This window comes from Somniosus microcephalus, chromosome 4 (genome assembly GCF_052327205.1).
Source record: "Somniosus microcephalus isolate GS21.2 chromosome 4, FLI_Smic_1.0, whole genome shotgun sequence".
Classification (NCBI taxonomy): Eukaryota; Metazoa; Chordata; class Chondrichthyes; order Squaliformes; family Somniosidae; genus Somniosus; species Somniosus microcephalus.
The window spans coordinates 56,202,633-56,490,990 of NC_140990.1; the positions used below are offsets into that span (position 1 = coordinate 56,202,633).

Here is a 288,358-nt window from a genome sequence, read left to right on the forward strand (position 1 = left end):
CAGATACAACACAGGTTAGATACAGAGTAAAGCTCCCTCTACACTGTCCCATCAAATACTCCCAGGGCAGGTACAGCACAGGTTAGATGCAGAGTAAAGCTCCCTCTACACTGTCCCATCAAATACTCGCAGGGCAGGTACAGCACAGGTTAGATACAGAGTAAAGCTCCTGCTGCACTGTCCCATCAAACACCCCCAGAGATGGAACAGCATGGGTTAGATACAGAACAATGCTCCTTTGACACTGTCCCATCAAACACTCCCAGGGCAGGTACAGCGTGGGTTAGATACAGAGTACCGCTCCCTCTACACTGTCTCATCCAACATTCCCAGGGCAGGTATGGCATGGATTATATACAGAGTAAACCTCCCTCTACACTGTCCCATCAAACACTCCCAGGCACAGAATAGCACGGGTTAGATACAGAGTAAAGCTCCCTCTACACTGTCCCATCAAACACTCCCAGGGCAGGTACAGCATGAGTTAGATACAGAGTAAAGCTCACTCTACACTGTTCCATCAAACACTCCCAGGGCAGGTACAGCATGGGTTAGATAAAAAGTAAAGCTCCAGCAACACTGTCCCATCAAACACTCCCAGGGCCGGAACAGCACAGGTTAGATACAGAGTAAAACTCCCTCTACACTGTCGCATCAAACAAACTCAGTTCAGGTACAGCACAGGCTAGATACAGAGTAAAACTCCCTCTACACTGTCACATCAAACACTCCCAGGGCAGGTAAAGTACGGGTTAGATAAAGAGTAAAGCTCCATCTACACTGTCCCATCAAACACTCCATTGGCAGCGGCAGCACGGGTTATATACAGAGTAAACCTCCCTCAACACTGTCCTATCACACACTCCCGGGGCAGGTACTGCAAGGGTTAGATACAGAGTAAAGCATCCTCTAAACTGTCCCATCAAACACTCTTGGGGCAGCTACAGCATGGGTTCGATACAGAGTAAAGCTCCCTCTACACAGTCCCATCAAACATTTCCAGGGCAGGTACAGCACGGGTTAGACACAGAGTAAAGCTCCCTCTACACAGTCCCATCAAACACTCCCAGGACAGGTACAGCACGGGTTAGACACAGAGTAAAGCTCCCTCTACACTGTCCCATCAAACACTCCCAGGGCAGGTTCAGCACGCTTTAGAGACACAGTAAAGCTCCCTCTACACTGTCCAATCAAACACTCCCAGGGCTGGAATAGCACGGGTTCGATACAAAATAAAGCTCCCTTGACACTGTCCCATCAAACACTCCCAGGGCAGGTACAGCATGGGTTAGATTCAGAGTAATGCTCCCTCTACACTGTCTCATCAAACATTCAAGGGGCAGGTATGGCACGGCTTAGATACAGAGTAACGCTCCCTCTGCACTGTCCCAACCAACACTCCCACGGCCAGAACAGCACGGGTTAGATACAGAGTAAAGCTCCCTCTGCACTGTCCCATCAAACACTCCCAGGGCAGGTACAGCATGGGTTAGATACAAAGTAACTCTCCCTCTACACCGTCTCATCAAACATTCCCGGGGCATGTATGGCACGGATTAGATACAGAGTAAAGCTCCCTCTACACTGTCGCATCAAACACTCCCAGGGCAGATACAGCACAGGTTAGATACAGTGTAAACCTTCCTCTACACTGTCCCATCAAACACTCCCAGGGCCAGAATAGCACGGGTTAGATACAGAGTAAAGCTCCCTCTACACTGTCCCAACCTACACTCCCACGGCCAGAACAGCACGGGTTAGATACAGAGTAAAGCTCCCTCTACACTGTCCCATCAAATACTCCCAGGGCAGGTACAGCACAGGTTAGATACAGAGTAAAGCTCCCTCTACACTGTCCCATCAAACACTCCCAGGGCAGGTACAAAATGGGTTAGATACAGAGTAAAGCTCCCTCTACACTGTCCCATCAAACACTCCCAGTGCAAGTACAGTACAGTTTAGATGCAGTCACTGACATAAGTCTCCTCCTGTCTGATAAAAACCAACACCACAGTCACTGACACCAATCTCCTCCTGTCTGATATAAACCAATCCCAGAGTCACTAACACCAATCTCCTCCTCTCTGATATAAACCAATCCCACAGTCACTAACACCAATCTCCTCCTGTCTGATATAAACCAATCCCAGTCACTGACACCAATCTCCTCCTGTCTGATATAAACCAACCCCAGTCACTGACACCAATCTCCTCCTGTCTGGTATAAACCAATCCCAGTCACTGACACCAATCTCCTCCTGTCTGATATAAACCAATCCCACAGTCACTGACACCAATCTCCTCCTGTCTGATATAAACCAACCCCAGTCACTGACACCAATCTCCTCCAGTCTGATATAAACCAACCCCACAGTCACTGACACCAATCTCCTCCTGTCTGATATAAAGCAACCCCACAGGCCCAGAAAGATTAAACTCAGCCCGTTACTTGGATTGGACTTGTCTCCATTCCCGTGCTGAGGGGATTGCTGTACCCGACGGGATGGGCAAATTTGGGGACTCTCGATTCTCCACCAATTCCCATTCCCCTTCTTTCTGGTGGATAATGGAGGTGCCACTGTGTGTAATGTGGAAGTCAGTAAGAATTGTCAGTGAGGATTAATCAGCACTTTCTAATTGGAGATGTTAATCAGTGGAACCTTTCAGACACTGAATTGTAGATTTTGTGCCAAAGGTCAATTTAAGGTTAAAGTAAAATTCAAAATTTTATTGTCAAATAATTTCTTATGAAAGTCCTAAATTAAGGGGAAAGGTCACAGACAGCGGTTCTTAAAGGGACAATGCAGCCCCAACAAGTCAATCAGCTTTATATCCAGAATATTAAACTCCAGCCCAGTTATAGGGTTATTAACATCAGCAGAAACAAAGCCCAATTGCCAGAGTGAACATGGTTCAGTCCTGGATGTGATTAACAGCAGCAATAACAGCAGAATCCAACCCCTGCAGTCACATGTGAACTCGCTGGTGTGTCAGCAGGCTGGATGATCAAGAGAAACCCTTCCCACACACGGAGCAGGTGAACGGTCTCTCCCCAGTGTGAACTCGCTGGTGTGTCAGCAGGCTGGACGATCGAGAGAAACCCTTCCCACACACGAAGCAGGTGAACGACCTCTCCCCAGTGTGAATTCGTTGGTGTGTCAGCAGGGTGGATGAACAAGTGAATCCCTTCCCACACACGGAGCAGGTGAACGGCCTCTCCCCAGTGTGAACTCGCTGGTGTTTCAGCAGGTTGGATGACTGAGTGAATCCCTTCCCACACACGGAGCAGATGAACGGCCTCTCCCCGGTGTGAGTACGTTTGTGTACAATGAGATTGAATGACTGCCTGAAGCTTTTCCCACAGTGAGAGCAACTGAATGGTCTCTCATCAGTGTGAACTCGCTGGTGTTGAATCAGTTCCTCAGAGCTTTTAAAGCAGTTCACACAGTCGAAGCATTTAAAAGGTCTCTCCTCAGTGTGAACTCGCTGGTGTCTCAGAAGGTGGGCTGAATTAGTGAATCCCTTCCCACACACGGAGCAGGTGAACGGCCTCTCCCCAGTGTGAAATTGCCGGTGTCTCAGCAGGTTGGATGACTGAGCAAATCCCTTCCCACACACAGAGCAGGTGAACGGCCTCTCCCCGGTGTGACTGCGTCGATGAATTTCCAGGTGGGACGGGGAGCTGAATCCCTTCCCACAGTCCCCACATTTCCACGGTTTCTCCATGGTGCGGGTGTTTTTGTGTCTCTCCAGGTTGGACGATCGGTTGAAGCCTCGCCCACACACACAACACGTGTATGGTTTCTCCCCGCTGTGAATGGTACAATGTTTTTTCAGGCTGTGTAACAGGTTAAAGCTCTTTCCACAGTCACTGCACTGGAACACTCTCACTCGGGTGTGTGTGTCTCGGTGCTTTTTCAGTCACAATGATGTTTGAAATCTTTTCCCACAGACAGAACATACAAACATTTCTCCTTCCACATTCAAAGGTCAATGATATTCAGGTCCAGATGAATTAAGTGACTCTCAGATCTTGACGTGATGATTGCTTTGAGTTTCCCTCTGCAAATCCTCCCCTTCTAATACCCTGTAAAAGGAGTTTACAGAAGTCATCATTGTATGTACAGGATAGAAATTCAGAACAGACAATTCTAGTTTCTGTACAACGTTCCTTCACACATGGGGATTCTAACCCTGGGACTGTACATGGTGATCACTAAACACAAAACCCAGACTGTTAATCATTTTCAGCTACTGCACTTAGCGTGTGTCCCACAGCATCTCTCTCACTTTTAATGTGTGAATAGAGCATCACGCCTGCAAACCTGGTTTTAAATTTAAATTCACTCACCAAATGTATTTAACAAAAGATGAACAAGTAAACCCATCACAGCCCACTAATCCAGCTCTACATTCACAGGAGGAAGCCTGTTATCAAACTCCTCGAGTGGATGAAATAAAGAAAGATCCCAAATGTAAGAGTCCCTTGAATCCTTTGCAAAGACCTTTCAAATCCTGACCGGTTCCTTCCTTACTGTAGAAATCCCCATCCCAATGGGAGTCAATATTGGTCAAAAACTGCTAACTGGACATTTTTAACCCAACCACTCAAATTTAAAAGGGCCCGTCGGTGATATACAGACTGAACCAATCACACAGCTCTGGGTCAGTTTGAATTATTCCTCTCTCCAGCCTGTAACCGATGAAACTTGTACCACTGAGGCTGAAATTCCACTACCGGGTGCCGGGTTCCAACCCTGGGACTGTACATGGGGGATTCTAACCCTGGGACTGTACATGGGGATTCCAACCCTGGGACTGTACATGGGGACTCTAACCCTGGGACTGTACATGGGGATTCCAACCCTGGGACTGTATATGGGGATTCTAACCCTAGGACTGTACATGGGGATTCTAACCCAGGGACTGTACATGGGGGATTCTAACCCTGGGACTGTACATGGGGATTCTAACCCTGGGACTGTACATGGGGATTCTAACCCTGGGACTGAACATGGGGACTCTAACCCTGGGACTGTACATGGGGATTCTAACCCTGGGACTGTACATGGGGATTCCAACCCTGAGATTGTACATGGGGATTCCAACCCTGGGACTGTACATGGGGATTCCAACCCTGGGACTGTACATGGGGATTCTAACCCTGGGACTGCACATGGGGATTCTAACCCTGGGACTGTACATGGGGATTCTAACCCTGGGACTGTATATGGGGATTCTAAACCTGGGACTGTCCATGGGGATTCTAACCCTGAGACTGTACGTGGGGATTCTAACCTTGGGCCTGTATATGGGGATTCCAACGCTGGGACTGTACATGGGGATTCTAACCCTGGGACTGTACATGGGGATTCTAATCCAGGGACTGTACATTGGGATTCTAACCCTGGGACTGTACATGGGGATTCTGGCACTGCGACTGTACATGGGAATTCTAACCCTGGGACTGTACATGGGGATTCTAACCCTGGGACTGTATATGGGGATTCTAACCCTGGGACTGTTAAGGAGGATTGCAACCCTGGGGCTGTACATGGGGATTCTAACCCTGGGACTGTACATGGGGATTCCAACCCTGAGACTGTCCATGGCGATTCTAACCCTGGGACTGTACATGGCGATTCTAACCCTGGGACTGTACATGGGGATTCTAACCCAGGGACTGTACATGGGGATTCGAACCCTGGGACTGTACATGGGGATTCTAACCCTCGGACAGTATATGGGGATTCTAACCCTGGGACTGTACATGGAGATTCAAACCCTGGGACTGTACATGGGGATTCTAACCCTGAGAATGTACATGGGGATTCTAACCCTGGGACTGTACATGCGGATTCTAACCCTGGGACTGTACATGGGGATTCTAACCTTGGGACTGTACATGGGGTTTCTAACCCTGGGACTGTACATGGGGATTCTAACCCAGGGACTGTACATGGGGATTCTCACCCTGGGACTGTACATGGGGATTCTAACCCTGGGACTGTACATGGGGATTCTAACCCTGGGACTGTACATGGGGATTCTAACCCTGGGACTGTACATGGGGATTCTATCCCAGGGACTGTACATGGGGATTGTAACCCTGGGACTGTACATGGGGATTCTAACCCTGGGACAGTGCATGGGGATTGTAACCCTGGGACTGTACCTGGGGATTCTAACCCTGGGACTGTACATGGGGATTCTAATCCTGGGGCTGTACATGGGGATTAGAACCCTGGGACTGTACATGGGGAATCTAATCCTGGGACTGTACATGGGGATTCCAACCCTGGGACTGTACATGGGGATTCTAACCCTGAGATTGTACATGGGGATTCTAACCCTGGTACTGTATATGGGGAATCTAAACCTGGGACTGTCCATGGGGATTCTAACCCTGGGACTGTACATGGGGATTCTAACCCTGGGACAGTGCATGGGGATTCTTATCTTGGGCCTGTATATGGGGATTCCAAAGCTGGGACTGTACATGGGGATTCTAACCGTGGGACTGTATATGGGGATTCTAATCCTGGGACTGTACATGGGGATTCTAACCCTGGGACTGTACATGGGGATTCTAACCCTGGGACTGTACATGGGGATTCTAACCCTGGGACTGTACATGGGGATTCTAACCCTGGGACTGTACATGGGGATTCTGGCACTGCGACTGTACATGGGAATTTGAACCCTGGGACTGTACATGGGGATTCTAACCCTGGGACTGTGTATGGGGATTCTAACCCTGGGACTGTACGTGGGGATTCCAACCCTGAGACTGTCCATGGCGATTCTAACCCTGGGACTGTACATGGCGATTCTAACCCTGGGACTGTACATGGGGATTCTAACCCTGGGACAGTACATGGGGATTCTAACCCTGGGACTGTACATGGGGTTTCAAATCCTGGGACTGTACATGGGGATTCTAACCCTGGGACTGTACATGGGGATTCTAACCCTGGGACAGTACATGGGGATTCTAACCCTGGGACTGTACATGGAGATTCAAACCCTGGGACTGTACATGGGGATTCTAACCCTGGGAATGTACATGGGGATTCTATACCTGGGACTGTACATGGGGATTCTAACCCTGGGACTGTACATGGGGATTCTAACTCTGGGACTCTACATGGGGATTCTAACCCTGGGACTGTACATGGGGATTCTAACCCAGGGACTGTACATGGCGATTCTAACCCTGGGACTGTACATGGGGATTCTAACCCTGGGACTGTAAATGGGGATTCTAACCCTGGGACTGTACATGGAGATTCTAACCCTGGGACTGTACATGGGGATTCTAACCCTGGGACTGCACATGGGGATTCTAACCCAGGGACTGTACATGGGGATTCTATCCCAGGGACTGTACATGGGGATTGTAACCCTGGGACTGTACATGGGGATTCTAACCCAGGGACTGTACATGGGGATTCTATCCCAGGGACTCTACATGGGGATTCTAACCCTGGGACAGTGCATGGGGATTCTAACCCTGGGACTGTACATGGGGATTCTAACCCTGGGACTGTACATGGGGATTCTAACCCTGGGACTGTACATGGGGATTCTAACGCTGGGACTGTACATGGGGATTCTAACCCTGGGACTGTACATGGGGATTCTAACCCTGGGACTGTACATGGGGATTCTAACCCTGGGACTGTACATGGGGATTCTTACCCTGGGACTGTACATGGGGATTCTAATCCTGGGACTGTACATGGGGATTCTAACCCTGGGACTGTACATGGGGATTCTAACTCAGGGACTGTACATGGGGATTCTAACCCTGGGACTGTACATGGTGATTCTAACCCTGGGACTGTAAATGGGGATTCTAACCCTGGGACTGCACATGGGGATTCTAACCCTGGGACTGTACATGGGGATTCTAACCCTGGGACTGTACATGGGGATACTAACCCAGGGACTGTACATGGGGATTCTATCCCAGGGATTGTACATGGGGATTGTAACCCTGGGACTGTACATGGGGATTCTAACCCTGGGACAGTGCATGGCGATTCTAACCCTGGGACTGTACATGGGGATTCTAACCCTGGGACTGTACATGGGGATTCCAACCCTGGGACTGCACATGGGGATTCGAAACCTGGGACTGTACATGGGGATTCTAACCCTGGGACTGTACATGGGGATTCTAACGCTGGGACTGTACATGGGGATTCTAACCCTGGGACTGTACATGGGGATTCTAACCCTGGGACTGTACATGGGGATTCTAACGCTGGGACTGTACATGGGGATTCTAACCCTGGGACTGTACATGGGGATTCTAACCCTGGGACTGTACATGGGGATTCTAACCCTGGGACTGCACATGGGGATTCTAACCCTGGGACTGTACATGGGGATTCTAACCCTGGGACTGTACATGGGGATTCTAACGCTGGGACTGTACATGGGGATTCTAACCCTGGGACTGTACATGGGGATTCTAACCCTGGGACTGTACATGGGGATTCTAACCCTGGGACAGTGCATGGGGATTCTAACCCTGGGACTGTACATGGGGATTCTAACCCTGGGACTGTACATGGGGATTCTAACCCTGGGACTGTACATGGGGATTCTAACCCTGGGACTGTACATGGGGTTTCTAACCCTGGGACTGTACATGGGGATTCTAACCCTGGGACTGTACATGGGGATTCTAACCCTGGGACTGTACATGGGGATTCTAACCCTGGGACAGTGCATGGGGATTCTTACCTTGGGCCTGTATATGGGGATTCCAAAGCTGGGACTGTACATGGGGACTCTAACCGTGGGACTGTATATGGGGATTCTAATCCTGGGACTGTACATGGGGATTCTAACCCTGGGACTGTACATGGGGATTCTAACCCTGGGACTGTACATGGGGATTCTAACCCTGGGACTGTACATGGGGATTCTAACCCTGGGACTGTACATGGGGATTCTGGCACTGCGACTGTACATGGGAATTCGAACCCTGGGACTGTACATGGGGATTCTAACCCTGGGACTGTGTATGGGGATTCTAACCCTGGGACTGTACATGGGGATTCTAACCCTGGGACTGTTAAGGAGGATTCCGACCCTGGGACTGCACATGTGGATTCTAAACCTGGGACTGTACGTGGGGATTCCAACCCTGAGACTGTCCATGGCGATTCTAACCCTGGGACTGTACATGGCGATTCTAACCCTGGGACTGTACATGGGGATTCTAACCCTGGGACAGTACATGGGGATTCTAACCCTGGGACTGTACATGGGGTTTCAAATCCTGGGACTGTACATGGGGATTCTAACCCTGGGACTGTACATGGGGATTCTAACCCTGGGACAGTACATGGGGATTCTAACCCTGGGACTGTACATGGAGATTCAAACCCTGGGACTGTACGTGGGGTTTCTAACCCTGGGAATGTACATGGGGATTCTATACCTGGGACTGTACATGGGGATTCTAACCCTGGGACTGTACATGGGGATTCTAACTCTGGGACTCTACATGGGGATTCTAACCCTGGGACTGTACATGGGGATTCTAACCCAGGGACTGTACATGGGGATTCTAACCCTGGGACTGTACATGGGGATTCTAACCCTGGGACTGTAAATGGGGATTCTAACCCTGGGACTGTACATGGGGATTCTAACCCTGGGACTGTACATGGGGATTCTAACCCTGGGACTGCACATGGGGATTCTAACCCAGGGACTGTACATCGGGATTCTATCCCAGGGACTGTACATGGGGATTGTAACCCTGGGACTGTACATGGGGATTCTAACCCAGGGACTGTACATGGGGATTCTATCCCAGGGACTCTACATGGGGATTCTAACCCTGGGACAGTGCATGGGGATTCTAACCCTGGGACTGTACATGGGGATTCTAACCCTGGGAATGTACATGCGGATTCTAACCCTGGGACTGTACATGGGGATTCTAACGCTGGGACTGTACATGGGGATTCTAACCCTGGGACTGTACATGGGGATTCTAAACCTGGGACTGTACATGGGGATTCTAACCCTGGGACTGTACATGGGGATTCTAACCCTGGGACTGTACATGGGGATTCTAACGCTGGGACTGTACATGGGGATTCTAACCCTGGGACTGTACATGGGGATTCTAAACCTGGGACTGTACATGGGGATTCTAACCCTGGGACTGTACATGGGGATTCTAAACCTGGGACTGTACATGGGGATTCTAACCCTGGGACTGTACATGGGAATTCTTACCCTGGGACTGTACATGGGGATTCTAACCCTGGGACTGTACATGGGGATTCTAACCCTGGGACTGTACATGGGGATTCTAACTCAGGGACTGTACATGGGGATTCTAACCCTGGGACTGTACATGGTGATTCTAACCCTGGGACTGTAAATGGGGATTCTAACCCTGGGACTGTACATGGGGATTCTAACCCTGGGACTGTACATGGGGATTCTAACCCTGGGACTGTACATGGGGATTCTAACCCAGGGACTGTACATGGGGATTCTATCCCAGGGACTGTACATGGGGATTGTAACCCTGGGACTGTACATGGGGATTCTAACCCTGGGACAGTGCATGGCGATTCTAACCCTGGGACTGTACATGGGGATTCTAACCCTGGGACTGTACATGGGGATTCCAACCCTGGGACTGTACATGGGGATTCGAAACCTGGGACTGTACATGGGGTTCTATCCCAGGGACTGTACATGGGGATTGTAACCCTGGGACTGTACATGGGGATTCTAACCCTGGGACAGTGCATGGGGATTCGAACCCTGGGACTGTACATGGGGATTCTAACCCTGGGACTGTACATGGGGATTCTAACCCTGGGACTGTACATGGGGATTCTAACGCTGGGACTGTACATGGGGATTCTAACCCTGGGACTGTACATGGGGATTCTAACCCTGGGACTGTACATGGGGATTCTAACCCTGGGACTGTACATGGGGATTCTTACCCTGGGACTGTACATGGGGATTCTAACCCTGGGACTGTACATGGGGATTCTAACCCTGGGACTGTACATGGGGATTCTAACTCAGGGACTGTACATGGGGATTCTAACCCTGGGACTGTACATGGTGATTCTAACCCTGGGACTGTAAATGGGGATTCTAACCCTGGGACTGTACATGGGGATTCTAACCCTGGGACTGTACATGGGGATTCTAACCCTGGGACTGTACATGGGGATTCTAACCCAGGGACTGTACATGGGGATTCTATCCCAGGGACTGTACATGGGGATTCTAACCCTGGGACTGTACATTGTGATTCTAACCCTGGGACAGTACATGGGGATTCCAACCCTGGGACTGTACATGGGGATTCTAACGCTGGGACTGTACATGGGGATTCTAACCCTGGGACTGTATATGGGGATTCTAAACCTGGGACTGTCCATGGGGATTCTAACCCTGGGACTGTACATGGGGATTCTAACCCTGAGACTGTACATGGGGATTCTTACCTTGGGCCTGTATATGGGGATTCCAACGCTGGGACTGTACATGGGGATTCTAACCCTGGGACTGTATATGGGGACTCTAATCCTGGGACTGTACATGGGGATTCAAACCCTTGGACTGTACATGGGGATTCTAACCCTGGGACTGTACATGGGGATTCTAACCCTGGGACTGTACATGGGGATTCTGGCACTGCGACTGTACATGGGAATTCTAACCCTGGGACTGTACATGGGGATTCGAACCCTGGGACTGTACATGGGGATTCTAACCCTGGGACTGTACATGTGGATTCTAACCCTGGGACTGTATATGAGGATTCTAACCCTGGGACTGTACATGGGGATTCTAACCCTGGGACTGTTAAGGAGGATTCCAACCCTGGGACTGTGCATGGGGATTCTATCCCTGGGACTGTACATGGGGATTCCAACCCTGAGACTGTCCATGGCGATTCTAACCCTGGGACTGTACATGGCGATTCTAACCCTGGGACTGTACATGGGGATTCTAACCCTGGGACAGTACATGGGGATTCTAACCCTGGGACTGTACATGGGGTTTCAAATCCTGGGACTGTACATGGGGATTCTAACCCTGGGACTGTACATGGGGATTCTAACCCTGGGACAGTACATGGGGATTCTATCCCTGGGACTGTACATGGAGATTCAAACCCTGGGACTGTACATGGGGATTCTAACCCTGTGAATGTACATGGGGATTCTAACCCTGGGACTGTACATGGGGATTCTACCCCTCGGACTGTACATGGGGATTCTAACCCTGGGACTGTACATGGGGATTCTAACCCTGGGACTGTACATGGGGATTCTAACCCAGGGACTGTACATGGGGATTCTAACCCTGGGACGGTACATGGGGATTCTAACCCTGGGACTGTAAATGGGGATTCTAACCCTGGGACTGTACATGGGGATTCTAACCCTGGGACTGTACATGGGGATTCTAACCCTGGGACTGTACATGGGGATTCTAACACAGGGACTGTACATGGGGATTGTAACCCTGGGACTGTACATGGGAATTCTAACCCTGGGACAGTGCATGGGGATTCTAACCCTGGGACTGTACATGGGGATTCTAACCCTGGGACTGTACATGGGGATTCTAACCCTGGGACTGTACATGGGGATTCTAACCCTGGGACTGTACATGGGGATTCTAACCCTGGGACTGTACATGGGGATTCTAACACTGGGACAGTACATGGGGATTCTAACCCTGGGACTGTACATGGGGATTCTAACCCTGGGACTGTACATGGGGATTCTAACCCTGGGACTGTACATGGGGATTCTAACCCTGGTTCTGTACATGGGGATTCTAACCCTGGGACTGTACATGGGGATTCTAACCCTGGTTCTGTACATGGGGATTCTAACCCTGGTACTGTACATGGGGATTCTAACCCTGGGACTGTACATGGGGATTCTAACCCTGGGACTGTACATGGGGATTCTAACCCTGGGACTGTACATGCGGATTCTAACCCTGGGACTGTACATGGGGATTCTAATCCTGGGACTGTAGATGGGGATTCTAATCATGGGACTGTACGCGGGTATTCCAACCCTGGGACTGTACATTGGGATTCTAACCCTGGGACTGTACATGGGGATTCTAACCCTGGGACTGTACACGGGGATTCTAACCCTGGGACTGTACACGGGGATTCTAACCCTGGGACTTTACACGGGGATTCTAACCCTGGGACTGTACACGGGGATTCTAACCCTGGCACTGTACATGGGGATTCTAAACCTGGGACTGTACATGGGGATTCTTACCCTGGGACTGTACATGGGGATTCTAACCCTGGGACTGTATATGGGGATTCTAACCCTGGGACTGTACATGGGGATTCTAACCCTGGGACTGTACATGGGAATTCTAACCATGGGACTGTACATGTGAGTGCAGCTCTGAAAGAACAAAAGATTTTCATTTTTATGGTGCCCATCATGACCTTGGACGTCCCAAAGCGATTTATACCCAATGAAGTACTTTTTGAAGTGTGCTCACTGTTCAGTGTAGGACAGCGGGTAGCCAGTTTGTGCACAGCAAGCTCCTGCAAACAGCAATGTGATAATGACCAGATAATATGTTTTTTTCAATGATGTTGATTGAGGGATAAATATTGGCCAGAACACTAGCGATAACTCCCCTGCTCTTCTTCAAAATAGTGTCCTGGAATCTTTTATGCCCACCTGAAAGAACAGACGGGGCCTCGGTTTAACGTCGCATCTGAAAAAACGGCACCTCTGACAGTGCAGCACTCCCTCAGCACTGCACTGGAGAGTCAGTATAGATTTTTGTGCTCAAGTCTCTGGAGTGGGATTTGAACCCACAACCTTCTGGACCTCTTCTCTTACAATTCTATGGCATGTAAACTCGAAGCTTGCCATTACCAACGCCTTCAGGAGAGATGGTGAGAAATGCCCTGTGTGGAGAGTGAGAATACAATAACTGAGACATTGATTGTCTCTCCTGGGCACTAGGACCCGGATGGAAGCAGACACTGAAGCCCCGCCCCCTCTATATGAGATGGCCGCGCTGAAACAAAATGGTGCCGCAATGGAACTTTCCGCCCCCGCAACTGCAAACACGGGATCTTCAGGTTATTATTCGGGACTTGCGGCCTACCCCAGTTGTTTATGAAGTCTCCCCACCTACCGACCCGTCCATTGCTCCCCTGCGCCCACCGATTCTTACCCGCAGCCGAAGCGCGCTTCCGGCCGCTGTTCCTCCGTCTGTCCATCTCCCGTACACCGCACTGCGCATGCTCAATACACCCTCCCCTACCGCGCCTGTGCGCTGGGCTCCTGCAGTCTGGGCACATTCTCCACCGCGGGGAATGCTGGGTAAAGGCCCCATTGAAAGACCAGATTAGTGAATAAGAAATAGGAGCAGGAATCGGCCACTTGGCCTGTCGAGCCTGCTCCGCCATTAATAAGATCATGGCCTATCTGGGGCTCAAAGTCACTTCCCTGCCCGCTCCCCATAACCCTTCACTCCCTTATCTTGCAAAAATGTGTCTATCTCCACCTTAAATGTATTTAATGACCCAGCCTCCACAGCTCTCTGCGGCAGAGAATTCCACAGATTTACAACCCTCTGAGAAAAAAATTCCTCATCTCAGGTCGATTGGGCTTGTACTCGCTGGAGTTTAGAAGAATGAGAGGGGATCTCATTGAAACTTATAAAATTCTGACAGGACTGTACAGACTAGATGCAGGAATGATGTTCCCGATGGTCGGGGAGTCCAGAACCAGGGGTCACAGTCTAAGGATAAGGGGTAGGCCATTTAGGACAGAAATGAGGAGGAATTTCTTCACCCAGAGAGTGGTGAACCTGTGGAATTCTCTACCACAGAAGGCAGTAGAAACCAATTCAGTAAATATATTCAAGAAGGAGTTGGATATATTTCTGAAGGCTAAAGGGATCCAGGGGTATGGGGAGAAAGCAGGGACCGGGTACTGAAATTGGATGATTGCATTGAATGGCGGAGCAGGCTTGAAGGGCCGAATGGCCTACTCTTGCTCCTATCTTCTATGCTTCTATATTTCCATTTATAAGATTTGGTGTCACAATGTAAGTGGTCACTTACATCGTTTTCCTTTGACTTAGACTTATTTGCACTAATAAATCTTTACTAAGTCAAGCTTAACACTAACCATTAAAGAGACTAAACACACAAATGTATATCGATGCAGTTACCGATATACTTATGTTAATTTGCACTGATGTGTGTTGATTATGATGTCACTTTTTCAGTGTCCGCCGGTGCGATTATTTATTATTTACTGTTGCTCCTTGGTTTAAATTACTGAGCACCTCCTTCCCCCTCAGCATCCAATTCCCATTCTCACCAAATTCCCCTTACCACCCTGTTCACCCAATTAGCTTCTCCAGCTCTGTGCAACACAGCTCATCCTCCTCCTAGTCCCTCCTCCAAAATTATCTGTCTTCAGCTATTCCACTCACTTTTCTGCCACCTTGTTGTTGACCTAAAATGGCGATGGTTGTTACCCAGAACACTCCGCGTGCGAGAATAGGCCCTATCAATGCTGCAGGGGCTGGTGTGCGCAGGTGCGGGGAGGGCGCGGTGCGGGTCCCGCGTGTGCGCAGTACCGACAGTCGGGTGATGGCGGTGCAAGGTGAAGAGAAGATTCCGGAGCGGGGAGGAGATGGCGGAGCACAGGGGAGCAATAGAACTGGCGAGGAGGCTTTATAAACACACGGGGTGGGCCTCAGGCCCTGAACAAGAGCCTCCGGGCCGGGCGTTTGCCCCGAGCGGGGCGGCAGCATCGGGGCTTTCTCCCGGTGAAAGGCCCAGGTTAATGGCCGCCATCTTGAGAGGCTCAGGGGGCAGCAGGGCGCATGCGCGGCCCCCTTGGCCAAGAACCAGGAGGAGAGAATCTTGTCAATTTCTATCCTGGACTCACAGTGATGGCTTTTGTAAACTCCTTTTACAGGCTGTGAGAAGGGCAGCATTTACACACCGCAAACTCAGACCAAATATCACATCAAGAGCTGACAGAGTCAGTCCATTCATCAGGACCCGAATATCATCGGCCTTTGAATGTGGAAGGAGAAATGTTTGTCTGTTCTGTCTGTGGGAAAAGATTTCAAACATCAGTGTGACTGGAATAGCACCGAGACACCTACACCCGAGTGAGAGTATTCCAGTGCACTGACTGTGGAAAAAGCTTTAACCAGTTACACAGCCTGAAAAATCATCGCACCGTTCACAGTGGGGAGAAACCGTACACGTGTTGTGTGTGTGGACGAGGCTTCAACCGATTGTCCAATCTGGAGAGACACAAGGACTCCCGCACCATGGAGAAACCGTGGAAATGTGGGGACTGTGGGAAGGGATTCAATTACCCATCCCAGCTGGAAAATCATAGGCGCAGTCACACCAGGGAGAGGCCGTTCACCTGCTCCGAGTGTGGGAAAGGATTCACTCAGTCATTCTGCCTCCACTCACACCAGAGAGTTCACACTGATGAGATACCTTTCAGTTGCTCTCACTGTGGCAAGGGGTTCAGGTGTTCATCAAATCTCATTGCACACCAGCGAGTTCACACTGGGGAGAGGCCGTTCACCTGTTCCATGTGTCAGAAGGGATTCAGTCAGTCAAACACTCTGCTGAGACACCTGCGAGTTCACACGGGTGAGAGACCATTCACCTGCCCCGTGTGTGAGAAGGGATTCACTCGGTCATCCCACCTGCTGAGACACCAGCGAGTTCACAAGTGACTGCAGAGGTTGGATTCTGCTGCTTTTCCTGGTGTTAATGACATCCACGACTGAACCATGTTTATTCTGACAGTGGGGTTTGTTTCTGCTGATGTCAATAACCCCTATAGCTGGGCTGGAGTTTAATATTCTGGATATATAGCTGATTGTGTTCTCGGGTCTGCAGTGTCCCTTTAAGAACCGCTCTCTGCGATCCTTCCGTTTAATTCAGGGACTCTCATCAGAAATTAGTTCACAATAAAATTATACATTTTACTTCAATCCTATATTAATCTTTGGTACAATTCAGTGTCTGAAAGGTTCCGCTGATTAACATCTCCAATTAGAAAGTGCTGATTAATCCTCGCTGACAATTCTTACTGACTTGCACATTACACACAGTGGCACCTCCATTATCCACCAGAAAGAAGGGGAATGGGAATTGCTGGAGAATCGAGAGTCCCCAAATGTTGCCCCTCCCGTCTGGTACAGCAATCCCCTCGGCACGGGAATGGAGACAAGTCCAGTTATAGTAACGGGATGAGTTAAAGGTATTTACTCAGACGGGCGGAAGGTGGGAAGTGGTGTTCCAAGGGGATCGGTGCTGGGACCACTGTTGTTCACCATTTACATGAATGATTTGGACTTGGGAATCAGAGGTACAATTTCAAAATTTGCAGATGACACTCAATTGGGGAGCGTAGTTAATACTGAGGAAGACTGCGATAGCATCCTTGTAGAATTATTCAGTTGTGTTCAGTAAATAGCAGCGCCATCTTTTAATTTGCTTTGACAGGTCACTATATAGTTATGTGAAAAACAAAAATCATTAACAGCTCCCAATTTCAGAATTGTCAGATTCAAACTCAACTTCTTCCAAGTACAATCTAACATTTCAAAAATTGTATTGGATGTAGGCGAGATATTAGGACTGTTGTTTAACACAATCCAAACACAGTGACACACAGACAGATGGGCAGGTGTAGCTTCACAGCGAATCCTTTCAAGCCGCACTAAAAAGCGGCAGACTGGCAATCCATTGTTCACTAATGGAGTTGTGATCTTTGTAAATTAAGAAATGGAAATGTGTCAAAAAGTTGATTAACAGAGTGGGGCATCATCTCCCTTTGATTTCTATTTCTGACATCAGGCAACAGAAAAAGGTCATTACAACACGACATAGACTCTTCAGGTGTGAGACATCAGACTTCAGAACAACACGTCTGCCAGCTCTGGCCACAAACCTCAGTACAGTCAACCTTTCAGCAGCTGCAGCCCTGATTAAATAACTAGTAGTTTAACATGTCTAGTAGAGCTTTTGTGTCAAAATAGAAGAAATGTATTTGTGACAAACACACAATTAATAATTACATCACAATGTGATTGTGAGGATCGATTATCGTCTCTTTAACCCGAGGTGTCCACCGGTCGAGGAAGGTATCACGTGAACCGGTGGACACCGCCTGCTCCCTCTCCAGGGCCACCCGGGCAGGGACAAGACCACGGGAGAGAGGCAGGCAGCCAGAGTGACCCCCCCATGGGCCCCGTCCATCCTGGGCCTACAAATTGCTGTTTTCACCAGGCCCAAGAGCAGGTCCAAGAGAAGATCCTCCGACTTACCCACCCCCCCTCCACACCGGGCGGGCAAAGGTTAGGAGAGTGGGGCTAAAGTGTAACCAAGAGTTGAGGAGCTGCCCCTTCAGGTAACTGTACAGGGGCTGCAACCTCTCACACTGAATATATACACGGCCCATGGACTCCTCTAGGCCGCAAACATCACATCTGGCCTTGGAGTCCGGAAAGGAGTTTAAAAACTGTGCACACGACAGCTTCCTGCAACAGTCTCCACCCCAGATCCCCAATGGTGCAGGGAAGGGCCCCCGCGTAGAAAGCCCTCCACTGGGGAACCTCGCCTCCGCCGGACAGCAAGATGACCCGCCAGTCTGATTGAGATTGGGCAATAAACAAATGAATCAATAAATGATGCAGAAACCCGAGTCCCCGGGTCCTCAGCCCTGGTGTGAAGTACGCTGGCCACCAATTTTCCGTTACCGCCCAGTCTGGTTTAATTACTAAATGTTTTCTAACTCGGGTTCAGGCCTGTCATTCTGAGAGAAACAAGGCCTCATTTATTGGTGTGTCCCACCCGAGCGGCTGTTAATGGCTTTAATAAACTGGCAGCAAGGTTGTTTTTAAAGTTGGAAAGTGGTGAAAAACACCACTAGCGATGCCTCAAAACTCACAGACAGAGAAATCCACTTCATCAGCGCCCCTGCCACAGGACTCAATATCCACCCCCTCCACCACTGGTGCACTGTGTCTGCAGTATGTACGGTCTACAAGATGACCACGGTCAGGCCGTGTGGAGTCAAAGGTCAGGCAGCAGAATGGATGGAAAGATCGCAACAAACTTCCCTTAACTCCAACCCTCCGATTTCTGTTTTGTAGCCAGCTTTCCATCCATTCTGCTGCCTGGCCCTTCACTCCACACGGCCTGACCTGGGTCATCTTGTCGATCTTACAAACTGTTTATGGATAACAAGCTGGTTACAAAACAGAAAACAGAGAGTAGGGGTTGGGAGCAGCTACTCAGACTGGCAAAAGGTGGGAAGTGGTGTTCCACAGGGATCGATGCTGGGACCACTGTGATTCACCATTTACAGAAACGGTTTGGACTCGGGAATCAGAGGTACAATTCCAAAATTGGTCAATGACACCAAATTGGGAGGTAGAATTAATACTGAGGAAGACTGTGACAAAATCATGGGTTAAACTCCCTCTCTAACAGCACTGTGGGAACATCTTCACCACACGGACTGCAGCGGTTCAAGAAGGCAGAAAAGTTACGTTAAACTTGTATAGGACATTGGTTAGACCACACTTGGTGTACAGTGAACAGTTCTGGTCTCCATATTATAAAAAGGATATAGAGGCACTGGAGAAGGTGGAAAAAGACTTTGGAAGGATGATCCTAGAACTGAGAGGATATACTTATCAGGAAAGGCTGAACAGGCTGGGGCTCTTTTCTCTAGAATAAAGAGAAGGCCGATGGGTGACCTGATCGAGGTCTTTAAGATGATGAAAAGGTTATAGAGGGTGGACCTGGAGAAAATGTTTCCACTTGTGGGGGAGTCCAAAACTACAGGTCATAAATATAACACAGTCTCTAATAAATCCAATGGGGAATTCAGGGGAAACTTCTTTACCCAAAGAGAGGTCAGAATGTGGAACGTGCTACCACAAGGAGTAGTTGAGGCGAATCGCACAGATACATTCATGGGGAAGGTAGATAAGCCCATGAGGGAGAAAGGAATAGAAGGATATGCTAATAGGGTTAGATGAAGAGTGGTGGGAGGAGACTCGTGTGGAGCAGAAACACCAGCATTGACCAGTTGGGCCGAATGGCCTGTTCCTGTGCTGTAGACTCTGTAATTCTATGTAACTCTGTGTAACTATGTCTTCTGACTCCTGACGTAGCTGGAAAAGCTTTTACTATTATTACCACAATTGTGCACCATCTTCATTTCCAAAGATCTCTTAACCTCTCTAATGGCTGCTTTTGACTCCCTCAATTGTGGGTGATATTTGTCTCTATTCTCCTGTAAACTGAACTCACCTTGATCTGAGCTGGGTTCAATGTAAGACAGTTCGGGGAGTCAGGCATCATTCACCCCGAGACCTACGCTGGCAGGTAAAACCCCAGACGGTTCCTCAGTAAGGATTCCTCTGGTTCCTTGCCATGCATTTGTCAGGATACTGAAGCCCAGCTTTCTTACACTTCACTCCCGGAGGCCCCACTCCTTGAGCCTACAACCTTCAGCAGGGTCAGTGGTGGAGTTCCACAGAGGGAGTGATCCCAGAGTAATTGTCGTGATCGCACGCCCGTGGATGTTCCGGGTCGTGTATTTTTAGTTATCCTGGTGTCTAACACACACATCAATAAAACGGAGTTCCTGGAAACACGCTGCAGGTCCTTCTTTATCTGGAGATCAAATGTCTGTTGTATAATTGTACCAGCAGTTAACAGGCTCCTGTGAACTCTTCCATCTGCTTTTTAATGCAGACTTTAACCAATTTATTTTAACCTGCCTTAAAATGGTAGATTCAGGACTGTCCCACAAACACGTTAAACCTTCGCAGAATAATTACCAGTCATGTTTTGACTGGAAACTTAAACCTGTTTCACTTTCAGTCAGGAACAGATCGCAGTTTTACACCAATCTCTGATTTGACAGCACGTTTCCAGCATTCACCATTGTTCTTCCTGACTCTAAACACAGTTGTAAAGGAGCCTTCTGTTCCGTGCCTAGGAGCTCTGAACCATGGCAGAGAGCGGCTGGGACATATTTCTCACACGCCTCAAGATAAACCCGCACGGAGACTTTGCTGTCAGTGAAGAGAGATGAGAAAGACCAAAGTGCCGTTTGTCCCTCTCAGTGTGGCCCTGAAGGACTGTGTCCAGGCTGAAGTTCTGTTCCCACCGTACGATCCTCCCCCAGATTGTCCTTTCTGAGCTCCAGCCAGGTGATGCTAAACACTCAGGTGGGAAAGAAGAAAATCTACAACAATGTGTTTAAAACAAAGCTGATTTACCCGACATCTAACCACAAAATTAAACTCCAGCCAGTTATAGGAGTTATTAACATCAGCAGAAACAAACTCCAACTGTCAGAATGAACATGGTTCAGTCCTGGGTGTGATTAACAGCAGCAATAACAGCAGAATCCAAACCCTGCAGTCACTTGTGAACTCGCTGGTGTCTCAGCAGGTGGGATGAACGAGTGAATCCCTTCCCACACACAGAGCAGGTGAACGGCCTTTCCCCGGTGTGAACTCGCTGGTGTCTCAGCAGGTGGGATGAACGAGTGAATCCCTTCCCACAGTCAGAGCAGGTGAACGGCCTCTCCCCAGTGTGAACTCGCTGGTGTCTCAGAAGGTCGGATGACTGAGCGAATCCCTTCCCACACAACAAGCAGGTGAATGGCCTCTCCCCAGTGTGAACTCGCTGGTGTCTCAGCAAGTACGATGAACAAGTGAATCCCTTCCCACACACAGAGCAGGTGAACAGAATCTCCCCAGTGTGTGCGCGTTGGTGTGTCAGCAGAGTGCATGACTGAGTGAATCCCTGCCCACTCATGGAGCAGGTGAATGGTCTCTCCCCAGTGTGAACTCGCTGGTGTTGCAGCAGATCATTTTTGCTTTTAAAGCTCTTCTCACAGTCAGAACATTTAAAGGGTCTTATATCAGTGTGAACAAGCTGGTGTGTCAGCAGGTGGGATGGCTGAGTGAATCCCTTCTCACACTCAGAGCAGGTGAACGGCCTCTCCCCAGTGTGAACTCGCTGGTGTCTCAATAGGCTGGAGGATCGGCTGAAGCCTCGTCCACACACAGAACACGTGTATGGTTTCTCCCCGCTGTGAATGGTGCTTTTTGCTTCCATGTGCAAAGGCCGATGATATTCAGGTCCTGATGAAGCAAGTTACTCTTGACGGGATGTTTAGTTTGAGCTTCCTGTCTGCAAATCCTCCCCTTCTAATACCCTGTAAAATGAATTCAAAACACGAAAAAGGAAGCGTGAGTGAGAACCCCAAAAAAAGGAAAAGCAGTTTGTGAAATTGTGCTCAATGAATCTGGTCATTTGTGGGGCCAGCACCAGAAACAAGTGACCATGAAAGCTGCCGGATTGTCATAAAAACCCAACTGGTTCACTAATAAGAACATAAGAAATAGGAGCAGGAGTCGGCCATTTGGCCCCTCGAGCCTGCTCCGCCATTCAATAAGATCATGGCTGATCTGATCTTGGGCTCAGCTCCATTTCCCTGCCCGCTCCCCATAACCCTTCACTCCCTTATTGTTCAAAAATCTGTCTCTCTCCACCTTAAATATATTCAATGACCCAGCCTCCACAGCTCTCTGGGGCAGAGAACTCCACAGATTTATGACCCTCTGAGAGAAAAAATTCCTCCTCATCTGTTTTAAATGGGCGACCCTTTATTCTGAAACTATGCCCCCGAGTTCCAGATTTCCCCACGAGGGGAAACATCCTCTCTGCATCTACCTTGTCGAGCCCCCTCAGTATCTTATATGTTTCAATAAGATCACCTCTCATTCTTCTAAACTACAATGAGTATCGGCCCAGCCTGCTCAACCTTTCTTCATAAGACAACCCCTTCATCACAGAATCACAGAATCACAGAAACCCCACAGTGCAGATAGAGGCCATTTCGGCCCATCGAGCCTGCACCGACACATATCCCACCCGATCCCCGTAACCCCTACACCAACACATATCCCACCCTATCCCCACGTATTTAATCCCCCTAACACTAAGGGTCAATTTATCATAGCCAATCAACCTAACCCACACATCTTTGGACTGTGGGAGGAAACCGGAGCACCCGGAGAAAACCCATGCAAACACAGGGAGAATGTGCAAACTCCACACAGACAGTCACCCAAGGCCAGATTCGAACCCGGGTCTCTGGCGCTGTGAGGCATCTCAGGAATCAACCTCGTGAACCTTCTCTGAACTGCCTCCAATGCAAGTATATCCCTCCTTAAATAAGGAGACCAAAACTGTACGCAGTACTCCAGGTGTGGTCTCACCAATACCCTGTACAGTTGTAGCAGGACATCCCTGCTTTTATACTCCAACCCCCTTGAAATAAAGGCCAACATTCCATTTGCCTTCCTGATTACTTGCTGTACCTACATGCTAACTTTTTGTGTTTCATGCACAAGGACCCTCAGGTCCCTCTGTACTGCAGCATTTTGTAATCTCTCTCCATTTAAATAATAATTTGCTTTTTTATTTTTCCTACCAAAGTGGATAACCTCACACTTTCCCACATTATAATCCATCTGCCAAATGTTTGTCCACTCACTTAGCCTGTCTCTATCCCTTTGTGGATTCTTTGTGCCCTCTTCACAACTTGCTTTCCCACCTATCTTTGTATCATCAGCAAATTTGGCTACATTACACTCAGTCCCTTCATCCAAGTCATTAATATAGATTGTAAATAGTTGAGGCCCCGGCACTGATCCCTGTGGTGCCCCACTAGTTACCGTTTGCCAACCGGAAAATGACCCATTTATCCCGACTCTCTCTTTTCTGTTAGTTAGCCAATCCTCTATCCATGCTAATATATTACCCCCAACCATGTGAGCTCTTGTGCAGTAACCTTTTATGTGGCACCTTATCAAATGCCTTCTGAAAATCCAAATGTCCTTCAGGGAAGGGAACCTGCCTACACAAGACTCTGGCCTCTATGGGAGGAGAGAGAGGTGGGGGAGAAGGAGAGGGGCTTTATACATCTGCAACTTTGACAGAACCTCCCAAGCCCACGACCTCCACCACCTAGAAGGACAAGGGAAACCGGTGCATGGGAGCACCATCACCTCCAAGTTTACCAGCAAGCCACACACCATCCTGACTTGGACATATATCGCCGTTCCTTCACCAATCCTGGTTGGGAATCATGTAACTCCTTACCTAACAGCATTGTGGGAGTACTTTCACCACACGGACTGCAGCGGTTGAAGAAGGCGGCCCATCATCACCTTCTCAACGGGAAACTGAGGATTGGCAATATATGATGGGTGGTGGCGTTCCACAAGGATCAGTGCTGAGATCACTGCTGGTCACAATTTACATTAACAATTTAGAATTTGGAATCAAAAACTCAATTTCTAAATTTGCACATGACACCAAATTGGGGGGGCTAGTCAATACTGAGGAGGACTGCAACACATTACAGGAGGACATTAATGAACTTGCAGAATGAGCATATAATTGGCAAATGAAGTTCAACACAGATAAATGTGAGGTATTACATTTTGGTAGGAAGAATGGGGAGGTCACTTATCACCTGGAGGTTGCGAGTCTAGGTGGGGTGGAGGAACAAAGGGATCTCAGAGTACAAATACACAAATCACTAAAAGTTGCGACACAGGTTAGCAAGGCCATAAAAAAAGCAAACCAAGCACTAGGGTTTATTTCTAGAGGTATTGAATTGAAAAGTAGGTAAGTTATGCTAAACCTGTATCAAGCCTTGGCCAGGCCACACTTGGAGTACTGCGTACAGTTCTGGTCACCATATTATAAAAAGGATATAGAGGCACTGGAGAGGGTGCAGAGAAGATTTACAAGGATGATACCAGAAATGCGAGGGTATACAGATCAGGAAAGGATGAACAGGCTGGGTCTCTTCTCTTGTAAAAAGGCTGAGGGGTGTATTCGGTCTTTAAAATTATGAAAGGTTTTGATAGAGTGGATACAGAGAGAATGTTTCCACTTGTGGGGAAGAGCATAACTAGAGGCCATCAATATAAGATAGTCACCAAGAAATCCAATAGGGAATTCAGAAGAAACTTCTTTACCCAGAGAGTGGTGAGAATGTGGAACTCGCTACCACAGGGAGTGGTTGAAGCGAATAGTATCGATGCATTTAAGGGGAGGCTGGACAAGCATATGAGGGAGAAGGGAATAGAGGGTTATGGTGAACGATTTAGATGAGGAAAGACGGGAGGAGGCTCGAGTGGAGCATAAACACCGGCATGGACTGGTTGGGCCGAATGGCCTGTTTCTGTGCCGTATATCCTACGTATGTATGTAATATATGTTGGCCTTGCTAGTGACGCCCACATCCCAAAAATGAATTAAACTAAATCTGTATGTGCAAAATGGATTAAAAGCCTCTACAGGAATAAGTGTTCCTAAAACAATATTATTTTACATTGTAGGGACAGTGTCTGTTTAACAACCTAATCTCTCCCAGAATCCACCTCCCCTGACAGTCTCACTTTTGAAATCCAGCATCTGCAGTATTTTCTTTTCACATTGGAAATTGTTGGGTCCTCCTGGGCTCAGAAGTGCTGGGGGTTAAACCCAGCAGCATTAAACACTCCCAGGGCAGGTACAGCATGGCTTAGATACAGAGTAAAGCTCCCTCTACACTGTCCCATCAAACACTCCCAGGGCAGGTACAACACGGGTTAGATACAGAGTAAAGCTTCCTCTACACTGTCCCATCAAACACTCCCAGGGCAGGTACAACACGGGTTAGATACAGAGTAAAGCTTCCTCTACACTGTCCCATCAAACACTCCCAGGGCAGGTACAGCATGGGTTAGATACAGAGTAAAGCTCCCTCTACACTGTCCCATCAAACACTCCCAGGGCAGGTACAGCATGGGTTAGATACAGAGTAAAGCTTCCTCTACACTGTCCCATCAAACACTCCCAGGGCAGGTACAGCACGGGTTAGATACAGAGTAAATCTCCCTCTACACTGTCCCATCAAACACTCCCAAGGCACGTACAGCACGGGTTAGATACAGAGTAAATCTCCCTCTACACTGTCCCATCAAACACTCCCAGGGCAGGTACTGCACGGGTTAGATACAGAGTAAAGCTCTCTCTACACTGTCCCATCAAACACTCCCAGGGCAGGTACAGCACGGGTTCGATACAGAGTAAAATTCTCTCTACACTGTCCCATCAAACACTCCCAGGGCAGGTACAGCACGGGTTAGCTAGAGTAAAGCTTCCTCTACAATGTCCCATCAAACACTCCCAGGGCAGGTACAGCACGGGTTAGATACAGAGTAAAGCTCCCTCTACACTGTCCCATCAAACTCTCCCAGGGCAGGTACAGCACGGGTTAGATACAGAGTAAAGCTCCCTCTACACTGTCCCATCAAACACTCCCAGGGCAGGTACAGCACAGGCTAGATACAGAGTAAAGCTTCCTCTACACTGTCGCATCAAACACTCCCAGGGCAGGTACAGCACGGATTAGATACAGAGTAAAGCTCCCTCTACACTGTCCCATTAAACACTCCAGTGCAGTGCTGAGGGAGTGAAGCCCGGAGCAGAGTAAAGTTCCCTCTGCTCTGCCAACATGCCTGAGCCCTAAACTCAGATGACTGCCCTCTGCTGCCTGACACTGGTCTCAGCAGCGGGAGAACCAGGCGGCAGAGGTCCCGCCCCTTGGACACCCCGATTGGTTGGTGTAACATTTGCGTATTGAATTATCATTGGCCCGCAGGCATCTGTAAGGAATACCTATTATATTCACGTGATCACATGCTGAGTTGTCATTGGTCTGCAGGCATCTGTAAGGACTACTATTGTTTTGAAGACCCAGGCTAGGGGTCCTAATGCCAGGCTTTTTCCCCATTGGTACTGCTATGAGTAAGATCACAGACCTAATGCATAATAAAAGAGTTAAACTGTAATACTCCGTTGTCCTGCAATTTATTATTTTTGTACAAAGTGTGCAAAACAAGACATGGTGTCAGAACAGGGATTTGAAATGGACATCGTTGGAGCTCCCTTGCCTTGAATGGATTGGGGATCTTTGAACTTACCTGGAGAATGGCGCAAGTTCAAGCAACACGTGGAGTTGATGTTCTCGGGTCCGCTGAAAAGCAAAGGGGAGGAAGAAAGATGCAGCTACCTACTCCTGTGGATCGGAGAAAAAGGGAGAGGCATTTTTAACACATGGTCTCTCACCGCGGATGAAACAAAGGTACAGAAAAGTTATTTTGACCGTTTTGAATCATATGTGATGCACAAGACAAATACGATGTTCGTTTGGTACAAGTTTCAGGAGAAAGTACAAGCAGCTAGTGAGTCGTTTGAACAGTTCATGACTGAGTTAAAACTGCTGGTAAAAGACTGTGAATATGCAGATAAAGATGAGATGGTCAGAGACCGCATCGTGTTTGGAATACATTCAGCTAAAGTGAGAGAGAAACTTTTGAATGTTGGGTCCGGGCTAACGCTGGACAAAGCTATGGACATAGCTAGATTGCACGAGATAGCCCAAGCACAGTTGAAAACCATAACCGGTGCCACGAGCAGCTAGCGTGAACAGACAGTGCACGCAGTTAACAGATACACACCAAAGAACACCGCCCAGAGAGCGTGTTTCAGAACAGAAAGAACAGAACGAGTTCTAAAAATGAGTGACACAGACATAAAACGCTTCAAAAACTGTGGATATTGTGGAAACAAGATGCATGGGGAAAAGGAGCACTGCCCTGCCAAAGGAAGGCAATGTGCTGAATGTGGTAAACGGAACCACTGTGCTAAAGTTTGCAGGACTGTTTTCGGAAAACCAGTACACACAGTGAGTGACAGCCAAATGCCAGATAGAGAGGCAAATGCAGAGGAACTGTTTATTGATTCTGTGTCACAGAAAAAACAGATTTCAGAGACTGAGCAAGCCTTTGCAGATATTGAAATAGGAAAACAGGGCACAGAGCTTAAGTTTAAACTGGACACTGGAGCTCAGGTTGATGTAATTCCTCTGAGTGAGTATCACAGCTTGAAGGATGAGTGTGAGCTACAGCCCACCTCATGCAGACTGACCAGCTATGGGGGTGAGCAGCTCATTGTAAAAGGCACATGCGTGATGAAATGCAAGTACAAAGAAAGCGACATGATGTTGGACTTTTACATTGTTGACACTCAAGCACCTCCAGTGCTAGGTCTAAAGGCATGTTTAGACATTGACCTTGTCAAGCTAGTGCTATCATTGACAGCACCAGTTGAGAAGCAGACAGTCATGGAGGAGTTTGCTGATGTTTTCAAAGGAATCGGACTATTCCCAGGTGAATGCACTATTCACCTTGACCCAGCAGCAACCCCTGTTGTTTGCCCACCGAGAAGGATACCCCTTGCTCTACGTAGTCGCCTGAAGGAGGAGCTGCAGAGCATGGAGAATACAGAAATCATTGTCCAGGAAACAGAACCGACAGAGTGGGTCAACGCGTTAGTAGTGGTTGAGAAACCACGTACAGGCAAGCTCAGAGTCTATCTCGACCCCAGAGATTTGAACAAGGCTATCAAACACCCTCACTACCCTCTACCAACGCTAGATGACATCACACCCAAGCTAGCGGGAGCACGTTACTTCAGTGTAATGGACACACAATCAGGATACTGGACTATCAAGCTCACGGAAGAGTCATCTAAGCTAACAACGTTCAACACACCATTTGGACGCTACCGATTTCTGCGTTTACCATTTGGTCTTATCTCAGCTCAGGATGAATTCCAGCGGAAGATCAACGAAACTTATGAAGGCCTCGACGGAGTAGTCACAATCGTAGACGACATCCTCATCTATGACAGGAATAGAGAGGAACATGACAGGAACCTCCGTGCGATGCTACAAAGATCACAGGAGAAAGGTATCTGGCTCAACCCCGAGAAAAGCATAATCGGATCCACCAAGATCAGTTATTTCGGGCATCGCCTCTCAACTGATGGCATTAAGCCGGATCCAGAGAAAATCTCTGCCATCAAGAAGATGGAGCCGCCGAAGAATCACGCAGAGCTAGAGACAGTACTAGGCATGGTTAACTACTTAGCCAAGTTTGCCCCGAGCCTCTCCGAAATCAACACGCCCATGCGTCAGTTGCTCAAACAAACCAATGAGTTCCAGTGGGACAAATAACATGACACAGCATTTCAGAAAATGAAAGACCTAATCACCAGAGAACCAGGACCAGTTCTTGCCTACTTCGACCCCAACAAAGAGCACAGACTACAAGTGGACGCGTCAAAGTACGGACTAGGTGCAGTATCACTGCAAGAAGGAAAGCCCATCGGCTACGCTTCCAGATCTCTCTCAGACAGTGGAATCAAATATGCTCAAATCGAGAAAGAGCTATATGCAATTCTGTTTGGATGCAAGCGTTGCCACCAGTATGTCTATGGCTGACAAGTCATTGTGGAATCTGACCACAAGTCAATCATGAGGAAACCACTAGCCGCAGCCCCACCAAGGCTACAGAGAATGATCCTTCAGCTACAGAAGTACGACTTCACAAATCATTCACCGTCCAGGCAAAGATATTCCTGTCGCAGACACGCTCTCCAGAAAGTCTCTTAGCTACCAGGACAGCAGCCTCAGTGAAGGCATGGATGTGCAGGTGCACATGGTGTACAACAGCTTACCTGTGAGTGACTCAAAACTGAAGGAGATCCGAGCAGGAACAGAGAAAGATGCACAACTCACACTGCTGAGCAAAGTCATACATGAAGGATGGCCTGAGGAAAGGAGGAAATGCCCTCAGAGCATATCTGAATTCTGGAACCACAGAGACGAACTGTCACAAATCAACAGAATCATCTTCAAAGGGGAGAAAATCATCATTCCTACCATTCTCAGAAGAGATGTTGACAAAAATTCATGCTGGACATATGGGCATGGAAAAATGCAAACAAAGAGCACGTGACATTATGTTTTGGCCCAGAATGTGCAAACACATTGAGGACATTGTCGGAAAATGTTCCATTTGTCTAGAATGCCACCCATCAAATGTCAAAGAGCCCATGATACCGCACCGTATCCCAGACAGGCCCTGGCAGGTCGCGGCAACGAGGACAACATAGTGACTGTTGATTACTACAGCAGATTTTTTGAACTGGACAAGCTTCACAGCACCACATCTGCAGCTGTGATCCACAAGCTAAAGGCAGCCTTTGCCAGGCATGGCATTGTAGAGACTTTAGTCTCAGACAATGGCCCCCAATACAAATCAAAAGAGTTCGAGTCGTTTGCCAAGGCATGGGATTTCACACGTCACATCAAGCCCACATTACCCTCAAAGTAATGGCTTTGCGGAAAAAACTGTCCAGATTGCAAAAACACTCATGGACAAAGCTAAAGCGGGCAAAAGAGACCCCTACATCAGTCTCCTTGAGTACCGCAACACTCCGGTTGACAACTTCAAGTCACCAGCACAGCTGTTGATGAGCCGCAGACTTTGCTTAATCCTTCCAAGCATCAACCAGCAGCTGCAGCCAGAGGTCGTCAGCTGCAAGCAAGTGCATGCAAAACGTGTACAGAGACAGCAACACCAAAAGAGATACTATGACAGGTCAGCTAGACTACTGCCGCCGCTGCACAATGGAGAATCTGTCAGAATCCAGGAGCATGACTACTGGAAGCCAGCAGTTGTCATCCAGCCAGCTGACACTGAGCGATCGTATCACGTCCGCACCCCAGAAGGACAGGTGTACCGCCGCAATCGCAGGCACCTCCTGAACACCAAGGAACAACACCGTCATTCCGACGAGAGGATCAGTTCAACAGAGTGTGATGAACAGAGCAATACACAAAACACATCATACTTACCTGAACCTAAACCTGAACTTGAATTGTTGACCGATTCAGGAGCATGCTCAGTTTCATACCACACAAGGTCGGGATGAGAGGTCAAGCCTAGAGTTATCCTTGACTTGTGAACTGTCAAAGGGTGTAGGCGGATCGCTGCCCTAAAAAAACTGTACATTGCTATTGATACGTTGAGATGTTTTCAGTGCTAGTTAAATGCTGAGTTTACTTATACGTTTATGCTACTGAGAACATTATGTAGAAGAAAGGTTTAAAAGTAATGCATAACATTTTTCTTTAGAAGAAAGGGGATGTAACATTTGCATATTGAATTATCATTGGCCTGCAGGCATCTGCAAGGAATACCTATTATATTCACATGTGATCACATGCTGAGTTGTCATTGGCCTGCAGGCATCTGTAAGGACTACTATTGTTTTAAAGACCCAGGCTAGGGGTCCTAATGCCAGGCTTTTTCCCCACTGGTACTGCTATGAGTAAGATCACAGACCTAATGCATAATAAAAGAGTTAAACTGTAATACTCCGTTGTCCTGCAATTTATTATTTTTGTACAAAGTGTGCAAAACAAGACAGTTGGAGGACCCGCCGCCACCTCAGTTCTCCAAGCTCCGCCCACTCTCCCTATTGGTCGGAGCTCACGTCAGTCGTCGCCTTGCAGCAGATGCCGGGCTGCGGCCGCTCAATCATAGAAACATAGAAGATAGGGGCAGGAGTGGCCATTCGGCCCCTCGAGCCTGCTCCGCCATTCAATGAGATCATGGCTGATCATCCAAATTCAGTACCCTGTTCCTGCCTTCTCCCCATACCCCTGGATCCCTTTAGCCTTAAGAAATCTATCTAACTCCTTCTTGAATATATTTAATGAACTGGCCTCAACTGCCTTCTGTGGTAGAGAATTCCACAGGTTCACCACTCTCTGGGTGAAGAAATTCCTCCTCATCTCTGTCCCAACTGGCCTACCCCTTATCCTTAGACAGTGACCCCTGGTTCTGGACTCCCCCGCCATCGGGAACATCCTTCCTGCATCTTTACATGCTAATCTGCCTCGCTCGGTGCCGGGAGGGCGCTCCGGTTTGTATTTTCTTTATTTTTATCTCCCTGCCCGCACTTCTCTCCACGATATATAAACAAACCTGATAAAGCTCACTCTCCGCCGGCCATCCGGGCTGTCAGGCGGTTACCCGGTCCTTCCCCAGAATGATCCAGGCGGGGCCTCCATGCAGGCGCGGTAGCGGTTCATTATCCGGAGCGGATCTTGCCGAGCATGCGCAGTGCTCCGCCCAGGCCTCGGCCGAGAATCAGCGCCCGCTGCGGAGCCCGGCACAGGCTGCCAGCGCGCAGGCACGGTAGCGACTCATTGTCCCGAGCGGTTCTTGCCGAGCATGCGCAGTGCTCCGCCCAGGCCTCGGCCGAAAATCAGCGCCCGCCGCGGAGCCCGGCACAGGCCGCCAGCGCGCAGGCACAGTACAGAGATCAATGGCTGGGGCGGAGGGGTGGTGTCCTGAGCATGCGCAGTGCGGGCCGGCACCTGTGCAGCAGCTGGAGCCTGAAAATCAGCTTCACTGCCCCTTGGAGAATGCTTACCCGAAGATCAGACGCTGAATGTCCTTGACTGCTGAAGTGTGCCCCGACTGGGAGGGAACACTCCTGCCTGGCGATTGTTGTGCGGTTTCCGTTCATCCGTTGTCGCAGTGTCTGCATGGTCTCGCCTATGTACCATGCTCCGGGGCATCCTTTCCTGCAACGTATGAGGTAGACAACATTGGCCGAGTCACATGAGTGTGTACCATGTACCTGGTGGGTGGTGTTCTCACGTGTGATGATGGTATCTGTGTTGATGATCTGGCATGTCTTGCAGAGGTTGCTGTGGCAGGGTTGTGTGGTGTCGTGCTCGCTGTTCTCCTGGAAGCTGGTAATTTGCTGCGAACGATGGTCTGTTTGAGGTTAGGCGGCTGTTTGAAGACGAGTAGTGGAGGCGTGGGGATGGCCTTAGCGAGGTGTTCGTCGTCATCGATGACATGTTGAAGGCTGCGAAGAATATGGCGTAGTTTCTCCGCTTCGGGGAAGTACTGGACGACGAAGGGTACTCTGTTGGTTGTGTCCCGTGTTTGTCTTCTGAGGAGGTCTATGCGATTTTTCGCTGTAGCCCGTCGGAACTCTCGATCGACGAGTCGAGCGTCATATCTCGTTCTTACGAGGGTGTCTTTCAGCGTCTGTAGGTGTCCACCTCTCATTCTTCCAGATCCCATCAAACACTCCCAGGGCAGGTACAGCACGGGTTAGATACAGAGTCAAGCTCCCTCTACACTGTCCCATCAAACACTCCCAAGGCCAGAACAGCATGAGATAGATACAGAGTAAAGCTCCCTCTGCACTGTCCCATCAAACATGCCCAGGGCAGGTACAGCACAGGTTAGATACAGAGTAACGCTCCCTCTACACTGTACCATCAAACACTCCCAGGGCAGGTACAGCATGGATTAGATACAGAGTAATGCTCCCTCTACACTGTCCCATCAAACACTCCCAGGGCAGGGACAGCATGGATTAGATACAAAGTAAAACTCCCTCTACACTGTCCCATCAAACACTCCCAGGGCAGGGGCAGCACGGGTTATATAGAGAGTAAAGCTCCCTCTGCACTGTCCCATCAAACCTGCCCAGGGCAGGTACAGAACAGGTTAGATAGAGAGTAAAGCTCCCTCTACATTGTCCCATCAAACACTCCCGGGGCAGGTACAGCACGGGCTAGATACAGTATAAAGCACCCTTTATATTGTCCCATCAAACACTCCCAGGGCAGGTACCGCACGGGTAAGATACAGAGTAAAGCTCCCTCTACACTGTCCCATCAAACACTCCCAGGGCAGGTACAGCACGGGTTAGATACAGAGTAAAGCTCCCTCTGCACTGTCCCATCAAACATGCCCAGGGCAGGTACAGCACAGGTTAGATACAGAGTAACGCTCCCTCTACACTGTCGCATCAAACACTCCCAGTGCAGATACAGCACAGGTTAGACATAGAGTAAAGCTCCCTCTACTCTGTCGCGTCAAACACTCCCAGGGAAGAACAGCACAGGATAGATACAGAGTAAAACTCCCTCTACACTGTCGCATCAAACACTCCCAGGGAAAGTAAAGCATGAGTTAGATACAGAGTAAAGCTCCCTCTACACTGTCGCATCAAACACTCCCAGGGATAGTACAGCACGGGATACATACAGAGTAACGCTCTCTCTACACTGTCGCCTCAAACATTCCCACTGCAGATACAGCACAGGTTAGATACAGAGTAATACTCCCTCTACACTGTCCCATCAAACACTCCCGGGGCAGGAACAGCACGGGTTAGATACAGAGTAAAGCACCCTCTACACTGTCCCATCAAACACTCACAGGGCAGGTACAGCACGGATTAGATACAGAGTAAAGCTCCCGCTACACAGTTCCATCATACACTCCCAGGGCACGAACAGCAAGGGTTTGATACAGAGTCAAGCTCCCTCTACACTGTCCCATCAAACACTCCCACGGCCAGAACAGCACGGGTTAGATACAGAGTAAAGCTCCCTCTACACTGTCCCATCAAACACTCTTGGGGCAGGTACAGCACGGGTTAGATAGAGAATAAAGCAACCTCTTCACTGTCCCATCAACACTCCCGGGGCAGGTACGGCATGGGGTAGATACAGAGTAAAGCTCCCTCTACACTGTCTCATCAAACACTCCCAGGGCAGGTACAGCGTGGGTTAAATACAGTATAATGCACCCTCTACACTGTTACATCAAACACTCCTGGGGCAGGTACAGCACAGGTTAGATACAGAGTAACGCTCCCTCTGCACTGTCCCAAAAACACTCCCACGGCCAGAACAGCACGGGATAGATAAAGAGTAAAGCTCCCTCTGCACTGTCCCATCAAACACTCCCGGGGCAGCTACAGCACAGGTTAGATACAGAGTAAAGCTCCCTCTACACTGTCCCATCAAACACTCCCAGGGCAGGTACAGCACGGGTTAGATACAGAGTAACGCTCCCTCTACACTGTCTCATCAAATATTGCCGGCGCAGGTACAGCCTCGATTAGATACAGAGTGATGCTCCCTCTACACTGTCCCATCAAACACTCCCAGGGCAGGGGCAGCACAGGTTAGATATAGAGTAAAGCTCCCTCTACACTGTCCTATCACACACTCCCAGGGCAGGTACAGCACGGGTTAGATACAGAGTAAAGCTCCCTCTACACTGTCCCATCAAACACTCTCGGGGCAGGTACAGCACGGGTTCGATAGAGATTAAAGCTGCCTCTACACTGTCCTATCAAACACTCCCAGGGCTGGAATAGCACGGGTTAGATACAGAGTAAAGCTCCCTCTACACTGTCCCATCAAACAATCCTGGGGCAGTACAGCACGGGTTAGATAGAGTGTAAAGCTCCCTCTACACTGGTCCATCAAACACGCCCAGTGCAGGTACAGCACAGGTTAGATACAGAGTAAAGCTCCCGCTACACTTTCCCATCAAATACTCCCAGGGCAGCTACAGCACAGGTTAGATATAGAGTAAACCTCCCTCTACACTGTCCCATCAAACACTCCCAGGTCCAGAATAGCACAGGTTGGATACAGAGTAAAGCTCCCTCTACACTGTCCCATGAAACACTCCCAGGGCAGGTACAGCACGGGTTAGATGCAGAGTAAAGCTCCCTCTACACTGTCCCATCAAACAGTCCCAGGGCAGGTACAGCACGGGTTAGATACAGAGTAAAGCTCCCTCTGCACTGTCCCATCAAACACTCCCAGGGCAGGTACAGCATGGGTTAGATACAGAGTAAAGCTCGCTCTACACTGTCCCATCAAACAGCCCAGTGCAGTGCTGAGGGACTGAAGCCCGGCGCAGAGTAAAGTTCCCTCTGCTCTGCTCCACCAACATGCCTGAGCCCTAAACTCAGACGAGCGCCCTCTGCTGCCTGACACTGGTCTCAACAGCGGGAGAACCAGGCGGCGGAGGTCCCGCTCCTCGGACACCCCGATTGGTTGGAGGACCCGCCGCCACCTCAGTCCTCCAAGATCCGCCCACTCTCTCGATTGGTCGGAGCTCACCTCAATCCTCGCCCTGGTGTTGATGACGTGCCCAGTCCAGCTCCCTGCAGCAGACCCCGGGCTGCGGCCGCTCAATCATAGAAACATAGAAGATAGGAGCTGGAGTAGGCCATTCGGCCCCTCGAGGCTGCTCCGCCATTCAATGCGATCATGGCTGATCATCCAAACTCAGTACCGTGTCCCTGCCTTCTCCCCATATCCCTTGATCCCTTTAGCCTTAAGAAATATATCCAACTCATTCTTGAATATATTTAATGAATTGACCTCCACTGCCTTCTGTGGTAGAGAATTCCACAGGTTCACCACTCTCTGGGTGAAGAAATTCCTCCTCATCTCTGTCCTAAATGGCTTTCCCCTTATCCTTAGACTGTGACCCCTGGTTCTGGACTCCCCGGCCATCGGGAACATCCTTCCTGCATCTCGTCTGTCTAGTCCTGTTAGAATTTTATAAGTTTCAATGAGTTCCCCTCTCATTCTTCTAAACTCCAGCGAGTACAAGCCCAATCGACCCAATCTCTCCTCATACGTCATTCCTGCCATCCCAGGTATCAGTCTGGTGAATCTTCGCTGCACTCCTTCCATGGCAAGAACATCCTTCCTCAGATAAGGCGACCAAAACTGCACACAATACTCAAGGTGTGGTCTCACCAAGGCCCTGTACAACTGCAGCAAGACATCCTTGTTCCTGTACTCGAACCCTCTCGCTACGAAGGCCAACATACCATTTGCCTTCTTAACCGCCTGCTGCACCTGCATGCTTACCTTCAGCGACTGGTGCACAAGGACACCCAGGTCTTGTTGCACTTCCCCTTTTCCCAATCTATTGCCGTACAGATAATAATCTGCCTTCCTGATTTTGCCACCAAAGTGGATAACCTCGCATTTATCCACATTATACTGCATCTGCCATGCTTCTGCCCAATCACTCAACCTGTCCAAATTATACTGTCGTTTCTCGGCATCCTCCTCACAGCACACACGCCCACCCAGCTTTGTGTCATCTGCAAACTTGGAGATATTACATCTAGTTCCCTCGTCTAGATCATTGATATATATTGTGAATAGCTGGGGTCCTAGCACCGATCCCTGCGGTACCCCACAAGTCACTGCCTGCCACTCGGAGAAAGACCCGTTTATTCCAACTCTTTGCTTCCTGTCTGCCAACCAGTTCTTTATCCAAGTCAGTATCTTGCCCCAATCCCATGTGCCTTAACTTTACACGCTAATCTCTTATGCGGGACCTTATCGAAATCCTTCTGAAAGTCCAAATACACCACATCCACTGGGTCTCCCTTATCTATTCTACCAGTTACATCCTCAAAAAATTCCAGTAGATTAGTCAAGCACGATTTACCTTTTGTAAATCCATGTTGACTTTGTCCGATCCTGTCACTGTTCTCCAAGTGCTCTGCTATTACATCTTTTGTAATGGACTCTAGCATTTTCCCCACTACCGATGTCAGGCTTACCGGTCTGTAATTCCCCGTTTTCTCTCTACCACCTTTTTTGAATAGTGGGGTAACATTAGCTACCCTCCAGTCCATGGGAACTGTTCCAGAGTCTATCGAAATTGGAAGATGATCAGCAATGCATCTACTATTTCTAGGGCCACTTCCTTAAGTACCCTAGGATGTAAATTATCAGGCCCTGGGGATTTATCGGCCTTCAATCTCGTCAATTTCCCTAACACAATTTCCATACAAATACTGATTTCTTTCAGTTCCTCCCTCTCATTAGATCCTATGTTCCCCGACATCTCTGGGAGGTTATTTGTGTCCTCCGTTGTGAAAACAGAACCAAAGTATGTATTTAATTGGTCAGCCATTTCTTTGTTCCCCATTATAAATTCCCCTGATTCTGACTGCAAGACACCTAAGTTTGACTTCACCAATTTTTTCTCTTCACATATCTATAAAAGCTTTTACAGTCAGTTTTTATGTTCCCTGCAAGCTTACTTTCATAATCTATTTTCCCCCTCTTAATTAATCCCTTTGTCCCCCTTTGCTGAATCCTAAACTGCTCCCAATCCTCAGGTTTACTGCTTTTTCTGGCCAATTTATATGTCTTCTCCTTGTATCTAATGCTATCCCTAATTTCCCTTGTTAGCCACGGTTGAGTCACATTTTTGATTTATTTTTATGCCAAACAGGGATGAACAAATTCTGTAGTTCATCAATGCGATCTTTGAATGTTTGCCATTGCCTATCCACCGTCAACCCTTTAAGTAACATTCCCCAATCAATCCTACCAACTCATGCCTCAGACCATTGTAGTTTCCTTTATTTAAGTTCAGGACCCTAGTCTCCGAGTCAACTACTTCACTCTCCATCTTAATGAAGAATTCTATCATATTATGATCACTCTGCCCCAAGGGGCCTCGCGCAACAAGATTGCTAATTAATCCTTTCTCATTACATAATACCCAGTCTAAGATGGCCTGATCTCTAGTTGGTTCCTCGACATATTGGTCCAGGAAGCCATCCCGTAAACACTCCAAGAATTCCTCCTCCACAGTATTGTTACTAATTTGATTATATTTGTCTCTTCAAACAACTCAACTGATTTCCCTTTACTTGATTACATGCAACTCAGTATTTCAGTTAGCAATGGTTTATCAAATACAGAAAATAAAATGTTGATAATATAACCCGCTCCCTGAGTTCGGGGTGTGAGCGGCCCGCGTCCCCCCCGGGGTTCATGAACCCGCTCTCTCACCTGATGTGTCAGCGGCTGCTGCCTAGTTCCGCTCATGCTCAGCGGCGCTCCGGACCAATAGGAAGAGCGGGGCGGGGCTGGAGGACCGAGCTGGCATGGGGTCCTCCAACCAATCGGAGTGTGAGAGGGGCGTGTCTTCACCTTTGAACCGGAACAACAGATGGTGAACTGAGCCTGCGCGGGAGAGGCTGTTTGTTGGGCAGTGTGAGCTGAGCATGCGCGGGAGAGGCTGATTGTTAGGCAGTGTGAGCTGAGCATGCGCGGGAGAGGCATCTTGTTGGGCAGTGTGAGCTGAGCATGCGCGGGTGGTGAGGCTGCAGCAGGTCAGAGGGAGGCGGATTAATGAACCCCGGGGGGACGCGGGCTTCACACACCCCGAGTGCGGCTAAGAGCAGTGAACATTATCCGCCCCCACCCGCGGGTTCCCGTTTCACTCCGGCCCGAATCTCAACAAAGCGCCAAACTCCGGGACAGACAGGAAGTGAGTCAGGGAGCATCTGTAAATGGAGGAGAAATGGAGACTGGGCAGGGAGCGTCTGTAAATGGAGGAGTAAATGGTGACTGGTCAGGGAGCGTCTGTAAATGGAGGAGAAATGGAGACTGGTCAGGGAGCGTCTGTAAATGGAGGAGAAATGGAGACTGGTCAGGGAGCGTCTGTAAATGGAGGAGAAATGGTGACTGGTCAGGGAGCGTTTGTAAATGGAGAAATGGTGACTGGTCAGGGAGCGTCTAAATGGAGGAGAAATGGTGACTGATCAGGGAGCGTCTGTAAATGGAGGAGAAATGGAGACTGATCAGGGAGCGTCTGTAAGTGAAGCGAAATGGAGTCTGGTCAGGGAGGGTCTGTAAATGGAGGAGCAATGGAGACTGGTCAGGGAGCGTCTGTAAATGGAGTCAAAATGGTGACTGGTCAGGGAGCGTCTGTAAATGGAGGAGAAATGGAGACGGGTCAGGGAGCGTCTGTAAATGGAGGAGAATTGGAGACTGGTCAGGGAGCGTCTGTAAATGCAGGAGAAATGGATACTGGTCAGGGAGCGTCTGTAAGTGAAGCGAAATGGAGTCTGGTCAGGGAGCGTCTGTAAATGGAGGAGAAATGGAGACGGGTCAGGGAGCGTCTGTAAATGGAGGAGAATTGGAGACTGGTCAGGGAGCATCTGTAAATGCAGGAGAAATGGATACTGGTCAGGGAGCATCTGTAAATGGAGGAGAAATGGAAACTGGTCAAGGAGCGTCTAAATGGGGGAGAAATGGTGACTGGTCAGGGAGCATCTGTAAATGGAGGAGAAATGGGGACTGGTCAGGGAGCATCTGGGAGAAATCATTCAGCATTTTTTGGGGGTTGATTTGTGTGAACAAATATTTCAGTGATTTTAATGAGACTGTGTCCTAGCTCCTGTAAATACTGGCTGTAAAGGGACCGGACTCTCAGGAGGCTCCACACCACTGGCTGCTCGTGTGTCAGTGATCTCCCATCAGATTAATGTGATTCTGCTGTGGGTGTGTTTAATAAAGTGCCCGAAGCCCTCACTGTAACACTCTCACATATCCCACCTGCAGTGTAATGTCCGTGCTGTGTGCTTCCTGTCCAATATCCCCCTGATCCCTGGCTCTCCTGTTGCACCAACTCGGTATAATGGGACAAGAAGTGCCAGCTCAAGAGATGCCCAAATCGGGGACGGAATGAAAGGTTCAGACATGTGGAATGTTAATCTTACACAATGTGTGAGATGCTGAGCACCCGCCCAACATTTCACCATCACACCTTCTATCAAATAGTTTCTTCAATTTCACTTCTGAAGCCATTATTTTATGATAGAGTCCGGGCCCCACAGGGTGCTGGCTTCCAGTCCCTCATGAGTGTAGAACTGAACCCATCAGAGTCAACACCTTCAGGGGGAGGAAGAAAAGTCGATTGAAAGGAAAAATGTTGGAGATGTTGCGATGGGTTTGGATTTCAGCACAGGGAGGAGGGAGAGTGTGTGGGATGGGGATTTACAGCTTCAGGAAAAAGAGAGGAAAGAATGTCCCATAGAAACTAGAATTGTCTGTTCTGAATTTCTATCCTCTACTTACAGTGATGTCTTTTGTAAACTGCTTTTACAAGGTATTAGAAAGGGTGGGTTTACAGACAGGAAACTCAAACCAAACATCACCTCAACATCAGTGTGACTGGAAAATCACCGAGCCCCACACACTCGAGTGAGAGTGTTCCCTTGCACTGACTGGAAAGAGCTTTAACCAGTTTCACTGCCTGAAAAAACATCGCACCATTCACAGCGAGGAGAAACCGTACACGTGTTCTGTGTGTGGACGAGGCTTCAACCGATCGTCCAACCTGGAGAGACAGAAGGACACCCGCACCACGGAGAAACCGTGGAAATGTGGGGGCTGTGGGAAGGGATTCAATTACCTGTTTGAGCTGGAAACTCATCAACGCAGTCACATCGGGGAGAGGCCGTTTACCTGCTCCGTGTGTGGGAAGGGATTAATTTCCCCATCCCAGTTGGAAACTCATCGCTACAGTCACACTGGGGAGAGGCCATTCACCTGCTCCATGTGTGGGAAGGGATTCACTCAGTCATCCAAACTGCTGACTCACCAGCGAGTTCACACTGGGGAGAGGCCGTTCACCTGCTCCGTGTGTGGGAAGGGATTCACTAATTCAGCCCACCTGAGACACCAGCGAGTTCACACTGACGAGAGACCTTTTAAATGCTCCGATTGTGCGAACTGCTTTAAAAGCTCTGAGGAACTGATTCAACACCAGCGAGTTCACACTGACGATAAACCATTCAGTTGCTCTCACTGTGGGAAGAGGTTCAGGTATTCATCCAATCTCATTGTACACCAGTGCACTCACACTGGGGAGAGACCGTTCACCTGCTCCATGTGTGGAAAGGGATCCATTAAATCATCCAACCTGCTGACACACCAGCGACTTCACACTGGGGAGAGGCCATTCACCTGCTCCGTGTGTGGAGAGGGATTCATTTGTTCATCCAGCCTGCTGAAACACCAACGAGTTCACACTGGGGCGAGGCCGTTCACCTGCTCCATGTGTGGGAAGGGATTCACTTGTTCATCCGGCCTTCGGACACACCAACGAGTTCACACTGGGGAGAGGCCGTTCACCTGCTCCGTGTGTGGGAAGGGATTCACTCAGTCATCCAACCTGCTGAGACACTAGCGAGTTCACAAGTAACTGCAGGGGTTGGATTCTGATGTTATTGCTGCTGTTAATTACAGCCAGGACTGAATCATGTTCATTCTGACAGTTGCAGTTTGTTTCTGCTGATGTTAATATCCCTATAACTGGCTGGAGTTTAATATTCTGGATATATAGCTGATTGACTTGTTGGGGCTGCAGTGTCCCTTTAAGAATCATTGTGATCGTTCCCCTTAATTCAGGACTTCCATTAGAAATTATTTGACCGTAAAATTATGAATTTTACTTTAACCCTAAATTGACCTTTGATACAAAATCTACAATTTATTGTCTGAAAAGTTCCACTGATTAACATCTCCAATTAGAAACTGCTGATTAATCCTCACTGCCAATTCTTACTGACTTGCACATTACACACAGTGGCAGCTCCATTATCCACCAGAAAGAAGGGGAATGGGAATTGGTGGAGAATCGAAAGTCCCCAAATGTTGCCCCTCCCGTCTGGTACAGCAATCCCCTCGGCACGGGAATGGAGCCAAGTCCAATCCAAGTAATGGGCTGAGTTTAATCTTTCTGGGCCAGTGGGATTGGTTTATATCAGACAGGAGGAGATTGGTGTCAGTGTCTGTGGGGTTGGTTTATACCAGACAGGAGGAGATTGGTGTCAGTGACTGGGGTTTGTTTATATCAGACAGGAGGAGATTGGTGTCAGTGACTGGGGTTTGTTTATATCAGACAGGAGGAGATTGGTGTCAGTGACTGGGGTTTGTTTATACCAGACAGGAGGAGATTGGTGTCAGTGACTGGGGTTTGTTTATATCAGACAGGAGGAGATTGGTGTCAGTGTCTGTGGGGTTGGTTTATACCAGACAGGAGGAGATTGGTGTCAGTGACTGGGGTTTGTTTATATCAGACAGGAGGAGATTGGTGTCAGTGACTGTGGGGCTGGTTTATATCAGACAGGAGGAGATTGGTGTCAGTGACTGTGGGGTTGGTTTATATCAGACAGGAGAATATTGGTGCCCTTGAGAAGGTGGTGGTGAGCCGCCTTCTGAAACCGCTGCAGTCCGCGCGGCGAAGGTCCTCCCACAGTGCTGTTAGGGAGGGAGTTCCAGGATTTTGACCCAGTGACGATGACGGATCGGCGATATATTTCCATGTCGGGATGGTGTGTGACTTGGAGGGGAGCTTGGAGGCGGTGGTGTTCCCCTGTGCCTGCTGCCCTCATCCCTCTAGGTGGTGGAGGTGGTGGGTTTGGGAGGTGCTGCCGAAGAAGCCTTGGCGAGTTGCTGCAGCTCCTCTTGTCGATCAGAGGTTCTCAACCGGGGTCCGTGAGAAGGTTTCAAGGGGTGGGCCCAGAAACTCTCTCCCTCTTTCATTCTTTCTCCCACAAGCAGCCCTCACACCGGGCGCCGGCTCAGTTCCCATTGAGCAGCCGCGGGGGAAGCGATGTGGGGCGCGATGGGGCCAAGGCTGCGGAAGCCGCCCCTCACTCGCTCGCTGCCAATTGGGTTGATCCAGATTCCCATCATCTCCATCCAGCCTGTTGCCCCCATCTCCCCCCTTCCCCCCTACAAATCCAGGCTGGGGTTTATTGGAGGGTGGGGCCATTCCCAATTCCAGGAGCCCAGCCCATTGAACACCTCCCACTGGAACAGGAGCAGTGCGCAGGTGCAGTTTGCGGGACCCGCAGCTCCAGCCATCGCTCGCCCTCACACCAGGCGGCGCCACTGAGCAGGACAGCCCGCGGCCCCGGTGATTGGTCCCGTCAACCGTCAATCAAAGGCCAGCAGCCAACCCGCTTGGCCCAAGTCCCGCCTCCAACCGCCCTCCATTGTTGGGGCGAAATTCAAAGTGCAGCAAGTGGGAGCTCAAACTGTCAATCAAAGGCCAGCCCCGCCCCCTGCACCCTGCTCACTCTCCGATTGGTGGGTGCAGGGGTGGGCGGGGCGGTAAAGGGCCAATCAGTGCACTCTCCGCCTGGGAGCTGGGCTTTGCTGAGGTGAGCAGATCATGTGGGCTGGAAGCAAGGCAGCCACAAGGCAGCTTGTGTGGTCACTGGGCCTCTTGTATTGGAGAATCGAGGAGGGAGTTTAAAACATACTATTACCGCACTTAATCGCCAAATAACTATTTATTTCAAAAAAATAAAGCACAGTGATTTGAAATGGAAAGACTTGCATTTATAGAGAGGCTTCTGTGATCTCAGGATGTCCCAAAGAGTTTACAGACATTGAATACTTGTGTTGTGTTACAGGGGGTCCGGGGAATTTTTATAACACAGGAGGGGCCTCAGAGAACCCCTGATCTACACTGTCCCATCAAACACTCCCAGGGCAGGTACAGCACGGGTTTGATACAGTGTAAAACTCCCTCTACACTGTCCCATCAAACACTCCCAGGGCAGGTACAGCACGGGCTACATACAGAGTAAAGCTCCCTCTACACTGTCCCATCAAACACTCCCAGGACAGGTACAGCACGGGTTAGATACAGAGTAAAGCTCCCTCTGCACTGTCCCATCAAACACTCCCAGGGCAGGTACAGCACGGGTTAGATACAGAGTAAAGCTCCCGCTACACTGTCCCATCAAACACTCCCAGGGCAGGTTACAGCACGGGTTAGATACAGAGTAAAGCTCCCTCTACACTGTCCCATCAAACACTCCCAGGGCAGGTACAGCATGGGTTAGATACAGAGTAAAGCTCCCTCTACACTGTCCCATCAAACACTCCCAGGGCAGGTACAGCACGGGTTAGATACAGAGTAAAGCTCCCTCTACGCTGTCCCATCAAACACTCCCAGGGCAGGTACAGCACGGGTTATATACAGAGTAAAGCTCCGTCTACAGTGTCCCATCAAACACTCCCAGGGCAGGTACAGCACAGGTTAGATACAGAGTAAAGCTCCCTCTACACTGTCCCATCAAACACTCCCAGGGCAGGTACAGCACGGGTTAGATACAGAGTAAAGCTCCCTCTACACTGTCCCATCCAACACTCCCGGGGTGTGTTACCGATACCTCCCCTGGATACCAAGACTAGGGGAGGCACCCTGGATGATATGGGGAGCTGAGACTTGTCCATGAGAGTAACTGACCGTTTGAGAACTGAAATAGTCCAGAGTAATGATCGGGTGTTAGTTGGAGCACTATATTTCTCTCTCTCTCTTGTCTCTGAGTCAGGAGGTTGTGGGATCAAGTCCACCTCCAAAGGCTTGAGAACACAATCTAGGCCGACACTCCAATGCAGTACTGAGGGAGTGCTGCACTGAAAGAGGTGCCGTCTTTGGATGAGACGTTCAAGTGAGGCCCCATCTGTCCTCTCTAGTGAATGTAAAGATCCCATGATGTTATTTCGAAGAGCAGGGGAGTTCTCCCTGGAGTCCTGGCCAACATTTCTCCCTGAACCAACATCACTAAAACAGATCATCTGGTCATTATCACATTGCTGTCTGTGGGACCTTTCTGTGCACAAATTGGCTGCTGCATTTCCTACATTACAACAGTGACTGCTCTTCAAAAGTACTTCATTGGCTGTAAAGCAGTTTGGGACGTCCTGAAGTTGTGAAAGGTGCTGTATGAATACAAGTCTTTCTTTAACAAAGGAGAAAAGGCCCAAAATGGAACAGTCGGCAACAGGACATCAATTAGTCTCCTCTTATCTTAGAGACATCAAAGACTCGATACAAAGTGTGTTTCAAACAAAGCAGATTTATTTGACTTATTTCTGTAATATTAAACTCCAGCCCAATTAGAGGGGTTACTAACATCAGCAGAAACAAACTCCTACTGTCAGAATGAACATGGTTCAGTCCTGGATGTGATTAACAGCAGAAATAACAGCAGTATCCAACCCTTGGAAATGGAATCTGCCATTATCTGCATCAATGTGTCTGGCTCTGTTCCATGGAGGAGCCGGCAGATTTCCAGTTTCACCCACCCCCTGCCCTCCGATCTGCAAGCTCCCTGTCAGCCCTGGTTTAGCGGTTGGAGCTGGATATTGCACAGATGAGGCCCGGCCATCAAAATGGCTGGGTCCTCTCGCCGAGGACATTGGACAGGCAGCACCATCGCACCGCTCGCCCGATGTCCACCCAGAATGAAAATCAGCCCCAAGAAGTCTAAGCTCAGCAATCTCAGCAACGTCAAACACATCCAAGATCCCCGATCAGCTGCAAGAGAAGGATTGACATTCCATTCTTGCCCATGTGCCAGTTGCAATTGAGCCTTTCTTTGAAAATAAGCCTGACTGAATGATCTGATCTGTGGTGTTTAATGGACTTGGGAAGCCAATCATATTTGGAAATATGAAACTGAACCCTGTATTTATTGAAAATATCAAATCTACCTTATTCAGCTGACTGGTGCATCTCAATGGCAAGAGCATTGCGATAATAAAGGTTTGCAAATCAGAGCTGAATTTGATATTTCCAATAAAATCAACCTCAATGTTTCACAAATTTGAGATGTTCCAAGAGTTTTCAATGCGGAGGACCAGACTGGATGGTGATAAATATTTGGACATCTCCAAGCACACTGCCTGACACTAGATTGTCCTCCACATTACAAGCTGCCTTATCCTCTTCAGCAATGCACATCTTCAAATGAGAGAAAAGTTCGTCGCGTGTCTGGGTTTCTTCCTGCACAATGGACCTCCAGTTTGTTCCCATTGGCTCACTGCATGTGAAGAGATCACTGCTTTGCTATCAGATCACAGGCCAAATGTCAGAATTAAAGCAATTGTGGTGATAAGAGTAGCTGGAACATTATTAAGGATCAGAACCTAACTATTGTCAGGAGAAATTTGCTTGGGTTGTGTTTGGAAACAGCAGGGGGTGATTTTAACCTCACACACCCGGCGGGAAACTAATACGATCAGATCGGCTGCTTGTTTTACACCCCGCCCGATTTCACTTTCGACTGAAATCATTGGAGAGCAAAATCGGAGAAGGTGTAAAACGAGCAGGAAATTCAATCCCATCAGATGGGGGAGGTTCAAATTACCCCCAGCATATCTGAACTAGAAGGACAACTACTAAAAATGGCCAAAAGGACAATAAAGTAACTATGGAAACAGCCTGAGCAGTTCCGCAGCAACACGAATCCCCAAATGGGAAGCTTTCTGCTTTTTAACCTCGTACACTATTTATCTACAAAGTACATCTCTAATTATCATCAACAGCAAGCTGCAATATCACTTATTGGAATATGATTGCTTGACTAAGTAAGAGTTTAGCTAAAGAACTACCTGCATTTATTTTACAAATGTACTATTTTCTTACTTTGAGCAAACCCTTTGAGGTTTTCTTTTGCCATTTACTTTTTGTTGTGTGTTTTTTTCTCTTTAGGTCCCGGCACACAACCAAAGCATTCTCAGCTGAGGGAACAGGTGGGCAGCTTGCTCTGACCCTGCCGTTCTACTGTGACCCGTGGGGTCTCACCCTCCAAATGGACTTCCTTGTGGGGACACGCTCACTTTCTGTTGACCCCCCTCTTTCTTCCCGACAGTCCAATGGAGATTAAGGATATGCAGTGTGAGGGAGAATGGGCATAAACCCACATCCCACCATTCTTTGGTGCCATTTGTTGAGCTGGCATGCTGTGCCCATCTCCGTTAATGACTTCTGATGTCCTTCAGTTTTTTGAAGCAGAAACAGTGTCCACAAAGAGCTACTTGTGCTTCAAAAGACTCGAGCCGCTCGGCCAACCAGCCATGTGGACTTTCAGTCCAGCATATAATCCATCGATCGATCGATCACTCATTTCATTCATTTAGTAATGGCAGATTTTACTATCTTACGCCACACTCTATGTATTTAAGATAGTATCTGTAAAGTCCGCGCCTCAATAATACACGGACTTCGGGAGAACAATTAAACAGGTATTTTACTGAACAGAGGGTAACGTCAGTCTGAAGTACAGAAGCCTGCTAGGGTCTTTTATACAGGGGTGGTCACTGCCGGTACTGCAGTATAAAATCAGTTCTTCTCTTAAGGGTACATACACAACAATTCCTCCCCTTTTAGATAAACAGTACATAACATTCATTTAACAACTAAATAGTAACTAATTACAATTACAATTTTCTCGTTACTATATACATCAACTGAAATAATCATTTATAAGTTCAGTCTTTGAGGAGGCTTCCTAATCCTGACTGGATAGCGCCTTTCTCGAGTATCCTGTTCTTGCGGTGGAGTCGATTCTGGCTCATTGTCATTGGTTGGTTCGTCAGCTTCCAATACCACTGCTTCTGAGGTAGACGCAATCTGTACTTTGGTCTCATTACCAGGTGCACATGCTTGTGGTATAGGTTTGGCTTGTTCCTGTGACTCTAGAATCTGGTCAGCATGGCATCTCATGATGCTCTCTCCAATGTCCACTGTGTACATTAGTGGTCCCTGCTGTGTGCATATCATTCCTGGCTGCCATTTTTCTGTTCGGTAGTCGCGGGCCAAGACTGGTTGTCCTATCTTGAAGCTCCTGGTTGGCTTCTCGTTGATGTGCTGGAATTGCTTATCCTCAACATCTCGTCTTATGTTTGGTTTGAGCAAATCCAGGAGACATCTTAGCCTTCGGTTGAAGAACATTATGGCTGGAGCTTGGTTGGTGACTGCATGTGTCGCATTCCAGTAAGCAAACAAGAAATTATCCACCTTGTGTTGTAGTGGTATGCCGTCATTATACATTGCCTTTATGGCCTTTTTAAAGGTCTGAACAAACCTTTCAGCCAATCCATTTGTGGCTGGATGATATGGGGCAGATGTGTAATGTTTCACCCCATTATTCCTCAGAAACCTCCGGAAATCCTCGGACTCAAACTATGGCCCATTGTCGGAGCAAATCTGTTCTGGCAAGCCATTCCTGGCGAAGATGGTCCGTAGGACTGCAATAGTTTTCTGCGTGGTGGTGGAGGACATTTTGATGACCTCTGGCCATTTCGAATGGGCGTCCACGGCGATTAGAAACATTGAGTCCATAAATGAACCAGCAAAATCAATGTGTACCCGTTGCCATGAAGATGAGGGCCACTCCCATGGGTGTAGAGGGGCCTGTGGTGGTGCATTTTGGACTTTCTGGCATCCTGAGCAGCTCTTGGTCAGGTCCTCGATTTGTTTATCGATTCCCGGCCACCACACATAAGCCCTGGCTAGGCGTTTCATTTTTACCCCTCCCAGATGACCTTCATGAAGCTCATTGAGCACTCTGTCTCTCAACTTGGGTGGAATTACCACTCGGGATCCACACATCAAGGTCCCCCGGCATACTGACAGCTGTTCTCTCCTTGGCAAGAATGCTGGCAACAGTGAGTCACCATGTGCTGCCATCCCTTCACTGTCAAATCATAGACCCGAGAGAGTGCTGGGTCATTTCGGGTTTCCTTCTCTATACTTGAGTTTGTAACAGGCAGACATTCGACTATGGTCGCATGGAATATCTCAACGGGCTCCTCTGCAGGTGCTTCCTCTTCCGTAGGCAACGGTAGGCGCGACAGCCCATCAGCATTTCCATGCTGCTTTGTACCCTAGTATTCTATGTCGTACTGATGTGCCCCTAGAAAAAGTGACCATCTTTGCAGCCGTTGCGCCGTCATCACCGGAATGCCCTTCTTTGGGTTAAAAATGGAGACCAGGGGCTGATGATCAGTCAGTAGGGTGAATTTCTGCCCGTGCAGATAGTGATTGAACTTCTTCACCCCCCACACCAGGCTGAGGGCCTCCCTGTCAATCTGGGCGTAATTACGCTCGGCTGAGGTTAACGAGCGCGACGCAATGGCTATTGGCCTCTCTGAACCATCAAGGAATTTGTGCGACAGCACCGCTCCAATGCCACAGGGAGACGCATCACATGCCAACCGAATCAGTAGTGTTGGGTTGTAGTGGGCCAATACTTCTTTTGAAGTGATTAGGCATTTACATTTCTGAAAGGCACGCTTACACTCATCACTCCATTTCCAAGTTACTCCAGTTTGCAGCAGGGCATTCAGTGGGTGCAGAATTGTAGATAAATTCGGCAAGAACTTATGGTAGTAGTTCACCAGCCCGAGAAACGACCTCAGTTGCGACACATTTTCCGGTGCTGGAGCCTTGACTACAGCCTCAATCTTGTCCGGCGACTTATGCAACCCTTCCTCATCAATCATGTGGCCACAATACGAGATTTGTCTCCTGAAGAACTCGCATTTGGGGTGGTTGGCTTGTAGCCCATATTCCTGCAATCTAGTGAGCACCTGCTCCAGGTTGGCAAGGTGTTCACTGTCATTTTCGCCCATCACCAGGATGTCATCCAAATAACACTGGGTCCCTGGGATCCCTTGCAGGACTTGTTCCATTGCCTTCTGCCAAATAGCCGGGGCTGATGCTACCCCGAATACCAGTCGATTGTACTGGTAAAGGCCTTTGTGAGTGTTTATCGTGAGGTATTTCCTAGATGCTTCTTTCACCTCCATTTGTAGATACGCTTGGGCTAGATCAATCTTCGTAAAGCATTTCCCTCCAGATAGTGAGGCGAAAATATCTTCTATCCGTGGAAGTGGATATTGTACTGTGTGCAGGACTGGGTTCACAGTTACCTTGAAGTCCCCACAAATGCAAACCTTCTTCGGCTCCCCAGGCATGCTGCTCAATGATTTCTTCATTACAGGAATGATGGGTGTGGCCCACTCGCTCCAATCCACCTTGGACAGCACACCCGAATGCTCCAGACTCTCCAGTTCTGCTTCGACGGCTGGGCGGATCACGTACAGCACCGGTCTGGCCTTAAAAAATGTTGGGTTTGCGTTATCTTCGATTTTTATCATTGCCTTTACTCCTTTTAGAGTCCCAAGTCCTTGTTGGAACACCTCTTTCGCGTTAGTTAGAATTTGTGACAGACGTCCAGGTGCGACGTCATCATCCTTTTTGTCAGTCACAGATAGCGCCTGAATGGAATGCCAATCCAATTGTATTTTTCGGATCCATTCACGTCCCAATAATGGTGGTCCTCCATCTTGTTGTATATTTAGATACAGTTTCTGTGTTTCCTTGCCGTTATATTTAACTGGCACCCTTATTTTTCCTCTGGGGTAGACTTTTGCCCCGTGTATGTCTTCAGTACAATGGACGTGTCCTTTAAGGGTATGTGTGAGAATAGCCGCTCATAGTCTCGTCGATTCATGACAGTTAGGGCTGATCCTGTATCCAATTCCATCTTTACTTGGGACCCTGCTATCATGAGGGTGACCCAAATGGTTCGGTGATCCTCCTTTGCGATCACGTTGTGTAACTTTAGACAACTTAATCTCCTGCTCCCGGTGTCATTATCACTCTCCTGATCTTCCGAACTACTGTCTGTCATTTTTTTTACTTTCTTGTACTTTTCCTTAGTAGTTCTTGTAGTGTTGGTTTTCTTTCCCGACCTGCAGACTCTTGCTATATGTCCCATTTTCCCGCATTGCCTGCATACTTTGTCCTTAAACCAGCAGTCCTTCTGATCATGGGTTGTTCTGCCGCAGCGATAGCACTTTTCTGCTCCATACGCCATTTCGTTAGCGCTGTATTCTTGTGGTTTCTGTTGTATTTCCACAGCTCCCCATGCTGCTGCTTCATAGGATACTGCCACGCTGAAAGCCTGTTCTAGCGTCAGGTCCTTTTCCGAAAGTAGTCCTTTCTGGGTTCCTTCACTCTGGAGCCCACAGACAAACTTATCCCATAAAGTGTCTGCCAGTCCTGCTCCGAACTGGCAGTGCTTCGATAACTTGCGTAGTTCCGTAAGATAGTCAGCATTGCTCTCATCTTTGTGCTGGTTTCTTTTATGGAACTTGAATCTTTCTGCTATCAGCAGCGGTGTAGGGTTTAGGTGTTCCTGTAAGATATTAACAATCTCCTCAAAACTTTTCTCCATTGGTTTAGCTGGGTTAATTAAATTCCACAATAGGCCGTACGTTCTCGCGCCCATCAAATTTAATAATACCGATGCCTTCTTTCCATCGGCCACCTCATTTGCCTTGCAGTACACTTCAATTCTTTCCACATACGTGGTCCAGACTTCTACCTTGTTGTCGAAAGCAGTGATACTGCCACTTTTCGGCATCTTGGGTGATTTAAAATGGCGCCTCCCGCGCTTTTCCTTCTTCCCCTTGCTGCCACACTGCTCCTAGCGTTCTACAGGGTAATGGCGGCGACCCGCGGCTTCGGCGCGTCTCACTTTTCCTTCCCCTCCTTTATTTTCTCTCCGCTGCCCAGTTCTTGAGCACCCACCGCCCCCTGTGCGCTCCACCCTCTCTCTCTCTCTTTCCTCCCGGCGACGCTGCGCGGCCCCTTTTAGCAGAGCCGCTCGATCGAGCTCGAGCCCGCCGCAGTCCGGAAGGGTCAGCGCACTACCTGCTACCAGCACGATTTGCTGGAACACCTTGACTGGGGAGCCAAGCTCAGCTCTCCACAGCCTCTCACGCAATTCTCTGAACACCGATGGATCCTTGGGCGGTTGCTCGCGGTCGACGCCCGTTGCTCTGATTTCGACCTCCAAGAAACTTCTTCTCAGGGAAATGTCCCCGTGAGGTGATGCAGTACTCACAGAATCACAGAAACCCCACAGTGCAGATAGAGGCCATTTCAGCCCATCGAGCCTGCACCGACACATATCCCACCTGATCTCGGTAACCCCTACACCAACACATATCCCACCCTATCCCCGTAACCCCACGTATTTAATCCCCCTAACACTAAGGGTCAATTTATCATAGCCAATCAACCTAACCCACACATCTTTGGACTGTGGGAGGAAACCGGAGCACCCGGAGAAAACCCACGCAAACACGGGGAGGATGTGCAAACTCCACACAGACAGTCACCCGAGGCCGGATTCGAACCCGGGTCCCTGGCGCTGTGAGGCAACAGTGCTAACCACTATTCCACCGTGCTGCAGGTGAGTTTGAACTTGCTCGTCGCCACTGTAAAGTCCACGCCTCAATAATACACAGACTTCGGGAGAACAATTAAACGGGTATTTTACTGAACAGAGGGTACTCTTTTGTTTGAACCAAAAAAAACCCAAATTAGACAGTAAATGAACAAAAGTTCAACTAAAACATAACAAGTCAAATTAAAATTTGGTTTTCCGGGTTGATGATGCACTCCAGTCCCCGCGGCACCCACCGGTCGCGGAAAAACTCAAGCGCACCGGCGGACACCGCGTGCTCCATCTCCAGGGCCACTCGGGCGTGAACATGGCTGCGGAAGAGAGGCAGGCAATCTGGCTGGACGACCCCCTCAACAGCCCGCTGCCTGGACCAATTGATGGCTCTCTTGGCCAGGCCCAGGAGCAGTCCCACGAGGAGGTCCTCCAACCTGCCCGCTCCCCTCCGCACTGGGTGAACGTAGATCAAGAGCGTGGGACTGAAGTGCAACCAAAAATTGAGGTGCAGCCCCTTCAAGTAGTGAAAGAGGGGCTGCAACCTCCCACACTCGACATAAACGTGAAACACGAACTCCTCCAGGCCGCAAAAAATGCAGGTGGCCTGGGAGTCCGCGAACCTATTTAAAACCTTATTGCAGGGGACCGCTCCATGCAACACCCTCCAGGCCAAGTCCCCGATGGAACAAGGGAGGACTCCCGCGTAGAGAGCCTTCCATTGGGGACCTCCGCCTCCACCGGTCGGCAAGACGCCACGCCAAAGCGTGTCTGGATGGCAGACGAAGATGGCAAAGTGGAGAGTGTGCAGGAGCAGCCCGTACAGGAAACCCCTCCGCGCGGAATGAAAAGGCACGGAGGGTATTTCCTCGAGATGGCTCAGGTTGTGAGGCGCCGGTTCCCGAGGGGAGTTTCGGGGCTGGGCACTGATGAGGAATTCCGTCCGAACGGGGGTAAGCTCAGACGGGATCGCCCCATGTGCTTGAGCCACCTCGATACACCTAGTAGAGCCGGGGCCCAGTGCCACTTTCACCGATTCGATGGCTTCGAGGGCGAGCCGGACGTTGGCCCAGGACAGGCGCCACGCCAGCTCCTCTGGCGCCATCCAGCCCGCTCCTCCGTCATCGAGCAGGTCCCCGACTCTGGTCACCTTGCCAGGCACAGCCCTGCCCTCCGCCAGCCGCCCGAACCCGCGGTCGTAGAGGTGCGGATTCCTGAGCAGCGGCTCCCGAAGGAGAGCCGCCGCTCCTGACAGGGAAGAGCTCCACCTGGAAGCGACGTAGTTCCAAACCCATAGCAGTTCCTGGTAGAAGACAGGCAGCTCCCGCAGGCCGGCACGCCTGCCGCCCACTTTCACAAACAGGAGCTGCGTGTCGTAATTGAGGCCGTGCAGCTGGCGGAAGAAATACGTCACCAGCGCACACCATCTCGGAGGATTCTCGACGTACAGATATCTCTGCAGCATCTGAAGACGGAAAGTCACAGCCTGGGTGCAAAGGCACACCAGCGCCTGACCGCCCTCCCTAAGCGGGAGACTCAGAACCGCGGCAGAGACCCAGTGCTTCCTTTTGTCCAAGAAGAAGTCGATGAGCTTCTTCTGCATCATGACGACAAACGCAGGGGGAGGGATCAAAGTGACCAACCGGTACCACAACATGGCGGCCACCAGCTGGTTTATGACCAGCGCTCGACCCCTGTAGGACAACACTCGGAGCATTCCTCTCCAGCGTCCTTGGCGAGCGGTGACTTTGGCCTCCAGCTCTTGCCAGTTCGCTGGCCAGGCGTCCTCGGCAGTCCTAAGGTAGACTCCCAAATAGAGGAGGTGCGTGGCGCTCCAGGCGAAAGGCCTGAACTCCACCGGCAGGGAGTCCACCCGCCACTGACCCACCAGGAGTCCGGAACTTTTCTCCCAGTTGATCTTGGCGGAGGATGCGTCCGAGTAAATCTGCTGGCATTCCCGCATCCTCCGCAACTCAGCGGGATCCGTGACCGTGAGGAGCACGTCATCAGCGTAAGCCGAGAGGACCACCTCCACGCCCAGCCCTTGCAGAGCCAGTCCCGTCAACCTCTTCCGCAAGAGGCGCAGGAAAGGCTCCACACAAACGGCGTATAACTGACCGGACATGGGGCATCCCTGATGCATCCCCCTGCCGAAGCGAAGGGGCGCCGTCAAGGACCCGTTAACTTTAATCAGACACTCCGCAGCAGCGTACAGAAGTCAGATCCGGGCGACGAAATGCGTCCCAAACCCGAATGCGCGCAGAGTCCTGAAGAGATACTCATGATCCACCCTGTCGAACGCCTTCTCCTGATCCAGGGAAAGGAAGGCGACCAACAGACCAGCCCTCTGGGAGTGGTGGACCAGGTCCCAGACCATATGGATGTTATCATGGATGGGCCGGCCCGGGACCGTGTAGGACTGGTCGGGGTGGATCATGTGGGCCAGCACGTTTCCAAGGCGAGCAGACATGGCACTGGCAAAGATTTTATAGTCCATGCTGAGGAGGGAGACCGGGCGCCAGTTCTTAAGGAGGCGGAGATTGTCCCTCTTAGGCAGCTGGACAATGACCGCCCTGTGCCAAGAGAGGGGCATCTCCCCGGTCGCCAAACTTTCCCCCAGGACCCGCGCGTAGTCGCCCCCCAAGACATCCCAGAACGCCCTGTGGAACTCCACGGTTAGCCCATCCAGCCCCGGGGACTTTCCCCTGGAGAGCTGGCGGGGGGCGCCGGTCAGCTCCGCCAGGCTTAGCGGAGCGTTCAATTTTTCAGCGCCCTCCGGCTGACCTTTGGCAGGTCCTCCCACAAAATTCTGCGCGCATCCTCGCTGGACGGATCCGGAGAGAACAGAGCCACATAATAGGCGCGGGTCTCCGCGCTGATTCCCTCCGGATCCGAGACCAGAGATCCGTCGTCGGCCAGCAGCCCCAAGAGCTGCTTACGGACCCCCCGTCTTTTTTCCAGCGAGTAGAAGAAGGGGGAGCCACGGTCCAGGTCCCGCAGGAGCTGGATCCGCGACCTCACGTACGCGCCTCGGGACCCGACAAGCTGCAGGTCCTTCAGCGCGCCCTTCTTCTCTTTGTACACCTTCTGCAGGGCCGGGTCCTCGAAGACCTGACCGAGACGGGACTCCAGGTCGAGCACCTCCTTCTCCAACCGCCCAACCTGGGCCTCCCGCCTCTTGGTCGACCCCTTCGCGTACTCCTGACAGAAGAGACAGACGTGAGCCTTGCCCACGTCCCACCATAGCCTCAAGGAGGGGAAGCCCCCCCGCTTCCATCTCCAGTCAGCCCAGAACCGACAAAACGAATCCCGGAACCGTGCATCCTCCAGCAGCAGGTTGTTAAAATGCCAGTACGCGGACCCCCCCGGTATGCGCAGCGGAGCGAGCTCCGCCCACACCAGGTGGTGGTCCGTGCATGGCACCGGCCACATGGAAGCCGCCGGAACGCAGGAGACATACGCCCGGGAAATGTAGAGGCGGTCGATTCTGGACCTTCCTCCCCCAGACCTCGCGCTAGTGAAGGCGCTGGAGTCGGGGTGGAGATTTCGCCAGACCTCCACCAAGTCGAAGGACCCGACCAGGTCCCTCAACTTCTCCATCGCCGCCGGGCTTCACGGGGTACCCGAACGGTCCCTCGCCTCGAGGGTACAGTTAAAATCCCCCCCGAGGATGACGCACTCGCCCACGTCGACGGAGCCCAAAAGAGCGGACACTTCTTCGAAGAAGCGCACTTGCTGCGCACCGGTCTGAGGGGCGTACACGTTCACTAGATGGAGCGGCACGCCCCCCAGGCGAACAGTGACCTGGAGTAAGCGGCCCGGCACGTGCTCCTTGAGTCCCAAGATCTCCGGCTGAAAATGCGGGGCCAGCAAGATAGCCACCCCGCTGGAATTGTTGGAGAGGTGACTCATGCTGACCCCTCCTTGCTACTCCAGGAGCCACGTGGCTTCGTCTCCCGGAACGGTGTGGGTTTCTTGCAGGAAGCACACCGCATACTTCCCATCCCGAAGGACCGAGAAGTTATTGAATCTGCGGCGCACCTTCCTGCTGCCATTGATGTTGAGGCTGGCTATGGTTATCTTCATGTCAGAAGCATAGTGCAACCTCTACCTACACCTAACGGGGGGAGGGAGCGCAGCCGCTGGTCAGCCGCCACTTCCTCAGCAGCCCAGTGAGGAACGTTCTGAGCCGACGCAGCTCGAGCGGGTTCATGCCATTGTCCGCACTCATGATTTTAACGGCGGCGTGGACGGACATGATGAGAAGCGCCAGCTCCGACCACCTGTCGAGGGCCAGCCGGATCTTATTGTGCCGACCCAGGCACGTGGCCATAAAGTCCCGGAGTTCCCTTACGGGAATGGGGGGAGACTCGGCGAGGGGCACGAGGTCATCCATCGCCTCGTCGGCGCTGGAGTCCAAATCGTCCTCCGTGCCCATCACTGAGTCCCCATCCTCCTCCGGAGGGTCGCCACCAGCGGCTAACCCACCCGTCGCGCAGTGCGCAGTGAACGGATCGGCCGCACCGGCCGGCCCCGCCTCCGCCCGGATCCCACCCCCAGGATCGGTGGCAGAGGATTCCTCCCTGGGCTCCTCCGGGGGTGCCGGACCAGAAGCCGGCGGCGGTTCGGAGTCCCCCTCAGCCCCAGACGCCAGAACACCCGGAGAAATTGGGGAGAAAACAAATTGAAATTCTCCAGGACGTCCGGCGCCAGAGACACAGCCAGGGGGCCTTCCTTCTCTTCGCCACCAGTCTCCGACACAGCAGATGGGGTGTCCTGGACTAAAATTTCCACCAGGTCGAGCAGCCCCTGGGAAATAACCGTGTCGCATTGGGCGAGCCCAGTTTCTTCGAGCTCGCCCGACCCAGACACCAGGGGGCCCGAAACGGCGAGGGGTAACGGTACAGATAAAATATCTATTTCTGCCGCGGGTTGTTCCGCGACCCCCCCCACAGGCAGAGTCTCGTCCCCATCCCCGGGAGGCACGTGCCGGACAGACTCACCTGCCTCAGCCTCCTGAGGGACAGGTGACCCCTGCCAATCACTGGTGATGGGGACAGCGGGGGGGCGGCGCAGTACCCGTGGTGGGCGATGACTCCCCCTGCTCGGAGGGACATTCCTCCTCCCGGTCCTGCTCCTCTTCCAGGGGGTCGCGCCTTCTTTTTAGCACGGAGGGAGCGAGGGAGACCTCCATGTCTGCAGAGGCCCCCTCCTCTGCTCCCTCTGGCGGAGCAGGATTGTCGGGTTCCTCGGGCCCAAGCCCGGCTGCAGGTATTGGCATTTCCGCTACAGCGGTTGCAGCCACAGGCTCGGGCATGAGGCTCCTCCCGCCCTCGTCTGCCCCGATAAACTCCGCGAGGAGCGCGGGTGTCAGGGGCTCTAAGTTTAAGGGCCAGCCCTCCACGGGGGGACCCGCCCTGAGGTGTTTCGTTTTTCGCCGTGCCTTCCTTCCGCCCGGACGCACTCCCTCTCCCCCGCCGGAGGCCTTGGTGGCATCGGCCTCCGACCGCGCATCGGTTGCTCAGGATGCGCCGACAGATCCGGGGGGAGGAGTGGTGGCGGCGCCAGCCTCGGCCGCACTAGATGACCTGGCGGCCTTGGAGGCGGGGCAGTTTTTCCTCATGTGCCCCACCTCCTTACAGGCGTGGCACCGCACACCATCCGACGTCCAAAAGACGCGATAGGCGGTCCCATCATGGAGGACGACAAAAGCCCCATTGGTGTCCTCCCGTGCCAGCTGAATAAAGAGCTGGCACTGGAAGGAGAAAACATGGCAAAGGCTGGCCTCCCGGAAGCCAAGTGGGATGGGTGTAATCCCCGACCTCACCTCCCCGAGTTGGCGTAAGTGGGGGAGGAGGAGCTCACCAGGAACAAAGGGCGGGACGTTGGAAATAACCACCCTCTGCGCGGTGGCCTCGAGGGGGTCCACCGGCAGGAAGGTCCCGCCCACGGTGAGCCCCTTGGCGATGGCCACGGACAGCGCCCGCTCCGACCCCAGGAAGAACACAGCCTTCCCGTACATTTTTGAGGCCGCTACGTTGGCTGAGGGGCCGACAACCCCAGCCATGGCTTTTACGCAGGCCTCAATGGTCATAGTGGGGTGAGTGTAGCTCTTCACCCAAGCTTTTTGGTTATCAGTTTGAAAGGTGACGGGGCAGCAGAAGCAACGGGAGCAGCTGTGGCTGCCACTCCCGCATACATCCTGGCTGGCCCCGTCACCGGTGAAGATGCAGTCGCCATTGTGGGGTGCTTTTATAAAGGGCTACACTCACCCCAAGTCACAGGCCTGAAGGTGTTAATGGCCTTGGGTTATTTTAAAGTCCTCTATTTGAGCAGAGGGAGCTGTTTAAAATGAAGGCACACCTCTCCCCTTATTGATTGAAACTGGGAGAGGGGCCTTCTTCCCTCTGCTCAATAGGCAATTAACCAATAAAGATGAAATTGAAGTGCCTCAGAGAAAGAGGCAGAGAGAGACAAAGAGAGAGAGAGAGGGGGGTTGGGAAGGAGGGAGGCCGCAAGGGCAGGGTTGCCACTCAGGATGGTGGGTGGGTGGGTGTCGGCAGGGGTGCACTCTCTGATGGAAAAATTAAAGTCTTTGAAGGTGGTCTTCTGGCAGGGGGAGAAAGATGCCTTCGCCTGGGAAAGCTGGAGATGGCCCAGGCTCAGTCCCACACCAGGTCTTAACGATGTATTATGAAATTGGACTTCACCTAGGCAGCTCCAGCTGTCCCAGGTCAAGCAATAGAAGGGGTGCTTATTAGTGGTGTGTGTGTCCTAGTTTATAACATGAGCCACACACACACACACACGCACCCCTTGATGATCCGGCCCTTTTTTCTTCTTTTCTCCCCCCACTTAAAATACAAAGTCTTTGGGAGAGTGCACCAAATAACACCCACCTGTAGATGTTCAAGGATGATGTTGTTCTTCCCTCCTTCCAAACAGTTGGTGTTGGTTGATGTTTCTCTCCCCTCTCTCCCTCTCCTGGAATGGAGGCCAATTTGGGGAGGCAGTGATAGGAAAGGCCTCTCCCCTGGTTGGTGTTGTTGCTGGCCTCCTTTCTCCTTCTCCTCCTCTGTCCTCTCTCTCCAGGCACCTCAGTTGTTGTGATGATGGTGGAGGTGGAGGTGGTGGTGGTCTTTCGTTCTCCTCCTCTTCCTGGTCAGGAGACCACCACTTTCCACTCTCCACTCTCCTGGCCTGGCTGCTCCTTCTCCTTGTGTGCAGCTGCACAGCCAGCAATGCTGAGAATGAGGTCTAACAGAGTGTACTCTTTTTGTTTGAACCAAAAAAAAAACCAAATTGGACTGTAAGCAAAAGTTGAACTAAAACTTAACAAATCAAATTAAAATTTGGTTTTCTGGGTTGATGATGCATTCCAGTCCCCGCGGCGCCCATCGGTCGTGGAAATACTCAAGCGCACCGGCGGACACCGCGTGCTCCATCTCCAGGGCCATCCGGGCGCGAACATGGCCGCGGAAGAGAGGCAGGCAATCTGGCTGGACGACCCCCTCGACCGCCCGCTGCATGGACCAATTGATGGCTCTCTTGGCCAGGCCCAGGAGCAGTCCCACGAGTAGGTCCTCCAACCTGCCCGCTCCCCTCCGCACCGGGTGACCGTAGATCAAGAGCGTGGGACTGAATTGCAACCAAAAATCGAGGAGCAGCCCCTTCATGTATTGAAAGAGGGGCTGCAACCTCCCACACTCGACATAAACGTGAAACACGGACTCCTCCAGGCCGCAAAAAATGCAGGTGGCCTGGGAGTCCGTGAACCTATTTAAAACCTTATTGCACGGGACCGCTCCGTGCAACACCCTCCAGGCCAAGTCCCCGATGGAACAAGGGAGGACTCCCGCATAGAGAGCCCTCCATTGGGGACCTCCGCCTCTGCCGGTCGGCAAGATGCCACACCAAGGCGTGTCCGGATGGCAGACGAAGATGGCAAAGTGGAGAGTGTGCAGGAGCAGCCCGTACAGGAAATCCCTCCGCGCGGAATGAAAAGGCACGGAGGGTATTTCCTCGAGACGGCTCAAGTTGTGAGGCGCCGGTTCCCGAGGGGAGTTTCGGGGCCGGGCGCCGATGAGGAATTCTGTCCGAACGGGGGTAAGCTCGGACGGGATCGCCCCACGTGCTTGAGCCGCCTCGATACACCTAGTGGAGTCGGGGCCCAGTGCCACTTTCACCGACTCGATGGCTTCGACCGCGAGCCGGACGTTGGCCAGGACAGGCGTTGCGTCAGCTCCTCCGGCGCCATCCAGCCCGCTCTTCCGCCATCGAGCAGTTCCCCGACTCTGGTCACCTTGCCAGGCACAGCCCTGCACTCCGCCAGCTGCCCGAACCCGCGGTCGTGGAGGTGCGGATTCCTGAGCAGCAGCTCCTGAAGGAGAGCTACCGCTCCTGACGGGGGAGAGCTCCGCCTGGAAGCGACGTAGTTCCAAACCCATAGCAGTTCCTGGTACAAGACAGGCAGCTCCCGCAGGCCGGCATGCCTGCCCCCCACTTTCACAAACAGGAGCTGCGTGTCGTAATTGAGGCCATGCAGCTGGCGGAAGAAATACGCTGCCAGCGCACACCATCTCGGAGGATTCTCAACGTACAGGTATCTCTGCAGCGTCTGAAGACGGAAAGTCACAGCCTGGGTGCGAAGGCACACCAGCGCCTGACCGCCCTCCCTAAGCGGGAGACACAGAACCGCGGCAGAGACCCAGTGCTTCCTTTTGTCCCAGAAAAAGTCGATGAGGTTCTTCTGCATCTTGGCGACAAACGCAGGGGGAGGGATCAAAGTGACCAACCGGTACCACAACATGGCGGCCACCAGCTGGTTTATGACCAGCGCTCGACCCCTGTAGGACAACACTCGGAGCAGTCCTGTCCAGCATCCTAGGTGAGCGGTGACTTTGGCCTCCAGCTCTTGCCAGTTCGCCGGCCAGGCATCCTCGGCAGGGCTAAGGTAGACTCCCAAATAGAGGAGGTGCGTGGTGCTCCAGGCGAAAGGCTTGAACTCCTCCGGCAGGGAGTCCACCCGCCACAGACCCACCAGGAGTCCGGAACATTTCTCCCAGTTGATCTTGGCGGAGGATGCGTCCGAGTAAATCTGCTGGCATTCCCGCATCCTCCGCAAGTCAGCGGGATCCGTGACCATGAGGAGCACGTCATCGGCATAAGCCGAGAGGACCACCTCCATGCCCGGCCCTTGCAGAGCCAGTCCCGTCAACCTCTTCCGCAAGAGGCGCAGGAAAGGCTCCACGCAAACGGCGTATAACTGACCGGACATGGGGCATCCCTGACGCACCCACCTCCCGAAGCGAAGGGGCGCCGTCAAGGACCCGTTAACTTTAGTCAGACACTACGCGGCGGTGTACAGAAGTCGGATCCGGGTGACGAAATGCGTCCCAAACCCGAATGCGCGCAGAGTCCCGAAGAGATACTCGTGATCCACCCTGTCGAATGCCTTCTCCTGATCCAGGGAAAGGAAGGCGACCAACAGACCAGCCCTCTGGGAGTGGTGGACCAGGTCCCGGACCATATGGATGTTATCGTGGATGGTCTGGCCCGGGACCGTGTAGGACTGGTCGGGGTGGATCATGTGGGCCAGCACGTTTCCAAGGCGAGCAGACATGGCACTGGCAAAGATTTTATAGTCCGTGCTGAGGAGGGAGACCGGGCGCCAGTTCTTAAGCAGGTGGAGATCGCCCTTCTTAGGCAGCAGGACAATGACCGCCCTGCGCCAAGAGAGAGGCATCGCCCCGCTTGCCAAACATTCCCCCAGGACCCGCGCGTAGTCGCCCCCCAAATGTCCCAGAACACCCTGTGGAACTCCACAGTCAGCCCGTCCAGCCCCGGGGACTTTCCCCTGGAGAGCTGGCGGAGGGCGCCGGTAAGCTCTGCCAGGCTTAGCGGAGTGTCCAATTTTTCGGTGCCCTCCGGGCTGACCTTTGGCAGTTCCTCCCACAAAACTCTGCGCGCATCCTCACTGGACGGATCCGGAGAGAACAGAACCCCATAATAGGCGTGGGTCTCCGTGCTGATTCCCTCCGGATCTGAGACCAGAGATCCGTCATCGGCCAGCAGCCCCAAGAGCTACTTACGGACCCCCCGTCTTTTTTCCAGCGAGTAGAAGAAGGGGGAGATGCGGTCCAGGTCCCGCAGGAGCTGGATCCGCGACCTCATGTACGCGCCTCGGGACCCGACAAGCTGCAGGTCCTTCAGCGCGCCCTTCTTCTCTTTGTACACCTTCCGCAGGGCCGGGTCCTCGACGACCTGACCGAGACGGGACTCCAGGTCGAGCACCTCCTTCTCCAACCGCCCGACCCGGGCCTCCCGCCTCTTGGTCGACCCCTTCGCGTACTCCTGACAGAAGAGATGGACGTGAGCCTTGCCCACGTCCCACCATAGCCTCAAGGAGGGGAAGCCCCCCGGCTTCCATCTCCAGTCGGCCCAGAACCGACGAAACGAATCCCGGAACCGCGCGTCCTCCAGCAGCAGGTTGTTAAAATGCCAGTACGCGGACCCCCCGCGCACGCAGCAGACTGAGCTCCACCCACACCAGGTGGTGGTCCGTGCACGGCACCGGCCGCATGGAAGCCACCGGAACACAGGAGACGTACGCCCTGGAAATGTAGAGACGGTTGATTCTGGTCCTTCCTCCCCCAATCCTCACGCTAGTGAAGGCGCTGGAGTCGGGGTGGAGATTTCGCCAGACCTCCACCAAGTTGAAGGACCCGACCAGGTCCCTCAACTTCTCGATCGCCGCCGGGCTTCGCGGGGGTCCCGAACGGTCCCTCGCCTCGAGGGTGCAGTTAAAATCCCCCCCGAGGATGACGCACTCGCCCACGTCGACGGAGCCCAAAAGAGCGGACACTTCTTCGAAGAAGCGCACTTGCTGCGCACCAGTCTGAGGGGCGTACACGTTCACTAGATGGAGTGGCACGCTCCCCAGGCGAACAGTGACCTGGAGCAAGCGGCCCGGCATGTGCTCCTTGACCCCCAAGATCTCATGCTGAAAATGCGGGGCCAGCAAGATAGCCACCCAGCTGGAATTGTTGGAGAGGTAACTCATGCTGACCCCTCCTTGCCACTCCAGGAGTCACGTGGCTTCGTCTCCCGGAACGGTGTGGGTTTCTTGCAGGAAGCACACCGCATACTTCCCGTCCCGAAGGACCGAGAAGTTATTGAATCTGCGGCGCGCTTCCCTGCTACCGTTGATGTTGAGGCTGGCTATGGTTATCTTCATGTCAGAAGCATAGTGCAACCTCTACCTACACCTAACGGGGGGAGGGAGCGCAGCCGCTGGTCAGCCGCCGCTTCCTCAGCAGCCCAGTGAGGAACGTTCTTAGCCGACGCAGCTCGAGCGGGTTCATGCCCTCGTCCGCGCCCTTGATCTTAACGGTGGCGCGGACGGACACGATGAGCAGCGCCAGCTCTGACCACCTGTCGAGGGCCAGCCGGATCTTATTGTGCTGACCCAGGCACGTGGCCATAAAGTCCCGGAGTTCCCTTACGGGAATGAGGGGAGACTCGGCGAGGGGCACGAGGTCATCCATTGCCTCGTCGGTGCTGGAGTCCAAATCGTCCTCCATGCCCATCACCGAGTCCCCATCCTCCTCCAGGGGGTCGTCACCAGTGGCCGACCCGTCCGTCGCGCAGTGCGCAGCGAACAGCTTGGCCACACCAGCCAGCCCCACCTCAGCCCGTATCCCACCCCCAGGATCGGCGGCAGAGGTTCCCCCCTGGGCTCCTCTAGGGGCGCCGGGCCAGAAGACAGCGGCGGTTCAGAGCTCCTCTCCACCCCAGACGCCAGAACAGCTGGAGAAACCGGGGAGAGACCAATTCCCAGCTCCTCCAGTACGTCCGGCACCAGCGACACAGCCAGAGGGCCATCCTCCTCCCCGCCACCAACCTCTGACCCAGCGGGTGGTGTGTCTTGAATTAAAACCTCGACCAGGTCGAGCAGCCCCTGGGAGATGTCCGAGTCGCATTGGGTGAGCTCATTTTCTTCAAACTCGCCCAACAAGGACCCCAGGCCACCCAACCCCGCGAGGGGTAACGGCACAGATAAAATGTCAATTTCCGTGGGTTGATCCGCGACCCCCCCCCACAGGCAGGGTCTCATCCCCATCCCCGTGAGGTACGTGCTGGACAGACACATCTGCCTCAGCCTCCCGAGGGACAGGCGACCCCTGCCGATCGCTGGTGATGATGACAGCGGGGGGGAGGCGCAGAACCCGCGGCAGGCAATGACTCCCCCTGCTCAGAGGGACCTTCCTCCTACCGGTCCTCCTCCTCTTCCAGGGGGTCGCGCCTTCTTTTTAGCATGGAGGGAGCGAGGGAGACCTCCATGTCTGCAGAGGCCTCCTCCTCCGCTCCCTCCGCTGGAGCAGGTTTGTCGGGTTCCTCGGGCCCGAGCCCGGCCGCAGGTATTGGCATTACCGCTACGGCGGTTGCGGCCACAGGCTCGGGCATGAGGCCCCTCCCACTCGCGTCTGCCCTGATCAACTCTGCGAGGAGCGCGGGTGTAAGGGGCGCAAGGGGCAAGGGCTGGCCCTCCCCGGGGGGACCCGCCCCAAGGTGTTTAGTTTTTTTCCGCGCCTTCTTTCCAGCCGGACACGCTCCCTACCCCCCGCCGGAGGCCTTGGTGGCATCAGCCCCCGACGTCGACCGCGCATCAGATGTACCCGACGCGCGGGCAGATCCAGGGGGAGGAGCGGTGGTGGCGCCAGCCTCGGCCGCACGAGTTGATCCGGCGGCCTTGGAGGTGGGGCAGTTTTTCCTGATGTGCTCCACCTCCTTACAGGCGTGGCACCGCACACCGTCCGACGTCCAAAAGACGCGATAGGCAGTCCCCTCGTGGAGGACGACGAAAGCCCCGTCAGTGTCCTCCTCCCACGCCAGCTGACTAAAGAGCTGGCGCCGGAAGGAGAAAACGTGGTGAAGGCTGGCCTCCCGGAAGCCGAGCAGGATGGGTGTAATCCCCGACCTCACCTCCCCGAGTTGGCGTAAGTGGGGGAGGAGGAGCTCACCAGGAACAAAGGGCGGGACGTTGGAAATAACCACCCTCTGCGCGGTGGCCTTGAGGGGGTCCACCGGCAGGAAGGTCCCGCCCACGGTGAGCCCCTTGGTGACGGCCAGGGACACCACCCGCTCCGACCCCAGGAAGAACACAGCCTTCCCGTACATTTTTGAGGCCGCTACGATTGCTGAGGGGCCGACAACCCCAGCCATGGCTTTTACACAGGCCTCAATCATCATAGTGGGGTGAGTGTAGCTCTTCACCCCAAGTTTTTTGGTTATCAGTTTAAAAGGTGACGGGGCAGCAGAAGCAGCGGGAGCAGCTGTGGCTGTGGCTGCCACTCCCGCATACGCCCTGGCTGGCCCCGTCACTGGCGAAGATGCAGTCGCCGTTATGGTGTGCTTTTTATAAAGGGCTACACTCACCCGAAGTCACAGGCCTGAAGGTGTTAATGGCCTTGGGTTATTGTAAAGTCCTCTATTTGAGCAGAGGGAGCTGTTTAAAATGAAGGCACACCTCTCCCCTTATTGATTGAAATTGGGAGAGGGGCCTTCTCCCCTCTGTTCAATCGGCAATTAATCAATAAAGATGAAACTGACGTGCCTCAGAGAAAGAGGCAGAGAGAGACAAAGAGAGAGAGAGAGGGGGCAGTGGGAAGGAGAGAGGCCGCAAGGGCAGGGTTGCCACTCAGGACGGTGGGTGGGTGGGTGTCGGCAGGGGTGCACTCTCTGATGGAAAAACTAAAGTCCTTGAAGGTGGTCTTCTGGCAGGGGGAGAAAGATGTCTTCACCTGGGAAAGCTGGAGATGGCCCAGGCTCAGTCCCACACCAGGTCTTAACGATGTATTATGAAATTGGACTTCACCTAGGCAGCTCCAGCTGTCCCAGGTCAAGCAATAGAAGCGGTGCTTATTAGTGGTGTGTGTGGCCTAGTTTTTAGCAAGAGCCACACACACACACACACGCACCCCTTGATGATCTGGCCCTTTTTTCTTCTTTTCTCCCCCCACCTAAAATACAAAGTCTTTGGGTGAGTGCACCAAATAACACCCACCTGTAGATGTTCAAGGATGATGTTGTTCTTCCCTCCTTCCAAACAGTTGGTGTTGGTTGATGTTTCTCTCCCCTCTCTCCCTCTCCTGGAATGGAGGCCAATTTGGGGAGGCAGTGATAGGAAAGGCCTCTCCCCTGGTTGGTGTTGTTGCTGGCCACCTTTCTCCTTCTCCTCCTCTGTCCTCTCTCTCCAGGCACCACAGTTGTTGTGATGATGGTGGAGGTGGAGGTGGTGGTGGTCTTTCGTTCTCCTCCTCTTCCTGGTCAGGAGACCACCACTTTCCACTCTCCACTCTCCTGGTCTGGCTGCTCCTTCTCCTTGTGTGCAGCTGAACAGCCGGCAATGCTGAGAATGAGGTCTAACAGAGAGTAACGTCAGACTGAAGTACAGAAGCCTGCTAGGGCCTTTTATACAGGGGTGGTCACTGCCGGTACTGCAGTATAAAATCAGTTCTTCTCTTAAAGGTACATACACAACAGTATCTGAGGACTATCTGAATTTACGTTGATAAATTATTGGGAGGGTAGAAGTGGTGCGATGCTCAACACTAAGAGTCGGACTGTTTCCGATTCACCAATTGAACACTTTGCTCTCACCAATGTGCGTGGGCCCTTTAAATGTGCTGCGCGGTTTCTCTCCCAGCGGCAGGAGCTGGTGAGCGGCCTGTGTGGGGCCTCGCCATTGCTGCGCCACCGTGCAGCCGCGCACCTTAGGGGCAACATTGGTGTGCGGCCCTCAACAGCTCACCACAACTTGTTAAGTGGCCCTCCAGCCCAAATCACTGCCCACCCCTGCCCGAAACCATCTTTAATGGGATTCTGCCTCCTGACGGAGCTGGGAAAGATTTTGCCATTATTACCACAATTGGGCACCATCTTCTTTTCCAAAGATCTCTGAGCTTCTCTAATGGCTGCTTTTGTCTCCCTCAACTGTGGGTGATATTTCTCTCTATTCTCCTGTAAACTCATTCATCTTGATCTCAACTGGGTTCAATGTAAGACAGTTCAGGGAGTCAGGCATCATACACCCCTAGACCTACGCTGGCCGGTGAAACCCCAGTCATTTCCTTAATAAGGATTCCTCTGGTTCCTCACCATATATTTGTCAGGATACCGAAACCCAGCTTTCTTACCGTCAACTCCTGGAGGCCCCACTCCCTGAGCCTACAACCTTCAGCAGGGTCAGTGGTGGAGCTCAACAGTGGGAGTGAGCCCAACTGTCAGAATGAACAGGGTTCAGTCCTGGATGTGATTAACAGCAGCAATAACAGCAGAATCCAACCCCTGCAGTCACTTGTGAACTTGCTGGTGTCTGAGCAGGTTGTATGACCGAGTGAATCCCTTCCCACACACGGAGCAGCTGACTGGCCTCTCCCCAGTGTGAGTGCGCTGGTGTCTCAGCAGGCTGGAGTTCTGAGTGAATCCCTTCCCACACACTGAGCAGGTGAATGGCCTCTCCCTAGAGTGAACTCGCTGGTGTGCCAGCAGACTGCAGTTCTGAGTGAAACCCTTACCACACACTGAGCAGGTGAACAGTCTCTCCCCAGTGTGAACTCGCTGGCGTGTCAGCAGGCTGGAGTTCTGAGTGAATCCCTTCCCACACACTGAGCAGTTGAGCGGCTGCTCCCCGGTGTGAACTTGCTGGTGTGTCAGTAGGTGGGATGAATTTGTGAATCCCTTCCCTCACTCAGAGCAGGTGAACGGCCTCTCCCCAGTGTGAACTCGTTGGTGTGTCAGCAGATCCCTTTTGCTTTTAAAGCTTTTCTCAGTCAGAACATTTAAAAGGTCTCATGTTTGTGTGAACAAGTTGGTGTCTCAGTAGCTGGGATGACTGCGTGAGTCCCTTCCCACACATGGAGCAGGTGAATGGCCTCCGCCCAGTGTGAATTTGCTGGTGTGTCAGCAGGTCACTTGACTGAGTGAATCCATTCCCAAACACTGAGCAGGTGAACGGTCTCTCCCCGGTGTGACTGCGTTGATGAGTTTCCAGCTGATACGGGTAATCAAATCCTTTCCCACAGTCCCCACATTGCCACGGTTTCTCTCCAGTGTGACTGCGCTTGTGTTTCACCAGGCCAGAGGATCGACTGAATCCTCATCCACACACAGAACACATGGACGGTTTCTCCCCGCTGTGAACGGTGCTTTTTGCTTCCATGTTATGTTTGATGATATTCAGGTCCCAATGAATAGAGTGACTCTGTCAGATCTTGATGTGATGCTTGTGTTAAATTTCCCGTCTACAAATCCTGCCCTTCGAATACCCTGTAAAATGAATATAAAACCAGAAAAAGGGAGCGTGAGAGAAAACCCACAAAAATACAAAGACAGGTTGTGAAACGGAGCTCAATGAACCTGGGAATTTGTGGGGCCGGTACTAGAAAAAAAGTAATGATGAAAGCTGCTGGATTGTCGTAAAATCCCAACTGGTTCACTAATGTCCCTCAGGGATATAGGGATCGGGCGGGAAAGTCAAGCTGAGGTCGAAGATCAGCCATGACCTTATTGAATGGTGGAGCAGGCTCGAGGGGCCGTATGGCCGATTCCTGCTCCTAATTCTTGTGTATTTATGGAAGGGAACCTGCCACCCTACCTGTCCCACGACTTCTACCACCTAGAAGGAAAGGAGTAGCAGCTCCATGGGAACACCATCATCTGCAAGTCACACACCATCCTGACTTAGACATATACATATATTGTCATTCCTTCATTGTCACTGGGTCACAATCCTGGAACTCCGTCCCTAACAGCTCTGTGGGAGCACCTTCACCACACAGACTGCAGTGTTTAAAGAAGGCGGCTCACCACCACCTTCTCAACGGCAACTAGGGATGGGCAATAAATGCTCGGCCATCCAGCGACGCCCACATCTCTAGAATGAATAAAAAAATCTGCATATGTAAAATAGATTAAAAGCCTCTACAGAAATACTTGTTCCTAAAACAATAGTCTTTTACATTGTAGGGACAGTGTCTGTATAACAACCTAATCTCCCCCAGAATCCACCTCCCTTGACAGTCCCACATTGGAAATTTTTGGGTCCTCCTGGGCTCAGAAGTACTGGGGGTTAAACCCAGCAGCTTCTCCTCCATCTCCACTCCAGCTCAAACTGAAGCAACAAAAAGACCTACACAGGCGGCCAGGGAGCGACTTCCGCAACCAACACCCGCCCTGATACAAGCCGGCTCTGGATTGGTGGCTCTGCTGTGTCGATCCAGTTGTGGTTTCTCCTGTCCGGGTTTCCTGGTGCAGCGCTCATCAGTCACCTGACAACCCATTGTTAGCGTAAGCGTGTCATCCTCGGTCCCAGGGACCGCCTCAGGAGAGAAGATGGCCGCGCATGCGCCGTGCTGCAGGGGGAAGCGGTCCATCTTTCCTCCACCAAGATGGCGGCATGTAACCCGGGCCTGTCACCGAGAAAAAGCCTCACCGCTGCCGTCCGGTGGAACACATTCGGCCGCTGGATCTCATTCGGGCCTGAGGCCGTTCTCCAACTTTATAAACCCTGCGGCGCAGCCTACCCGCAGTTTATTAATCTCCCGACCCCGCTCCTGCCGACCTGCAGCTCCGCCCAGCGACAGCGCGAGGCTTTCATTGTAAAGTCGGTTTGGGACACGTGACCCGGGCCCGCGGCCTGATTGACGGGAGCTTCCAACCAATAGGGAGCGAGCAGGGCGGGGCTGGAGGAGCGAGCCGGCGGCGGGTCCTCCAACCAATCGGGGAGCCCGAGGGGCGGGACTAGCGCCGGCTGATTGTCTGATCCGCAGGGCAGTGAGTTTCTGCAGCCCCTTGTTCAGGGCCCGGGGCCAGGGGAGGCTGTGGGCCTTTATTCCCCTTATTGGACACAAGGCTCTTTGTCTCACAACACACTGGCTCAGGTTTTAATAGAGACTTTTTAAATTCATCAATAAAAGCAGATAAACCCCGTGCTTCTGTAGAACAAACTTTTTAATATTTGGGAGTAAAAGTACAAGTTTTTTTCCCTCTGGGGAATTTATTATTAGTTTCAGGGAACAACAACAACCACTTGTATTTATAAAGCACCTTTAATGTAGTAAAAGGTCCCAAGTCTCTTCACAGGATCGTTATAAAACAAAAATTGACAGCGAGCCGCATAAGGAGATATTCGGGCAGATGACCAAAAGCTTGGTCAAAGAGGTAGGTTTTAAGGAGCATCTTAAAGAAGGAGAGAGAGGTAGAGAGATGGAGAGGTTTAGGGAGGGAATTCCAGAGCTTAGGGCCCAGGCAACTGAAGGCACGGCCACCAATGGTGGAGCGATTAAAATCGGGGATGCTCAAGAGGCCAGAATTAGAGGAGTGCAGATATCTCGGGGGGTTGTAGGGGCTGGAAGAAATTACAGAGATAGGGGGGGCGAGGCCACGGAGGGATTTGAAAACAAGGATGAGAATTTTAAGGATGAGACACTTGAGGAAAAGTAGGGAGTGGGGGAGGGTCAAGCCCTTATGGGACAGGGTCGCTAATTCTGTTCTGCGACAGTTACTGGGACAGACTGTATCTCCCCCTCTCCTCCACACAGGGATTTGTGGTCATTAAAGGGACAGTGATTCTCCTTGTTCTGCGAGATTGTAATTAAAGGGTCACTACACTGAGATGGCTGCGAACCTTTAGTGCCGCCAGCCTTTCTAAAACATCTTCCTTTCTTTGAAGATCTGTGTGAACTCGCTGGTGACTCAGCAGGTTGGATGAACTCTGAAACCTCTTTGCACAGTCAGAACATTTAAAGGGTCTCTCATCGGTTCTGGGGCAGGAGGGATCTGGTTAACAGTGATCACAATATCAATAGGTTTAAAGTAGTTATGGAAAGGGACAAAATAAAATCAACGGTGAAAATACCCAGCTGGAAGAGAACCAATTTCAGTGATTTGAGAAGGGATCGAGCACAGGTGGACTGGAAACAAAGATTTTCCAGGAAAACAGTGAATGACCAATGGCAGGCCTTCAAGGCTGAGCCAGTTCAGGTACGAACCAATCATATTCCCATAAGGAGGAAAGATGGGGCATCCAAAGCTAGAGCTCCCAATGGCAAAGGATATCGAGGCTAGAATAAAACAGAAAAAGGAGGTTTATGACAAATGTCAGGTACAGAATACAGTCAAAAACCAGGCAGAATACAGAGAGTGCGGGGGAAATTGAAACAGGATATAAGAAGGGCAAAGAGACATTATGAAAAAAGATTAGCGGGTAACATAAAAGAGAACTTAAAAATCTTCTATAAACATATGCAAAGTAAAAGGAATTAGTTAAAGGAATGGTGGGGCCGATTAGAGACCAAATAGGAGCTCATCATACGGAGGCAGAGGGCGTGGCTGAGGTACCACCGTGCTGCCCACCTACTTGGAGAAGCATGGGTTAATAAGGGGCAGCCAGTATGGATTTGTTAAAGGTAAATCGTGTCTGACTAACCTGATTGAGTTCTTTGATGAAGTAACAGAGTGTTGATGAAGGTAGTGCAGCAGATGTTGTATACATGGACTTTCTAAAGGCATTTGATAAAGTTCCACACAAGAGACTTGTAATGATCAGTAACCTGTCATTCTAGAATGGTACACTAGGTGGAGCTGTATGTTGCTGTATGTTTAAGAGTGGACTACCCACGATGCACTAGGCTACCCACAAGGCAGTAGACAAGATGGAAGCTGTACAGAAGTCAACATGGCTCAATAAAGTGACTAGCTAGAAGCTAGCTGTTCATAATGAAAACGACTAGTTATTAATGAACATAACAAGGTACCAGGATTGGTAAAATCTGCTGAATATTGTGAAATGCGACATGGAGACTTTGTAGCCACCGGAGGGTTTGAAACTCACGGGGAATGTTGACTGCAATTGGCGGACTTTCAAACAACAATTCGAACTTTACATTGCAGCCATCGGGTTCGGTACGAAGCCAGGCGCAAGGCAAATAGTGTTGCTGCTCACGGTTGCAGGCCCACAGGTCATAGAGTCATAGAGTCATAGAGTTTTACAGCACAGAAAGAGGCCCTTCGGCCCATCGTGTCTGCGCCGCCCATCCCTCCCTGTCCAGTCTAATCCCATTTTCCAGCATTTGGTCCATAGCCTTGTATGCAATGGCATTTCAAGTGCTCATCCAAATGCTTCTTGAATGTTGTGAGGGTTCCTGCCTCTACCACCCTTTCAGGCAGTGAGTTCCAGCTTCCAACCACCCTCTGGGTGAAAAAGTTCCTCCTCAAATCCCCCCTAAATCTCCTGCCCCTTACCCTGAATCTGTGCCCCCTTGTTATTGACCCCCCTACTAAGGGGAAAAGTTCCTCTTTATCTACCCTATCTATGCCCCTCATCATTTTGTACACCTCAATCAGGTCCCCCCTCAGCCTTCTTTGCTCCAAGGAAAACAACCCCAGCCTGTCCAGTCCCTCTTCATAGCTGAGGCGCTCCATCCCAGGTAACATCCTGGTGAATCTTCTCTGCACCCTCTCCAAAGCAATCACATCCTTCCTATAGTGAGGCGACCAGAACTGCACACAGTACTCCAGCTGTGGCCTCACCAGCGTTTTGTACAGCTCCATCATAACCTCCCTGCTCTTATATTCTATGCCTCTGCTAATGAAGGCAAGTATCCCATAAGCCTTTTTAACCACCTTATCTACCTGTTCCGCTGCCTTCAGGGAATTATGTACATGTACACCAAGGTCCCTCTGACCCTCTGTACTTCCTAGGGTCCTACCACTCATTGTGTATTCCCTTGCCTTATTTGTCCGTCCAAAATGCATCACCTCGCACTTTTCCGGGTTAAATTCCATTTGCCACTTTTCCGCCCATCTGACCAACCCATTTATATCATCCTGTAGCCTGAGGCTTTCCTCCTCGCAATTTACCACCCCACCAATTTTCGTGTCATCCGCGAACTTACTGATCATACCCTTTACATTCTCATCCAAATCATTAATGTAGATCACAAACAGCAAGGGACCCAGCACCGATCCCTGAGGTACCCCACTGGACACAGGCTTCCAGTCACAAAAGCAACCTTCGACCATCACCCTCTGCCTCCTGCCACTCAGCCAGTTTAGGATCCAACGCGCCAAGGCCCCCTGGATCCCATGGGCTCTTACCTTCTTGACCAGTCTCCTATGCGGGACCTTGTCAAAAGCTTTACTGAAGTCCATGTAAACCACATCCACAGCATTTCCCTCATCCACACACCTAGTCACCCCCTCGAAAAATTCAATCAGATTGGTCAGACATGATTTACCCTTGACAAAGCCATGCTGACTATCCCCGATTAATCCTTGCCTCTCCAAGTGGAGACTAATTTTGTCCCTCAGAATTTTTTCCAATAATTTCCCTACCACAGATGTTAGGCTCACTGGCCTGTAATTCCCTGGTTTATCCCTGCTACCCTTCTTGAATAATGGTACTACATTAGCTGTTCTCCAGTCCTCTGGTACATCCCCTGTGGCCAGAGAGGTTCTGAAAATTTGTGTCAGAGCCCCTGCAATCTCCTCCTTTGCCTCACACAACAGCCTGGGATACATCTCGTCCGGGCCTGGGGATTTATCCACTTTTTGGCCTGCTAAAACCGCTAGTACCTCCTCCCTCTCGATGCTAATATGTTCAAGTATGTCACAGTCCCCTTGCCCGACTTCTATATCTACATCGTCTTTCTCCATAGTGAACACTGAGGCAAAAAATTCATTTAAAACCCCACCTACTTCATCTGGCTCTACACACAGCTTGCCACTTTGGTCCCTAATGGGCCCTACCCTTTCCCTGGTTATCCTCTTGCCCTTAATATACTTATAAAACATCTTAGGATTTTCCTTTATTTTGCTCACCAGTGTTATTTCATGGCCCCTCCTCGCCCTCCTAATTTCCTTTTTAAGTATGCCCCTGCACCTCCTATACTCCTCTAGGGCTTCCACCATCTTTTGTCTTTTGTAACTGCCAAAAGCCCCCCTTTTTTTCCTAATGCATTTTTGTATATCCTTTGTCATCCAAGGTTCCCTTTGCTTGTTGGTCCCACCCTTGACCTTTACAGGAACATGTTGGTGTTGTACTCTCTCTATTTCCCTTCTGAAAGCCTCCCACTGTTTTGATGTGGATTTTCCTATAAGTAGCTGCTCCCAGTCCACTTTTGCCAGATCCTGTCTTATCTTATTAAAATCGGCCTTCCCCCAATTTAGAACCCTGATTTCCGGGCCGTCTTTGTCTTTTTCCATGACCACCTTAAATCTCACCGAATTGTGGTCACTATCGCCAAAATGCTCTCCTACAGACACTTCCACCACCTGCCCGGCTACATTCCCTAGAATTAGGTCCAGTACCGCCCCCTCTCTTGTAGGACTTTCTACATGTTGGCTCAAAAAGCTTTCCTGGATGCACTTTAAGAATTCTGCTCCCTCCAAGCCTTTCACACTCTGACTATCCCAATTTATATTGGGGAAGTTGAAATCCCCCACTATTACTACCCTATTATTTTCACACTTTTCTGATATCTGCCTGCATATCTGTTCCTCTATCTCCCCCTGACTGTTTGGGGGCCTATAGTACACTCCCAGCAAGGTGCTTGACCCCTTTTTGTTTTTAAGTTCTACCCATATGGCCTCATTAGAGGAACCCGCTAATATATCATCCCTCCTTACAGCAGTAATAGACTCCTTAATTAATATTGCAACACCCCCTCCCCTTTTACACCCCCCTCTGTCTCGCCTGAAGATTCTATACCCTGGAATATTTAGCTGCCAGTCCTGACCCTCCCTCAACCATGTCTCCGTGATAGCAACAATATCGTACTCCCATGTGTTCAACAACAACTTCAGTTCATCCACCTTATTTGCAAGACTCCTTGCATTAAAATAAATGCCTTCCAGCCCTGCCATATTCCCTTTTGCCTTCACATCTTTGCCCTGCCTTCCCTGCTGACTTGTTTTTTCCTCCTTATTTGGCTGTACGTCACCCCCTACTATAGCTCCACTCTGTATCCCATCCCCCTGCCGAATTAGTTTAAACCCCCCCCAGCAGTGCTAGCAAGCCTCCCCGCAAGGATATTGGTTCCCCTCTGGTTCAGGTGATAGAGGTATTTAATACATTTGTATTTGATCAAGAGGAGGACAGAGAAAAAATAGACGATGTGCTAAAGAAGTTTGATATACATTATTCTCCCAAAAAGAACGAAACCTATGAGAGTTACGTGTTCCGTTCAAGGACACAGCGGCAAAATGAGACTTTTGATAGCTTTGTGACCGATCTGAAACTGAAAGCACAGGCATGTAATTTCTCTGAGCTGAAATCATCCATGATTCGTGACCAGATTGTGTTTGGTATTCATGATAAAAAGGTCAGGGAACATCTGTTGAGAGAAACCGAACTAACATTGGAGGATGCTGTGAAAATATGCCAAGCCAGTGAGCTAGCTCAAAAGCACGCAAAGACTTTCAGTGAAATTAATAATAATGCGATTGTAGTAAGTGATAGTGCTGCTGTCGGTGCTGTGTCCTACAAGGGGAAGAAACGTGGGCAGAACAGAAATGAAAAGCAATCAGAGGAAGGAATTTTTAATTGTAAATGCTGTGGTTACAAACACCAGTCACGACAATGCCCAGCATTTGGAAAAATGTGCACAAAATGTCATGGAAAGAATCACTTTGCCAAACAATGCTTTTCAAAAGTAAAAACTAAGAAAGGGCAACAAGTCAATGTGATTGGGGACACTGATTTAAGTGAGACATTTTTTGTACGAATGGTGTCATGTGACACTATCAAAAAGGATACAGAAAATGTGCAGCCCTCAGGAATGGACAATGCTGAACATGAAGTTAATGCAGTAAAAGAGGACAAATGGATGATGCCACTGCAGGTAAATGGAGCATTAGTTACATTGAAACTAGACACTGGGGCAAAAGCAAACTTAATCAGTATGAGTGACATTAAAAATATGAAAGAAAAGCCCAAAATACAGAAAAAGTCAGTACTACTGAAGAACTATAATGGACAGAAAATAGATAGCTTAGGTGTATGCAGACTTAAAGTGACAGTCAAAGACAAAGTGCATCATCTCATGTTTTCTGTTGTGGCTGAAGGACTTGATTCACTACTAGGTGACAAAGCTTGTGAGGACTTAGAACTGGTCAAGAGAGTCTACCGTATAAACTGTGCCATAAGCAGACCAGATGACTCAGTGGATTCTGTAGTGAGTAATTTCCAGGATGTGTTCAAAGGATTTGGAGTTCTACCATTCACTTACAAGATCCAGCTAAAGGAGAATGCTCAGCCAGTGGTACATGCTCCACGAAGAGTTCCAGCACCCCTGCGTGACCGGCTCAAGAATGAACTGGACAGAATGACCACACTAGGAGTCATCAGGAAAGTCGAAGAGCCAACAGACTGGGTTACCTCCAAGGTATGTGTGAAGAAAAAGAACAATGATCTAAGAATATGCATGGATCCAAAGGACTTAAATGCAAACATAAAACATGAACACTACCAGATTCCCAAGCGAGAAGAAATCACCAGTGAAATGTCAGGTGCCAGATACTTCACAAAGCTCGATGCCTCACAAGGATTTTGGCAACTAAAACTGGATGAAGAGAGCACCAAATACTGTACCTTCAACACACCATTTGGCAGGTATTGTTTCCTCAGAATGCCTTTCGGGATAAAATCTGCATCTGAAATCTTTCATGGAGCGATGGAACACATAATTGAAGGTCTGGAAGGAGTTCGGGTCTATGTTGATGACATCATCATCTGGGGCTCCACACTGAAAGAACACAATGAGAGACTGACTAAAGTGCTACAGAGCATACGCCGGAATGGACTGAAGCTCAACAAAGCCACGTGTCAGTTTGGCGTCCAGGAAGTCACTTTCCTAGGAGATAATCTATCTGGTAAAGGAATAGAGCTAGATATGGAAAAAGTAAACGCCATACTCAACATGCCCCGACCCACTGATAAAAAAGGAGTGCTACGCATCATGGGGATGATAAACTTCATTGTAAAGTTCATTCCTAACTTGTCAGCCAAGACAGCCTGTCTGCGAGACCTGCTACATAAAACAAATGAGTTTGCATGGACAGAAAGACATGAACAAGAGTGGATGAATCTCAAAACAGTGCTGACAACCACACCTGTACTCACCTTCTTTGACCCAACAAAGAGAATCAAAGTGTCAACGGATGCATCAAAAGATGGCCTAGGCGCGGTCTTGCTACAAGCAGAGGGTGAAGATTGGAAGCCTGTTGCCTATGCCTCCAGGTCTATGACTGATTCTGAGTGTCGATACGCCCAGATTGAAAAGGAATGTCTAGGCTTAGTAGTTGCACTAGAAAAGTTTCATGGCTACATATATGGACTTCCCACCTTCACAGTTGAGACAGACCACTGCCCACTGGTTGCCATCATAAAAAAAAACCTGAATGAGATGTCTCCAAGGATTCAACGACTCATGATGAAGCTGCAAAGATATGACTTTGAACTGATCTACACACCAGGCAAATACATCGTGTTAGCAGATGCACTATCCCGAGCACCCACAATGAGTCATGTGAGCTCTACTGAGGAAGACGTGGATGTTCACGTGAGTATGGTCACTGCTGCGCTGCCCGTGTCAGACACAAAATCAAAGCAAATAGCAGAAGAAACAGTAAAAGATACAGTGTTACAAACAGTAATAGAGAACATTCATCATGGTTGGCCAAAAGGTTCCTGTCCAAAGTACTATCGCATAAGGTCAGAATTGAGTGTCGCAAGTGGACTATTACTAAAACAAAACAGAATAGTCATTCCACAGGCTCTACGTCAAGACATGCTCAAAAGGATTCATGAGGGACACCTCGGAATTGAAAAATGCAAAAGGAGAGCAAGAGACACTGTTTATTGGCCTGGCATAAATAAGGACATTGAGAACATGATAGGCGAATGTGAGACATGTCAGAAACACCAAAACAAACAAGCAAAGGAACCAATGATAGTAGCTGACATACCAACAGCACCATGGCAAAAGGTTGGTATGGACCTCTTTCATTTGAATGGTAAAGACTATCTAATAGTGATTGACTACTATTCTAACTATCCTGAGATGGCGCTGCTCTCAAGCACCACAGCAAGCAATGTCATAATGCATGTTAAATCTATCTTTGCCAGACATGGAATTCCCAGGATTGCCGTTAGCGACAATGGTCCGTGCTTCAACTGTAAGGAGTGGCAACAGTTTGCAGCACATTATGACTTTCGACACATCACATCCAGTCCTTTGTATGCTCAGTCGAATGGTAAGGCAGAGAAAGGTGTTCAAGTTCTCAAGCAGCTACTGAAGAAGGCAACAGAAAGCAAGTCTGATCCTTATCTCGCCCTGCTGAGCTACCGAGCCTCACCTTTAGACTCTGGTTCTTCACCTGCTGAACTCCTAATGGGTCGCAAGTTGCGTACCACGCTACCCTGCTGTGCAAAAGAAAAGCAGAGTAAGGAACTGAGACAGAGACTTCAACTGTTAAAGCTGAAACAGAAATCATACTATGACAAGTCATCCAAAACTCTAAAACCATTGACAAGGGATGATGTTGTCAGGATTGAGGATCCAGATGTATGGAGCAGGAAAGCTACAGTTCTTGAGGAAGTAGGACCAAGGTCATACACTGTTAGAACTGAGGAAGGACAGATTCTCAGGAGGAACCGCCATTCCCTCCTGAAATCACAAGAAACTATCCAAGAGCAAATCGATGACAATGCCGCAACTGAATCTTGTCACTCAACACCAGAACAATCTCATGAAAATGCATCAGACTTACCCATGCTGAGAAGATCCACACGTGAAGTAAAAAAGCCTGATAGACTTAATCTTTGAGTACAAAGAAAACTATATCGAAAATGTATTGACTGCTTTGAAGATGTTTATGTCGTTATGATTGATTGATATTGATTGATACTGATTTTGTTTAACCTCAAAGAAAGGGGGATGTAATTATCAGTAACCTGTCATTCTAGATTGGTACACTAGGTGGAGCTGTATGTTGTTGTATGTTTAAGAGTGGACTAGCCACGATGCACTAGGCTACCCACAAGGCAGTAGCCAAGATGGAAGCTGTACAGAAGTCCACATGGCTCAATAAAGTGACTAGCTAGAAGCTAACTGTTCATAATGAAAACGACCAGTTATTAATGAACATAACAAGACTTACTCGGAAAATAGAAGCACAAGGAATTAAAGGGCTGATGGTAATTTGGGTATAATTGGCTAAGGGAGAGGAGGCAGTGAGCAGTGCTGAGGGGTGTTTTTCTGACTGGAGGGAAGTATGCAGTGGGTTCCCCCAGGGGTCAGGATTAGGACCATTGCTTTTCTTGTTATATATAACTGACCTGGACTTAGGTATAGGTGTACAAGTTTGAAGTTTACGGATGATACAAAACTTGGCAACATAGTAAATAGTGAGCATAGTAGTAGCAGACTTCAGGAGGACAGAGACAGACTGTGAAATGAGCAGACACAAGGCAGATGAAATTAAATGAGGATAAGTGTGAAGTGATGCACTTTGGGAGAAACAACAGGGAGAGGCCGTATAATCTAAATGGGACTATTTTGAGGGGGTGCAAGAGCAGAGGGACCTGGGGGTCCAGATTCACAAATCTTTGAAAGTGCCGCGGCAAGTTGGTGAGACGGTTCAGAAAGTGTATGGGATACTTGGCTTTGTAAATAGGGCCATTGAATACAAAAACAAGGAAGTTACACTAAAACTTTACAAATCACTAGTTAGGAACATAGGACAGGAGGAGGCCATTCAGCCCCTCGAGCCTGTTCCGCCATTCAATGAGATCATGGCTGATCTGCAACCTAACTCCATACACCTGCCTTTGGCCCATATCCCTTAATACCTTTGGGTAACAAAAACCTAACAATCTCAGATTTAAAATTAACAATTGATCTCGCATCAATTGCTGTTTGCGGAAGAGAGTTCCAAACTTCTACCACCCTTTGTGTGTAGAAGTGTTTCCTAATTTCACTCCTGAAAGGTATGGCTCTAATTTTTAGGATATGTCCCCTAGTCCTAGAATCCCCAACCAGCGGAAATAGTTTCTCTCTATCTACCCTATCTGTTCCCCTTAATAGCCTGAAAACTTCGATCAGATCACACTTTAACCTTTTAAATTCCAGGGAATACAACCCTAATTTGTGTAATCTCTCCTCATAACTTAACCCTTGAAGTCCGGGTATCATTCTGGTAAACCTATGCTGCACTCCCTCCAAGGCCAATATATCCTTCCTAAGGTGTGGTGCCCAGAACTGCTCACAGTACTCCAGGTGTGGTCTAACCAGGGTTTTGTACAGCTGTAGGGTTCTGGCCTCAGCTGGAGTCTTGTGTCCAGTTCTTGTAGTGTATGTAACCTGTACCACCTTAAGAGGATACCTTAAGGTGATGGACTATTTTCTGTTGGCTCCTGTACATTGTAGTACTGGTGGTGACCACACTGGTATATAAACCCTGTGGAGCAAAGTGTATTTCAGTTCAGCCCTGACCCTCAGTTACTAAAGACCTGTTTAAGTATTCTGTAGTCTGTGTCCAGTTATTCAGCATAACTACATTTGAAAGCACAGACTCAACAGTGGCGACGAGTCTGATCGTACCTAGTGGCAGTTTTGCATCCGAGGAAGCTTCATCCTCAGAACGGGCGTCGAAAAGGGGCATCCGCCCTCAACATCCTGCTGAGCACTGCATCACACGGGAGGCCATCGGGAACCCGGGTTGGTTTGCTGGCCACGAATTCCACCATCAGCAACAGGCAGTGATCATCCCTTCTATGACAGCGGTGGGTAAGCCCGATCGAGTGGCACGGAGGGGAAGTCGGCCGAGTTGTCAGTGGGAGAAGGGGAGGGAAAACGAAGAAAAGGGCGAAGAACACGACCGCAGCCAGTGTCAGGGGCTGGACTGCAATCGGGGCAGAGACGCGCAGCAGCCAGAAAAGCGTTGATGTCCACAAGGACCGCGGGAGCGGCGGGGAACAAGAGCAGCAGCGTCGGGGGAAATAAAGGACTGCTGGGAGGCGAGAACGGCAACAGCGCGGTAATCACCATTTTTAGTCGGCGGAGGAAGAAGACAAGCATGGGAAAAGCCGCCAAGCGCGGGAAGCCGCCATTTTGAAAAATAAAATGAAATAATAATCATCATCCGAAGGAAAGGAAACTCAACAAGGATGCCAAAAACAGGTAACATCACTGCTTTTGATAGCGATGTGGAAGATTGGGCCACTTGTGTGGAACGTGTTGAAGTTTACTGTACAGCGAATGAGGTACCGGTGGATAAGAAAGCACTAACCCTATTAAACTCGATGGGTGCGAAGATGTACGGGTTATTAAGGCACCTTGTAACACCAGATAAACCGGTAGGAAAGAGTTTCACGGACATTGTTACTATCCTGCAAGAGCATTTAAACCCCACGCCGCTGCTGATAGCAGAACAATTTAAATTTTACAAAAGAATTCAACTTAAAGAGGGAAGCAACGCTGAATTCTTAATCGAACTGCGCAAGTTATCAAAGTACTGTCAGTTCGGTACAGGACTAGCAGACGCTCTGAGAGATAAGTTTGTGTGTGGGCTACTAAGGGAAGGAACCCAGAAGCGACTGCTAGAGGAAAAGGATCTTACGCTGGACAAAGCTTTCAGCATTGCAGCATCGCACGAGGCAGCAGCACGAGGCACTGCAGAAATGCAGCAAAGGCCATTGGAATTCAGCACCAATGAAATGGCATTGGGTGCAGTAAAGTGCTATCATTGCGGAAGGACAATGCATGACCAGAACCAGTGCTGGTTCAAAGATAAAGAATGCAGGCAATGTGGCAAACTTGGTCACATAGCGAGAGTATGCCGGTCAGGAAAGAAGACCAGCAGCAAAAAGTCGCCGCAGGAGAAGTACAAAAAAGTACACAAGGCGACAGAGAACAGTTCAGATGAACAGAAGACGGATTCAGACTCCAGCAGTAAGGAACTGGGTTGTCTAAAAATACATAATGTGGGTAACACAGCAGACCACCAAACTATCTGGGTCATGCTTCGGATAGCAGGAGTCCAAGTGAAGATGGAATTGGACACTGGATCGGCATTGATGGTCATGAATAAGCAAGATTACAAAAGGTTATTCTCACACATTCCCCTGAGGGATACGGAGATTGTATTGAAAACATACACGGGGCAAAGAGTATACCCCATCGGAAAGATAAAGGTAAAGGTGGTCTACAATGGTAAAGAAAGTCAGGAAATGGACTTGTATGTGTTACCTGAGGGAGGTCCGCCACTACTGGGACGGGAATGGATCCGGAGAATAAATGTGGACTGGCATTCCTTACAAGCACTAACTGTAGATTCCTGTAAAGAGGACGACGTCAAACCTAAACGACTGTCCAAAATACTGGACGATGCTAAGGAGGTGTTCCAACAGGGACTGGGAACACTGAAAGGAATTACGGCAAACATCAAGGTTGAAGAACATGCAAACCCAAAATTTTTCAAAGCCAGACCTGTGGAAGCAGAGCTGGAAGGGCTAGAACGTTCAGGAGTACTGTCAAAGGTGGACTGGAGCGAATGGGCCACACCCATTGTTCCCGTCATGAAGCGTTCGTTGAGCAACAAGCCGGGGGAACCTGGGAAGGTTCGCATCTGTGGCGATTTCAAGATCACTGTTAATCCGGTTCTTCACACGGTGCAATATCCGCTTCCGTGGATTGAGGATATCTTCGCTTCTCTGTCTGGCGGGAAACACTTCACCAAGATAGACCTGGCGCAGGCGTACCTACAGATGGAAGTTGATGAAGCGTCACGCCAGTATTTCACGATCAACACACATAAGGGCTTATATCAGTATAATAGACTGGTTTTTGGAGTGGCATCGGCTCCAGCAATTTGGCAAAGGGCCATGGAGCAGGTATTGCAGGGAATTCCAGGCACACAATGCTACCTGGATGACATTCTGATTACAGGAGATGATGATAAGGAACACCTCGCGAATTTGGAGCAGGTGCTCACCAGATTGAAAGAATATGAACTCAGAGTTAATCACCAGAAATGTGAGTTCTTTCAGAAGCGAATCTCGTACTGCGGCCACGTCATTGACCAGGAGGGGCTTCATAAGTCACCTGACAAGATCGAAGCTGTTGTGAAAGCTCCCGCTCCGGAAAATGTATCCCAGTTGTGGTTGTTCCTTGGGTTGATTAACTATTAACACAAGTTTCTTCCAAATTTATCCACGGTGTTACACCCGCTGAACACTCTTTTGCAAATGGGAGTACCATGGAAGTGGAGCGAGGACTGTAAGTGGGCTTTTCAAAAAAGCAAGGCACTGATCACCTCTAAGGAAGTGTTGGCTCACTTTAACCCAATGCTGCCTATTCGCTTAGCTTGTAATGCTTCTCCATATGGTATCGGGGCAGTGCTCTCACATAAATTGCCAAATGGCTTGGAAAGGCCAGTCGCATTCGCATCCAGATCATTGACCTGCGCAGAGCGCAACTATGCTCAGATAGATAGGGAGGCTCTCAGCCTCGTGTGGGGAGTTAAGAAATTTAACCATTACCTGCAAGGCCAAAAGTTTACGCTGCTGACAGATCACCAGCCGTTGGTTTCCATTTTTAACCCTAAGAAGGGTGTTCCGGTTATGACGGCGCAGAGGCTTCAGAGATGGTCCCTTTTCCTAGGGGCACACCAATATGATATCGAATTCAAAGGTACAAAGCAACATGGTAATGCTGATGGGCTGTCGCGCCTGCCACTACCTACAGCGGAAGAGGCACCGGCAGTTGACCCTGTCGAGATATTTCACTCGACCATCATCGAATGCTTACCAGTCACCAATGCGAGTATTGAGAGAGAGACCCGAAATGACCCGACACTGTCTCGGGTCTACGATTTGACAGTGAAGGGATGGCCAGCACATGGCGAGCCACTGTTACCTGCATTCTCAGCCAGACGAGAACAGCTGTCCGTCTGTCAAGGAACATTGATGTATGGAACAAGGGTGATTATTCCTCCTAAATTAAGGGAGAGAGTTCTGAAGGAACTGCATGAAGGTCATCTGAGGGGAGTCAAGATGAAAAGCCTTGCTAGGGCTTATGTGTGGTGGCCAGGTATCGACAAACAAATAGAGGATCTGACTAAAAGCTGCTCAGGGTGCCAAAAAGTTCAAAACGCACCTCCAATTGCACCGCTGCATCCGTGGGAATGGCCTTCAACCCCATGGCAACGTGTGCATATCGACTTTGCAGGTCCATTCATGGATTCCATGTTTTTGATAGCGGTAGACGCACATTCTAAATGGCCAGAAGTGATTAAGATGTCGACCACTACCTCTGAAAAGACGATCACAGTTCTAAGAACCATATTTGCAAGGAATGGGTTGCCGGAACAAATATGTTCAGACAACGGACCACAGTTCGTGTCAGAAGAATTCCAGAAATTCATGAAAAAGAATGGGGTGAAACAATATACATCTGCCCCATATCATCCGGCTACCAATGGGTTGGCCGAGAGATTTGTACAAACGTTCAAAAAGGCGATAAAGGCCATGAGCGAAGAGCATATTCCACTACAACACAAGGTGGACAATTTCCTGATGGTATATCGAAACGCCACGCATGCAGTGACAAATCAAAGCCCTGCCATAATGTTCTATAACAGGAGGTTGCGGTCCCGGTTGGATTTGTTAAAACCCAATGTGCGTAGGGAAGTTGAAAACAAGCAATTCCAGCACGTAAATAACAAGGCCACTTGGAGTTTCGAAATAGGACAACCAGTGTTGGCCAGGGACTATAGGAATGATAAATGGCAATCCGGAACAATTCGTGCCCGACAAGGACCCTTGATGTACATGGTAGATGTTGGTGAGAATGTAATACGACGTCATGCTGACCAACTTGTGGAATCGAGAACAAGGGTGGACCCCATGTCTACGGCAGACACCAGTTGAAGAAGTTACTGAGCCTGTAGCATCTACCTCAGACTCGAACGTACATGATGATGTTCAATCCATAGGAGATCAAATGGATGAGTCACCCCAGCAACGAGAACCAGAGACCCCTGAAAGGTGTTATCTGGCCCGGATCAGGAGGCCTCCTCAGAGACTGAATCTTTGAACAGTTTTGTGTGAAAGTTGTATATATGTTATCCATGTTATGTTTAAATTGGGGTGTACACTATTAAGCTAAAAGGGGAGGAATTGTAGTGTATGTAACCTGTACCACCTTAAGAGGATACCTTAAGGTGATGGACTACTTTCTGTTGGCTCCTGTACATTGTAGTACCGGTGGTGACCTCACCGGTATATAAACCCTGTGGAGCAAAGTGTATTTCAGTTCAGCCCTGACCCTCAGTTACTAAAGACCTGTTTAAGTATTCTGTAGTCTGTGTCCAGTTATTCAGCATAACTACATCTGAAAGCACAGACTCAACAGTTCTGGGCACCACACTTTAGGAAGGATGTCAAGGCCTTGGAGAGGGTGCAGAGGAGGTTGACCAGGATGGTACCAGGGATGAGGGACTTCAGTTATGTGGAGAGATTGGAGAAGCTGGGAATGTTCCCCTTAGAGCAGAGAAGGTTAAGAGGAGACCTAATAGAGGTGTTCAAAATGATGAGGGGTTTTGATCGAGCAAGTAGGGAAAACTGTTCACTCTGGCAAGTGGGTCGGTAACCAAAGGTTACAGAATTAAAATAGTTGCTAAAAGAACTAGAGGGAAATGAGGAGAATTGTTTTCACACAGAGGGTTGTTAAGATCCGGAACGCACCATCTGAAAGGATGCTGGAATCAGGTTCACCAGGAACTTTCAAATGGTAATTGGACATGTCCTTGAAGAGGACTAGTTTGCAGAGTTCTGGGGATAAAGCTGGGGTTTGGGACTAAATTGGACAGCTCTTTCAAAGAGCCGGCACAGACACGATGAGCCGAATCATCTCCTGTGCTGTTAGATTCGATGATCAGTGTGAAGACGCTGGTGTCCCTTAAGGTTCTTAGAGCTGTTAAAGCTCTTCACACAGTCAGAACATTTAAAGGGTCTCTCGTCAGTGTGAACTCGCTGATGTCCCTGCAGTTCCCTGGAGCTTTTAAAGCTCTTCCCACAGTCAGGTCAGTTAGATGGTCTCTCATCAGTGTGAGCTCACTGGTGTCCCTTCAGTTCCTGGGGGCTTTTAAAGCTCTTCCCACAGCCAGGACAGTTAAATGGTCTCTCATCAGTGTGAGCTCGCTGGTGTCCCATCAGTTCCTGAGGGCTTTTAAAGCTCTTCCCACAGTCAGAACACTGAAATGGTCTCTCATCAGTGTGAACAAGCTGGTGTTGCTTCAGATCCCTGGCGCTTTTAAAGCTCATCCCACAGTCAGAACACTGAAATGGTCTCTCATCAGTGTGAACAAGCTGGTGTTCCTTCAGATCCCTGGCGCGTTTAAAGCTCTTCCCACAGTCAGAACATTGAAATGGCCTCTCCCCAGTGTGAACAAGCTGGTGTTCCTTCAGATCCCCGGGGCTTTTAAAGCTCTTCCCACAGTCAGGACAGTTAAATGGTCTCTCATCAGTGTGAACAAGCTGGTGTTTCTTCAGCTCCCCGGGGCTTTTAAAGCTCTTCCCACAGTCAGAACACTGAAATGGTCTCTCCCCAGTGTGAACTCGCTGATGTGCCAGCAGGTTGGAGGGCTGAACGAAGCCCTTCCCACACACGGAGCAGGTGAATGGCCTCTCCCCAGTGTGTAGGTGTTGGTGTCTCTTGAGATCCTGGGGACTTTTAAAGCTCTTCCCACAGTCAGAACATTGAAATGGTCTTTCATCAGTGTGAACTCGCTGGTGTCCCTTCAGTTCCCCAGGGTTTTTAAAACTCTTCCCACAGTCAGAACACTGAAATGGTCTCTCCCCAGTGTGAACTCGCTGGTGTGTTTGCAGGTGGGATGAACAAACAAATCCCTTTCCACACACGGAGCAGGTGAACGGACTGTCACACTGCAGGTGAGTTCGAACTTACTCGTCGCCACTGTAAAGTCCGCGCCTCAATAGTACACGGACTTCGGGAGAACAGTTTAACAGGTACTTTACTGAAAAAGAGGCAGCTTGAAAACTGAAACTACAGAAGCCTGCTAGGGCCTTTTATACAGGGGTGGTCACTGCCAGTACTGCAGCCTAAGACCAGTTATTCCCTTAAAGGTACATACACAACAACACTGACAAGAGACCTTTTAAATGCCCGGACTGTGCGAAGTGCTATAAAAGTTCCAGGGAACTGACGTGTCATCAACGTGTTTACACTGACGAGAGACCATTCAGGTGCTCTCACTGTGGTACTGGGTTCAGGCGATCATCTGACCTAACTATACACCAGCGCACCCACACTGGGGAGAGGCCGTTCACCTGCTCCGTGTGTGGGAAGGGATTCACTCAGTCATCCCAGCTCACTAAACACCAGCTTGTTCACACTGATGAGAGACCTTTTAAATGTTCTGACTGCGAGAAGTTCTTTAAAAGCAAAAAGGATCTGTTGACACACCAGCGAGTTCACACTGGGGAGAGACCATTCACCTGCTCCATGTGTGGGAAAGGATTCGCCTATTCATCCCAACTACTGAAACACCAGCATGTTCACACTGGGGAGAGGCCGTTCACTTGCTCTGTGTGTGGGAAGAGATTCACTGATTCATCCAACCTGCTGAGACACCAGCGAGTTCACAAGTGACTGCAGGGGTTGGATTCTGCTGTTATTGCTGCTGTTAATCACATCCAGGACTGAACCGTGTTCATTCTGACAGTTGGGGTTTGTTTCTGCTGATGTTAATAACCCTATAACTGGGCTGGAATTTAATATTCTGGATAATATTCTGGAGACGTTAAACCAAGGCCCCGACTGCGCTCTCAGGTGGATGTAAAATATCCCATGGCACTATTTCGAAGAAGAGCAGGGGAGTTATCCCCGGTGTCCTGGTCAATATTTATCCTTCAAACAACATAACAAAAAAAATAAGATTACCTGGTCATTATCATGTTGCTGTTTGTGGGAGCTTGTTGTATGCAAATTGGCTGCCACATTACAACAGTGACTCCACTTCAAAAGTACTTCATTGCCTGTAAGTGCTTTGGGATGTCCTGAGGTCGTGAAAGGTGCTATAGAAATGCAAGTCTTCCTTTTATAAATGTCAAATAATCAGCTTTGTTTAAAACACATTGTTGTAGATTTTCTTCTTTCCCACCTGAATGTTTAGCATCACCTGGCTGGAGCTCAGAAAGGACAATCTGGGGGAGGATCGTACGGCGGGAACAGAACTTCAGCCTGGACACAGTCCTTCAGGGCCACACTGAGAGGGGCAAACGGCACTTTGGTCTTTCTCGTCTCTCTTCACTGACAGCAAAGTCCCCGTGCGGGTTAATCTTGAGGCCTGTAAGAAATGTGTCCCAGCCGCTCCCTTCCATGGCTCAGAGCTCCTAGGCACGGAACAGAAGGCCCCTTTACAACTGTGTTTAGAGTCAGGAAGAACAACGGTGAATGCTGGAAACGTGCTGTCAAATCAGAGATTGGTGTAAAACTGCGATCTGTTCCTGACTGAAAGTGAAACGGCAGGTTTAAGTTTCAAGTCTAAAAATCACAGGTAATTATTCCACGAAGATTTAACATGATTGTGTGACAGTCCTGAGTCTACCATTTTAAGGCAGGCATTAACCCATTTAATATAAACCGTTTAAAATAAATTGGTTAAATCCTACATTAAAATAGCAGAGGGAGGAGTTCACAGGAGCCTGTTAACTGCTGGTACAATTATACAACAGACATTTGATCTCCAGATAAAGAAACATAGAAGATAGGAGCAGGAGTAGGCCATTCGGCCCTTCGAGCCTGCTCCGCCATTCAATGTGACCATGGCTGATCATCCAAATTCAGTACCCTGTCCCTGCCTTCACCCCATATCCCTTGATCCCTTTAGCCTCAAGAAATATATCCAACTCTTTCTTGAATATATTTAATGAACTGGCCTCCACCGCCCTCTGAGGCAGAGAATTCCACAGGTTCACCACTCTCTGGGTGAAGAAATTCCTCCTCATTTCATTCCTAAATGGCTTACCCCTTATCCTTAGACTATGACCCCTGGTTCTGGACTCCCCGGTCATCAGAAACATCCTTCCTGCATCTAGTCTGTCCAGACCTGACAGAATTTTATAGGTTTCGATGAGATCCCCTCTCATTCTTCTAAACTCCAGTGGGTATAAGCCCAATCGACACAATCTCTCCTCATACGTCATTCCTGCCATCCCAGGTATCAGCCTGGTAAATCTTCGCTGCACTCCCTCCACGGCAAGAACGTCCTTCCTCAGGTAAGGTGACCAAAACTGCACACAATACTCAAGGTGCCGTCTCACCAAGGCCCTGTACAACTGTAGCATGACATCCTTGTTCCTGTACTCGAACCCTCTTGCTACGAAGGCTAACATACTATTTGCCTTCTTAACTGCCTGCTGCACCTGCATGCTTACCTTCAGCGACTGGTGCACAATAACACCCAGGTCTCTTTGCACTTCCCCTTCTCCCAATCTATTGCCATTCAAATAATAATCTGCCTTCTTGTTTTTGCCACCAAAGCGGATAACCTCACATTTATCCACATTATAGTGCATTTGTCATGTTTCTGCCCAATCACCCAACCTGTCCAAATCGTACTGGAGTTTCACGACATCCTCCTCACAGCTTACCCTCCCACCCAGCTTTGTGTTGTCTGCAAATTTGGAGATATTGCATCCAATTCCCTCGTCCAGATCATTAATATATATTGTGAATAGCTGGGGTCCTAGCACCGATCCCTGCGGTACCCCACTAGTCACTGCCTGCCACTCGGAAAATGACCCGTTTATTCCAACTCTTTCCTTTCTGTCCGCCAACCAGTTCTCTATCCAAGTCAATACCTTGCCCCCAATCCCATGTGCCTTAATTTTGCACGCTAATTTCTTATGTGGGACCTTATCGAAAGCCTTCTGAAAGTCCAAATACACCACATCCACTGGTTCTCCCTTATCTATTTTACCAGTTACATCCTCAAAAAATTCCAGTAGATTAGTCAAGCATGATTTACCTTTTGTAAATCCATGTTGACTTTGTCCGATCCTGTCACTGCTTTCCAAGTGCTCTGCTATTACATCTTTTATAATAGACTCTAGCATTTTCCCCACTACCGATGTCAGGCTTACCGGTCTATATTTCCCCGCTTTTTCTCTACCACCTTTTTTGAATAGTGGGGTAACATTAGCTACCCTCCAATCCATGGGTACCATTCCAGAGTCTATCGAGTTCTGGAAGATGACCAGCAATGCATCTACTATCTCTAGGGCCACTTCCTTAAGTACCCTGGGATGTAGACCATCAGGCCCTGGGGATTTATCGGCCTTCAGTCCCATCAATTTTCCTAACACCATTTCCCTACAAATACTGATTTCTTTCAGCTCCTCCCTTTCATCAGATCCTATGTTCCCCGGCATCTCTGGGAGGTTATTTGTGTCCTCCTTTGTGAAGACAGAACCAAAGTATGTATTTAGTTGGTCAGCCATTTCCTTGTTTCCCATTATAAATTCCCCTGATTCTGACTGCAAGGGACCTACGCTTGACTTCACCAATCTTTTTCTCTTCACATATCTATAAAAGCTTTTACAGTCAGTTTTTATGTTCCCAGCAAGCTTACTCTCATATTCTATTTTCCCTTTCTTAATTAATCCCTTTGTCCTCCTTTGTTGACTCCTAAACTGCTCCCAATCCTCAGGATTATTGCTTTTTCTAGCCAATTTATATGTCCTCTCCTTGGATCTTATGCTATCCCTAATTTCCCTTGTTAGCCACGGTTGAGTCACCTTTATTGTTTTATTTTTATGCCAAACTGGGATGAACAAATTCTGTAGCTCATCCATTCGGTCTTTGAATGTTTGCCATTGCCTATCCACCATCAACCCTTGGAGTGCCATTCCCCAATCAATCCTACTCAACTCACTCCTCAGACCATCGTAGTTTCCTTTATTTAAATTGAGGACCCTTGTCTCTGAGTCAACTACTTCATTCTCCATCTTAATGAAGAATTCGATCATATTATGATCGCTCCGACCCAAGGGGCTTCGTACAACAAGATTGCTAATGAATCCTTTCTCATTACATAATACCCAGTCTAAGATGGCCTGATCTCTGGTTGGTTCCTCGACATATTGGTTCAGGAAACCATCCTGTAAACACTCCAGGAATTCCTCCTCCACAGTACTGTTACTAATTTGGTTGGCACAATCTATATGTAGATTAAAGTCACCCATGATGACTGCTGTGCCCTTATTGCACGCTTCTTTAATTTCCCTTTTAATGCCATTCCCAACCTCCGCCTTACTGTTTGGAGGTCTATATACCACTCCCACTGTTTTTTTCCCCTTAGTATTTCTCAATTCTACCCATACAGATTCCACATCATCAGAACTAATATCCTTCATTAGAATTGTATTAATCCCTTCTTTAACCAGTAATACTACCCCACCTCCCTTTCCTTTTTGCCTATCTTTCCTGATTATCGAATACCCCTGGATGTTGAGTTCCCATTCTTGGCCATCCTTGAGCCACGTTTCCGTAATCCCAACCAAATTATATTCGTTTACCTCTATTTGCGCAGCCAATTTATCCACCTTATTACAAATGCTCCTCGCATTAAGACGCAAAGTCTTCAGGCTTGTTTTTTTAACGCTCTTAGACCTATTAGAATTATTATTTACTGGACCTGCAGCGTGTTTCCAGGAATTCCCTGTTTTATTAATGGTGTGTTAGACACCAGGATAACTAAAAATACATGACCAGAACATCCACGGGGGTACGATCCCGACAGTTACTCTGGGATCACTCCCGCTGTGGAACTCCACCACTGACCCTGCTGAAGGTTGAAGGCTCAGGGAGTGGGGCCTCCAGGAGTGGACGGTAAGAAAGCTGGGTTTTATTAGAAGATCAGATTTAATATGAAATAGAGTCATAAAAGTAAAGTCTTGCTTTGTTTTATATACATGTATGTTTAATATTAGTGGACTTTGTATTATAGACCCGTGTCTAGTGAACTATTAGCTTGTAATCACCTCAGACAGAACAGGCTCTAATTATCCCTTTTAAGCTGAAACAGACCTCGTGTGAACAGAACCAGCAGAGCTGAGAACTCTGCCTGTGTGGACTTAGCGGAACCGTGAAGGCCATTTGTTTCTTGAAATGCCCCAGTAAAAGCAAACTCTGACATTGTTCTGACTCGCAGATTCCTCGTAGCTCCAATGAACAGGAAGCGGTTACTCGATGAAACCTAAACAGCCATCCAATGGAATGCTTTGTTTGATAAATGTCTTTCAGCTCAATGGTTTGATTGGCCGAGGTAACCAGGGTCACATGGGCTGTACCTGATTGGGCTTTAAATACAGGAACAGTTTGCAGCTCAGGTCAGAGAGCACCCCGGGAAGAAGAAAGCTGATGGCGACAGCCAAGGTGGAACATCCTTCGGGCTGTCCCTGGAGAGGGAGCACGCGGTGTCCGCCGGGACGCTGGAGGCCTTCCGTGACCGGTGGGCACCGGAGGGACTGGAGTCAATTGTCAACATCAGCAACAGTATTCGGATCTGATTTAATTATAATTGGGAGTTGATTGTTTGTGCCCCTTTAAAAAGGGGGCTCTCTGGGTAATGTGACATCGATTGATGAGAATGTCATTCTAATTGGCATTTTAAAAGAGTCGAACATCCTTTCGTGCCTCCCAGGCTTGGCAATGATCAAAGTCTGAGTTCATGGATACAGCTTCTTAGATTATGAGTCTCGCTATATAACTATAATATTGTAAGAATGTTACAAGAAGTATTCCTTTGTAGAATCTCCCATGTAAATATTTTGCACTCATTTAGTACAGGAGTTGTATTATTGTGGAATCTACATATTAAAAATAAAGCCTGTGCTCAGGGGCAGTAAAGTGTGTGGAGTGTTTAATTGGAGATCTCAGACTCAACCAGGAACAACGTAAAAGCTCATCAGGATTGTAAACAACTTCAGTCTGACATACACCGGAGATTGGTGCCACTGACTGTGGGGTTGGTTTATATCAGACAGGAGGAGATTGGTGTCAGTGACTGTGGGGTTGGTTTATACCAGACAGGAGGAGATTGGTGCCACTGACTGTGGGGTTGGGGTATATCAGACAGGAGGAGATTGGTGTCAGTGACTGGGGTTGGTTTATATCAGACAGGAGGAGATGGGTGTCAGTAACAAGTTGGTTTATATCAGACAGGAGGAGATTGGTGTCAGTGACTGGGGCTGGTTTATATCAGACAGGAGGAGATTGGTGTCAGTGACTGTGGGGTTGGTGTATATCAGACAGGAGGAGATTGGTGTCAGTGACTGTGGGGTTGGTTTATATCAGACAGGAGGAGATTGGTGTCAGTGACTGGGGCTGGTTTATATCAGACAGGAGGAGATTGGTGTCAGTGACTGTGGGGTTGGTTTATATCAGACAGGAGGAGATTGGTGTCAGTGACTGTGGGGTTGGTTTTTATCAGACAGGAGGAGATTGGTGTCAGTGACTGGGGCTGGTTTATATCAGACAGGAAGAGATTGGTGGGGCTGATTTATATCAGACAGGAGGAGATTGGTGTCAGTGACTGGGGTTGGTTTATATCAGACAGGAGGAGATTGGTGTCAGTGATTGTGGGGCTGGTTTATATCAGACAGGAGGAGATTGGTGTCAATGACTGGGGTTGGTTTATATCAGACAGGAGGAGATTGGTGTCAGTGATTGTGGGGCTGGTTTATATCAGACAGGAGGAGATTGGTGTCAGTGACTGTCAGGTTGGTTTATATCAGACAGGAGGAGATTGGTGTCAGTGACTGTGGGGTTGGTTTTTATCAGACAGGAGGAGATTGGTGTCAGTGGCTGGGGCTGGTTTATATCAGACAGCAGGAGATTGGTGGAGCTGGTTTGTATCAGACAGGAGGAGATTGGTGTCAGTGACTGGGGTTGGTTTATAACAGACAGGAGGAGATTGGTGTTAGTGACTGGGGCTGGTTTATATCAGACAGGAGGAGATTGGTGTCAGTGACTGGGGCTGGTTTATATTAGACAGGAGGAGATTGGTGTCAGTGACTGGGGTTGGTTTATATCAGACAGGAGAGGATTGGTGTCAGTGACTGTGGGGCTGGTTTATATCAGACAGGAGGGGATTGGTGTCAGTGATTGTGGGGCTGGTTTATATCAGACAGGACGAGATTGGTGTCAGTGACTGTGGGGTTGGTTTATATCAGACAGGAGATGATTGGTGTCAGTGACTGTGGGGTTGGTTTATATCAGACAGGAGGAGATTGGTGTCAGTGACTGTGGGTTGGTTTTTATCAGACAGGAGGAGATTGGTGTCAGTGACTGGGGCTGGCTTATATCAAACAGGAGGAGATTGGTGGGGCTGGTTTATATCAGACAGGAGGAGATTGCTGTCAGTGACTGGAGTTGGTTTATAACAGACAGGAGGAGATTGGTGTTAGTGACTGGAGTTGGTTTATAACAGACAGGAGGAGATTGGTGTCAGTGACTGTGGGGTTGGTTTATATCAGACAGGACGAGATTGGTGTCAGTGACTGTGGGGTTGGTTTATATCAGACAGGAGGAGATTGGTGTCAGTGACTGTGGGGTTGGTTTATATCAGACAGGAGGAGATTGGTGTCAGTGACTGTGGGTTGGTTTTTATCAGACAGGAGGAGATTGGTGTCAGTGACTGGGGCTGGTTTATATCAAACAGGAGGAGATTGGTGGGGCTGGTTTATATCAGACAGGAGGAGATTGCTGTCAGTGACTGGAGTTGGTTTATAACAGACAGGAGGAGATTGGTGTTAGTGACTGTGGGGCTGGTTTATATCAGACAGGAGGAGATTGGTGTCAGTGACTGGGGTTGGTTTAGATCAGACAGGAGAGGATTTGTGTCAATGACTGTGGGGCTGGTTTATATCAGACAGGAGGAGATTGGTGTCAGTTACTGGGGTTGGTTTATATCAGACAGGAGGGGATTGGTGTCAGTGACTGGGGCTGATTTGTATCAGACAGGAGGAGATTGGTGTTAGTGACTGTGGGGTTGGTTTATATCAGACAGGAGGAGATTGGTGTCAGTGACTGTGGGGTTAAGAACATAAGAAATAGGAGCAGGAGTGGGTCATTGGGCCCCTCAAGCCTTCAATAAGATCATGGCTGATCATTGACCTCAACTCGTGCTTGACTAATCTGGAATTTTTTGAGGATGTAACTGGTAGAATAGATAAGGGAGGACAAGTGGATGTGGTGTATTTGGACTTTCAGAAAGCTTTCGATAAGGTCCCGCATAAGAGATTAACGTGTAAAGTTAAGGCACATGGGATTGGGGGCAAGGCACTGACTTGGATAGAGAACTGGTTAGCAGACAGGAAGGAAAGAGTTGGAATAAACGGGTCTTTTTCCGAGTGGCAGGCAGTGACTAGTGGGGTACCGCAGTGATTGGTCCTAGGACCCCAGCTAGTCACAATATATATTAATGATCTAGACGAGGGAACTAGATGTAATATCTCCAAGTTTGCAGAAGACACAAAGCTGGGTAGGCGTGTGTGCTGTGAGGAGGATGCCTAGAAACTCTAGTATGATTTGGACAGGTTAGGTGATTGGGCAGATGCATGGTAGATGCAGTATAATGTGGATAAATGCGAGGTTATCCACTTTGGTGGCAAAAAAAGGAAGGCAGATTATTATCTGAACAGCAATAGATTGGGAGAAGGGAAAGTGCAATGAGACCTGGGTGTCCTTGTGCACCAGTCGCTGAAGGTAAACATGCAGGTGCAGCAGACGGTTAAGAAGGCAAATGGTATGTTGGCCTTCGTAGCGAGAGGGTTTGAGTACAGGAACAAGGATGTCTTGCTGCAGTTGTACAGGGCCTTGGTGAGACGGCACCTTGAGTACTGTGTGCAGTTTTGGTCGCCTTATCTGAGGATGTTCTAGCCATGGAGGGAGTGCAGCGAAGATTCACTAGACTGATACCTGGGATGGCAGGAATCAAGTATGAGGAGAGATTGTGTCGATTGGGCTTATACTCGCTGGAGTTTAGAAGAATGAGAGGGGATCTCATTGAAACTTATAAAATTCTAACAGGACTAGACAGACTAGATGCAGGAAGGATGTTCCCGATGGCGGGGGAGTCTAGAACCAGGGGTCACAGTCTAAAGATGAGGGGTAAGCCTTTTAGGACAGAGATGAGGAGGAATTTCTTCACCGAAAGAGTGGTGAACCTGTGGAATTCTCTACCACAGAAGCCAATTCATTAAATATATTCAGGAAGGAGTTAGATATATTGCTTAAGGCTAAAGGGATCAAAGGATATGGGGAGAATGCAGGGACCGGGTACTGAGTTTAGATGATCAACCATGACCTCATTGAATGGTGGAGCAGGCTCGAGGAGCCGAATGGCCCACTCCTGCTCCTATCTGCTATGTTTCTATGGCCTAGAAATTCAGTTGCGTGCGCCAGCCGTTCGCGCCATAAGAGGGGTACATTTTGAGCACTAGGCACTTAGCGCCCGGGCGCAGACCGATCTGCGCCTACGCCCAACTTCAATTGACATTTAGCGCCGGCGCAAAGTGTTTGCGCGCGCTCAGCTGCGCGCGCAGCTTATGACGTCATTTTGTCGTGCAACGCCGTTTGTGCGCCCCAAACTGGAACTTCAGTGGCGCCCGCCCAATGTGGGCATGGCGCTGTTAAGAACTGTGAAGTGGAACGCAGCAGAGGCCCTGCGGGCCTCGGGGAGCGCTAATTAAAGGGCACTTACTCTGAACTATAAAGGCCAGCCATTTTGCTGCAATGACTTTAGTGCTACGGATTTCTGGACAGAGACCAAGGAAGAGACCTTACTGAATTGAGCCAACATAGGAGAGGTATTTTTGGCTTCTGGCCAGAGCTTGCAAATTTGTCTCATTGTGATTTCACTGTTTGCAAGTATATTATGGGGGCTGCATGGGGTTCCAACCCTCAGTTCCAGCATTATGTGCGAAGGGCTCGCAGTGGCTGTGTGAGAGGGGCAGCCATGCCTAGACGCAGAGGGGCCATCAGGCGTCGGCAACGTAGGCCTTACCCACTCAGGGAATACCGCCAGCAGGTGTCCTATCTCACCATGTCTGCCGCGCAGTGTGTTAAGAGGCTGCGCTTCAGAAGGGAGGTGGTTGCAGAGATCTGCCAGCTGCTTCACAGAGATCTGCGTCCACAGCTGATGTGCAGGACGTCTCTGTCGGTGGAAGTGAAGGTCACGGTGGCTCTGAACTTTTATGCAAGTGGCTCCTTCCAAGCCGCTGCTGGGGACATAGCGAACATCTCCCAGTTCGCCGTGCATCGCTGCATCCGGCAGGTCACCGATGCCCTTTTCGCAAGGAGACACCAATTCATCTCCTTCCCCATGACCCTAGAGAGGCAGGAGCAGCGTGCAGTCGGATTTGCGAGGATCGCCGACTTCCCCATGGTGCAGGGCACCATTGACTGCACGCATGTGGCTATGCGGGCACCTATTGACAATGCCGAGGATTACCGCAACCGGAAGGGCTACCATTCCCTCAATGTACAGCTGGTGTGTGACCACAGGCAGCGCATCCTAGCTGTCAATGCCCGCTTTCCAGGAAGCAGCCACGATGCATTTATCCTGCGCCAGACTACTGTGGCTGACATGTTCCAGGCACAGCCTCCCCCAAGAGGATGGCTTATCGGGGACAAAGGCTATCCTTTGTGTACATGGCTCATGACCCCGCTCCGCGCGCCCAGGACCCCTGCTGAGGAGGCATACAACGAAAGCCATCAAGCCACAAGGAACAACATAGAGCAAACGATTGGTGTCCTCAAGCAACGGTTCCGCTGCCTGGATCGTTCCGGCGGATCTCTACAGTATTCGCCGGATAGAGTCTCCCAGTTCGTCGTCGTTTGCTGCATGCTGCACAACCTGGCTATCCACAGGACTCAGGCACTGCCACCTCACGTTGGACCACCACCTCAGGAGGATGAGCAGGAGGACCATGAGGAGGAGGAGGAGGAGGAGGAGGAGTACCAGCCCAGGAGGGAGCCACAAGGTCCAAGGGCCGTCCGTCGGCGGCTTATTGAACGACACTTCTGGGCCCCCTGTCAGGGAATGGCTTGTGGCAATGAACGCACCTGAATGCAGCCGCTCCGCAAGCCCTCAGCCGGTTAACGCAACAACCACTTGAAACATCACACATGGACAAGCTGAATAAATAAAAAGCTTTATTGAACAAACTCAGGGCCCTTCCCACATGAAACCCAAAAACAGACAAGGCCCCCAAAAAACAGTCAAAAACATATCTCACTCCCACAACCTGGGGAGGAATAACAAAACTTGTCCATCCAAATGGCCTTCATCCTCGGCCTTACCAAGACAAACCCCCCCATAGAGAACACAAACACCCCCATATAAAAAAACATTTGCCTTCATCTTCGGCCTTACCAAAATAAACCCCCCCATAGAGAACACAAACACCCCCATATAAAAAAACATTTGCCTTCATCTTCGGCCTTACCAAAATAAACCCCCCCCATAGAGAACACAAACACCCCCCATATAAAAAAACATTTGGCAACACACTCTACTTTGTGTGCCGAGAGGGCGAGTCCTTGTCCAGGCTTTTCCGGCCCCTGGCCGACCTGCTGCTCCGCCTCAACCTGGGCCCTGTGGGTGTTGCAAGGCTGGGGGAAGGCTCCTGAGGGGCACAATGCGTGACGGCAGATGCCCTTGGGGGTCGGCCTAGACGAGCTCCGGCCCTGGAGGGGCCGGCTGCTGACTGCTGCAGCTGTGGCTGGGCAGCATCAGTCTCTCCAGCAGCTCGTCGCAGCTTTGCTGGGGGAGTGGCAGTGGCGGCTGCAGCAATGGAGGCAAGCTGGCTGGTCGCCAGAGACACTGGCAGTCGGCCGGGCTGGCACTGCAGCAAGCGCAGCAATCTGGTGAAGGCCAGACCACTGTGCTGCAGCAGCGCGGCGGGTGCCCTGGCGATGCGTGCGTGACACAGCGAGTGTGGCAGCAGTGACTGCCCGTACTGCCCTGGTCTGTGCCCGCATCAGACCAGCCAGTGACTGCACGGCACCACTCATCAACTCTGCACTCGCTGCCTGTGCTGCCCTGAAATCGGCCCGACTCGCGTCCTGTGATGCCCTGAATTCTTCGTGACCCCTGGCCTGTGCTGCCCCAAATTGTTCGTGACCCCCGGCCTGTGTTGCCGCGAGTTCTTCTAAACCCCTGGCCTGTGAGGCCCCGAAATCGGCCACACTATGAGCCAGGGACTCAATGGCCTCAGGTAACCGTCCCACAACCCCCATGAACTCGGTGTGCAGACGATCCGAGTCCGCGGACATTTGATCAAGGAGGCGCACCTCCTGGGCGAGGACCGTCTCCGGACTGGAGGCCGGACTCTCCCCAGAGGGAGAAGGCCGCCGAGCTGCCCGACCCTTCCCGCGTGGCTGGACGCCACTGGGCCCAGCAACTGCACTCCCCTGCAACACTTCCCCCCTCTGGGGAGAAGGCCGCCGAGCTGGCCGACCCTTCCCGCGTGGCAGGATGTCACTGGGCACAGGAGCTACACTCCCCTGCAACACTTCTCCCCTCTGGGGAGAAGGCAGCCGTGCTGCCCGACCCTTCCCGCGTGGCTGGATGCCACTGGGCACAGGAGCTACACCCCCCTGCAACACTTCCCCCTGGCTCTCCTCCAGGCAAGACGTGTCCCCTCCATTGCCATCCCCTGGCGCGGATGAGGGTTCCCCCGATGTGCCGCCTTCCTCTTGCTCCTCGTCGTCCTCCTCTTCCGAGGGACTGACGCTCGCAGCCTCAGGGACCTCCTCCTCACCAGCTGAAAGCAGGAAGGCACAAGAGTAGCTTTAGAGTGAGGACAGGGCGTCAGCGAGGGAGGCATGAGTGGTGGCATTATGCACATTGGTCGGACAGTGGCAAAGGATGTAGATCTGAAGCGCAAGGGGAACGAGAGAGGTCCAAACGCTCATGTCCTTACCATTGGGGCCCAGCACAGGGTCGGCATCTCCAATTGCAACGGGGCCAATCACCCGGGCACCCATGAGTCGACCCACGCGCTCCTCCAGGTCACTGAGCTCCTGGAACTGGGCACGGCCTCCCCCGGTGACAGTCCGACTCTTCAGATTCTGGGCCAGCTTGGCCTGCAAGAGAAAGGACGGCCTCTAAGTACAGTGTGGTGCCCTGTTGTTGTGTGCACTGCCTCCCATGGTCGAATAGCTTGGCCAGTGTGGTGCCCTGTTGTTGTGTGCACTGCCTCCCATGGTCGAATAGCTTGGCCAGTGTGGTGCCCTGTTGTTGTGTGCACTGCCTCCCATGGTCGAATAGCTTGGCCAGTGTGTAAAGTGCAGAAAGTGCTATTGATGTTCATGCCAGTGCCATAGCTGCTGGAGGAGGGCTGGCCATTAGGCCTTTGAGGTCCCTTTGCCCATAATGTGAGGTGCACATGCAAGGATGAGGAGGACACTGGAAAGGGTACTCACCCTGACCAACCGAGTGAGGTCGTTAAACTTTTTCTGGCATTGGTCACCAGTCCTGGGGACATCGCTGTTGGCTGTGACCCTCTGGGCGATTTCCCTCCAGGCTCTCCTGTACAGCCTCTTGGGAGCCTTCTTGCCACTGTCCGGGCACAAGATATCTCTTCTCTTCTCCAAACCCCTAAGCAGCACCTTCAAATCATGGGCAGAGAAGCGCTGCGCTCGCTCACGGGCCCTCTGCATCGTTGCTGGCGCTATTTCTCTCCAGCAACAGTGTTTAGGCCTAGCTTGAGGGCTGCAGTATCCAGGGCGTGGCAGCAGACCAAGTCGACCCTTCCCCCTTTAAGAGCTGGCCGGCGCCAGGGTGTCTGCTGTCAATCAAAACATGACCGCACCTGCGCTGCGCCCGGCCTCGGCGGTATCAGTCCGCACCGCCGGCTTAGCGCCTGAAGATAGGTGTGCAACACCAGTTTTAGCGCTCGAGCAAACTCCTTGGCCAAAGCTACTGAATATCGGCGAAGCGGCCTCCACTTTCCGGCGGGCGCAAACTTTAGTGCCCGCCCGACTTTACCGCCCCAAAAGTGGCTATACTGAATTTCTAGGCCTATATTTCTAACTCCACTTTCCCACCCAATCTCCATATCCCTTGATTCCCCTAGAGTCCAACAATCTATCGATCTCAGCCTTGAATATACCCAATGACTCAGCATTCACAGCCCTCTGGGGCAGAGAATTCCAAAGATTCATAACCCTCTGAGTGAAGAAATTCCTCCTCATCTCAGTCTTAAATGGCCGACCCCTTATCCTGAGTCTATGCCCCCTAGTTCTAGACAGTCCAGCCAGGGGAAACAACCTCTCAGCATCTACCCTGTCAATCCCCATCAGAATCTTGTATGTTTCAATGAGATCACCTCTCATTCTTCTAAACTCCAGCGAGTGTATCACACAGGAGATTAGTGTCAATGCAGTGAAGTCTCTTGCAGGGTTTATCCCTGTGAAAATTCTGCTGGATAATCAGGAATGTGGGTACTGGGGATCTCCTGTGTAAATAATTGCAGAATCACAGAGGGATCTTTACTCGGACTGTAACCCGTGCTGTACCTGCCCTGGGAGTGTTTGATGGGACAATGTAGGGGAAGCTTTACTCTGTATCTAACCTGTGCTGTACCTGTCCTGGGAGTGTTTGATGGGACAGTGTAGAGGGAGCTTTACTCTGTATTTAAACCGTGCTGTACCTACCCTGGGAGTGTTTGATGGGACAATGTAGGGGAAGCTTTACTCTGTATCTAACCTGTGCTGTACCTGTCCTGGGAGTGTTTCATGGGACAGTGTAGAGGGAGCTTTACTCTGTATCTAACCCGTGTTGTACCTGCCCTGGGAGTGTTTGATGGGACAGTGTAGAGGGAGCTTTACTCTGGATCTAACCCGTGTTGTACCTGCTCTGGGGGTGTTTGATGGGACAGTGAAGAGGGAGGTTTACTCTGTATCTAACCTATGCTGTACCTGCCCTGGGAGTGATTGATGGGACAGTGTAGAGGGAGCTTTACTCTGTATCTAACCCGTGTTGTACCTGCCCTGGGAGTGTTTGATGGGACAGTGTAGAGGGAGCTTTACTCTGTATCTAACCCGTGTTGTACCTGCACTGGGAGTGTTTGATGGGACATTGTAGAGGGAGCTTTACTCTGTATCTAACCCGTGTTGTACCTGCTCTGGGGGTGTTTGATGGGACAGTGAAGAGGGAGCTTTACTCTGTATCTAACCCATGCTGTACCTGCTCTGGGAGTGTTTGAACCTGCAAGTTAATAAGACGAGGCATTAGCTAGAATCTTACACCTAAGTCTCTCTGCTCCTGCACTCCTTTCAAAGTTTTACCAGTTCATGTACATTTCCTATCTTTTTCTTCCTCCTAAATCTATCACCTCACACATCTCCAGTCTGAAGAACATCCATTAACCACTACGCTCTGTTCTCTGCCCTTTACCCCACTTCCTATCCACGCTGCCCCACTGCCTTTAATACCGTGAGCCTTAGTTTGATCAACAAGCCTCCCGTCCAGCACCTTATCAAGCACCTTTTGACAATCCATCTCCACAGCATCCACTGCATGTTCTCCCTCACTGCACCGAGTGCAGCCTCAGGCCCGATTATAAAAACAGTGAACATTATCCACCCGCCTGCGCCCTCAGCAAAGGGGCCCCACACCAAACTCCGGGACAGACAGGAAGTCAGGGAGCGTCTGTAAATGGAGGAGAAATGGAGATTGGTCAGGGAGCGTCTGTAAATGAAGGAAAAATGGCGACTGGTCAGGGAGCGTCTGTAAATGGAGGAGAAATGGAGACTGGTCAGGGAGCGTCTGTAAATGGAGGAGAAATGGTGACTGGTCAGGGAGCGTCTGTAAATGGAGGAGAAATGGTGACAGGTCAGGGAGCATCTGTAAATGGAGGAGAAATGGTGACTGGTCAGGGAGCGTCTGTAAATGGAGGAGAAATGGAGACTGGTCAGGGAGCATCTGTAAATGGAGGAGAAATGGTGACTGGTCAGGGAGCGTCTGTAAATGGAGGAGAAATGGTGACTGGTCAGTGGCCTTTATTCCCCTTATTGGACACAAGGCTCTTTGTTTCACAACACACTGGCTCAGATTTTAACAATCGGTTTACAGGGAATAGTGAATTGAAAATTGCAAAACTGAGATTGTTAGAATTACACAGGATTACACAGGATATACGGCACAGAAACAGGCCATTCGGCCCAACCAGTCCATGCCAGCGTTTATGCTCCACACGAGCCTCGTACCGTCATTCCTCATCTAAATCTATCAGCATAACCCTCTATTCCCTTCTCCCTCATCTGCTTGTCCAGCCTCCCCTTAAATGCATCTATACTGTTCGCTTCAACCACTCCCTGTGGTAGCGAGTCCCACATTCTCACCACTCGCTGGGTAAAGAAGTTTCTTCTGAATTCCCGATTGGATTTCTTGGTGTCTGTCTTATATTGATGGCCTCTAGTTATGCTCTTCCCCACAAGTGGAATCATTCTCTCTGTATCCAGTCTACCTTCCATTCCACCAGGACCTTTCCAGAATCTGGTGAATTTTGGAAGATCACGACCAATGCATCCACTATCTCCGCAGCTACCTCTTTTAGAACCCTCGGATGTAGGCCGTCAGGTCCAGGGGATTTGTTGGCTTTTAGTCCCATTACTTTCTCAAGCACTTTTTCGTGACTGCTATTAATTACTTTAAGTTTCTCACTCTCATTAGCCCCTTGGTACCCCACTATTTTTGGTATCTCAACTTAGTGAATCCCTTCCCACACACGGAGCAGGTGAACGGCCTCTCCCCAGTGTGACTGCGCCGATGAGTTTCCAGCTGGGACGGGTAATTGAATCCCTTCCCACAGTCCCCACATTTCCACGGTTTCTCCATGGTGCGGGTGTCCTCGTGTCCCTCCAGGTTGGACGATCAGTTGAAGCCTCGTCCACACACAGAACATGTGTACTGTTTCTCCCCGCTGTGAATGGTGTGATGTTTTTTCAGGCTGTGTAACTGGTTAAAGCTCTTTCCACAGTCAGTGCTCTGGAACACTCAAACTCGGGTGTGTGTGTCTCGGTGCTTTTCCAGTCACACTGATGTTTGAAATCTTTTCCCACAGACAGAACTGGCAAATATTTCTCCTTCCACATTCAAAGGCCGATGATATTCAGGTCCTGGTGAACCCAGTGACTCTGTCAGATTTTGACCTGATGATTGGTTTGAGTTTCCCGTCTGCAAATCCTCCCCTTCTAATACCTTGTAAAAGGAGTTTCTTAAAGTCATCACTGTAAGTACAGGATAGAAATTCAGAACAAACAATTCTAGTTTCTATGGAACATTCTTTCCTCTCTTGTTCCCCTAAAGCTGTAAATCCCCGTCCCACACACTTTCCCTCCTCCCTGTGCTGAAATCCAAACCCATCGCACCATCTCCAACATTTTTCCTTTCAGTCAACTTCTCTCCCTCTCCTGAAGGTGCTGACTCTGTCTGGGTTCAGTTCTACACTCACTGGTTCCCCTCCCTCTCCTCCTCTGAAGGTGCTGACTCTGGCTGGGTTCAGTTCTATACTCACTGGTTCACCTCCCTCTCTTCCACTGAAGGTGCTGACACTGGCTGGGTTCAGTTCTACACTCACTGGTTCCCCTCCCTCTCCTCCTCTGAAGGTGTTGACTCTGGCTGGGTTCCGTACTACACTCACTGGTTCCCCTCCCTCTCCTCCCCTGAAGGTGCCGAATCTGAATGGATTCCTTGAATGAACAATGCATGAGGCTGTTTCGTGACTCATCTGCATAAGGTTAATAAAATTAAATGAAAAAGGACGCTGGCGTGGTCAATAGTCGTTTCTATCCCTAATCCCTAAATCCTAAGGCCAACATTCTATTGACTACCCCCAACCACTAACCCCAATCCTAAGCAAGAACCACTAACCCCATCACTAACCTTCAATCCTAACCAATAACCACTAGCCCCAACCACTAGCCCCAATCCTAACCAATAACCACTAACCCCAATCCTAACCAATAACCACTAACCCCATCACTAACCCCAATCCTAACCAATAACCACTAACCCCATCACTAACCCCAATCCTAACCAATAACCAGTAACCCCATCACTAACCCTCAATGCTAACCAATAACCACTAACCCCAACCACTAACCCCAATCCTAACCAAGAACCATTAACCCCAACCATTAACCATAATCCTAACCAATAACCACTGGCCCCAACCATTAACCATAGTCCTAACCAATAACCACTAGCCCCAACCATTAACCATAATCCTAACCAATAACCAGTAACCCCAATCATTAACCTTAATCCTAACCAATAACCATTAACCCCATCACTAACACCAATCCTAACCAATAACCACTGGCCCCAACCACTAACCCCAATCCTAACCAATAACCACTGGCCCCAACCACTAACCCCAAACCTAACCAATAACTACTAACCCCAACCACTAACCCCTAAGCCTACACCCTAACCCCAGCCCCTAACCAAGGATTGACAGAGATCAATGGAGGAACTAAAGACCTGATAAAGGAAGTATTTGAAACAATTATCTCAATTAAAGAAATAGTGCAAGATATGTTAGTAACAAGAGATTAAATCAACGAGACCATTAAAATCAGCAATGACAGTTACAAAGATCATAACATTTCAAAGATTGTCATATGCAGTATGTGTGGAGGAGTTTTACTAAATCGGATCCAAAAAAGTGATAAATGATACAGAAAATAACTGATTTTGGTTTCACCAGAGTGCTGCGAGTTGGTGAGTCAGGGTTAGGCAAGGAGTGGAAGGAGGAGCTCCCTTTGCTTCGCCTTTGTTTTTCCTAACTTTTCACCCTATAGGAAGAGGCCGGTGTTGGGAGCAGCAGGAGAGTAGTGAGTATTTAAACTCACTTTTGTTGGTTTTTTCTCAAAGGCCGGTCAATCTCGCAGACCGGCGGTGGCGTTCCAGAGCCACACCACGATTCAAGAAGTGGCTCGGGCAAGAGGAAGCAGCTGATTGGGTGAGTACGGCCAGGTGAGTATTTATACTACTCCATAGTTTTACAGTTACGTTTAATAGTTTATAAAGTTTAGATGGTCTTAATTTTTGTGGTTATAGTTTCTAATGTCTCTATTGTGTATCGGGGTGTGCTAGTAACCAAGGGCCCTTGAGTATATCATTTAATTGTAGTGTAATTGGTGGTATTGATTTGATTTATTTTAAATTAATTGAAGGGGAAGTCATGAGAGCACAGCTCGGCCCCATGGCATGCTCCTCCTGCACTATGTGTGAAATCAGGGACACTTCCTGTGTCCCTGACGACCATGTGTGCGGGAAGTGTGTCCAGCTGCAGCTACGGGCAGACCGGATTGTGACGCTGGAGCAGTGAATGGATACATACTGGAGCATTCGCGATGCTGAGGATGTCATGGGTATCACGTTTAATCAGTTGGTCATACTGCAGGTAAAGGCTGCACAAGCAGGAAGAGAATGGGTGATCACCAGGCAGAGTAGTAGGCGCAGACAGGTAGTGCAGGGGTCCCATGTGGCCATCCCCCTCTCAAACAGATATACCACTATGGATATTGTTGAGGGAGATGTCTTATCGGGGGAAGGCAGCAGCAGCCAACTTCCTGGCACCGTGGATGGTTCTGCTGCACAGGACGGGAGGAAAAAGAGTGGGAGAGCTATAGTAATAGGGGATTCTATTGTAAGGGGAATAGATAGGCATTTCTGCGGCCGCAAACGAGACTCCAGGATGGTATGTTGCCTCCATGGTGCAAGGGTCAAGGATGTCTCGGAGCAGCTGCAGAGCATTCTGGAGGGGGAGGGTGAACAGTCAGTTGTCGTGGTGCATATAGGTACCAACGATATAGGTAAAAACCTGGATGAGGTCCTTAAAGTTGAATATAGGGAGTTAGGAGGTAAATTAAAAAATAGAACCTCAAAGGTAGTAATCTCAGGATTGCTACCAGTGGCACATGCTAGTAGAGTAGAAATAGAAGGATATTTCAGATGAATACGTGGCGAGAGGAATGGTGTAAGGGGGAGGGATTCAAATTCCTGGGACATTGGAACCGGTTCTGGGGGAGGTGGGACCAGTACAAACTGGACAGTTTGCATCTGGGCACGACCGGGACTGATGTCCTAGGGGGAGTGTTTGCTAGTGCTGTTGGGGAGGGTTTAAACTAAAATGGCAGGGGGGTTGGGAACCTGTGCAGGGAGACAGAGGAAAGGGAAGCAAGGATAGAAGCAAAAGACAGGAAGGAGAAAAGCAAAAAAGTGGCAGTCAGAGAAATCAAGGGTTTAAATCAAACATGGCTACAGTAAATAATAATTCTAAAAGGTCTAAGAGTGTTAAAAAACAAGCCTGAAGGCTTTGTGTCTTAATGTGAGGATCATTCGTAATAAGGTGGATGAATTAGCTGCACAAATAGATGTAAACAGATATGATATAATTGGGATTACGGAGACATGGCTCCAGGGTGACCAAGGCTGGGAATTCAACATCCAGGGATATTCAGTATTCAGGAAAGACAGGCAAAAAGGAAAAGGAGGTGGGGTAGCATTGCTGGTTAAAGAGGAGATTAACACAATAGTAAGGAAGGATATTAGCTCTGATGATGTGGAATCTGTATGGGTAGAACTGAGAAATACCAAAGGGCAGAAAACGTTAGTGGGAGCTGTATACAGACCCCCAAACAGTAATGCTGAGGTTGGGGATGGCATTAAATGGAAAATTAGAGACACGTGCAATAAGGGCACAGCGGTTATCATGGGTGACTTTAATCTACATATAGATTGGGCTAACCAAATTAGTAACAATACTGTGGAGGAGGAATTCCTGGAGTGTATACGGGATGGTTTCCTGGACCATTATGTCGAGGAACCAACTAGAGATCAGGCCATCTTAGACTGGGTATTATGTAATGAAAAAGGATTAATTAGCAATGTTGTTGTGCGAGGCCCTTTGGGGCAAAGTGATCATAATATGATTGAATTCTTCATTAAGATGGAGAGTGAAATATTTGACTCAGAGACTAGGGTCCTGAATTTAAATAAAGGAAACTATGATGGTATGAGGCGCGAGTTGGCTAGGATGGATTGGGGAATGTTATGTAAAGGGTTGACGGTGGATAAGCAATGGCAAACATTTAAAGATTGCATGGATGAACTACAGAATTTGTTCATCCCTGTTTGACATAAAAATAAAACAAAAAAGGTGACTCAACCGTGGCTAACAAGGGAAATTGGGGATAGCATAAGATCCAAGGAGAGGACATATAAATTGGCCAGAAAAAGCAGCAAACCTGAGGATTGGGAGCAGTTTAGGATTCAGCAAAGGAGGACAAAGGGATTAATTAAGAGGGGGAAAACAGTATGAGAGTAAGCTTGCAGGGAACATAAAAACTGACTGTAAAAGCTTCTATAGATATGTGAAGAGAAAAAGATTGGTGAAGTCAGGCATAGGTCCCTTGCAGTCAGAATCAGGGGAATTTATAATGGGGAACAAAGAAATGGCAGACCAATTAAATACATATTTTGGTTCTGTCTTTACAAAGGAGGACACAAATAACCTCTCAGAGATGTCAGGGAACATAGGGTCTAATGAGAGGGAGGAACTGAATGAAATCAGTATTTGGAGGGAAATGGTGTTAGGGAAATTGACGGGATTGAAGGCCGATAATCCCCAGGGCCTGATAATCTACATCCTAGGGTACTTAAAGAAGTGGCCTAGAAATAGTAGATGCATTGCTGGTCATCTTCTAAAATTCTATAGACTCTGGAACAGTTCCCATGGATTGGAGAGTAGCTAATGTAACCCCACTATTCAAAAAAGGTGGTAGAGAGAAAATGGGGAATTATAGACCAGTAAGCCTGACATTGGTAGTGGGGAAAATGCTAGAGTCCATTTTAAAAGATGTAATAGCAGAGCACTTGAAAAACAGTGACAGGATTGGACAAAGTCAACATGGATTTACAAAAGGTAAATCGTGGTTGAATAATCTACTGGAATTTTTTGAGGATGTAACTGGTAGAATAGATAAGGGAGAACCAGTGGATGTGGTATATTTGGACTTTCAGAAGGCTTTCGATAGGGTCCCGCATAAGAGATTAGCGTGCAAAATTAAGGCACATGGGATTGGGGGCAAGGTATTGACTTGGATAGAAAACTGGTTGGCAGACAGAAAGCAAAGAAATGGAACAAACGGGTCTTTTTCCGAGTGGCAGGCAGTGACTAGTGGGGTACCGCAGGGATCGGTCCGAGGACCCCAGCTATTCACGATATATATTAATGATCTAGACGAGGGAACTAAATGTAATATCTCCAAGTTTGCAGACGACACAAAGCTGGGTGGGCGTGTGTGCTGTGAGGAGGATGCCGAGAAACTCCAGTATGATTTGGACAGGTTGGGTGATTGGGCAGAAGCATGGCAGATGCAATATAATGTGGATAAATGCGAGGTTATCCACTTTGGTGTCAAAAACAGGAAGGCAGATTATTATCTGAATGGCAATAGATTGGGAGAAGGGGAAGTGCAACTAGACCTGGGTGTCCTTGTGCACCAGTCGCTGAAGGTAAGCATGCAGGTGCAGCAGGCGGTTAAGAAGGCAAATGGTATATTGGCCTTCGTAGCGAGAGGGTTCAAGTACAGGAACAAGGATGTCTTGCTGCAGTTGTACAGGGCCTTGGTGAGACCGCACCTTGAGTATTGTGTGCAGCTTTGGTCGCCTTCTCAGAGGAAGGATGTTCTTGCCATGGAGGGAGTGCAGCGAAGATTCACCAGACTGATACCTGGGATGGCAGGAATGACGCTTGAGGAGAGATTGGGTCGATTGGGCTTATACTCACTGGAGTTTAGAAGAATGAGAGGGGATCTCATTGAAACTTATAAAATTCTAACAGGACTAGACAGACTAGATGCAGGAAGGATGTTCCTGATGGCCGGGGTGTCCAGAACCAGGGGTCACAGTTAAAGGATAAGGGGTAGGCCATTTAGGACAGAGATGAAGAGGAATTACTTCACCCAGAGAGTGGTGAATCTGTGAAATTCTCTGCATAGAAACATAGAAGATAGGAGCAGGAGTAGGCCATTCGGCCCCTCGAGCCTGCTCCGCCATTCAATGAGATCATGGCTGATCATCCAAATTCAGTACCCTGTCCCTGCCTTCTCCCCATATCCCTTGATCCCTTTAGCCTTAAGAAATATATCCAACTCCTTCTTGAATATATTTAATGAATTGGCCTCCACCGCCCTCTGTGGCGGAGAATTCCACAGGTTCACCACTCTCTGGGTGAAGAAATTCCTCCTCACTTCAGTCCTAAATGGCTTACCCCTTATCCTTAGACTATGACCCCTGGTTCTGGACTCCCCGGCCATCGGAAACAACCTTCCTGCATCTAGTCTGTCCAGGCCTGACAGAATTTTATAGGTTTCGATGAGATCCCCTCTCAATCTTCTAAACTCCAGTGAGTATAAGCCCAATCGACACAATCTCTCCTCATACGTCATTCCTGCCATCCCAGGTATCAGCTTGGTGAATCTTTGCTGCACTCCCTCCATGGCAAGAACGTCCTTCCTCAGATAAGGTGGCCAAAACTGCACACAATACTCAAGGTGCGGTCTCACCAAGGCCCTGTACAACTGCAGCAAGACATCCTTGTTCCTGTACTCGAACCCTCTCGCTACAAAGGCCAACATACCATTTGCCTCCTTAACCGTCTGCTGCACCTGCATGCTTACCTTCAGCAACTGGTGCACAATAACAGTCAGGTCTCTCTGCACTTCCCGTTCTCCCAATCTATTGCCATTCAAATAATAATCTGCCTTCCTGTTTTTGCCACCAAAGTGGATAACCTCACATTTATCCACATTATAGTGCATTTGCCATGTTTCTGCCCAATCACCCAGCCTGTCCAAATCGTACTGGAGTTTCATGACATCCTCCTCACAGCTTACCCTCTCACCCAGCTGGGTGTCCTTGTGCACCAGTCGCTGAAGGTAAGCATGCAGGTGCAGCAGGTGGTTAAGAAGGCAAATGGTATGTTGGCCTTCATAGCGAGAGGATTCGAGTATCGGAGCAAGGATGTCTTGCTGCAGTTGTGCAGGGCCTTGGTGAGACCACATCTTGAGTATTGTGTGCAGTTTTGGTCGCCTTATCTGAGGAAGGATGTTCTTGCCATGGAAGGAGTTCAGCGAAGATTCACCAGGCTGATACCTGGGATGGCAGGAATGATGTATGAGGAGCAATTGGGTCTATTGGGCTTATATTCGTTGGAGTTTGGAAGAATGAGAGGGGATCTCATTGAAACTTATAAAATTCTAACAGGACTTGACAGACTAGATGCAGGAAGGATGTTCCCGATGGTGGGGGAGTCCAGAACCAGGGGTCACAGTCTAAAGATAAGGGGTAAGCCATTTAGGACAGAGATGAGGAGGAATTTCTTCACCCAGAGAGTGGTGAACCTGTGGAATTCTCTACCACAAAAGTCAGTTGAGGCCAATTCATTAAATATATTCAAGAAGGAGTTGGATATATTTCTTAAGGTTAAAGGGATCAAGGGATATGGGGAGAAGGCAGGGACAGGGTACTGAGTTTGGATGATCAGCCATGATCTCATTAAATGGCGGAGCAGGCTCGAGGGGCCGAATGGCCTACTCCTGCTCCTATCTTCTATGTTTCTATTTCGAATCTTATGCAAGATAGTTCTGTAAAGGGGTGGTTCAAAGAAATTTCAGATGAGTGTAAGTGAGACACTGCAGTTCAGTCTATGACACCCACAAGCCATCTACTCAAACGGAACAAGCTTGGGGTTTGTTGTAGTAGAAGGCAAAAGAGATGAGAACTGAAATAATATACAGTAAGAAAAGGCCGAAAAATGTAACAGTCGGTAACAGAACATTAAATTAGTCGCTTATCATGGAGAAATCAAATATTCAAAACACTCCGTTTCAAGCAAATATTTCTTTTGAATATTTATAAAGAATATTAATCTCCAGCCAATTATAGGGGTTAGTAAGATTATCAGAAATGAACCATAACTGCTAGAATTAACGTGGTTCAGTCCTCAATACAATCGCAGTAAATCATGTTCTATTCACTAACCTGGTCTTTTACCCAGCATTCCTCGCGGTGGAGAATGTGCCACACCCAGTCTACAGGAGCCCAGTGCGCAGGCGCGGTGCCGGGCTTGTGTTTGGAGCATGCGCAGTGCGGTATACGGGAGACGGCTGATGTCGGGAGCGCGATTTTGCAGCGGGTACGAAGCGGCGAGGCGTGGGGCAGTAATTGAGCTGGCGGGTGGAGGGGAAAGGTTTCATCAACATCTGGCATAAGTTGCAAGCCCCGAATAATAACCTACAGCTGCCGCGTTTGGAGCTACCGGGCTTTTCCCTGAAAACAGGCCCAGGTTAACGGCCGCCATCTTTGTAAGGGAATGCGGGAGGGTTTGTGCCCCGCCATCATGATTCATCAAGTAGCGGCGCTCTTGCAGCGCCATCTTAGTAAAGGAACAAAGAGTGGGCGGGACTTCAGGGTCCCAGTGACCAGGAGAGACAATCGTTGACTCATTGATTTTATTCTCACTCTGCACACAGGGGGTTTCCCACTGTCTCTCCTGAAGGCGCTGGCAAGTGCCGGGGTTACGGTTTACATCCCACAGAATTGTAACAGAAGGGCCCCAGATTTAAGCCCCATGTACTCAGAGACTTGAGAACAAAAATCCAGGCTGGCACTCCAGTGCAGTGCTGAGGGAGTGCTATACTGTCGGAGGTGCCGTCTTTCAGATGAGACCCCGTCTGCCCTCTCGGGTAGATGTAAAAGCTCCCACGGCGCTATTTTGAAGAAGAGCAGGGGCGTTGCCTCGGTGTCCTGGCCAATATATATCCCCCAATCAACATCACTAAAATAGATTATCTGGTCATTATCACCTTGTTGTTTGTGGGCGCTTGCTGTGCGCAAATTGGCTGCCGCATTTCCTACATTACAATAGGAGATGCAGCACCGGCCCTTTCACCTCCTCCCTGCTCACCGTCCAGGGCCCCAAACACTCCTTCCAGGTGAAACAGCGATTTACTTGTACTCCTTTGAATTTAGTATACTGTATTCACTGCTCACAAAAGGGTCTCCTCTACATTGGAGAGACCAAACACAGATTGGGTGACCCTGAGTTTCCAGTCGCTTGCCATTTTAATTCTCCGGACCACTCCCACTCTGACCTCTCTGTCCTCGGCCTCCTCCATTATTCTAATGAAGCTCAATGGAAGCTTGAGGAACAGCGTGTCACCTTTCGATGAGGCATTTTACAGCCTTCCGGACACAACCTTGAGTTCAACAATTTCAGATCACAGCCACCGCTCCCATTGTTTAGTACAGCAGCTGTTGGCAATGATTCTGCTATTCCCATTTACACCTCCTCTAGACCCATCTTTTGTTTCTTGTCCCATTACCATCTCCCTTTGTCCTGCAGCATCATCCCATTCAATCACTCCTGCCTTCCACCCTATCCCAGACCTTCCCTTTGTTCTTTCCTCCCCCTCTCCTTGCCTCTGCACCTGTTTAAAATCTGTTACATTTCTAACTTTTCCCAGTTCTGATGAAACGTCATTGACCTGAAATGTTAACTCTGCTTCTCTCTCCGCAGATGCTGCCTGAGTATTTCCAGTATTTGTTAGATCCGTGTATCTTAATGTTGTGTCCTTCAATAATCAGACAATGACTGCAGGGAACGATTCAACAGGTGTTTACTGAATGAGGGTTACTCTAGAACTAAGTGTACAGATCACTACTCAGGGTTTATATACAGGTGTGGTCACTGCCGGTACTACAGTATACAGGAGCTGTAAAAAGTAGTTCTCTCCCTTAAAGGTACATACATTACAATTCCTCCCCTTTTAGATTAACAGTACCATAACACTCATTTAACAATTAAATATCAAACTAATTACAATTAACACTTTAAACATGCAACATTAGCTGAAAATAGTCTATTTATAAATTCAGTCTTTGGGGAGGCTTCCTGATCCTTTCTGGATAGCACCTTTCCCAAGTGTCTTGCTCTTGGTGCGGAGGCGATTCTGGCCCCCTGTCGTCGGTTGGTTCATCAGCTTCCGATGCTACTGTTTCTGGGGTAGATGCGACCTGTACGTCGGGTTCATCACCAGGTACGTATGGGCAAGGCATGGTGTTGACTTGTTCCTGTGACTCTAGGATCTGGTCAGCATGGCGTCTCACGATGCTCTCCCCAACGTCCACTGTGTACATTAGTGGGCCCTGCCGTGTGCATGTCGTTCCTGGCTGCCATTTTTCTGTTCGGTAGTCGCGAACCAAGACTGGTTGCCCTACATTGAAGCTCCTTGTTGGCTTCTCATGGATGTGCTGGAATTGCTTACTCTCAACATCTCTTCGTACGTTTGGTCTGAGCAAATCCAGGCGAGATCTTAACCTTCGGTTAAAGAACATCATGGCTGGGGCCTGGTTGGTGACTGCATGTGTTGCATGCCGGTAGGTGAACAGGAAATTGTCCACCTTGTGCTGCAGCGGAATTTTGTCATTGTACATAGCCTTTATTGCCTTCTTAAAGGTTTGTACGAACCTCTCAGCCAATCCAATTGTGGCTGGATGATACGGGGCGGATGTATAATGCCTTACCCCATTCCTTTTCATAAATCTTCGAAACTCTTCGGACACAAACTGCGGTCCGTTATCAGAGCAAATCTGCTCTGGCAAGCCGTTCCTGCCAAAAATGGTCCGTAGGACTGCAATAGTTTTCTCCGTGGTGGTGGAGGACATTTTGATCACCTCAGGCCATTTTGAGTGTGCATCCATGGCTATTAAAAACATTGGGCCAGAAATTCAGTGGGCTTTGCGCCCAGCTACCGCCCAAAGAGGGCTTCTGCGCAAATGTAAGAGGGTGTGCTGATATTCAGCGCTGCAGTAATGGCGGCGGTAGCTGGTAGCACTGCGCCGACACCGATGACGTCATCGGTGTGCGCATTGCCCCGGTTCCGCCCCGCTTCCGGCCCAAACCCCATATTTAGTTGTGGCCGCCTCTTCTGCAGCGGCCGCAAACAGCGATTGAAAAACGGGGCCGTACTGCTGCGCTACTGGGGCGCTTTAAGGTGGAGGTGCGGCCGGACGCTTTTTCGGCGGCCGCCTGCCCGCACCTCCTTCCCCGGCCTCCTCCACCACCCCCCCCGCGGCATTGCCGGCTGCTTTCCGCGAGCCCGGCACTTCTGCTTGGTGCCGGGCTCATTTGCCGGCACAATCCAGCGGCGATCTCGCTGTTGCAGGCACCTCCACCTTAAGAGGAGGAGGCCTGCAGTACCGCAGCCTGCCGCACCGCATCGGGTGGCGCAGCGGCACTTAGAGCGCTGAAATTCAGTTTCAGCGCCCCAAGCGGGGGTGGGCACACCCTGGAATAGCGGCCGGTTCCGACTTGGGGCGCAAAAGCCGAATATCTGACGGGCGCACCTGGCTTCGCACGCAGCGCTAACTTTTGGGCGTTAGCCTGCTGGCGGGCCTTAACTGAATTTCTAGGCCATTGAGTCCATGAATGGACCAGCAAAATCAATATGCACCCGTTGCCATGGAGATGAGGGCCACTCCCATGGGTGTAGAGGGGCATGTGGTGGTGCATTTTGGACCTTCTGGCATCCTGAGCAGCTCTTTGTCAGCTCCTCGATTTGCTGATCGATCCCCGGCCACCACACATAAGCCCTAGCAAGGCTTTTCATTTTCACCCCTCCCAGATGACCTTCGTGAAGCTCATTGAGCACTCTCTCCCTTAACTTGGGTGGAATTACCACTCGGGATCCACACATCAAGGTCCCCTGGCATACTGACAGCTGTTCTCTTCTGGATGAGAATGCTGGCAACAGTGAGTCACCATGTGCTGGTCATCCCTTCACCGTCAAATCAAATGAACCCAGAATGGTTCATTCTCAGACTGGCAATCAGTAACTAGTGGTGTTCCGCAGGGGTCAGTGCTGGGTCCCCAACTCTTTACAATCTATATTAACGGTTTGGAGGAGGGGACCGAGTGTAACATATCAAAGTTTGCAGATGATACTAAGATGGGAGGGAAAGTAGTGAGTGAGGAGGACATAACAAACCTGCAAGGGGACATAGACAGGCTAAGTAAGTGGGCAGAGATTTGGCAGATGGAATACAATACTGGAAAGTGTGAGGTTATGCACTTTGGCAGGAAAAATCATAGAGCAAGTTATTATCTTAATGGCAAGAAACTTGAAAGTACTGAAGTACAAAGGGATCTGGGGGTCCTGGTGCACGAAACTCAAAAGGTTAGTATGCAGGTGCAGCAAGTGATTAAGAAGGCCAATGGAATGTTGGCTTTCATTGCTAGGGGGATAGAATATAAAAATAGGGAGGTATTGCTTCAGTTGTACAAGGTATTGGTGAGACCGCACCTGGAATACTGCGTACAGTTTTGGTGTCCATACTTAAGAAAGGACATACTTGCTCTCGAGTCAGTACAAAGAAGGTTCACTCGGTTAATCCCGGGGATGAGGGGATGGACATATGAGGAGAGGTTGAGTAGATTGGGACTCTACTCATTGGAGTTCAGAAGAATGAGAGGCGATCTTATTGAAACATATAAGATTGTGAAGGGGTTGGATCGGGTGGATGCGGGGAGGATGTTCCCGATGATGGGTGAAACTAGAACTAGGGGGCATAGTCTTAGAATAAGGGGCTGCTCTTTCAAAACTGAGATGAGGAGGAACTACTTCACTCAGAGGATGGTAGGTCCATGGAATATGCTGCCCCAAAAAGCTGTAGAAGCTACATCATTACATAAATTTAAAACAGAAATAGACAGTTTCCTAGAAGTAAAGGGAATTAAGGGTTATGGGGAGCGGGCAGGAATTTGGACATGAGTCTAGGTTCGGATCGGTCATGGCCCTGTGGGTAGCGGAGCGGGCCCAGGGGCCGTGTAGCCTGATCCTGCTCCTATTTCGTGTGTCTAATTCTGTTAGATTCAGGAGATGGTTCTGTGATAGTGGATTGGCGGTTAGGATCAGATCAGCCATGATCTTATTGAATGGCGGAGCAGGCTCGAGGGGCCGATTGGCCTACTCCTGCTCCTATTTCTTATGTTCTTATGTTCTTATACCCGAGACAGTGCCGGGTCATTTCGGGTCTCCTTCTCTATACCAGCGTTAGTTACTGGCAAGCATTCAATTATAGTCGAATGAAATATTTCGACAGGATCCACTGCTGGTGCTTCCTCCGCAGTAGGCAGTGGCAGGCGTGATAGCCCATCAGTGTTTCCATGCTGTTTCGTGCCCTTATACTCGATTTCATATTGGTGCGCCCCTAGAAAAAGGGACCACCTTTGTAGCCATTGCGCAGTCATCACCGGAACGCCCTTCTTTGGATTAAAGATGGAGACAAGTGGTTGGTGGTCAGTCAGCAAGGTGAACTTCTGCCCGTGCAGATAGTGATTGAACTTTTTCACTCCCCACACTAGGCTGAGGGCCTCCCTGTCCATCTGGGCGTAGTTACGCTCAGCTGAGGTTAGTGATCGTGACGCAAAGGCTATTGGCCTCTCTGCGCTGTCCGAGAATTTGTGCGACAGCACCGCTCCAATGCCGTAGGGTGATGCATCACATGCCAACCGATTTGGTAATGCCGGGTTGTAATGGGCCAATACCTCTTTCGATGTGATTAGTGTTTTGCTCTTCTGGAAAGCTCGTCTACATTCGTCACTCCACTTCCATGGCACCCCAGTTTGCAGTAGGGTGTTCAGTGGGTGTAGTATTGTAGGCAAATTTGGCAAGAACTTATGGTAGTAGTTTACCAGTCCGAGGAACGACCTCAGTTGTGACACATTTTCCAGTGCTGGAGCCTTGACTACTGCCTCAATCTTCTCTGGGGACTTATGTAATCCCTCTTTATCGAGAACGTGGCCACAATACGAGATCTGTTTTCTAAAAAACTCGCATTTGGGGCGGTTAGCTCGGAGCACATATTCCTGCAATCTAGTGAGCACCTGCTCCAGGTTGGCAGGGTGATCACTGTTATTTTCGCCCGTGACCAGGATGTCATCCAAATAACACTGGGTCCCTGGGATCCCTTGCAGGACTTGTTCCATTGCCCTCTGCCAAATAGCCGGAGCTGATGCTACCCCGAATACCAGCCGGTTGTATTGGTAGAGACCTTTATGGGTGTTGATTGTGAGGTATTTTTTTGATGCTTCTTCTACCTCCATTTGCAGATACGCCTGGGCCAGATCAATCTTAGTGAAGCGTTTCCTTCCAGATAGCGAGGCGCAAATATCTTCAATCCGCGGAAGTGGATATTGTACAGTGTGAAGGACCGGGTTCACTGTTACCTTAAAGCCCCCACAGATGCGAACCTTCCTTGGTTCCCCAGGCGTGCTGCTCAATGACTTTTTCATCACAGGAACGATGGGTGTAGCCCACTCGCTCCAGTCTACCTTGGACAGTACACCTGAATGTTCCAGACTCTCCAGCTCTGCTTCGACGGCTGGGTGGATCACATAAGGTACCGGTCTGGCCTTAAAAAATTTTGGGCTTGCTTTTTCTTCAATTTTAATCATCGCTGTCATGACTTTTAGTGTTCCGAGTCCTTGCTGGAACACTTCTTTCGCATCAGTTACGATCTTTGACAGTCGCCCAGGTGTGACGTCGTCATCCTTTTTGTCAGCCACAGTCAGTGCCTGTATGGAATGCCAATCTAGCTGTATCTTCCGGATCCATTCACGTCCTAGTAGTGGTGGTCCTCCATCTGGCAATACATATAGGTCCATTTTTGGTGTTTCCTTGCCGTTATATATAAAGTTCACCCTTATTTTTCCTTTGGGGTAGACTTTTTGCCCCGTGTACATCTTCAAGACAATCTTTGTATCTCTCAAGGGTAAATGTGAGAATAGCCGCTTGTAGTCCCTTCGGTTTATGACTGTTAGGGCTGATCCTGTGTCCAATTCCATTTTCACTTGGACTCCTGCTATCTTGAGCGTGACCCAGATAGTTTGGTGATCCTCCGTTTTGATCACATTATGTAGTTTCAGACAACCCAGCTCCTTGCGTCCGGAGTCTGTATCACTCTGCTGTTTGTCTGAACTACTCTCCGTCACCTTATGTACCTTCTTGTACTTCTCCTGTGGAGATTTCTTGCTGCTGGTTTTCTTTCCCGACCTGCAGACTCTTGCTATGTGTCCTACTTTTCCACACTGTCTGCACACTTTGTCCTTGAACCAGCAATCATTATGGTCGTGTGTTGTTCTGCCGCAGCGATAGCACTTCACTGTTCCGTATGACATTTCATTTGTGCCATATTCTTGCGGTCTCCATTGTATCTCTGCAGCGCCCCGTGCGGCTGCTTCGTGTGATACTGCAATGCTGAAAGCCTTGTCCAGCGTAAGATCCTTTTCTGATAGAAGCCGTTTCTGGGTTCCTTCACTTTGAAGCCCACACACAAACTTGTCCCTTAAAGTATCTGCTGGTCCCGTTCCAAACTGGCAGTGTTTCGATAGCTTGCGCAGTTCCGTTAAATACTCAGCATTACTTTCATCTTTATGCTGGTTCCTTTTGTGAAACTTAAATCTTTCTGCTATCAGCAGTGGTGTGGGGTTTAAGTGGTCCTGTAGGATTGACACTATGGCCTAGAAATTCAGTTGCGTTCGCCAGCCGTTAACGCCATAAGAGGGGTAGATTTCCAGCGCTGGGCACTTTGCGCCCGGGCGCAGGCCAGTCTGCGCCAACGCCCAACTTCAGTTGACATTTAGCGCCGGCGCAAAGTGTTTGCGCCCGCTCAGCTGCGCGCGCAGCTTATGACGTCATTTCGTCGTGCAACGCTGTTTGTGCACCCCAAACCGGAAATTCAGTGGCGCCCGCCCAATGTGGGCGTGGCGCTGTTAAGAACTGTGAAGTGGAACGCAGCAGAGGCCCTGCGGGCCTCGGGGAGCACTAATTAAAGGGCACTTACACTGAACTATAAAGGCCAGCCATTTTGCTGCAATGACTTTAGTGCTTTGGATTTCTGGACAGAGACCAAGGAACAGACCTTACTGATTTGGGACAACATAGGAGAGGTATTTTTGGCTTCTGGCCAGAGCTTGGAAATTTGACTCTTTGTGATTTCACTGTTTGCAAGTTTATTATGGGGGCTGCATGGGGTTCCAACCCTCAGTTCCAGCATTATGTGCGAAGGGCTCGCAGACGCTGTGTGAGAGGGGCAGCCATGCCTAGACGCAGAGGGGCCATCAGGCGTCGGCAACGTAGGCCTTACCCACTCAGGGAATACCGGCAGCAGGTGTCCTATCTCACCATGACTGCCGCGCATTGTGTTAAGAGGCTGCGCTTCAGAAGGGAGGTGGTTGCAGAGATCTGCCAGCTGCTTCACAGAGATCTGCGTCCACAGCTGATGTGCAGGACGTCTCTGTCGGTGGAAGTGAAGGTCACGGTGGCTCTGAACTTTTATGCAAGCGGCTCCTTCCAAGCCGCTACTGGGGACATAGCGAACATCTCCCAGTTCGCCGTCCATCGCTGCATCCGGCAGGTCACCGATGCCCTTTTCGCAAGGAGACACCAATTCATCTCCTTCCCCATGATCCTAGAGAGGCAGGAGCAGCGTGCAGTCGGATTTGCCAGGATCGCCGACTTCCCCATGGTGCAGGGCGCCATTGACTGCACGCATGTGGCTATGCGGGCACCTATCGACAATGCCGAGGATTACCGCAACCGGAAAGGCTACCATTCCCTCAATGTACAGCTGGTGTGTGACCACAGGCAGCGCATCCTAGCTGTCAATGCCCGCTTTCCAGGAAGCAGCCATGATGCATTTATCCTGCGCCAGACTACTGTGGCTGACATGTTCAAGGCACAGCCTCCACCAAGGGGATGGCTTATTGGGGACAAGGGCTACCCTTTGTGTACATGGCTCATGACCCCGCTCCGCGCGCCCAGGGCCCCTGCGGAGGAGGCATACAACGAAAGCCATCAAGCCACAAGGAACATCATAGAGCAAACGATTGGTGTCCTGAAGCAACGGTTCCGCTGCCTGGATCGATCCGACGGATCTCTACAGTATTCGCCGGATAGAGTCTCCCAGTTCATCGTCATTTGCTGCATGCTGCACAACCTGGCTATCCGCAGGACTCAGGCACTGCCACCTCACGTTGGGCCACCACCTCAGGAGGATGAGCAGGAGGACCATGAGGAGGAGGAGGAGGAGGAGTACCAGCCCAGAAGGGAGCCACAAGGTCCAGGGGCCGTCCGCCGGCGGCTTATTGAACGACACTTCTAGGACCCCTGTCAGGGAATGGCTTGTGGCAATGAACGCACCTGAATGCAGCCGCTCCGCAAGCCCTCAGCCGGTTAACGCAACAACCACTTGAAACATGACACCTGGACAAGCTGAATAAATAAAAGCTTTATTTAACAAACTCAGGGCCCTTCCCACATGAAACAGAAAAACAGACAAGACCCCCAAAAAACAGTGAAAAACATATCTCACTCCCACAACCTGGGGAGGAATAACAAAACTTGTCAATCCAATTGGCCTTCATCTTCGGCCTTTCCAAAATAAGCCCCCCCCCTCCAGAACACAAACACCCCCATATAAAAGAAACAGTTGCCGACACCCTCTAGTTGGTGTGCCGAGAGGGCGAGTCCTTGTGCAGGCTTCTCCGGCCCCTGCCCGACCTGTTGCTCCGCCTCAACCTGGGCCCTGTGGGTGTTGGAAGGCTGGGGAAAGGCTCCTGAGGGCCGCAATGCGTAACGGCAGATGCCCTTGGGGGTCGGCCTAGACGAGGTCCGGCCCTGGAGGGTCCGGCTGCTGACTGCTGCAGCTGTGGCTGGGCAGCATCAGTCTCTGCAGCAGCTCGTCACACCTTGGCTGGGGGTGTGGCAGTGGCGGCTGCAGCAATGGGGGCAAGCTGGCTGATGCCAGGCGCTCGCTGGTCGCCAGAGACATTGGCACTCGGCCGGGCTGGCACTGCAGCAAGCGCAGCAATCTGGTGGAGGCCAAACCGCTGTGCTGCAGCAGGGCGGTGGGTGCCCTGTCGATGCTTCCGTGACACAGCGAGTGTGGCAGAAGTGAGTGCCCGAACTGCCCTGTTCTGTGCCTGCATCAGATCAGCCAGTGTCTGCACGGCACCACTCATGAACTCGCGACTCGCGTCCTGTGCTGCCGCGAGTTGGTCGACACCCCTGGCCTGTGAGTCCCTGAAAGCGGCTACACTATGAGCCAGGGACCCAATGGCCTGGGGCAACTGTCCCACAACCCCCATGAACTCGTTGTGGCGCCACTCGGAGGCCGCGGACATTTCATCAAGGAGTCGCACCTCCTGGGCGAGGACCGTCTCCGGACTGGAGGGCGGACTCTCCATCTGGGGAGAAGGCCGCCGAGCTGCCCGACCCTTCCCGCGTGCCTGGACGCCACTGGGCCCAGCAACTGCCCTTCCCTGCAACACTTCCCCCCTCTGGGGAGAAGGCAGCCGTGCTGCCCGACCCTTCCTGCCTGCCTGGACGCCACTGGGCCCAGGAGCTGCACCCCCCTGCAACACTTCCCCCTGGCTCTCCTCCAGGCAAGACGTGTCCCCTCCATTGCCATCCCCTGGCGCGGATGAGGGTTCCCCCGATGTGCCACCTTCCTCTTGGTCCTCGTCGTCCTCCTCTTCCGAGGGACTGGCACTCTCAGCTTCATGGACCTCCTCCTCACCAGCTGAAAGCAGGAAGGCACAAGAGTAGCTTTAGAGTGAGGACAGGGCGTCAGCGAGGGAGGCATGAGTGGTGGCATTATGCGCATTGGTCGGACAGTGGCAAAGGATGTAGATCTGAAGCACAAGGGGAACGAGAGAGGTCCAAACAGTCATGTCCTTACCATTGGGGCCCAGCACAGGGTCGGCATCTCCAATAGCAACGGGGCCAACCACCCGGCCACGCATGAGTCGAGCCATGCACTCCTCCAGGTCACTGAGCTCCTGGAACTGGCCACAGCCTCCCCCGGTGACATTCCGGCTCTTCATATTCTTGGCCAGCTTGGCCTGCAAGAGAAAGGACGGCCTCTAAGTACAGTGTGTTGCCCTGTTGTTGTCTGCACTGCCTCCCATGGTCGATTAGCATGGCCAGTGTGGTGCCCTGTTGTTGTGTGCACTGCCTCCCATGGTCGAATAGCATGGCCAGTGTGGTGCCCTGTTGTTGTGTGCACTGCCTCCCATGGTCGAATAGCTTGGCCAGTGTGTAAAGTGCAGAAAGTGCTATTGATGATCATGCCAGTGCCATAGCTGCGGGAGGAGGGCTGGCCATTAGGCCTTTGAGGTCCCTTTGCCCATAATGTGAGGTGCACATGCAAGGATGAGGAGGACACTGGAAAGGGTACTCACCCTGACCAACCGACTGAGGTCGTTGTACTTCTTGCGGCATTGGTCACCAGTCCTGGGGACATCGCTGTTGGCTGACACCCTCTGGGCGATTTCCCTCCAGGCTCTCCTGTACTGCCTCCTGGGAGCCTTCTTGCCACTGTCCGGGCACAAGATCTCTCTGTTCTTTTCCAACCCCCTAAGCAGCACCCTCAAAGCATGCTCTGAGAAGCGCTGCGCTCGTTCACGGGCCTTCTGCATGGCTTCAGGCGCTATTTGGGTCCAGCAGCAGTGTTCAGGCCTAGCTGCAGGGCTCCAGTATGCAGGGCGTGGCAGCAGACAAAGACGACCCTTCCCCCTTTAAGAGCTGGCCGGCGTCAGGGTGTCTGCTGTCAATCAAAACATGACCGCACCTGCGCTGCGCCCGGCCTCGGCGTTATCAGTCCGCACCGCCGGCTTAGCGCCTAAAGATAGGAGTGCAACGCCAGTTTCAGCGCTCGCCCAAACTCCTTGGCCAAATCTACTGAATTTCGGCGAAGTGGCCTACACTTTCCGGCGGGCGCTAACTTTAGCGCCCGCCCGACTTTAGCGCCCCAGAAGTGGCGCGACTGAATTTCGAGGCCTATGTTTTCAAAATCCTTTTCTACTGGCTTCTCTGGGGTTACTAGGTTTCGTAGTAAGCCATACGTTTTTGCACCCATTGAATTCAACAATACCAGCGCTTTCTTGTCATCTGGCACTTCATTCGCCTTGCAGTATACTTGTATGCGTTCGACATATGTCGTCCAATCTTCGACTTCATTGTCGAACGCTGTGATACTGCCACTTTTTGGCATTTTTGGGTGTGGTTAGACTGGCTTAAAATGGCGTCTCCCGCACTTTCCTTTCTTCCCCGCTGCGGCTTAAAATGGCGTCTCCCGCGCTTTCCTTTCTTCCCCGCTGCGGCTTAAAATGGCGTCTCCCGCGCTTTCCTTTCTTCCCCGCTGCGGCTTAAAATGGCATCTCCCGCGCTGCTGCCAATGCCGCTCTCGGCGGTCCTCACGGCAAATGGCAGTGTCTCGCGTTTTCCTGCGCACCTCTCTCCCCTGTTGACGCTGCTCGGCCCTTGAACACTGGCTGCGCTCTGCTCTCTCTCATCTCTCTCCCCCATTGACGCCGCTCGGTCCTGAACACCGGCTGTGCCCTGTGCGCTCTGCCCTCTCTCTCTCCCCCGTCGACGCTGCTCGGCCTTTTTCTGTGCCGCTCGGTCGGCCTCTAGCCCGTCGCTGTCTGGGAAGGGTCTGCGCAGTACCTGGTTCCAGCCCGTTTCGCTGGACCACCGTGACTGGAAAGCCAAGCCTGGCTCTTGACAGCCTCCCCTGCGATGCTCAAATCTCCGCTTGATGACTGGGCGGTTGCCCGTGGTCGACGCCCGTGCTTCTGGACTCGACCTTCTTCCACTGTTCACCAGGAGCGAATCCCTGGGAGGTGATGCACAGTTGCAGGTAGATTCGAACTTGCTCGTCGCCACTGTTGGATCCGTGTATCTTAATGTTGTGTCCTTCAATAATCAGACAACGACTGCAGGGAACGATTCAACAGGTGTTTACTGAATGAGGGTTACTCTAGAACTAACTATACAGATAACTACTCGGGGTTTATATACAGGTGTGGTCACTGCCGGTACTACAGTATACAGGAGCAGTAAGAAGTAGTTCTACCCTTAAAGGTAAATACATTACAGTATTTTCTATTTTATTTTAGGTTTCCAGCAGCCTCAGTATTTTGTTGTTGTACTCGTGTAGAACTGAACCCAACCAGAATCAACACCTTCATGGGAGGAGAGGGAAGGGAACCAGTGAGTGTCGAACTGAACCCAGCCAGAGTCAGCACCTTCAGGGGGGGGGGAGAGAGAGGGGAACCAGTGAGTGTAGAACTGAACCCAGCCAGAGTCGGCACCTTCAGGGGAGGAGAGGGAGGAGAACCAGTGAGTGTAGAACTGAACCCAGCCAGAGTCAGCACCGTCAAGGTAGGAGAGGGAGGGGAACCAGTAAGTGTAGAACCAAACCCAGCCAGAGTCAGCACCTTCAGGGGAGGAGAGGGAGGGGAAACAGTGAGTGCAGAACTGAACCCAGCCAGAGTCAGCAGCTTCAGGTGAGGCGAGAGAGGGGAACCAGTGAGTGTAGAACTGAACCCAGCCAGAGTCAGCACCTTCAGGGAAGGAGAGGGAGGGGAACCAGTGAGTGTAGAACTGAACCCAGCCAGAGTCAGCACCTTCAGGGGAGGAGAGAGAGAGGAACCAGTGAGTGTAGAACTGAACCCAGCCAGAGTCAGCACCTTCAGGGGAGGAGAGGGACAGGAACCAGTAAGTGTAGAACTGAACCCAGCCAGAGTCAGCACCTTCAGGGGAGGGGAGAGGGAGGGGAGTCAATGAGTGTAGAACTGAACCCAGCCAGAGTCAGCACCTTCAGGGGAGGAGAGGGAGGGGAACCAGTGAGTGTAGAACTGAACCCAGCCAGAGTCAGCACCTTCAGGGGAGGAGAGGGAGGGGAACCAGTGAGTGTAGAACTGAACCCAGCCAGAGTTAGCACCTTCAGGGGAGGAGAGGGAGGGGAACCAGTGAGTGTAGAACTGAACCCAGCCAGAGTCAGCACCTTCAGGGGAGGAGAGAGAGAGGAACCAGTGAGTGTAGAACTGAACCCAGCCAGAGTCAGCAGCTTCAGGGGAGGAGAGGGAGGGGAACCAGTAACTGTAGAACAGAACCCAGCCAGAGTCAGCACCTTCAGGGGAGGAGAGGGAGGGGAAACAGTGAGTGCAGAACTGAACCCAGCCAGAGTCAGCAGCTTCAGGTGAGGCGAGAGAGGGGAACCAGTGAGTGTAGAACTGAACCCAGCCAGAGTCAGCACCTTCAGGGGAGGAGAGGGAGGGGAACCAGTGAGTGTAGAACTGAACCCAGCCAGAGTCAGCACCTTCAGGGGAGGAGAGGGAGGGGAACCAGTGAGTGTAGAACTGAACCCAGCCAGAGTCAGCACCTTCAGGGGAGGAGAGGGAGGGGAACCAGTGAGTGTAGAACTGAACCCAGCCAGAGTTAGCACCTTCAGGGGAGGAGAGGGAGGGGAACCAGTGAGTGTAGAACTGAACCCAGCCAGAGTCAGCACCTTCAGGGGAGGAGAGAGAGAGGAACCAGTGAGTGTAGAACTGAACCCAGCCAGAGTCAGCACCTTCAGGGGAGGAGAGGAAGGGGAACCAGTAACTGTAGAACAGAACCCAGCCAGAGACAGCACCTTCAGGGGAGGAGAGAGAGAGGAACCAGTGAGTGTAGAACTGAACCCAGCCAGAGTCAGCACCTTCAGGGGAGGAGAGGGAGGGGAACCAGTAACTGTAGAACAGAACCCAGCCAGAGTCAACACCTTCAGGGGAGGCTCGAGAGGTGAACCAGTGAGTGTAGAACTGAACCCAGCCAGAGTCAGCACCTTCAGGGGAGGAGAGGGAGTGGAACCAGTGAGTGTAGAACTGAACCCAGCCAGAGTCAGCACCTTCAGGGGAGGAGAGGGAGGGGAACCAGTGAGTGTAGAACTGAACCCAGCCAGAGTCAGCACCTTCAGGGGAGGCGAGAGAGGGGAACCACTGAGTGTAGAACTGAACCCAGCCAGAGTCAGCACCTTCAGGGGAGGAGAGGGAGGGGAACCAATGAGTGTAGAACTGAACCCAACCATAGTAGAGGGAGGGGGAAAACTGGGAGTGGAGGAAAGAAATGTTGGAGATGGTGCGATGGGTTTGGGTTTCAGCACAGGGAGGAGGGAGAGTGTGTGGGACAGGGATTTACAGCTTTGGGGGAACAAGAGAGGAAAGAATGTTCCATTGAAACTAGAATTGTCTGTTCTGAATTTCTATCCTGTACTTACAGCGATGACTTTTGTAAACTCCTTTTACAGGGTATTAGAAGGGGAGGATTTACAGATGGGAAACTCAAACCAAACATCACGTCAAGATCTGACAGAGTCACTCCATTTATCAGGTCCTGAATATCATCGGATTTTGAATATGGAAGGAGAAAGCCCCAATCACAGCGGGCAGAAACCATACACGTGCTCGGTGTGTGGACGAGGCTTCAACCAATCATCGGGCCTGTCAAGACACAAATGCAGTCACTCCAGGGAGAAACTGTGTAAATGTGGGGACTGTGGGAAGGGATTCAATTACCCATCCCATCTGGAAACTCATCGGCGCAGTCACACAGGGGAGAGGCCGTTCACCTGCTCCGTGTGTGGGAAGGGATACAAAGAAACATCCAACCTGCTGAGACACCACCGCATTCACACCGGGGGGAGGTCTTTCATCTGGTCCGTGTGTGGGAAGGGATTCAATAATTCATCTGGCCTGCAGAAGCACGTGATAGTTCACACTGACGAGAAACCATTCGAGTGCTCTCACTGTGGCAAGAGATTTAGGCGCTCGTGCCACCTGCAGACACACCAAAGCTGTCACACCGGGGAGAGGCCGTTCACCTGCCCCGTGTGTGGGGAGGGATTCACTCAGTCTGTTAGCCTGGTGGAACACCGGTGGGTTCACAAGGAAGGGGAAACCAGTTAAATGTCCCGTGTGTGGGAAGGGATTCACTCACTCCTCCCACTTGTTGGTGCATCAGTGAGTTCACACTGGAGAGAGGCAGTTCACCTGATCCGTGTGTGGGAAGGGATTTGCTACTTCATCCAGCCTGAAGACACACCAGCGAGTTCACACCAGGGAGAGGGCGTTCACCTGCTCTGTGTGTGAGAAAGGATTCACTCGTTCATCCCACCTACTGACTCACCAGCGAGTTCACAAGTGACTGTAGGGGTTGGATTCTGCTGTTATTGCTGCTGTTAATCACATCCAGGACTGTACCATGTTCATTCTGACATTTGGGGTTTGTTTCTGCTGATGTTAAACTCCAGCCCAGTTATAGGGTTATTAATATTCTGGTTATATGTCAAATAAATCAGCTTTGTTTTCAACACATTGTAGATTTCTCGTCTCTCTTCACTGACAGCAAAGTCCCCATGCGCGTAATCCTGAGGCCTGTAAGAAATATGTTCCAGCCGCTCCCTTCCATGGTTCAGAGCTCCTAGACACGGAACAGAAGGCTCCTTTACAACTGTGTTCAGAGTCAGGAAGAACAACGGTGAATGCTGGAAATGTGCTGTCAAACCAGAGATTGATGTAAAACTGCGATCTGTTCCTGAATGAAAGTGAAACGGCAAGTTTAAGTTTCCAGTCTAAAAATGACTAGTAATTATTCTACGAAGATTCAACGTGTTTATCTATATATATAAAACAGTATGGCCTAGAAATTGGGTTTTGGCTTAGCCAGGGCTTTAGCGCCGGAAATTAGTGCCGGCGCTAAGTCCCCTGCGCGCGCCAAAAATTCAGTGGCGCCGCGCCCAAACGGCTGCCGGCGCTACTGAAGGGTCTTAGCGCCTGGAAAAGGGCGCTAACTGCCGTTTCGCGCCGCAATTCCGGCGCTGCAGCACCCGATGCGGTGCGGCAGGCTGGGGAAGTGCAGGCCTCCTCCTTCCGTTAACGAGGAGCTGCCTGCACCCGGCCGCGGCCCGCGCAAATCTCCTCAAAAATGAGCCCGGCACCTCGGACAAGTGCCGGGCTTGCATCTGTTCCGGGGGGGGGGGGAGAAGTCCGGGGAGGGAGCTGCGGGCAGGCGGCCGGCGGGAAAGCGGCCGGCCGCCGCGCCTCCTTAAAGCGCCGGCGCAGACTCCGGCAGCACTCGTTTGCCAGAGTCTTAGTTGCGGCTGCCACTGGCGAGGCGGCCGCAACTGAATTTCGGCTTGGGGCCGGGTTACCACGGCAACCGGGACGCTGCGCACACCGATGACGTCATCGGTGCCGGCGCAGCGCTCCCGGTCTACCGCCGCGGAAGGGCCCCAGGCAATTTAGGAACCGGCGCCAATTGCAGCGCTAGGCCCTCTAGCGCCGCAAAATCGGTGCTAAGGGCACTGAATTTCTAGGCCTATGTCTCTCTGTCTGTCTGTCTCTCTATCTGTCTGTCTGTCCAGCTATACAATCAAAAGTTATAGAGCGTACCTACACATGTGTTATATCAAAAGAAAGCTCATCATTAGGGGACTCTTGTAGGTGTATTTACTTTTACGTCAGACAAAAATTGTGCCGACGGTATCCCAAAAACTTTCAAAATTCTGCTCATTATCCGCTCATTTGCATCGAGTGACGTGAAGGTTGACCAATCGTACGGTCGAGCGACCCAACGGTCGACCAATCGCTGCGTCACAGGGGCGGGTTCATTGCATGTCCAGGCGGGCCATCCTACAGTCGAGTGACAGGACGATTGACCAATCCTACACTTCAGTGACCTGACGGTTGACCAATCGGTGCGTGTGTGGGCGGGCCTTATCTTTCTGAACCGAGGTGAGTGGCCGCCATCTTGATTCCAAACTCTTCATTTCTTTTTCCCGCTTTCTGCGTGTTTCTTTTCAAATCTACATTTCCAGCAAAAAAAAAGTTGCTTTAAAAACACAAATTGTTTTTTAAAAAAGTTAATTCATTTGTAAATCTTTTCTCTAACCTCTATAATTTTCCTACCTTTCACCGTTTTTGCAGGCAGGCCTCGAAGCCTGGGCGTCTGGTGCCCAGCCACGCCCGAGCTAAGCACCGGCCGTCCCACTGGGCCCGATTCCAAACCAGCAGCCAGCCATCTTGGTAAAGGCTGGCTGGGCTCACTGCAAGCTGCTCGTGCTTCATTCGCGCTCGCGCTGCACGGAGCACGCGCGCCTCCACTTTAGTTTATGTTGGAATATGTATAATGTAGCACCAATGTACAGGGTGGAGGTAGCGAATTAATTCATACCCTGAGTTAAAACGGTATATAGGTCTGTACTTATTGTATTTATCCAGCTAAGCTCTAAAAACAGGATTAACTGAGATAACATACATAAGAATTTGTTTGTTTGTTTGTAAACCCACAACAGGGTTCCATTACATCAAAGTCTGGTGGGACTAATTATAATGTGCTTGCTTTGCAGAAGTAACATGAGGCAAGGTCAGAATCTGTGCTTTGCAGAGATTGAACAAGGACTGTTATCTTAAGAAAGCATGTTAACGAACAAACCACCTGGCTAGAGACAAAGGACGGTTGTAAAGCAATAGATTAAGATGAGGCCGCAGTCACAGAAAGCCACGGGACCAACTGATAACAGAACTGTGATTTGTAAGCAGCTGGAAGGATGAAATGTCACGGTTTATAATTGCCATTCAGCAATAAATCTGTATATGCTGATAAGCTTTGCACCCACCCCAGGGCAGGGGTTTGATTTTTGTATAATTGTGAACGTTGCTAGGATATTGGTGGAGTCGGATCTGAGAGGGATCTCAGAAGGTTCTCCCCAGGCCTGTGAATAAAGACTGTTTTGAACCTCCAATCGAAGTCTGTCATCCGTACATAGCTGAGCGTCGACTTTGTATATCACTTAGTCCGCTCTGTGGGGGAAAGGGTTAAGTGTCGACTTGGCATATCACCAGGTCCACTTTTCGGATACATCAATTGCATAGTCGGCAGGATCGCAGACTCTGACCGGTCCACGGGAACGTTGAGCTAAGAAGGGTGAATACGTTTTAAATTACCACCCATAAATTAGAAAGCTCAGAACGTACTGTGAGATCTGGTAAGGCTGTGATTCAAAGGACATAGGGAGACAGACTCGAGAAAGGGGAGCGGTCCGGTAAGCCGGGAAGGCGGCAAATCCTCTAAATAAGCCGGGAAGGTGGCAAAATCCTCTAGTTCAGATAGACGGCTCAATAGGTGGTAAAGTCCTACGAATATTGGATCCTTGGGGGTCACGGGGTGATCGACACGGACAAGGGTGGTTGATTATCCCAAACTCCTAGCCTGAGCCCGAATTAAGAGGACATAGTCCCACGTGACGGCCAGGATCGAATAGGTGTAGGGAACTGAACACCACAGGATCGTGATCCCGTGACGAGTGAATGTGCGCAAAATAAGTGTGTGTGGGTGAATGATAGAGTAACATAAGAACCATTGAGAAGTAAGTCAGAAGTTATACAGAATGCCTCAAAAGGATGCAGAAATAAAGGAGGAGGGATCGTCTCCTTGGGGAGATCCCGGCTCCGTCACTCGCTATGTAGCGGATAAAAATCAGAAACTTATCGAGTTCATGAAAAAGAAAGGGTGGGATCCCAAAGACAGTGCGGAAAGACAAATGGCTTGGTGGAAGAGACAAACCAAAGATAAAGAGAGAAAAGGGGGAATGGTAATCTTAGCTTGTTACCAGAAACAATGTAAGGAGTTGAAACAGAAGGGAGAGGGGGAAAGGGAAGAGAAAGAAGTAACAACTCCCAAACTAAGAGGGAAGGGACACCCGGTGGCGGCGGCCGGCTCCAGCAGTACACCCGTATACCCAAAACTACCAGAAGAAGGTAATATAGATGGGGGTGGGTTAGAAAAGGAAACAGCAGGAGATAGTAAGGAGAGGGACTGGCCGGAGCCACCACCCTGGCCAGAAGAAAATAATCTCCCACCACCCTATAATCCGGTGTACCGCGTGGTAAAAATGGCCCCGGTAAAAACTGAAGTAATCCCAGGACACCCGGAGATCCCCGGTACCGCCATGGTCCCCGCGGCAGGAGGAAACCCGGAAATCCCAGCAGTTCCGGCAGGACCCCAGATAATTCGAACCACCTACCAGCCCTTCAAACCCTTAGAGAGACAAACGCTGGTGGATAAATTACCCCAGCTGCAACATCGGGGGATTAACTACCCATTTTGCCAAAAGATGAGGGAATTGAGGATCAGTCATAATTTACACAATAAAGACATAAACCAGTTGGTGCGAGCAAAAATTTCGGATGACCGTTGGGACCAATTACCCTTGAATTTCAGGGACGGAACTTGGTGCCTAGCGTATGTATTCCCGCCCTGCAACAGTCAGACCAAAACTACGAGGCCTTCAAGTGAGCAGTAGAGGAGGTTATGGGACAGGCCCCGGTAAATTGGGCAGCCATAACCAATATAACTCAGGATAAGGGGGAATCTGCCGTAGACTATAGTAAACGGAAATGGGAAAGGTTTGTGCGATGTTCCGGCATCCTAAATCCCACTAGAGAGAACCAATGTTTCCTGTAATTATTTAAAGCCGGACTCGGTCCCGCACATCAGGCAGCCATACGATTAGGAGTTGTTACAATGAACAACTATGAGGATTTAATTAGGTGGGTGACCGAAGTAGATAACATGCAAAAGGCTAAGATAGCTGCCGCAGAGGAGTTGGGGGAACAAGAGGAAGCAGTGGGGATAGCAAGCTGTTATGCTTGCGGGGAAGAGGGACATTTAGCTAAAGAATGCAAACAGACACAGAGAAGAGATGTCAGACCAGCATCGGATCCAAAACCAACTTGTTATAATTGTAACAAGCCAGGACATAAGAAATCAGACTGTTGGAAGAAAGGGGGAGGAAGGGAAGGTCAGGGGCCAAACCAAAGGGGGCGTCCCCAAAGAGGACAGCCCGGAGGAAATGGGGGAAGGGAGGATTTTAAAAGATGGATGAGGGAAGAAAAAGAGGAACAGGAGGAAAGGGATAGAGACAGAGATAGAGATAGGGAGAGACAGCGATGAAGGGATAGGGAAGAAAGGGAGTTTAGGGAATATAGTAACTGGACAAATACCCGCGGTGAGAGGCGATATGGGTCTGATTCAGAGGACGGGGAAGAAGGCGATGTATGCACTACGAGGCAAAGGAGAGACATGATGAAGAAGGTGAATATTAAATGAAAGGTAGTGGCCCTCGGGGAGAATGGTGAGGAGGATCCAAGGATGTTTGTTAACACATTGGTAGGGGGCCGGCAGTGTAAAATGTTGACAGACACCGGAGCCTCAATCTCACTGACAGGTTTACCCTTACCCCGAACTAAACTTTCAATTAATGTGGCGGGAATAGGGGGAAGAAGACTTAAGGCTTATAAGAGTGAAACAATTCTATTAGAAATTGGATGTATAATAATACCTACAGATTTGTGGGTATGCGAGAATACTGAAGGAACAATCCTAGGGATAGACTTACTGCGGGAAGTAGGAGATTTAATCGACCCTAAAGCGAATAAAGTGATCTGGCCACCGGATCATAAGTCAAACAAACAAACGGCCCCGGGAAACAAAACAGATCGGGTAGGAGCAATTAAGATTATAGACCCGGAATGGGATAAGAAGGGACTATGGGCGATCCCATGCAGAGAGTATATTGGGATGTGGGCAACACATAAACAAGATTGTGGATTAGTTCAAACCCCCTCGGTAAAAGTACCGGGACCAATGCATCGCCCACATAAACAATATCCTTTAAAGGAGGAAGACAAAGCAGCAGTACGGGACACAGTGTTGGAATTAACCAAACAGGGAATCTTACAAGAAACTATATCTGAAACTAATTCCCCGGAATGACCAGTAAGGAAACCAGATGCGTCATATCGACTGACAATAGATTATACGGCACTAAATAAGGTGACCCCAAAGGAATACCCGATAGTGACAAGTCCTGCTACAATTTTTAATGGGCTAAAACCCGAACACAAAATTTTTACAGTCCTAGATATTGCAAACGGATTCTGGTCCATACCATTGGACAGTGAATCACAAGAGAAATTTGCCTTCGCACTAGATGGGAAACAATATACTTGGACGAGGGTCCCCCAAGAGTTCCATAATAGTCCAGCTATATTCCACCGACACATGGCCAAGGCCCTGGAGGAAGTAGAATTAGAGGAGGATGGCAGTACGGTGTTGCAGTATGTCAATAATTTACTGATAGCTTCCAAGAACACTCAGGGGCATGTTAAAGCCTTGTCCAAAATTCTGAAAGCACTCCGGGATGCAGGATTTAAAGTAAACCCCACCAAAGCTCAAGTAGGGAAATCAGAGGTAACCTATCTGGGCTATAATATCAGCATGGGCAAGAGAGCCATGCCAGAGGATCGGAAGTGGGCCATAAACGATAGGCCCAAACCTGTAACTATGAGGGGAGTGCGACAAGTCCTGGGACTATTCAATTATAGCAGAAATTTTATTGAAGGATTCTCACAACTAGCTGCACCTTTGTATGAATTGACCAAAGGGGGAAAAGCTGCAAAGGAACCCATTGAATGGACAGAGTTACAGGCGGAAGCCTTTACTAAATTAAAACAAGTACTGACTGCCGCACCAGCCTTAGGATTACCCGATATGGGGAGGCCATATCATATCTTTTGCCACAATCACGGGGGACATTATAGTGCAGTAGTAGCACAAAAGCATGGGGATTACATGAGACCCGTAGCCTATTATTCGACATGGAGATCCCCAATAGTGGCCGGTATGCCAAGATGTGTCACTGCGATTGATTGTGCACGGTGGTCAGTCAAAGTGAGTGAACCTGTAGTAATGATGGGGGAGATTGTGTTAAATACACAACGCACCTTAGTGGAATTGTTAAACACCGGACGATGTCCTAGGGGTAGTGTTTGCTAGTGCTGTGGGGGAGGGTTTAAACTAAAATGGCAGGGGATTGGGAACCTGAGCAGGGAGACAGAGGAAAGGGAAATAAGGATAAAAGCAAAAGATAGGAAGGAGAAAAACAAAAGTGGCAGTCAGAGAAATCAAGGGTTTAAATCAAACATGGCCACAGTAAATAATAATTCTAATAGGTCTAAGAGTGTTAAAAAAACAAGCCTGAAGGCTTTGTGTCTTAATGCGAGGAGCATTTGCAATAAGGTGGATGAATTGGCTGCGCAAATAGAAGCAAACAGATACAATTTCGTTGGGATTACGGAAATGTGGCTCAAGGAAGGCCAGGACTGGGAACTCAACATCCAGGGGTATTCGATATTCAGGAAAGATAGGCAAAAAGGAAAGGGAGGTGGGGTAGCATTACTGGTTAAAGAAGGGATTAACACAATTGTAATGAAGGATATTAGCTCTGATGAGGTGGAATCTGTATGGGTAGAATTGAGAAATACTAAGGGGAAAAAAACGTTACTGGGAGTGGTTTACAGACCTCCAAACAGTAAGGCGGAGGTTGGCGATGGCATTAAAAGAGAAATTAAAGAAGCGTGCAATAAGGGCACAGCAGTCATTATGGGTGACTTTAATCTACATATAGATTGGGCGAACCAAATTAGTAACAATACTGTGGAGGAGGAATTCCTGGAGTGTTTACGGGATGGTTTCCTGGACCAATATGTCGAGGAACCAACCAGAGATCAGGCCATCTTAGACTGGGTATTATGTAACGAGAAAGGATTAATTAGCAATCTTGTTGTACGAGGCCCCTTGGGTCGGAGCGATCATAATATGATCGAATTCTTCATTAAGATGGAGAATGAAGTAGTTGACTCGGAGACTAGGGTCCTCAATTTAAATAAAGGAAACTACGATGGTCTGAGGAGCGAGTTGGGTAGGATTGATTGGGGAATGGCACTCAAAGGGTTGTCGGTGGATAGGCAATGGCAAACATTCAAAGACCGAATGGATGAACTACAGAATTTGTTCATCCCAGTTTGGCATAAAAATAAAACAAAAAAGGTGACCCAACCGTGGCTAACAAGGGAAAATGGGATAGCATAAGGTCCAAGGAGAGGGCATATGAATTGGCCAGAAAAAGCAATAATCCTGAGGATTGGGAGCAGTTTAGGATTCAACAAAGGAGGACAAAGGGATTATTTAAGAAAGGGAAAATAGAATATGAGAGTAAGCTTGCAGGGAACATAAAAACTGACTGTAAAAGCTTTTCTAGATATGTGAAGAGAAAAAGATTGGTGAAGTCAAGTGTAGGTCCCTTGCAGTCAGAATCGGGGGAATTTATAATGGGGAACAAAGAAATGGCAGACCAACTAAATACATATTTTGGTTCTGTCTTCACAAAGGAGGACACAAATAACCTCCCAGAGATGCCGGGGAACATAGGGTCTGATGAAAGGGTGGAACTGAAAGAAATCAGTATTTGTAGGGAAATGGTGTTAGGAAAATTGATGGGACTGAAGGCCGATAAATCCCCAGGGCCTGATAATCTACATCCCAGGGTACTTAAGGAAGTGGCCCTAGAGATAGTAGATGCATTGCTGGTCATCTTCCTGAACTCGATAGAATCTGGTACGGTATCCATGGATTGGCGGGTAGCTAATGTTACCCCACTATTCAAAAAAGGTGGGAGAGAAAAGGCGGGGAATTATAGATCGGTAAGCTTGACATCGGTAGTGGGGAAAATGCTAGAGTCCATTATAAATGATATAATAGCAGAGCACTTGGAAAGCAGTGACTGGATCGGACAAAGTCAACATGGATTTACAAAAGGTAAATCATGCTTGACTAATCTACTGGAAATTTTTGAGAATGTAACTGGTAAAATAGATAAGGGAGATCCAGTGGATGTGGTATATTTGGACTTTCAGAAGGCTATTGATAAGGTCCCGCATAAGAGATTAGTGTTCAAAATTAAGGCACATGGGATTGGGGGCAAGGTATTGACTTGGATAGAGAACTGGTTGGCGGACAGAAAGCAAAGAGTTGGAATAAACGGGTTGTTTTCCGAGTGGCAGGCAGTGACTAGTGAGGTACCGCAAGGATTGGTCCTGGGACCCCAGCTGTTCACAATATATATTAATGATCTGGACGAGGGAATTCGATGTAATATCTCCAAATTTGCAGACGACAAAAAGCTGGGTGGGAGGGTATGCTGTGAGGAGGATGTTGTTAAACACCAGCACGATTTGGACAGGTTGGGTGATTGGGCAGAAACATGGCAAATGCACTATAATGTGGATAAATGTGAGGTTATCCACTTTGGTGGCAAAAAGAGGAAGGCAGATTATTATTTGAATGGCAATAGATTGGGAGAAGGGGAAGTGCAAAGAGACCTGGGTGTTCTTGTACACCAGTCACTGAAGGTAAGCATGCAGGTGCTGCAGGAGGTTAAGAAGGCAAATGGTAGGTTGGCCTTCGTAGCAAGAGGGTTCGAGTACAAGAACAAGGATGTCTTGCTACAGTTGTACAGGGCCTTGGTGAGACCACACCTTGAGTATTGTGTGCAGTTTTGGTCGCCTTACCTGAGGAAGGACGTTCTTGCCATGGAAGGAGTGCAGCGAAGATTCACCAGGCTGATACCTGGGATGGCAGGAATGACGTATGAGGAGAGATTGTGTCGATTGGGCTTATACTCACTGGAGTTTAGAAGATTGAGAGGGGATCTCATCGAAACCTATAAAATTCTGTCAGGCCTGGACAGACTAGATGCAGGAAGGATGTTTCTGATGGCCAGGGAGTCCAGAACCAGGGGTCATATTCTAAGGATAAGGGGCAAGCCATTTAGGACTGAAATGAGGAGGAATTTCTTCAGCCAGGGAGTGGTGAACCTGTGGAATTCTCTGCCACAGAGGGTGGTGGAGGCCAGTTCATTATGTATATTCAAGAAAGAGTTGGATATATTTCTTAAGGCTAAAGGGATCAAGGGATATGGGGAGAAAGCAGGGACAGGGTACTGAATTTGGATGATCAGCCATGATCTCATTGAATGGCGGAGCAGACTCGAAGGGCCGAATGGCTTACTCCTGCTCCTATCTTCTATGTTTCTATGTTTCTATCATAGAATCTAACAGCACAGAAGGAGGTGATTCGGCCCGTCGTGTCTGTGCCAGCTCTATGAAAGAGCTGTCCAATTTAGTCCCAAACCCCAGCTTTATCCCCAGAACTCTGCAAACTAGTCCTCTTCAAGTACATGTCCAATTACCGTTTGAAAGTTCCTGTGGAACCTGATTCCAGCATCCTTCCAGATGGTGCATTCCAGATCTTAACAACCCTCTGTGTGAAAACAATTCTCCTCATTCACCTCTAGTTCTTTTAGCAACTATTTTAAATCTGTGACCTTTGGTGACCGACCCACTTGCCAGAGTGAACAGTTTCTCCCTACTTGCTCGATCAAAACCCCTCATCATTTTGAACACCTCTATTAGGTCTCCTCTTAACCTTCTCTGCTCTAAGGGGAACAATCCCAGCTTCTCCAATCTCTCCACATAACTGAAGTCCCTCATCCCTGGTACCATCCTGGTCAACCTCCTCTGCACCCTCTCCAAGGCCTTGACATCCTTCCTAAAGTGTGGTGCACAGAACTGTACACAAGACTCCAGCTGAGGCCAAAACCCTGCAGCTGTACAAAACCCTGGTTAGACCACACCTGGAGTACTGTGAGCAGTTCTGGGCACCACACCTTAGGAAGGTTATATTGGCCTTGGAGGGAGTGCAGCGTAGGTTTACCAGAATGATACCCGGACTCCAAGGGTTAAGTTACGAGGAGAGATAACACAAATTAGGGTTGTATTCCCTGGAATTTAGAAGGTTAAGGTGTGATCTGATCGAAGTTTTCAGGATATTAAGGGGAACAGATAGGGTAGATAGAGAGAAACTATTTCCGCTGGTTGGGGATTCTAGGACTGGGGGCATAGTCTAAAAATTAGAGCCAGACCTTTCAGGAGTGAAATTAGGAAACACTTCTACACACAAAGGGCGGTAGAAGTTTGGAACTCTCTTCTGCAAACGGCAATTGATGCGAGATCAGTTGTTAATTTTAAACCTGAGATTGATAGGTTTTTGTTACCCAAAGGTATTAAGGGATAAGGGCCAAAGGCGGGTGTATGGATTTAGTTCGCAGATCAGCCATGATCTCATTGAATGGCGGAACAGGCTCGAGGGGCTGAATGGCTTCTTCCTGTTCCTATGTTCCTAACTAGTGATTTGTAAAGGTTTAGTGTAACTTCCTTGTTTTTGTATTCAATGGCCCTATTTACAAAGCCAAGTATCCCATACGCTTTCTGAACTGCCTCACCAACTTGCCGTGGCACTTTCAAAGATTTGTGAACATGGACCCCCAGGTCCCTCTGCTCTTGCACCCCCTCAAAATAGTCCCATTTAGATTATACGGCCTCTCCCTGTTGTTTCTCCCAAAGTGCATCACTTCACACTTATCCTCATTTAATTTCATCTGCCTTGTGTCTGCTCATTTCACAGTCTGTCTCTGTCCTTCTGAAGTCTGCTACTACTATGCTCACTATTTACTACGTTGCCAAGTTTTGTATCATCCGTAAACTTCGAACTTGTACACCTATACCCAAGTCCAGGTCAGTTATATATAACAAGAAAAGCAATGGTCCTAATCCCGACCCCTGGGGTAACCCACTGCATACTTCCCTCCAGTCAGAAAAACATCCCTCAGCACTGCTCACTGCCTCCTCTCCCTTAGCCAATTATACCCAAATTACCATCAGCCCTTTAATTCCCTGTGCTTCTATTTTCCAAGTAATCTCTTATGTGGTACTTTATCAAATGCCTTTTAAAAGTCCATATAAACAACATCTGCTGCACTACCTTCATCAACCCTCTGTTACTTCATCAAAGAACTCAATCAGTTTAGTCAGACACGATTTACCTTTAACAAATCCATACTGGCTGTCCCTTATTAACCCATGCTTCTCCAAGTGAGAATTTATTTTGTCCTTGACAATGGTCTCTAGTCATACACCCATCACTGACATTAGACTGATTGGCCTGTAGTTACCAGGTTTATCCGTCCTCTTTTTTAAACAGGGTGTAACATTTGCAATCCTCCAGTCTTCTGGCACCACTCCCATATATCTGAAGGAGATTGAAAGATTGTGGTCAGAGCTTCTGCTATCTCCACCCTAGCTTCCCTCAGCAATCTAGGATGCATCCCATCTGGACCGGGTGACTTGTTAACTTTGAGTGATGACAGCCTATTTAGCACCTCCTTTCTATCTATTTTTATCCAATTTCTCTACTCCCCCTCCTCTACTGCGACATTAACTTCATCCTCTTCTTTTGTGGAGACAGATGCTAAGTACTCATTCAGTACCTCAGCCACGCCCTCTGCCTCCGTATGATGAGCTCCTATTTGGTCCCTAATCGGCCCCACCATTCCTTTAACTATCCTTGTACTTTTCATATGTTTATAGAAGATTTTTGGGTTCCCTTTTCCGTTACCCACTAATCTTTCCTTGTACTCTCTCCCTTGTGTCAGCTGTGGCTCAGTGGGCAGCACTCTCTAGGTGGGAGGGGCTAGGAGTGAGCCAGGTGTGACTGGTTGCCTAATTGCAGCTGGGTGTTGGAGGGAGTTTTGTAAAAAGTTGGTGGAGGGTTTTGGGGTGTTGTTTTCAGGTTCTAGGGCCTTTTTGGCCCACAAAAAACAGCCAGATGGCTGCTGAGGGGTCCGGAGTGCCGGGCCCCTCAGAGGACAATATTCCCGAGAGGAATTTTATTAGGGAAGAAACTGGTGGGAAGGGGAAAAAAAAGGCCCAAAGATTTGGGATGGGACCTCAGGAGGTTTGGTAAAGAAAACACAGTGGTGGTGCAATGTGATGATAAGAAGATTTGAGCCTGGGATATAATCCAGGCGGTTCATGTGGACTGTGGTGAAGGAAGCTGCTTTGCCTGCCGACCAAAACCAAATGTGGGATTTGAGGTGACGGTCAGTGGCCGTGAGGAGGCGGAAAAACTGCTGCTCAGTCTGAAAGTTGGGGAGAAATTTTTGGAGGTGGCTCTGCTATATTCAGAGGAGGTGGTGGTTTCATTTTTGAACTTGCCTGTGTACATCGAGGATGAAGTGCTGAGCAAAAAGTTGGAGTCGTGGGACATTAAAATCTGTTCTGAAATAAAGAGGAGGTACTATCCGGGAACACGGGTAGCAGACGGAACCCGGTATGTAAAGGTGCGGTTCCCAGAGGGGGTGAGGTCTTTGCCTTACAGTATGAAGTTCGAGACACTGGAAGGAGTACAGTACTTTCGTGTGCTGCACGATAACCAAGTAAAGGTGTGTTACTATTGTCTGGGACATGACCATCTCATAAGAAACTGTCCTGATTTGTATTGTTACAATTGCGGTGAGTTGGGACATATCGCGCGGAGCTGCAAGGCGGAGAGCTGTGGGGTGTGTTGTAAAGGCCCCGCCCGCTGTGAGTGTGTGGCAGAAGGGAGCGAAATGAGTGATGAGGAGATGGGAGAAGGAGCAGGAGAGGAGTGTGGAACGGCCAGAGGTGCGGTGCAGTCGGAGGACACAGCCGGTAAAATGAAGGAAAAAGGAGCACAGGAAGAGGCAGAGTTTGGCAGAGCGGAGATCGAGATGGAGATGGCGGAAAACACAGCGAGTGCTATGGAGGGGAACAAAGACAGCAGCGGGCAGCGAGGGTCGAGTGCAGACTCGAGCCTTAGTGCAGTTCGGCTCCCCCTGGGGAGTCTGGTGTCTGCGGGGGGAGAGGAGGCAGGAGCGGGGTGTGTGGTGGAAGTGAGAGCTCCGGGGAAAGGCGGGGAGTCGGATAGTTTGTTGAGCGGGAGGGGGCAGGGCGGGGAGAGGGTGCAAGAGGCAGGAGCCTTAAAGGGACAGCAGAATGGGATCAGTGAGATGGAGACGTCAGAAGGGAACAATTTAGATGCGCCATTGTCCCATGGAGTGAGGGAACAAGGTGCAAGGGTCAGAGGTGGAGATGTAGTCGAAGGGGACGGCACAGTGGGAGAAACTGCGATAGCAGGAAGACTCTCTATGGGAGATGAAGTATCTGACGGGGAGCAGGCACAGGGGGTTGCAGAAGAGCTTGAGTGTGAGGAATTAGAGGGGGACAGAGACATGGAAGTCGGGGATGGGGTGGCATCATGGGGAAAGGGAAAGGTTAGTGAGGGGCAGAAGGAGGGAGAAAGGGCAGCTCCTGGGCCCAAAGTTAAGGCAAGGAAGAGGCTGAAACAGTAGGGAGAGGTCAAACAGGAGGGGTAAAAGAGCCGGAGGCTGCAGGAAAAAGCAACAGCTGGCTGAAAAGTTGAGAAGGAGCATGAGAGGAGGGAAGAGCTAGAGATTAAATGATGGGGAGATTATTGGGCATACTTCCCTTCTTTGGAGCCATGATTACATTGGTCTCGATTAATGTGAACGGACTGAGGGGTGAGAAGAAATTGCAGCAGTTGTTGCAGGGTTTTAAAGGCACGGACTTGTTGTGTCTGCAAGAAACCTTTTGGGATGAGGATATTCTACAAAGAGTTCAGAAGGTTTGGAAGGGAGAGGTGTTTGCAAGTTGTGCGAACAACAACCGTAGAGGGGTGGCTGTTTTGGTGAGTCCGTCCATAGAAGAGAATGTTGCCTTGGTGGACAAGGACACTGAGGGGAGATTTTTACGGCTAAGGGTAAAATTGGAGGGATTTAATTGTGATCTTTTTAATATCTATGCACCGAACGACCATTGCAAGCGTCGCGAGTTTTTTCGGGGGTTATTCACTGAAGTGGCAGAGGTGGAAAATCCTTGTATAGTGGGGGATTTTAATGTATTTTTATCTTGGATGGACATTTCAGCCCAGATGACCTTTAAAGAGGATAACTCCAGAGGGATGATTATAAAAATGATGGCAAATTTAAATTTGAGAGACTTATGGAGGGACCGGAACCCCATAAAAAGGGAGTTCTCCAGAGCAGGTTGGGTGGGTGATGTTTTAAAACAGAGCCGAATAGATTTTGTGTTACTGCGGGAAGGGTTAAGTTCGGAGGTGATGAAAATTTATTATAAAAAAGTATTTTTTAGTGATCACTCGGCTTTGGTTCTTAGAATTAGGAACAGCAGAGTTAAGATCGGTTCAGGGGTGTGGATTTTAAACAATCAATACCTGAAGGAAAGTGCTTATAAAGAAGGGATTATAAATATAATGAAGAATGCTCAGAAGGAACTTTTGTTCTTGAAAGAAAGAAGAGTTTGGTGGGACAATTTCAAATATGAGGTAAAAGTTTTTTCGGTACGTTATGGGAAAAAGAGGGCGGCAGCTAACCGCCATCGAGAAGAGAATATAAACAAAAGGTTTACGGATGTCTGTAAAGCAGTTGATGGAGGGGATAAGGGAGCTGAGACTAAGTTCCGGGTGCTAAAGAAAGAGTGGGAATTATTGCAAGCTGAAAAATGCAAAGGGGCCATTCTCCGTGCAAAGGGTAGAGATGCATTGGAGGGTGAAAGATGCACTAGATATTTTCTAGAGCAGGAGAAGCTGCGACAGAGATTATCATTAATTGAGGAGTTGAAGGTTGGGGAGAAAATCATTCATGAAAGTGAGGAGATTTTGGAGGCGGCTAGCAGCTTTTGTCAAGAGCTATGTACAAAAGAAGACATTTCCAATTTGGAGATGGAGAAGGTTACTGCTTTTATTGAAAAGGGTTTAAAGGAGGATGAGAGAAGCATGTGTGATAAAGAAGTAGGATTAGCGGAAATAAAAGTAGCAATAAGTGGAATGAAGGGGGGGGAAAGGGTCCCATGGACTAAGTGCAGAATTTTATAAGGAATTTTTTGAGATTTTAAGTCCATTGCTCTTAGGAGTTTTTAAGGAAATTAAAATTGAGGGAAGCCTGGCCCCATCTATGAGGAGAGGTATCATAACTTAGCTTATATAAAAATAAAGGGGATAGACGGGATCTGAAGAATTGGAGGCCCATCACACTATTAAATGTGGATTATAAGATCTTGGCGAGGGTTATGGCAAATCGTTTGAAGGAGGTGTTGCTGCAGATAGTTTGGCCCTCTCAGTCCTATGGAGTCATAGGCCGGGACATCGCAGACTCTGTGGTCTCAATCCGAGATGTGATAGAACTTATGGAAGAGAGTGGGAGGGAGGCTTATGTATTAAAGATAGATCAAGAGAAAGCCTTTGATAGGGTCTCTCATGAGTTTTTATTGAAGGTTTTGGAAGCATTTAGTTTCAAGGAAAATTTCATTCAGTGGATAAGGATTTTTTATTCAAACATATTTAGCTGTGTTAAATGTAATGGTTTTTTATCTAAGTATTTTCCGATACAGAGATCAGTGAGACAGGGTTGTCCCCTGTCCCCACTGCTGTACACATTGGTAGCAGAACCATTAGGTTACATGATGCGAAAGAAACAAGGTGTAGTTGGGATTGTGGTACCCAGTTCTGGGCTGGTGTCGGTGATACACCAATATGCAGATGACACAACCTTAACATTGAGAAACGGGGAGTCAGTGAGGAAAGCTATGGAGGTAGTGGAGGAATATTGTAGAGCTTCAGGTGCCAGAGTGAATTATAGTAAGTCCCAATGCCTGGTTGCAGGGAGGGGTAGGGGGGAATGGTTGGGGGAAAGTCCCTTTAAGGTGGTGGAGGTTTTGGAAGTTCTGGGGGTGCATATGGGGTGCAAGAAAGACAGGGAGGAAGTGGATCGATTAAATTGGGAACCGAAGGTTATGAAAATTAAAAAGATTTTGGGAAGATGGGAAAGAAGGTGGTTGAAAGTGCAAGGAAGAGCGACAGTGGTGTCTGCTCTCCTGCTATCTAAGCTATGGTACTTATTGACGGTGGAGGATATTCCTGAGTGGGCAGAAAAGTCCATCCGAGAGGCTTGTGTGAGGTTTTTATGGGAAGGGAAACCAGCCTTGGTGGCTTACAATACCATCATTGGACGGAGAAATCAGGGAGGACTCAACTTCCCAGATATTGATTTGAAGAAAAAATCCTTTAGAATCAAATGGGTGAAGAGATTTCTTCAGAAGTCAAATTCAAGTTTTTGGAAGAGTTGTTTTGAGCATTTTTTAAAACAAAGTGGGATAGGAGGGCAGGGGATATTGTATATGGAATACAATAATATGTTTTTGAAATCGATTAAGCTTCTCCCTAGGTTTTATAAGGGGGTTGTAGAGACTTGGGCTCAATTTTTAAAAAGTGTGCAGTTTATGCCCAAGGGGGCTGAGGAATTTTTAGAACAGCCCTTATTTTTGAACAGGTGTGTCAACATCGAAGGAGAGGTTTTATTTAATCAAGCTTTTATAAAAGCTGGGATTATATCGGTGAAAGATGTATTATACGAGGTGATTCCAGGTTGGTTGCCGGAAGCGATAGTGAGGGACATGGTGTGGGAGGAGGATCAGGAGGTAGAAGGAAAAGCAATAGGAATCATGTATGAGAAGATTGTGAGGGCAATGCCACAGGATTGGATGGAAGAAATAAATGCGGAAATCTCCAAAGGAAGTAAAATGCGTCCTGCTTTTCCAAGCTTTGTACTGGAGAAAGTGGAAGAGTTGGTCCAATTTGACAACTGTAATACTCGAGATTTCTATGAGGTATTCAGAGAATGGAGATTCAAGACACCTGCTGGTCAGGAGTTTTGGCAGAGTATATACCCACAGCTGGATTTCAACAGGATTTGGAAGGGAGTGTGGGCGAATTTTAAATGCCCAGAATGGATTGAACTGGATTTCAAATTGGCTCATAACTGGATTTTTACCATGACGGTCTTGTGCAAGATTGGACGAGTGGAGGCGGCAACTTGCCCAGTGTGTGGGACACAGGATGAGACTCTGTCCCATTTACTGGTGTTATGTCCGCAGTTAAATGACTTTAAGTACTATGTTCGACAGTTGTGTGAAGCTTTTTTGCTGGGTGGGGACCGAACAGCGAGAATGGGAATCCCGTGGGACTCAATTTTGAGATGGGGATTGCAGGAGAGTCTGCCAGAGTCTAGCAGAGCGGCAATTAATTTAATGTTCAGTTTGGCTAGATTCGTGATTGTGCAAAGAAGGAATGCTCTGTTTTTTAAGGGGAGGAGAATCAATCTAAAAGCGTATTTTAAATATAAGCTAAAAGATCATTATAAGGCTCTGTGGATGTTTTATTCAGAAAGGAATTTAAGGTCAGTATTTTACAACAAATTTTTAAAGTACAATCGATTAATATATGTTACAGGTGACAAATTAAACTTCAGGTTTTGATGTTAAAATGTGGTGGCGGAATGGCTGTGCAGGGCGGTGGAATTGATTTGTATCATACAGTGAAATGATCACGATGTTGTAAATGTTCTTAATGTTCAATAAAGTATAATAAAAAAAAAAAAAAAGTGAGTTGCACACTCGCCTCTGAGTCAGAAGGTTGTGGGTTCTAGTCCCACTCCAGGGACTTGAGCACATAAAGCTAGGCTGACCCTCCAGTGCAGTGCTGAGGGAGTGCTGCACTGTCAGAGGTGCCGTCTTTCTGATGAGACTTTAAACCGAGGCCCCGTCTGCTTTCTCAGGTGGATGTAAAAGATCCCATGGCACTATTTTGAAGAAGAGCAGGGGAGTTATCCCCGGTGTCCTGGCCAATATTTATCCCTCAACCAACATAACAAAAACAGATAATCTGGTTATTATCACAGTGCTGTTTGTGGGAGCTTGCTGAGCACAAATTGGTTGCCATGTTTCCCACATTACAACAGTGACTACACTTCAAAAAGTACTTCATTGTCTGTAAAGAGCTTGAGACGTCCGGTGGTCGTGAAAGGCGCTATATAAATGCAAGTCTTTCTTTCATATATCCTTTTTCAATTTCCCCCGCACTCTCTGTATTCTCCTGGTTTTTGACTGTATTCTGTACCTGACATTTGTCGTAAACCTCCTTTTTCTGTTTTATTGTAACCTCTACATCCTTTGTCATCGGGAGCTCGAGCTTTGCACGACCCATCTTTCCTCCTTTTGGGAATATGCTTGGTTTGTACCTGGTTTCAAATTTTGTTTTATAACGTGAAGCGCGTTGGGACATTTTACTACATTAAAGACGTTATATAAATACAAGTTGGTTATTGTCTGAAATTAACAAATTCCACAGAGAAAAAGTAACAGTATTTTTACTCCCAAATATTAAATATTTTGTTCCACGAGGTTGATCTGCTTTTATTCATGAATTTTAAAAGTCTCTATTAAAACCTGAGCCAGTGTGTTGTGAGACAAAGAGCCTTGTGTCCAATAAGGGGAATAAAGGCCCACAGCCTCCCCTGGCCCCGGGCCCTGAACAAGGGCCTGGAGAAACTTGCTGCCCTGCGGATCAGACAATCAGCCGGCGCTAGTCGCACCCCTCGGGCTCCCCGATTGGTTGGAGGACCCGCCGCCGGCTCGCTCCTCCAGCCTCGCCCCGCTCGCTCCCTATTGGTCGGAAGCTCCTGTCAATCACCCGGGCAGAGTGAGCTGAGCATGCGCGGACCTTGGCAGCAGCCACTGACACATCAGGTGAGAGAGCTCAGGGAGCGGTTTCATGAACCCCGGGGGGGCGCGGGACGCTCACACCCCGAGCTCAGGGAGCGGGTTCATGAACCCCGGGGGAGGCTGCGAGATTCTCAGCAGCTCAGCTCTGCTCGGTGCTGTGTGAACGGGCTGCTCCACACCCCGGCTGCTCACGGGGAATGCCAGTGCAGAAGACCCAGAGGAGAGTGTCCTAGGTGGGGGGCCCAGCACAGAGGGCCCTAGGCGGGAGGCCCAGCACGGAGGACCCCAGGCGGCAGGCCTAGGGCGGAGAGGCTGGTCGACAGAAGCGGAGTCGGGAGATGCTGTGGGTGAGCATGCTGCACGGTTTCTAAAGGTGAAGAACGGTTTCCGACCTGAATGAGTTCCAGCGGCCCCGCCTGTGCTCCATTTGGTGGCAGCTGTGAGGCTTTGTTTCGGTGATGGGATCGGGTTTGTGCGCTGCCATTTGGTGGAGGAAAGACAGACTGTTCCTATCTATAGTATGGTGCTTCAACAGCCATAAGATGGGAAAAGAGAACGGGATAAAAGTGAAAAAGGAAAATAAAAGACAAAACAAAGTAATATCAGCAAGGAATAACGAATGTCTCGATGGCTGGGTCCTGTGAGTGATAACAGCAAGAAGAAGGGAATTTGAGTACTCGTTTTCCTCTTTTACAGGATTTGAGAAAGTGGTCGGCTTCTTTTCTGTGGAAAGGTTGAAGACTGTGGATAAGGATTATGACATTATATGGTTGGATAACATCAAGTGAAGACGAGGAGTTATTAGAGTGCCAACAGGACTGGCGTTGAACTGGTATTTACTTGTTTTTTGAAGAAGTTTCGGGTTCTGGTTAAAATAGTTTACTTGAAGTCTTAAGTGATTTTTTGATATGGTTGTGGAACTTTGTATAATGTGATGTTATTTAGTGTTAAAGCCTTCCTTAATTGAATGAACGAACACTCTAGTGAATGTATGCATGCGGATACAAATATATGCACGCACGCACGCATACACAATGGAACTTACGTTCGACCGAATGAAGGGCCCGCTCTCCAGGACAGGGGTCACTCAGTGAGCGTGAGGCCTGCCGGATGGATGAATGAATGCACGCATGCACACAGGTAGACAAATGATACGCACGCTTACACAATGGAACTTACATTCAACCGAATGAAGGGCCCTCGCTCCCCAGGTGAAAGTCGGCTTGGTGAGCGTGAGGCCTGTCGGACGGATGAACGAACACATAGGCATGCACGCAGATAGAAACGGCACACATGGACGCAGTCATGCACAATGGAACTTACACTTGAGTGAATGAATGGAGGAATGAATGATTGAACGATGCCAGTTGGACTGGCGTGTACGGATTCTTGGTTTATTAAATAGTTGCAGTTTGTACTGTAAATATTATTGATTTACCTGTAAAATTTATTGTTGTATTTATATTGTTGACCATAATTGGTCAATGAATGTAATGGATTTACTATAAGAACATAAGAACATAGGAAATAGGAGCAGGTGTGGGCCAATCGGCCCCTCGAGCCTGCTCCGCCATTCAATAAGATCATGGCTGATCTGATCCTAACCTCAAATCTTCTATCACTCTCCATCCCACCTGAACCCATGTGATCTCTCGGGAGAGGCGAAAAACCAGATAAAAAACCCAATGGCCAATTTGGGAGAAAAAATCTGGGAAATTCCTCTCCGATCCATCTAGGCGATCGAAACTCTTCCAGGAGATCACTCTGTCCCTATATTTTCTACAGTACTTACCTTCTGTAAAGACGATCTCCACCCCAGCCAGGAACAGGAATAAAACCATCTCCTGAAATCTAACACAGAATTAGAACACAAGAAGTAGGAACAGAACCAGGCTACACGGCCCCTGGGCCCGCTCCACTACCCAAAGGGCCGTGACGATTCCGAACCTAGACTCATGTCCAATTTCCTGCCCGCTCCCCGTAACCCTTAATTCCCTTTACTTCTAGGAAACTATCTATTTCTGTTTTAAATTTATTTAATGATGTAGCTTCCACAGCTTTCTGGGGCAGCAAATTCCACAAACCTACCACCCTCTGAGTGAAGAAGTTTCTCCTCATCTCAGTTTTGAAAGAGCAGCCCCTTATTTTAAAATTATGCCCCCTGGTTCTAGTTTCACCCATCATTGGTAACATCCTCACCGCATCCACCCGATCAAGCCCCTTCACAATCTTATATGTTTCAATAAGATCGCCTCTCATTCTTCTGAACTCCAATGAGTAGAGTGCCAATCTACTCAACCTCTCCTCATATGACCACCCCCTCATCCCCGGGATTAACCGAGTGAACCTTCTTTGTACTGCCTCGAGAGCAAGTATGTCTTTTCTTAAGTATGGACACCAAAACTATGCAGTATTCCAGGTGCGGTCTCACCAATACCTTGTACAACTGCAGCAATACCTCACCTCCCTGTTTTTATATTCTATCCCCCTAGCAATAAAAGCCAACATTCCATTGGCCTTCTTGATCACTTGCTGCACCTGCATACTAACTTTTTGAGTTTCGTGCACCAGGACCCCCAGATCCCTTTGTACTACAGTACTTTCCAGTTTCTTGCCATTAAGATAATAACTTGCTCTATGATTTTTCCTGCCAAAGTGCATAACCTCACACTTTCCAGTATTGTATTCCATCTGCCAAATCTCTGCCCACTTACTTAGCCTGTCTATGTCACTTTGCAGGTTTTTTATGTCCTCCTCACTCACTACTTTCCCTCCCATCTTTGTATCATCTGCAAACTTTGATATGTTACACTCGGTCCCCTCCTCCAAATCGTTAATATAGATTGTAAAGAGTTGGGGACCCAGCACTGACCCCTGCGGAACTCCACTAGTTACTAATTGCCAGTCTGAGAATGAACAATTTATCCCAACTCTCTGCTTTCTGTTAGAGAGCCAATTCTCCACCCACGCCAGAATATTACCCCCAATCCCATGATTTATTATCTTGAGCAATAATCTTTTGTGTGGCACCTTGTCAAATGCCTTTTGGAAGTCTAAATACACTACGTCCACTGGTTCTCCTTTATCCACCCTGTATGTTACTTCCTCAAAGAACTCAAGCTAATTTGTCAAACATGACTTCCCCTTCATGAAACCATGCTGTTGAGTTATATAAGTACTGTTGTACTTGAATGTTAAAATTTTAAAAAGGACAACAGGTTATACCAAGCAAAAATGAAGAGTTACTAGATTGCCAGTAGGACTGGTATGTATTGTTTTTTACTATGGGTACCTGTATTGTTGACATTGGTTTTGTCTGGAAAAATTTATTATTGTATTTGTACTGTTAATCCTAAAGCTGTTTTTTCTAAGGCTTAGCCTTATTGTGGTTAATGAATGTAATGGATTTATCATGTAATTGATGAATTGTTACAAGTACTACCAGATTTAAATAAAAGATTAATGAACCCCGGGGGGGACGCGGGCTGCTCACACCCCGAGTGTGGCCCCAGGCCCCATTATTAAAACACTCAACATTATCCGCTTCACACACACCCGGGGTGGACCTCAGGCCCTGAACAAGAGCCTCCGGGCCAGGCGTTTGCCCCGAGCGGGGCGGCAGCTGTGGGGCTTTCTCCCGGCGACAGGCCCGGGGTAACGGCCACCATCTTGAGAGGCTCAGGGGGCAGCAGGGCGCATGTGCGGCCCCCTTGGCCAGGAACCAGGAGGAGAGAATCTTGTTAATTTCTATCCTGGACTCACAGTGATGGCTTTTGTAAACTCCTTTTACAGGCTGTGAGAAGGGCAGCATTTACACACCGCAAACTCAGACCAGCAACAACTTACCTTTATATAGTACCTTTAAAGCATCAGAGTAGTGCAGTCAGACAATAATCGACACACATACTTTTTTTGTGGTCCAGTGCACTTACACAAGGTTCCTTCACAACTGTAACAATTTTGTTACGGTTGCTGTGAAGGCTGCGCTAACTCTGCTCGTACACCTGGTCTCCAAAGGAGACAAAACAGGACTAATGCTGCCGAGCTCAGCTCTTTTTGATCAGAACATATCAACTGTTTAGCCTCGCCAGGAAATGCACAAAAGAGGCAGCAGTGCTCATTGGCTGCCCAGGAAAGTCCTATTTAGATTAAAGTCCTTCACCCAGAGAGTGGTGAGAATGTAGAACTTGCTGCCACAGGGAGTAGTTGAGGCGAAGAGCATGGATACATTTAAGAGGATGCTGGATAAACACATGGGAGAAAGGAATAGAAGCAGATGCTGATAGGGTGAGATGAAGAGAGATGGGAGGAGGCTCGTGTGGAGAATAAACACCGCATGGACCAGTTGGGCCGATTGGCCTGTTTCTGTGCTGTACAATCTGGGTAATTCTATGTAAAAAGAGAGGAAAGAATGTTCCATAGAAACTAGAATTATCTGTTCTGCATTTTAATCCTGAACTTATAGTGATGAATTTTGTAAACTGCTTTTACAGGTAGTATAATCGGCCTCTGAATGTGGAAGGAGAAATGTTTGTCTGTTCTGCCATTGGGAAAAGATTTCAACATCAGTGTGAGTGGATAAGCACCGTGTAAGAATTTGCAATAATTTACAGTTCAGAAGATTCATTTTTTTTGATTAAAGAATCCCTGGGCAATGTGCTTTTAAATTTCCAGGGATAAAAATGGCTGTCACCACATGGCCGAAGACAAAGGACAATGCTTTGTTTACAAAGCAATTGAATGCTATTAGCATGTGTTTGTATATCGAGTGGATACATCTAAACTGCAGAAGAGACTTTTGCACCTTGAATGGGAATCGTTCAAGATTTGAATGGGTTTTAAATCACCCAGCGCTGGACAATAGAGCAGTTGTATCTCCCTTTTGTTTCAGCCCAGGGAGCTCCGGAAGACACATTAACCCAGTCTAACCACTTTGAGTTAGCCAATCACAGCTTTCTCTTGTGTATTGGACCCTTTTGGGTGGGGAATTTTGCCTACAGCCCTTGGCGGGCAGAACAGCAGGACCTGACCAGGTATAAAGATAGATGCTGAGAAGCTATCTCTCTCGCTCTCTTACTTCGCTGGACCACAGGTGAGCAGGGTGTTCTGACTCCTCAACAAGGCAACCTAGCAGGAGTTTGGGGTGGTGATTTGAGGGTAATTGCTAAGATTGTTTAAATAACATTGTAGCCATTGTATCCCTTGTTTTCACCGTCTGCCACCCCCTGTTAAGCAATTTTACTGTAATTACTGTGTTCGTGTGGGATAGTTTGATATTTTGATTGTAGTTTATTTAGGTAATAAACTTGATTTTTTTCCTCTCATCCAAACCACTTGTTCCGTTTTAATATCATTAATTATAAGTTCCTCCACTCAGAACTAAAGGAGGGGTAGCGATTCGTAACCACTGCAATAAAATTGGTTTTATTGGAATTGGTCCTGCAAGACCAGGAAAATTACTTTAAACCAGTTTAAAGAAGCCCCCAAACCCTTACAATGGTGAGCCAGGTAGGAGTGGAGGCAGTTTTTGATTTAATAAGTGGTCTCGATCTGGAGAAAGCATCAGCTCTTGTTTCTCTCGTTGTTTTCAGTATGTGGGTAGCCCTGCGGATGTTAGCAGCAACGTGTAGGCTGACCTATCGGGGTATAGGTGGCTGGGTTAGGAAGGGTGTGAAGAGAGAGCAGGAGGAAAGGTTTAGGGAAGCAAAGGCAGCTTATAAGCTGGCCTGCGCCCTAAGGTTTGAGGAAGCAGATCATGGCCCCTGTAGGGCAGAGATAGAAAGCCTTAACACGGCTTTAAATGCATCAAAGGGGATGATTTGCATGATCAGCCTGAAGGCAGGTCAACCGGACTTTACTGGCAGCCCAAGTAGAACCATCCCACAGGCAACACCCAGAATGGTGCTGGATTGGGAATTAGAGACCCGAAGACCGCAGCCCACAGCTCCGAATCTTGAGGAGCTCTGGCAGCAAGGAGGGGTGGACAATGGGGTGGTAGGAGAACACCAGCAGGTCCTGCTAGGCAGGCGGGGACCAGGACCAGTGTACCCCCTCCAACAACGGAGGTACGGTCCGCCCATGAGGAGTGAGCCTGAGAATAGGAATCCTCAGCCCACAGCATGTTCGAGTTCACAGGCAAGCACTGTGGCTTGTGTGGGGGGAGGAGCCATTCATATTCAGAGTAAGCTGTTTAAGCCAGGGAACAGGAAAGGAGAGTTCTGGGACCCCTGTAGAGCAGATCCAGTAGCAGAAATCCGAGACAAGGGAGGCACACAGGGGATAGTTTTGGCCCCAGACAAAAGGCAGGTCCAAAATTCCCCAGTTAAAGCCACCTGGGTGAGGGAACATGAGTTTGCTGTCCATGCAAGTTCAAGTTCACAGCCTACAAAAACAGGAACTGTGACTTGTTTCCAGGGATAAGCAGACAAACCCAGAGAGAGATTTGCACCGGCAGGCTGCCAGGTACATTATACAGTGTGGGCTATTTGGACATGGGGGAGAAGGTTCCCAGCCAGGTGGGGCTGTGACCCAAGCTCAGGGTCTGCCAGCCAAAGTTTCCCCCATAGAGACACCCCTCGGAAGGTCTCAGCGGGTGCCCCAGCCTAAGAAAGCACGTCCACCCACTTTACAGTGGAGTAGGGCGGTCTCCCGAGCCAGGGAGAAGCCAGAGAACAGTGGTCCCCACTCAACAGCCATAAGCTGCGAGGGACCAGAGACAGGATGCAGTCCAGCTTCGCTGCAGCCAGCAGCAATCTGTGACAGTGCCAGAGATTAGACTGGCCGTCCGGAGACGGGCGGCATTTGTATTATAGCTATGTGTGTGTATAATTTTTTAAGGTGGATTTTAAGTTTTGTTGATTTAACTAGTTTCAAGTTAAAGTGCAAAGAGTTTAAGTTTACATATGTGCCGAATGTTTGTATTTTGGTCCGAGGTCAAGGGACCCGACCATGTCTCCACCTAAGGCAGCAGGTCAGTGAGACCTGGCTGCATGTCCCTTTTAAGTTTTTGCAGGAGATTGGAAAATGAAGCAGCCATGTTCGCCCAGCCCAAGCTGGACATCGAATGAAGATACGGAATGTTGGGGATCACCTCGCCACTGGACGAATCCAGGAGACCCCGCAGCGGTCTTCGGGAAAAACCGGACAGAGTCCGGAGGAACTTGCCTGCTCCTCCTACGGGGAGGAGATGGCTCCAGCTGGGTGGGGCACGGCCCCCAACCCAGCACTATCCTGACTGAAGTTCACTTGCGGGAGACCTCGCTGTCGAGGAGTCACGATGGGGAAGCGCGGGCGCCTTGTGATAGGGACACGTTCCCCGGGGGTGGGTGGTGATGGCCCGGGAAGATTGTACAGAGGAGGGGGAGACCCAAGAGTCGTGTGGGTGCGGTCGGGGGAGGGAGGAACTCACCCGGGGGCCCACGGGCAAAGAGGATAAGTGTGGCTGGGAAGGATGAGTGGGTGGCCGGATCAGCGTGGGGCCAGGGAGAGCTGTCACACAGGCACCCATCATTTTCTGCAGCCAGTCGAGGGAAGACGGGAGGGGGAGGGACTGGGAGTCATGAGATCCCATACTCTCCGGTCTCGGTCTGTGCCAAGGTAATTTAAACGTGAGGGGTACCCCGCCTCCACAAAGGGACAAGGGAACGGTTCGGGGCTGGCGGAGCAGGCTGGTCAGCAAATCCATTCTGCCTGTTTTAAAGTTTAAGACGATCAAATGGGGGTGGAAGGTACTTTCACTGCCCGAGTGGGAGGAGCAATACCCACTCGAATTTCGCGACCCATCATCAGCACGTGATCGGGGTTCATTTAAGCATGTTGTTTAATGATTTTTTTTTTTGTATTTTGTGTTGCAGCCCCAAGTTGAGCAGAGGCGTCGGATCCTCTCCGTGCTTGCGATAATTTTTGAGTACGTTGTGTAACTAAGATTGCAACATTTTGTAATAACTTATGATGTAAAAAAAAGGGGTGATTGTAAATTTGGTTTACACTGTATAATTTTAAAAGCGTGTAGGGGTATGAGACCCCTTGTTGAAAACTGAAGTATCTGTAAGATGCCAACCGTACCATGTATTTTTTCTTGAATTAAAGGGGAATAGACGGGATGGGGATCAGTGGCAGATAGCTATTAGGTAAATACAGGGGATGGTTGTTTGTGAGGTGTCAGAAATTATTGCTCATTTCTTCAAGAGGATACTACAAGCAAGCTGGAAGTATCCAAGGGCGGACTGTAAGAATTCGCAATAATTTACAGTTCTGAAGATTCATTTTTTTTGATTAAAGAATCCCTGGGCGATGTGCTTTTAAATTTCCAGGGATAAAAATGGCTGTCACCACATGGCCGAAGACAAAGGACAATGCTCTGTTTACAAAGCAATTGAATGCTATTAGCATTTGTTTGTATATCGAGTGGATACATCAAAACTGCAGAAGAGACTTTTGCACCTTGAATGGGAATCGTTCAAGATTTGAATGGGTTTTAAATCACCCAGCACTGGACAATAGAGCAGTTGTATTTCCCTTTTGTTTCAGCCCAGGAAGCTCCAGAAGACACATTAACCCAGTCTAACCACTTTGAGTTAGCCAATCACAGCTTTCTCTTGTGTATTGGACCCTTTTGGGTGGGGAATTTTGCACACAGCCCTTGCAAGGCAGAATGGCAGGACCTGACCAGGTGTAAAAATAGCGGCTGAGAAGCTAGCTCGCTCTCTCTCTCTTACTTCGCTGGACCACAGGTGAGCAGGGTGTTCTGACTCCTCAACAAGGCAACCTAGCAGGAGTTTGGGGTGGTTTAAGGGAAATGCTAAGATTGTTTAAATAACATTGTAGCCATTGTATCCCTCATTTTTGCCGTCTGCAACCCCCTGTTAAGCAATTTTACTGTAATTACTGTGTTCGTGTGGGATAGTTTGATATTTAGATTGTAGTTTATTTAGGTAATAAACTTGATTTTTTCCTCTCATCCAAACCACTTGTTCCGTTTTAATATCATTAATTATAAGTTCCTCCACTCAGAACTAAAGGAGGGGTAGCGATTCGTGACCGCTGTAATAAAATTGGTTTTATTGGAATTGGTCCTGCAAGACCAGGAAAATTACTTTAAACCAGTTTAAAGAAGCCCCCAAACCCTTACAACCGAGACCCACACACCCGAGTGAGAGTGTTCCAGTGCACTGACTGTGGCAAGAGCTTTAACCAGTTACACAGCCTGAAAAAGCATCGCACCATTCACTGTGGGGAGAAACCGTACATGTGTTCTGTGTGTGGACGAGGCTTCAACTGATTGTCCAAACTGGAGAGACACAAGGACACCCGCACCATGGAGAAACCCTGGAAATGTGAGGACTGTGGGAAGGGATTCAATTGCCCGTCTGAGCTGGAAATTCATCAACGCAGTCACACCGGGGAGAGGCCATTCACCTGCTCCATGTGTGGGAAGGGATTCACTAACTCCTCCAGCCTCACCGCACACAAACTTGTTCACTCTAATAAGAGGCCATTTAAATGTTCTGACTGTGAGAAGAGCTTTAAAAGCAGAAATCATCTGATGAAGCACCAATGCACTCACACTGGGGAGAAGCTGTTCACCTGTTCCATGTGTGGAAACAGATTCACAAATTCATCCAACCGGCTGACACACCAGTGAGTTCACACTGGGGAGAGGCCATTCATCTGCTCTGAGTGTGGGAACGGATTCACTCAGTCATTACACCTGCTGGCACACCAGCGAGTTCACACTGGGGAGAGGCTGTTCACCTGCTCCGTGTGTGGGAAGGGATTTGCTTCTTCATCCCATCTGATTGAACACCAACTTGTGCACTCTGATGAGAGCCTTTTTAACTGTCCTGACTGTGAGAAGAACTTTAAAAGCAAAACTGCTTTGTTGCAACACCATCACACTCACACCCCGCAGACACCATTCACCTGCTCTGTGTGTGGGAAGGGATTCACTCGATTATCCACACTGCTGAGACACCAGCGAGTTCACACTGGGGAGAGGGCGTTCACCTGCTCCGTGTGTGGGAAGGGATTCACTCAGTCATCCAACCAGCTGAGACACCAGCGAGTTCACAAGTCACTGCAGGGGTTGGATTCTGCTGTTATTGCTGCTGTTAATCACATCCAGGACTGAACCCTGTTCACTCTATCAGTTGGGGTTTGCTTCTGATGATGTTAATAACTCCTGTAACTGGGCTGGAGTTTAATATTCTGGATAGATGTCAAATAAATCAGAAATAAATACAGAAAATGCTGGAGAAACTCAGCAGGTCAGGCAGCATCTGTGAAGAGAGAAACAGAGTTAACGTTTCAGGTCGATGACCTTTCGTCAGAACTCATTTCGTCAGAACAAATAAATCAGCTTTGTTTTAAACACATTGTTGTAGTTTTTTGACTTTCCCACCTGAGTGTTTAGCATCACCTGGCTGGGGCTCAGAAAGGACAATCTGGGGGAGGATCGTACAGCGGGAACAGAACTTCAGCCTGGACACAGTCCTTCAGGGCCACACTGAGAGGGGCAAACGGCACTTTGGTCTTTCTCGTCTCTCTTCACTGGCAGCAAAGTCACCGTGCGGGTTAATCTCGAGGCCTGTGAGAAACGTGTCCCAGCCGCTCTCTTCCATGGTTCAGAGCTCCTAGGCACGGAACAGAAGGCTCCTTTAGGAATGTAGCCCAGTGCTTTTTTTTTAATGGCCTTATTAACTTGTGTCATTACTTTTAGTGATTTGTGTATCTGTATCCCTGGATCCCTCTGCTCCTCCAGCCCATTTAGACTCTTAGGGGGAAAATTCGATGGCACCCCCATTGGGTCGCTAACGTCGCCGGGTTTAGCACCCCAAAAAAGTTAGCGCCCATGTGCATTAAATTCAGTGGTAGCGCCCCAGGCAGGAGGCGGGGTGCTACTGGAAGCGCTCCCCTCCCTCTTGAGGTGCTACCAGTGAATTTTGTGGTGCTTTGTGTAACAGCGCCACGCCCGTCAGCACATAGCACCGCGTCATAGCAGACCTCCCTCCCTGATTAAAGGGGAGGGGCCTTGCACTGCACACACCAGGGCCCTGCTGGACCATCGGGGAGCGGGGTGTCAGATCAAGAGGAGCGCCGGGCTGAGCGATCGCGGCCGACACCCCGAAGAAGAAAGGGGAAGGGGGCAGGTGCTGGCAGTCGGCCAAAATAAAAAGTTGCCGCCCGACACCTGCCCTTTAAGTGGCGTCGCCACGGCTGCAGGAATGACCCTGTCGGACATATCGTCCGGCGATAGGTCAGGGGTCGCAACCCAAGGTTGCAGCCGGGGCGCTGCGCACAGTGATGACGTCATTGCCGGCGGTGCAGTGCTGCGGGGAGCTACCGGCTACCGCTGCCTCTAACCTCCCGCTGAATATCGCGGGAGGCACAAAGCAACTCAATTTCTCCCCCTTGTCCAAGTAGTGTGTGGCCTCCTTATTCTTCCCACCAAAACACACCACCTCACACTGATCTATAGTGAAATCCATTTGCCAATTACACGCACATTCTGAAATTTATTAATGTCTTTTTGCATTTTGTCTTCCTCAGTATTAACTCTACCTCCCAATTTGGTGTTATCGACAAATTTTGAAATTGTTCTGATTCCGAGTCGAAATCGTTTCTGTAAATGGTGAACAACAGTGATCCCAGCACTGATCCCTGTGGAACACCACTTCCCACCTTTTGTCAGTCTGATTAGCTACTCCTAACCCCTACTCTCTGTTACCTGTTTTGTAACCAGCTTGCTATCCATAAACAGTTTGTAAGATCGACAAGATGACCCAGGTCAGGCCGTGTGGAGTGAAGGGCCAGGCAGCAGAATGGATGGAAAGCTGGCTACAAAACAGAAATCAGAGGGTTGACGTTAAGGGAAGTTTGTAGCCATCTTTCCATCCATTCTCTTACCTAACCTATGACTCCACACGGCCTGACCGTGTCATCTTGTAGGCCGTACATACTGCAGACACAGTGCACCAGTGGTGGAGGGGGTGGATATTGAGTCCTGTGGCAGGGGCGCTGATGAAGTGGATTTCTCTGTCTGTGAGTTTTGAGGCATCGCTAGTGGCGTTTTTCACCACTTTCCACCTTTAAAAAAAAACCTTTCTGCCAGTTTAATTAAAGCCATTAACAGCCGCTCGGGTGGGACACACCAATAAATGAGGCCTTGTTTCCCTCACAATGACAGGCCTGAACCCCAGTTAGAAAACATTTAGTAATTAAACCAGACTGGGCGGGGCCTGAGGTGCGAGTTAGTAACGGAAAATTGGTGGCCAGCGTACTTCACACCAGGGCTGAGGACCCGGGGACTCGGGTTTCTGTATCATTTATTGATTAATTTGTTTATTGCCCAATCTCAATCAGACTGGCGGGCCATCTTGCTGCCCGGCGGAGGCGAGGTTCCCCAATGGAGGGCTCTCTACGTGGGAGTCCTTCCCTGCACCATTGGGGATCTGGGGTGGAGACTGTTGTAAGGAGCTGTCGTGTGCACAGTTTTTAAACTCCTTTCCGGACTCCAAGGCCAGATGTGTTTTTTGCGGCCTAGAGGAGTCCACGGGCCGTGTATATATTCAGTGTGAGAGGTTACAGCCCCTGTATAGTTACCTGAAGGGGCTGCTCCTCAACTCTTGGTTACACTTTAGCCCCACGCTCCTAATCTTTGCCCGCCCGGGGTGGAGGGGGGTGGGTAAGTCGGAGGATCTTCTCCTGGACCTGCTCTTGGGCCTGGCGAAAACAGCAATTTGTAGGTCCAGGATGGGCGGGGCCCATGGGGGGTTCACTCTGGCTGCCTGCCTCTCTCCCGCAGTCTTGTCCCTGCCCAGGTGGCCCTGGAGAGGGAGCAAGCGGTGTCCACCGGTTCACTTGATACCTTCCTCGACTGGTGGGCACGGAAGGTTAAAGAGGTGATAATCGATCCTCACAATCACATTGTGATTTAATTATTAATTGTTTGTGTGTCACAAATACATTTCTTCTATTTTGATACAAAAGCTCTACTAGACATGTTAAACTACTAGTTATTTAATCAGGGCTGCAGCTGCTGAAAGGTTGACTGTACTGAGGTTTGTGGCCAGAGCTGGCAGACGTGTTGTTCTGAAGTCTGATGTCTCACACCTGAAGAGTCTGTTTATGTTGTGTTGTAATGACCTTTTTCTGTTGCCTGGTGCCAGAAATAGAAATCAAAGGGAGATGATGCCCCACTCTGTTAATCAACTCTTTGACACATTTCCATGCATTTCCTTTCTTAATTTACAAAGATCACAACTCCATTAGTGAACAATGGATTGTCAGTCTGCCACTTTTTAGTGAGGCTTGAAAGGATTCGCTGTGAAGCGACACCTGCCCATCTGCCTGTGTGTCACTGTGTTTGGATTGTGTTAGACAACAGTCCTAATATCTCGCCTACATCCATTACAATTTTTGAAATGTTAGATTGTACTTGGAAGAAGTTGAGTTTGAATCTGACAATTCTGAAATTGGGAGCTGTTAATGATTTCTGTTTTTCACATAACTATATAGTGATGTGATCAGTCAAATCAAATTAAAAGATGCTGCTATTTACTGAACACAACTGAGTAATTCTACAAGGATGTTATCGCAGTCTTCCTCAGTATTAACTACATCCCCCAATTTAGTGTCATCTGCAAATTTTGAAATTGTACTTCTGATTCCCAAGTCCAAATTATTCATGTAAATGATGAACAACAGTGGTCCCAGCACCGATCCCCATGGAACACCACTTCCCACCTTCCGCCCGTCTGAGTAAATACCTTTAACTCATCCCATCACTATAACTGGGCTTGTCTCCATTCCCGTGCCAAGGGAATTGCTGTACCAGACGGGAGGGGAAACATTTGGGGACTCTCGATTCTCCACCAATTCCCATTCCCCTTCTTTCTGGTGGATAATGGAGGTGCCACTGTGTGTAATGTGCAAGTCAGTAAGAATTGTCAGCGAGGATTAATCAGCACTTTCTAATTGGAGATGTTAATCAGTGGAACCTTTCAGACACTGAATTGTAGATTTTGTACCAAAGATCAACTTAGGATTGAAGTAAAAGTTCATAATTTTATTGTAAAATAATTTCTAATGAGAGTCCCTGAATTAAGGGGAAAGATCACAGACTGCGGTTCTTAAAGGGACACTGCAGCCCCGAGAATACAATCGGCTATATATCCAGAATATTAAACTCCAGCCCAGTTATAAGGTTACTAACATCAGCAGAATCATAGAAATTTACAGCACGGAAGGAGGCCATTTCACCCCATCGTGTCCGCGCTGGCCGACAAAGAGCTCTCCAGCCTAATCCCACTTTCCAGCTCTTGGTCCGTAGTCCTGTAGGTTACGGCACTTCAAGTGCACATCCAAGCACTTTTTAAATGTGAGGGTTTCTGCCTCTACCACCCTTACAGGCAGTGAGTTCCAGACCCCCACCACCCTCTGGGTGAAGACATTTCCCCTCAAATCCCCTCTAAACCTTCCACCAATTACTTTAAATCTATGCCCCCTTGTTGTTGACCCCTCTGCTAAGGGAAATAGGTCCTTCCTGTCCACTCTCTCGAGGGGCCAAATAACCTACTCCTGCTCCTATGTCTCATGTCCTTATTCTAGGCCCCTCATTTTTATACACCTCAATAAGGTCTCCCCTCAGTCTCAACTGTACCAAAGAAAACAGCCCCAGCCGATCCAATCTTTCCTCGCAGCTAAAATTCTCCAGTCCTGGCAACATCCTCATAAATCTCCTCTGTACCCTCTCTGGTGCAACCACATCGTTCCTGTAATGTGGTGACCAGAACTTCACGCAGTACGCTAGAGCTGTGGCCTAACTAGTGTGTTATACAGTTCGAGCATAACCTCTCTGCTCTTGTATTCTATGCTTCGGCTAATAAAGGCAAGAATCAGAAACAAACCCCAAGAGTCAGAATGAACATGGTTCAGTCCTGGATGTAATTAACAGCAGCAATAACAGCAGAGTCCAACCCCTGCAGTCACTTGTGAATTCGCTGGTGTTTCAGCAGGTTGGATGATCGATTAAATCCCTTCTCACACACAGAGCAGGTGAACGGCCTCTCCCCAGTGTGAACTCGCTGGTGTGTCAGAAGCTCGGATGAACGAGTGAATCGCTTCCCACACACGGAGCAGGTGAATGGCCTCTCCCCAGTGTGAACTTGCTGGTGTCTCAGCAGGTTCGATGATCGATTGAATCCCTTCTCACACTCGGAGCAGGTGAACGGCCTCTGCCCAGTGTGAACTCGCTGGTGTGTCAGCAGGTGGAATAAGTGAATGAATCCCTTCCCACACACCGAGCAGGTGAACGGCCTCTCCCCAGTGTGAACTTGCTGGTGTCTCAGCAGGTGGGATAAGTGAATGAATCCTTTCCAACACACTAAGAAAGTGAAGGGCCTCTCCCCAGTGTGAATTCGCTGGTGTGTCAGCAGGTTGGATGATCGATTAAATCCCTTCTCACACACTAAGCAAGTGAAGGGCCTCACCCCAGTGTAAACTCGCTGGTGTGTCAGCAGGTGGGATAAGTGAATGAATCCCTTCCCACACACTAAGCAAGTGAACGGCCTCTCCCCAATGTGAACTCGCTGGTGCAGAATGAGGTTGGATGACTGCTTGAACCTCTTCCCACAGTGAGTGCAGCTGAAAGTTTTCTCGTCAGTGTGAACTCGCTGATGTGTCTGCAGAATGGACGAGTGAGTGAATCCCTTCCCACATGCGGAGCAGGTGAATGGCTTCTCCCCAGTGTGACTGCGTTCATGATTTTTCAGCTCAGATGGGTAATTGAATCCCTTCCCACAGTCCCCACATTTCCATGGTTTCGCCATGGTGCAGGTGACCTTGTGTCTCTCCAGTTTGGACGATCGGTTAAAGCCTCATCCACACACAGAACACGTGTATGGTTTCTCCCCGCTGTGAATGGTGCGATGTTTTTTCAGGCTGTGTAACTGGTTAAAGCTCTTTCCACAGTCAGTGCACTGGAACACTCTCACTCGGGTGTGTGTGTCTCGGTGCTTTGCCAGTCACACTGATGTTTGAAATCTTTTCCCACTGACAGAACAAACAAACATGTCTCCTTCCACATTCAAAGGCCGATGATATTCGGGCCCTGATGAATGGAGCGACTCTGTCAGATCTTGATGTGATGTTTGGTTTGAGTTTGCGGCGTGTAAATGCTGCCCTTCTCACAGCCTGTAAAAGGAGTTTACAAAAGCCATCACTGTGAGTCCTGGATAGAAATTGACAAGATTCTCTCCTCCTGGTTCCTGTCCAAGGGGGCCGCGCATGCGCCCTGCTGCCCCCTGAGCCTCTCAAGATGGCGGCCGTTAACCCGGGCCTGTCACCAGGAGAAAGCTCCGCAGCTGCCGCCCCGCTTGGGGCAAACGGCCAGCCCGGAGGCTCTTGTTCGGGGCCTGAGGCCCACCCCGGGTATTTGTGAAGCGGATAATGTTGAATGTTTTAATAATGGGGCCGCAGTTGGGGTGTGTGCAGCCCGCGTCCCCCCGGGGTTTTTTTTTTTTTTTGAGTCAAACATATTTATTTAAATATGGTAGTACTTGTTACAACTCATCAATTACATAATAAATCCATTACATTCATTAGCCGCAATAAAACAAAGCCTTAAAAACAGCTTTAGGGTTAACAGTATAAATGCAGTGGTAAATTTTACAGCTAAACCAATAATAATAACAGTACAGGTACCCATAGTGAAAAACAATTTTACGCCAGTCCTATTGGGAATCTAGTGACTCTTCATTTTTGCTTGGTATTACCTGTTGTCCTTTTTTTTTAACATGCAAGTACAACAGTATTTATACAACTCATCAATTACATAGTAAATCCATTACATTCATTGACCGCAATAAAAAGGATAAAGCCACAAAAACAACTTTATGGTCAACAATATAAATACAATAATAAATTTTTACAGGTAAATCAATAATGTTTACAGTACAAACTGCCACTATTTAATAAACCAAGAAAAGAAAGAACCCGTATACGCCAGTCCTACTGGCATCGCTCAATCATTCAGTCATTCATTCCTCCGTTCGTTCGTTCGCTCGCTCGCTCAAGCGTAACTTCCGTTGTGCATGTCTGCGTGCGTGCATGTCATTTGTCTACCTGCGTGCATGCGTGCGTTCGTTCATCCGTCCAGACAGGCCTCACGCTCACCCAATAGGATGCCCACTTTCATCCTGGGGAGCGGGGGCCCTTCATTCGGTCGAACGTAAGTTCCATTGTGTGTGCGTGTGTGCGTGCGTATTATTTGTGTCCGCATGCATGCGTTCACTAGAGCGTTCGTTCGTCCGTACATTGAGGAAGGCTTTAACACTAAATAACACCACAATATACAAAGTCCCATAACCATATCAGAAATCAATTAAAACTTCAAGTAAACTACTTTTAACCAGAAACCCGAAACTTCTTCAACAAAACAAGTAAATACCAGTTCAACGCCAGTCCTATTGGCACTCTAATAACTCCTCGTTTTCACTTGATGTTATCCAACCATATAATGTCATGATCCTTGTCCACAGTCTTCAACTTTTCCACAGAAAAGAAGCCGACCACTTTCTCAAATCCCGTAAAAGAAAACGACTACTCAAATTTCCTTCTTCTTGCTGTTATCACTCACAGGACCCAGCCATCAAGACATTCGTTATTCCTTGCCGATATTACTTTGTTTTGTCTTTTATCTTCCTTTTTTTCCCCACTATTATTCCATTCTCTTTTCCCATCTTATGGCTGTTCAAGCGCCATACTATAGATGGGAACAGTCTGTCTTTCCTCCAACAAAATGGCAGCGCACAAACCGGCCCCCGTCACCGAGAAAAAGCCTCACAGCTGCCACCAAACGGAGCACAGACGGGGCCGCTGGAACTCTTTCGGGCCCAAGACCGTTCTTCACCTTTAGAAACCGTGCAGCATGCTCACCCACAGCATCTCCCGACTCCGCTTCTGGCGACCAGCCGCTCCGCCCTAGGCCCCCCGCCTGGGGTCCTCCGTGCTGGGCCTCCCGCCTAGGACACTCTCCTCTGGGTCTTCAACCCTGGGCCTTCTGCACTGGGCCCTCCGCACTGGCATTCCCCGTGAGCAGCCGGGGTGTGGAGCAGCCTGTTCACACAGCACTGAGCAGAGCTGAGCTGCTGAGAATCTCGCAGCCTCCCCCGGAGTTCATGAACCCGCTCCCTGAGCTCGGGGTGTGAGCGTCCCGCGTCCCCCCGGGGTTCATGAACCCGCTCCCTGAGCTCGGGGTGTGAGCGGCCCGCGTCCCCCCGGCGTTCATGAACCCGCTCCCTGAGCTCGGGGTGTGAGCGGCCCACGTCCCCCCGGGGTTCATGAACCCGCTCCCTGAGCTCAGGGTGTGAGCAGCCTGCGTCCCCCCGGGTTCATTTTTTTTCTTTTATTGAAATCTGGTCGTACTTGTTACAATTCATCAATTACATGATAAATCCATTACATTCATTAAGCCTTAGAAGAAACAGCTTTAGGATTAACAGTACAAATACAATAATAAATTTTTCCAGACAAAACCAATGTCAACAATACAGGTACCCATAGTAAAAAACAATACATACCAGTCCGACTGGCAATCTAGTAACTCTTCATTTTTGCTTGGTATAACCTGTTGTCCTTTTTTTTAAATTTTAACATTCAAGTACAACAGTACTTATATAACTCAACAGTTACATAGTAAATCCATTACATTCATTGACCAATTATGGTCAACAATATAAATACAACAATAAATTTTACAGGTAAATCAATAATGTTTACAGTACAAACTGCAACTATTTAATAAACCAAGAATCCGTACACGCCAGTCCAACTGGCATTGTTCAATCAGTCATTCATTCCTCCATTCGTCCGTTTGTTCGCTCAAGCGTAATTTCCATGTGCATGACTGCGTACATGTGTGCCATTTCTATCTGCGTGCATGCCTGTGTGTTCGTTCATCTGTCCCGCAGGCCTCACGCTCACCAAGCCGACTTTCACCTGGGGAGCGAGGGCCCTTCATTCGGTCGAACGTAAGTTCCATTGTGTAAGCGTGCGTATCATTTGTCTACCTGTGTGCGTGCGTTCATTCATCCGTCCAGCAGGCCTCACGCTCACCGAGTGAACCCCATCCTGGAGAGTGGGCCCTTCATTCGGTCGAACGTAAGTTCCATTGTGTATGCGTGCGTGTGTGCATGTATTTGTATCCGCATGCGTGCGTTCACTAGAGCGTTCGTTCGTTCGATTAAGGAAGGCTTTAATACTAAATAACACCACAATATAGAAAATCCCACAACCATATCAAAAAAATCACTTAAGACTTCAAGTAAACTACTTTTAACCAGAACCCGAAACTTCTTCAAAAACAAGTAAATACCAGGTCAACGCCAGTCCTATTGGCACTCTAATAACTCCTCATCTTCACTTGATGTTATCCAACCATATAATGTCTTAATCCTTATCCACAGTCTTCAACCTTTCCACAGGAAAGAAGCCGAACACTTTCTCAAATCCCGTAAAAGAAGAAAACGATGCGGGCCGCTCACACCCCGAGCTCAGGGAGCGGGTTCATGAACCCCGGGGGGCTGCGGGCTGCTCACACCCCGAGCTCAGGGAGCGGGTTCATGAACCCCGGGGGGACGCGGGCCGCTCACACCCCGAGCTCGGGGAGCGGGTTCATGAACCCCGGGGGAGGCTGCGAGATTCTCAGCAGCTCAGCTCTGCTCGGTGCTGTGTGAACGGACTGCTCCACACCCCGGCTGCTCACGTGGAATGCCAGTGCGGAAGGCCCAGTGCAGAAGGCCCAGGGTGGAAGACCCAATGGAGAGTGTCCTAGGTGGGAGGCCCAGCATGGAGGACCCCAGGCGGGGGGCCTAGGGCGGAGCGGCTGGTCGACAGAAGCGGAGTTGGGAGATGCTGTGGGTGAGCATGCTGCACGGTTTCTAAAGGTGAAGAACAGTCTCCGGCCCGAATGAGTTCCAGCGGCCCCGTCTGTGCTCCATCTGGTGGCAGCTGTGAGGCTTTTTCTCGGTGACGGGGGCCGGTTTGTGCGCCGCCATTTTGGTGGAGGAAAGACAGACTGTTCCCATCTATAGTATGGTGCTTGAGCGGCCATAAGATGGGAAAAGAGAACGGGATAAAAGTGAAAAAGGAAAAAAGGAAAATAAAAGGAAGATAAAAGGCAAAACAAAGTAATATCGGCAAGGAATAACAAATGTCTTGATGGCTGGGTCCTGTGAGTGATAACAGCAAGAAGAAGGAAATTTGAGTAGTCGTTTTCTTCTTTTACGGGATTTGAGAAAGTGGTCGGCTTCTTTTCTGTGGAAAAGTTGAAGACTGGACAAGGATCATGACATTATATGGTTAGATAACATCAAGTGAAGACGCGGAGTTATTAGAGTGCCAATAGGACTGGCATAGAACTGGTATTTACTTGTTTAGTTGAAGAAGTTTCGGGTTTCTGGTTAAAAGTAGTTTACTTGAAGTTTTAATTGATTTCTGATATGGTTATGGGACTTTGTATATCGTGGTGTTATTTAGTGTTAAAGCCTTCCTTAATGTAAGAACGCACGCTCTAGTGAACGCACGCATGCGGACACAATGGATCTTACGTTCGACCGAATGAAGGGCCCTCACTCCCCAGGATGAAAGTGGGCATCCTGCTGGGTGAGCGTGAGGCCTGTCTGGACGGATGAACGAACGCACGCAGGCACGCAGGTAGACAAATGACACGCACGCACGCAGACATGCACAATGGAATTTACGCTTGAGCGAACGAACGAACAAACGGAGGAATGAATGAACGAATGATTGAGCGATGCCAGTAGGACTGGCGTAAACGGGTTCTTTCTTTTCTAGGTTTATTAAATAGTGGCAGTTTGTACTGTAAACATTATTGATTTACCTGAAAAATTTATTATTGTATTTATATTGTTGACCATGAAGCTGTTTTGAGGCTTTATCCTTTTTATTGTGGTCAATGAATGTAATGGATTTACTTTGTAATTGATGAGTTGTATAAGTACTGTTGTACTTGAATGTTAAAATGAAAAAATAATCCCCGGGGGGACGCGGGCTTCACACACCCCGAGTGCGGCCCCAGGCCCGATTATAAGAGCAGTGAACATTATCGACCCCCACCCGCGGGTTCCCGTTTCGCTCCGGATCGAATCTCAACAAAGCGCCAAACTCCGGGACAGACAGCAAGTGAGTCAGGGAGCGTCTGTAAATGAAGGAGAAATGCTGACTGGTCAGGGAGCATCTGTAAATGGAGGAGAACTGGTGACTGGTCAGGGAGCGTCTGTAAATGGTGGAGAAATGGTGATTGGTCAGGGAGCGTCTGTAAATGGAGGAGAAATGGTGACTGGCCAGGGAGCGTCTGTAAATGAAGGAGAAATGGGGACTGGTCAGGGAGCGTGTGTAAATGGAGGAGAAATGGTGACTGGCCAGGGAGCTTCTGTAAATGAAGTAGAAATGGTGACTGGTCAGGGAGCGTCTGTAAATGGAGGAGAAATGGTAACTGGTCAGTGAGCGTCTGTAAATGGAGGAGAAATGGTGACTGGTCAGGGAGCATCTGAAAATGAAGGAGAAATGATGATTGGTTAGGGAGTGTCTGTAAATGAAGGAGAAATGGTGATTGGTTAGGGAGTGTCTGTAAATGGTGGAGAAATGGTGACTGGTCAGGGAGTTTCTGTAAATGGAGGAGAAATGGAGACTGGTCAGGGAGCGTCTGTAAATGGAGGAGAAATGGTGATTGGTCAGGGAGCGTCTGTAAATGGAGGAGAAATGGTGACTGGTCAGGGAGTGTCTTTAAATGGAGGAGAAATGGTGACTGGCCAGGAAACGTCTGTAAATAGAGGGGAAATGGTGACTGGTCAGGGAGTGTCTGTAAATGGATGAGAAATGGAGACTGGTCAGGGAGCGTCTGTAAATGGAGGAGAAATGGAGACTGGTCAGGGAGAAATCATTCAGCATTTTTTGGGGGTTGGTTTGTGTGAACAAATATATCAGTGATTTTATTGAGACTCTTTCTGTGTCCCAGCTCCTGTAATTACTGGCTGTAAAGGGACCGGACTCTCGGGAGGCTCCACACCGCTGGCTGCTCGTGTGTCAGTGATCTCCCATCAGATTAATGTGCTTCTGCTGTGTGTGTGTTTAACAAAGTGCCCGAAGCCCTCACTGTATCACTCTCACATATCCCACCTGCAGTGTAATGTCCGTGCGGTGTGCTTCCTGTCCAATATCCCCCTGATCCCTGGCTCTCCTGTTGCACCAACTCGGTATAATGGGACAAGAAGAGCCAGCTCAAGAGATTCCCAAATCAGGGACGGAATGAAAGGTTCAGACATGTGGAATGTTAATCTTACACAATGTGTGAGATGCTGAGCACCCGCCCAACATTTCACCACCACACCTTCTTTCAAATAGTTTCTTCAATCTCTCTTCTGAAGCCATGGTTTTGTGACAGAGTCAGGTGAGTGAAAAAACTGGGATTGGAGGAAAATACTATGGGGTTTGTTTTCAGGAGAGGGAGGAGGGAGAGTGTGTGGGACCGGGATTTACAGCTTTAGGAGTAAGAACAAACAATGTTCCACAGAAACTAAAATTGTCTGTTCTGAATTTCTATCCTGTACTTACAATGCTGCCTTTTATAAACTCCTTTTACAGGCTGTTGGAAGGGTAGGATTTGCAGACAGGAAACTCAAACCAAACATCACTTCAAGATCTGACAGTCACGCGGTTCACAGGACCTGAATAACACTGGCCTTTGAACATAGAATGAGAAATGTTTTAACCAGTTTCACAGCCTGAAAAAACATCACACTGTTCACAGCGGGGAGTAACCGTACACGTGTTCTGTGTGTGAACGAGGCTTCAACCGATCATCCAACCTGGAGAGACACAAGGACGCCCGCACCACGGTGAAACCATGGAAATGTGGGGACTGTGAGAAGGGATTCAATTACCCATACCAGCTGGAAGCTCATCGAAGCAGTCACCCTGGGGAGAGGCCGTTCACCTGCACCTTGTGTGGGAAGGGATTCACTCAGTCATCCAACCTGCTGGCACACCAGCGAGTTCACACTGGGGGGAGACCGTTCACCTGCACCTTGTGTGGGAAGGGATTCACTCAGTCATCCAACCTGCTGACACACCAGCGAGTTCACAACTGACTGCGGGGGTTGGATTCTGCTGTTATTGCTGCTGTTAATCACATCCAGGCCTGAACCATGTTTATTCTGACAGTTGGAGTTTGTTTCTGCTGATGTCAATAACTCCTGTAACTGGGCTGGAGTTTAATATTCTGGCTATATGTTAAATAGATCAGCTTTGTTTTAAACATGTTGTTGTAGATTTTTCTCTTTCCCACCTGAGTGTTTAGCATCACCTGGCTGGAGCTCAGAAAGGACAATCTGGGGGAGGATCGTACGGCGGGAACAGAACTCCAGCCTGGACACAGTCCTTCAGGGCCACACTGAGAGGGGCAAACAGCACTTTGGTCTTTCTCGTCTTCTCGGGTGAATTTCTCACGTGTGTTCAGGATAATTTTCTGCAACAATATGTTCTAGAACCAACAAGGGGACAGGCCATATTAGATTTAGGAATGTACCAGATTTAGTGAACAGCCTCACGGTGAGTGAACATTTATCTAACAGCGATCATAACACGATCGAGTTCCACATTATGTTTGAAAGGGAGAAATGCGAAACAGCTACTAAGATTCTAGTGTTAGTTCAGGGCAAATTCAACAGGATGAGACAGAGACTGTCCACAGTAAACTGGGGAAATCTGTTAATGGGTAAAACAACAGAAGGTCAGTGGGAGATGTTCAAAAAATAATTTACGGTGATACAGAAGCAGCTTCTACCCCCGAGGGGCAAGAGCTCTACTTACCAAAAACCCAGCCATGGACGACTAAAGAGAGAAGGGACAACATCAAACTAAAAGAACAAGTACACAGAAATACAATAAATAGCACAAATCCTGGTGATTGGGAGAAATACAAAGAACAACAAAGGGTGACAAAACACAGTAAGAGCTACAAAAAGGGAGTACGAAAAGAAGCTTGTAAGGATTATCAAAATCAACACAATTTATATTACAATTATATTAGGAAAATGAGAGTGGTCAGGAGCAATGTGGGCCCCTTGAAAACTGATAATGGGGACATTGTAAATGATAATAAAAAGGCGGACATGTTGAATAATTATTTTGTGTCAGTATTGACAGAGTGGAAGAGGATAGCAGGCCGGACATCCCAAGGAAACTAATATTGAATCAGGGACGGGGACTCACCAAAATAACAGTAATGAAGAAAATAATGGCACTAAAGAGTAACAAATCCCCAGGACCAGATGGTTTCCAAGCCAGGATTTTAAAGGAAGTAGGTGAGAACATTACAGATGCCCAAACTATAATCTTCCAAAGTTCTCTCGATTTGGTAACCATTTCATCAGATTTGAAAATTGCGCATGTCGCTCCGCTATTTCAGAATGGTGAGAGAGGGAAACCAGGGAATTAGAGACCAGTTAGCCTAACATCTGTTGTGGGGAAATTACTAGAGTCTATAATTAAGGATAGAAGAGGTGATTGAAGTAGACAGGGGAATGTCTATGGATGTTATTTATATGGACTTCCAGGAGGCATTTAATAAGGTCCCTTATAAGAGTCTGTTAGCTAAAGTTGAAGCCCATGGAATTGGCTGAGTAGCGGGAGACAGAGAGTGGGGATAATGGGCAGGGACTCTAATTGGCAGGATGTGACTAACGCTGTCCAGCAAGGATCTGTGTTGGGGCCTCAACTATTCACCATATTTATTAATGACTTAGATGATGGGATAGAAAGCCACATATCCAAGTTGCCGATGACACAAAGATAGGTGGCATTGTAAGCAGTGTAGATGGAAGCATAAAATTAGAGAGATATTAATGCATTAAGTGAATGGGCAAAGCTGTGGCAAATGGATTTCAATGTAGGCAAATGTGAGGTCAGCCACTTTGGACCTAAAAAGGATAAAACAGAGTACTTTCTAAATGGTGAAAAGCTAGAAACAGTGGAGGTCCAACGAGACTTGGGGATCCAGGTACATAGATCACTAAAATGTCATGAACAGGTACAGAAAATAGTCAAAAAGGCTAATGGAATGCTGGCCTTTATATCTCGAGGACTAGAATACAAGTGGGTAGAAGTTACACTACAGCTATACAAAGCCCTGGTTAGACCACACCTGGGGTACTGAGAGCAGTTCTGGGCACCACACCTTGGGAAGGATATGTTGGCCTTGGGAGGAGTGCAGCGTAGGTTTACCAGAATGATACCCGGATTCCAGGGGTTAAATTACAAGGAGAGATTAAACAAATTAGGGTTGTATTTCCTGGAATTTAGAAAGTTAAGGGGTGATTTGATTGAAGTTTTCAAGATATTAAGGGGAACTGATAGAGAGAATCTATTTCTGCTGGTTGGGGAGTCTAGGACTGGGGGGCAGAGTGTAAAAATTAGAGCCAGACCTTTCAGGAGTGGAGTTAGGAAATACTTCTACACACAAAAGGTGTTAGAAGTTTGGAACTCTCTTCCACAAACAGCAGTTGATGCGAGATCAATGGTTAATTTTAAATCTGGGATTGATAGATTTGTGTTAACCAAAGGTATTAAGGACTATGGGGTAAAGGCGGGTATATGGAGTAAGATCTCATTGAATAGTGGGCAGGCTCGAGGGGCTGAATGGCCTACTCCTGTTCCTATGTTGCCAAGCTCTGGAATTTCATTCCTAAACCTTGCCGCCTCTCTACCACTCTTTCCTCCTTTAAGATACTCCTTAAAACCTACCTCTTTGACCAAGATTTTGGTTACCTGCCCTAATATCTCCTTATATGACTCGCCGTCAAATTTTGTTTGAAAATGTTCCTGTGACGCAACATGGGATGTTTACTATGTTTACTTTATGCATCTCTCCACTTCACCTGACAAAGGAGCAGCGCTCCGAAAGCTTGTGACGTCAAATAAAGCTGTTGCACTATAACCTGGTGTTGTGTGACTTCTTACATTTGTCCACCCCAGTCCAACTCCGGCATCTCCACACCATGGCTACTATCGACACCACAAACTGCCGGCTCAAAGTGGAGAGGATCTCCAAGAAGATCGCGCATATCGACACAGACATCAAGTTTCTACAGAGATGCAAGAAAGCAGACAAGATCCCGAAAGGACTACAGATCACGAACCCACTCAAGTCGACCTACAACACAGACTACGCTGAGAGACTCTGCCGTCGTACCTCTCGCACACTCCTCAACCATCTCGTACATCAGCTCTACAGCAGACGCCGCAACCTCGAAACCAAGATGGAGTCCATGTTCTCAGTCTGTGCTCAGGACACAGCAGACCAGCTACGAGACACCGCCAAACAGACGAGGCAATGGAACTACGCTGCCTACATACACACCAAGAACAGGAAGCTTAAGAAACTCGGCATCACCAGCAGCAGCAACCAAGCCTCCCCCGGTACCACGGTTGAAACCACAGGGAAGTCCATCATCAACCTGTCCGACCACACCCTTCAACCAGACGAAATTGAAGTTCTCAGCCGAGGGCTCAATTTCTGCCCCACCTCCAAAATGGACCCCATCGGTCTCACGGCAGACACAGAGGAATTCATCAGGAGAATGAGGCTCCGGGAATTCTTCCACAAATCCCAAGATGTCAACAGCGAATCCAATGAAACATAGAAACATAGAAGCTAGGAGCAGGAGTAGGCCATTCGGCCCTTCGAGCCTGCTCCGCCATTCAATGAGATCATGGCTGATCATCCAAATTCAGTACCCTGTCCCTGCCTTCTCCCCATATCCCTTGATCCCTTTAGCCTTAAGAAATATATCCAACTCTTTCTTGAATATATTTAATGAACTGGCCTCCACCGTCGTCTGTGGCAGAGAATTCCACAGGTTCACCACTCTCTGGGTGAAGAAAGTCCTCCTCATTTCAGTCCTAAATGGCTTACACCTTATCCTTAGACTATAACCCCTGGTTCTGGACTCCCCGGCCATCAGAAACATCCTTCCTGCATCTAGTCTGTCCTGGCCTGACAGAATTTTATAGGTTTCAATGAGATCCCCTCTCAATCTTCTAAACGCCAGTGAGTATAAGCCCAATCGACACAATCTCTCCTCATACTTCATTCCTGCCATCCCAGGTATCAGCCTGGTGAATCTTCGCTGCACTCCTTCCATGGGAAGAACGTCCTTCCTCAGGTAAGGCGACCAAAACTGCACATAATACTCAAGGTGCGGTCTCACCAAGGCCCTGTACAACTGCAGCAAGACATCCTTGTTCTTGTACTCGAACCCTCTCGCTACGAAGGCCAACATACCATTTGCCTTCTTAACCGCCTGCAGCACCTGCATGCTTACCTTCAGCGACTGGTGCACAAGAACACCCAAGTCTATTTGGACTTCCCCTTCTCCCAATCTATTGCCATTCAAATAATAATCTGCCTTCCTGTTTTTGCCACCAGAGTGGATAACCTCACATTTATCCACATTATAGTGCATTTGCCATGTTTCTGCCCAATCACCTAACCTGTCCAAATCGTACTGGAGTTTCACGACATCCTCCTCACAGCATACCCTCCCCCCCAGCTTTGTGTCGTCTGCAAATTTGGAGATATTACATCCAATTCCCTCGTCCAGATCATTAATATATATTGTGAACAGCTGGGGTCCTCGGACCGATCCTTGCGGTACCCCACTAGTCACTGCCTGCCACTCAGAAAACGACCCGTTTATTCCAACTCTTTGCTTTCTGTCCGCCAACCAGTTCTCTATCCAAGTCAATACCTTGCCCCCAATCCCATGTGCCTTAATTTTGCACGCTAATCTCTTATGCGGGACCTTATCAAAAGCCTTCTGAAAGTCCAAATACACCACATCCACTGGTTCTCCCTTATCTATTTTACCAGTTACATCCTCAAAAAATTCCAGTAGATTAGTCAAGCATGATTTACCTTTTGTAAATCCATGTTGACTTTGTCCGATCCTGTCACTGCTTTCCAAGTGCTCTGCTATTACATCTTTTATAATGGACTCTAGCATTTTCCCCACTACTGATGTCAAGCTTACCGGTCTATAATTCCCCACCTTTTCTCTACCACCTTTTTTGAATAGTGGGGTAACATTAGCTACCCTCCAATCCATGGGTACCGTTCCAGAGTCTATCGAGTTCTGGAAGATGACCAGCAATGCATCTACTATTTCTAGGGCCACTTCCTTAAGTACCCTGTATGTAGATTATCAGGCCCTGGGGATTTATCGGCCTTCAATCCCATCAATTTTCCTAACACCATTTCCCTACACATACTGATTTCTTTCAGTTCCACCCTTTCATCAGACCCTATGTTCCCCGGCATCTCTGGGAGGTTATTTGTGTCCTCCTTTGTGAAAGACAGAACCAAAATATGTATTTAGTTGGTCTGCCATTTCTTTGTTCCCCTTTATAATTTCCCCTGATTCTGACTGCAAGGGACCTATGCTTGACTTCACCAATCATTTTCTCTTCACATATCTATAGAAGCTTTTACAGTCAGTTTTTATGTTCTCTGCAAGCTTACTCTCATATTCTATTTTCCCTTTCTTAATTAATCCCTTTGTCCTCCTTTGTTGAATCCTAAACTGCTCCCAATCCTCAGGATTATTGCTTTTTCTGGCCAATTTATATGCCCTCTCCTTGGACCTTATGCTATCCCTAATTTCCCTTGTTAGCCACATTTGAGTCACCTTTTTTGTTTTATTTTTATGCCAAACTGGGATGAACAAATTCTGTAGTTCATCCATGCAGTCTTTGAATGTTTGCCATTGCCTATCCACCGTCAACCCTTTGAGTTCCATTCCCCAATCAATCCTACCCAACTCGCTCCTCAGACCATCGTAGTTTCCTTTATTTACAAATTTAAATGAGACAATCAAGGATCCGGAACAGCAGACAGAGGGATCTGCAATGCAGCAACCGAAGAAGAAAGAGTCAAATTGGACCCCTCCGGAGGGTCACTGCCCTAAGCTTGACATGTATGCTCAAGCTGTCAGGAGATGCATGAACGCCAGATTCATCAGCCGCACTCACAAGACAGTCCAGAATGTCACCCGAGCACAACGCAACGCCATCCACGCTCTCAAGACCAACCGCAACATCGTCATCAAACCAGTAGACAAAGGAGGAGCCATCGTCATACAGAACAGAACGGACTATTGCAAAGAAGCATACTGACAACTGGACAACCAGGAACACTACAGACAGTTACCCGCAGATCCGACCAAATAACACACCCGCCAACTCAACAGGCTGATCAAGACCTTCGATCCAGACCTTCGAAGCATCCAACGCGCTCTCATCCCACGTACTCCCCGCGTGGGAGACTTCTACTGCCTCCCAAAGATACACAAAGCCAACACACCCGGATGTCCCATCGTATCAGGCAATGGAACACTGTGTGAGAACCTCTCTGGATACATTGAGGGCATCCTAAAACCCATTGTACAGGGAACCCCCAGCATCTGTCGTGACACTACAGACTTCTTACAGAAACTCAGCACCCACGGACCAGTTGAACCAGGAACACTCCTCGCCACGATGGACGTCTCGGCACTCTACACCAGTATCCCCCACGATGACGGCATCGCTGCGACAGCCTCAGTACTCAACACCAACAACAGCCAATCTCCAGACGCCATCCTACAACTCATCTGCTTCATCCTTGACCACAATGTCTTCACCTTCGACAACCAGTTCTTTACCCAAACACACGGAACAGCCATGGGGACCAAATTCGCACCCCAATATGCCAACATCTTCATGCACAAGTTCGAGCAAGACTTCTTCGCTGCACAGGACCTCCAACCAATGCTATACACCAGATACATCGACGACATTTTCTTCCTATGGACCCATGGTGAAGAATCACTGAAAAGACTACACGATAACATCAACAAGTTCCATCCCACCATCAAACTCACCATGGACTACTCCTCAGAATCGGTTTCATTCTTGGACACACGAATCTCCATCAAAGACGGACATCTCAGCACTTCACTCTACCGCAAGCCCACGGACAACCTCACGATGCTCCACTTCTCCAGCTTCCACCCTAACCATGTTAAAGAAGCCATCCCCTATGGACAAGCCCTGCGAATACACAGGATCTGCTCAGATGAGGAGGAACGCAATGGACACCTACAGACGCTGAAAGACGCCCTTGTAAGAACGGGATATGACGCTCGACTCGTCGATCGACAGTTCCGACGGGCCACAGCGAAAAATCGTATAGACCTCCTCAGAAGACAAACATGGGACACAACCAACAGAGTACCCTTCGTCGTCCAGTACTTCCCCGGAGCAGAGAAACTACACCATGCTCTTCGCAGCCTTCAACATGTCATCGATGATGATGAACACCTCGCTAAGGCCATCCCCATGCCTCCACTACTCGCCTTCAAACAGCCGCCTAACCTCAAACAGACTATCGTTCGCAGCAAATTACCCAGCTTTCAGGAGAACAGCGACCACAACACCACACAACCCTGCCACAGCAACCTCTGCAAGACATGCCAGATCATCAACACAGATACCATCATCACACGTGAGGACACCACCCACCAGGTACATGGTACATACTCATGTGACTCGGCCAATGTTGTCTACCTCATACGTTGCAGGAAAGGATGCCCCGGAGCATGGTACATCGGCGAGACCATGCAGACACTGCGACAACGGATGAACGGACACCGCGCAACAATCACCAGGCAGGAGTGTTCCCTCCCAGTCGGGGAACACTTCAGCAGTCAAGGACATTCAGCCTCCGATCTTTGGGTAAGCATTCTCCAAGATGGCCTTCGAGACACACGACAACGCAAAATCGTCGAGCAGAAACTGATAGCCAAGTTCCGCACCCATGAGGACGGCCTGAACCAGGATCTTGGGTTCATGTCACGCTACATGTAACCCCACCTGATGCAGGGTCATCCAGACTCGAGTCGTCGTTGGCTTGTTCTCTCTACACAGATGCGGCCGGACCTGCTGTGATTTCCAGCAAAAAAAATGTTTTTTGTCTGTTTTTTTGTTTTTCACACAGACCCCAGCATCTGCAACAGTTGACCCCTTGTGACCCCACCTCATTGTTCTTTGATGTAATGTTTTCCTGACTGACCTGTTTGGACATCATTCACACCTTTGATTGCTGTGATTATCTCTCTGCCGAGGTGTGATAAATGGCAGTTGGAAAGGTTACCTGTAAACATCTGACATGATTCTCTGACTATATAAGCTGTGTCTTTATGCATTTCTCCACTTCACCTGAAGAAGGAGCAGCGCTCCGAAAGCTTGTGATTTCAAATAAAGCTGTTGGACTATAACCTGGTGTTGTGTGACTTCTTACTATGTTAAAGGCACTATATAAATGCAAGTTATTGTCTGTGACCACTTACACTTTGATACCAAATCGAGGTACCATTTACACTGTGACACCCAATCCAGGGACCACTTACATTGAGACACCAAATCCAGGGACCACTTACTCTGAGACACCAAATCCAGGGACCACTTACACTGTGACACCCAATCCAGGGACCACTTACACTGTGACACCCAATCCAGGGACCACTTACACTGAGACACCCAATCCAGGGACCACTTACACTGAGACACCAAATCCAGGGACCATTTACACTGAGACACCAAATCCAGGGACCACTTACACTGAGACACCAAATCCAGGGACCACTTACACTGAGACACCAAATCCAGGGGCCACTTACACTGTGACACCAAATCCTGGGACCACTTACACTGAGACACCAAATCCTGGGACCACTTACACTGAGACACCAAATCCAGGGACCACTTACACTGAGACACCAAATCCAGGGGCCACTTACACTGAGACACCAAATCCAGGGGCCACTTACACTGAGACACCAAATCCAGGGACCACTTACACTGAGACACCAAATCCAGGGACCACTTACACTGAGACACCAAATCCAGGGACCACTTACACTGAGACTATAAATGGGAATCAGAGAGCCTCAGTGTGGAGAATGGTCATGGTGGTGAAACCAGCTCCAGTGAGGGTGAAAGGCGGGTAATGGATGAAGATATGATGGTGGAAGCAGATGGTGATTGGTGGGGCCTGGTGACAGGTTGTCAGAAGCCCTTTTCAGGCAGGCTGATGACTGGATATAATCTGCACAATACCTGAATCCGCCTGTTCTTGTCCAAAATCACAAAGTCTAATGTCCGTGATGTCTATTTCTGTGAGAATTGTAGAGATGTGAAAGAAGAGAGGAAATCAGGCTCGGGCCAGAAAGAAGGTTCCTTGAATGAACAATTCATGAGGCTGTTTTGTGACTCATCTGCGTGAAGTTCAAAAACATGAAATGGAAAAGGACGCATCTCGTGATACTGGTGTTGTCAATAGTGGTTTCTAACCTTAATCACTATTTCCTAAGCCTAATATCCTATCGACTACCCCCAAGCAGTAACCCCAATCCTGACCAATAACCACTGACCCCAATCCTGACCAATAACCACTAACCCCAATCCTGACCAATAACCACTAACCCCAATCCTAACCAATAACCACGAGCCCCAACCACTAACCCCAATCCTGACCAATAACCACTAACCCCAATCCTAACCAATAACCACCATCCCCAACTACTAACCCCAATCCTGACCAATAACCACTAACCCCAATCCTGACCAATAACCACTAACCCCAATCCTAACCAATAACCACCATCCCCAACTACTAACCCCAATCCTAACCAATAACCACGAGCCCCAACCACTAGCCCAATCCTAACCAATAACCACGAGCCCCAACCACTAGCCCAATCCTAACCAATAACCACCACCCCCAACTACTAACCCCAATCCTAACCAATAACCACGAGCCCCAACCACTAACCCCAATCGTAACCAATAACCACTAGCCCCAACCACTAACTCCAATCCTGACCAATAATCACTAGTCCCAAACACTAACCCCAATCCTAACCAATAACCACTAGCCCCAACTACTAACCCCAATCCTAACCAATAACCACGAGCCCCAACCACTAACCCCTAAACCTACACCTTAACCCCAGCCCCTGACCAAGGATTATTGACAGGGATCAATGGAGAAGCTAAAGGAAGTATTTGAAACAATGATCTCGATTAAAGAAATAGTGCAAGGTATGTTAGTAACAAGAGATTAAATCAAAGAGACCATCAACATCAGCAATGACAATTACAAAGATCAGAATATTTCTAAGACTGTCACATGCAGTATGTGTGGAGTTCTTTTTACAATTGGATCCAAAAGATGTTAAATGATACAGAAAATAACAGATTTCAAATCTTATGCAAGGTAGTTCTGTAAAGGGGTGCTTCAAAAGGAATTTCAGATGAGTGTAAAGTGAGACACTACAGTTCAGTCTATGACACCCATAAGCCGTGTCAGTCAGGAAAACATTTGATGTAATGTTTTCCTGATTGACCTGTTTGGACACCTTTGATTGCTGTGATTATCTCTCTGCCGAGGTGTGATAAAGGGCAGTTAGAAAGATTACCTGCAATCATCTGGCAGTATTCCCTGACTATATATGCTGTGTCTATATGCATCTCTCCACTTCACCTGACGAAGGAGACGCGCTCCGAAAGCTTGTGATTTCAAATAAAGCTGTTGGACTATAACCTGGTGTTGTGTGACTTCTTACATTTGTCCATCCCAGTCCAACACCAGCATCTCCACACCTTTCGTTGTAAAGTCAGTGAGGGACACATGACCCGGGCCCACGGCCGGATTGACGGGAGCTTCCGACCAATAGGGAACGAGCGGGGTGGGGCTGGAGGAGCGAGCAGGCAGTTGATCCTCCAACCAATCGGGGAGCCCGAGGGGCAGGACTAGTGCCGGCTGATTGTCTGATCCACAGGGCAGCGAGTTTCTCCAGTCCCTTGTTCAGGGCCCGGGACCAGGAGAGGCTGTGGGCCTTTATTCCCCTTATTGGACACAAGGCTCTTTGTCTCACAACACACTGGCTCAGATTTTAATAGAGACTTTTTAAATTCATTAATAAAAGCAGATAAACCTCGTGTTTCTTTAGAACAAACTTTTTAATATTTAGGAGTAAAAGTAGAAGTTTTTTCCCTCTGGGGAATTTATTATTAGTTTCAGGAAACAACAACAACCACTTGCATTTATAAAGCGCCTTTAATGTAGTAAAACCTCCCAAGGCTCTTCACAGGAGCGTTATAAAACAAAAATTGACACCGAGCCACATAAGGAGATATTCGGGCAGATGACCAAAGACTTGGTCAAAGAGGTAGGTTTTAAGGAGCATCTTAAAGGAGAGAGAGGTAGAGAGATGGAGAGGTTTAGGGAGGGAATTCCAGAGCTTAGGGCCCAGGCATGGCTGCCAATGGTGGAGCGATTAAAATCAGGGATGCTCAAGAGGCCGAAATTAGAGGAGCGCAGATATCTCGGGGGTTGTAGGGGCTGGAAGAGATTACAGAGATAGGGAGGGGTGGGGCCACGGAGGAATTTGAAAACAAGGATGAGAATTTTAAGGATGAGACACTTGAGGAAAAGCAGGGAGTGGGGAAGGGTCAAACCCTTATGGGACAGGGTCGTTAATTCTGTTCTGCGAGTTACTGGGACAGACTGTATCTCCCCCTCTCCTCCACACAGGGATTTGTGGCAGTTAAAGGGACAGCGATTCTTCTTGTTCCGCGAGATTGTAATTAAAGGGTCACTACTCTGAGATGGCTGCGAACCTTTAGTGCTGCCAGCCTTTCTAAAACATCTTCCTTTCTTTGAAGATCTGCGTGAACTCTCTGGTGACTCAGCAGGTTGGATGACCTCTGAAACCTCTTCGCACAGTCAGAACATTTAAAGGGCCTCTCATCAGTTCTGGGGCAGGAGGAATCTGGTTAACATAGATACATAGAAGATAGGAGCAGGAGTAGGCCATTCGGCCCTTCAAGCCTGTCCGCCATTCAATGAGGTCATGGCTGATCATCTAAATTCAGTACCCTGTCCCTGCCTTCTCCCCATATCCCTTGATCCCGTTAGCCTTAAGAAATATATCCAACTCCTTCTTGAATATATTTAATGAACTGGCCTCCACCACCCTCTGTGGCAGAGAATTCCACAGGTTCACCACTCTCTGGCTGAAGAAATTCCTCCTCATTTCAGTCCTAAATGGCTTACCCCTTATCCTTAGACTATGACCCCTGGTTCTGGACTCCCCGGCCATCAGAAACATCCTTCCTGCATCCAGTGTGTCCAAGCCTGACAGAATTTTATAGGTTTCGATGAGATCCCCTCTCATTCTTCTAAACTCCAGTGAGTATAAGCCCAATCGACACAATCTCTCCTCATACGTCATTCCTGCCATCCCAGGTATCAGTCTAGTGAATCTTCGCTGCACTCCTTCCATGGCAAGAACATCCTTCCTCAGATAAGGCGACCAAAACTGCGCACAATACTCAAGGTGCGGTCTCACCAAGGCCCTGTACAACTGCAGCAAGCCATCCTTGTTCCTGTATTCGAACCCTCTTGCTACGAAGGCCAACATACCATTTGCCTTATTAACCACCTGCTGCACCTGCATGCTTACCTTCAGCGACTGGTGCACAAGAACACCCAGGTCTCTTTGCACTCCCCCTTCTCCCAACAGTGATCACAATATCATTAGGTTTAAAGTAGTTATGGAAAAGGACAAAGAAAAATCAATGCTGAAAATACCCAGCTGGAAGAGAGCCAATTTCAGTGATTTGAGAAGGGATTGAGCTCAGGTGGACTGGAAACAAAGATTGTCCAGGAAAACAGTGAATGACCAATGGCAGGCCTTCAAGGCTGAGATAGTTCGGGTACAAACCAAACATATTCCCATAAGGAGGAAAGATGGGCCATCCAAAGCTGGAGCTCCCGATGACAAAGGACATCGAGGATAGAATAAAACAGAAAAAGGAGGTTTACGACAAATGTCAGGCACAGAATACAGTCAAAAACCAGGCAGAATACAGAGAGTGCGGCGGAAAATGAAAAAGAATGTAAGAAGGGCAAAGAGACAATATGAGAAAAGATTAGCGGGTAACATAAAAGAGAACCCAAAAATCTTGTATAAACATATGAAAAGTAAAAGGATAGTTAAAGGAATGGTGGGGCCGATTAGGGACCAAATAGGAGCTCATCATACGGAGGCAGAGGGCGTGGCTGAGGTACTGAATGAGTACTTAGCATCTGTCTTCACAAAAGAGGATGAAGTTAATGTCGCAGTAGAGGAGGGGGAGTAGAGAAATTGGATAAAAATGGATAGAAAGGAAGTGCTCAATAGGTTGTCATCACTCAAAGTTAACAAGTCACCCGGTCCAGATGTGATGCATCCTAGATTGCTGAGGGAAGCTAGGGTGGAGATAGCAGAAGCTCTGACCACAATGTTTCAATCTCCCTCAGATATATGGGAGTGGTGCCAGAGGACTGGAGGATTGCAAATGTTACAACCTGTTTAAAAAAGGGGAGAGGGATAAACCTGGTAACTACAGGCCAATCAGTCTAATGTCAGTGGTGGGTGAATGACTAGAGACCACTGTCAAGGACAAAATTAATTCTCACTTGGAGAAGCATTGGTTAATAAGGGGCAGCCAGTATGGATTTGTTAAAGGTAAATCGTGTCTGACTAAACTGATTGAGTTCTCTGATGAAGTAACAGAGGGTTGATGAAGGTAGTGCAGCAGATGTTGTATATATGGACTTTTAAAAGGCATTTGATGAAGTACCACATAAGAGACTTACTCGGAAAATAGAAGCACAGGGAATTAAAGGGCTGATGGTAATTTGGGTATAATTGGCTAAGGGAGAGGAGGCAGTGAGCAGTGCTGAGGGATGTTTTTCTGACTGGAGGGAAGTATGTAGTGGGTTCCCCCAGGGGTCGGGATTAGGACCGTTGCTTTTCTTGTTATATATAACTGACCTGGACTTGGGTATAGGTGTACAAGTTTGAAGTTTACAGATGATACAAAACTTGGCAACGTAGTAAATAGTGAGCATAGTAGTAGCAGACTTCAGAAGGACAGAGACAGACTGTGAAATGAGCAGACACAAGGCAGATGAAATTAAATGAGGATAAGTGTGAAGTGATGCACTTTGGGAGTAACAACAGGGAGAGTCCGTATAATCTAAACGGGACTATTTTGAGGGGGTGCAAGAGCAGAAGGACCTGGGGGTCCATATTCACAAATCTTTGAAAGTGCCACGGCAAGTTGGTGAGGCTGTTCAGAAAGCATATGGGATACTTGGTTTTGTAAATAGGGCCTGTAGGGGGTTTTGCACAGGCGTGTTTGGTCAGTCAGCTTTGACTCTGACTACCTTCTTTGAGCAGTTCGAATCGCTCGCCCCCTGGGTTCTGGACACCGGACTTAGGTACAGGCAGCGGTACAGAGAAGACTCGAGTAGACAGGTGGTTGGATGCAAACAAAACCAAGATTTTATTGAAGAGGAAAACTTGATACAATCTTATGGAAAAATTACTAGTGTACACTTCGACAGGCAAAAATTACAAGAGAGTCATAATAATACTTATATACTTATACGGGGAAATGGGGAACACACGGCACATCGAGGGAAAACAACTACCTTAACAATCCCCTTATCCTTATCCCACCCCCTATACCTATCTAGGTTAAGTTATGAGGGGTCAGAATTCATGCACACCAATCAAAAGGGTTCGTTAGACTCCAAACATTGGCTGGATTTGGGGTTCGCTCTTGGTGCTCTCTGGAGCCTGCCGTCGTCACGTGGGCTCCGGGCGCTGCAAGGGCGTTGTCCAGGTTCGAGTACCCCAAAGTTACAGTCTCTGCTTGGGTACTTTACCTTGCAGGGATGGTCCTTCGTCGACAGCTTGAGTTTGCATGAAGATAGTCGCAGGTCAGCTGAGGCTGAAGGCCTGATGATTCGAAGCCTACCCTTAGTTGGTCTTCCTCAGTTGGTCTTCTTCAGGTGGCCTTCCCTCCGGTGGTCTGCCCTCCTTCCCTCGTCGTGTCCCGCTTCGCCTCGCCTGAATTGCCCGTGTTCGCCCGACCCGGTGCCGGGGCGAGTCCCGATAGAGTGGGAAAGGGCACGGGCAAAGGCCAGGGGGTAAGCGCGGGATGGGGGAAGAGCAGTAGCCACGAGGGCGAGGGGCCGAAGAGCCGGGAGAGCGGCAGCACCAGCACCAGAGCAGAGCACCAGGAGAGCAGAGCAGGAGTTCACCGATTGCTCCCCGGGGGCCTTCAATTATACCTTCATCGAAAACCCTTATCTGCGCGCCAAATCAGGTTAGTTCCTTGTTTTAATTTTGGCGGGCTAGTTAAAATAATGGTAGCAATCTATACTGACGGTTTTTAGATGGCCGGTAACTGCATCGACCGGCCTGATAATTGACTTGTATTGTCCTGAAAGTCCTTGATGGGCTTGTCCAGCCTCGATGGATGTGTTTAATCTGTTTCCGATTATGTATGCAGACTGTTTGATGGCCTTAACTATAGGCCTCATTGAATTTAGATCTGTCTCCAATTCGGTCTAATACATAATTCACAGTTCTGTCTGGGTCCCAAAACACAAAGTTCTCTTCACAGAAAGCCTGCAGCCTTAGTTTCGATTTCTCCCAAGCTGTCCGCGCTGCAGAATCCATTTTGGAATCCCGGAGGCTTTCTGCCACGAGGCACCGACGCCATCTTGGGTACCCTTTTTAATTTAAAGTGTCCACGCAGGGTCCCTTTTATTAATAACCTTCGGGGAGATGCACAAATTTTGCAAATCTTACAGGCCATTGAATACAAAAACATGGAAGTTACACTAAACCTTTACAAATCACTAGTTAGAAACATAGGACAGGAGGCCATTCAGCCCCTCGAGCCTGTTCCGCCATTCAATGAGATCATGGCTGATCTGCGACCTAACTCCATACACCCGCCTTTGGCCCATATCCCTTAATACCTTTGGGTAACAAAAACCTAGCAATCTCAGATTTAAAATTAACAATTGATCTCGCATCAATTGCCATTTGCGGAAGAGAGTTCCAAACTTCTACCACCCTTTGTGTGTAGAAGTGTTTCCTAATTTCACTCCTGAAAGGTCTGGCTCTAATTTTTAGACTGTGCCCCCAGTCCTAGAATCCCCAACCAGCGGAAATAGTTTCTCTCTATCTACCCTATCTGTTCCCCTTAATATCCTGAAAACTTCGATCAGATCACACCTTAACCTTCTAAATTCCAGGGAATACAACCCTAATTTGTATAATCTCTCCCCGTAACTTAACCCTTGAAGTCCGGGTATCATTCTGGTAAACCTACGCTGCACTCCCTCCAAGGCCAATATATCCTTCCTAAGGTGTGGGGCACAGAACTGCTCACAGTACTCCAGGTGTGGTCTAACCAGGGTTTTGTACAGCTGCAGGGTTTTGGCCTCAGCTGAAGTCTTGTGTACAGTTCTGGGCACCACACTTTAGGAAGGATGTCAAGGCCTTGGAGAGGGTACAGAGGAGGTTGACCAGGATGGTACCAGGGATGAGGGACTTCAGTTATGTGGAGAGATTGGAGAAGCTGGGATTGTTCCCCTTAGAGCAGAGAAGGTTAAGAGGAGACCTAATAGAGGTGTTCAAAATGATGAGGGGTTTTGATTGAGCAAGTAGGGAGAAACTGTTCACTCTGGCAAGTGGGTTGGTAAAGGTCACAGATTTAAAATAGTTGCTAAAAGAACTAGAGGGGAATGAGGAGAATTATTTTCACACAGAGGGTTGTTAAGATCTGGAACGCACCATCTGAAAGGATGCTGGAATCAGGTTCCACAGGAACTTTCAAACAGTAATTGGACATGTCCTCGAAGAGGACTAGTTTGCAGAGTTCTGGGGATAAAGCTGGGGATTGGGACTAAATTGGACAGCTCTTTCATAGAGCTGGCACAGACACGATGGGCCGAATCACCACCTTCTGTGCTGTTAGATTCGATGATCAGTGTGAACACGCTGGTGTCCCTTAAGGCTCTTCGAGCTTTTAAAGCTCTTCCCACAGTCAGAACATTTAAAGGGTCTCTCGTCAGTGTGAACAAGCTGGTGTGACAGGAGGGTGGATGACACAGCGAATCCCTTCCCACACACGGAGCAGGTGAACAGCCTCTCCCCAGTGTGTAGGTGTTGGTGTCGCTTCAGCTCCTGGGAGCTTTTAAAGATCTTCCCACAGTCAGAACATTTAAAGGGTCTCTCGTCAGTGTGAACTCGCTGATGTGCCAGCAGGTTGGATGACTGAGTGAATCCCTTCCCACACACGGAGCAGATGAATGGTTTCTCTCCAGTGTGGAGGCGCTGGTGTACCTGAAGGTTGGATGACTGAGTGAATCCCTTCCCACAGTCAGAACAGTTAAACGGCATCTCATCAGTGTGAACAAGCCAGTGTTGCTTCAGATCCCCGGGACTTTTAAAGCTCTTCCCACAGTCAGAACAGTTAAACGGCCTCTCATCAGTGTGAGCTCGCTGGTGTCGCTTCAGATCCTGCGGGCTTTTAAAGCTCAACCCACAGTCAGGACACTGAAATGGTCTCTCATCAGTGTGAACTCGCTGGTGTCCCTTCAGTTCCCCGGGGCTTTTAAAGCTCTTCCCACACTCAGAACACTGAAATGGTCTCTCATCAGTGTGAACTCGCTGGTGTTCCTTCAGTTCCCCGGGGCTTTTAAAGCTCTTCCCACAGTCAGAACAGTTAAACGGCCTCTCATCAGTGAGAGCTCGCTGGTGTCGCTTCAGATACTGGGGGCTTTTAAAGCTCTTCCCACAGTCAGGACACTGAAATGGTCTCTCATCAGTGTGAACAAGCTGGTGTCCCTTCAATTCCCTGGGGCTTTTAAAGCTCTTCCCACAGTCAGAACATTGAAATGGTCTCTCATCAGTGTGAACTTGCTGGTGTCCCTTCAGTTCCCCGGGGCTTTTAAAGCTCTTCCCACAGTCAGAACACTGAAATGGTCTCTCCTCAGTGTGAACTCGCTGGTGTACCTTCAGCTCCTGGGTGCTTTTAAAGCTCTTCCTACAGTCAGAACAGTGAAACGGTCTCTCATCAGTGTGAACTCGCTGGTGTGTTTGCAGGTGGGATGAACAAACAAATCCCTTTCCACACATCGAGCAGGTTAACGGACTGTCCCTGGTGTGACTGCGCCGTTGAACTTGTATTGCAGACGGGAAACTGAATCCCTTCCCGCCGTCCCCACCTTTACCCGGTTTCTCCCCGGTGTGACGGTGCACGTGTCTCGCCAGGTCAGGCGATTGGCTGAGTCCGCGTCCACACACCGAACACGTGTGCGGTTTGTCATCACTGCGATCGCTGCTTTCTCCTTCCATGTGCAAAGGCCGATGATATTCAGGTCCGGATGAATCGAGCGACTCTGTCAGATCTTGACGTGATGTTTGGTCTGAGCTTCCCGCCTGTAACTGCTCCACTTCTATAACCCTGTAAATTGAGATCAGAAAAGGATCAGAGGCAAACTGTTGTTCAATTTTCCCCTTTTTGAACCCAGGGGCAGTGAAGCTGATTTTCAGGCCCCAGCTGCTGCACAGGTTGGTTGAAAGGATTAGCAGTAATGGCAGCTGTAATACCCCCAAGCCCCGGCGCTCCAGAAAGCGCTCTGTTGACTCTGAGTCCCGCGCATGTGCTCATGGCCCCCATGCTCTCCCTCCTGCTCCACAATCGCCTGTCCTGATCGGTCCGCAATGCGCATGCTCAGCGCACAAAACCCCACGGTTGGAACACCGGGCGCGCATGCGGAGCCGCAACACCTGGTACGCGTGCATGGCTCAGGTGGGGGCGAGTTAGTGTTTCACCTCAGCCGCCAGGGAGGTGCACATGCGCGGGACGACCCAACATTCTTCCTGTCAGCAATCACTCCCTCGTTTTTTTAATAAAAACAGAAAATGCTGGAAATACTCAGTGGGTCAGTGGAGCGAGAAACAGAGTTAATGTTTCAGGTCGATGACCTTTCGTCAGAACTGCTTGTTCTTTAGTGTCAGTCAGTGGCTCAGTTGGTAGCGCTCTCGCCTCTGAGTCAGAAAGTTGTGGGTTCAAGTCCCACTCCAGAGACTTGAGCACATAAATCTAGGCTGACACTCCAGTGCAGTGCTGAGGGAGTGCGGCACTGTCGGGGGTGCTGATTTTTGGAGCAGATGTTAAACCGAGGCCCCGTCTGCTCTCTCAGGTGGACATCAAAGATCCTATGGCACTATTTCGAAGAAGAAAAGCAAAGAGAGGGCATGAAAAAATATTGGCAAGGAAAACAAGTGGAGCCTATTAGGGACTATAAAGGTAACCTGTGTGTGGAAGTGGAAGACATGAATATGGTTCTTAATGAATACTTTGCGCCTGTTTTCACAAAAGAGAGGGACGATGCAGACATTGCAATCAAGGAGGAGTGTTGCAGTGGGGAAAGAGTTAAACTGACATCGCTGGCAGTTTCACTGAATGGTGTAATAAAGACCATACTTTGCAGTAATAAGATTTTTCTAAGTTGCTGAATTGGCAGTTGAGATAACATAGCCGGACAAGGAACCATAAGAGGCCGAGAGGATGTAAGTTCTGTTCTGGCAGGAAAGTAAAACAATGAGTTGGAAGTAAAAGAGGCCGAGAGAGGCAGGAAAGGAGGACAATGAGTATCCCATCTGGCATAAACACAGGTCAGAGGTTTTACACACTGCTTGACATATACTTTTCCGATAATAAAGGCAGTAATTTAATGTAACGCGGCATAGGCAACCAATCAGTGAAGATGCATGCGGGCCAAGGTCCAATCGGGTGGCAGGAATGAATTGTGCATGAGATGGCCATGTGTATTGTAATGTATAAAAATGCAGTGTTTGCTGTACCTATTTGGAAAGGTCTGGCTAAGACAGAGCAGACTGTTTCCCCACCGGTGCAATAAGACAACTTGACTATTGATCTAAAACCTTGTGTCGAGTGTTGGTTTAAAATACTCCACAACAATTGGCGTCACAAACAGGATTCGAACCTGTGCAGGGATAGACAGTACACATGGACCAGGGCCCCGCAGGGGTTCCACAACAGTCCAAATATATTCCACCGTGTACTGAGTCAAGCCTTAGACGGGTTAGACCTATCAAAGTACCAGAGCGCCCTACTCCAATATGTCGATGACATAAGGGCCTAGAAATTCAGTGGGCTTTGCGCCCAGTTACCGCCCAAATAGGGTTTCTGCACCAGTGTAAGAGAGTGCGCTGATATTCAGCGCTGCGGTAATGGCGGCGGTAGCCAGTAGCGCTGCGCCGACACCGATGATGTCATCGGTGTGCGCAGTGCCCCGGTTCTGCCCCGCTTCCGGCCCAAACCCCATATTTAGTTGCGGCCGCCTCTTCTGCAGCGGCCGCAAACAGCAATTGAAAAATGGGGCTGTACTGCTGCGCTACTGGGGCGCTTTAAGGTGGAGGTGCGGCCGGCCGCTTTTTCGGCGGCCGCCTGCCTGCACCTCCTTCCCCGGCCTCCTCCACCACCCCCCCGTGGCATTGCCGGCTGCTTTCCGCGAGCCCAGCACTTCTCCGTGGTGCCGGGCTCATTTGCCGGCACAATCCAGCGGCGATCTCGCTGTTGCAGGCACCTCCCCCTTAAGAGAAGGAGGAGGCCTGCAGTACCGCAGCCTGCCGCTCCGCAGCAGGTGGCGCAGCGGGGCCTACAGCGCCGAAATTCAGTTTCAGCACCCCAAGCGGGGGCGGGCACACCCTGGAATAGCGCCCGGTTCCGACTTGGGGCGCAAAAGCCGAATATCTGACGGGCGCACCTGGCTCCGCGCACAGCGCTAAATTTTGGGCGTTAGCCTGCTGGCGGGCCTGAACTGAATTTCTAGGCCAATGATTGCATCAGAGGATGCCAAAGGACACATGGGAGCATTACTAGCCACCCTCCAGACACATCAGAAAGCTGGCTTTAAATTGAAACCCAAAAAGACACAGGTTGGACTGTCCAAAGTAAAGTATTTGGGGCACGAAATGAGCCAGGGGTATTGTAGTGTCCGTGTGTAGATAAAGACACTGAAGACAGGAGTTGGTTCATAGGTATTTACTAAGCAAGTCTGGGGGGGGGTTCTAAAGGATATACACAATACACAGGCTTATATAGCCCAAGTGGCAATTACCGGCATTACGCACACCTGGGGCTCTTAAAGGCACATACACCACAATTGCTCTTAAAGGCACATACACCACAATTCCTCCCCTTCTAGCTAACTAGTACATCATATTTTAAGTAATTATTAATTACATGTTATATGCAAAATAATATACATTGCTGTATTAATTAATTATAAGTTAGTCTCTCAGGAGGCTTCCTGACTCGGTCCGGATAACGCCTCGGGGGTGTAGTAGTTTCTGGTGGTGTAGTAGGTTCTTCTGGCAAGGCTGATTCGGCTTGAAGGCCAGTGTCGGGTTCATCAGGTTCCAGTATCACCGGATCGGAGGTAGATATGGGTATCTCTACTTCATCGTTAGATGTATAGCGTGGTGGTGTAGGTTGTCCCTTTTCGGATGACTTGATGATTTGGTCAGCATGGCGCCTTATTATGCTTTCTCCGATGTCCACGGTATACATCAGTGGTCCTAGTCGTGTGCAGATAGTTCCAGGCTGCCATTTCTCGGTACGGTAGTCCCGGGCCAAAACCGGTTGGCCTATCTGGAAGGCCCTAGTTGGCCTTTCATTCATGCCCTGAAACTGCCGGTTCTTCACGTCCCTTCGGATGTTGGGCTTGACCAAATCCAGCCGGCATCTTAGGTTTCTATTGTAGAACATCATGGCGGGAGTTTGGTTTGTAACCATATGTGTTGCATTCCTATATGCAAATAAGAAGTTATCCACCTTGTGCTGAAGTTTTATGTCTTCATTACCCATGGCCTTTATGGCCTTCTTAAAGGTCTGGACAAACCTTTCAGCCAATCCATTGGTGGCGGGATGGTATGGGGCGGACGTGTAGTGCTTTACCCCATTGTTCTTTAAGAACTTTCTGAATTCTTCGGACACAAATTGCGGTCCATTATCAGAACATATCTGTTCCGGCAGCCCATTCCTGGCAAATATGGTCCTTAATACTGTGATGGTTTTTTCCGTAGTGGTGGAGGACATCTTTATTGCCTCCGGCCACTTGGAGTGTGCATCAACTGCGATTAAGAACATTGAGTCCATAAATGGACCAGCAAAGTCGATGTGCACCCTTTGCCAGGGAGATGAGGGCCACTCCCATGGATGTAGAGGGGCCTGTGGCGGAGCATTTTGGACCTTCTGGCATCCTAGGCAGCTCTTGGTCATGTCTTCGATGTCTCCATCGATACCTGGCCACCATACAAACGCCCTAGCTAGGTTCTTCATTTTCACTCCACCCAGATGCCCCTCGTGAAGCTCCTTTAGCACTTTATCCTGGAGTTTGGGTGGAATCACCACTCTGGATCCACACATCAAGGTTCCTCGGCACACTGACAGCTCTTCTCCTCTTTGCGAGAATGCTGGCAACAGTGGTTCGCCATGTGCTGGCCATCCCTTCATTGTTAAATTGTAGACCCGTGAGAGAGTAGGGTCATTTCTGGTCTCCCTTTCAATGGCAGAATTTGTCACCGGTAGACATTCCACTATGGTGGAGTGGAATATCTCTACTGGGTCTACTGTAGGTGCCTCTTCTATCGTTGGCAACGGCAGGCGCGATAAACCGTCAGCATTCCCATGCTGTTTTGACCCTTTGTATTCAATGTTGTATTGGTGTGCCCCTAGAAAAAGGGACCACCTCTGTAGTCTTTGTGCCGTCATAATGGGGACACCTTTCTTAGGGTTGAATATGGAGATGAGGGGTTGATGGTCAGTCAGCAAGGTAAATTTTTGTCCGTGTAGGTAATGGTTGAATTTCTTCACTCCCCATACCAGGCTGAGTGCTTCCCTGTCTATCTGGGAATAGTTACGCTCAGCTGAGTTCAATGAGCGTGACGCAAAAGCTATCAGCCGTTCCGAGCCATCAGGGAATCTATGGGACAATACCGCTCCTATGCCGTAAGGGGATGCATCGCACGCCAGTCTGATTGGTAGTGATGGGTTGTAATGAGCCAAAACTTTCTCGGATGTGATTAAGTCTTTACATTTATGGAAGGCACGTTTACAGTCTTGTTCCATTTCCAAATCACTCCTGTGTGTAGAAGATCATTAAGAGGGTGTAGAATAGTTGATAAGTTCGGTAAAAATTTATGATAGTAATTTATTAATCCCAGGAATGACCTCAATTGTGAAACATTTTCAGGTGCTGGGGCTTTTTTAACTGCTTCAATTTTTTCAGGTGACTTATGCAACCCTTCCTTATTAATTATGTGGCCACAATATGATATCTGATTTTGGAAAAATTCGCACTTGGGGCGATTTGCTCGTAGGCCCCATTCTTTCAGCCTAGTGAGCACCTGCTCCAAATTGGCAAGGTGCTCGTTGTCGTTTTCTCCTGTTATAAGGATGTCGTCTAGGTAACACTGAGTCCCCGGAATCCCTTGCAGGACTTGCTCCATAGCTCTTTGCCAGATAGCTGGAGCTGATGCTACTCCAAAAACCAGTCGATTGTACTGGTAAAGGCCTTTGTGTGTGTTTATTGTGAGATACTTTTTAGAGGTCTCCTCAACCTCCATCTGTAGATATGCCTGTGCCAAGTCAATTTTTGTGAAACGTTTTCCTCCGGATAGTGAGGCAAAAATATCTTCTATCCTCGGAAGAGGATACTGTACCGTGTGAAGGACCGGGTTTACAGTCACCTTAAAGTCCCCACAGATGCGAATTTTTCTCTGTTCCTCAGAGTTATTTTTCAATGCTTTTTTCATGACTGGAACGATGGGTGTTGCCCATTCGCTCCAATCTATTTTGGATAATACGCCTGCCTTTTCCAAATTCTCCAGCACTGCCTCGACTGCCGGAGGTATTGCGTATGGCACCGGCCTTGCCTTAAAAAATTTTGGAATTGCTGCATCTTCCACTTTTATTGAGGCGGTGATGCCTTTCAAGGTTCCTAGTTTCTCTTGAAACACTTCTTTGGCGTTGGCCAAGATGTCTTTTAATCGTTCAGGTATGATGTCATCATTGTTTTTTTCCTTACTGGTCACCGTCAGTGCCTGAATGGAGTGCCAGTCTAAACGTATCTTCCTTATCCATTCACGTCCCAACAACGGTGGACCACCATCTTGTAGAATGTATAAATACAACTTTTGTATTTCTTTGCCGTTGTATACCACAGGCACCTTTATTTTTCCTTTGGGGTATACTTTCTGCCCCGTATATGTTTTTAAGATAATGGATGTGTCTTTTAGAGGTATATGCGAAAATAGCCTCTCGTAATCTCATCGATTTATTACGGTTAGAGCTGATCCTGTATCTAGCTCCATTTTAACTGGGGACCCTGCTATTATGAGGGTAACCCAAATGGTCTGGTAATCTTCATTGGCAATTACATTATGTAATTTGAGAGAGCTTAGTCTCTTGTTCCCGGAGTCGCTATTGCTCTTCTGGTCTTTGGAGCTACTGTCCGTCATCATTTGTACCTTTCTGTGCTTTTCCTTATTGATTCTTTTCCCGTTTGTGGATTTTTTATTTTCAGATCGGCATACACGTGGAATGTGTCCCATCTTTCCGCATCGCCTGCATGCTTTTTCTTTGAACCAGCAATCCCTCTGGTCATGGTTGGATCTGCCGCAGCGATAACATCTCTCGAAACCCCGTGTCATTTCATGGGTGCCGAAGTCCTGTAGCCTTTGCTGTATCTTTGCCGCTCCTATTGCACTGAAAGCCTTGTCCAGTGTTAAATCTTTTCCAGAAGATACCTTTTTTTGTGTTTCTACACTTAGGGGATCGCAGATGAATTTGTCTTGCAGAGAATCTGCCAATCCTGCCTCAAATTGGCAGTGTAGGGTATCAACAATCTCCTCAAAATTCTTGTCCATCGGTTTGGCTGGAGTGATTAAGTTGCGTAACAGCTTGTATGTTTCTGCGCCCATTAGATCCAGAAGCACTGAAGCTTTTTTTTCATCTTCTATTCCATTTGCGGTGCAAAACACCTCCACTCTTTCTACATATGTGGTCCAATCCTCTATCTTGTTATCAAAAACATCAATATTGCCAAAGTTAGGCTCTGTTTCGTTATCAAAAGCATCAATATTGCCAGACTTAGGCATTTCAAAAAAGATATGGCGCTTCCCGCGCTTTTTTTTTTCTCTCTGTAGCAATGATATGGCGCTTCCTGCGCTTTCCCGCCGCTGCTACCGATAACAACGCTGTTTTACTGTAGTTTCCGTTTATTCACTGTTGGAGACTCGTTCCTGACGGAGGTCTAAACGCTGACCTGCTTGCCGCGCCGGCCGTCTCCTGAGTGCACCCTCCCAGTTCGTTATTGCTTGCCTCCGATTTCGCTGCCTGTCTCAGCTGTAGAGCCCGACGCTGGAGCCCCAGCCTGACGCCCAGGAAGGATTAGCGCAGTACCTGCCACCAGCTTGGCCAGCTGGTGAAACCACAGTTTCTATTACTTCCTTGAGTCTTCTGGACGCTGGAGGAATCGATGTCCTTGAGGTGCTGCCGAATTGCAGGTAAGTCCGTTTCCACTTCGTCGCCACTGTAGTGTCTGTGTGTAGATAAAGACACTGAAGACAGGAGTTGGTTCATAGGTATTTACTAAGCAAGTCTGGGGGGGTTCTAAAGGATATACACATTACACAGGCTTATATAGCCCGAGTGGCAATTACCGGCATTACGCACACCTGGGGCTCTTAAAGGCACATACATCACAATTGCTCTTAAAGGCACATACACCACAGGTATAAGGCACTCCCGCAGGAACAAAAGGCAGCCATAAAAGACATGCCAAGGCCAGTGACCATCCGGGGAGTGAGGAAAGTGTTGGGACTGTTTAACTACTGCAGGAATTTTATATCAGACTTTGCAGGGAAAGCAGAGCCGATTCAACGGTTAGTTAAAGGGGGGAGACCCGCCACTGATAAGATAGAATGGGAATCGGAGCAGGACGAGGCTTATGCAAAATTAAAAGCAGCCCTGACGTCTGCACCCGCACTAGGATTGCCAAATATAGTCAAACCATTCCATATATACTATAGTATAGACGGGAACTTCTATAACGCTGTAGTCACCCAAGAGTATGGGGGAGATATGAGGCCAATTGCCTATTACTCCACCCAACAAACCCCTGTGGCTATTAATAGCGAGATGCGTGGTGGCCCTCGGCTGCGCCACATGGGCGGTGCGGATATGTGAGCCTGTCACTATGTCAGGACAGCTGATATTACACACGCAACACACAGTGTGGACCTGCTAAACACAGGCAAAATGAAGGCTGTATCAGACAGAAGGAGGGCGGCTTGGGAAGCAGTATTGATACCCAAGGACAGATCAGTCCAGATTATAAGGGAACATAGAGTCAGCCCCACAGAGGGAATGCTAACAGAGGGTGAGGCACACGAATGCTAACACAGTTAGTAATCGATGAAGAGGTCAGAGGAACCGTATCAGAATCGCCCCTTGAAAATCCCCAAAACACCTTTTATGTGGACGGATCTCGCCGATATATAAATGGGGAGCCACACACGGTTGGGCAGTAGTATCCGAGAACGGAGAAAGAGTCGCAAAGGGAGGGCTTGAAGGAGGAACCTCAGCGCAGGTAGCAGAACTCGTGGCTCTCACGGAAGCATTGAAATTGGCAAAGGGAAAAAAAGTAAATATATACACAGATAGTGGGTATGCGTTTGGGGTAGTACATGACTATATGATAGCGTGGAATAGGAGAGGATATGTAACCTCCGGAGGAGGACAAATACAGCATGAGGAGGTAGTGAGAGACCTAGTAGAAGCGGTAAAAGGAGAAGAGGTAGTGTAAAGTCTGTGGGTTGTTTAGTTAATTAATACACAGACTCCAAGAGTAACTTAAAACAGGACTTTACTATTCGAAGGTCAGGGCAAATCTGCCCAATAACTCCTGGCACAACACTTATATACTGGTGTGGTCACCGTCGGTATTACCGTATACAGAAGCCAAACAAAGTAGTGCTACACCTAAAATAGTTCTCTTAAAGGTGAACGGTTACATACAATAGTTCTCTTAAAGGTAGACGGGTACATACACTACAATCCTCCCTTTTTAGCTTACAACATACTTATTCCCCATTAAACATAACATATAATCAACTTCATGTAAAACAATTCACAGATATAGTCTCTGCGGGAAACAGTTCACAGATTCAGTCTCTGCGGGAACAGGTCACAGATTCAGTCTCTGGTCTTGACTCGGTCCGAACGACATCTCTGTGGTGTAGCCGGTTCACATTTCTAGCGTGACTCATCCAATAGTCTTTCCCTTGGCTTAACAGCTTGAACTTCCGTCCTGCTGAACCAGCAGTGCTGACTTTTACAAACAGCTGGACTGCCTTGGTAATTTTTCCTACTTTCCAGCTGATTTGGCCCCCTTCGTGGGGCCCATGTGCATGATCTGATAGAAGTGATAATGATTTAGATGGTTATCGTCTTCTGCTTCGTCTTTTTCTTTTCTGCTTCTTGGAGACTCTCGGGGCTCCCTTATCCGCTGCCAGCTGTAGCGCCACCATCTCCCTATGTTCCTTAGACTGTAAGTGCTTAATCCTGATTTCTGCACTTTGGGAGTTTTCATCACAAGCTGGGCAGACCAAGTCATCGTAATATTCCGTGTCACTCAACAGGTCATGGTAATATTCGGTGTCGTCCTGAGCTAGTCTAGCGAGAGGGCCTGCTACTTCTTCCATACCCAACTGGACGTTAGCCGACTGTTGTTCCCTCCCTAGACATCTTTCCTGAAGAGACTTCTTCATGCGTTCATATTCATCCCGCTCTTCCTGGGTTTCCTGCAAATCCTTCACTAATGACTTCGTTTGTGATTTCAATACTTCCCCTTCCCTCGGGGATTGATTGATCAGGCTATTCAATCCTTCTACTGGAGCAGCTGTTTCAACATTCTGCTGTTCACATTGACGTGATTCAGCGTACTTTTGGCATCCCTGTAAAATCTGTGTTGCAACCTCAGCTATTTCCATAACTTTTGAGAGCTCCGAACTCCTTCCCTTTGCAGATTGAAGCTCGTGTTCAGATTGTTCCCATTGTAGAGTCTTGTCCTTCAGCATATTAAGGAGTTGGCTGACCGTTAACTCTTCCACGGGAACACTGTGGGTCAGAGTCTTCTCCATTTCATCCACCTTTTCCTCCAATGCTTTCACCTTCTTTTCCTCTTGTACTTTGGCTTCCAGCGCTCGGAGAAGTTGCGCCTTGATGCTCTCTAGCTCATGTTCAGAGGCCATTCTTACAGTCTCTGTGTTTCTTACAGTTCCCTTTTCTTCCACTGAATGGATTCCCAGTTGAATCTGTTCTTCAAGTTGTTGAATCTCGGTCATTGCCGCCCCATATTTGTCTTGGGTTTCCTTTAATATTTTTATGAGTTCTTGTACATCTTGTCTTTCATGTTCTGCCATGTCTTTCACCTCTAATTTCTCATCTATGGATGGAACTTCTACCGATGAGTCTGTCTTGGCCTTGAGCTCATCAAGAATTTCCTGCAGCCTTTGGACTTCTTGCTCATGTTCAACCTTCAGTTGCTCATATGCTTCCACTGAAACTAGCTTTTCGGAGGTTGCCGAGTTAACCCCTTCCAGAATTGTAGCCTGGGCCTGTTCATACTGTTCTTTCAACTTCTCACACTCTGCTTGTAAGGAGTCGTAGAGAAGAACTGGAATAAAATCCTGGCTTCCTGAAGATTCCTCTTCATTTGCTTCTTCCTGCAAATATTCTAACTCCTGAACAGCATAAGGGAGATGTGATCGGTAATTGGTCACGATGGCTCTATGGTCGCTCTCTGCTTGAGCTAGCTGCTTCTGTTGTCTTTCCAGATTCTCCCATTTGGTGTCATAGAACTTTTTCATTGTTTTCATCTCTTGTACGAGACGGTAACTCAATTGTTCTAATTGTTGTCGTAATTTGAAATAAGTTTGAGTCCGAGCTCGGTGTTCTTCCGTCATGGATATGTCCGTAACTTGAACAGGCTCAGAATTTTCTGTCAAACTAGGTTGTCGTTGTTCGGTGGAGTTCTGTTCTGAAACTTTGTTCTTCTCTGGAGCATAAGCCTTTATGCATGCCTTCGTTTTTCCAACCTTCGTCGGCAAGTCCATTTCAGCCTTGTCTTTCATATTTGGGTTGGTCTTATCGTCATCCGTTTCAGAATCTGAGCTGATTGTCTGCACCGAGTCCTCACTCGTTATGGCTTTCAGATAGTGCCATTCCATGTCTATTTTCTTGATCCACTCCCGTCCTAGAAGTGGTGGTCCTCCCTCATGTAGTACGTATAAGTTCATTCTTGGGTGTTCTTTACCCCTATCTCTCACTTTGACTCTTATCTTTCCCATGGGGTATACTTTATGCCCCGTGTATGTCTGCAATACGAACTTGGTATCTCTTAAGGGTATATGTGAGAATAGCCGGTGGTAATCCCTTCGATTTATGACTGATAGAGCTGATCCAGTGTCCAATTCCATTTTCACTTGGATTCCAGCTATTTTTAGCATGACCCAGATAGTTTGTAGGTCAGCTTCCTTACTCACATTGTGAATTCTCAGACTACCCAGCTCCTGGCCGTTTGGGTCTGAGTCTGAATTCTGTTTGTCTGAACTCTTCTCAGCCACCTTGTGTACCTTGTTGTACTTTTCCTGTGATGGCTTCCTTTGGTTGTTGGTCCTTTGGTTGTTGGTCTTCTTCCCTGACCGGCATACCTTAGCTATGTGACCCAGTTTGCCACATTTCCTACATTCCTGGTTCTTAAACCAGCATTGGTTCTGGTCGTGTGTTGTCTTCCCAGAACGATAGCATTTTGTTGTTGTCGAGGTAATTTGATCCACACTTAGTACTGCTGTCTTTAGCTGCATTTCCGCAGTTCCCTTCACTGCGGCTTCGTGCGATGCTGCAATAAGGACAGCCCTGTCAAGTGTAAGGTCGTTCTCTTCGAGTAGTCGCTTTTGCGTTCCTTCCTTTGCCAACCTGCACACGAACTTGTCTCGCAATGCCTCTGTCAGAGTCCCTCCAAACTGGCAGTATTTCACTAGTCTACGCAGTTCGACCAAGTATTCTGCGTTGCTTTCGCCTTTCCGTTGCGTTCTCGCATAGAATTTGAATCGTTCCGCCAACATCAACGGTGTGGGGTTCAAGTGATCCTTCAGAACAGCCACAATATCATCGAAAGTCTGATCCGCCGGTTTAGCTGGTGATAGTAGATGCTTCAAGAGCCCGTATGTCTTCGCGCCCATCGAGTTTAGCAAGGTTATAGCTTTGTCATCTTCTTCTATTTTATTGGCCTCACAATAGATCTCGATGCGTTCCACGTACGTGGCCCAGTCTTCTACCTCGGCATTAAAATCGTTGATGTTACCACGCTTAGGCATCTTCCTCTCTTTCTGATAACACCCGAATTATTTCTTTAACTTATTTTTTTTTTTCTAAGATAGCGGTTTTCCCGCGAAAATGGCGGTTTCCCGCGCTTATCTTCTCTCCCCGCCCACTTCAATGGCGGTTTCCCGCTTCTGTCTTCTTCCCCACCTAATGGCGGCTTCCCGCGTTTCTTCCCTAGCGGGAGGGGTACACTTTCCCCCACAGGCGACGGCCGCTGGCTTTCAGATTCACAGCCTGCGCGTCGGCTTCAGTGCTTTCCCTTTTCTCGGCAAGGCAACCGGCGCTGGGTACACCCCGTTGACGGCGAACAGGTTCAGCCGCTGGGCTGGCTCTCGCCCAGTTCCCCTTGCTCGGGCTCGGTCTCTCTCCCGCTCTCTCGGCTCTACCGGCACTGGGTACACCCCGTTGACGGAGAACAGTTTCAGCCGCTGGACTGGCTCTCGCGCAGTCTCCCTTGGTCGGCTCTGCCTCTCCCGCTCGCTCGGCTCCCAAACGCCTCTCCCAGCCGTCTCGCAGTCCGGTGCTTCCCTCCCCGGCTGCGGCTGAGTTTTTATATCTTCCCGCGCCTACGCTCCCGGTCGCAGCACTTCGTGGCTTCGGTCGCTGCCCGGCCTTTTTCGCCGGTCGCGGTCTAGCTGTCTCACGACGCCGTTGCGTCCCCAGCCTGTCTGTACCGCGGCTTCCTTGCTCCACGCTGCCCCAGTCTCAGCGCCTCTGGGCCCGACTTCTGTCCGGCTCCTTTCCCCCTCGACCGTGGTCGAGTGCACCGCCCTTATCCTCCGGTTATTCATTTCACTTTTCCCTTACTCACAGTCACCGTGGCCGCCTTGCTTCTCGTGCTGATCGGCTCACTCCTCACCATGGCAGAAGGGACAGTCAGTGCCTGTTGCTGATGGAAGTCTTTGCCTCTGAATTCTTCCTCCTTTCCAGTTCTGCAGACTCGAGTTTTCTCCCAGCAGAATGACGAGGGCGGTTGCCTCTTCTCGACGCTCTTTAACTGCTTCGGAATTATTGTTGCCGCAGGGTACGATCGGACTCGTCGCCACTGTAAAGTCTGTGGGTTGTTTAGTTAATTAATACACAGTCTCCAAGAGTAACTTAAAACAGGACTTTACTATTCGAAGGTCAGGGCGAATCTGCCCAATAACTCCTGGCACAACACTTATATACTGGTGTGGTCACCGTCGGTATTACCGTATACAGAAGCCAAACAAAGTAGTGCCACACCTAAAATAGTTCTCTTAAAGGTGAACGGTTACATACAATAGTTCTCTTAAAGGTAGACGGGTACATACACTACAGGTAGCAGTGATTAAAATAAAGGCACACCGCAAGATAGTGAGCGAGCAACAAAAAGGAAATATGCTAGATGATCAGGCAGCAAGAGCAGCAGGTAGAATAACAGCAGAGGAAGTGAACATTAAAAGAATCCAAGAGGAGACTGAAGTGGAGGAGCAGGAGCAGTGAACAAAGAGAGGCGCAGCCAAAGGTAGAGATGGAATATGGAAAAAGGATCACAGGGTGACCGGACTGACACCATATGAACTCAGGACTGGACAAGCAATGTGTCTGCCGGAAGGAGTAGCATCTGGTAGTGAGGGACTAGGACCCTTAAAAGATAAAATTAGGAAATACATACAAACATTGGATAATTAATTGAAGGAGCTCAAACAAGAAGTTAAAGAACAACAAGACATCAGAGATAAAAATACAGAAAAGCAGGGGGCCTCAGAGCCCCTACCCAAGGTGGGCGAGCAGGTATTTGTTAAAATATTGCCAGAGAGATCGGGATTCTCACCTAGATGGACCGGACCATTTGAGGTTATCATGACCAGTGATACGTGCGCATGTATAGATATGAGGGGAATGGGTAGATGGAAACATTGGACCCAATTAAAACGATAAAGCAATAACCCATCTGATCTTAAATCCCACAGGAACAATGGAATAAACACCGGAGATAAACTAACCTCTGGTGACGACCAGGCTTCTGCTTAATTTACAGGGAACCTTCACCATGAAGGTGGGATTACTGCTGGGACACGAAATAAGCAAAGGGACATCCCACATTACACGACAAGTACATGATGAAGAAGCACCATGTTTTAATGGAACAATCACATTCGGAGTCTCATCCACGGCTCCCAATACACAGGAAGAAGAGACAAGCGAACCGAGGATGCTACAATGTCCAGATATGAAATCTGGACCCATGAATGAACTAGTATTATTTACCGAGGGAGAACAATTGTATGGTAACGTGAGACACAAAATTGTACCGGTACTAATTAACTTAACCATGTTACAATGGCCAGGATATTGTGAAAGGTTTACTAAAACTTGAGAATTGTATCCATATATGATGAAGAGTGTAATTAACCAAACTGCTGATGTGACAGGGGCGACTAATTTTAGGGGACATGCTGCATTGCACCAAAGGATTAAGAGGAGCTTAGGAACCGATATACTCACGGGAATAAACACTGGAATAAACACGGGGCCATCATTCATTAATGCCCTAGATATACAAGGAGTCCAAAGTAGTGTGGAACGACTACAAAGGGTAATACAGCAGAGTTTAGAGAAGGAAACTGGTTTGGTTCGACAAGGATCAGAGTTGGGAGGACATACGATAAGGAAATTACTCGAGGGAATCAAGGTTATAGAGGACCATGCCAGCATTATCAACAAACTAAACCACAGAGATGAGGAACAGGCAAAAGACGGGGTAGGGAGAGGCTTGTGTCATGCCTATGGCCAATGGATCACCGGACAGTTAAAACATAATCTGGCACAGATACCGCGAGGCGAGGTACCAGACTGGATTAACAGCACACAGCTCTATGGTCTGAGCCAGAATCCGGGCCCTCTGAGTGCTTCTACCCTCAAGGGGATGACCAGAGTATATCCAGTGATACAAAAATGTAAAGCAGAAGTGACAGCAATGATAGGCATGGTACTCCTGATACCAGTGGTGGGACTAGACATGACTCCATACCCACAGTACCAGGTAACAAACATAGGCATAGTGAGGGGTGAGACATACCTCCAATACTATCCAATTGATACCTATGCCATCAGGAAGAATGGTACTATGAGAGGAGTCTCCCTAAACGGATGCCACGGGAAAGGCACGCTTACGATATGCCCACATCCGGTAGGAGAAGGCCCTAAGGATGAGTGCGGCTATAATAAAACAGAGGGGTGTGTGTTGGAATTATCACATGTTGATCACCATCACACCTACTCGGGATACAGAGGCGAAGGGGAGTATTGTATAGCCACCACAGAGACTGAGTACCAATATAGTAACCTTGTATGTGCAATCACAATGCCTAACTTTTGCTTTATGCCAAAGGTCCCTGTGACAATTGGACACACCAGATTGGTGTATGTACATTCAAGGGAGGAGATAAAACTAAATGTGCCAGATAGTTTAAAGGATGAGTTGGTTAATTATGAAGATCCGGTCGGGGCCCCAATACCCCACCTGCAAGAGGATCTGCAAGAAATGAAAGAGGATTTAAGTAAGATGGTGAAACAATACATAGTGTTGCAAAGGAATCTTGGGGAATTAGAAAGGGACATAGAGGTAGAGCTACAGGAAGTCCCGTGGTATGAGAAGCTGTGGGATTGGGGAGTGAATGTCAACATACACCCATGGATCCGCATCATTTCTCATACATTAGTGATAGTACAGTTAGTCATGGCTATAGGATGGGGAATAGCAGCGTGCACCGCTTGTAAAAAGAAACAGACCAAAGAGCTAAAGCGAGTCGGAAAACACAAGATTGCTCTAATCATGATGGGTATGCAGGGCCTCCCGAACCAGCGCCTGATCACCGCATGGGGCAGGAGGCACAGCGATGTTTATACATGTGGTTTAACTTGGGCAAGGGCCAAGTACCAAAAGGGGGGATTGCAGTGGGGAAAGAGTTAAACTGACATCGTTGGCAGTTTCACTGAATGGCGTAATAAAGACAATAGTCTAATGGGCCTTTTGCAGTAGTAAGCTTTTTCTAAGTTGAAAACATGGGTCTCTTATGGTTTCCACATCCGACTAAGAGGATGTACGTTCTGTTCTGGCAGGAAAGTAAAACAATGAAAGAGGCCGAGAGAGGCAGGAAAGGAGGACAATGAGTCAGAAGTACAATGTTGATGAGACCCATCTGGCATAAACAGAGGTCAGAGGTGCAACAACAGCTTGTGGGATAACGGCCGATAATAAAGGCGGTACTTTAATGTAACGCGGCATAGGCAACCAATCAGTGAAGATGCATGTGGGCCGGGATCCAATCGGGTGGCAGGAATGAATTTTGACATGTGTATTGTAATGTATAAAAATGTCGTGTTTGCTGCACCAATTTGGAAAGGTCTGGCTAAGACAGAGCAGACTGTTTCCCCACCGGTGCAATAAAGACAACTTGACTATCGATCTAAAACCTTGTGTCAAGTGTTGGTTTAAAATACTCCACAACTGTGTAGTCACAGACAAATTATTCTAAAGAGCTTTTAAAAGCTACAAGATACGGGACTGAAGACGTTCCTCAAACGGAGGGGGAACAAATCCCAGGGACATGATGGTTTCTATCCGAGGATTCTGAGGGAAGCCAGGGGAAGGAATAACGGAGGGTCCCCGAGTATAAATTGGCTGGCGCCTTTCCCTACATTACAACAGCGACAGCAATTCAAAATCAATGAATTGGCCGTGAAGCGCTTTGGGCATCCTGGGGTCGTGAAGGGCGGCGAATAAATGCACCCTCGACTCTGAGTCAGAGGTTGTGGGTTCAAGTCCCACTCCAGAGACTTGAGAGCAAAAATCCAGGCTGACACTACAGTGCAGTGCTGAGGGAGTGCTGCACTGTCGGAGGTGCCGTCTTTCAGAGGAGACGTTAAACCGAGGCTTCGTCTGCTCTCTCGGGTGGACGTAAATGATCCCAGGGCACTATTTCGAAGATTAGGGGAATTATCCCCCGTGTCCTGACAGATTATCTAATCATCATCACATTGCATAGAAACATAGAAACATAGAAAAATAGGAGCAGGAGTAGGCCATTCGGCCCTTCGAGCCTGCTCCACCATTCAATATGATCATGGCTGATCCTCTATCTCAATACCATATTCCCGCTCTCTCCCCATACCCCTTGATGCCTTTTGTGTCTAGAAATCTATCTATCTCCTTCTGTGGTAGAGAATTCCACAGGTTCACCACCCTCTGAGTGAAGAAATTTCTTCTCATCTCAGTCCTAAATGTCCTAAATATCGTGGGACTGTGACCCCTCGTTCTAGACCCCCAGCCAGGGGAAACATCCTCCAGTCTGTCTAGCCCTGTCAGAATTTTATACGTTTCAATGAGATCCTCTCTCATTCTTCTAAACTCTAATGAATACAGACCTAGTCGACCCAATCTCTCCTCATACGACAGTCCTGCCATCCCAGGAATCAGTCTGGTGAACCTTCGCTGCACTCCCTCTATGGCAAGTACATCCTTTCTTAGGCAAGAAGACCAAAACTGCAGACAGTACTCCAGGTGTGGTCTCACCAAGGCCCTGTATAGCTGTATTAAGACATCCTTGCTCCTGTACTCAAATCCTCTTGTAATGAAGGCCAACATACCATTTGCCTTCCTAACTGCTTGCTGCACCTGCATGTTTGCTTTCAGTGACTGGTGTACAAGTACACCCAGGTCCCTTTGTACATCAACATTTCCCAATCTATCACCATTTATATAATACTCTGCCTTTCTGTTTTTTCTACTGAAGTGGATAACTTCACATTTAGCCACGTTATACTGCATCTGTCATGTATTTGCCTGATAATCTACATCCTAGGGTACTTCAGGAAGTGGCCCTAGAAATAGTAGATGCATTGCTGATCATCTTCCAACATTCGATGGAATCTGGAACAGTACCCATGGATTGGAGGGTAGCTAATGTTACCCCACTATTCAAAAAAGGTGGTAGAGAGAAAATGGGGAATTACAGACCGGTAAGCCTGACATCGGTAGTGGGGGAAATGCTAGAGTCCATTTAAAAGATGTAATAGCAGAGCACTTGGAAAACAGTGACAGGATCAGACAAAGTCAACATGGGTTTACAAAAGGTAAATTGTGCTTGACTAATCTACTGGAATTATTTGAGGATGTAACTACTGTAGTAAAATAGATAAGGGAGAACCAGTGGATGTGGTGTATTTGGACTTTCAGAAGGCTTTCGATAAGGTCCCGCATAAGAGATTAGCGTGTAAAGTTAAGGCACATGGGATTGGGGGCAAGGTATTGACTTGGATAGAGAACTGGTTGGCAGACAGAAAGCAAAGAATTGGAATAAACGGGTCTTTTTCCGAGTGGCAGGCAGTGACTAGTGGGGTACCGCAGGGATCGGTCCTTGGAGCCCAGCTATTCACAATATATATTAATGATCTAGACAAGGGAACTAGATGTAATATCTCCAAATTTGCAGACTGTGGTAAACCACTGTTTGTATTCCACTGTGTACATGCCTGGACATGCCTCGGCTGACTCCTCCCACAAGTCCTAGTATAAAGGTGACTGCTCCCCAGCCCTTTGTATTTCTGGACCGGTCGACCACTCGAGGCAGACCTTCATTCTTTTGTTAATAAAAGCCTTTAGTTACTCTCTTAACTCTCAGTCTTTTATGAGTAATTGATAGTGCATCAATTTTATTAACAAAATATTTATAATGGAGAAGATCCTCACACCAGCATGCCTGGACTTAGATCATCGGGAGGCGGACTCATCCACCAAATTTACTCACTGGCTTAAGTGTTTCGACCGCCTCCGCAGCAATCAAATCGGACGAGGACAAACTGGATGTCCTGACCTCCAAAGTGAACCACCGAGTGTACTCGGTCATCCAAGACGCGACCTCGTACGCGGATGCTATCAAGCTCCTCAAGGACCAGTACACGCGCCCAGTGAACGAAGTGTACGCCAGGCACCTTCTGGGGAGTCGTAAACAACAACCTGGGGAATCGACCGTGGAATACCTTCAGGCACTGTCTGTGCTTGGCCGGGCCTGTGGTTGTAAGGATGTAAAGGCCGCCGTGTACACAGAGGAACTTATCCGGGACGCTTTTGTAGCGGGCCACAGATCCAATTACACCCGACAGCGACTGTTGGAGCAGAGTGACCTCGACCTCAACAAGGCCTCTGAACTCGCACTATCATTGGATGCAGCCTACCGGGGCATGGATGCCTACTCCTCTGCACCGTGGACGCCGCGGGGAATGACAGCCTGGGACACGGTAGGACCGCCTCATAGCGCCGTGCCACCCCAACCACACCCCAGCAACGGCCCAACTACCGCAGCAGTGTCCCAAGGCCAGACAGCAGTGCCCCAAGGCCAGAAATGCTACTTCTGTGGCCAGGCAAAACACCCCAGAGCGCGCTGCCCGGCGAAAAACGCGATCTGCTCGGGCTGCGGGAAGAAGGGACACTACGCTAACGTCTGCAGGGCCAAAGCCACCCCGAACCCCAGCAGCGCCGCGTGTGGGCCATGCGGGCCGCCATCTTGGGCCTCCCCGGCCATGTGCGAACCACCGGTACTGCAGCCATTTTGGACGCCTCCAGCCACATGGGGATCATGGACGCCGCCATCTTGGACGACAGCCGGAACGCAGCAGGCCCCCAACACCGCCTCATCTGATACCCGCAGCGACACACCGACCCCTACGCTGGCATCCGTTACACTGGACCAAGCGAGACCGCACCAGCTGGCCAGTTCCACAATGGACATTAAGGTAAATGGCCACGATACAATCTGCCTTTTTGACTCTGGGAGCACGGAGAGCTTCATCCACCCCGACATGGTGCGGCGTTGCTCTCTCCCAGTCCTGCCTGCGCACCAGCGGATTTCTATGGCCTCCAAGTCCCAGTCGACGGACATCGGCGGCTACTGCGTAGTGACGCTCGTAGTAGACGGGACCGTGTACGATCATTTTAAACTTCTGGTCCTGCCCGACCTCTGCGCTGCCGTCCTGCTGGGGTTAGATTTTCAGTGCCACCTTAAAAGTGTTACGATGGCATACGGTGGACCCCTACCCCCACTCACAGTCCGCAGCCAGCAGCTCCCAAATTGCCCGCCGCGCACCAGGTGCAACCTCTCCACACTCAGAGTCACCCCCCCCCCCCACTGTTTGCTAACCTCACCCCCGACTGTAAGCCCATCGCCACAAAGAGCAGGCGATACAGTGCCGGGGACAGGGTTTTCATTAAAACCAAAGTGGAGCGGCTCCTGAAGGAAGGGATTATTGAGGGCAGCACCAGCCCCTGGCGAGCCCAGATTGTGGTCGTTAAGACCGGCAAGAAGCAGCGCCTGGTCATCGACTACAGCCAGACAATAAATCGCTACACCCTGCTGGACGCCTACCCACTCCCCCGCATAGCTGATATGGTCAACCAGATCGCGCAGTACCACGTCTTCTCGACCATTGACCTGAAATCAGCGTACCACCAGCTCCCTATCCACCCTGAGGACCGCCAGTATACTGCCTTTGAGGCAAACGGCCGCCTCTACCACTTCCTTAGGGTTCCCTTTGGCGTCACGAACGGGGTCTCCATCTTCCAAAGGGAGATGGACCGGATGGTAGATCAAAATGCGTTGCAGGCCACTTTCCCATATCTGGACAATGTGACCATCTGCGGCGTGACTTGCAGGACCATGACGCAAACCTCGAAAAATTCCTCCGCACCGCCCAACTCCTGAACCTGACATATAACAAGGAGAAGTGCATATTCCGCACAAACCGCCTCACCATCCTTGGCTGTGTTGTGGAACACGGAGTCATCGGCCCTGACCCCGACCGCATGCGTCCCCTTATGGAACTCCCACTGCCCCACTGCCTCAAGGCCCTGAAGAGGTGCCTAGGGTTTTTCTCCTATTATGCCCAGTGGGTCCCCTACTATGCGGACAAGGCCCATCCGCTGATCAAGTCCACCTCTTTTCCCTTGACGGCAGAGGCCCGCTTAGCCTTCCACCGTATCAAGGAAGACATTGCCAAAGCCACCATGCACGCAGTGGACGAATCCATCCCCTTCCAGGTGGAAAGCGACGCGTCCGACTTTGCCCTGGCCGCTACCCTCAATCAGGCGGGGAGACCCGTGGCCTTCTTTTCACGAACCCTCCAAGGCCCGGAGACCAGACACTCCGCTGTTGAGAAGGAGGCCCAGGCGATTGTGGAGGCTGTGCGTCATTGGAGGCACTACCTGGCCGGAAAACGATTTACCCTGCTCACTGACCAACGTTCAGTTGCTTTCATGTTTAACAGCAAGCAGAGGGGCAAAATCAAAAATGACAAGATCTTGAGGTGGAGAATCGAACTTTCCACCTACAATTACGAGATCTTGTACCGGCCCGGGAAGCTCAATGAACCCCCGGATGCGCTATCGCGTGGCACCTGCGCCAGCGCGCAGATCGATAGACTGCGGGCCCTCCACAATGACCTCTGCCACCCGGGGGTCACCAGGTTCTTCCACTTCATCAAGGCCCGCAACCTGCCTTACTCTATTGAGGAGGTCAGGACCATGACCAGGAACTGCCAAGTCTGCGCTGAGTGCAAACCGCACTTTTATAGACCAGACAGGGCCCACCTGATAAAAGCCACTCGCCCCTTCGAGCGCCTGAGCGTTGATTTTAAAGGGCCTCTCCCCTCCTCCGACCGCAATGTGTACTTCCTCAATATTATTGATGAGTACTCCCGTTTCCCGTTCGCCATCCCCTGCCCGGACATGACCAGTGCCACGGTCATTAAATGTCTGAACGACCTCTTCACCCTGTTCGGTTTCCCCAGCTATATCCATAGCGACCGGGGCTCATCGTTTATGAGCGACGAACTCCGTCAGTACCTGCTAACTAGGGGTATTGCCACAAGCAGGACCACCAGTTACAACCCCCGGGGGAACGGACAGGTGGAAAGAGAAAATGCGACAGTTTGGAAGGCCGCCCTGCTAGCCTTAAAGTCTAGGGGCCTTCCAACCTCCCGCTGGCAGGATGTGCTCCCCGATGCGCTCCACTCCATTCGGTCACTGCTCTGCACTGCCACTAACGCCACCCCTCATGAGAAAATGTTTGTCTTCCCAAGGAAGTCCACATCGGGGACATCGCTACTGCCATGGCTGACGTCCCCAGGGCCGTTCCTACTGAGAAGGCACGTGAGGACCCATAAAACGGACCCCCTGGTCGAGAGGGTCGACCTCCTCCACGCCAACCCCCAGTATGCTTACATTGCATACCCGGACGGGCGGGAGGACACAGTCTCCATAAGAGACCTTGCACCCTCGGGGGCCGCAGTAACCCACTACTCACTACCACCCCCCCCACGATCCGATATCCAGCCCCAGCAGACGGCAGGCCTGGGCCCCGCGACCCGCTCGACATCTACGAGGACGACACGCCTGTGCCACAGCCCACGCAGGACTTGACGCCGGAAGCTCCACTACCCCTGCCGTCGCCACGCCGATCACAGCGGCAGACAAGACCTCCGGAGAGACTCCAATACACTAACTTTTAATACACTTCACCTCGCCGGACTCAATTTTAAACAAGGGGTGAATGTGGTAAACCACTGTTTGTATTCCACTGTGTACATGCCTGGACATGCCTCGGCTGACTCCTCCCACAAGTCCTAGTATAAAGGTGACTGCTCCCCAGCCCTTTGTATTTCTGGACCGGTCGACCACTCGAGGCAGACCTTCATTCTTTTGTTAATAAAAGCCTTTAGTTACTCTCTTAACTCTCAGTCTTTTATGAGTAATTGATAGTGCATCACAGACGACACAAAGCTGGGCGTGTGTGCTGTGAGGAGGATGCCGAGAAACTACAGGATGATTTGGACAGGTTGAATGATTGGGCAGAAGCATGGCAGATGCAATATAACGTGGATAAATGTGAGGTTATCCACTTTGGTGGCAAAAACAGGAAGGCAGATTATTATCTGAATGGCAATAGATTGGGAGAAGGGGAAGTGCAACGAGACCTGGGTGTCCTTGTGCACCAGTCGCTGAAGGTAAGCATGCAGGTGCAGCAGGCGGTTAAGAAGACAAATGGTACGTTGGCCTTCGTAGCGAGAGGGTTCGAGTACAGGAACAAGGATGTCTTGCTGCAGTTGTACAGGGCCTTGGTAAGACCACATCTTGAGTACTGTGTGCAGTTTTGGTCGCCTTATCTGAGGAAGGATGTTCTTGCCATGGAAGGAGTTCAGCGAAGATTTACCAGGCTGATACCTGGGATGGCAGGAATGACGTATGAGGAGAGATTGTGTCAATTGGGCTTATACTCACTGGAGTTTAGAAGATGGAGAGGGGATCTCATCGAAACCTATAAAATTCTGTCAGGCCTGGACAGACTAGATGCAGGAAGGATGTTTATGATGGCCGGGGAGTCCAGAACCAGGGGTCATAGTCTAAGGATAAGGGGTAGGACATTTAGGACTGAAATGAGGAGGAATTTCTTCACCCAGAGAGTGGTGAACCTGTGGAATTCTCTGCCACAGAGGGCGGTGGAGGCCAGTTCATTAAATATATTCAAGAGTTGGATATATTTCTTAAGGCTAAAGGGATCAAGGGATATGGGGAGAAGGCAGGGACAGGGTACTGAATTTGGATGATCAGCCATGATCTCATTGAATGGCGGAGCAGGCTCGAAGGGCCGAATGGCCTAGTCCTGCTCCTATCTTCTATGTTTCTGTGCTCAGGACCAGCAGAGTCCCAGGACCAGCTGCTAGTGGGCATGCTCAGGGGAAGAAGCGTCCAAGGACCAGCTGCTAGTGCGCATGCTCAGGGGCGACACACTAGGTAACGGTCGTTAACGGTTGAAGAGTCCGAATTACCGCCGGAAAGCGAGTTTTCTCAGCTGGACGGACGAGCGGAGAGAGACGGGGAAATAAATGACGCTAAACACAAACCTGGGAGTCCGCGGGTCCCGGGAAGCGAATAGATTTAGCCTCCCGGAGCAGGTCAGACTTCCTCATGGACACGTGATCCGGGCCCACGGCCTGATTGACGGGAGCTTCCGACCAATAGGGAGCGAGCGGGGCGGGGTTGGAGGAGCGAGCCGGCGGCGGGTCCTGCAACCAATCGGGGAGCCCGAGGGGCGGGACTAGCGCCGGCTGATTGTCTGATCCGCAGGGCAGCGAGTTTCTCCAGTCCCTTGTTCGGGGCCCGGGGCCAGGGGAGGCTGTGGGCCTTTATTCCCCTTATTGGACACAAGGCTCTTTGTCTCACAACACACTGGCTCAGGTTTTAATACAGACTTTTTAAATTCATGAATAAAAGCAGACAAACCTCGTGCTTCTGTAGAACAAACTTTTTAATATTTGGGAGTAAAAGTACAAGTTTTTTCCCGCTGGGCAATTTATTATCAGTTTCAGGAAACAACAACAACCACTTGTATTTATAAAACGCCTTTAATGTAGTAAAACGTCCCAAGGCTGTTCACAGGCCAGAATTAGAGGAGCGCAGATATCTCGGAAGGTTGTAGGGGCTGGAAGAGATTATAGAGATAGGGAGGGGCGAGGCCACGGAGGGATTTGAAAACAAGGATGAGAATTTTAAGAATGAGACACTTGAGGAAAAGCAGGGAGTGGGGGAGGGTCAAGCCCTTATGGGACAGGGTCGTTAATTCTGTTCTGCGACAGTTACTGGGACAGACTGTATCTCCCCCTCTCCTCCACACAGGGATTTGTGGTAGTTAAAGGGACAGTGATTCTCCTTGTTTTGCGAGATTGTAATTAAAAGATCACTACTCTGAGATGGCTGCGAACTTTTAGTGTCGCCAGCCTTTCTAAAACATCTTCCTTTCTTTGAAGATCTGTGTGAACTCGCTGGTGACTCAGCAGGTTGGATGAACTCTGAAACCTCTTTGCACAGTCAGAACATTTAAAGAGTCTCTCATCGGTTCTGGGGCAGGAGGGATCTGGTTAACAGTGATCACAATATCATTAGGTTTAAAGTAGTTATGGAAAGGGACAAAGAAAAATGAACGGTGAAAATACCCAGCTGGAAGAGAGCCAGTTTCAGTGATTTGAGAAGGGATCGAGCACAGGTGGACTGGAAACAAAGATTGTCCAGGAAAACAGTGAATGACCAATGGCAGGCCTTCAGGGCTGAGATAGTTCGGGTACAAACCAAGCATATTCCCATAAGGAGGAAAGATGGGCCATCCAAAGCTAGAGCTCCCGATGACAAAGGATATCGAGGATAGAATAAAACAGAGAAAGGAGGTTTACGACAAATGTCAGGTACAGAATACAGTCAAAAACCAGGCAGAATACAGAGAGTGGGGGGGAAAATGAAACAGGATATAAGAAGGGCAAAGAGACAATATGAGAAAAGATTAGCGGGTAACATAAAAGAGAACCCAAAAATCTTCTATAAACATATGAAAAGTAAAAGGATAGTTAAAGGAATGGTGGGGCCGATTAGGGACCAAATAGGAGCTCATCATACGGAGGCAGAGGGCGTGGCTGAGGTACTGAATGAGTACTTAGCATCTGTCTTCACAAAAGAAGAGGATGAAGTTAATGTTGCAGTAGAGGAGGGGGAGTAGAGAAATTGTATAAAAATGGATAGAAAGGAGGTGCTAAATAGGTTGTCATCACTCAAAGTTAACAAGTCACCCGGTCCAGATGCGATGCATCCTAGGTTGCTGAGGGAAGCGGAGATAGCAGAAGCTCCGACCACAATCTTTCAATCTCTCTCAGATATATGGGAGTGGTGCCAGAAGACTGGAGAATTGCAAATGTTACACCCTGTTTAAAAAAGGGCAGAGGGATAAACCTGGTAACTACAGGCCAATCAGTCTAATGTCAGTGGTGGGTGAACGACTAGAGACCATTGTCAAGGACAAAATTAATTCTCACTTGGAGAAGCATGGGTTAATAAGGGACAGCCAGTATGGATTTGTTAAAGGTAAATCCTGTCTGACTAACCTGATTGAGTTCTTTGATGAAGTAACAGAGGGTTGATGAAGGTAGTGCAGTAGATGTTGTACACATGGACTTTCTAAAGGCATTTGATAAAGTACCACACAAGAGACTTACTCGGAAAGTAGAAGCACAGGGAATTAAAGGGCTGATGGTAATTTGGGTATATAATTGGCTAAGGGAGAGGAGGCAGTGAGCAGTGCTGAGGGATGTTTTTCTGACTGGAGGGAAGTATGCAGTGGGTTCCCCCAGGGGTCGGGATTAGGACCATTGCTTTTCTTGTTATATATAAATGACCTGGACTTGGGTATAGGTGTACAAGTTTGAAATTTTCGGATGATACAAAACTTGGCAACGTAGTAAATAGTGAGCATAGTAGTAGCAGACTTCAGAAGGACAGAGACAGACTGTGAAATGAGCAGACACAAGGCAGATGAAATTAAATGAGGATAAGTATGAAGTGATGCACTTTGGGAGAAACAACAGGGAGAGGCCGTATAATCTAAATGGGATTATTTTGAGGGGGTGCAAGAGCAGAGGGACCTCGGGGGCCATATTCACAAATCTTTGAAAGTGCCACGGCAAGTTGGTGAGGCGGTTCAGAAAGTGTATGGGATACTTGGCTTTGTAAATAGGGCCATTGAATACAGAAACAAGGAAGTTACACTAAACCTTTACAAATCACTAGTTAGGAACATAGGAACAGGAGGAGGCCATTCAGCCCCTCGAGCCTGTTCCACCATTCAATGAGATCATGGCTGATCTGCGACCTAACTCCATACACCCGCCTTTGGCCCATATCCCTTAATACCTTTGGGTAACAAAAACCTATCAATCTCAGATTGAAAATTAACAATTGATCTCGCATCAATTGCCATTTGCGGAAGAGAGTTCCAAACTTCTACCACCCTTTGTGTGTAGAAGTATTTCCTAATTTCACTCCTGAAAGGTCTGGCTCTAATTTTTAGACTATGTCCCCAGTCCTAGAATCCCCAACCAGCGGAAATAGTTTCTCTCTATCTACCCTATCTGTTCCCCTTAATATCCTGAAAACTTCGATCAGATCACACCTTAACCTTCTAAATTCCAGGGAATACAACCCTAATTTGTGTAATCTCTCCTCGTAACTTAACTGTAGTAACCAAATTAATATTATACTTTAGTTTATGTTGGAATATGTATAAGGTAGCACCAGTGTACAGGGTGGAGGTAGTGAATTAATTCATACCCTGAGTTAAACGGTAGATTGGTCTGAATTTATTGTATTTATCCAGCTAAACTCTAAAAGACAAGTACTGAGATGATGGAAATTAAACTGCGGAGTCAGCTGCAAAGTCTGGCTCGTGGGAAGAGTCAGCCAGGCCGGGTAGCACGTATACAAGATAACATACACAAGAATTGAGTGACAAGGCGGCCTTCACTTGTTTGTGAGGCTATAACATGGTTTTCTAAAAGACAAAATGGCTTACATCAAAGTCTGGTGGAACTAATTACACATATGCTTGCCTTGCAGAAGTAACATGAGCAGGTTACAAGGTCAGAATCTGTGCTTTGTAGAGATAGTTCGGACCAGTAGGCCGATTGAACAAGAACTGTTGCTGTGCCTCCAGGCTACAAGAATAGATAAGAAGAAAGCCACAGTGATAGAGGAGTTGGAATAAGTCAAACAAGCAAACAATATGATTAACTGCGGGATATGGGGAGAAGCGTAAAAATGTCACGCGGTAGAAGCAATGGGTATAATGGAATACTAGAGACTATGATTGATAGATTTGTACCCGCCCCTAGGGCAGGATATGACTGATAAGATTATCTATAAGAATGTAACTCACTAAACTTTCGGTGGAGTCGGATCTGAGAGCAGTCTCAGAAGGTTTTCCCCAGGCCTGTGAATAAAGACTGTTTTGAACCTCCGATCGAAGTCTGTCATCTGTACTATAGCTCAGCATCGACCTTGTCTATCACTTCGTCCGCCTGTAGCTTACATCATTAACCCTTGGAGTCTGGGTATCATTCTGGTAAACCTACGCTGCACTCCCTCCAAGGCCAATATATCCTTCCTAAGGTGTGGTGCCCAGAACTGCTCACAGTGCTCCAGGTGTGGTCTAACCAGGGTTTTGTACAGCTGCAGGGTTTTGGCCTCAGCTGGAGTCTTGTGTACAGTCTGGGCACCACACTTTAGGAAGGATGTCAATGCCTTGGAGAGGGTACAGAGGAGTTTGACCAGGATGGTACCAGGGATGAGGGACTTCAGTTATGTGGAGAGATTGGAGAAGCTGGGATTGTTCTCCTTAGAGCAGAGAACGTTAAGAGGAGACCTAATAGAGGTGTTCAAAATGATGGGTTTTGATCGAGCAAGTAGGGAGAAACTGTTCACTCTGGCAAGTGGGTCGGTAACCAAAGGTCACAGATTTAAAATAGTTGCTAAAAGAACTAGAGGGAAATGAGGAGAATTGTTTTCACACAGAGGGTTGTTAAGATCTGGAACGCACCATCTGAAAGGATGCTGGAATCAGGTTCCACAGGAACTTTCAAACGGTAATTGGACATAAGGTCCCACATAAGAGATTAGCATGCAAAATTAAGGCACATGGGATTGGGGGCAAGGTATTGACTTGGATAGAGAACTGGTTAGCAGATAGAAAGCAAAGAGTTGGAATAAACGGGTCGTTTTCCGAGTGGCAGGCAGTGACTAGTGGGGTACCACAAGGATCGGTCCCAGGACCCCAGCTGTTCACAATATATATTAATGATCTGGACGAGGGAATTGGATGTAATATCTCCAAGTTTGCAGACGACACAAAGCTGGGTGGGAGGGTATGCTGTGAGGAGGATGCCGAGAAACTCCAGTACGATTTGGACAGGTTGGGTGATTTGCAGAAACATGGCAAATGCACTGTAATGTGGATAAATGTGAGGTTATCCACTTTGGTGGCAAAAACAGGAAGGCAGATTGTTATTTGAATGGCAATAGGTTGGGAGAAGGGGAAGTGCAAAGAGACCTGGGTGTTATTGTGCACCAGTCACTGAAGGTAAGCATGCAGGTGCAGCAGGCGGTTAAGAAGGCAAATGGTACGTTGGCCTTCGTAGCAAGAGGGTTCGAGTACAGGAACAAGGATGTCTTGCTGCAGTTGTACAGGGCCTTGGTGAGACCGCACCTTGAGTATTGTGTGCAGTTTTGGTCGCCTTATCTGAGGAAGGATGTTCTTGCCATGGAAGGAGTGCAGCGAAGATTCACCAGGCTGATACCTGGGATGGCAGGAATGACATATGAGGAGAGATTGTGTCGATTGGGCTTATACTCACTGGAGTTTAGAAGATTGAGAGGGGATCTCATCGAAACCTATAAAATTCCGTCAGGCCTGGACAGACTAGATGCAGGAAGGATGTTCCCTATGGCCGGGAGTCCAGAACCAGGGGTCATAGTCTAAGGATAAGGGGTAAGCCATTTAGGACTGAGATAAGGAGGAATTTCTTCACCCAGAGAGTGGTGAACCTGTGGAATTCTCTGCCACAGAGGGCGGTGGAGGCCAGTTCATTAAATATATTCAAGAAGGAGTTGGATATATTTCTTAAGGCTAAAGGGATCAAGGGATATGGGGAGAAGGCAGGGACAGGGTACTGAATTTGGATGATCAGCCATGATCTCATTGAATGGCGGAGCAGGCTCGAGGGGCCGAATGGCCTACTCCTGCTCCTATCTTCTATGTTTCTATGACATGTACTTGAAGAGGACTAGTTTGCAGAGTTCTGGGGATAAAGCTGGGGTTTCGGACTAAATTGGACAGCTCTTTCAAAGAGCCGGCACTGACACGATGGGCCGAATCACCTCCTTCTGTGCTGTTATATTCTATGATCGGTGTGAACTCGCTGGTGTCTCTTAAGGTTCTTAGAGCTTTTAAAGCTCTTCCCACAGTCAGAACATTTAAAGGGTCTCTCGTCAGTGTGAACAAGCTGGTGTGACAGGAGGTGGGATGATTCCGTGAATCCCTTCCCACACACAGAGCAGGTGAACAGCCTCTCACCAGTGTGGAGGAGCCGGTGTCTCTTCAGCTCCTGGGAGCTTTTAAAGCTCTTCCCACAGTCAGAACATTTAAAGGGTCTCTCGTCAGTGTGAACAAGCTGGTGTGCCTGCAGGTTGCAGGACCGAGCGAATCCCTTCCCACACACAGAGCAGGTGAACGGCCTCTCCCCAGTGTGGAGGAGCCGGTGTTTCTTCAGATCCCCGGAGCGTTTAAATCTATTCCCACACTCAGAACATTTAAAGGGTGTCTCGTTAGTGTGAACTCGCTGGTGTCCCTTCAGATCCCTGGAGCTTTTAAAGCTCTTCCCACAGTCAGAACAGTGAAACGGCCTCTCATCAGTGTGAACTCGCTGGTGTACCAGCAGGTTGGAGGACCGAGCGAATCCCTTCCCACACACGGAACAGGTGAACGGTCTCTCCCCAGTGTGGAGGAGCCAGTGTTTCTTCAGATCCGTGGAGCTTTTAAATCTCTTCCCACACTCAGAACATTTAAAAGGTGTCTCGTTAGTGTGAACTCGCTGGTGTCCCTTCAGATCCCCGGAGCTTTTAAAGCTCTTCCCACAGTCAGAACATTTAAAGGATCTCTCGTCAGTGTGAACTCGCTGGTGTACCAGCAGGTTGGAGGGCTGAGCGAATCCCTTCCCACACTCGGAGCAGGTGAACGGCCTCTTCCCAGTGTGGAGGAGCCGGTGTCTCTTCAGATCCCCGGAGTGTTTAAATCTCTTCCCACAGTCAGAACATTTAAAGGGATTCTCTCCAGTGTGAACAAGCTGGTGTCGCTTCAGTTCCCCGGGGCTTTTAAAGCTCTTCCCACAGTCAGGACAGTTAAAGGGTCTCTCATCAGTGTGAACTCGCTGGTGTCCCTTCAGATCCTCGGAGCTTTTAAAGCTCTTCCCACAGTCAGAACATATAAAGGGTCTCTCATCAGTGTGAACAAGCTGGTGTCTCAGCAGGGTGGATGACTGAGTGAATCCCTTCCCACACACAGAGCAGGTGAATGGTCTCTCATCAGTGTGAACAAGCTGGTGTCCCTTCAGAGCCCCGGAGCTTTTAAAGCTCTTCCCACAGTCAGAACACTGAAATGGTCTCGCCCCAGTGTGAACTTGCTGGTGTGTTTGCAGGTGGGATGAACAAACAAATCCCTTTCCACACACGGAGCAGGTGAACGGACTGTCCCTGGTGCGACAGCGCCGTTGAACTTCCAATGCAGACGGGGAACTGAATCCCTTCCCGCCGTCCCCACCTTTACCCGGTTTCTCCCCGGTGTGACGGTGCATGTGTCTCACCAGGTCAGGCCATCGGCCGAATCCGCGTCCACACACTGAACAGGTGTGCGGTTTGTCATCGCTGCGATCGCTGCTTTCTCCTTCCATGTGCAAAGGCCGATGATATTCAGGTCCGGATGAATCGAGCGACCCTGTCAGATCTTGACGTGATGTTTGGTCTAAGCTTCCCGCCTGTAACTGCTCCACTTCTATAACCCTATAAATTGAGATCAGAAAAGGATCAGGGGCAAACTGTTGTTTAATTTTCCCCTTTCTGAACCTAGGGGCAGTGAAGCTGATTTTCAGGCTCCAGCTGCTGCACAGGTTGGTTGAAAGGATCAGCAGTAATGGCGGCTGTAATACCCACAAGCCCCCGCGCTCCAGAAAGTGCTCTGTTGACGCTGAGTCCCGCGCATGTGCTCATGGCCCCCACACTCTCCCTCCTGCTCCACAATCGCCTGTCCAGATCGGCCCGCAACGCGCATGCTCAGCACACAAAACCCCACGGTTGGAACACCGGGCGCGCATGCGGAGCCGCAACATCTGGTACGCGTGCGCGGCTGAGGTGGGGGCGAGTCGGTGTTTCACCTCAGCCGCCAGGGAGGTGCACATGCGCAGGACGACCCAACATTCTTCCTGTCAGCAATCACTCCCTCATTTCTTTAATAAAAAGAGAAAATGCTGGAAATACTCAGCAGGTCAGGCAGCATCTGTGGAGACAGAAACAGAGTTAACGTTTCAGGTCGATGACCTGTCGTCAGAACTGCTTGTTCTTTAGTGTCAGCCAGTGACTCAGTGGGTAGCACTCTCGCCTCTGAGTCAGAAAGTTGTGGGTTCAAGTCCTAGTCCAGAAACGTGAGCACAAAAATCTAGGCTGACACTCCAGTGCAGTGCTGAGGGAGTGCTGCACTGTTGGAGGTGCCGTCTTTTTGGATGAGACATTAAACTGAGGCCCCGTCTGCTCTCTCAGGTGGATGTAAAAGATCCCATGGCACTATTTCAAGAAAGAAAGACTTGCATTTATATAGTGCCTTTCATGACCAGCAGATGTCTTGAAGTGCTTTACAGCCAATGAAGTACTACAATGAAGTAGTCACTGTTGTAATGTGGGAAAGAGCAGGACAGTTATCCCCAGTCTCTGAGCCAATGTTTATCCCTCAATCAACATAAAAAGATAGATTATCTGGTCATTATCACATTGCTGTTTGTGGGAGCTTGCTGTGCGCTAACTGACTGCCGTGTTTTTACATTACAACAGTGACTACACTTGAAAAGTACTTCATTGGCTGTAAAACACTTTGGGATGTCCGGTAGTGGTGAAAGGCGCTATATAAATGCAAGTCTTTCTTTCTTCACTGGTCTCACCAGTGACCTCTTCTAGCTGATGGTTGATTGACATTACAAGAGGATTTGAGTACAGGACAAAAGAAGTCTTACTCCAATTACATAGGGCCTTGGTGAGACCACAGCTGAAGTACTGTGTACAATTTTGGTCTCCTTACCTAAGGAAGGATATACTTGCCACAGAGGGAGTGCAACAAAGGTTCACGAGATTGATTCCTGGGATGGCGGGACTGTCGTATGAGAAGAGATTGAGTAAACTAGGCCTGTATTCTCTTGAATTCAGAAGAATGAGAGAAGATCTCATTGAAGCATACAAAATTATTACAGGGCTTGATAGGATGGATGCTGGGAGAATGTTTCCCTTGGCTGGGGAGTCTGGAACCAGGGGCCACAGCCTCAGGATAAAGGGTCGGCCATTCAGGACTGAGATGAGAAGAAATTTCTTCACACAGAGGGTGGTGAATCTTTGGAATTATCTACCCCAGAGGGCTGTGGAGGCTCAGTCATTGGGTATATTCACAACAGAAGTCGATAGATTTCTGACCAGTAAGGGCATCAAGGGATGTGGCGATAGGGCCGGTGAATGGAGTTGAGGTGATGATCAGCGATGACCTCATTGAATGGTGGAGCAGGCACGAGGGGCCGAATGGCCACTTCTGCTCCTACTGGGAACAGCGAGAGTCCGCGCATGCGCACACGGGACTGCGGTTTGTGCCGACTCCGGCACAGCGCCCCCTCCCGGTCACCAAGGGCAACAACTGCGCATGCCCAGAGGACACCAACTCCCCTCCCCCACTTGGAGCTGCGCCTGCGCATTCGGATCCTGTCGGACAGAGTCGGCGCGGGGCATTCCGGGGAAAGGCCTTGGTGTCGGTTCCAGAGTCGCGATCGGTGACGCAAAGTGAGTTTTCTCCGCTCCGATTGGGTGGAGAATCGCGCGGGGTGGGGGGAGGGGTGGATCGGGAGAGAATAAAGTGAAATAGAAAAACCTGAGAGTCCGCGAGGCCCCGGACCGAGCGGCGTCAGTTGGACGCGCGAAGTGATCTCCCCGGGGACACGTGATCCGGGTCCACGTCCTGATTGACGGGAGTTCCGACCAATAGGGAGCGAGTGGGGCGGGGCTGGAGGTGCGAGCCGGCGGCGGGTCCTCCAACCAATCGGCTAGCCCGAGGGGCGGGACTAGCGCCGGCTGGTTGTCTGATCCGCAGGGCAGCGAGTTTCTCCAGTCCCTTGTTCAGGGCCCGGGGCTAGGGGAGGCTGTGGGCCTTTATTCCCCTTATTGGACACAAGGCTCTTTGTCTCACAACACACTGGCTCAGCTTTTAACAGAGACTTTTTAAATTCATCAATAAAAGCAGATAAACCCCGTGCTTCTGTGGCACAAACTTTTTAATATTTGGGAGTAAAAGGAGAAGTTTTCTTCCCTCTGGGGAATTTATTATTAGTTTCAGGAAACAACAACAACCACTTGTATTTATAAAGCGCCTTTAATGTAGTAAAACGTCCCAAGGCTCTTCACAGGATCGTTATAAAACAAAATTTGACACCGAGCCACATAAGGAGATATTCGGGCAGATGACCAAAAGCTTGGTCAAAGAGGTCGGTTTTAAGGAGCATCTTAAAGAAGGAGAGAGAGGTAGAGTGATGGAGAGGTTTAGGGAGGGAATTCCAGAGCTTAGGGCCCAGGCAGCTGAAGGCACGGCCGCCAATGGTGGAGCGATTAAAATCGGGGATGCTCAAGAGGCCAGAATTAGAGGAGCGCAGATATCTCGGGGGGGGTTGTGGAGCTAGAAGAGATTACAGAGATAGGGAGGGTGGGGCCACGGAGGGATTTGAAAAAAAGGATGAGAATATTAAGGATGAGACACTTGAGGAAAAGCAGGGAGTGGGGGAGGGTCAAGCCCTTATGGGACAGGGTCGCTGATTCTGTTCTGCGACAGTTACTGGGACAGACTGTATCTCCCCCTCTCCTCCACACAGGGATTTGTGGTAGTTAAAGGGACAGCGATTCTCCTTGTTCCACGAGATTGTAATTAAAGGGACACTACTCTGAGATGGCTGCGAATCTTTAGTGTCGCCAGCCTTTCTAAAACATCTTCCTTTCTTTGAGGATCTGTGTGAACTCGCTGGTGACTCAGCAGGTTGGATGAACTCTGAAACCTCTTTGCACAGTCAGAACATTTAAAGGGTCTCTCATCGGTTCTGGGGCAGGAGGGATCTGGTTAACAGTGATCACAATATCATTAGGTTTAAAGTAGTTATGGAAAGGGACAAAATAAAATCAACGGTGAAAATACCCAGCTGGAAGAGAGCCAATTTCAGATATTTGAGAAGGGATCGAGCACAGGTGGACTGGAAACAAAGATTGTCCAGGAAAACAGTGAATGACCAATGGCAGGCCTTCAAGGCTGAGATAGTTCGGGTACAAACCAAGCATATTCCCAAAAGGAGGAAAGATGGGGCATCCAAAGTTGGAGCTCCCTGAATAAGAAAGGATATCAAGGTTAGAATAAAACAGAAAAAGGAGGTTTATCACAAATGTCAGGTACAGAATACAGTCAAAAACCAGGAGAATACAGAGAGTGCGGGGGAAACTGAAACAGGATATAAGAAGGGCAAATAGATAATATGAGAAAAGATTAGCAGGTAACATAAAAGAGAACCCAAAAATCCTCTATAAACAGATGAAAAGTAAAAGGATAGTTAAAAGAATGGAGGGGCCGATTAGGGACCAAATCTACACTGTCCCATCAAACACTCCCAGGGCAGGAACAGGTTGGGTTAGATACAGAGTAAAGCTCCCTCTACACTGTCCCATCAAAGATTCCTAGGGCAGGTACAGCACGGGTTAGATACAGAGTAAAGCTCCCTCTGCACTGTCCCATCAAACACTCCCAGGGCAGGTACAGCGCGGGTTAGATACAGAGTAAAGATCCCTCTACACTGTCCCATCAAACACTCCAAGGGCAGGTACAGCACGGATTACATACAAAGTAAAGCCGCCTCTACACTGTCCCATCAAACACTGCCAAGGCAGGTACAGCACGGGTTAGATATAGAGTAAAGCTCCCTCTACGCTGTCCCATCAAACACTCCCAGGGCAGGTACAGCGCGGGTTAAATACAGAGTAAAGATCCCTCTACACTGTCCCATCAAACACTCCCAGGGCAGGTACAGCGCGGGTTAGATACAGAGTAAAGATCCCTCTACACTGTCCCATCAAACACTCCCAGGGCAGGTACAGCGCGGGTTAGATACAGAGTAAAGATCCCTCTACACTGTCCCATCAAACACTCCAAGGGCAGGTACAGCACGGATTACATACAAAGTAAGGCCGCCTCTACACTGTCCCATCAAACACTGCCAAGGCAGGTACAGCACGGGTTAGATATAGAGTAAAGCTCCCTCTACGCTGTCCCATCAAACACTCCCAGGGCAGGTACAGCACGGGGTTAGATACAGAGTACAGCTCCCTCTACACTGTCCCATCAAACACTCCCAGGGCAGGTACAGCACGGGTTAGATACAGAGTAAAGCGCCCTCTACACTGTCCCATCAAACACTCCCAGGGCAGGTACAGCACGGGTTAGATACAGAGTAAAGCGCCCTCTACACTGTCCCATCAAACACTCCCAGGGCAGGTACAGCACGGGTTAGATACAGAGTAAAGCTCCCTCTACGCGGTCCCATTAAACACTCCCAGGGCAGGTACAGCACGGGTTAGATACAGAGTTAAGCTCCCTCTACACTGTCCCACCAAACACTCCCAGGGCAGGTACAGCGCAGGTTAGATACAGAGTAAGCTCCCTCTACACTGTCCCATCACTCACAAGGCAGGAACAGGTTGGGTTAGATACAGAGTAAATCTCCCTCTACACTGTCTCATCTAACACTCCCAGGGCAGGTACTGCACGGGTTAGATACAGAGTAAAGCTCCCTCTATACTGTCCCATCAAACACTCCCAGGGCAGGTACAGCACAGGTTAGATACAGAGTAAAGCTCCCTCTACACTTTCCCATCAAACACTCCCAGGCCAGGTACAACACAGGTTAGATACAGAGTAAAACTCCCTCTACACAGTCCATCAAACACTCCCGGGGCAGGTACAGCACGGGTTAGATACAGAGTAAAGCTCCCTCTACACTCTCCCATCAAACACCCCGAGGGCGGGTAAAGCACAGGGTTAGATACAGAGTAAAGCTCCCTCTACACTGTCCCATCAAACACTACCAGGGCAGATACAGCACAGGTTAGATACAGAGTAAATCTCCCTCTACACTGTCTCATCTAACACTCCCAGGGCAGGTACAGCACGGGTTAGATACAGAGTAAAGCACCCTCTATACTGTCCCATCAAACACTCCCAGGGCAGGTACAGCACAGGTTAGATACAGAGTAAAGCTCCCTCTACACTTTCCCATCAAACACTACCAGCGCAGGTACAGCGCAGGTTAGATACAGAGTAAGGCTTCCTCTACACTGTCCCATCAAACACTCCCAGGGCAGATACAGCGCGGGTTAGATACAGAGTAAAGTTGCCTCTACACTGTCCCATCAAACATTCCTAGGGCAGCTACAGCGTGGTTTAGATACAGAGTAAAGCTCCCTCTACACTGTCCCATCGCACACTCCCAGGGCAGGTACAGCACATGTTAGATGCAGAGTAAAGCTCCCACTACACTGTCCCATCAAACACTCCCAGGGCAGGAACAGCACGGATTAGATACAGAGTAAAGCCCCCTCTACACTGTACCATTAAACACTCCCAGCGCAGGTACCGCATGGGTTAGATACAGGGTAAAGCTCCCTCTACGCTGTCCCATCAAACATTCCCAGGGCAGGTACATCGCGGCTTATATACAGAGTAAAGCGCCCTCTATACTGTCCCATCAACACTGCCAGGGCAGGAACAGCACGGGTTAGGTACAGAGTAAAGCTCCCTCTGCACTGTCCCATCAAACACTCGCAGGGCAGATACTGCATGGGTTACATACAGAGTAAAGATCCCTCTACACTGTCCCATCAAATACTCCCAGGGCAGGTACATCATGGGTTAGATACAGAGTAAAGCTCTCTCTACACTGTCCCATCAAACACTCCCAGGGCAGGTACAGCACATCTTAGATTCAGAGTAAAGATCCCTCTACACTGTCCCATCAAACACTCCCAGGGCAGGTACAGCACGGGTTAGATACACAGTATAGCTTCCTCTACACTGTCCAATCAAACACTCCCAGGGCAGGTACAGCACGGGTTAGATGCAGAGTAAAGCTCCCTCTACACTGTCCCATCAAACACTCCCAGGGCAGGTACAACACGGGTTAGATACAGAGTAAAGCTCCCTCTACACTGTCCCATCAAACACTCCCAGGGCAGGTACAGCACGGGTTAGATGCAGAGTAAAGCTCCCTCTACAGTGTAATACAGAGAAATGATATTGGGTCAAAGATCAGGATAATGAATCAGTTTGGGTGGAGGTAAGGAATAATAAGGGGAAAAAAACACTAGTGGATGCAGTCTATAGGCCTCCGAGCAGTGGCAACTCTGTTGGACGGAGTATCAATCAGGAAATAGTTGAGGCTTGTAATAAGGGAACATCTATAATTATGGGGGATTTTAACTATCATATTAATTGGACAAATCAAATTTGGCAGGGCTGCCTTGAGGATGAGTTCATTGAGTGTATTAGGGATGGGTTTCTTGAGCAGTATGTAACTGAACCGACCAGGGGGCAAGCTACCTTAGATCTGGTCCTGTGTAACGAGACAGGATTAATTAAAAATGTCCTAGTAAAGGATCCCCTTGGAATGAGTGACCATAACATGGTTAAATTCCATATTCAATTAGAGGGTGAGAAGGTTGGATCTCAAACAAGCGTGCTAAGCTTGAATAAAGGAGACTATGAAGGTATGAGAGCGGAATTGAGTAGAGTAGATTGGGAAAATAGATTAAAGGGTAAGACGATACATGATCAGTGGTGTACATTTAAGGAGTTATTTTACAACTTCCAAAAAATATATATTCCACTGAGAAGAAAAGGGTGTAAAAGAAAAGACAGCCATCCGTGGCTAAGTAAAGAAATTAAGGATAGTATTCGACTAAAAACAAGGGCATATAAGGTAGCCAAATCTAGTGGGAGGATAGAGGATTGGGAAAACTTTAAAAGACAGCAAAAAATAACAAAAAGATTGATTAAGAAAGGGAAGATAGATTATGAAAGTAAATTAGCAAAAAATATAAAAACAGATAGTAAGAGTTTTTATAGTTATATAAAAAGAAAAAGGGTGGCTAAAGTAAATGTTGGTCCCTTAGAGGATGAGACCGGGAAATTAATGGTGGGAAATATGGAGATGGCAAAAACACTGAATGAATATTTTACATCAGTCCTTACAGTAGAAGACACTAAGAATATCCCAACACTGGACAAACAGGGGGCTAAAGGGGGGGGGAGGAGCTAAACACGATCAAAATCACTAAGGAAGTGGTACTCGGTAAAATAATGGGACTTAAGGCGGATAAATCACCTGGACCTGATGGCTTACATCCTAGGGTCTTGAGGGAAGTGGCGGTAGGGATTGTGGATGCATTGGTAATAATTTTCCAAAACTCCCTGGACTCGGCAAAGGTCCCGGCAGACTGGAAAACTGCTAATGTAACACCCTTATTTAAAAAGGGCAGTAGACAGAAGGCTGGAAACTATAGACCGGTTAGCCTAACATCTGTGGTAGGTAAAATTTTGGAGTCCATTATTAAGGAGACAGTAACAGGACATTTGGATAATCATAATTTAATAGGACAAAGTCAGCATGGTTTTATGAAGGGGAAGTCATGTTTGACAAATTTGCTGGAGTTCTTTGAGGAAGTAACGTATAGGGTGGATAAAGGGGAACCAGTGGACGTAGTGTATTTAGACTTCCAAAAGGCATTTGACAAGGTGCCACACAAAAGATTATTGCTTAAGATAAAAAATCACGGGATTGGGGGTAATATTCTGGCATGGATAGAGGATTGGCTATCTAACAGAAGGCAGAGAGTTGGGATAAATGGTTCATTCTCAGACTGGCAATCAGTAACTAGTGGTGTTCCGCAGGGGTCAGTGCTGGGTCCCCAACTCTTTACAATCTATATTAACGATTTGGAGGAGGGGACCGAGTGTAACATATCAAAGTTTGCAGATGATACTAAGATGGGAGGGAAAGTATTGAGTGAGGAGGACATAAAAAACCTGCAAGGGGACATCGACACTGTCCCATCAAACACTACCAGGGCAGGTACAGCATGGGTTAGATACAGAGTAAAGCTCCCTCTACACTGTCCCGTAAAACACATCCAGGGCAGATACAGCATGGGTCAGATACAGAGTAAAGCTCCCCCTACTCTGCCATTAAACACTCCCAGATCAGCTACAGCACGGGTTAGATACAGAGTAAAGCTACCTCTACACTATCCCCTCAAACAATCCCGGGGCAGGTAGAGCACGGGTTAAATACAGAGTAAAGCTCCCGCGACACTGTACCATCAAACACTCCCAGGGCAGATACAGCGCGGCTTAGATACAGAATAAAGCTCCCTCTACACTGTCCCATCAAACACTCCCAGGGCAGGAACAGCAAGTGGTAGATACAGAGTAAAGCTCCATCTACACTGTACCATTAAACACTCCCAGGGCAGGTACAGCATGGGTTAGATACAGAGTAAATCTCCCTCTACACTGTCCCATCAAACATTCACAAGGCAGGAACAGGTTGGGTTAGATACAGAGTAAAGTAACCTCGACACTGTCCCATCAAACACACCCAGGGCAGGTACAGCATGGGTTAGATTCAGAATAAAGCTCCCTCTATACCGTCCCATCAAAGATTCCTAGGGCAGGTACAGCGCGGGGTAGATACAGAGTAAAGCTCCCTCTGCACTGTCCCATCGCACACTCCCAGGGCAGGTATAGCACATGTTAGATGCAGAGTAAAGCTCCCTCTACACTGTCTCATCAAACACGCCCAGGGCAGGTACAGCGTGGGTTACATACAGAGTAAAGATCCCTCTAAACTGTCCCATCAAACACTCCCAGGGCAGGTACAGCACGGGTTAGATATAAAGTAAAGCCCCCTCTACATTGCCTCATCAAATACATCCAGGGCAGGTGCAGCACGTGTTAGATACAACGTAAAGCCCCCACTACACTGTCCCATCAAACACTCCCAGATCAGCTACTGCACAGGTTAGATACAGAGCAAAGCACCCCCGACACTGTCCCACCAAAGACTCCCAGATCAGCTGCAGCACAGGTTAGATACAGAGTAAAGCTCGCTCTACACTGTCCCATCAAACACTCCCAGGGCAGGTACAGTACGGGTTAGATACAGAGTAAAGCTCCCTCTACACTGTCCCATCAAGCACTCCCAGGGCAGGTACAGCACAGGTTAGATACAGAGTAAAGCTCCCTCTACACAGTACAATTAAACACTCCCAGGGCAGGTACAGCACAGGTTAGATACAGAGGATAGCTCCCTCTACACAGTCCATCAAACAATCCCGGGGCAGGTACAGCACGGGTTAGATACAGAGTATAGCTCCCTCCACACTGTCCCATCAAACAATCCCAGGGCAGGTACAGCACGGGTTAGATACAGAGTAAAGCTCCCTCTGCACTGTCCCATCAAACACACCCAGGGCAGGTACAACACGGGTTAGATGCAGAGTAAAGCTCCCTCTACACTGTCCCATCAAACACTCCCAGGGCAGGTACAGCACGGGTTAGATACAGAGTAAAGCTCCCTCTACACTGTCCCATCAAACAATCTCAGGGCAGGTACAGAACGGGTTAGATACAGAGTAAAGCACCCCCTACACTGTCCCATCAAACAATCCCAGAGCAGGTACAGCACGGGTTAGATACAGAGTAAAGCTCCCTCTACACTGTCCCATCAAACACACCCAGGGCAGGTACAGCACGGGTTAGATGCAGAGTAAAGCTCCCTCTACACTCTCCCATCAAACACTCCCTGGGCAGGTACAGCACGGGTTAGATACAGAGTAAAGCTCCCTCTATACTGTCCCATCAAGCACACCCAGGGCAGGTACAGCATGGGTTCGATACAGAGTAAAGCTCCCTCTACACTCTCCCATCAAACACTCCCAGGGCAGGTACAGCACGGGTTAGATACAGAGTAAAGCACCCCCTACACTATCCCATCAAACACACCCAGGGCAAGTACAGCATGGGTTAGATACAGAGTAAAGCTTCCTCTACACTGTCCCATCATACACTCCAAGGGCAGGTACAGCATGGTTTAGATGCAGAGTAAAGCTCCCTCTACACTGTCCCATCATACACTCCCAGGGCAGGTACAGCACGGGTTAGATACAAAGTAAAGCTCCCTCTACTCTGTCCCATCAAACACTCCCAGGGCAGGTACAGCACGGGTTAAAAACAGAGTAAAGCTCCCTCTACACTGTCCCATCAAACACTCCCAGGGAAGGTACAGCACGGGTTAGATTCAGAGTAAAGCTCCTTCAGCAGTCCCATCAAACACTCGCAAGGCAGGAATAGGTTGGGTTGGATACAGAGTAAAGCTACCTCTACACTGTCCCATCAAACCCACCCAGGGCAGGTACAGCATGGGTTAGATACAGAATAAAGCTCCCTCTATGCTGTCCCATCAAAGCTTCCTAGGGCAGGTACAGGTTGGGTTAGATACAGAGTAAATCTTCCTCTACACTGTCCCATCAAACACACCCAGGGCAGGTACAGCATGCGTTAGATACAGAGTAAAGCTCCCCCTACACTGTTGCATTAAACACCCCCAGATCAGCTACAGCATGTGTTAGGTACAGAGTAAAGCTCCCTCTACACTATCCCCTCAAACACTCGCAGGGCAGGAACAGCACGGGTTAGATATAGAGTAAAGCTCCCTCTGCACTGTCTCATCAAACACTCCCAGGCCAGGTACAACACAGGTTAGATACAGAGTAAAGCTCCCTCTACACATTTCATCAAACACCCCGAGGGCGGGTACAGCACGGTGTTAGATACAGAGTAAAGCTCCCTCTACACTGTCTCATCAAACACTCCCAGGGCAGGTACAGCACGGGTTAGATACAGAGTAAAGCTCCCTCTACACTGTCCAATCAAACACTCCCAGCGCAGGTACAGCACAGGTTAGATACAGAGTAAAGCTCCCTCTATGCTCTGTCCCATCAAACACTGCCAGGGCAGGTACAGCACGGGTTAGATACAGAGTAAAGCTCCCTGAACACTGTCCTATCAAACACTCCCAGGCCAGCTACAACACAGGGTAGATACAGAGTAAAGCTCCCTCTAAACAGTCCATCAAACAATCCCGGGGCAGGTGCAGCACAGGTTAGGTACAGAGTAAAGCCCTCTCTACACTGTCCCATCAAACACTCCCAGGGTAGGTACAGCACGGGTTAGATACAGAGTAAAGCTCCCTCTATACTGTCCCATCAAAGATTCCTATGGCAGGTACAGCGCGGGTTAGATACAGAGTAAAGCTCCCTCTGCACTGTCCCATCGCACACTCCCAGGGCAGGTATAGCACATGTTAGATGCAGAATAAAGCTCCCACTACACTGTCCCATCAAACACTCCCAGATCAGCTACAGCACGGATTAGATACAGAGTAAAGCAGCCCCTACACTGTCCCATCAAACACTCCCAGATCAGCTACAGCACGGGTTAGATACAGAGTAAAGCACCCCCTACACTGTCCCATCAAACACTCCCAGGGCAGGTACAGCACGGGTTAGATACAGAGTAAAGCTCGCTCTACACTGTCCCATCAAACACTCCCAGGGCAGGTACAGCACGGGTTAGATACAGAGTAAAGCTCCCTCTACACTGTCCCATCAAACACTCCCAGGGCAGGTACAGCACAGGTTAGATACAGAGTAAAGCTCCCTCTACACTGTACAATTAAACACTCCCAGGGCAGGTACAGCACGGGTTAGATACAGAGGAAAGCTCCCTCTACACTGTCCCATCAAACACTCCCAGGGCAGGTACAGCACAGGTTAGATACAGAGTAAAGCTCCCTCTACACTGTACAATTAAACACTCCCAGGGCAGGTACAGCACGGGTTAGATACAGAGGAAAGCTCCCTCTACACAGTCCATCAAACAATCCCGGGGCAGGTACAGCACGGGTTAGATACAGAGTATAGCTCCCTCTGCACTGTCCCATCACTCACAAGGCAGGAACAGGTTGGGTTAGATACAAAGGAAAGCTCCCTCTACACTCTCCCATCAAACACCCCGAGGGCGGGTACAGCACGGGGTTAGATACAGAGTAAAGCTCCCTCTACACTGTCCAATCAAACACTACCAGGGCAGGTACAGCGCAGTTTAGATACAGAGTAAAGCTCCCTCTACACTGTCCCATCACTCACAAGGCAGGAACAGGTTTGGGTTAGATACAGAGTAAAGCTCTGCACTGTCTCATCAAACACGCCCAGGGCAGGTACAGCACGGGTTATATACAGAGTAAAGCTCACCCTACACAGTCGCATCAAACACTCTCAGGGCAGTTACAGCACAGGTTACATACAGAGTAAAGCTCCCTCTACACTGTCTCATCAAACACTCCCAGGGCAGGTACAGCACAGGTTAGATACAGAGTAAAGCTCCCTCTACACTGTCCCATCAAACACTCCCAGGGCAGGAACAGCATTGGTTAGATACAGAGTAAAGCTCCACCTTCACTGTCCCATCAAACACTCCCAGGGCAGGTACAGCACGGGTTAGATACAGAGTAAAGCTCCCTCTACACTGTCCCATCAAACAATCTCAGGGCAGGTACAGCACGGGTTAGATACAGAGTAAAGCACCCCCTACACGGTCCCATCAAACACTCCCAGGGCAGGTACAGCACGGGTTAGATGCAGAGTAAAGCTCCCTCTACACTCTCCCATCACTCACAAGGCAGGAGCAGGTTGGGTTAGATACAGAGTAAAGTTTCCTCTACACTGTCCCTTCAAACACTCCCAGGGCAGATACAGCGCGGGTTAGATACAGAGTAAAGTTCCCTCTACACTGTCCGATCAAACATTCCTAGGGCAGGTACAGCGCGGGTTAGATAGAGAGTAAAGCTCCCTCTACACTGTCCCATCAAACACTCCCAGGGCAGGTACAGCATGGGATAGATACAGAGTAAAGCTCCCTCTACACTGTCCCATCAAACACTCCCAGGGCAGGTACAGCACAGGTTAGATACAGAGTAAAGCTCCCTCTACACTGTCCCATCAAACACTCCCAGGGCAGGTACAGCACGGGTTAGACACAGAGTAAAGCTCCCTCTACACTGTCCTATCAAACACTCCCAGGCCAGGTACAACACAGGGTAGATACAGAGTAAAGCTCCATCTACACAGTCCATCAAACAATCCTGGTGCAGGTACAGCACAGGTTGGATACAGAGTAAAGCCCCCTCTACACTGTCCCATCAAACACTCCCAGGGTAGGTACAGCACGGGTTAGATACAAAGTAAAGCTCCCTCTACACTCTGCCATCAAACACCCCGACGGCGGGTACAGCATGGGGTTAGATACAGAGTAAAGCTACCTCTACACTGTCCCATCAAACACTACCAGGGCAGATACAGCGCAGTTTAGATACAGAGTAATGCTCCCTCTACACTGTCCCATCACTCACAAGGCAGGAACAGGTTTGGGTTAGATACAGAGTAAAGCTCTACACTGTCTCATCAAACACTCCCAGGGCAGGTACAGCACGGGTTATATACAGAGTAAAGCTCACCCTACACAGTCGCATCAAACACTCTCAGGGCAGTTACAGCACAGGTTACATACAGAGTAAAGCTCCCTCTACACTGTCTCATCAAACACTCCCAGGGTAGGTACAGCACAGGTTAGATACAGAGTGAAGCTCCCTCTACACTGTCCCATCAAACACTCCCAGGGCAGGAACAGCATTGGTTAGATACAGAGTAAAGCTCCACCTTCACTGTCCCATCAAACACTCCCAGGGCAGGTACAGCACAGGTTAGATACAGAGTAAAGCTCCCTCTACACTGTCCCATCAAACACTCCCAGGGCAGGTACAGCACGGGTTAGACACAGAGAAAAGCTCCCTCTACACTGTCCTATCAAACACTCCCAGGCCAGGTACGGCACGGGTTAGATACAGAGTAAAGCTCCCCCTACACTGTCCCATCACTCACAAGGCAGGAGCAGATTGGGTTAGAAACAGAGTGAAGCTTCCTCTACACTGTCCCTTCATACACTCCCAGGGCAGATACAGCGCGGGTTAGATACAGAGTAAAGTTCCCTCTACACTGTACCATTAAACACTCCCAGGGCAGGTACAGCACGGGTTAGATACAAGGTAAAGCTCCCTCTACACTGACTCATCAAACACTCCCAGGGCAGGTACAGCACGGATTAGAGACAGAGGAAAGCTCCCTCTACACTATCCCATCAAACACTCCCAGGGCTGGTACACCACAGGTTATATACAGAGTAAAGCTCCCTCTACACTGTCCCATCAAACACTCCCAGGCCAGGTACAACACAGGTTAGATACAGAGTAAAGTTCCCTCTACACAGTCCATCAAACAATCCCTGGGCAGGTACAGCACGGGTTAGATACAGAGTATAGCTCCCTCGACACTGTCCCATCAAACACTCCCAGGGCAGGTACAGCACGGGTTAGATACAGAGTAAAGCTCCCTCTACAGTGTCCCATCAAACACTCCCAGGGCAGGAACAGCATTGGTTAGATACAGAGTAAAGCTCCCCTACACTGTCCCATCAAACACTCCCAGGGCAGGTACAGCACTGGTTAGGTACAGAGTAAAGCTCCCTCTACACTGTCCCATCAAACACTACCAGGGCAGGTACAGCATGGGTTAGATACAGAGTAAAGCTCCCTCTACACTGTCCCGTAAAACACATCCAGGGCAGGTACAGCATGGGTCAGATACAGAGTAAAGCTCCCCCTACACTGTGCCATTAAACACTCCCAGATCAGCTACAGCATGGGTTAGATACAGTGTAATGCTCCCTCTACACTATCCCCTCAAACAATCCCGGGGCAGGTAGAGCACGGGTTAGATACAGAGTAAAGCTCCCTCTACACTGTCCCATCAAACACTCCCAGGGCAGGTACAGCACGGGTTAGACACAGAGTAAAGCTCCCTCTACACTGTCCTATCAAACACTCCCAGGCCAGGTACAACACAGGGTAGATACAGAGTAAAGCTCCCTCTACACAGTCCATCAAACAATCCTGGTGCAGCTACAGCACAGGTTAGATACAGAGTAAAGCCCCCTCTACACTGTCCCATCAAACACTCCCAGGGTAGGTACAGCACGGGTTAGATACAAAGTAAAGCTCCCTCTACACTCTGCCATCAAACACCCCGACGGCGTGTACAGCATGGGGTTAGATACAGAGTAAAGCTCCCTCTACACTGTCCCATCAAACACACCCAGGGCAGGTACAGCACAGGTTAGATACAGAGTAAAGCCCCCTCTACACTGTCCCATCAAACACTCCCAGGGTAGGTACAACACGGGTGAGATACAAAGTAAAGCTCCCTCTACACTCTGCCATCAAACACCCCGACGGCGTGTACAGCATGGGGTTAGATACAGAGCAAAGCTCCCTCTACACTGTCCCATCAAACACACCCAGGGCAGGTACAGCACAGGTTAGATACAGAGTAAAGCTCCCTCTACACTGTCCCATCACTCACAAGGCAGGAGCAGATTGGGTTAGAAACAGAGTAAAGCTTCCTCTACACTGTCCCTTCAAACACTCCCAGGGCAGATACAGCGCGGGTTAGATACAGAGTAAAGTTCCCTCTACACTGTACCATTAAACACTCCCAGGGCAGGTACAGCACGGGTTAGATACAAGGTAAAGCTTCCTCTACACTGACTCATCAAACACTCTCAGGGCAGGTACAGCACGGATTAGAGACAGCGTAAAGCTCCCTCTACACTATCCCATCAAACACTCCCAGGGCAGGTACAGCACAGGTTATATACAGAGTAAAGTTCCCTCTACACAGTCCATCAGCAATCCCTGGGCAGGTACAGCACTGGTTAGATACAGAGTATAGCTCCCTCTACACTGTCCCATCAAACACTCCCAGGCCAGGTACAACACAGGTTAGATACAGAGTAAAGTTACCTCTACACAGTCCATCAAACAATCCCTGGGCAGGTACAGCACGGGTTAGATACAGAGTATAGCTCCCTCTACACTGTCCCATCAAACAATCCCAGGGCAGGTACAGCACGGGTTAGATACAGAGTAAAGCTCCCTCTACACTGTCCCATCAAACACTACCAGGGCAGGTACAGCACGGGTTAGATACAGAGTAAAGCTCCCTCCAAACTGTCTCATCAAACACTCCCAGAGCAGGTACAGCACGGGTTAGATACAGAGTAAAGCTGCCTCTACACTGTCCCATCAAACACTGCCAGGGCAGGAACAGCATTGGTTAGATACAGAGTAAAGCTCCCTCTACACTGTCCCATCAAACACTCCCAGGGCAGATACAGCACGGGTTAGATACAGAGTAAAGCTCCCTCTACACTGTCCTGTCAGAAACTCCCAGGGCAGGTAACACACATGTTAGATGCAGAGTAAAGCTCCCTCTACATTGTCCCATCAAACACTCCCAGGGCAGGAACAGCAAGGGTTAGATACAGAGTAAAGCCCCCTCTACACTGTACCATTAAACACTCCCAGGGCAGGTACAGCACGGGTTAGATACAAAGTAAAGCTCCCTCTACACTTTCCCATCAAACACTCCCAGGGCAGGTACAGCACGGGTTAGATACAGAGTAAATCTCCCTCTACACTGTCCCATCAAACATTCACAATGCAGGAACAGGTTGGGTTAGATACAGAGTAAAGTTACCTCGACACTGTCCCATCAAACACACCCAGGGCAGGTATAGCATGGGATAGATACAGACTAAAGCTCCCTCTATAGTGTCCCATCAAAGATTCCTAGGGCAGGTACAGCATGGGTTACATACAGAGTAAAGCACCCTCTACACTGTCTCATCAAACACGCCCAGGGCAGGTACAGCGTGGGTTACATACAAAGTGAAGCCCCCTCCACACTGCCCCATCAAATACATCCAGGGCAGGTGCAGCACGTGTTAGATACAACGTAAAGCCCCCACTACACTGTCCCATCAAGCACTCCCAGATCAGCTGCAGCACGGGTTAGATACAGAGTAAAGCACCCCATACACTGTCCCATCAAACACTCCCAAGGCAGGGACAGCACACGTTAGACACAGAGTAAAGCTTGCTCTACACTGTCCCATCAAACACTCCCAGGGCAGGTACAGCACAGGTTACAGACAGAGTAAAGCTCCCTCTACACTGTCCCATCAAACACTCCCAGGGCAGGTACAGCACGGGTTAGATACAGAGGAAAGCTCCCTCTACACAGTCCATCAAACAATCCCGGGGCACGTACAGCACGGGTTAGATACAGAGTATAGCTCCCTCTACACTGTCCCATCAACAATCCCAGGGCAGGTACAGCACGGGTTAGATACAGAGTAAAGCTCCCTCTACACTCTCCCATCAAACACCCCGAGGGCGGGTACAGCACGGGGTTAGATACAGAGTAAAGATCCCTCTAGACTGCCCCATCAAACACTACCAGGGCAGGTACAGCGCAGTTTAGATACAGAGTAAAGCTCCCTCTACACTGTCCCATCACACACAAGGCAGGAACAGGTTGGGTTAGATACAAAGTGAAGCTCCCTCTGCACTCTCCCATCAAACACCCCGAGGGCGGGTACAGCACGGGCTAGATACAGAGTAAAGCTCCCTCTACACTGTCTCATCAAACACTCCCAGGGCAGGTACAGCACGGGTTATATACAGAGTAAAGCTCACCCTACACTGTCCCATCAAATACTCCCAGGGCAGGAACAGCATTGGTTAGATACAGAGTAAAGCTCCTCCTTCACTGTCCCATCAAATACTCCCAGGGCAGGTACAGCACGGGTTAGATACAGAGTAAAGCTCCCTCTACACTGTCCCATCAAACAATCTCAGGGCAGGTACAGAACCGGTTAGATACAGAGTAAAGCACCCCCTACACTGTCCCATCAAACAATCCCAGGGCAGGTACAGCACGGGTTAGATACAGAGTAAAGCTTCCTCTACACTGTCCCAGCAAACACTCCCAGGGCAGGTACAGCACGGGTTAGATACAGAGTAAAGCACCCCCTACACTGTCCCATCAAACACACCCAGGGCAGGTACAGCACGGGTTAGATACAGAGTATAGCTTCCTCTACACTGTCCCATCATACACTCCAAGGGCATTTACAGCACGGTTTAGATGCAGAGTAAAGCTCCCTCAAAACTGTCCCATCAAACACTCCCAGGGCAGGTACAGCACGGGTTAGATACAAAGTAAAGCTCCCTATACAGTGTTCCATCAAACACTCCCAGGGCAGGTACAGCACGCGTTAGAAACAGAGTTAAGCTCCCTCTACACTGTCCCATCAAACACTCCGAGGGATGGTACAGCACGGGTTAGATTCAGAGCAAAACTCCTTCTGCAGTCCCATCAAACTCTCGCAAGGCAGGAATAGGTTGGGTTAGATACAGAGTAAATCTTCCTCTACACTGTCCCATCAAACACACCCAGGGCAGGGACAGCATGCGTTCGATACAGAGTAAACCTCCCTCTACACTGTCCCGTAAAACACATCCAGGGCAGGTACAGCATGGGTCAGATACATAGTAAAGCTCCCCCTACACTGTGCCATTAAACACCCGCAGATCAGCTACAGCATGTGTTAGGTACAGAGTAAAGCTCCCTCTACACTATCCCCTCAAACACTCGCAGGGCAGGAACAGCACGGGTTAGATGCAGAGTAAAGCTCCCTCTACACTGTACCGTTAAACACTCCCAGGGCAGGTACAGCAAGGGTTAGATACTAAATAAAGCTCCGTCTATACTGTCCCATCAAACACTCTCAGGACAGGTACAGCACAGGTTAGATACAGAGTAAAGCTCCCCCTACACTGTCCCATTAAACACTCCCAGGGCAGGTACAGCATGGGTTAGATACAGAGTAAAGCTCCCTCTACACTGTCCCATCAAACACTCCCAGGACAGGTACATCACAGGCTAGATACAGAGTAATGCTCCCTCTACACTGTCCCATCAAACACTCCCAGGGCAGGTACAGCACAGGTTAGATATAGAGTAAAGCTCCCTCTGCACTGTCTCATCAAACACTCCCAGGCCAGGTACAACACAGGTTAGATACAGAGTAATGCTCCCTCTACACTGTCCCATCACTCACAAGGCAGGAGCAGGTTGGGTTAGATGCAGAGTAAAGCTCCCTCTACACTGTCCCATCAAACACTCCCAGGGCAGGTACAGCACAGGTTAGATACAGAGTAATGCTCCCTCTACACTGTCCCATCACTCACAAGGCAGGAGCAGGTTGGGTTAGATGCAGAGTAAAGCTTCCTCTACACTGTCCCTTCAAACACTCCCAGGGCAGATACAGCGCGGGTTAGATACAGAGTAAAGTTCCCTCTACACTGTACCATTAAACACTCCCAGGGCAGGTACAGCATGGGTTAGATACAAGGTAAAGCTCCCTCTACACTGACTCATCAGACACTCCCAGGGCAGGTACAGCACGGATTAGAGACAGAGTAAAGCTCCCTCTACACTATCCCATCAAACACTCCCAGGGCAGGTACAGCACGGGTTAGATACAGAGTAAAGCTCGCTCTACACTGTCCCATCAAACACTCCCAGGGCAGGTACAGCACGGGTTAGATACAGAATAAATCTCCCTCTACACTGTCCCATCGCACACTCCCAGGGCAGGTACAGCACAGGTTAGATACAGAGTAAAGCTCCCTGTGCACTGTCCTATCAAACACTCCCAGGGCAGGTATAGGACATGTTAGATAGATAGTAAAGCTCCCACTACACTGTCCCATCAAACACTCCCAGGGCAGGTACAGCACAGGTTAGATACAGAGTAAAGCTCCCTGTACACTGTCCTATCAAACACTCCCAGGGCAGGTATAGGACATGTTAGATACATAGTAAAGCCCCCTCTACACTGTCCCATCAAACACTCCCAGGGTAGGTACAGCACGGGTTAGATACAGAGTAAAACTCGCTTTACACTGTCCCATCACTCACTAGGTAGGAACAGGTTGCGTTAGATACAGAGTAAAGCTCCCTCTACACTCTCCCATGAAACACCCCGATGGCGGGTACAGCATCGGGTTAGATACAGAGTAAAGCTCCTTCTACACTGTCCCATCAAAAACTACCAGGGCAGGCACAGCACAGGTTAGATACAGAGTAAAGCCCCCTCTACACTGTCCCATCAAACACTCCCAGGGTAGGTACAGCACGGGTTAGATACAGAGTAAAGCTCCCTCTACACTGTCCCATCAAACACTCCCAGGGCAGGTACAGCACGCGTTAGATACAGAGTAAAGCTCCCTCTACACTGTCCTATCAAACAGTCCCACGCCAGGTACAACACAGGGTAGATACAGAGTAAAGCTCCCTCTACACTGTCCCATCACTCACAAGGCAGGAACAGGTTGGGTTGGATACAGAGTAAATTTACCTCAACAATGTCCCATCAAACACACCCAGGGCAGGTACAGCATGGGTTAGATACAGAATAAAGCTCCCTCTATACTGTCCCATCAAACACTCCCAGGGCAGGTACAGCGCGGGTTAGATACAGAGTAAAGCTCCCTCAACACTGTCTCATCAAACACGCCCAAGGCAGGTACAACACGGGTTACGTACAGAGTAAAGATCCCTCTACACTGTCCCATCAAACACTCCCAGGGCAGGTACAGCACGGGTTAGATACAAAGTAAAGCCCCCTCTACACTGCCCCATCAATTACATCCAGGGCAGGTGCAGCACGTGTTAGATACAACGTAAAGCCCCCACTACACTGTCCCATCAAACACTCCCAGATCAGCAACAGCACGGGTTAGATACAGAGTAAAGCACCCCCTACACTGTCCCATCAAACACTCCCAGATCAGCTACAGCACGGGTTAGATACAGAGTAAAGCTCCCTCTACGCTGTCCCATCAAACACTCCCAGGGCAGGTACAGCACGGGTTAGATACAGAATAAATCTCCCTGTATACTGTCCCATCAAAGATTCCTAGGGCAGGTACAGCGCGGGTTAGATACAGAGTAAAGCTCCCTCTACACTGTCCCATCGCACACTCACAGGGCAGGTATAGGACATGTTAGATACAGAGTAAAGCTCCCTCTACGCTGTCCCATCAAACACGCCCAGGGCAGGTACAGCATGGGTTACATACAGAGTAAAGATCCCTCTACACTGTCCCATCAAACACTCCCAGGGCAGGTACAGCACGGGTTAGATACAAAGTAAAGCCCCTCTACACTGCCCCATCAATTACATCCAGGGCAGGTGCAGCACGTGTTAGATACAACATAAAGCCCCCACTACACTGTCCCATCAAACACTCCCAGATCAGCAACAGCACGGGTTAGATACAGAGTAAAGCACCCCGTACACTGTCCCATCAAACACTCCCAGATCAGCTACAGCACGGGTTACATACAGAGTAAAGCTCCCTCTGCGCTGTCCCATCAAACACTCCCAGGGCAGGTACAGCACGGGTTAGATACAGAGTAAAGCTCGCTCTACACTGTCCCATCAAACACTCCCAGGGCAGGTACAGCACGGGTTAGATACAGAATAAATCTCCCTCTACACTGTCCCATCGCACACTCCCAGGGCAGGTATAGGACATGTTAGATACATAGTAAAGCTCCCTCTACGCTGTCCCATCAAACATGCCCAGGGCAGGTACAGCATGGGTTACATACAGAGTAAAGATCCCTCTACACTGTCCCATCAGAGACTCCCAGGGCAGGTACAGCACGGGTTAGATACAAAGTAAAGCCCACTCTACACTGTCCCATCAAATACATCCAGGGCAGGTGCAGCACGTGTTAGATACAATGTAAAGCCCCCTCTACACTGTCCCATCAAACACTCCCAGGGCAGGTATAGCACGGGTTAGACACAGAGTAAAGCTCCCTCTACACTGTCCTATCAAACAATCCCGGTGCAGGTACAGCACAGGTTAGATACAGAGTAAGCTCCCTCCACACTGTCCCATCACTCACAAGGCAGGAACAGGTTGGGTTAGATACAGAGTAAAGCTCCCTCTACACTGTCCCATCAAACACACCCAGGGCAAGTACAGCATGGCTTAGATACAGAATAAAGCTCCCTCTATACTGTCCCATCAAAGATTCCTAGGGCAGGTACAGCGCGGGTTAGATACAGAGTAAAGCTCCCTCTACACTGTCCCATCAAACACTCCCAGGGCAGGTACAGCACGGGTTAGATACAGAGTAATGCTCCCTCTACACTGTCCCATGAAACACTCCCAGGGCAGGTGCAGCAGAGGTTAGATACAGAGTAAAGCTCCCTGTACACTGTCCCATCACTCACAAGGCAGGAGCAGGTTGCGTTAGATACAGAGTATTGCTCCCTCTGCACTGTCCCATCTCTCAAAAGGCAGGAACAGATTGGGTTAGATACAGAGTAAAGCTCCCTCTACACTGTCACATCAAATACCACCAGGGCAGGTACAGAGCAGTTGAGATACAAAGTAAAGCTCCCCCTACACTGTCCCATCAAACACTCCCAGGGAAGGTACAGCGCAGGTTAGATACAGAGTAAAGCTCCCTCTACACAGTACAATTAAACACTCCCAGGGCAGGTACAGCACAGGTTAGATACAGAGGATAGCTCCCTCTACACAGTCCATCAAACAATCCCGGGGCAGGTACAGCACGGGTTAGATACAGAGTATAGCTCCCTCCACACTGTCCCATCAAACAATCCCAGGGCAGGTACAGTACGGGTTAGATACAGAGTAAAGCTCCCTCTACACTGTCCCATCAAGCACTCCCAGGGCAGGTACAGCACAGGTTAGATACAGAGTAAAGCTCCCTCTACACAGTACAATTAAACACTCCCAGGGCAGGTACAGCACAGGTTAGATACAGAGGATAGCTCCCTCTACACAGTCCATCAAACAATCCCGGGGCAGGTACAGCACGGGTTAGATACAGAGTATAGCTCCCTCCACACTGTCCCATCAAACAATCCCAGGGCAGGTACAGCACGGGTTAGATACAGAGTAAAGCTCCCTCTGCACTGTCCCATCAAACACACCCAGGGCAGGTACAACACGGGTTAGATGCAGAGTAAAGCTCCCTCTACACTGTCCCATCAAACACTCCCAGGGCAGGTACAGCACGGGTTAGATACAGAGTAAAGCTCCCTCTACACTGTCCCATCAAACAATCTCAGGGCAGGTACAGAACGGGTTAGATACAGAGTAAAGCACCCCCTACACTGTCCCATCAAACAATCCCAGAGCAGGTACAGCACGGGTTAGATACAGAGTAAAGCTCCCTCTACACTGTCCCATCAAACACACCCAGGGCAGGTACAGCACGGGTTAGATGCAGAGTAAAGCTCCCTCTACACTCTCCCATCAAACACTCCCTGGGCAGGTACAGCACGGGTTAGATACAGAGTAAAGCTCCCTCTATACTGTCCCATCAAGCACACCCAGGGCAGGTACAGCATGGGTTCGATACAGAGTAAAGCTCCCTCTACACTCTCCCATCAAACACTCCCAGGGCAGGTACAGCACGGGTTAGATACAGAGTAAAGCACCCCCTACACTATCCCATCAAACACACCCAGGGCAAGTACAGCATGGGTTAGATACAGAGTAAAGCTTCCTCTACACTGTCCCATCATACACTCCAAGGGCAGGTACAGCATGGTTTAGATGCAGAGTAAAGCTCCCTCTACACTGTCCCATCATACACTCCCAGGGCAGGTACAGCACGGGTTAGATACAAAGTAAAGCTCCCTCTACTCTGTCCCATCAAACACTCCCAGGGCAGGTACAGCACGGGTTAAAAACAGAGTAAAGCTCCCTCTACACTGTCCCATCAAACACTCCCAGGGAAGGTACAGCACGGGTTAGATTCAGAGTAAAGCTCCTTCAGCAGTCCCATCAAACACTCGCAAGGCAGGAATAGGTTGGGTTGGATACAGAGTAAAGCTACCTCTACACTGTCCCATCAAACCCACCCAGGGCAGGTACAGCATGGGTTAGATACAGAATAAAGCTCCCTCTATGCTGTCCCATCAAAGCTTCCTAGGGCAGGTACAGGTTGGGTTAGATACAGAGTAAATCTTCCTCTACACTGTCCCATCAAACACACCCAGGGCAGGTACAGCATGCGTTAGATACAGAGTAAAGCTCCCCCTACACTGTTGCATTAAACACCCCCAGATCAGCTACAGCATGTGTTAGGTACAGAGTAAAGCTCCCTCTACACTATCCCCTCAAACACTCGCAGGGCAGGAACAGCACGGGTTAGATATAGAGTAAAGCTCCCTCTGCACTGTCTCATCAAACACTCCCAGGCCAGGTACAACACAGGTTAGATACAGAGTAAAGCTCCCTCTACACATTTCATCAAACACCCCGAGGGCGGGTACAGCACGGTGTTAGATACAGAGTAAAGCTCCCTCTACACTGTCTCATCAAACACTCCCAGGGCAGGTACAGCACGGGTTAGATACAGAGTAAAGCTCCCTCTACACTGTCCAATCAAACACTCCCAGCGCAGGTACAGCACAGGTTAGATACAGAGTAAAGCTCCCTCTATGCTCTGTCCCATCAAACACTGCCAGGGCAGGTACAGCACGGGTTAGATACAGAGTAAAGCTCCCTGAACACTGTCCTATCAAACACTCCCAGGCCAGCTACAACACAGGGTAGATACAGAGTAAAGCTCCCTCTAAACAGTCCATCAAACAATCCCGGGGCAGGTGCAGCACAGGTTAGGTACAGAGTAAAGCCCTCTCTACACTGTCCCATCAAACACTCCCAGGGTAGGTACAGCACGGGTTAGATACAGAGTAAAGCTCCCTCTATACTGTCCCATCAAAGATTCCTATGGCAGGTACAGCGCGGGTTAGATACAGAGTAAAGCTCCCTCTGCACTGTCCCATCGCACACTCCCAGGGCAGGTATAGCACATGTTAGATGCAGAATAAAGCTCCCACTACACTGTCCCATCAAACACTCCCAGATCAGCTACAGCACGGATTAGATACAGAGTAAAGCAGCCCCTACACTGTCCCATCAAACACTCCCAGATCAGCTACAGCACGGGTTAGATACAGAGTAAAGCACCCCCTACACTGTCCCATCAAACACTCCCAGGGCAGGTACAGCACGGGTTAGATACAGAGTAAAGCTCGCTCTACACTGTCCCATCAAACACTCCCAGGGCAGGTACAGCACGGGTTAGATACAGAGTAAAGCTCCCTCTACACTGTCCCATCAAACACTCCCAGGGCAGGTACAGCACAGGTTAGATACAGAGTAAAGCTCCCTCTACACTGTACAATTAAACACTCCCAGGGCAGGTACAGCACGGGTTAGATACAGAGGAAAGCTCCCTCTACACTGTCCCATCAAACACTCCCAGGGCAGGTACAGCACAGGTTAGATACAGAGTAAAGCTCCCTCTACACTGTACAATTAAACACTCCCAGGGCAGGTACAGCACGGGTTAGATACAGAGGAAAGCTCCCTCTACACAGTCCATCAAACAATCCCGGGGCAGGTACAGCACGGGTTAGATACAGAGTATAGCTCCCTCTGCACTGTCCCATCACTCACAAGGCAGGAACAGGTTGGGTTAGATACAAAGGAAAGCTCCCTCTACACTCTCCCATCAAACACCCCGAGGGCGGGTACAGCACGGGGTTAGATACAGAGTAAAGCTCCCTCTACACTGTCCAATCAAACACTACCAGGGCAGGTACAGCGCAGTTTAGATACAGAGTAAAGCTCCCTCTACACTGTCCCATCACTCACAAGGCAGGAACAGGTTTGGGTTAGATACAGAGTAAAGCTCTGCACTGTCTCATCAAACACGCCCAGGGCAGGTACAGCACGGGTTATATACAGAGTAAAGCTCACCCTACACAGTCGCATCAAACACTCTCAGGGCAGTTACAGCACAGGTTACATACAGAGTAAAGCTCCCTCTACACTGTCTCATCAAACACTCCCAGGGCAGGTACAGCACAGGTTAGATACAGAGTAAAGCTCCCTCTACACTGTCCCATCAAACACTCCCAGGGCAGGAACAGCATTGGTTAGATACAGAGTAAAGCTCCACCTTCACTGTCCCATCAAACACTCCCAGGGCAGGTACAGCACGGGTTAGATACAGAGTAAAGCTCCCTCTACACTGTCCCATCAAACAATCTCAGGGCAGGTACAGCACGGGTTAGATACAGAGTAAAGCACCCCCTACACGGTCCCATCAAACACTCCCAGGGCAGGTACAGCACGGGTTAGATGCAGAGTAAAGCTCCCTCTACACTCTCCCATCACTCACAAGGCAGGAGCAGGTTGGGTTAGATACAGAGTAAAGTTTCCTCTACACTGTCCCTTCAAACACTCCCAGGGCAGATACAGCGCGGGTTAGATACAGAGTAAAGTTCCCTCTACACTGTCCGATCAAACATTCCTAGGGCAGGTACAGCGCGGGTTAGATAGAGAGTAAAGCTCCCTCTACACTGTCCCATCAAACACTCCCAGGGCAGGTACAGCATGGGATAGATACAGAGTAAAGCTCCCTCTACACTGTCCCATCAAACACTCCCAGGGCAGGTACAGCACAGGTTAGATACAGAGTAAAGCTCCCTCTACACTGTCCCATCAAACACTCCCAGGGCAGGTACAGCACGGGTTAGACACAGAGTAAAGCTCCCTCTACACTGTCCTATCAAACACTCCCAGGCCAGGTACAACACAGGGTAGATACAGAGTAAAGCTCCATCTACACAGTCCATCAAACAATCCTGGTGCAGGTACAGCACAGGTTGGATACAGAGTAAAGCCCCCTCTACACTGTCCCATCAAACACTCCCAGGGTAGGTACAGCACGGGTTAGATACAAAGTAAAGCTCCCTCTACACTCTGCCATCAAACACCCCGACGGCGGGTACAGCATGGGGTTAGATACAGAGTAAAGCTACCTCTACACTGTCCCATCAAACACTACCAGGGCAGATACAGCGCAGTTTAGATACAGAGTAATGCTCCCTCTACACTGTCCCATCACTCACAAGGCAGGAACAGGTTTGGGTTAGATACAGAGTAAAGCTCTACACTGTCTCATCAAACACTCCCAGGGCAGGTACAGCACGGGTTATATACAGAGTAAAGCTCACCCTACACAGTCGCATCAAACACTCTCAGGGCAGTTACAGCACAGGTTACATACAGAGTAAAGCTCCCTCTACACTGTCTCATCAAACACTCCCAGGGTAGGTACAGCACAGGTTAGATACAGAGTGAAGCTCCCTCTACACTGTCCCATCAAACACTCCCAGGGCAGGAACAGCATTGGTTAGATACAGAGTAAAGCTCCACCTTCACTGTCCCATCAAACACTCCCAGGGCAGGTACAGCACAGGTTAGATACAGAGTAAAGCTCCCTCTACACTGTCCCATCAAACACTCCCAGGGCAGGTACAGCACGGGTTAGACACAGAGAAAAGCTCCCTCTACACTGTCCTATCAAACACTCCCAGGCCAGGTACGGCACGGGTTAGATACAGAGTAAAGCTCCCCCTACACTGTCCCATCACTCACAAGGCAGGAGCAGATTGGGTTAGAAACAGAGTGAAGCTTCCTCTACACTGTCCCTTCATACACTCCCAGGGCAGATACAGCGCGGGTTAGATACAGAGTAAAGTTCCCTCTACACTGTACCATTAAACACTCCCAGGGCAGGTACAGCACGGGTTAGATACAAGGTAAAGCTCCCTCTACACTGACTCATCAAACACTCCCAGGGCAGGTACAGCACGGATTAGAGACAGAGGAAAGCTCCCTCTACACTATCCCATCAAACACTCCCAGGGCTGGTACACCACAGGTTATATACAGAGTAAAGCTCCCTCTACACTGTCCCATCAAACACTCCCAGGCCAGGTACAACACAGGTTAGATACAGAGTAAAGTTCCCTCTACACAGTCCATCAAACAATCCCTGGGCAGGTACAGCACGGGTTAGATACAGAGTATAGCTCCCTCGACACTGTCCCATCAAACACTCCCAGGGCAGGTACAGCACGGGTTAGATACAGAGTAAAGCTCCCTCTACAGTGTCCCATCAAACACTCCCAGGGCAGGAACAGCATTGGTTAGATACAGAGTAAAGCTCCCCTACACTGTCCCATCAAACACTCCCAGGGCAGGTACAGCACTGGTTAGGTACAGAGTAAAGCTCCCTCTACACTGTCCCATCAAACACTACCAGGGCAGGTACAGCATGGGTTAGATACAGAGTAAAGCTCCCTCTACACTGTCCCGTAAAACACATCCAGGGCAGGTACAGCATGGGTCAGATACAGAGTAAAGCTCCCCCTACACTGTGCCATTAAACACTCCCAGATCAGCTACAGCATGGGTTAGATACAGTGTAATGCTCCCTCTACACTATCCCCTCAAACAATCCCGGGGCAGGTAGAGCACGGGTTAGATACAGAGTAAAGCTCCCTCTACACTGTCCCATCAAACACTCCCAGGGCAGGTACAGCACGGGTTAGACACAGAGTAAAGCTCCCTCTACACTGTCCTATCAAACACTCCCAGGCCAGGTACAACACAGGGTAGATACAGAGTAAAGCTCCCTCTACACAGTCCATCAAACAATCCTGGTGCAGCTACAGCACAGGTTAGATACAGAGTAAAGCCCCCTCTACACTGTCCCATCAAACACTCCCAGGGTAGGTACAGCACGGGTTAGATACAAAGTAAAGCTCCCTCTACACTCTGCCATCAAACACCCCGACGGCGTGTACAGCATGGGGTTAGATACAGAGTAAAGCTCCCTCTACACTGTCCCATCAAACACACCCAGGGCAGGTACAGCACAGGTTAGATACAGAGTAAAGCCCCCTCTACACTGTCCCATCAAACACTCCCAGGGTAGGTACAACACGGGTGAGATACAAAGTAAAGCTCCCTCTACACTCTGCCATCAAACACCCCGACGGCGTGTACAGCATGGGGTTAGATACAGAGCAAAGCTCCCTCTACACTGTCCCATCAAACACACCCAGGGCAGGTACAGCACAGGTTAGATACAGAGTAAAGCTCCCTCTACACTGTCCCATCACTCACAAGGCAGGAGCAGATTGGGTTAGAAACAGAGTAAAGCTTCCTCTACACTGTCCCTTCAAACACTCCCAGGGCAGATACAGCGCGGGTTAGATACAGAGTAAAGTTCCCTCTACACTGTACCATTAAACACTCCCAGGGCAGGTACAGCACGGGTTAGATACAAGGTAAAGCTTCCTCTACACTGACTCATCAAACACTCTCAGGGCAGGTACAGCACGGATTAGAGACAGCGTAAAGCTCCCTCTACACTATCCCATCAAACACTCCCAGGGCAGGTACAGCACAGGTTATATACAGAGTAAAGTTCCCTCTACACAGTCCATCAGCAATCCCTGGGCAGGTACAGCACTGGTTAGATACAGAGTATAGCTCCCTCTACACTGTCCCATCAAACACTCCCAGGCCAGGTACAACACAGGTTAGATACAGAGTAAAGTTACCTCTACACAGTCCATCAAACAATCCCTGGGCAGGTACAGCACGGGTTAGATACAGAGTATAGCTCCCTCTACACTGTCCCATCAAACAATCCCAGGGCAGGTACAGCACGGGTTAGATACAGAGTAAAGCTCCCTCTACACTGTCCCATCAAACACTACCAGGGCAGGTACAGCACGGGTTAGATACAGAGTAAAGCTCCCTCCAAACTGTCTCATCAAACACTCCCAGAGCAGGTACAGCACGGGTTAGATACAGAGTAAAGCTGCCTCTACACTGTCCCATCAAACACTGCCAGGGCAGGAACAGCATTGGTTAGATACAGAGTAAAGCTCCCTCTACACTGTCCCATCAAACACTCCCAGGGCAGATACAGCACGGGTTAGATACAGAGTAAAGCTCCCTCTACACTGTCCTGTCAGAAACTCCCAGGGCAGGTACCACACATGTTAGATGCAGAGTAAAGCTCCCTCTACATTGTCCCATCAAACACTCCCAGGGCAGGAACAGCAAGGGTTAGATACAGAGTAAAGCCCCCTCTACACTGTACCATTAAACACTCCCAGGGCAGGTACAGCACGGGTTAGATACAAAGTAAAGCTCCCTCTACACTTTCCCATCAAACACTCCCAGGGCAGGTACAGCACGGGTTAGATACAGAGTAAATCTCCCTCTACACTGTCCCATCAAACATTCACAATGCAGGAACAGGTTGGGTTAGATACAGAGTAAAGTTACCTCGACACTGTCCCATCAAACACACCCAGGGCAGGTATAGCATGGGATAGATACAGACTAAAGCTCCCTCTATAGTGTCCCATCAAAGATTCCTAGGGCAGGTACAGCATGGGTTACATACAGAGTAAAGCACCCTCTACACTGTCTCATCAAACACGCCCAGGGCAGGTACAGCGTGGGTTACATACAAAGTGAAGCCCCCTCCACACTGCCCCATCAAATACATCCAGGGCAGGTGCAGCACGTGTTAGATACAACGTAAAGCCCCCACTACACTGTCCCATCAAGCACTCCCAGATCAGCTGCAGCACGGGTTAGATACAGAGTAAAGCACCCCATACACTGTCCCATCAAACACTCCCAAGGCAGGGACAGCACACGTTAGACACAGAGTAAAGCTTGCTCTACACTGTCCCATCAAACACTCCCAGGGCAGGTACAGCACAGGTTACAGACAGAGTAAAGCTCCCTCTACACTGTCCCATCAAACACTCCCAGGGCAGGTACAGCACGGGTTAGATACAGAGGAAAGCTCCCTCTACACAGTCCATCAAACAATCCCGGGGCACGTACAGCACGGGTTAGATACAGAGTATAGCTCCCTCTACACTGTCCCATCAACAATCCCAGGGCAGGTACAGCACGGGTTAGATACAGAGTAAAGCTCCCTCTACACTCTCCCATCAAACACCCCGAGGGCGGGTACAGCACGGGGTTAGATACAGAGTAAAGATCCCTCTAGACTGCCCCATCAAACACTACCAGGGCAGGTACAGCGCAGTTTAGATACAGAGTAAAGCTCCCTCTACACTGTCCCATCACACACAAGGCAGGAACAGGTTGGGTTAGATACAAAGTGAAGCTCCCTCTGCACTCTCCCATCAAACACCCCGAGGGCGGGTACAGCACGGGCTAGATACAGAGTAAAGCTCCCTCTACACTGTCTCATCAAACACTCCCAGGGCAGGTACAGCACGGGTTATATACAGAGTAAAGCTCACCCTACACTGTCCCATCAAATACTCCCAGGGCAGGAACAGCATTGGTTAGATACAGAGTAAAGCTCCTCCTTCACTGTCCCATCAAATACTCCCAGGGCAGGTACAGCACGGGTTAGATACAGAGTAAAGCTCCCTCTACACTGTCCCATCAAACAATCTCAGGGCAGGTACAGAACCGGTTAGATACAGAGTAAAGCACCCCCTACACTGTCCCATCAAACAATCCCAGGGCAGGTACAGCACGGGTTAGATACAGAGTAAAGCTTCCTCTACACTGTCCCAGCAAACACTCCCAGGGCAGGTACAGCACGGGTTAGATACAGAGTAAAGCACCCCCTACACTGTCCCATCAAACACACCCAGGGCAGGTACAGCACGGGTTAGATACAGAGTATAGCTTCCTCTACACTGTCCCATCATACACTCCAAGGGCATTTACAGCACGGTTTAGATGCAGAGTAAAGCTCCCTCAAAACTGTCCCATCAAACACTCCCAGGGCAGGTACAGCACGGGTTAGATACAAAGTAAAGCTCCCTATACAGTGTTCCATCAAACACTCCCAGGGCAGGTACAGCACGCGTTAGAAACAGAGTTAAGCTCCCTCTACACTGTCCCATCAAACACTCCGAGGGATGGTACAGCACGGGTTAGATTCAGAGCAAAACTCCTTCTGCAGTCCCATCAAACTCTCGCAAGGCAGGAATAGGTTGGGTTAGATACAGAGTAAATCTTCCTCTACACTGTCCCATCAAACACACCCAGGGCAGGGACAGCATGCGTTCGATACAGAGTAAACCTCCCTCTACACTGTCCCGTAAAACACATCCAGGGCAGGTACAGCATGGGTCAGATACATAGTAAAGCTCCCCCTACACTGTGCCATTAAACACCCGCAGATCAGCTACAGCATGTGTTAGGTACAGAGTAAAGCTCCCTCTACACTATCCCCTCAAACACTCGCAGGGCAGGAACAGCACGGGTTAGATGCAGAGTAAAGCTCCCTCTACACTGTACCGTTAAACACTCCCAGGGCAGGTACAGCAAGGGTTAGATACTAAATAAAGCTCCGTCTATACTGTCCCATCAAACACTCTCAGGACAGGTACAGCACAGGTTAGATACAGAGTAAAGCTCCCCCTACACTGTCCCATTAAACACTCCCAGGGCAGGTACAGCATGGGTTAGATACAGAGTAAAGCTCCCTCTACACTGTCCCATCAAACACTCCCAGGACAGGTACATCACAGGCTAGATACAGAGTAATGCTCCCTCTACACTGTCCCATCAAACACTCCCAGGGCAGGTACAGCACAGGTTAGATATAGAGTAAAGCTCCCTCTGCACTGTCTCATCAAACACTCCCAGGCCAGGTACAACACAGGTTAGATACAGAGTAATGCTCCCTCTACACTGTCCCATCACTCACAAGGCAGGAGCAGGTTGGGTTAGATGCAGAGTAAAGCTCCCTCTACACTGTCCCATCAAACACTCCCAGGGCAGGTACAGCACAGGTTAGATACAGAGTAATGCTCCCTCTACACTGTCCCATCACTCACAAGGCAGGAGCAGGTTGGGTTAGATGCAGAGTAAAGCTTCCTCTACACTGTCCCTTCAAAACACTCCCAGGGCAGATACAGCGCGGGTTAGATACAGAGTAAAGTTCCCTCTACACTGTACCATTAAACACTCCAGGGCAGGTACAGCATGGGTTAGATACAAGGTAAAGCTCCCTCTACACTGACTCATCAGACACTCCCAGGGCAGGTACAGCACGGATTAGAGACAGAGTAAAGCTCCCTCTACACTATCCCATCAAACACTCCCCAGGGCAGGTACAGCACGGGTTAGATACAGAGTAAAGCTCGCTCTACACTGTCCCATCAAACACTCCCAGGGCAGGTACAGCACGGGTTAGATACAGAATAAATCTCCCTCTACACTGTCCCATCGCACACTCCCAGGGCAGGTACAGCACAGGTTAGATACAGAGTAAAGCTCCCTGTGCACTGTCCTATCAAACACTCCCAGGGCAGGTATAGGACATGTTAGATAGATAGTAAAGCTCCCACTACACTGTCCCATCAAACACTCCCAGGGCAGGTACAGCACAGGTTAGATACAGAGTAAAGCTCCCTGTACACTGTCCTATCAAACACTCCCAGGGCAGGTATAGGACATGTTAGATACATAGTAAAGCCCCCTCTACACTGTCCCATCAAACACTCCCAGGGTAGGTACAGCACGGGTTAGATACAGAGTAAAACTCGCTTTACACTGTCCCATCACTCACTAGGTAGGAACAGGTTGCGTTAGATACAGAGTAAAGCTCCCTCTACACTCTCCCATGAAACACCCCGATGGCGGGTACAGCATCGGGTTAGATACAGAGTAAAGCTCCTTCTACACTGTCCCATCAAAAACTACCAGGGCAGGCACAGCACAGGTTAGATACAGAGTAAAGCCCCCTCTACACTGTCCCATCAAACACTCCCAGGGTAGGTACAGCACGGGTTAGATACAGAGTAAAGCTCCCTCTACACTGTCCCATCAAACACTCCCAGGGCAGGTACAGCACGCGTTAGATACAGAGTAAAGCTCCCTCTACACTGTCCTATCAAACAGTCCCACGCCAGGTACAACACAGGGTAGATACAGAGTAAAGCTCCCTCTACACTGTCCCATCACTCACAAGGCAGGAACAGGTTGGGTTGGATACAGAGTAAATTTACCTCAACAATGTCCCATCAAACACACCCAGGGCAGGTACAGCATGGGTTAGATACAGAATAAAGCTCCCTCTATACTGTCCCATCAAACACTCCCAGGGCAGGTACAGCGCGGGTTAGATACAGAGTAAAGCTCCCTCAACACTGTCTCATCAAACACGCCCAAGGCAGGTACAACACGGGTTACGTACAGAGTAAAGATCCCTCTACACTGTCCCATCAAACACTCCCAGGGCAGGTACAGCACGGGTTAGATACAAAGTAAAGCCCCCTCTACACTGCCCCATCAATTACATCCAGGGCAGGTGCAGCACGTGTTAGATACAACGTAAAGCCCCCACTACACTGTCCCATCAAACACTCCCAGATCAGCAACAGCACGGGTTAGATACAGAGTAAAGCACCCCCTACACTGTCCCATCAAACACTCCCAGATCAGCTACAGCACGGGTTAGATACAGAGTAAAGCTCCCTCTACGCTGTCCCATCAAACACTCCCAGGGCAGGTACAGCACGGGTTAGATACAGAATAAATCTCCCTGTATACTGTCCCATCAAAGATTCCTAGGGCAGGTACAGCGCGGGTTAGATACAGAGTAAAGCTCCCTCTACACTGTCCCATCGCACACTCACAGGGCAGGTATAGGACATGTTAGATACAGAGTAAAGCTCCCTCTACGCTGTCCCATCAAACACGCCCAGGGCAGGTACAGCATGGGTTACATACAGAGTAAAGATCCCTCTACACTGTCCCATCAAACACTCCCAGGGCAGGTACAGCACGGGTTAGATACAAAGTAAAGCCCCTCTACACTGCCCCATCAATACATCCAGGGCAGGTGCAGCACGTGTTAGATACAACATAAAGCCCCCACTACACTGTCCCATCAAACACTCCCAGATCAGCAACAGCACGGGTTAGATACAGAGTAAAGCACCCCGTACACTGTCCCATCAAACACTCCCAGATCAGCTACAGCACGGGTTACATACAGAGTAAAGCTCCCTCTGCGCTGTCCCATCAAACACTCCCAGGGCAGGTACAGCACGGGTTAGATACAGAGTAAAGCTCGCTCTACACTGTCCCATCAAACACTCCCAGGGCAGGTACAGCACGGGTTAGATACAGAATAAATCTCCCTCTACACTGTCCCATCGCACACTCCCAGGGCAGGTATAGGACATGTTAGATACATAGTAAAGCTCCCTCTACGCTGTCCCATCAAACATGCCCAGGGCAGGTACAGCATGGGTTACATACAGAGTAAAGATCCCTCTACACTGTCCCATCAGAGACTCCCAGGGCAGGTACAGCACGGGTTAGATACAAAGTAAAGCCCACTCTACACTGTCCCATCAAATACATCCAGGGCAGGTGCAGCACGTGTTAGATACAATGTAAAGCCCCCTCTACACTGTCCCATCAAACACTCCCAGGGCAGGTATAGCACGGGTTAGACACAGAGTAAAGCTCCCTCTACACTGTCCTATCAAACAATCCCGGTGCAGGTACAGCACAGGTTAGATACAGAGTAAGCTCCCTCCACACTGTCCCATCACTCACAAGGCAGGAACAGGTTGGGTTAGATACAGAGTAAAGCTCCCTCTACACTGTCCCATCAAACACACCCAGGGCAAGTACAGCATGGCTTAGATACAGAATAAAGCTCCCTCTATACTGTCCCATCAAAGATTCCTAGGGCAGGTACAGCGCGGGTTAGATACAGAGTAAAGCTCCCTCTACACTGTCCCATCAAACACTCCCAGGGCAGGTACAGCACGGGTTAGATACAGAGTAATGCTCCCTCTACACTGTCCCATGAAACACTCCCAGGGCAGGTGCAGCAGAGGTTAGATACAGAGTAAAGCTCCCTGTACACTGTCCCATCACTCACAAGGCAGGAGCAGGTTGCGTTAGATACAGAGTATTGCTCCCTCTGCACTGTCCCATCTCTCAAAAGGCAGGAACAGATTGGGTTAGATACAGAGTAAAGCTCCCTCTACACTGTCACATCAAATACCACCAGGGCAGGTACAGAGCAGTTGAGATACAAAGTAAAGCTCCCCCTACACTGTCCCATCAAACACTCCCAGGGAAGGTACAGCGCAGGTTAGATACAAAGTAAAGCTCCCTCTACACTGTCCCATCAAACACTCCCAGGGCAGGTACAGCACGGGTTAGATACAGAGTAAATCTCCCTCTACACTGTCCCATCAAACATTCACAAGGCAGGAACAGGTTGGGTTAGATACAGAGTAAAGCTCCCTCTACACTGTCACATCAAATACCACCAGGGCAGGTACAGCACAGGTTACATACAGAGTAAAGCCCCCTCTACACTGTCCCATCAAACACTACCAGGGCAGGTACAGAGCAGTTGAGATACAGAGTAAAGCTCCCCCTACACTGTCCCATCAAACACTCCCAGGGAAGGTACAGCGCAGGTTAGATACAAAGTAAAGCTCCCTCTACACTGTCCCATCAAACACTCCCAGGGCAGGTACAGCATGGGTTAGATACAGAGTAAAGCTACCTCGACACTGTCCCATCAAACACACCCAGGGCAGGTACAGCATGGGTTGGATTCAGAATAAAGCTCCCTCTATACTGTCCCATCAAACACTCCCAGGGCAGGTACAGCACGGGTTAGATACAAAGTAAAGCTCCCTCTATACTGTCCCATCAAACACTCCCAGGGCAGGTACAGCACGGGTTAGATACAGAGTAAAGTTCCCTCTGCACTGTCGCATCGCACACTCCCAGGGCAGGTATAGCACATGTTAGATACAGAGTAAAGCTCCCTCTACACTGTCTCATCAAACACGCCCAGGGCAGGTACAGCGTGGGTTACATACAGAGTAAAGATCCCTCTACACTGCCCCATCAAACACTCCCAGGGCAGGTACAGCACGGGTTAGATACAAAGTAAAGCCCCCTCTACACTGCCCCATCAAATACATCCACGGCAGGTGCAGCACGTGTTAGATACAACGTAAAGCCCCCACTACACTGTCCCATCAAACACTCCCAGATCAGCTACAGCACGTGCTAGATACAGAGTAAAGCACCCCCTACACTGTCCCATCAAACACTCCCAGGGCAGGTACAGCAGGGGTTAGATACAGAGCAAAGCTCGCTCTACAGTGTCCCATCAAACACTCCCAGCGCAGGTACAGCACGGGTTAGATACAGAGTAAAGCTCCCTCTACACTGTCCCATCAAACACTCCCAGGGCAGGTACAGCACAGGTTAGATACAGAGTAAAGCTCCCTCCACACTGTCCCATCAAACACTCCCAGGCCAGGTACAACACAGGTTAGATACAGAGTAAAGCTCCCTCTACACTGTCCCATCAAACACTCCCAGGGAAGGTACAGCACGGGTTAGATACAAGGTAAAGCTCCCTCTACACTGTCCCATCAAACACTCCCAGGGCAGGTACAGCACAGGTTAGATAAAGAGTAAAGCTCCCTCTACACTGTCCCATCAAACACTCCCAGGGCAGGTACAGCACAGGTTCGATAAAGAGTAAAGCTCCCTCTGCACTGTCTCATCATACACTCCCAGGCCAGGTACAGTATGGGTTAGATACAGAGTAAAGCTCCCTCTACACTGTCCCATCAAACACTACCCGGGCAGGTACAGTATGGGTTAGATACAGAGTAAAGCTCTTCCTACACTGTGCCATTAAACACTCCCAGATCAGCTACAGCATGGGTTAGATACAGAGTAATGCTCCCTCTACACTATCCCCTCAAACAATCCCGGGGCAGGTAGAGCACAGGTTAGATACAGAGTAAAGCTCCCCCTACGCTGTACCATCAAACACTCCCAGGGCAGATACAGCGCGGGTTAGATACAGAGTAAAGCTCCCTCTACACTGTACCATTAAATAATCCCAGGGCAGGTACTGCACGGGTTAGATACAAAGTAAAGCTCCCTCTACACTGTCCCATCAAACACTCCCAGGGCAGGTACAGCACGGGTTAGATACAGAGTAAATCTCCCTCTACACTGTCCCATCAAACATTCACAAGGCAGGAACAGGTTGGGTTAGATACAGAGTAAACTACCTCGACACTGTCCCATCCAAAAACATCCAGGGCAGGTGCAGCACGTGTTAGATACAACGTAAAGCCCCCACTACACTGTCCCATGAAACACTCCCAGATCAGCTACAGCACGCGTTAGATGCAGAGTAAAGCACCCACTACACTGTCCCATCAAACACTCCCAGGGCAGGTACAGCACGGGTTAGATACAGAGTAAATCTCCCTCTACACTGTCCCATCAAACACTCCCAGGGCAGGTGCAGCACGGGTTAGATACAGAGTAAAGCTCCCTCTACACTGTCCCATCAAACACTCCCAGGGCAGGTACAGCACGGGTTAGATACAGAGTAAATCTCCCTCTACACTGTCCCATCAAACACTCCCAGGGCAGGTGCAGCACGGGTTAGATACAGAGTAAAGCTCCCTCTACACTGTCCCATCAAACACTCCCAGGGCAGGTACAGCACAGGTTAGATACAGAGTAAATCTCCCTCTACACTGTCCCATCAAACACACCCAGGGCAGGTACAGCATGGGTTAGATACAGAACAAAGCTCCCTCTACACTGTCCCATCAAATATTCCCAGGGCAGGTACAGCACGGATTAGATACAGAGTAAAGCTCCCTCTACACTGTCCCATCAAACACTCCCAGGGCAGGTACAGCACGGTTTAGATGCAGAGTAAAGCTCCCTCTACACTGTCCCATCAAACACTCCCAGGGCAGGTACAGCGCGGGTTAGATACAGAGTAAAGCTCCCTCTACACTGTCCCATCGCACACTCCCAGGGCAGGTATAGGACATGTTAGATACATAGTAAAGCTCCCACTACACTGTCCCATCAAACACGCCCAGGGCAGGTACAGCATGGGTTACATACAGAGTAAAGCCCCCTCTACAGTGTCCCATCAAATACATCCAGGGCAGGTGCAGCACATGTTAGATCCAACGTAAAGCCACCTCTACACTGTCCCATCAAACACTCCCAGGGCAGGTACAGCACGGGTTAGATACAGAGTAAATCTCCCTCTACACTGTCCCATCAAACATTCACAAGGCAGGAACAGGTTGGGTTAGATACAGAGTAAAGCTCCCTCTACACTGTCACATCAAATACCACCAGGGCAGGTACAGCACAGGTTACATACAGAGTAAAGCCCCCTCTACACTGTCCCATCAAACACTACCAGGGCAGGTACAGAGCAGTTGAGATAAAAAGTAAAGCTCCCCCTACACTGTCCCATCAAACACTCCCAGGGAAGGTACAGCGCAGGTTAGATACAAAGTAAAGCTCCCTCTACACTGTCCCATCAAACACTCCCAGGGCAGGTACAGCATGGGTTAGATACAGAGTAAAGCTACCTCGACACTGTCCCATCAAACACACCCAGGGCAGGTACAGCATGGGTTGGATTCAGAATAAAGCTCCCTCTATACTGTCCCATCAAACACTCCCAGGGCAGGTACAGCACGGGTTAGATACAAAGTAAAGCTCCCTCTATACTGTCCCATCAAACACTCCCAGGGCAGGTACAGCACGGGTTAGATACAGAGTAAAGTTCCCTCTGCACTGTCGCATCGCACACTCCCAGGGCAGGTATAGCACATGTTAGATACAGAGTAAAGCTCCCTCTACACTGTCTCATCAAACACGCCCAGGGCAGGTACAGCGTGGGTTACATACAGAGTAAAGATCCCTCTACACTGCCCCATCAAACACTCCCAGGGCAGGTACAGCACGGGTTAGATACAAAGTAAAGCCCCCTCTACACTGCCCCATCAAATACATCCACGGCAGGTGCAGCACGTGTTAGATACAACGTAAAGCCCCCACTACACTGTCCCATCAAACACTCCCAGATCAGCTACAGCACGTGCTAGATACAGAGTAAAGCACCCCCTACACTGTCCCATCAAACACTCCCAGGGCAGGTACAGCAGGGGTTAGATACAGAGCAAAGCTCGCTCTACAGTGTCCCATCAAACACTCCCAGCGCAGGTACAGCACGGGTTAGATACAGAGTAAAGCTCCCTCTACACTGTCCCATCAAACACTCCCAGGGCAGGTACAGCACAGGTTAGATACAGAGTAAAGCTCCCTCCACACTGTCCCATCAAACACTCCCAGGCCAGGTACAACACAGGTTAGATACAGAGTAAAGCTCCCTCTACACTGTCCCATCAAACACTCCCAGGGAAGGTACAGCACGGGTTAGATACAAGGTAAAGCTCCCTCTACACTGTCCCATCAAACACTCCCAGGGCAGGTACAGCACAGGTTAGATAAAGAGTAAAGCTCCCTCTACACTGTCCCATCAAACACTCCCAGGGCAGGTACAGCACAGGTTCGTTAAAGAGTAAAGCTCCCTCTGCACTGTCTCATCATACACTCCCAGGCCAGGTACAGTATGGGTTAGATACAGAGTAAAGCTCCCTCTACACTGTCCCATCAAACACTACCCGGGCAGGTACAGTATGGGTTAGATACAGAGTAAAGCTCTTCCTACACTGTGCCATTAAACACTCCCAGATCAGCAACAGCATGGGTTAGATACAGAGTAATGCTCCCTCTACACTATCCCCTCAAACAATCCCGGGGCAGGTAGAGCACAGGTTAGATACAGAGTAAAGCTCCCCCTACGCTGTACCATCAAACACTCCCAGGGCAGATACAGCGCGGGTTAGATACAGAGTAAAGCTCCCTCTACACTGTACCATTAAATAATCCCAGGGCAGGTACTGCACGGGTTAGATACAAAGTAAAGCTCCCTCTACACTGTCCCATCAAACACTCCCAGGGCAGGTATAGCACAGGTTAGATACAGAGTAAATCTCCCTCTACACTGTCCCATCAAACATTCACAAGGCAGGAACAGGTTGGGTTAGATACAGAGTAAACTACCTCGACACTGTCCCATCCAAAAACATCCAGGGCAGGTGCAGCACGTGTTAGATACAACGTAAAGCCCCCACTACACTGTCCCATGAAACACTCCCAGATCAGCTACAGCACGGGTTAGATGCAGAGTAAAGCACCCCCTACACTGTCCCATCAAACACTCCCAGGGCAGGTACAGCACGGGTTAGATACAGAGTAAATCTCCCTCTACACTGTCCCATCAAACACTCCCAGGGCAGGTGCAGCACGGGTTAGATACAGAGTAAAGCTCCCTCTACACTGTCCCATCAAACACTCCCAGGGCAGGTACAGCACGGGTTAGATACAGAGTAAATCTCCCTCTACACTGTCCCATCAAACACTCCCAGGGCAGGTGCAGCACGGGTTAGATACAGAGTAAAGCTCCCTCTACACTGTCCCATCAAACACTCCCAGGGCAGGTACAGCACAGGTTAGATACAGAGTAAATCTCCCTCTACACTGTCCCATCAAACACACCCAGGGCAGGTACAGCATGGGTTAGATACAGAACAAAGCTCCCTCTACACTGTCCCATCAAATATTCCCAGGGCAGGTACAGCACGGATTAGATACAGAGTAAAGCTCCCTCTACACTGTCCCATCAAACACTCCCAGGGCAGGTACAGCACGGTTTAGATGCAGAGTAAAGCTCCCTCTACACTGTCCCATCAAACACTCCCAGGGCAGGTACGGCGCGGGTTAGATACAGAGTAAAGCTCCCTCTACACTGTCCCATCGCACACTCCCAGGGCAGGTATAGGACATGTTAGATACATAGTAAAGCTCCCACTACACTGTCCCATCAAACACGCCCAGGGCAGGTACAGCATGGGTTACATACAGAGTAAAGCCCCCTCTACAGTGTCCCATCAAATACATCCAGGGCAGGTGCAGCACATGTTAGATCCAACGTAAAGCCACCTCTACACTGTCCCATCAAACACTCCCAGATCAGCTACAGCACGGGTTAGATACAGAGTAAAGAACCCCCTACACTGTCCCATCAAACACTCCCAGTGCAGGTACAGCACGGGTTAGATACAGAGTGAAGCTCGCTCTACACTGTCCCATCAAACACTCCCAGGGCAGGTACAGCATGGGTTAGATACAGAGTAAAGCTCCCTCTACACTGTCCCATCAAACACTCCCAGGGCAGGTACAGCACGGGTTAGACACAGAGTAAAGCTCCCTCTGCACTGTCCTATCAAACACTCCCAGGCCAGGTACAACACAGGGTAGATACAGAGTAAAGCTCCCTCTACACAGTCCATCAAACAATCCCGGTGCAGGTACAGCACAGGTTAGATACAGAGTAAAGCCCCCTCTACACTTTCCCATCAAACACCCTGACGGTGGGTACAGCATGGGGTTAGATACAGAGTAAAGCTCCCTCTACACTGTCCCATCAAACACTCCCAGGGCAGTTACAGCATGGGTTAGATACAGAGTAAAGCTCTCTGTACACTGTCCCATCGCACATTCCCAGGGCAGGTACAGCACATGTTAGATGCAGAGTAAAGCTCCCTCTGCACTGTCCCATCACTCACAAGGCAGGAACAGGTTGGGTTAGATACAAAGTAAAGCTCCCTCTACACTCTCCCATCAAGCACCCCGAGGGCGGGTACAGCACGGGGTTAGATACAGAGTAAAGCTCCCTCTACCCTGTCCCATCAAACACTACCAGGGCAGGTACAGCGCAGTTTAGATACAGAGTAAAGCTCCCTCTACACTGTCCCATCACTCACAAGGCAGGGACAGGTTGCGTTAGATGCAATATAAAGCTCCCTCTACACTCTCCCATCAAACACCCCGAGGGCGGGTACAGCACGGGGTTAGATACAGAGTAAAGCTCCCTCTACACTGTCTCATCAAACACTCCCAGTGCAGGTACAGCATGGGTTCGATACAGAGTAAAGCTCCCTCTACACTGTCTCATGAAATACTCCCAGGGCAGGTACAGCATTGGTTAGATACAGAGTAAAGCTCCCCCTACACTGTCCCATCAAACAGTCCCAGGGCAGGTACAGCACGGGTTAGATACAGAGTAAAGCTCCCTCTACACTGTCCCATCAAACACTACCAGGGCAGGTACAGTATGGGTTAGATACAGAGTAAAGCTCCCTCTACACTGTCCCGTAAAACACATCCAGGGCAGGTACAGCATGGTTCAGATACAGAGTAAAGCTCCCCCTACACTGTGCCATTAAACACTCCCAGATCAGCTACAGCATGGGTTAGATACAGAGTAAAGCTCCCTCTGCACTATCCCCTCAAACAATCCCGGGGCAGGAACAGCAAGGGTTAGATACAGAGTAAAGCTCCCTCTACACTGTCCCATCACCCACTCCCAGGGCAGGTACCACACATGTTAGATGCAGAGTAAAGCTCCCTCTACACTGTCCCATCAAACACTCCCAGGGCAGGAACAGCAAGGGTTAGATACAGAGTAAAGCTCCCTCTACACTGTACCATTAAACACTCCCAGGGCAGGTACAGCACGGGTTAGATGCAAAGTAAATCTCCCTCTACACTATCCCATCAAACATTCACAAGGCAGGAACAGGTTGGGTTAGATACAGAATGAATCTCCCTCTATACTGTCCCATCAAGGATTCCTAGGGCAGGTACAGCGCGGGTTAGATACAGAGTAAAACTCCCTCTGCACTGTCCCATCGCACACTCCCAGGGCAGGTATAGCACAGGTTAGATACAGAGTATAGCTCCCTCTGCACTGTCCCATCACTCACAAGGCAGGAACAGGTTGGGTTAGATACAAAGTAAAGCTCCCTCTACACTGTCCCATTAAACACCCCGAGGGCGGGTACAGCACGGGGTTAGATACAGAGTAAAGCTCCCTCTACCCTGTCCCATCAAACACTACCAGGGCAGGTACAGCGCAGTTTAGATACAGAGTAAAGCTCCCTCTACACTGTCCCATCAAACACTCCCAGGGCAGGAACAGCACAGGTTAGATACAGAGTATAGCTCCCTCTGCACTGTCCCATCACTCACAAGGCAGGAACAGGTTGGGTTAGATACAGAGTAAAGCTCCCTCTACACTTTCTCATCAAACACTCCCAGGGCAGGTACAGCACGGGTTATATACAGAGTTAAGCTCACCCTACACAGTCACATCAAACACTCTCAGGGCAGTTACAGCACAGGTTTCATACAGAGTAAAGCTCCCTCTACACTGTCCCATCAAACACTCGCAAGGCAGGAACAGGTTGGGTTAGATACAGAGTAAAGCTTCCTCTACACTGTCCCATCATACACTCCTAAGGCAGGTACAGCATGGGTTAGATACAGAGTAAAACTCCCTCTGCATTGTCCCGTAAAACACATCCAGGGTAGGTACAGCATGGGTCAGATACAGAGTAAAGCTCCCCCTACACTGTCCCATCAAACACTCCCGGAGCATGTACAGCATGGGTTAGATACAGAGTAAAGCTCCCTCCCCAGCACCGGAAAATGTGTCACAACTGAGGTCGTTCCTCGGGCTGGTAAACTACTACCATAAGTTCTTGCCAAATTTGTCTACAATACTGCACCCACTGAACACCCTACTGTACACTGGGGTGCCATGGAAGTGGAGTGACGAATGTAGACGAGCTTTCCAGAAGAGCAAAACACTAATCACATCGAAAGAGGTATTGGCCCATTACAACCCGGCATTACCAATTCGCTTGCCATGTGATGCGTCACCCTACGGCATTGGAGCGGTGCTGTCGCACAAATTCTCGGACGGCTCAGCCTTTGCGTCATGATCACTAACTTCAGCCGAGCGTAACTATGCCCAGATTGACAGGGAGGCCCTCAGCCTAGTGTGGGGAGTGAAAAAGTTCAATCACTATCTGCACGGGCAGAAATTCACCTTGCTGACTGACCACCAACCACTTGTCTCCATCTTTAAACCAAAGAAGGGCGTTCTGGTGATGACTGCGCAACGGCTACAAAGATGGTCCCTTTTTCTAGGGGCGAACCAATATGAAATCGAGTACAAGGGCACGAAACAGCATGGAAACACTGATGGGCTATCACGCCTGCCACTGCCTACTGCGGAGGAAGCACCAGCAGTGGATCCTGTCGAAATATTTCATTCGACTATAATTGAATGCTTGCCAGTAACTAACGCTGGTATAGAGGAGACCCGAAATGATCCGACATTGTCTCGGGTATATGATTTGACGGTGAAGGGATGGCCAGCACATGGCGTCTCACTGTTGCCAGCATTCTCATCCAGAAGAGAACAGCTGTCAGTGTGCCAGGGGACCTTGATGTGTGGATCCCGAGTGGTAATTCCACCCAAGTTAAGGGACAGAGTGCTCAATGAGCTTCACGAAGGTCATCTGGGAGGGGTGAAAATGAAAAGCCTTGCTAGGGCTTATGTGTGGTGGCCGGGGATCGATCAGCAAATCGAGGACCTGACAAAGAGCTGCTCAGGATGCCAGAAGGTCCAAAATGCACCACCACATCTGTAGTGTATGTGCCTTTAAGAGCCCCCTGTGTACTGTAATGCCGGAAATGGCCACTCGGGCTATATAAGCCTGTATGTTGTGTTGTATCTGTTAGTTCCCCTGCAGACTTTGTTTAGTAAACACCTGTGAAACCAACTCCTGTCTTCAGTGTCTCTATTAACACACGGATACAACAGTGGCGACAAATTGGAAATGGACTTACCTGCAACTTGGCAGCACCTCAAGGACATCGATTCCTCTGGCGTCCAAAGTCGAAGAAAAGCAAGAAAAAGAAAAAGCTGTGGTTTAACCAGCTAGCCGAGCTGGTGGCAGGTACTGCAATAATCCTTCCTGGGCGTCGGGCTGGGGCTCCAGCGGCTGGCTCTGCAGCGAGGCCAAGCAGCGAAGGCGGAGGCAAGCAGTAACAGACGGGGAGGGAGCACTCGGGAGACGGCCGGCGCTGCAAGCAGGTCGGCGTTCAGACCTAGCAGAGAGAGTCCGGCGGGAACGAGTCTCCACCTGTAAATAAATAAATAAAAAGAAGGGAAACCCGCGGAAAACAGCGTTGTCATCGGCAGCAGCGGCGGGGAAGCGCCATATCTTTTCTGCAGAAAAGAAAGAAAAGCGCGGGAAGCGCCATTTTTTTTCCAGGATGCCTAAGTCTGGCAATATTGATGCTTTTGATAACGATATAGAGGATTGGACCACATATGTGGAAAGAGTGGAGGTATATTGCACTGCAAATGGAATAGAAAATGAAAAAAAAGCGTCAGTACTTCTAAATCTAATGGGCGCAAAGACATACGGGCTGTTACGAAACTTAATCACTCCAGCCAAACCAAAGGACAAGAATTTTAAAGAAATTGTTGATACCCTACAGGAGCACTTAAACCCAACACCGCTGCTGATAGCGGAACGATTCAAATTCTTCAAGAGGAATCAACACAAGAATGAAAGTAACGCTGATTACCTCACCGAATTAAGAAAGCTATCAAAGCACTGCCAATTCGGGGCAGGACTAGCAGATTATTTTCGAGACAAATTCGTCTGCGGTCTCCTAAGTGAAGGAACACAGAAAAGGCTGCTTTCTGAAAAAGATTTAACACTGGACAAGGCTTTCAGTATGGCTGTATCATACGAAGCAGCCGCAAGAGGAGCTGCAGAGATACAACAAAAGACACAGGACTTCGGCACCCATGAAATGACACAGGGTTTCGAGAGATGTTATTGCTGCGGCAGATCCTCCCATGACCAGAGGGACTGCTGGTTCAAGGACAAAGCATGCAGGCAATGCGGAAAGGTTGGACACATTGCACGGGTATGCTGATCTGGACAAAAAAAATCCACGGACAGGAAAAAAATAAATCAATAAAGAAAAGTACAGAAAGGTACAAATGATGACGGACAGTAGCTCCGAAGACCAGAAGAGCAATAGCGACTCCGAAAACAAGAGACTAAGCTGTCTCAAATTACATAATGTAATTGCCAAAGAAGATTACCAGACCATTTGGGTTACCCTCACGATAGCGGGGTCCCCAGTTAAAATGGAGCTAGATACAGGATCAGCTCTGACCGTCATAAATCGACGGGATTACGAGTGGCTATTTCCGCATATACCTTTAAAAGACACATCCATTATCTTGAAAACATATACGGGGCAGAAAGTATACCCCAAAGGAAAAATAAGGGTGCCTGTTGTATACAACGGCAAGGAAATACAAAAGTTGTATTTATACGTTCTACAAGATGGTGGTCCGCCACTGTTGGGACGTGAATGGATCAGGAAAATACGTTTAGACTGGCACTCCATTCAGGCACTGACGGTGACCAGTAAGGAAAAAACCGATGATGACGTCATACCTGAACGATTAAAAGACATCTTGGCCAACGCCAAAGAAGTGTTTCAAGAGAAACTAGGAACCTTGAAAGGCATCACCGCCTCAATAAAAGTGGAAGATGCGGCAATTCCCAAATTTTTTAAGGCAAGACCGGTGCCATACGCAATTCGTCCAGCAGTCGAGGCAGAGCTGGAGAATTTGGAAAAGGCAGGCGTATTATCCAAAATAGATTGGAGCGAGTGGGCAACACCCATCGTCCCAGTCATGAAGAAAACGTTGAATAATAATAAATCTGAAGAACAGAGAAAAATTCACATCTGTGGAGACTTTAAGGTGACTGTAAACCCGGTCCTTCACATGGTACAGTATCCTCTTCCGAGGATAGAAGATATTTTCGCCTCACTATCCGGAGGGAAACGTTTCACCAAAATTGACTTGGCACAGGCATGTCTACAGATGGAGGTTGAAGAGGCCTCTAAAAAGTATCTCACGATAAATACACACAAAGGCCTGTACCAGTACAATCGACTGGTTTTCGGAGTAGCATCCGCTCCAGCTATCTGGCAAAGAGCTATGGAGCAAGTCCTCCAAGGGATTCCGGGGACTCAATGCTACCTAGGCGACATCCTTGTAACAGGAGAAAACGACAATGAGCACCTTGCCAATTTGGAGCAGGTGCTCACTAGGCTGAGAGAATGGGGCCTACGAGCAAATCGCCCCAAGTGCGAATTTTTCCAGAATCAGATATCATATTGTGGCCACATAATTAATAAGGAAGGGTTGCATAAGTCACCTGAAAAAATTGAAGCGGTCATAAAAGCCCCAGCACCTGAAAATGTTTCACAATTAAGGTCGTTCCTGGGATTAATAAATTACTATCATAAATTTTTACCGAACTTATCCACTCTTCTGCACCCTCTTAATGAACTGCTACAAACAGGAGTAATTTGGAAATGGAGCGAAGACTGTAAACGTGCCTTCCATAAATGCAAAGACTTAATCACGTCCAAAGAAGTTTTGGCTCATTACAACCCATCACTGCCAATCAGACTGGCATGCGATGCATCCCCTTACGGCGTAGGCGCAGTATTATCGCATAAATTCCCTGATGGCTCGGAACGGCCGATAGCTTTTGCGTCACGCTCATTGAACTCAGCTGAGCGTAACTATGCCCAAATCGACAGGGAAGCACTCAGCCTGGTATGGGGAGTGAAGAAATTCAACCATTACCTACATGGACAAAAATTTACCTTGATGACTGACCATCAACCCCTCATCTCCATATTCAACCCTAAAAAGGGTGTTCCCATTATGACAGCGCAAAGGCTACAGAGGTGGTCCCTTTTTCTAGGGGCACACCAATATAACATACAATACAAAGGATCAAAACAGCATGGGAATGCTGACGGCTTATCGCGCCTACCGTTGCCAACGGTAGAAGAAGCACCTGTCGTAGACCCAGTGGAGATTTTCCACTCTACCATAGTCAAATGTCTACCAGTAACAAATTCTGCCATTGAAAGGGAAACTAGAAATGACCCGACTCTCTCACGAGTCTACGATTTAACAGTGAAGGGATGGCCAGCACATGGCGAACCACTGTTGCCAGCATTCTCGCAAAGAAGAGAACAGCTGTCAGTGTGCCGAGGAACCTTGATGTGTGGATCCAGAGTGGTGATTCCACCCAAACTCCAGGATAAAGTTCTAAAGGAGCTTCACGAGGGGCATCTGGGTGGAGTGAAAATGAAGAACCTAGCCAGGGCGTTTGTATGGTGGCCAGGTATCGATGGAGACATCGAAGAAATGACCAAGAGCTGCCTAGGATGCCAGAAGGTCCAAAACGCTCCACCACAAGCCCCTCTACATCCATGGGAGTGGCCCTCATCTCCCTGGCAAAGGGTACACATCGACTTTGCTGGTCCATTTATGGACTCAATGTTCTTAATCGCGGTTGATGCACACTCCAAGTGGCCGGAGGTAATAAAGATGTCCTCCACCACCACGGAAAAAACCATCACAGTATTAAGGACCATATTTGCCAGGAATGGGCTGCCTGAACAGATCTGTTCTGATAATGGACCGCAATTTGTGTCCGAAGAATTCAGGAAGTTCTTAAAAAACAATGGGGTTAAGCACTACACGTCCGCCCCATACCATCCCGCCACCAATGGATTGGCTGAAAGGTTTGTCCAGACCTTCAAGAAGGCATAAAGGCCATGGGTAATGAAGACATAAAACTTCAGCATAAGGTGGATAACTTCTTGTTTGCATACAGGAATGCAACACATATGGTTACAAACCAAACTCCCGCCATGATGTTCTTCAATAGAAGCCTAAGATGCCGGCTGGATTTGATCAAGCCAAACATCAGAAGGGACGTGGAGAACCGGCAATTTCAAGGCATGAATGAAAGGCCAACTAGAACCTTCCAGATTGGTCAACAAGTTTTGGCCCGGGACTACCGTACCGAGAAATGGCAGCCTGGAACTATCTGCACACGACTAGGACCGCTGATGTATACCGTGGACATCGGAGAAAGCATAATAAGGCGCCATGCTGACCAAATCATAGAGTCATCCGAAAAGGGACAACCTACACCACAACTCTATACGCCTAATGATGAAGTAGAGATACCCATAGTATCTACCTCCGATCCAGTAATACTGGAACCCGATGAACCCGACACTGGCATTCAAGCCGAATCAGCCTTGCCAAAAGAACCTACTACACCACCAGAAACTACTACACCACTGAGGCGTTATCCGGACCGAGTCAGGAAGCCTCCAGAGAGACTGACTTATAATTGATTAACTGCAGCAATGTGTAGATTATTTTTCTTGTAACACGTAATTAATGATTACTTAAAATATTATGTACTGGTTGGCTAAAAGGGGAGGAATTGTAGTGTATGTGCCTTTAAGAGCCCCCTGTGTACTGTAATGCCGGTAATGGCCACTCGGGCTATATAAGCCTGTATATTGTGTTGTATCAGTTAGTTCCCCTCCAGACTTTGTTCAGTAAACACCTGTGAAACCAACTCCTGTCTTCAGTGTCTCTATTAACACACGGATACAACAACATGCCCCTCTACACCCATGGGAGTGGCCCTCATCTCCATGGCAACGGGTGCATATTGATTTTGCTGGTCCATTCATGGACTCAATGTTTTTAATAGCCGTGGATGCGCACTTGAAATGGCCTGAGGTCATCAAAATGTCCTCAACCACCACGGAGAAAACTATTGCAGTCCTACGGACCATTTTTGCCAGGAATGGCTTGCCAGAACAGATTTGCTCCGACAACGGACCACAGTTTGTGTCCGAAGAGTTCCGGAGGTTCTTGAAAAAGAATGGGGTAAGGCATTACACATCCGCCCCATATCATCCAGCCACAAATGGATTGGCTGAGAGGTTCGTACAAACCTTTAGGAAGGCAATAAAGGCTATGTACAATGACAACATTCTGCTGCAGCACAAGGTGGACAATTTCCTGTTCGCCTACCGGAATGCGACACATGCAGTCACCAACCAGGCCCCAGCCATGATTAAGGTTAAGATCTCGCCTGGATTTGCTCAGACCAAACGTACGAAGAGACATTGAGAGTAAGCAATTCCAGCACATCCATGAGAAGCCAACAAGGAGCTTCAATGTAGGGCAACCAGTCTTGGCCCGCGACTACCGAACAGAAAAATGGCAGCCAGGAACGATATGCACACGGCAGGGCCCACTAATGTACACAGTGGACGTTGGGGAGAGCATCGTGAGACGCCATGCTGACCAGATCCTAGAGTCACAGGAACAAGTCAACCCCATGCCTCGCCCATACGTACCTGGTGATGAACCCGACGTACAGGTCGCACCTACCCCAGAAAAAGTAGCATCGGAAGCTGATGAACCAAGCAACGACAGGGGGCCAGAATCGCCTCCGCACCAAGAGCAAGACACTCGGGAAAGGCGCTATCCAGAAAGGATCAGGAAGCCTCCCCAAAGACTGAATTTATAAATAGACTATTTTCAGCTAATGTTGCATGTTAAAAGTGTTAATTGTAATTAGTTTGATATTTAATTGTTAAATGAGTGTTATGGTACTGTTAATCTAAAAGGGGAGGAATTGTAATGTATATACCTTTAAGGGAGAGAACTACTTTTTACAGCTCCTGTATACTGTAGTGCCGGCAGTGACCACACCTGTATATAAACCCTGAGTAGTGATCTGTACACTTAGTTCTAGAGTAACCCTCATTCAGTAAACACCTGTTGAATCTTCCCTGCAGTCTGTTGTCTGATTATTGAAGGACACAACATTAAGATACACGGATCTAACAAGTGGGAGTTGTGAGGAGGAAGCAAAGAGGCTTCAAGGCAATTTAGACAAGTTGAGTGAGTGGGCAAATACATGGCAGATGCAGTATAACGTGGATAAATGTGAAGTTATCCACTTCGGTAGGAAAAACAGAAAGGCAGAGTATAATTTAAATGGTGATAGATTGGGAAATGTTGATGTACAAAGGGACCTGGGTGTCCTTGTACACCAGTCACTGAAAGCAAACATGCAGGTGCAGCAAGCAGTTAGGAAGGCAAATGGTATATTGGCCTTCATTGCAAGAGGATTTGAGTACAGGAGCAAGGATGTCTTACTACAGTTATACAGGGCCTTGGTGAGACCACACCTGGAGTATTGTGTGCAGGTTTGGTCTCCTTACCTAAGAAAGGATGTACTTGCCATAGAGGGAGTGCAGTGAAGGTTCACCAGACTGATTCCTGGGATGGCAGGACTGTCATATGAGGAAAGATTGGGTCGACTAGGCCTGTATTCACTAGAGTTTAGAAGAATGAGAGGGGATCTCATTGAAACGTATAAAATTCTGACAGGGCAGACAGACTGGAGGATGTTTCCCCTGGCTGGGGGTCTAGATCGAGGGGTCACAGTCTCAGGATATTTAGGACATTTAGGACTGAGATGAGAAGAAATTTCTTCACTCAGAGGGCGGTGAACCTGTGGAATTCTCTACCACAGAAGGAGATAGATAGATTTCTAGACACAAAAGGCATCAAGGGGTATGGGGAGAGCGGGAATATGGTATTGAGATAGAGGATCAGCCATGATCATAATGAATGGCGGAACAGGCTCGATGGGCCGAATGGCCTACTCCTGCTCCTATTTTCTATGTTTCTATGTTTCTACACTGTCCCATCAAACACTCCCAGGGCAGGTACAGCACGGGTTAGATACAGAGTAAAGTTCCCTCTACGCTGTCCCATCAAACACTCCCAGGGCAGGTACAGCATGGGTTAGATACAGAGTAAAACTCCCTCAACACTGTCCCATCGCACACTCCCACGCCAGGTGCAGCACGGGTTAGATAAAGAGTAAAGCTCCCTCTACACTGTCTCATCAAACACTCCCAGGGCAGGTACAGCACAGGTTAGATAGAGTCATAGAGTTATACAGCACAGAAAGAGGCCCTTCGGCCCATCGCGTCCGCGCCGGCCATCAGGCCCTGTCTAATCTAATCCCATTTTCCAGCATTTGGTCCATAGCCTTGTATGCAATGGCATTTCAAGTGCTCATCCAAATGCTTCTTGAATTTTGTGAGGGTTCCTGCCTGTACCACCCTTTCAGGCAGTGAGTTCCAGATTCCAGCCACACTCTGGGTGAAAAAGTTCTTCCTCAAATCCTCTCTAAACCTCCTGCCCCTTACCTTGAGTCTATGCCCCCTTGTTATTGACCCCTCTACTAAGGGAAAAGATTCCTTTCTATCTACCCTATCTATGCCCCTCATAATTTTGTACACCTCAATCAGGACCCCCCTCAGCCTTCTCTGCTCCAAGGAAAACAACCCCAGCCTGTCCAGTCTTTCTTCATAGCTGAAGCTCTCCAGCCCAGGTAACATCCTGGTGAATCTCCTCTGCACCCTCTCCAAAGCAATCACACCCTTCCTATAGTGTGGCGACCAGAACTGTACACAGTATTCCAGCTGTGGCCTAACTAGCATTTTGTACAGCTCCACCATAACCTCCCTGCTCTTATATTCTATGCCTTGGCTAATGAAGGCAAGAATCCCATATGCCTTTGTAACCACCTTATCCACCTGTTCTGCTGCCTTCAGGGATCTATGTACATGCACACCAAGGTCCCTCTGATCCTCTGTCTTTCCTAGGGTCTTACCATTCATTGTGTATTCCCTTGCCTTGTTAGTCCCTCCAAAATGCATCACCTCACACTTTTCAGGGTTAAATTCCATTTGCCACTGTTCCGCCCATCTGACCAACCCATCTATATCATCCTGCAGACTGAGGCTACCCTCCTCGCTATTTACCACCCCACCAATTTTCGTGTCATCTGCGAACTTACTGATCATACCTTTTACATTCACATCCAAATCATTAATGTAGACGACAAACAGCAAGGGACCCAGCACCGATCCCTGCGGTACCCCACTGGACACAGGCTTCCAGTCACAAAAACAACCTTTGACCATCACCCTCTGCCTTCTGCCACTAAGCCAGTTTTGGATCCAATGTGCCAAGGCACCCTGGATCCCATGGGCTCTTACCTTCTTGACCAGTCTCCTATGCGGGACTTTATCGAAAGCCTTACTGAAATCCATGTATACCACATCCACTGCACTACCTGTGATGAAATATGCCATTCATCAGGCACTCTGTATTCTCTGTGTTTGATTGTGCCTGTGACTGTGACAAGCAGGGGAGTTTAGTTTCAGTTTCATTTCCTTACCTGTATTGTATTGTGTGTAGGGCTCCGCCCATACCTGGCCCCTACTTAAGCAGGCCCCAGCGTGTCTCACAGGCAGTACAGCAGATCTCTGGATGAGAGACACTTCTCCACTGTGTATTACTTTCTGAGTTAATAAAAGCCTTGCTTTGCTCCGTTAACGTTGAGTCTCGGATTCATTGAGGCACATCAATTTTATTAACTCAATTTTCAACACAATGGATCAACTCTTGAAACCCGAATGTTTGGGTTTGGACCCGCATGCTTCGGACGTATCGGCATGATTCGGACACTGGTTTAAGTGTATGGATTTCTTCCTGGACAATTCCGCAGCCATCACAGACGCTACGGACGCTGAAAGTATGAAACTCGGAATCCTGCGGAATTGTGTAAGCCACCGGGTTTACCCTCTTATCCAAGACGCCGACACGTACCCGGCCGCCTGCGACATCCTAAAGGCGCATTACCAGCAGCCTACGAACGAGGTGTACGCTAGGCATCTGCTCATTACTCGCACACAGCGACCTGGGGAATCGCTGGATGAGTTCCTAGTCACCCTGAAAACGCTTGGCAAAGACTGCAAGTGCCAAGATGTAAAAGCCGCAGTGTACACTGACGAGCTTGTTCGTGATGCCTTTATCACAGGCCTCAGCTCCACTTACATCCGGCAGAGACTACTGGAAAAAACGGGATTGGACCTGAAACAGGCTGTGGACACAGCGCGATCCCTGGATGTGGCCCAGAGAAACTCGGACGCCTACTCTTCAGCCCGCGCCGCCCACGCCACCACGTGTGCACCAAGGACGCCGCCATCTTGGAAGGCATCTTCCCCGCCCGGCAGCCCGACACCGTCGGGGCCCCGCTCTCCCCCCAGAAGCCCTACGACAGCCGCGACGCGTCGGGGCCCCAACTGCTACTTCTGCGGGCAGCCGAAGCACACCAGAAACCTGTGCCCGGCGAAAGAAACCACCTGCTTTAAGTGCGGTAAGAAGGGGCACTTCGGGAAGGTGTGCAGAGGGAACCCCGCTGGAAAACCCGCCACCGCCGCGTGTGCGCCGTGGGAGCGGCCATCTTGGACGCCATCTTGCCCGACCTCGTGGGGTCCGCCATCTTGTGAGCAGACAGTGTGGACGCCATCTTGTCTCAATCAGGGCCCTACAGTGGCATCGGTCACAGTGGACCAGACCAGACCGCACCCGCTATCCAAGTCAATGGTGGACGTCGAGGTAAACGGGCGCGGGGTTAAATGTTTAATTGACAGTGGAAGCACGGAGAGTTTTATCCACCCTGAACTAGCACAACAACTCTCTCTAACGGTGGTCCCTGCTCGGGGCACCATCTCTATTGCTGATAAAACCCAGACATCGACCATTATGGGTTACTGCGTGGTACAATTGTCCGTTAACGGAACTGTATACGATAATTTTAAATTACTAATCATGAAGAGTCTATGTGCGAGCGTGATCTTGGGCCTGGATTTCCAGTGCCACCACCAAAGCATCACGCTCAATTACGGTGGGTCCCAGCCGCCCCTCACAGTGTGCGGTCTGGCTACCCTGAAGGTAAAGCCGCCTTCGCTATTCGCGAACCTTACTCCCAACTGCCGGCCAATAGCGACCAAAAGCAGGAGGTACAGCTGGGAGGACAGGCGGTTTATCGCGACCGAGGTGGACAGGCTGCTGAGGGAGCGCATTATTGAATGCAGCAACAGCCCGTGGCGTGCCCAAGTGGTGGTGGTGAGGGGTAGCGAGAAAAAACGGATGGTGATCGACTATAGCCAAACGATCAACATGTACACCCAACTAGACGCCTACCCGCTACCCCGCATATCAGAAATGGTGAACCAAATTGCCCAATACCGGGTGTTCTCCACCATCGACCTCAAGTCAGCGTACCACCAACTCCCTATCAGACCAGAGGACCGCCCGTACACCGCCTTCGAGGCGAACGGACGCCTCTACCAATTCCTCAGAGTCCCCTTTGGGGTGACGAATGGGGTCTCGGTCTTCCAGAGGGAGATGGACCGCATGGTCGATGACCACCACTTGCAGGCAACCTTCCCCTACCTCGACAACGTCACCATCTGCGTTCACAACCAGCAGGATCACGACTCGAACCTCGAGAGGTTCCTGAAAACCGCACAAAAACTCAACCTCACTTACAACGAGGACAAATGCATTTTCAACACCACGCGCCTCTGCATACTAGGCAGCGTGGTGGAGAATGGGGAAATCGGACCAGACCCCGACCGATTGCGCCCCCTACGGGAGCTGCCCCTGCCCAACACTCCCAAAGCCCTGAAAAGGTGCCTGGGGTTATTTTCTTATTATTCCCAATGGGTCCCCAACTACTCCGACAAAGCCCGCCCCCTCTTGAAAGCATCCTCTTTTCCGCTCTCTGCTGAGGCCCAAGCCGCCTTCAAAAGCATTAAGCGGGATATTGAACGGGCCACGCTACAGGCAGTGGATGAGAACACTCCCTTTCAAGTGGAAAGTGATGCATCTGACTTTGCCTTGGCGGCCACCCTCAACCAGGCGGAGCGGCCCGTAGCTTTCTTCTCGAGGACCCTCCAAGGGCCCGAGATCAGACACTCCTCCGTGGAAAAGGAGGCCCAAGCCATCGTGGAGGCAGTGCGCCACTGGCGCCACTACCTAGCCGGCAAACGCTTCACCCTACTTACCGACCAGTGGTCGGTAGCGTTTATGTTTAATAATAAACAGAAGGGGAAGATTAAAAATGATAAGATTCTCAGGTGGCGGATCGAGCTCTCCACCTTCGAGTATGACATCATTTACCGGCCAGGGGCCCTTAACGAATCCCCCAACGCCCTCTCACGAGGGATGTGTGCCAGCGCCACCGGGGATCGGCTACAGACCCTCCACAACAACCTCTGCCACCAAGGGGTCACACGGCTGTTCCACTTCATAAAGTCCCGCAACTTACCCTACTCGATTGAGGAAGTTCGGTCTCTGACCAGGAACTGCCGCACTTGCGCTGAGTGCAAGCCTCGGTTCTACCACCCAGACAGAGCCCACTTAATCAAAGCTACACGGCCCTTTGAGCGGCTCAGCTTAGATTTCAAGGGCCCCCTCCCGTCAGTCGACCGCAATGTTTACTTCCTGAACATTGTGGACGAATACTCCCGTTTCCCATTCGCCTTCCCCTGCCCAGACATGACCAGCGCCACGGTCATTAAATGCCTCAACAGCCTGTTCTGCCTGTTCGGTATGCCGAGCTACATCCATACGGATAGGGGGGCGTCCTTCATGAGTGAAGAGCTACGCCAGTACATGCTGTCCAGGGGGATCGCCACGAGCCGTACCACCAGCTACAACCCCCAGGGTAACGGCCAGGTGGAGCGAGAGAACGGGACAGTATGGAAAGCAGTCACTCTAGCTCTAAGGACCAAGGGCCTCCCTATCTCCCGCTGGCAGGAAGTCCTCCCAGATGTGCTCCATTCGATACGGTCGCTATTGTGTACTGCCACTAATGCCACGCCTCATGAACAAATGTTTGTCTTTCCCCGGAAATCCACCTCAGGCATATCCATGCCATCATGGCTCTCCACCCCAGGTCCGGTATTTGTACGAAGGCATGTGAGGGGCCACAAGACGGACCCTCTCGTGGAGTCAGTGCACCTACTCCACGCCAACCCCCAATACGCGTATGTCCGGCACGCCGACGGAAGGGAGGACACCGTGTCCATAAAAGATGTCGCCCCAGCCGGTAACGACAACAACCACGACAACAACAGCAACAACGATCACAGCAACTCTTACCCACCCACTATCCTTTCATCACCCCCGGAAGAACAGCGACCAACGGTGCCCCCACCAACTACCCCTGCAACAACCCTGGCAGCACCCCCGGCAGAGACCCAGGAGGCCACCGGGGACACCCAGCCGACACCCGCGGCACCACAACAGCTATGTCAGTCACAGAGGACTATCAAACCCCCGAACAGACTAAATCTGTCGAAGGGGTGAATGTGATGAAATATGCCATTCATCAGGCACTCTGTATTCTCTGTGTTTGATTGTGCCTGTGACTGTGACAAGCCGGGGAGTTTAGTTTCAGTTTCATTTCCTTACCTGTATTGTATTGTGTGTAGGGCTCCGCCCATACCTGGCCCCTACTTAAGCAGGCCCCAGCGTGTCTCACAGGCAGTACAGCAGATCTCTGGATGAGAGACACTTCTCCACTGTGTATTACTTTCTGAGTTAATAAAAGCCTTGCTTTGCTCCATTAACGTTGAGTCTCGGATTCATTGAGGCACATCACTACCCTCATCCACACACCTAGTCACCCCCTCGAAAAATTCAATCAAATTAGTCAGACATGATCTTCCCTTGACAAAGCCATGCTGACTATCCCTGATTAATCCTGCCTCTCCAAGTGGAGACTAATTCTGTCCCTCAGAATTTTTTCCAATAATTTCCCTACCACTGATGTTAGGCTCACTGGCCTGTAATTCCCTGGTTTATCCCTACTACCCTTCTTGAATAATGGTACTATGTTAGCTGTTCTCCAGTCCTCTGGCACATCCCCTGTGGCCAGAGAGGTTCTGAAAATTTGTGTCAGAGCCCCTGCAATCTCCTCCTTTGCCTCACACTGCAGTCTAGGATACATCTCGTCCGGGCCTGGGGATTTATCCACTTTTAAGCCTGCTAAAACCGCTAGTACCTCCTCCCTCTCGATGCTAATATGTTCAAGTATATCACAGTCCCCCTGCCCAATTTCTATATCTACATCGTCCTTCTCCATAGTGAGCACAGGTGCAAAAAATTCATTTAAAACCCCACCTACATCTCCTGGCTCCACTCACAGATTGCCACTTTGGCCCCTAATGGGCCCTATTCTTTCCCTAGTTATCCTCTTGCCCTTAATATACTTATAAAACACCTTAGGATTTTCCTTTATTTTGCCCACCAGTGTTATTTCATGGCCCCTCCTCGCTCTCCTAATTTATTTTTTAAGTATCCCCCTGCACTTTCTATACTCCTCTAGGGCTTCCTCTGTCTTTAGCCCTTTGTATCTGCCAAAAGCCCCCCTTTTTTTTCCTAATCCATTCTCGTATATCCCTTGACATCCAAGGTTCCCTGGGCTTGTTGGTCCCACCCTTGACCTTTCCGGGAACATGTTGCCATTGTACTCTCTCTATTTCCTTTCTGAAAGACTCCCATTGCTCCGATGTGGATTTTCCTACAAGTAGCTGATCCCAGTCCACTTTGGCCAGATCCTGCCATATCATATTAAAATCAGCCTTCCCCCAATTTAGAACCTTTATTTCTGGTCCATCTCTGTCCTTTTCCATGACTACCTTAAATCTCACCGAATTATGGTCACTGTCACCAAAGTGCTCACCTACTAACACTTGCCCGGCCACATTCCCTAGAATTAGGTCCAGTACCGCCCCCTCTCTTGTAGGACTTTCCACATGCTGACTCAAAAAGCTCTCCTGGATGCACTTTAAGAATTCTGCACCCTCTAAACCTTTCACACTCTGACTATCCCAGTTAATATTGGGGAAGTTGAAATCCCCCACTATTATTACCCTATGATTTGCACACTTCTCTGAGATTTGCCTACATATCTGTTCCTCTATCTCCCCGTGACTGTTTGGGGGCCTATAGTACACTCCCAGCAAAGTGCTTGCCCCCTTTTTGTTTTTAAGTTCAACCCATATGGCCTCATTAGAGGAACCTGTTAATATATCATCCCTCCTTAAAGCAGTAATTGACTCCTTAATTAATATTGCGACACCCCCTCCTCTTTTACCCCCCCCCCCTCTGTCTCGCCTGAAGATTCTATACCCCGGAATATTGAGCTGCCAGTCTTGCCCCTCCCTCAACCATGTCTCCGTGATAGCAACAATATCATACTCCCATGTGTTCATCAACAACTTCAGTTCATCCACCTTATTCGCAAGACTCTTTGCATTAAGATAAATGCCATTCAGCCTTGCCCTACTCCCTTGTGCCGTTACATATTTGCTCTGCCTTCCAGTCTGACTTGTTTTTTCCTCTATATTTGGCTGTACATCAGCCCCTATTATAGCTCCACTCTGTATCCCATCCCCCTGCCAAGTTAGTTTAAACCCCCCCGAACAGTGCTAGCAAACTTCCCCGCAAGGATATTTGTCCCGTTCTGGTTCAGGTGCTACCCGTCCGACTTGTACAAGTCCCACCTTCCCCAGAAGCAGACCCAGTGATCCAGGAAACTAAAGCCCCCCCTCCTGCACCAACTCTTTAGCTACACATTCATCTGCTCTATCCTCCTATTCCAATACTCACTAGCACGTGGCACCGGGAGTAATCCAGAGATTACAACCTTTGAGGTCCTGCTGTTTAATCTGCTACCTAGCTCCCTAAATTCTTGCTGCAGGACCTCATCCCTCTTCCTACCCATGTCGTTGGTCCCAATGTGAACCACGACCTCTGACTGTTCACCCTCCCCCTTCAGAATGCCCTGCAGCCGTTCAGTGACATCCTTGACCCTGGCACCAGGGAGGCAACAAACCATCCTGGAGTCACGTCTACGGCCACAGAAACGCCTATCTGTTCCCCTTATGATAGAATCCCCTACCACGATTGCTCTCCCACTCTTTTTCCTCCCTTCCTGAGCAGCAGAAGCACCCCTGGTGCTAGGAAGTGGGCTGCTGCTGCCTTCCTCTGGTAAGTCATCCCCCTCAACAGTATCCAAATCGGTATACCTGTTTGAGAGGGGGATGGCCACAGGGGTCCCCTGCACTACCTGCCTGCCTCTACTGCTCTGCCTGATGGTCACCCATTTCCCTTCTGCCTGTGCAGCCCTTACCTGCGGTGTGACCAACTCACTAATCATGTTATCCATGACCCTCTCAGCATCGCAAATGCTCCAAAACTCATCCATCCGCAGCTCCAGCGCCGCAATGCGGTCTACTAGTAGCTGCAGCTGGATACATTTCTGGCACACATGGCCATCAGGGACACAGGCAGCGTCCCTGAATTCCCACATAGAGCAAGAGGAGCATAACACGGGGATGGGCTGTCCTGACATGACTTACCCTTTAATTAATTTAAATTAATGTACAGTCCCAGGGTTAGAATCCCCATGTACAATCCCAGGGTTAGAATCTCCATGTACAGACCCAGGGTCAGAATGCCCATGTACAGTCCCAGGGTCAGAATCCCCATGTACAGTCCCAGGTTTAGAATCCCCATGTTCAGCCCCAGGGTTAGAATCCCCACGTACAGTCCCAGGTTTAGAATCCCCATGTACAGTCCCAGGGTTAGAATCACCATGTACAGTCCCAGGGTTAGAATCCCCATGTACAGTCCCAGTGTTAGAATCCCCATGTACAGTCCCAGTGTTAGAATCCCCATGTACAGTCCCAGGGTTAGAATCCCCATGTACAGTCCCAGGGTCAGAATCCCCATGTACGGTCCCAGGGTTAGAATCCCCATGTGCAGACCCAGGGTTAGAATCCCCATGTACAGTCCCAGGGTTAGAATACCCATGTACAGTCCCAGGGTTAGAATCCCCATGTACAGTCCCAGGGTTAGAATCCCCATGTACAGTCCCAGGGTTAGAATCCCCATGTACAGTCCCAGGGTTCGAATCCCCATGTACAGTCCCAGGGTCAGATTCTCCATGTACAGTCCCAGGATTAGAATCCCCATGTACAATCCCAGTGTTAGAATCCCAATGTACATTCCCAGGGTTGGAATCCTCATGTACAGGCCCAGGGTTAGAATCTCCACGTACAGTCCCAGGGTTAGAATCCCCATGTACAGTCCCAGGTTTAGAATCCCCATGTACAGTCCCAGTGTTAGAATCCCCATGTACAGTCCCAGGGTTAGAATCCCCATGTACAGTCCCAGGTTTGGAATTCCCATGTACAGTCCCAGGGTTAGAATCCCCATGTACAGTCCCAGGGTTAGAATTCAAAAGTACAGTCCCAGGGTTAGAATCCCCATGTACAGTCCCAGGGTTAGAATTCCCAAGTACAGTCCCAGGGTTAGAATCCCCATGTACAGTCCCAGGGTTAGAAACTCCATGTACAGTCCCAGAGTTAGAATCTCCGTGTACAGTCACAGGGTTAGAATCCCCATGTACAGTCCCAGGGTTGGAATCCCCATGTACAGTCCCAGGGTTAGAATCTCCATGTACAGTCCCAGGGTTAGAATCACCATGTACAGTCCCAGGGTTAGAGTCCCCATGTACAGATCCAGGGTTAGAAACCTCATGTACAGTCCCAGGGTTGGAATCCCCATGTACAGCCTCAGTTGGAATCCCCATGTACAGTCTCAGGGTTAGAATCCCCATGTACAGTCCCAGGGTTGGAATCCCCATGTACAGTCCCAGGGTTAGAATCCCCATTTACAGTCCCAGGGTTAGAATCCCCATGTACAGTCCCAGGGTTGGAATTCCCATGTACAGTCCCAGGGTTAGAGTCCCCATGTAGAGTACCAGGGTTGGAATCCCCATGTACAGTCCCAGGGTTAGAATCCCCATGTACAGTCCCAGGATTAGAATCCCCATGTACAGTCCCAGGGTTAGAATCCCCATGTACAGTCTCAGGGCTAGAATCCCCATCTACAGTCCCAGGGATGGAATCCCCATGTACAGTCCCAGGGATGGAATCCCCATGTACAGTCCCAGGGTTCGAATCGCCATGTACAGTCCCAGGGATGGAATCCCCATGTACAGTCCCAGGGTTAGAATCCCCATGTACAGTCTCAGGGTTAGAATCCACATGTACCGTCTCAGGGTTGGAATCCCCATGTACAGTCTCAGGGCTCGAATCCCCATGTACAGTCCCAGGGCTGGACTCCCCATGTACAGTCCCAGGGTTAGAATTCCCATGTACAGTCCCAGGGTTAGAATCCCCATGTACAGTCCCAGGGATGGAATCCCCATGAACAGTCTCAGGGTTGGAATCCCCATGTACATTCTCAGGTCTAGAATCCCCATGTACATTCCTAGGGTTGGAATCCCCATGTACAGTCCCAGGGTTGGAATCCCCATGTACAGTCCCAGGGTTGGAATCCCCATGTACAGTCCCAGGGATAGAATCCCCATGTACAGTCCCAGGGTTAGAATCCCCATGTACAGTCCAAGGGTTATAATCCCCATGTACAGTCCCAGGATTAGAATCCCCATGTACAGTCCCAGGGTTAGAATCCCCATGTACTGTCCTAGGGTTAGATTCCCCATGTACAGTCCCAGGGTTAGAATCCCCATATACAGTCCCAGGGTTAGAATCCCCATGTACTGTCCCAGAATTAGAATCCCCATGTACAGTCCCAGGGTTAGAATCCCCATGTACAGTCCCAGGGTTAGAATCCCCATATACAGTCCCAGTGTTAGAATCTCCATGAACAGTCCCAGGGTTAGAATCCCCATGTACAGTCCCAAGGTTAGAATCCCCATGTACAGTCCCAGGGTTGGAATCCCCATGTACAGTCCTAGGGTTAGAATACCCATGTGCAGTCCCAGGGTTAGAATTCCCATGTACAGTCCCAGGGTTAGAATCCCCATGTACAGTCCCAGGGTTAGAATCCCCATGTACAGTCCCAGGGTTATAATCCCCATGTACAGTCCCAGGGATAGAATCCCCATGTACAGTCCCAGGGTTAGAATCCCCATGTACAGTCCCAGGGTTAGAATCCCCATGTACAGTCCCATGGTTAGAATCCCCATGTACAGTCCCAGGGATGGAATCTGCATGTACAGTCCCAGGGTTCGAATCCCCATGTACAGCCCCAGGGTTAGAATCCCCATGTACAGTCCCAGGGTTAGAATACCCATCTACAGTCCCAGGGATGGAATCCCCATGTACAGTCCCAGGGGTGGAATCCCCATGTACAGTCCCAGGGTTAGAATCCCTTCGTACAGTCCCAGGGTTAGAATCCCCATGTACAGTCCCAGGGTTAGAATCCCCATGTACAGTCCCAGGGTTAGAATCCCCATGTACAGTCCCAGGGTTGGAATCCCCATATACAGTCCCAGGGTTAGAATCTCCATGTACAGTCCCAGGGTTAGAATCATCATGTACAGTCCCAGGGTTAGAGTCCCCATGTACAGATCCAGGGTTAGAAACCTCATGTACAGTCCCAGGGTTGGAATCCCCATGTACAGTCTCAGTTGGAATCCCCATGTACAGTCTCAGGGTTAGAATCCCCATGTACAGTCCCAGGGTTGGAATCCCCATGTACAGTCCCAGGGTTAGAATCCCCATTTACAGTCCCAGGGTTAGAATCCCCATGTACAGTCCCAGGGTTGGAATCCCCATGTACAGTCCCAGGGTTAGAGTCCCCATGTACAGTACCAGGGTTGGAATCCCCATGTACAGTCCCAGGGTTGGAATCCCCATATACAGTCCCAGGGTTAGAATCCCCATGTACAGTCCCAGGGTTAGAATCCCCATGTACAGTCCCAGGATTAGAATCCCCATGTACAGTCCCAGGGTTAGAATCCCCATGTACAGTCTCAGGGCTAGAATCCCCATCTACAGTCCCAGGGATGGAATCCCCATGTACAGTCCCAGGGATGGAATCCCCATGTACAGTCCCAGGGTTCGAATCGCCATGTACAGTCCCAGGGATGGAATCCCCATGTACATTCCCAGGGTTAGAATCCCCATGTACAGTCTCAGGGTTAGAATCCACATGTACAGTCTCAGGGCTGGACTCCCCATGTACAGTCCCAGGGTTAGAATTCCCATGTACAGTCCCAGGGTTAGAATCCCCATGTACAGTCCCAGGGATGGAATGCCCATGTACAGTCTCAGGGTTGGAATCCCCATGTACAGTCACAGGGTTGGAATCCCCATGTACAGTCCCAGGGATAGAATCCCCATGTACAGTCCCAGGGTTAGAATCCCCATGTACAGTCCAAGGGTTAGAATCCCCATGTACAGTCCCAGGGTTAGAATCCCCATGTACAGTCCCAGGGTTAGAATCCCCATGTACTGTCCTAGGGTTAGATTCCCCATGTACAGTCCCAGGGTTAGAATCCCCATGTACAGTCCCAGGGTTAGAATCCCCATGTACTGTCCCAGAATTAGAATCCCCATGTACAGTCCCAGGGTTAGAATCCCCATGTACAGTCCCAGGGTTAGAATCCCCATATACAGTCCCAGTGTTAGAATCTCCATGAACAGTCCCAGGGTTAGAATCCCCATGTACAGTCCCAAGGTTAGAATCCCCATGTACAGTCCCAGGGTTGGAATCCCCATGTACAGTCCTAGGGTTAGAATACCCATGTGCAGTCCCAGGGTTAGAATCCCCATGTACAGTCCCAGGGTTAGAATCCCCATGTACAGTCCCAGGGTTAGAATCCCCATGTACAGTCCCAGGGTTAAAATACCCATGTACAGTCCCAGGGATAGAATCCCCATGTACAGTCCCAGGGTTAGAATCCCCATGTACAGTCCCAGGGTTAGAATCCCGATGTACAGTCCCAGGGATGGAATCCGCATGTACAGTCCCAGGGTTCGAATCCCCCTGTACAGCCCCAGGGTTAGAATCACCATGTACAGTCCCAGGGTTAGAATACCCATCTACAGTCCCAGGGATGGAATCCCCATGTACAGTCCCAGGGGTGGAATCCCCATGTACAGTCCCAGGGTTCGAATCCCCATGTACAGTCCCAGGGATGGAATCCCCATGTACAGTCCCAGGCTTAGAATCCCCATGTACAGTCTCAGGGTTGGAATCCCCATGTACAGTCTCAGGGCTAGAATCCCCATGTACAGTCCCAGGGTTGGAATCCCCATGTACAGTCCCAGGGTTAGAATCCCCTCGTACAGTCCCAGGGTTAGAATCCCCATGTACAGTCCCAGGGATGGAATCCCCACATACAGTCTCAGGGTGGGAATCCCCATGTACAGTCTCAGGTCTAGAATCCCCATGTACAGTCCCAGGGTTGGAATCCCCATGTACAGTCCCAGGTTTGGAATCCCCATGTACAGTCCCAGGGTTGGAATCCCCATGTACAGTCCCAGGGCTAGAATCCCCATGTACAGTCCCAGGGTTAGAATCCCCATGTACAGTCCCAGGGTTAGAATCCCCATATACAGTCCCAGGGTTAGAATCCCCATGTACAGTCCCAGGGTTAGAATCCCCATGTACTCTCCCAGGGTTAGATTCCCCATGTACAATCCCAGGGTTAGAATCCCCATGTACAGTCCCAGGGTTAGAATCCCCATGTACAGTCCCAGGGTTAGAATCCCCATGTACAGTCCCAGGGTTAGAATTACCATGTACATTCCCAGGGTTAGAATCCCCATATACAGTCCCAGTGTTAGAATCCCAATGTAAAGTCCCAGGGTTAGAATCCCCATGTACAGTCCCAAGGTTAGAATCCCCATGTACAGTGCCAGGGTTGGAATCCCCATGTACAGTCCCAGGGTTAGAATCCCCATGTACAGTCCCAGGGTTAGAATCCCCATGTACAGTCCCAGGCTTATAACCCCCATGTACAGTCCCAGGGATAGAATCCCCATGTATAGTCCCAGGGTTAGAATCCCCATGTACAGTCCCAGGGTTGGAATCCCCATGTACAGTCCCAGGGTTAGAATCCCCATGTTCAGTAACAGGGTTAGAATCCCCATGTACAGTCCCAGGGTTCGATTCCCCATGTACAGTCCGAGGGTTAGAACCCCATGTACAGTCCCGTGGTTAAAATCCCCATGTACAGTCCCAGGGTTAGAATCCCCATGTACAGTCCCAGCGTTAGAATCCCCATGTACAGTCCCAGGGTTAGAATCCC

General features: G+C 49.1%; 2 protein-coding genes and 2 pseudogenes across 2 annotated transcripts; 2 read left to right on the forward strand and 2 right to left on the reverse strand.

Annotated features, from left to right (window-relative positions):
- Window positions 1–2,700: 2,700 nt before the first annotated feature.
- LOC147118949 (uncharacterized) lies at window positions 2,701–3,777 on the reverse strand (annotated as a pseudogene).
- Window positions 3,778–20,055: 16,278 nt separating this feature from the next.
- On the reverse strand, window positions 20,056–113,336 carry LOC147118950 (uncharacterized). Its single transcript, XM_085984002.1, has 3 exons — window positions 113,274–113,336; window positions 68,160–68,506; window positions 20,056–22,184 (listed from the first exon to the last, which is right to left on the reverse strand). Exons 1-3 carry the CDS (start codon window positions 113,334–113,336, stop codon window positions 21,509–21,511), a joined length of 1,086 nt encoding a protein of 361 aa, XP_085840128.1. The 3' UTR covers window positions 20,056–21,508.
- LOC147118951 (uncharacterized) lies at window positions 32,123–41,992 on the forward strand. Its single transcript, XM_085987047.1, has 2 exons — window positions 32,123–32,271; window positions 41,184–41,992. The coding sequence occupies exons 1-2, from the start codon at window positions 32,123–32,125 to the stop codon at window positions 41,929–41,931; spliced, it is 897 nt and encodes a 298-aa protein (XP_085843173.1). The 3' UTR covers window positions 41,932–41,992.
- A 44,242-nt stretch (window positions 113,337–157,578) lies between the features above and the next one.
- LOC147118952 (uncharacterized) lies at window positions 157,579–158,406 on the forward strand (annotated as a pseudogene).
- Window positions 158,407–288,358: the final 129,952 nt, after the last annotated feature.

Excerpts from the sequence above, each read along its gene's own strand:
- LOC147118951 (XM_085987047.1), top strand. The coding sequence starts at position 32,123 with ATGATCCAGGCGGGGCCTCCATGCAGGCGCGGTAGCGGTTCATTATCC. Across the intron at positions 32,272-41,183 it reads GCTGCCAGCGCGCAGGCACG|TCACATCGGGGAGAGGCCGT; the intron begins GTAGCGACTCAT and ends TCATCAACGCAG.
- LOC147118950 (XM_085984002.1), bottom strand. The coding sequence starts at position 113,336 with ATGGCGGCCGTTAACCTGGGCCTGTTTTCAGGGAAAAGCCCGGTAGCT. Across the intron at positions 68,507-113,273 it reads TAGCTCCAAACGCGGCAGCT|CAAGTTCACACCGGGGAGCA; the intron begins GTAGGTTATTAT and ends CTGACACACCAG. Across the intron at positions 22,185-68,159 it reads AGACACCAGCAAGTTCACAA|CGGGGAGAAACCATACACGT; the intron begins GTGACTGCAGGG and ends CACCATTCACAG.